The 270,889-nt window shown below is 54.2% G+C and overlaps 17 protein-coding genes across 33 annotated transcripts in view; 10 read left to right on the forward strand and 7 right to left on the reverse strand.

Moving 5' to 3' along the window:
* Nucleotides 1-3,527: 3,527 nt before the first annotated feature.
* Nucleotides 3,528-45,712, reverse strand: GATAD2A (GATA zinc finger domain containing 2A). 5 transcript variants are annotated; one of them, XM_057417429.1, is made up of 12 exons: nucleotides 45,622-45,712; nucleotides 31,612-31,683; nucleotides 22,284-22,555; nucleotides 13,292-13,421; nucleotides 12,675-12,806; nucleotides 11,309-11,398; nucleotides 9,442-9,573; nucleotides 8,188-8,355; nucleotides 7,195-7,474; nucleotides 6,472-6,761; nucleotides 5,513-5,627; nucleotides 3,528-4,563 (listed from the first exon to the last, which is right to left on the reverse strand). In XM_057417429.1, the coding sequence occupies exons 3-12, from the start codon at nucleotides 22,544-22,546 to the stop codon at nucleotides 4,433-4,435; spliced, it is 1,731 nt and encodes a 576-aa protein (XP_057273412.1). In that variant the 5' UTR covers nucleotides 22,547-22,555; nucleotides 31,612-31,683; nucleotides 45,622-45,712; the 3' UTR covers nucleotides 3,528-4,432. The 5 variants fall into 5 exon arrangements, with proteins under 5 accessions (XP_057273412.1, XP_057273409.1, XP_057273410.1 ...); XM_057417426.1 differs by having other exon boundaries at nucleotides 5,444-5,627; XM_057417427.1 differs by lacking the exon at nucleotides 45,622-45,712 and adding an exon at nucleotides 43,076-43,407 and having other exon boundaries at nucleotides 5,444-5,627.
* A 14,095-nt stretch (nucleotides 45,713-59,807) lies between these two features.
* Nucleotides 59,808-73,627, reverse strand: MAU2 (MAU2 sister chromatid cohesion factor). Its single transcript, XM_057417467.1, has 19 exons — nucleotides 73,350-73,627; nucleotides 73,237-73,254; nucleotides 72,961-73,026; nucleotides 72,239-72,334; nucleotides 70,567-70,661; nucleotides 70,248-70,275; nucleotides 69,623-69,778; nucleotides 68,946-69,092; nucleotides 68,407-68,497; nucleotides 68,017-68,120; nucleotides 67,077-67,154; nucleotides 66,502-66,567; nucleotides 66,166-66,249; nucleotides 65,355-65,404; nucleotides 65,033-65,110; nucleotides 64,502-64,613; nucleotides 63,862-63,952; nucleotides 62,238-62,365; nucleotides 59,808-61,169 (listed from the first exon to the last, which is right to left on the reverse strand). Exons 1-19 carry the CDS (start codon nucleotides 73,437-73,439, stop codon nucleotides 61,095-61,097), a joined length of 1,653 nt encoding a protein of 550 aa, XP_057273450.1. The 5' UTR covers nucleotides 73,440-73,627; the 3' UTR covers nucleotides 59,808-61,094.
* On the forward strand, nucleotides 73,438-90,919 carry SUGP1 (SURP and G-patch domain containing 1). Its single transcript, XM_057417474.1, has 13 exons — nucleotides 73,438-73,597; nucleotides 74,042-74,176; nucleotides 74,572-74,799; nucleotides 76,512-76,635; nucleotides 77,174-77,277; nucleotides 78,875-78,998; nucleotides 80,714-81,075; nucleotides 85,425-85,531; nucleotides 86,190-86,367; nucleotides 86,619-86,725; nucleotides 87,524-87,669; nucleotides 89,126-89,255; nucleotides 89,787-90,919. Exons 1-13 carry the CDS (start codon nucleotides 73,438-73,440, stop codon nucleotides 89,811-89,813), a joined length of 1,932 nt encoding a protein of 643 aa, XP_057273457.1. The 3' UTR covers nucleotides 89,814-90,919.
* A 1,922-nt stretch (nucleotides 90,920-92,841) lies between these two features.
* LOC130603608 (hyaluronan and proteoglycan link protein 4-like) lies at nucleotides 92,842-102,224 on the forward strand. Of its 4 annotated transcripts, none has more exons than XM_057417457.1 (13): nucleotides 92,842-92,977; nucleotides 95,148-95,254; nucleotides 95,371-95,468; nucleotides 95,616-95,719; nucleotides 95,864-95,946; nucleotides 96,120-96,244; nucleotides 96,368-96,469; nucleotides 96,555-96,647; nucleotides 96,725-96,844; nucleotides 99,116-99,233; nucleotides 99,535-99,897; nucleotides 100,542-100,844; nucleotides 101,448-102,224. In XM_057417457.1, exons 1-13 carry the CDS (start codon nucleotides 92,886-92,888, stop codon nucleotides 101,786-101,788), a joined length of 2,049 nt encoding a protein of 682 aa, XP_057273440.1. In that variant the 5' UTR covers nucleotides 92,842-92,885; the 3' UTR covers nucleotides 101,789-102,224. The 4 variants fall into 4 exon arrangements, with proteins under 4 accessions (XP_057273440.1, XP_057273441.1, XP_057273442.1 ...); XM_057417458.1 differs by having other exon boundaries at nucleotides 95,151-95,254; XM_057417459.1 differs by lacking the exons at nucleotides 99,116-99,233; nucleotides 99,535-99,897; nucleotides 100,542-100,844; nucleotides 101,448-102,224 and adding an exon at nucleotides 97,150-97,497.
* Nucleotides 102,225-103,730: 1,506 nt separating this feature from the next.
* Nucleotides 103,731-118,427, reverse strand: NCAN (neurocan). Its single transcript, XM_057417466.1, has 15 exons — nucleotides 118,205-118,427; nucleotides 112,826-112,905; nucleotides 111,459-111,860; nucleotides 109,844-110,018; nucleotides 109,642-109,769; nucleotides 108,812-109,105; nucleotides 107,661-108,485; nucleotides 106,458-107,579; nucleotides 105,858-105,974; nucleotides 105,600-105,713; nucleotides 105,297-105,455; nucleotides 105,126-105,208; nucleotides 104,897-105,041; nucleotides 104,180-104,362; nucleotides 103,731-104,079 (listed from the first exon to the last, which is right to left on the reverse strand). The coding sequence occupies exons 2-15, from the start codon at nucleotides 112,896-112,898 to the stop codon at nucleotides 103,931-103,933; spliced, it is 3,969 nt and encodes a 1,322-aa protein (XP_057273449.1). The 5' UTR covers nucleotides 112,899-112,905; nucleotides 118,205-118,427; the 3' UTR covers nucleotides 103,731-103,930.
* Nucleotides 118,428-125,069: 6,642 nt separating this feature from the next.
* On the forward strand, nucleotides 125,070-126,520 carry NR2C2AP (nuclear receptor 2C2 associated protein). Its single transcript, XM_057417431.1, has 5 exons — nucleotides 125,070-125,221; nucleotides 125,347-125,437; nucleotides 125,532-125,637; nucleotides 125,874-125,941; nucleotides 126,185-126,520. Exons 1-5 carry the CDS (start codon nucleotides 125,181-125,183, stop codon nucleotides 126,299-126,301), a joined length of 423 nt encoding a protein of 140 aa, XP_057273414.1. The 5' UTR covers nucleotides 125,070-125,180; the 3' UTR covers nucleotides 126,302-126,520.
* A 413-nt stretch (nucleotides 126,521-126,933) lies between these two features.
* On the reverse strand, nucleotides 126,934-131,437 carry RFXANK (regulatory factor X associated ankyrin containing protein). Of its 3 annotated transcripts, none has more exons than XM_057417463.1 (10): nucleotides 131,263-131,437; nucleotides 130,792-131,006; nucleotides 130,539-130,607; nucleotides 129,809-129,889; nucleotides 129,651-129,716; nucleotides 129,392-129,492; nucleotides 128,335-128,460; nucleotides 127,925-127,991; nucleotides 127,716-127,796; nucleotides 126,934-127,373 (listed from the first exon to the last, which is right to left on the reverse strand). In XM_057417463.1, exons 2-10 carry the CDS (start codon nucleotides 130,997-130,999, stop codon nucleotides 126,949-126,951), a joined length of 1,224 nt encoding a protein of 407 aa, XP_057273446.1. In that variant the 5' UTR covers nucleotides 131,000-131,006; nucleotides 131,263-131,437; the 3' UTR covers nucleotides 126,934-126,948. The 3 variants fall into 3 exon arrangements, with proteins under 3 accessions (XP_057273446.1, XP_057273447.1, XP_057273448.1); XM_057417464.1 differs by lacking the exon at nucleotides 126,934-127,373 and adding an exon at nucleotides 127,382-127,620 and having other exon boundaries at nucleotides 131,263-131,433; XM_057417465.1 differs by lacking the exon at nucleotides 126,934-127,373 and adding an exon at nucleotides 127,485-127,595 and having other exon boundaries at nucleotides 131,263-131,432.
* Nucleotides 131,438-131,515: 78 nt separating this feature from the next.
* Nucleotides 131,516-139,007, forward strand: BORCS8 (BLOC-1 related complex subunit 8). Its single transcript, XM_057417455.1, has 6 exons — nucleotides 131,516-131,541; nucleotides 131,611-131,653; nucleotides 132,825-132,937; nucleotides 136,743-136,807; nucleotides 137,461-137,568; nucleotides 138,469-139,007. The coding sequence occupies exons 2-6, from the start codon at nucleotides 131,617-131,619 to the stop codon at nucleotides 138,509-138,511; spliced, it is 366 nt and encodes a 121-aa protein (XP_057273438.1). The 5' UTR covers nucleotides 131,516-131,541; nucleotides 131,611-131,616; the 3' UTR covers nucleotides 138,512-139,007.
* Nucleotides 139,008-139,671: 664 nt separating this feature from the next.
* On the reverse strand, nucleotides 139,672-144,124 carry TMEM221 (transmembrane protein 221). The gene is made up of 3 exons (XM_057417456.1): nucleotides 143,785-144,124; nucleotides 141,112-141,197; nucleotides 139,672-140,878 (listed from the first exon to the last, which is right to left on the reverse strand). Exons 1-3 carry the CDS (start codon nucleotides 144,072-144,074, stop codon nucleotides 140,361-140,363), a joined length of 894 nt encoding a protein of 297 aa, XP_057273439.1. The 5' UTR covers nucleotides 144,075-144,124; the 3' UTR covers nucleotides 139,672-140,360.
* A 3,413-nt stretch (nucleotides 144,125-147,537) lies between these two features.
* MEF2B (myocyte enhancer factor 2B) lies at nucleotides 147,538-157,073 on the forward strand. Of its 4 annotated transcripts, none has more exons than XM_057417432.1 (9): nucleotides 147,538-147,658; nucleotides 153,686-153,765; nucleotides 153,961-154,164; nucleotides 154,240-154,368; nucleotides 154,444-154,606; nucleotides 155,510-155,655; nucleotides 155,825-155,936; nucleotides 156,019-156,112; nucleotides 156,558-157,073. In XM_057417432.1, the coding sequence occupies exons 2-9, from the start codon at nucleotides 153,712-153,714 to the stop codon at nucleotides 156,862-156,864; spliced, it is 1,209 nt and encodes a 402-aa protein (XP_057273415.1). In that variant the 5' UTR covers nucleotides 147,538-147,658; nucleotides 153,686-153,711; the 3' UTR covers nucleotides 156,865-157,073. The 4 variants fall into 4 exon arrangements, with proteins under 4 accessions (XP_057273415.1, XP_057273417.1, XP_057273418.1 ...); XM_057417434.1 differs by having other exon boundaries at nucleotides 156,022-156,112; XM_057417435.1 differs by having other exon boundaries at nucleotides 155,510-155,625.
* A 7,626-nt stretch (nucleotides 157,074-164,699) lies between these two features.
* On the forward strand, nucleotides 164,700-179,573 carry LOC130603617 (collagen alpha-1(I) chain). Its single transcript, XM_057417475.1, has 2 exons — nucleotides 164,700-165,416; nucleotides 179,397-179,573. The coding sequence occupies exons 1-2, from the start codon at nucleotides 164,700-164,702 to the stop codon at nucleotides 179,571-179,573; spliced, it is 894 nt and encodes a 297-aa protein (XP_057273458.1).
* An 11,913-nt stretch (nucleotides 179,574-191,486) lies between these two features.
* Nucleotides 191,487-197,318, forward strand: TMEM161A (transmembrane protein 161A). Its single transcript, XM_057417476.1, is given in 14 exon segments — nucleotides 191,487-191,609; nucleotides 193,569-193,602; nucleotides 193,605-193,750; nucleotides 193,872-193,975; nucleotides 194,056-194,136; nucleotides 194,375-194,472; nucleotides 194,572-194,728; nucleotides 195,040-195,191; nucleotides 195,272-195,332; nucleotides 195,457-195,600; nucleotides 195,806-195,919; nucleotides 196,122-196,296; nucleotides 196,368-196,464; nucleotides 196,680-197,318. Coding segments are annotated over 14 exon segments (1,734 nt in total). The 3' UTR covers nucleotides 196,928-197,318.
* Nucleotides 197,319-202,496: 5,178 nt separating this feature from the next.
* Nucleotides 202,497-210,807, reverse strand: SLC25A42 (solute carrier family 25 member 42). Its single transcript, XM_057417420.1, has 7 exons — nucleotides 210,702-210,807; nucleotides 209,491-209,602; nucleotides 207,152-207,177; nucleotides 206,195-206,361; nucleotides 205,487-205,603; nucleotides 204,840-204,991; nucleotides 202,497-204,352 (listed from the first exon to the last, which is right to left on the reverse strand). The coding sequence occupies exons 1-7, from the start codon at nucleotides 210,777-210,779 to the stop codon at nucleotides 204,027-204,029; spliced, it is 978 nt and encodes a 325-aa protein (XP_057273403.1). The 5' UTR covers nucleotides 210,780-210,807; the 3' UTR covers nucleotides 202,497-204,026.
* Nucleotides 210,808-219,930: 9,123 nt separating this feature from the next.
* On the reverse strand, nucleotides 219,931-225,477 carry ARMC6 (armadillo repeat containing 6). Its single transcript, XM_057417473.1, has 8 exons — nucleotides 225,414-225,477; nucleotides 224,387-224,539; nucleotides 223,855-223,937; nucleotides 222,793-223,363; nucleotides 222,175-222,320; nucleotides 221,685-221,816; nucleotides 221,048-221,185; nucleotides 219,931-220,507 (listed from the first exon to the last, which is right to left on the reverse strand). Exons 2-8 carry the CDS (start codon nucleotides 224,505-224,507, stop codon nucleotides 220,295-220,297), a joined length of 1,404 nt encoding a protein of 467 aa, XP_057273456.1. The 5' UTR covers nucleotides 224,508-224,539; nucleotides 225,414-225,477; the 3' UTR covers nucleotides 219,931-220,294.
* Nucleotides 225,478-225,907: 430 nt separating this feature from the next.
* SUGP2 (SURP and G-patch domain containing 2) lies at nucleotides 225,908-240,983 on the forward strand. Of its 4 annotated transcripts, none has more exons than XM_057417469.1 (10): nucleotides 225,908-226,119; nucleotides 227,236-228,891; nucleotides 229,718-229,835; nucleotides 230,509-231,017; nucleotides 231,198-231,309; nucleotides 232,086-232,606; nucleotides 233,474-233,538; nucleotides 234,225-234,361; nucleotides 237,576-237,696; nucleotides 240,716-240,983. In XM_057417469.1, the coding sequence occupies exons 1-9, from the start codon at nucleotides 226,005-226,007 to the stop codon at nucleotides 237,694-237,696; spliced, it is 3,354 nt and encodes a 1,117-aa protein (XP_057273452.1). In that variant the 5' UTR covers nucleotides 225,908-226,004; the 3' UTR covers nucleotides 240,716-240,983. The 4 variants fall into 4 exon arrangements, with proteins under 4 accessions (XP_057273452.1, XP_057273453.1, XP_057273454.1 ...); XM_057417470.1 differs by lacking the exon at nucleotides 240,716-240,983 and adding an exon at nucleotides 237,888-238,667; XM_057417471.1 differs by lacking the exon at nucleotides 237,576-237,696.
* Nucleotides 240,984-243,514: 2,531 nt separating this feature from the next.
* On the forward strand, nucleotides 243,515-252,653 carry LOC130603609 (semaphorin-4E-like). Of its 2 annotated transcripts, none has more exons than XM_057417461.1 (15): nucleotides 243,515-243,620; nucleotides 244,885-245,177; nucleotides 245,555-245,700; nucleotides 246,027-246,086; nucleotides 246,264-246,362; nucleotides 246,530-246,629; nucleotides 246,805-246,915; nucleotides 247,265-247,416; nucleotides 247,737-247,912; nucleotides 249,277-249,433; nucleotides 249,712-249,934; nucleotides 250,392-250,507; nucleotides 250,924-251,090; nucleotides 251,285-251,337; nucleotides 251,744-252,653. In XM_057417461.1, the coding sequence occupies exons 2-15, from the start codon at nucleotides 245,075-245,077 to the stop codon at nucleotides 252,361-252,363; spliced, it is 2,283 nt and encodes a 760-aa protein (XP_057273444.1). In that variant the 5' UTR covers nucleotides 243,515-243,620; nucleotides 244,885-245,074; the 3' UTR covers nucleotides 252,364-252,653. The 2 variants fall into 2 exon arrangements, with proteins under 2 accessions (XP_057273444.1, XP_057273445.1); XM_057417462.1 differs by having other exon boundaries at nucleotides 243,531-243,659.
* An 11,983-nt stretch (nucleotides 252,654-264,636) lies between these two features.
* Nucleotides 264,637-270,889, forward strand: part of HOMER3 (homer scaffold protein 3) — a 10,655-nt gene continuing 4,402 nt past the window's right edge. The window contains exons 1-4 of the mRNA XM_057417454.1: nucleotides 264,637-264,763; nucleotides 266,786-266,942; nucleotides 267,812-267,943; nucleotides 268,372-268,479. Of these exons, the coding sequence (XP_057273437.1) occupies nucleotides 264,750-264,763; nucleotides 266,786-266,942; nucleotides 267,812-267,943; nucleotides 268,372-268,479 (411 nt within the window). The 5' untranslated portion in view covers nucleotides 264,637-264,749. The remainder of the gene's footprint in view (nucleotides 264,764-266,785; nucleotides 266,943-267,811; nucleotides 267,944-268,371; nucleotides 268,480-270,889) is intronic.

A 270,889-nucleotide genomic window follows, 5' to 3' on the forward strand; every position in this document is an offset into this window, starting at 1 on the left:
GGCCTTCGGTCACTTCAGATCAAGGTCACTCATGTCTAAGCTCTAATCGGTGCCCGTAATCCCTCGGCTGCTGCGGGGAGTTAATGCCAATGCAGATGGTGCGGCTGAGGCTGCGGGGTGGGGGGAAAGGGCACCCCTGGAGGGGACACTCGGGGTCCCACTCCCCGAGGGATGGGGGAAGGAACCGGGACACGGGGTTAACGATGGCTTCCTTGAACCAGCCTCTTCCATCAGGGCATTCCCGCAGGATGAGGCTGGGCTGAGGGCAGAGGTGCACCCGCTCGTGAGTCAGGCTGGGGCATTTGAATGAACTTTGGAATGATGTGAAGTATTCCAGGAGTATTGCAGTTGCTGAAACTCGTGTCTCGTTTCTACCCGGAGAACGCCCATATCTGCATCCATACAGCAGCTCTGAGGATGTTTAATCCGCTTGTGGCTTCTCATTCCAGTCCATGAAATCCCACACGTCTTCTCCTTCCTTTGCCGTTCTTCCCAGCAACGTGGTTTTGGGCAGGGGGAAGAGCCTGGCCTCAGCTGGAGGAAAGGAGAGCACCAACACCGTCACCAAGAGGGCGATCCACCAGCATCAAGAACCAAGACACATTTCAAACCCAGCAGCCTCAAAGTAAGAGGCAGAACCTCTGCTTTGTCCATTTATTATTATGCAGCCCAAGGTCCCCGTTTTCCATCTCAACTGGGCTTGGGTACGTTGGGTTTCTCCCTGAGAAAACCAGGTCTGGGAATGCAAAGGTTCCCTAAAAGGATGATAAAAAGAGCTGTAGGAAAACAACCTGACACTAAATTATGTTGCATTTAAGGATAACCAAGAGTCTTCTTTGTTACAGCTGGAATATGATGAACAGGAATCCCTGGAAGACAAAAAGGTGCCAAATCACCCTGTGTGCAAACTGGCAATGCCCAAGTCAGCTGCTGAGCAGCAAAGGCTCAAGCAGGCCACTCGGTTCTGAGCGCAGGGCTGTCACTGTGCCACCCCTCAGCAAGCAAACTGATAGGACTAGATTAGCAAATGAAACAAAACCACACAGCTCCCAAAGTTGCAACACGGGTTTCAAATGAAAATCCGGGGTTTTATTTCACAAGTTGCTAAAATCTAAGTACAATAAGTCATTTTCATTATTACTGTATTATAAAATCTTGTCATCGCAAGGTCTCCCAAGAAAGGTTATATGGCTTGCAAAGAACCAACGCTGCTCTAACCCTCTCCCCAGGAGAGGGGGGAAGCAAGCAGCATCCGAGCAATGTCAAACCAGCTCATGCAGCAGTTTGCAGCGAAGCAGTGGAGGGCTGGGAACACGGGACACACCGGCTCTCCCAGCCGAGTGATGCCAGGGATGGGCCGGGACTGCAGAGCGGCTCCCTCAGGCTCGTGTTCGGAAGGAGCTGGAAGGTTTTTGTCTCTTCCAGGAGAGGAGGTGGCTTTGGGATGCTCTGCAGCAGAGCCACTGAGAGCCCTTACGGAGGCAGGGATCCCAAACAGAACAGCAGGAGAAATAAAGCAAAGATCCGGTCTTCAAAGCATGTCTAACACCACCCCCCCACCCCCCACCCCCCCTTCACAATTCCCAAACAATGGAACCTTTAGGGCATAATACCATAATGTGAATATTCTGATCGAGCTTTTCTACCTATTGATTGGGTTCTGCAGCTGGGTTTTGGTTTTGTCAGGTGGGGAGGAAGAGATTTGGAAAGACTCAGAGGTGTTTGAACAACATCTAAACCTAAAGTGGTACCTCGAGGAGCCCAGTCCAACACCATCAACTGAACCCACAGCTTCGACTACAAGGAAGAAACAATTCTGGCATTTAACACATTTTTACCACTTCAATCTTTTCCTGGTGCATTTATCTGGAACTTGGCAGAAACAGAGACACAATAAATAGATCCTTCCACGTTACCTGCACCATGTCAAAACAGTTGGAATCCCAACAGCCCAATATCTATGTTAGCTTCACAAAGCCTTCAAAAGAATTCTACCCCGATACATCAAATAGTATTTGCAGGGGTTATGCTACATGAAACCAAACCAGATTGCTCCTTCGAAGCACAGGGTTTTGAAGTCAGTACATGCAGCCCCAGTTTCAGTTCCAAATCTTAAAATAGGAAGTTTTCTCCATTAGATTAAGGCTTAGTTTGTATCTCCTCTCTTCAACGCATATGAGTGGATACTCCCCTCTTAAATGGATATTCAAATTAAAATGTATAAGGTGCTGGACTGAACTGGTGGGATCCAGAAAGGTTCTGACACAGCTTTTAGAACAGACAAGCTCAATATTTCTGCCCATCATTTCAGCCCCCTTATTCCCAGCTCAAGCTACTCCAACAGCAGAAAGCAAGAGCGAAGTTGTCCAAGGCTTCCCCCAGCAGCTTCTGGGTTTTAGTTTGAGAAGTTCAGCTTGTTCTTTATGAGCAAGTGCACTCTCCCAAGTGCTGAGATAACGCAGCAGCTTGTCAGAAGAGAGCACAGGAAAGAACCAGCCCCAGCCCCCTCCTCCCAGGTGAGGAACTGAAACGTTTTCCTACTATTTCAAAGGTGGAAAAAATCAAATGCACTCAAATCTCTTCACTCCACATCTCCCGATCCAAAACATCTTGTAATGAAAAGGAAAATCAAAACCTCAAACCATATCCTCTCACCCCCATTTAGCTCTTCCTATACCTGTGTCGAGCAAACAAAAAACAAAGTCAAATTGAAATTCCAGGGCTTTTTTTTTTCCTTTTTTTATACAGCAACAAATACCATTTTGCAAAACTAGGTCTTCTACTCTACTGAACAGTTTCCAAAGTATCTAAATACTGATATTCACACAACAGAAGAGGGGTGAAAATGAACGGGTTTGCTCTTTCACTATGCAACGGTTAGATCTGAAGGGGGACATCCCTAAACAGTTCTTGGTTTCAAGTGAGATCTAACAGCAACTGCTAAGAAAATAGATTCAGCATAGACTGAATAGTAACCCCTCCCCCCTTTTCTTTTTATATATAGATATATAGATATATATATATAATTTTGCAAATAATTCTTATCAGCACTACTTCTAGCACTGATATGCAACATAAGTAGTAAGGCATGTATCTCTGCCACTTGAATTCAACTGGGATTTGGGAGAAGCACAGGGAAGAAGGAGGGAAGATGATGAGAAGGAAGAAAAAGAAATCAAACAAAACTGGACCTGAAGGATTTGGGTTTAACCTGTGGAATCCCCAGAAAGGTACGAAAACCATGTAGAAACCTGTCCTTAAGGTTACCTAAAGCTCTAGCCAAAGTGAAGTACTGAAGGGATGACAGCGGAGCATGCTTGGAACACCTGGAAGGACACAGCTCGAGAGGGATCAAGGTCCAGCCCCCAACATCCTGGCACAGGCTGGGAACAGCTTCTCCATGGGAATGGGCAGAAGAAGGAGCAGCTCCCGGCCCTCAGCTCCCCCTGCTTGTCCTGGCTGATTGCAGCTTCTGGAATTCTTATTCTTTTTTTTTTTTTGATTTTTTTCTTTCCCCCTCCCCACCCCCCCCCCCTTTTTTTTTTTGAGTAAAATTGCTCAAAACAATAAACAACAACAACAAAAAATAACCTTCCAGAAAGAAAATAATCCCAAACAGTCCCGCTCTGAAGTCTCTGGGAGCATCTGAAAGGCCCAACTGCTCTTCGCTGAATTACAAAGACTGAACAAAAGGTGTTTGTCTATTGAGGAAATTAGATTTTTAGACTACCAACAGTTCAAAAAGTCTATTCCAAACAGAATCCAACAAAAGTGAGAGACTCCTGCACTGCTTCCCACCGACCTGACAAGTTTTGGTGGCAGCCAGTCCCTTAGGAAAAGAAAAAAACAACCCAAAACCATACTCGACTGGAACTGGAGTTTGCACTTATTTATCATTAGCTCATCATCAGAAGATTTGGAAACATTATAATCTGTCAACTGCCTTCCTGGCTGGAAAGGGGCAGGGAAGAAAAGCAAACATGAACTAAATGCATCTGCAAGATGGGGTTGAGATTCCTCTCTCCTTGAGCTGAGATCCTCGAACACCGTGTTCCTGGTGACTGGGTGGTTATGAATAAAGAAAACGAAGGCAGAGAGTCGAGTCCTCCTTTTGTGCTGGTGACAAAGGAATCCAAACTGAAGACAGAAAGCCAAAAAAAACTGAGAGAGAGAATTCTTCCCCTTCCCTGACAGCCTTCATCATCAGTCAATGCTCAGAATCTGAGAACCAAATGAGCTCAGGTCTTTCCCACCCACATGGTGTTGTCTTCTCATTGCAGGGACAGCAGCACTCGATGGGATGAGGAGTGGTCTTCTTGCATCCTATAAAGCCTGGGGCATATCCAGCTGGGATTAAAGCAGATTCCACTGTAATGTGGTATAAAAAGGATGGCAGAAACAGGAAAGTCTTCCTCTTGGGCATTCCTCTGCATTATTTCCACGTGGCGGACTGTGGGATGGACCGTGGGGGAATCATATCCAGGAGATATTCACGCTGGCGGTCTACTGCTGAGGAGGACTTGTGCACAGCTAAACTAGGGTTAACGAAAGGTAAAGCCCCACCTGATGAGACACAAAAGGGGAGAGAGAACAAGTGTCACAGCACGATACAAGCACAAGAAAAACAGTGGCAAAACCACACTGCTCATCCCCCTGAAATCACCATCGAAGCACAGGGCACTACTGGCTGCAAAGGTCAGACACCTTCTGAAGATAAAAGGTTCTAAAACAGGAGCAAGGTTTTATACCAGAAATGAAGATTTGAGCTCTCTGCAATTAAACTACATATTAAATGCTAAATGAAGCTATCAGGAATAAAAAAAATCCAAAGAAATCCATTCAATACTGGGCAAGGGAGTAGATCACAAGCGCCTGTTAGTGCAGTGTTTCCTTCCTGGAGATCCTATTTATCACTGAGGAAAACAAATGACTCGAGCTCTCAAGTCAAGATTCTTTTATATATATAGAAAAAGAAGATCAGATTAGCATTTATAATTTCCATTTGTTCAGAGCAACAGCTTTAGTCATTGCAAACCCTGAGGCATGCTGGCAGCGTGTGCTGCAGCCTCACCTAGAGCAAAACCATCTGGTTACTGTATGTTGCCTTCCCACCAGTCAAACCCAACTGAATTGAACTCCCAGAAATGAATGACAGACTCCTGCAGCATGACACTGGCTGCTCAGGTGGCCTCAGGGATGCACAATGATGTTACATCTATTTAGTCTCTTTATAAATGTGCATTTTTACTGGGTAGCATCACCTTATTGCCCCTCTTGATGAGCCCCAAGTGTCAACACCACGACTAAGAGCAAAGCCGCAGCACCATCAGGCTTTCATGCAGAAAGTGGCAAAGAGAAACCAGCCTTACCCAAAGAACTATGATTGTTGGACAGAGTGCAGCTAGTAAGTACAAAGAGAAGAAGCTTTAGAGAAATAATCTACCTGTATTGACGGGAGTCTTCTTCCAGGCGGCAGCGCTGCCCTTGCTGACAGGTCTCTCAGCATGCTTACCTGGCCTACTCCCAAGTGCTGCTGCAGACGATGCATTCTGCAACTTGGGTGACTGGCTAAATGCATGCAACACTCCCCGGGGAGCTCCAGGACCTCGAGACATCTGGCTAGAAGTCTGGCAAGAGAGCAGAGAGTAAGACAGGCACTGCAGGTTGCTGGCTCTCAAGTACAACCACCCGGGGGAACCTTCACAGCCCCTTTTCTCTCCTCCCTTGGCTGCTTCTGCCAAGCCTAGACTATTATTTCTGCTACCAAGCCTACTACAGCTTCGGGGCTGGAAACTTCCAAGACTTCTCTGCAGCAAGATAAGAATCAGCTTTCTACTCCAGAAAGCACCTGTAAGGATTAGGAATTAGAATCAACTGCAAAGCAGCAAAAACGGTGCCGTGTGAGCACCTCTGTACACAGGCGTCACTTCCCTGTCCTAAATAACCAGTACTCAACTCAAATCAGCACTTAAGCACTTCCTCCAACCAAAAGGTGGCTTCACGAGGTGTGAGAGACCCAGGCTGTCACAGATGGTTGATACCATCACCTTAAAACTTCACAAGCAACACTCTGTGATCCTGGCTTAAGCCTTTTCCCCCTACCTCTATCTTAGGTCAACTGACTCTTTCCATCTGGCACATCATAAGGAAAAATCTGGAACAGACTTTGCAGGATGTGAGTTAAACACCCTAGATAATTCCAACAACTCTGCAGAAAAAGACCATTCTCTTCTGTTCTTCAGGTACAGAGAATGTAACTGAACTATCAGGTCCCTGCATGAACAAATCCCACTTTCACCTGCCCGGTTCAGTCAGGCACCCGGTTAAGCTTGCGCTCAAACACACACACGGCAGAGCTTAAAGAAAGCTAGGTCATGCTTCCATTTCGTGCCTGTACACCAGTGTGCATGGAGCCACAGGACTCTTGCCCCATCATCACCAAGACCTGGCTCCTGGCAGATTGATCCTCACCTGCTTGAGTGAGTGGTGCTGCACTATAGGGTCTGACTTGGTCTGTACAGGAGCTGAGGTCTGCTGCAGTATCCTCTGCTCGATCTCCTGCTCCTGCTGCAGTGCTTTGACGAAGGCAGCTTTCAGTCGGTTCGTGTGCTCAGCTTTCAAGGCCTTTTTCTGGTTGGATGTCATGCAGGTTTCACACATAATGATGCCGTTCTTCTCCTCCCTCCAGCGGCAGGTGAAGTCAGTCTTACACTGAGCACACATGTAGGGCTCACGAGATGATACAGCCACCGAAACTTTACCTGGAGAACACAAGCAGCTTAGCTCAGCTCCATCTGGGGCTTCTATGAATCAACAATACTTGAGAAACCTCAGCAATATTCCAGCTAAAGAAAGGCAAACCATCCACCCTTCGCTCTCCTTTTGCATTTACTAAACCTTGAAACTCTTGCTTGTGTGAGTGTGTGTGTAGGAATCTAAATCCAGCAGATACTTCTTTAGACACTGATTCAAGAGTTTAGTGGTGGTGGACAAACAAGGGGCTGGTTGGAAGCAAACAGCTCTGGGGAGAACTGAACGCATTTGAGAGCAATCTTCACACTCAGTGTCTAGAGTTCCTGTAGACTATTTTAGAATTTCAAAGTATTCAAGAAGGTGGATCCCGGATTTGACTGTGCTGCTGCAATGGAAACATTCCCTCCTTGTCTCCAAGGAGCATTTGGAACACCATCTCACCTTGAGTTTCCAGCAGATTCTGCACAACTTCTTCCAAGCCCACTAAGTAAATGAATTCGTTATTGGCTGCACTGGGCAGGAAATTCATCTCGGGTGCAGGAGGTTTGGGAGGAGGGATCTCCAAGAGCGTCTTCTCCAGCTGCTTCCGCAAGGCGAGCTTGGCGGCGGCCTGCCGGCTGGCAGGGGACTCACCAGCGTTCCCCATGGAAGCGGCGCTGCTTGGAGTAACATTGGCCTGAGTGGACGTCACGGATGTACCTTTGATTGAAGCTGGTGAAGCCTGGGAGGAGGCATGGCACAGGTCAGGGACACGGCACAGGTCAGGGACACAGCATGGGGTAGGGACACGGCACGGGTCAGGGACACGCAGTTCCAACCCCTGCCACGGGCAGGGACCACTTCCACTGCAGCAGCTTGCTCCAAGCCTGTGTCCAACCTGGCCTTGAGCACTGCCAGGGATGGGGCAGCCACAGCTCCTATGGGCACCCTGTGCCAGCACCTCAGCATCCTCACAGGGAAGAGCTTCTGCCTAAGAGCTCAGCTCAGTCTCCCCTCTGGCAGCTTATTTGCAGCACCTGTATGGCAGCATCAGTGGTAGATGTTAAGTTGCTGCTTCAGTGTCTCTCAGGGTTTCAGACAGGAACTCTGTTCACCAGAACACCCATTTACCTTTCTTAAGGAAGTTAAAAAAAAGACAGTCTCATGGACAACTTCATATTGAACCAGTAAATGTGAAATGAGGCACTAAATTCAGTTCAATGAAATAGATATTTCTCCCCAGGACTGTAATGGTTTTCTTCATTCCTGTGTACAGCATGTGTACAGAGCAAGGAGAAGGACACGGGAAGGACAAGGAGCAGGAGAGCTCTAGTGGGAACCAACCACCTAAGTTCGATGACAGCAAGCCACATCAACCAGACAATGAGTAATGAAAAGCATTTAGCTCTTCCTCTGGGATGTCAGGTTGGGCACAGAAGAGCCCACGGCACTCACCTGCGGGATGTTGACCAGCAGGCTGGTGTTGGGGACATTGGCCACGCGGATCAGTCCCTGCTGGATGATTCTCTGCCCCTGAATCTGGACGCTGGGGACCGACGCGCGTGGCGCCAGCAGCAGCGGAGGTGGCCCCGTGCTGGAGTGCTGTCGGATGTTGTGGATTTGCTGGGAAGAGATAGAAAAGGGCTGATGCACTGGTGCCAGGAGTAATGGGGAGGGTTAGAGTGGGAAATCAGTGGTGGGAGTTGCATGGGATGAGATGAGACAGTGGCAAAGGAGGCAGGGAACGACAAGAGAATGTAGTGATGACATCTGTGGCAAAATGTGATGAGTTTTCCCTTTCCCTTTTTCCAATCAGTATGAAACAAGCAGAATGGAACATGAAAAGATGCTCGTCTGTGAGGCCACCAGGTTAGAGCCAAACCAGCCATCTAAGTCTCCAAGTCAAACTTCTTTCAAAGTCCATCACTGCTAAAGCTGTTTCATTTGAAAGGCATTAGGAAAGCTACTCCTCAGAACATGTTCTTCATAATCAGACCAGAAAGAAAATGAAATACACCAAATCTCTACCTTCCTTCTCACTGCTGGCTGTGCAACACACCAAAGAGACCTCGCACTGCAAAAGAAATCCTCATTTAACAAGGAAATGTTTGTTCCCTGATATCTCACAGAAGTCATCATTTCAGAAGAGCGTATCGAATCGAACACTGCTTCAGTGCCACTACTGTTTGCTGTCAGAGGTGATAAAGACCCTGCAAAGCAGCACTTTCAGCCTCGAAGTTGACTATCTCATTTCAGCAGCTCTTATTCAATCACAAGACAGACACAATGAGGGAGTTTTTGCATTTGAAAAGGTGAAATTGAGATGACAGAAACAATGGGGGGGGGGGGGGGGGGGGGGGAATGGAAGAAGGAGAGACTGGATTTCATTTTCTTTGCTGCTGCTCCCCTAAAAAGCAGGTGAAGCTGGTAGCCTGTGAATTAACCCACAGCCAAGGGAAGCAGCAGTGCAGATGAGGCAGCTTCCTCCATCACCACAGCACCTTCTCATGCTTCACTGGAAGCTTATGGGACAGCATAATACATAAGCTTGGAATGATGCAAGAACTTCCCGTGGCAACACATCTAACTCATCTTACGAAATCCCAGCAGGAACTTCACAGGTTTCCTCAGAGGAGCAGAAAGATGACTGGTTTAGTGCAGATGGATGAAGGAAAAGCCAAGTGGGTCCACCCCAAGGGAAGCACTTACCTGTGCTCCTCTGACAAGAGGTGGCATCACTATCTGTGTGTTCTGCTGAGTTCCTAACTTGGAAGAAGTCTGCTGCCCTCCACGGACCAACGGAGGAGGAATAACGGTGCCTGGCATCCGTGTAGAAGAGGTCTGCAAAACAGAGGATAGTTTACTCTTACTGTTTTGTTCTGGGGTGCTCATACTCATGCTCTCTTCTGCTGCTTGCTGTGCTGATAAGGCAGGGTCTGAAATCTTACGGACGCGGTGGCAGTCTGGCTGCACACCCAGGGCTTGCTCTCCCTCATCCTGCACAGAATCCAAAGGGTGAAGAGCAATCCTGGACAACATACTCCCCTGCCCTCCCACCGCTGGAGTTGAAGAGCTCAAGGACTGTATTGAGACACACCATAACCCGAGTGTGACAGTGGGGGGACACAGTGCAGCTCTCCTCTCTGGCTGATAGGATGGATGCAGCATCACTGTTGAGCCCATGGAGAGACTGGAGGACAAGAGATGGCCAGGCTGGCTTCAGTGCAGTCAGATTCCAAGAGGCAAAAAGAAGTGTATTTTGGAGTGGAGGGAGTAAGAGAATGGGGAATACAAAACTGCTGTCTTCAAGAAGCACGGGGTAGACAGGAGTTGGAGGTGTGGGCACGTGCATGTATGTGTGAAGGGAAAAAGAAGAGACAGGTTCCACACACCACTGACATTCCTGCTGAGCACGGAGCCCAAGGAGCCCTCACTGCTCAGGAGCAACCAACCTCTCCATCTTACTCATGTGGCTTTACACATCTCACGACATCCCTCGCTCAGGCCCCAGCCTGATCATCATCTGTGGATGAAGACATCTAAACCCACTCAAGCTCCCACTTCCACGAGTTACCATGTGCACACCAAGTACACGTTTAGGTAGGTGGGAAGTTTTATCCCCTTGTTATGCCTTTTGAGTGAAGACCAAAGGTTAACTCCTGCACACAGAAATTAGTAGAGCTGTTGCAGTCAAGCAAAAGCAGGTTAATTGCCCAAACACCCTAAGTTAGACAGAATCAGCTCAGTTCTGGATTCTGAGCTCCCAGCTCTCTGCTCTGTCCAACCGCAGGTCTGACCACTGAAGGTGTAACTTGTGCTCCAGTTCCTCTGAAAGTGCTGTCTTCAGTGAAGGCAACTTGCCTCAAGGAAGAGATTATTGCAGCTGATGGACTGCTGTAGGTTTTGTGGCTGTTTCCCAACTGGAGAACAAATGTCCCCCTTCCCTCGAGTGGCACGTTCCAGGGGATCTTCACTTTTCCCAAGTGAAAGCATTTTGAGCTGAAGCAGTTTTGAAGTTGCTTCGAATTAGCTCAAGGTAAATAGCCAGAAATGGTTTCAGTCCAAGAGCAAAACAAGAACTAGAGTCAAGAGGCAGGTTAGGCTGACACATGTCAATTGCCTTTCCCTTCTTCTTCCCCAAGGCCTTCCAACATTCCATTTCATTTCATGTGAACCAAGATCCCTCCTACCACCATGTGCCTTTCAGCCACCAAGCCAAAAGTAAAGATCTTGTCATTCACTCAGCTCTTAGTTAAGCACACTGAAGGCACAATTATATCCTGAGGGTACGGCAACAGGCTGCCACAATACTTCTATGCCCTAACTCCATGGCATCCTCTTTATGGGCGTCCGGATGTAGAGCGGATCGGGATGATCGGCCACTGAGAAATAAGCCTCTGAGAGTTACCTCCCTGTGACACCACTTTCATCTCCCACCCCAGTCATTCTTAGAAAGCTTAGAGAGGGGTTTTGGGAGTTCAAAGCTGGCTCCAAGCCATTCACGTGATGGGACTGTCCTGTGCACCTCGTCCTCTGCTCCATGCCCTATGCCTGGCAGCCTGGCCCCCCCACTGACCTGGAGGGATGGCTTGCCAGCAGCAACACTCTGCGGTCCCCGCACCAAGGGCGGAGGGGTGGCCACAGCACTCCCAGAGGAACCAGCAGGCTGGAAGAGGAAAAACCAGAAAGAAAGCAGACGAGTGTAAGGGTGTAAAGCAGGATTACAGAAGCTAAGGGAATAAAAGCGGTTTACCTCCTTGTGCCTCAGGAAGAGCATCTTCAGAGATGATGGGTTTCCCCCCTCCCCATCCCTTTCCTCCTCCAAGCATCTCAACATGCACATTTAAATGAAGAAATTATTAGGTAAGTATAGATAAGATTATACCAGGAAAATAAGAAAAAAAGGTTAGGAAAAAGACTTCAGATCTTAAGAAGTTTAGCATATGCCATTTCACCCTCGTTAGTTCAAACATCCAGAGCTCATTGCTCAGTGTTCAGCAGCAAGTTGAGTGATCCAGGTACTTGCATTAGTTTTAATCCCATGTACTCAAGAGCTCATAAGTCTGGGAGAAAGACACCAACAAACCAACCCAACCCAGCCAGGAGAGCTGCTGTTAACATCCAGCCACACTTAGCAGTGCACTTACAGCTACATATCACCCCCATCACAAAGCCCAGCAAGTCAGCATCCCTCGCTGTGAAATGAAATGGTTTAGTTGCCATTGTTACAGGTACTTGAAGTTGAGCTCGTGCCTTGATGGCAGCACGTGGGGTGCTCGCCCACCCCCTCCACACAACTGCTCTGCCAAAAACAGAGGCTTCTTTGCTGGGTTAGTGGCTGATGAGAACAGCACGCAGTTGTGTGAGAAGGAGAGGAGGAAGGGAAGGCAGCTCAGAGTGCGAGGACTGAACTGTCCCTTCCAGGGGGAGTTTTTGGATGAAGGAACTGTGTGACTAACCCCAGACTCATTTCACCTGGAAGACCTGGAATCCAGACCTGGATTTCTGCCACGCAGCACAAAATGCAGCCCTCGGCTCCCAGAGCCTGGGGTTCGCACTCTACCTGTCAGCACATTGGTTACGTGCAAGGATCTCCTCCAGGTCTTTCAACAATCTCCAAATGACATTAAGGACTGGATGGAGTGTTTAGTAAGTGGGAAAGTATCACATTCATAAACACATCTGGGTTTTAACAAAAAGATCTTCAGCTTTTGAATACAGTTTATAAGAGAAACTGTCTTGTCTTGGTCTTGGCAAGACAAAAAGGAATGGTTCACAGGAGAAGCTACCCTAAACTTCATCAAGGTTTTATGAACAGTAGGATATGCTTTATCTGAAAGGGCTCTTATGTTCCACAGGTTCTAGCAACTACCCCAGTTACTTCATTCCTTCCCTCCCCGGTTCAAAAGATGAGCTGTAAGCTTCTGTAGGATGATCAATACCTTCTGGATAGTGGTCTCCTTCTGGATTTGACTTTGCCGCAGCTTTTTCAATAGCACAAGTTTTGCTTCTTCTAACCGTAACTCTTCTTTTAGCTGTTTAATCATCCTCTCCCGCTCCTCTGGGCTGCTCTTCTGCAGGGCAAGAGAGGATGGGAAAGCAGGGAGGGGGAAGAGGGGAACACAGATACCATACAAGTTACAACAAGAATTTACAACCCTGTAATTGGCACATGGGGCTCAATATCACTGCCATGCAATGCATGGACACAAACTGAGCATGGAGCAAGAACTCAAGGGGGAAAAGAAAGCACGATTTGGAGTTATTTTCACAAAAAAAACAAGCCAAAAAGGCAAAACAAGGAAATGCAGTTCAAATAAAACCTCAGACAACAACTCTGTGTTGGGTTACGCTGAGTAAGGGACACTGCATCCACCAAAAAGCCCATTCAGAAAAAGAAGGGCATCAGCCTTTAACAGCTCCAAGATTCCCCACTTGCAAATCTATCTTCAGGAAAGGCTGGATCCACCTGACCTGCGAGCACAAGCAGCTCTGCAGGAACCAGTGGTGTGGTTGGTTTCAGCTGGCACACTAAGAGTGAGTCAAGCCAAGAACTCACCATGAGCGCCTCTGTGTTGGTCTCTTTTAATGCTATTTTGGTTAACCCATTCATCCTAGGGCTGGAAGGCTCATTGTCAGATAACACTATCACATCCGGGGAGGGGACTCGCTTCTCTCTCTTTAGTTCACTGCAAATCAAGAGCAAAATACAGAGAATGGGTTAATAAAACCAAGCAAACTACTACTTTGTGCTACATTTCCTAATGCTAATGTCTGGAAGTTGTGACTCTTTCCCACTCCAGTTACTGAATCTGAAGGAAATTCAAACCACTCACACTCCCTCACTCACCTAAGTTTAGGTACTTTATGGCATTATCTTCTTCCTACACCAAATCAATTCTTTTCCCCAATTGAGAGCACAAACCTGGAGCAGTCTCAACACCAATGGGCACATCCATGAAACACCGCTGAAAGCCACTGAACCACATCCAGGTTTATAATGATTTTAACTCTTTTTCTGCCTTTAACACTCAGTGTCTTGAGTGCTGCCTGCACCTTCCACCCGAACTCCTGACAATAAATCACCTCTTGGCTCCACTGCTTATGGTTATACCTATGAAAAGAGAATCTTAAGCTCCGTGAACCAAAAGGGACAGAGGTGACAGGATGTGACAGCAGATGCCAGCGCCTCTCCTCCACTGCACAAGCCAGTACCTGTCAGATCACCTCTGGTATCAGGATTTGGGCTTTGAAGCTGTGAAGCCAAAGGATCTCAGAGCAAGGCTTGCAGCGTGAGAGGCTGAGACGTAGAACAGGAACAGGGCAGCAAAGTCTTCTGCAGCACCCAGGTAATGGCAGCGCTTGAGAGAGGGCTGACAGTGAGGATGTGAGGAGGACACAACCCAAGTCACTGTTTTGTTCTGCTTTAAACCCAAAGCCAGAAGCAGGAGCAATCAAGCTGCAAGTGAGAACCTTGTGTGTATCACTGTATGACGGAAACTGCACGAAGGATTTGTCTCAAGGAAGATGAAGCAAGTATGTCAGTGTGGTTTGTTCTGCCCTCAAGGATATCCTCATGAGGCACATAAGCTTTGCCAGTGAAATACCAGGCAATTACTTCTTAGACTAAACAGCAGTTTCTACACTTAACTGACAGCCACATTTAGCAGGAGCCCAATGATTAACAGAAATTAATCATTAGGATCTTCTTTAGGGACAAAGAGGCTGTTCACACCAACTGATGGCACTGCAGAGCTGGGTCCCCCTGGCAGCTTCAGGAGACACGCACCCGCAGGGAAGGCAGCAGGTACCAGGTTCTGGATGCTCCAAAACCAGCTCAGAAACTCCAAACCCCGGCTTTTAAAATGCCATTTCCACGGCAGTGGAATAAAGACGAAGGCAGGAGTGTCCTCTAGAGGGCACAGCGAGGCAGGGAACCCCAGCTCCCAGCTGCTCCCAACGGGAACCGCGGCACACGTGAAGCATTCCCGGCTTTTCCCTGTACCTGAACCGGCTCGGGTCGCTCTCGCCAGGGCTGGGCCGAGCCCTCCCCGGCCCAGGGAGCTGCTCCCGGCAGCGCTGGGCACGGACGGGCTGAGCCCTTTCCCGATGGCAACCGCATGAAGGAGCGACACAACCGGGGCTCGTCGGCAGGCTCGGAGCTCACATCCCTCCTGCAGAGCAGGGGCAGCGCCCGCGGGGCACAGGCACCACCGGAGCAGCCGAGGCGCGCACCCTGAGCCGGCTCAGTCCCGACACAGGGGCTCCACCAGCCCGAGGGCAGGAAGGGAGCTGTGAAGCAGCCCCAAGGCCAGGGTGAAGGGCTCCATGGAGCCCCCTCGGCCGCGCTCCGCAGGGAGGTTGGTGGAACCCGGGAGCTCCAATGGGACCACACCGGAGGCTCCAATGGGACCACACCGGAGGCTCCGCCGCTGCCGAGCTCCGGCCTGACCCGGTTCAGACGGCGGCACTGAGCGGGGGTCACGTGACCCGCCCCCAAAAACCATGGCAACGGCCGGTTGCGGCCGGCACGGCCCCACAAGGCCTCGTCTTGGGCGGTGATGCCGGGAGCAGGCACCGGCACCGCAAACGGAGCGGGGTCCCCGTGCCCGGCACCTGTGCAAGGGGCAAAGTGAGAAATAGGGGGAAAAGAGAGAAAAGCAGCCCCGAGAGCCCCCGTCCCGCACCACGGAGCCCTCCTGGTTCAATTCCCAGCCTGGATGAGGAAGGCTGAGCTGAACGCTGCTGCGGCCGAGCCCAGGCTTCCTGGGACAGCACAAGGAAAACGGTAATCCTGGCCTGGCCCCATGGCGTGTGCTGGTGACAGCGAGGGGACCGCAGCAGCTCCTCAGCAACCGGAATAGTCCTGATCCTTGAGGAAACACATGGAAAGTTGGGCAAGGGAGCTGGAGCACAGGTGGGATGGGAACGGCTGAGGGACCTGCGGGGTTCAGATGGAGAAGGCTCAGGGGGGACCTGATGGCTCCCTACAAGTGCCTGCCAGGAGGATGGAGCCAGGAGGGGCTGGGCTCTGCTCCCAAGGAACAAGGGATGGGACAAGAGGAAACGGCCTCAGACTGCACCAGGGCAGGTTTAGATGGAGCTGAGGAACAATTCCTGCCCCAGAGGGTGCTCAGGCATTGGAACAGGCTGCCCAGGGCAGGGCTGCAGGCACCGTCCCTGCAAGTGTTCACACAGCGTGGAGACGAGGCCTCAGTGCCATGGGTCAGTGGTGGCCTCGGCAGTGCTGGGGTAAGGGTTGGACTGGATGAGCTTAAAGGGCTTTTCCAACCTGGTTGATTCTAAAGGGACAAGGAGCTGGGGTGGACACCCCGACAACTGCCCTGTTCTCCAGCATACATGGATGCTGTTCCTGACAGCTACATTAGAAGATGCTCACCTAGGAAAAGCTGCCTGAGCAAGCACTACATTGAGAGTCTGAAACTGGGGATCTCCACAAAAGCATTCCTCATGTCTATTGAGGACCATCTCCACGCTGCCTCTGAGTCTGTGGGCATGCGACCTCACAGAGAAAAACCCTTCCTGAAGTGGGGAGACAGCCTATAGTCCTTAATGCAACACACTGACCACAGCAACCAAGTCTACTCAGTGCTCCAGGATCTCCCTCCTCAGCAGCACTGCACATGGAATGAGGCGGCACAAGAGGGAACCCCAGAAGCGTCCAGATCAGAACTGTGCCTTCAGAACCGAGGCTGCTTTCCTTGCTTGTGAGCCTGTGTCAAGCAGAACAATTCAAAGCAGATGTTTCAAAAGAAGAAAGACAATGGAAATATCACCACTTGCAGAAAAATACTGCTCCTCCTGTGGGGATCTGCCCCGCTCCTCTGCCCCTTCTCCTCCAAAGCCATCGGGCAGATCCTTCAGCTAAATAAAGACATTGCTCCATCATTCTGCCTTCAGCTTCCCAAAGTCACTGTCTCATGGCTTGGACTCGGTGCTGGAAGACGAAAGCAGAGCTGCTGCCCAGCTCCCTGCACCCATGTGGGCATTCCCAGCACTAACAGCATTGGAGCGAGCCATGCCGGTGTGAGGAACCAAGCACAGAGGTAGACGCAGCTTTTCAAACACATTTCCCCTTCGTGCGAGATGGAAGCTCCCAGGAAGCACAAGAGCACAAACCGGGGACGAAGCTTTTAACACTAACAAGAGAAGGAGACACCCAGGAACTGCTGGCTCTGCCGTGGGGGCTCATGCTGCAGCTTCGGGAGCTTCAGGATGTTAACAGAAGAGCTCCTGTATCTCAACAAACAGCCTTTGCATTCCTCATACTGCTCCAGAGGCATCACACAGAGAATGAGCTTCATTCACAGAGCAGACCCTGCCCGTGCTCCAAAATGCCCTTTCGATCGCTCCTCCAAATAAAAGAGAGACAAGGGTAAAATCAATGCGCTGCTCACTTGGTTGGAGTCACAGAGCTACTGACCTGAAACGTGCCATCCCCCCGAGCAGAGCAGGAGCCCTCCCCGGCCTCATCCTGCTGATCCCGACACATCCCACCATCCGCAGGTAACCGAGGGAAGCGCCACAACTGCTTCAGGCTAAAGCTTCATCTGCATTCGCAAATATGCAACAGTTTTGCCTCAGTCCATTCAACAACTCTCATCCAAAAATAGTTGGCAAGGAAGGAAGACAAACAAGGAAAGAAAGAGCAAAGCAGTGGGGATTTTTCTTTTCTTCCCCCTGGAGATGTTTTATCTCCGTGAATCAAAGAAGCTGCAATGGATCTAGAGACTGTGGTGTGAAACTGAAGCAAACAAACTCCATCCCTTCCTCTGAACCGAAGGGAGGACACTGGCATCCCACTCTCTCTGTCTGCATTTCAAATAAACCACTAAAACTGCCCAAGAAACTCTGGCATCAATTTTGTCACAATATCTTTTAGCACAACACATGCCAGGAGGTGCAGACACAACGTAGATAAGCTGAAGAGATCTAAAGCATGGGGCTGTGCCTTATTTCCAGGCTTCCTAATGGGAAGAGAGGAGCTTACTGCTCCTCACTGGCTCTGCCATGAATATTGCTCCCAGCAAATCCCAGTAAAGCAGCACAAGCTGCATCCCACCACGCTTCAGAACATGTTAGAGCTTCCCAATCAAACCCTTTCAGTTAAGAAGTGTTCAATGCGCCTTGGCCAGATGAAACCGAACAAAACCCACCCCAAATCCTGAAATCCTTCAGAGCGCCAACATTTAGCAGCCAAACCTGAAAACCCAGAGAGCAGCCACGGGGGCAACTTCCATCCAACAACTTCTAATCAATGTCATTCTTCATTATCCCATGTAACAGGAGGAGAAAGTGATGGTTCTGAGCTTCCAAAGCAGTGCAATGTGTCACAGGCACAAATCAGACCCACCAAGACCTAAAGTTAAAGGAACTACGGAGTTCAGAGAGATGATTTGTCTGACAGCACTAACCACAGTGATGCCCAAGAGCTCCTCACCCTCCCTGACAGCTCTCATGGGAGCAGCCGCTCACACGGAGCTTCAAGAAGCAAGCTCTTCGAGCTGGGGATCTATCTGATAGTTGAGCATCCCAGAAATCAGGAGACAACAGATGGGCACAAGCAACTCTTGTGGAAAACAAACCCAGCATATCACATGCAGGCTTTTTACCTTGCCCAGGCTTCATTTCTGGTTATCAGCCAGCCCTGAACTGGTTTTGATCAAGGCACAGTTAATGCAGGTTCCATAGCTCATGTGCTGGTGTCCTGCTCTTGGCAAACAGGGAAACACAAGAAAAACTGCAAGATGCTCAACTGCTTAAAACCCAGTTGGCTCTGCGGGACATGCTCATCCCAGGATTGCTATCGAGGCAAAGCAAGAACTGAGAATAACAGATAGAAGGCAGTTCTTGTATCTGTGTTTTATTAACAGCGCCACCCTCACCGCTGCCACCCTGCCTGTGCGCTGTGACAACACCACGTCCTCACTCTCTCCTTGCACACTGAGAAGCCTCCTTCTTTAGGATCCTGAAGGGAAACACATGTTGAGGTTATCTATTCAGGGAGTTACTGTAATTCCGAGGAGTTAAGATAGCCCAGCACAACAACCAAGCACAACACAGCTGCTCACAGGGTCAAGCAGTAGCCTTGCCTGGAAACACCCCACACCTCTATGAGCAAAGTTTTCCTACAGTTGGGATAACAGTGCACTGCTCCTGAGGGATCCCAGTGCTCCAGAAGAGAGGATAATTTGTCCTTACAGACACAGCAGCTCCCATCCAGGGCCAGTTACACAGCCGTGTCCGGAAGGATTGCTCCTGGTCTCTGCCAAAGCTCACTGAGCACACCAGGATTCCTGAGCTGAGCTAGTACAGTGTATGCAACGTGTTCACACTGGCTGGGTTAGGAAATAGTGCTAGGAAAAAAGCCTTAGAAAAGGGTCAGGATCCATCCTAGAGGTGAAGGGAGCTGTGCCTGGAGTACAGGAATGCAGTGAGGTGCAGCAGGCAGCACGATCCAGGAATGGCTGCAGGAGGAAGCCCCAGCCTCAGTGGGAAGCAATGGATGCTCAAATGTGGTGGGAAACTCACGTAACAAGGGAAGGGAAAAACAGAGAGATGAAGAAGAGAGGACAGAGAAAGCAGAGCTTGAAAGCACAAGAAGACATCAGGATTTGACCAGGTCTGACAAATGCTCTTTCCCTCCAGCACCCACACTGCCTTAAATCAGAGTATTCCCAAGCAAAGGCATTTCCATGGCGGTTTCCCCACCCCACTGCAAACCAGACATGTCCTTCCCCCCATTCCATCTCTGCAGTAGGTCCAGGATAATTACACCCCAGTGGAGCAAGCTCCCATCCCAGTGCTGCACAATGCCAGGCAGAGGAGCAAGGGTTTGGTTTGGCCTTGTGTGACCTCTCATCAAAGTCTTCTACCACTACAGACTTCCTTCTGTTTCTTCTGGCATCAGAGAACGTGCTCAAACCAGACCCTGGTTTTAAATTTAACTTTAAGGTTTAGAAAAAGAAAGAAGAAAATAAAATTAAAAGAAATGTGTTTTGAAGTTTCAGGCAGATATTGCCAGAGTATCAGAATATTTCAGGATGCAAATCCGTTCAGTTGGCTTTACGTCAGCCAACTGCGCTTGCTGCTGGCCCCCTTTTCCAAGGAAAATATTATGTTTTCAGTTCTAGAAGCATTTAGGAAGTTTAAAAGTCAAACACATCACTAAGCAGGAGTTCTACCCAAGATATTCGTAGCGCTTTGGTCCTTTTAAGCAACAGCTCTTTGTTCATCAGCTCAGAAAATCGGCTCGGCTGCTTTAAAGAGCCAAGTGCTTGTGAGGCTGCGAGCCACATTCCTCTGCAGATCAAAGGTCTGGAAAGGTAAGCCCCACAAAACAATCAAAAATTCCTGATGAAATGAAGATCCATCTTCCCTACGAACACCGACTGCAAGAGCTCAGCCTCAGCTGGAGACGAGCTTCCTCTGTATCACAGCATCTCCAGGCTCACATCACATTCGCTTGGAGGCATTTGCATCCCGAGGCTGGTCAGCTGCTCAGAGCCACACATGGACCAAGGGCACTGCCACGATGCAGGAGCAGAGCTCCAGAGCCTGGGAAGCTGCTGCCTGAAGCTTGCAGAATCACTCGGGCTCATTTCTGTCACTGGAGATGACTCAGGGTTTAATTCCTCTCTATTAAGGATTTTATAGAGACGGGCCTTATGAAAGGAGCTCCAGCTTACAAACAGCACCCAAAGCTTCTCCTTGTGAAATGCCTAATTGTATTTATCACCATTCACATCAGTGGGCTTTGGCTCAGACTGCAAGGGGAGTTTTTGTCTGGGGAAGCCTTTTCCATCTCCTTGCTGAAACTGAATACAACACTATCCTGTTACCTGAAACAGGAACACTGCACGGAGAGAGGATGCTCTCCCATCTCATGGAAACAGGAGTTACTGTTCCAGCCACTCTCTGGGAAGCTGGAAGTGTGCAGCCCCTTGCTCATCATCACCCTGTTTGCACGTCTTGCAAGACACCAAGAGAGGAGAAACACTGGCACCCATTTCAAAGATTCACAAGGAGCACAGGCATGCGGGGGCAAGTACTGCAACAAAAGGGGGAGAATACGTCGTTCTAATGTATTCAGCTTTTGGTATGAGCAATCTTTTTAGATATTCTTCACCAAACCAGCCTGCATACCTGAGTTCATTCAGAGGTGGTGATGTGCCAAGAGACACCTTAGGGAGAGTCCCTCCCAGTCAGCACAACACAGCTGCTTGCCATGGAATCACCCATTACCCCGATAACTGCGTCTGTGCAAGACACAAGCTCCTCCTAAACAGCAAATTGAGCAACGTGTGGGTTTGTACCTTTGGCAGAAGGTTGAGGGACCTAAACCCTCAAGCCCTCCCCTTCCCTCGATCGCACTGATGGAAGAGGGCTTGTCTTACAGGTCCTGAAGCAGCAATCAGCCTCTTGCAAAGTATCTCTTAGAAAAGCATCAGAAGTTTGGGAAAGTTCCCAAATGAAACGCCATTAAACATCAAAGATGCCCATTTTCTTCACAGCACCCGTAAGCACCCTCCTCCCAGTAATTCCTGTGATAAGGATCTGGTGTTTGCAACTCCTCTCCAACCTGCCCTGCTCTAACACCCAACATCCCAGCGAACAGGGGTCTCTCTGAGAGCAGAGGCAGGTCTCAGCTCTTAGGAATCCCCACTCCAGCAGCAGAACCAGGAATAAATGAGGCTTTGAGAGCTCCTGCTCAATGTGTTGGATCTTACTGCACCAGAAAGACAAAAACAAGCCCTCAAAGGGCTCACAACAGGGCCACAAACTTCCTGATGGACTTTTTATGCTGGTATAGCCAGGTTCTGAGTTAGAAATATGGTAGAAGATTTGGAATCAGGCTTTAAAGTGATGTCTGTAAATCTGTGTCAGAACCACCCAGTTCACACGTGTCTCTCATACACAGGGATTAGGAACTTTGAATTGGTGCTTTCAGATGGAAAAATGCAGCCATCTAAAGGAGGCTGGACTTTCAAAGGAGAACTTGTCCTACAGAGGATTGCTGCAGTCAGGTGCCGGCTTTTCAGAACACTTCTAGTGTCAATATCCACAACTTCCTTCAAAAAGATGCTCAGATGTATCCCCACATCCTGCTCCGTCAGGAAGAATCGAGTCGCAATTACAACTCCTCTGTTTAGACAATTACAATCTATTACTTTCCCTTTATCAGAGCTCAGTTCAAACCACCCAAACCACTCTTGCTCACAGAAATCTCAATCAGTAGCTCAAAGCGCATCCTCTCAGTAACGTGTATGGTTTTCTATTCAAGACTGTGTTTCTTTACTCAGCTGCTCGTCACAGCTGTCAAAGCCTGGGGAGGAGAAACCACTGAGGAAGCTCCAGCAGTAGGGGTTGGATCTCATGTGAAGAGCCAGAGCTGCAACACACGCGTGGAATTGGAATCCTCTCCACCTTTAAGATGCAAAGAACTTCCTCTTTGTGCCAGTTGAGCACGTTTCACTGTGCTGGTATCCCCGATGTTACAGTGTGACTGCAGCACAGAGGCTGGAACTCACCTTTTTGAGGTACTCATGTCCACAGGCTCATCTCCCGTCTGTACCTCCACCTTAATGGTTGCTTTCACCTCTCCACCTTTTAACAAGCCTTGCACTTTGCCAGCTCCAGGATCTGCTTTGATTTTCATGTCTCCTTCAGCACTGACCTCTGTCCCCAACAGTCCTTTGTCCATTTTCAGTTTCTTGCTGTCCACATCGTTGTGCGGTACCTCACGTTCTAGCGCTCGTTTCTGGCTCCGTGTCCTGCATGCTTCCTCTGTCATTGTGAGGCTCTGGGGAGAGAGCAGACACAACCCACTTCAACACACTGGGATAGAGAATAAAGTTGGACAAAACACCTCCATTTCAAACCAGGGCAAAGGACAGTGGTTACTGCAAAAGAAGCTCAGAAAGAGCAATGAAAGTGTTGCTGGTGTGCTCACGTAGCCTATCTCCAACATCCACCTCCGGCTGAAGCTAATAAGCACCCAGCATCACTGTACTTACACTTCTTATGTTAAGCAAAAGCCAAACAAGAACACACACAAGAACCTCACTGAGCATCAGCTACAATCACACACAGCCTGCATCAGAGCACAGGAAAACAGACAAACCCCCACACGAGAAGTCTGGCTCTTCACCAGAAGGCAGGAGGACTGTATGTATTTGCCTCCCATGCAAATCAAGGCAATTATGGAATGCCAGATTAGGATCACCCGGGACTGCTGCCATGCCCTTCTGAGGACCTCAGCCTGGCTCCAAGTTTCAGGAATCACACACTATGGGGAGAAGGACCACGACACCCTGCGTGAGGAGACACTTCCATCCTGCTTGAGAGCCTGCTGCCAGCACTAAGGCACTGCCATTGTGAGACTCAAGTTGAGACTTTCTCCCCTCCTGGGGAAGGAGCCAGGCTTTTCCAGGCGGAAGCACCGGGCTCAGGGGAACCAGGCTTAACTCCTCTCCTGCCGGAGGGATAGGAAGTTCTGCTCCTGGTGGGCTCTGCCAGCCCGCCCACCGGTACCTGCAGCCACCCATCCATCCACCCATCCACCCATCCATCCCAGCGGACGCAGAGCTGAGTCAGGCTTTGATCCCATGACATCACTGGGCTCCACATGACCCTTCCCAGGATGCAGCCTGCGAGACAAAGCACTTTCCAGAAACCAGTCTGAGCCGGCAGCAGGCGACCTGCAGCGGGATCACCCCGGCCGGGCACCGCATCCCTCTTCCTCCTGCTCTTCCTCCTCACCCACGGCTCCCCTCTGGCTGCCTGGGGACACGGGGGGGGCACCCCAGGGGTGACCTGGGGTGGGATGGAGGGAGAGGGACAGAAACACTCCCCCTTTAATTAATTAATTAATTTTAACTGTTCCTCCCATCTCCGGTTTCTTTCTCCTCCTTTAAACAGGGCTCCAGGACTGAGGCCGACACTCACCAGTGGAACAAAGTGTTTGCAGTGGGTTTTAGCAGTGAGAGATTAACATAATTACACAACATAATTAACCTCTGCTCACCCTTCACCCCACCCCTCCGCAATTCAGCAGCGTCACATCAGCATTATGTGACACTGTCATTTCACAGCAGCAGCCCCATGCCAGTGAGCACAAGTTTCTCTGCATGGTCTTGGATGAAATAGGGGTATTTTTTTTAGGGGGGGTCGATACAATAATGGCCAAAAAGAGCGTTTCACAGCAAGGGTAAATTCATGTTGGTATTTATGGGGGTGAGCAAACAGCACCCAGCCCAGGCAGGCAGCAGCACGGCGCAGCTCAGCGTACCCCAGCAACAGCCCTCGGAGTGCAGCTTTTAACCACAGCAGCACCTCGGGTTGAGCATCTCTGCTGACGGTGCAGCTGCACCGCGAGCACTGCTCCCCCCGAGCCTGGCCAGGAAGAGCCGATCCTCCTGCTGCTCAACACCGAAGCACGGCTGGCACAAAGCACGGCGCAGCCATCGCTGCCTTACACACCCCCATGTGCTGCTCATCACAGGCAGGAGGAGACCCCCTTCTACCCTGCTCTGGGTTTATCTGCAGGATCTTCCTATTCTCCAGCCTCGGAGGGATGCGAAGCAGCAAGTCCAGCAGCAGGTGCTGATCCGAGAGCTGCAGCGAGCAGCACATCAGGCACTCCGGCTCCAAACTTCAGCAACATTGACACGAGGCTGTATTTCTGCCCCTCTGGTTTGCCTGGTTTGGAGCAGGACAGGGAAAGGCACTCTCTGGAACTGTATCGGGGTATTTCACACATCGCACACAGAGCTGCCAGGCAGAACTCTGCGCACTCAGGGCTGAACCTCGCTTACCTGAGTTCAATCCCAAGCAGTGGAAATGAGCTAAATCTCCTACTGGCACTAAGGTTTAAAACACAATCAAAGCAGTTCAAATCCTAATGTAAAACCAGGTCACACACAGCAAGTGCTTCACGAGGTACCTGCTTTCTAGCTAAGCAAGCAGCTCACATTGGAGTGATGGAGAGAGGCAGGCACTGAGCACCCCACTTGGAGCACTTCCAGGGGCAAACCCTTCGTACACAAACTCCTTACAAAGGTCAGGCTGAACAGATTAACAACCTCGATGAAAACACAGCATGTACCTTCTGACAAAGCCCTCTCCTAGGACAAATCCTCAAGGACATCACATCACGCACCCTGTGATTCCCTTCTGAACAGCCGCTTCTAACGCCACCAGCGCCTCCGCATCAGCCACCCACAACAAAGCCCGGTTCCCTTGGCTGCCGCTGCCACAACTTTGCTGCAAATCCAAATCCAGCCCAAGTTTTGTGCTTAGAATTCACAGCATCTTGTCCCGAGGATGCAGCAGCTGGGGCCTGTGACTGCCGGGGAGAAGAGGGGTTGTTTGCAACCCAGCTGAAGCTGTTGGGAAGATCCTCCTTGTGAGGAGACTGCCCCGAGATTTCTGCAGCTCAATCTGAAGACTGCAAGTGCAGGCTCAAGGTTTATTTATAAAGCCATGGAAAGATCTGGTTGCACAGCTCCCCAACCACAGGAGCCATTAAACTGTGTTTAGTGTGGATGAGCCCTAAACCCAAGGTCCCACAGTTTAACCCTTTCAAGAAATGGTCCCAGGAAACGATTTGCTAACATGGACACAGATGCTGAGAGACCTAAAGGAAAATTCCTGTAGCGCTGAGGGGAGGGGAGAGCTAAGAAAAAGGATAAAATAATGAGAAGGATTTCTTCAAGGTGACTGTTCTGCCTCTTCTCAGGAGAAAAGATGAGATCCGGTAATGTCAGGCTTTGATGGGAACCGCCTGGGTTGACGGGCCCCATCTCCTGCAAGTCTGAGGGCACTGGAAGCAGTGCAGGTGAGGCCCTGGCAGGATCTATGTCCCACAGAAGACTACAAACCCTGGGTACCCTGGAAGAGAGGAGGAGGAGCGCCCTCAAAGAGCCCGGCACGAGCAAGGACAGTGTCCTCCTCATGGAGGGGACACGAGCAGCTCCCTGCAGGACAGAGGAGGTCAGAGGAACCCAAACCCACCTGAAACAAAACTCTGGGTGGCAAACCTGGCAAATGGCTGAATCCCCATCACCCAAGGAGGGCACCCCAGAGACTTCACCACCACCAGGAAACAGCTCCTTGCCCATACACACTGAGCAGCCCTTGAGCCTGCTGGACTTCTGGAATCACATCTGCACCACCCGGTTCCACTAGATAAGAATAAAGTCAGCTGGATGGGCCCGAACATCCAGGCTGTTCCCAGGGTAACAGAACACTCCCAAAGCTACTCCCCACATCCAAACTGCTGCTTCTCCACCGTTAAGAGCAACACAAACCCATCACCACCACTAGCTTCGGCTCAGCTCCACTACGCCTCGTGTTTGAAAGCAGGAAGAGAAAGCAAGCATTCCACAGGGAATTTTAAGTTTTATGGAAGCTTCTGCTTTTTGTGACAAGGAATGGCACAGCTCAGGGCGGAGCACCCGGGATCTAAGCAGCAAACACTGAGCTGTAAGTGCTGTCGCTGTAACAATTAACTACCACCATCCATTCCAAAGGCAGTTCAGGATTCCATACAAACCACTGTGCACTCCTCGGACTCAGGCCATTACATTGGTCACCCTGCAGCCTCGGCGAAAATTCCTCTCCATGCAGCCCCACTGCCCTCTGAGCACACTGACAACAGGAAAAACCCCAAACTTGAGCACACAACCAATTCATGCTCGCCTGGTAAACACTGTATGCTTGTGATGCCACCTGTATGCTTTCCATTGGGAAAAGGGTCAAAAGAGCTCTCCTGGCATCTTCCAAACCCTTTTGCCCTCCAACGAGCAGAGCAGCAAGACCAAGAGAACAAACCTGGTTTGGCTCAGGCAGTGTCTGCGGCAGCAGGGAGGTGCAGGGCACCCTCACAAAGGGGATGCTGCAGCATCCACTGGGAGGAAACCCCTCACGTTCCAGTTTAAGGCTTGGGAAATGAATTACTCTGTGCTCCTGTTTGCTGCAGAAGTAACATGAAGACAAACCCACACTTAAAAGCAGCAGCAACACCCTTTCCTTGCTGTTTGTGATGTTTGCTTCCACCCTTCACACCAAGTTACCCATATCACCTCCTCTCCCCTGCAGGACTGATCACTTCCTCATATAAACTCCAAGCAAACCCTTCACAGAGAAGTGGTTTTGCCTTTCCCACTGGTTTGCACAACTTGGTAGTTTGAAGTTACATGGGAATTACATCCTGATGCTGTGCTGGAGCCATCAGCAGTGCGGGGCAGCAGATACGGGTCCAGCACAGACCATGGGCAGTGGGCTCAGAGCCCACTGCAGCCACACAATCCTCACTCCTTTCGGCAGCCAAAAGCAAAGCTCAACAACCCTCGTCCCCAGCATCATCTGGAAACTCTTATAGCAAAAGGGGAGGGGGGGGGGGGGCAAGAAAGCTGGGGAATAAAAAAGCCAAGCTTCCAGAGGCAGAAACAGGGAGGTTCAGACACATCCAGTGCCCCTCAGTGAGTGCTTCCTGAAGGGAGCTGATCACAGGCTCGGTGACAGTGAGCAGTGGCACAGACCCCATGTGCACACCAGAGTGCAGGCCAGGCAAGCACCTCAGATCATGCCCATGTCCGCTAGAAATTAACTCCTCATAGCAGGATGTAAGCAGGTTCAATGAGAAGTCACTGCTTCACCTGAGCTTATTTTCCTGATACGGAATCATTAGGGTGGAAAGGACTTAAAGATCATCCATGCCATAACTGTTCCTGCCCCATATACTCATTGGTCACGAAGCCACAAGTGAAATGTCCTGGAAAAAGCCATTAAACTGTTACATATCCATGTGTGTGTGACTGCACTACAGTGGGCATGTGTACTCACATGGGCACATGCATAAACGTGCACACACAGAGAACTTCACCACCTCATCACGTAGATGTTTAACAAACTAAACCTGTAGAAAGCCAAAGAATCACATTTCATGTTTTTAAGGACTAAACTAAAACACCACCATGAGAACAGAGGTTATTTTACAGGCTGGGGGGGTGGTGGAGAAAATCATCACTCCATACCTGGATTCAACCAGAACTCCATCCTGCCCCTGTGGAAGGCAGGGAGCAGCCGGAGGCGGGTGACAGATCTGCTCTCCCCATGCCAGCAGGCTTGATGCAGCAGCACCAGCCATGAGGCCACTGGGGGTACCTGCAGCACTGTGGCCATCGGGGAGTACCTGCTGCACCATGGCCATGGGGGGCACTTGCTGCTCTGCAGCCACTGGGGTACCCTGCTGCATCGTGGTCACTGGGGGTACTGGCTGCACTGCGGCCATTTGGGGTACCTGCTGCACCGCAGCCATTTGGGGGTACCTGCTGCACCACACCCACTGGGGGCACCTGCTGCACTGTGGAAATTGGGGGTACCTGCTGCACTGTGGACATTGGGGGAACCTGCTACACTGCGGCCACTGGGGGTACCTGCTGCACTACAGCCATTGGAGGGTACCTGCTGCACTGCAGCCATTGGGGGGTACCTGCTGCACTGCAGCCTTTGGGGGGTACCTGGTACACTGTGGCCATTGGGGGTACCTGCTGCACCATGGCCATAGGGGGGTACCTGCTGCACTGCGGCCATTGAGGGGTACCTGCTGCACCGTGGCCATTGAGGGGTACCTGCTGCACCATGGCCATAGGGGGGTACCTGCTGCATGGCGGCCATTGAGGGGTACCTGCTGCACTGCGGCCATTGGGAGTACCTGCTGCACTGTGGCCATTGAGGGGTACCTGCTGCACTGCAGCCATTGGGAGTACCTGCTGCACTGTGGCCGTTGAGGGGTACCTGCTGCACCGTGGCCATTGAGGGGTACCTGCTGCACCGTGGCCATTGAGGGGTACCTGCTGCACTGCAGCCATTGAGGGGTACCTGCTGCACCGTGGCCATTGAGGGGTACCTGCTGCACTGCAGCCATTGAGGGGTACCTGCTGCACCGTGGCCATTGAGGGGTACCTGCTGCACTGCGGCCATTGAGGGGTACCTGCTGCACTGCAGCCATTGAGGGGTACCTGCTGCACCATGGCCATAAGGGGGTACCTGCTGCACCGTGGCTCACCAAGGGTTAACTCCTGCCATTTTGGTGCCATTCACGACATGTCCATTAAGGGTGTTACATAACAAAATGGCAGCTTTAACCCTTCCCTCCCCAGGCTCCCGCTGCTCTGTCTCCGCCCCAAGGGTGCTGGGGGGCCCTGCACTGCCCAGCACCCACGGGTCTATGGAGAAGGAGCCCACAGAAGTTTCCTGGGGGAAGCTGCCCGAGCGGCCCAGCAGAGCAGAGCATCGGTCCAGGGATGCCAGCCCAAGAAACAGGGTGCAGGGCAAACCTGGAGTACCTGGATGTGAGCCCTGACTCCCCCCCGGCTGCTCCTTCCACACCTCCAGCCTGGCAGAACCTGCTCCTGTTTCCACGCGAGTGTCCAGACTCGCACCGTGCCCGTGTCACAGCGCAGGAGGACCCAATCCAGCCTGGACGGAGGCTGCACGGTTTGTGAAACGCACACACAAACGCTGGCAGGGAGGCACTACCGGGGAGCTGGGAGCACCGCGGACCCAGAGCTCTGGGTTCAACCAGGACCTGGCAGCTGAGCGCCCGCTGAGCGCTATTTGTGTCAACTCACCTTAAAAACCACCACGGCTGTTACAGCCAAGTTTGGCTCCGTGAACGAGCCCGAGCCCAGCGCTATCTGAGGGCTCTGTGTAACAAAGACAGAAGCATTCACAATTCGCGACCGAAAGCTGAATGAGCCCCACAGATGAGATTAAACACGGAGCTGTGTGCACGGAAAAGAGCCGTTGTCTCTGAAAAGCAACCCAGTACTTGCTCCATTTTCATCACAACTCCACAAGTGTTCACCACAAGAAGAAAACACCACAAAGCAACCAAAAACCAGCGCCAAAGACCGCTTTTTCTCTCCTCAATCCCTTTTAGCAGTGTTTTACTGGGGGTATCCAGCCCAAAGCCAAGCCCCGACTTCTCAGCCCTGCCACAAGGACGCCGATTCCCGGAGCTGCTCCCAGCTTTCCGCATGCTCTGAGATCGTGATTCACCGCTGCAGTTTTCAGGAATGAGCTGCCTGGTTCAGGATGCACTTGGGTCACTGTCACCAGTGCCTGGGGGGGGGGGGGTGGTTCAACCACCCTCATGTGAGGCAGCCAAAGGATGCAATCAAAGGCTTTTGGTTAAAATCCACCAGCTATGACCAGAAACTTCACCGCGGTGAGAAAGACTCCGCTTTCCTCCCAGGTATGGATTCTCCAGGCATACTGACCCTCCCAGGCAGCAATCCCTTAGTCCCAAACTGCTCATCCAGTGTTCAGTTTGACTCCAAAACCTCCCACTTCAAGGCCTACAACTTGATTTCAGCTTCTATTGGATGGGAAGAGACTTCAATATTCAGGGACGTAAACTGCAATCAGATCCTCAGCCCTTCTCCCACCTCCTCCCTATTTAATGCATGCTTCTTATTAGAGGAGGGATCTAGGTTGGTTCATTGATTTTAATGCAACAGCAGCAAAATTAGCATCTTTAAATACTCAGTCACAACAACAATCAGCTTTCCCATCATCACATGCTGTGCATACTCTAATCCAGGCAATTCCTTGGGTTTTCTGCATTTGGGAAACTTAAGGGAGGCTTCCCCGGGCACCAAGCGCTGCACGGTGGATTCCCACCTTCAAGCCAACACAAATCATGTAACAGAGCCACAGAGAGGGAATTGGTGTAAGTAGATCCAAAGGACAAGGCACCAAAAGAAAGCTCTGAACAACTAAGGCCTGGTGTCATTTCCCAAAGCCACATCCTAAGTCTTCTGAAGAGAACTCAAAGATGATGGGAACTGCAAGGTCCACTGCTTTGGATGCTGCTTCCAGCCACTGCATGAGGGATCTGTTCCACCCGAGTTCTCCCTCAAGTCTTAGGGACCTGTTTTAGTCCAGAAAGTCCTGGCCAGGAACTCTGGTAATGACTGTGTCTGGGCTCTGCGTTACCCAAAAGCAGGGAGATTCCTCAGTGCCGGAGCCCAGAAATACCAGGTGTGATTTGGGTACAAAACGCAGTATTTGAATACCAAGTTGAATTGGCAAAATAAGATCCTCCATAACTGGTTTATTTAACGTGGTTTCTGGTGATAACCCACTGAACAAGAGCAACTGCCATCACCATGGTCAACGCATGTACACGTGATGCTCTCTGCTGCTCTCAGCTACTCCTGATGGCAATAGGAAAGGTGGTTTCCTGGGTTCATTTGGCCTTTTGGGCTCACAAAACATGGTCCTGCTTTACAAGATTCAGGCACACCTGCCCTAAAGAGCCAAAGCCCATCAGTGATGCTCCTGGCCTGCCTCGTTTGACAGCAGAGCAGCAGCAGCAGCAGCAGCACACACAGGACAGTGGATGAGGAGAGCTTGCCTTGAGCTGAGCACTGCTGGAGCTGCAGGGTCTCTGCAGAACCGGCATTGCCATGCCCAGGTTTTTTCTCTGGGGTTGTACAAATGACCAAAACACAGAGGGAGCCTCAAGGGAGGGGGTTCTGTGCCTTTGCTTTTGCTTCTCCTGTTCAAGACCAACAAGACTGCAGCTGCTCTGACTGCCCAGCGAGGAGGGGCTGAGACCTCTCTGCCCTTTACGTCAAAGAGCCCAAACCCACTCTGGAGCGTGCATTAAGCGCTAAGGGAAAGGCGCCTTTTGGTGCAGGCACAGGAACCAAATCCTGATCCCAGCTGAACCTGGACAAAGCAGGAGCTGATGGTGCAAAAGAGCAGGAGCCGGTTCCACCCTCTCAGCCCACCTCCCCATGTGCAATATCAGACACTTGTCCCCACCGTATTCCCAGCTCCTACCTGTCAGTGAAGTTCATGGGTTCCAGGTGGGATCCTGACCGGGCTGCTTGGAAAGTGTCTGGAGCGAGGATCCTGCGGGAGAGAAGAGGGGTCAGTGCAGCCAGGACAAGCACCACTATCACCCGGAATAGGGCCACCCTTCAGCACTGGGACCCGTGTGGAATATCACATCCTAGGATTTTAAGGAAAGGAACCGCATTGTGTCCGGATGCTTTGGGTTAAAACCAAAAAGCACACACAAGAGTAAAGTTACTGCTTTTCTTACTCGCTTTAGTGTTTGCTTCTTGTGTTAACACCACAGAGGAAACCAAGTACTTCTTGCTATCTCAGGGCTGTCCCGAACATCTGCTGGAACCAGCATTCCCATTTCCCACCAGCAGCTTCCCCTCGAGGAAGAAGAGACCTGCAAGACCATTCCCTTATCCCACATCACCACTCCCTGCACAGGCTTCCACGAGCAGAGAAAAGGGGAAGCAACTTCTTGGAGAAGTTTTTGTCTTGCAGGACAACACAGAAAACCACAGGAACGTGCTCAGGCATCACCTGCTTCTCGCTGCAGAGACGGTTCTGCTGCTCAATACTCACTTATGCTTTACAAAACTCCCTTTATGAGCCTGTCCCTGCAGCGGGGTCCATCCCAACCTTCCTTCTCCCTATGAAACACTGAGGGAGGACGCCCTTTGCCACACCAACCATTACCTACACCAGCAGCCCCGCAGCCAGCCCCGCTCCCCACAGCCTGGCTGCAGGTGGGACAAGGTGCGCACGCAGGGGCAGCCCTGGCCGCAGCAGTGGGTGCTGTGGGGCAGGGAGGGCTGGAGGTGGAGCGCAGCGGTTGATGCTCGCTGCTGCCAAGACGCCTCCCTGGAAGCCGGGCTCTTGTTTCTGCTGAGCCACCACCAACTGAGTCATTTCCCTCCTCCGAATGGTGCCGAGTTCTTTGCTCCTGCCCACAAGGCAGGACGGGAACTCTGCGGGCTCTTGGCCTCCTCTCTGCATGGGGGAGAAGGGCTGTGAAGGGTCCCCCCCACCCCTGACCCCCACCCAAGGACCAAAGTCCAGTGCTCAGCTCATCCCAAAGGACTGGGCCAGGTTTTCCCTGTTTGACTGATTTTAAGCACCCCAAAAGGTTCCAACAGGTTAAATACTACCAAAGTGCACGGACAGAAACTTAATGGATCTACAACTGTATTCTAGTCCCTGCTTAGCTATCTAGAGGGCAGGTCTTGCTAATTATAGCTCATCCTATTAGTCCAATGCTTTTCTAATTAGAAGCCCATTGAAAACCATTGCAAGAGCTACACCAGGGCCTTCAGTAGTGCTATAAAACCTGACAGATAGGGCAGTATTTCCATGCTGCTCCTCGAGCATCTGGCCTGGACACGAACAAACACTTCTTCATGGCTAAAGATGAGGAAGAGCAGCAGAGGGAGGACAGGCCGTGTACCGGGTCGTGACAACCCCGAGAGCACAGCCACGGGGCCAGGGAGCGGGGCCACTGCCGGGGAGAGGGAATTAGAGAGAGGAAGAAATAAAGGGAATCATTCTGCCTGGTGGATGCTTGCTGAGGGGACTGGTGAAGGTCACGGTGGGAGAGGAGGGTCCTCTGCTCTGCGGGAGGATGGAAGGGGACAGAGGGAAGGAACACGGTTATGGACTGAGCCCGGCAGCACCCTCCCATCCGAGTGCTCCCGTGCTTTGGGGGGCTCAGCAGGATCAGCCCGTCCGATGTGCTCTGGGTGCAGGAAGCCGAAGGCACAGAGCCGCGTTTCCAGCTCTGGCCAGGCTCCATTCCCAAGGAGCTGCAGCTCCCAACTCCCAGAGTGCTCTTGGCACGGGCCGAAAATAGTTTTCCTCTTGTGAGGACACCACAAGAGCTCTTTAACCCCTTCAGCACCACGCGGCCAGCGCCACAACCACCCGCATCCAGCACATGGAAGGTCCCACAGGAACGCAGCAGAGCGACGGCACCGGGATGCCTGAGGAATCCCGGAAAGAGAAACTCTGCCCAAGGACCTGCTCTGAGCTTTGACTGCACTTGAACCAGCAGAAGTGAGTGCACCGGCAGTGATTTAACCTGCCAGAGGGGAGACTGAGATGAGCTCTTAGGCAGAAGCTCTTCCCTGGGAGGGTGCTGAGGCGCTGGCACAGGGTGCCCAGAGAAGCTGTGGCTGCCCCATCCCTGGCAGTGCTCAAGGCCAGGTTGGACACAGGGGCTTGGAGCAAGCTGCTCCAGTGGAAGGGGTCCCTGCCCATGCAGGGGTTGGACCTGGAGGAGCTTTAAGGTCCCTCCCAACCCAACCCAGGCTGGGATTCTACATTTCAGAATCATGGCTCTTATGCCGATACTGCAGTTTTTTAAGCCATCAGAAGGCAAATGCTCAAGAAATGAGAGACACTGAAGAGCACAGTCTCTCGCTACCCCACAACAGAGCCCAGATGCAGCTGCTCAGAGCCAACTTTGTCACTCCTGGAGTTCTGCCTTTCAATGAAATGATGGTGAAAGGCACAGGTTGTGACACGGCGATCACATTTTTTAGCAACATTACTGAATCCCATCAACAGCACCCAGAGAAATCACGATCCCATAGAATTCCAGAGAAAGATTTAGCCCCAAATGAGGGTTTCAGACCATTACATTTGCAGAATAAGACAGGCTGCAGATTCTCTAAGAAGATGAAGGCTTAAAAACTATGTCCCAGGTACCAGAGCTTGGCAGTTTTGCTGCAATTCCCTCCTCAACCAACCAAGATAAGGAAACTCCTGGACTTTCTGGAAGGCGAATGAAGTGGTCAGCAGAAAAGGGGCCAGAGGTAAAGCACAGGACTCCCCTCCTGGGCCATCAATAGCACTTACATTATACCCTTCAACCAGTGCTGGTGTTCACCAGGGGCTGCAGTAACCCTTTGGTTAAGCTGGTCCACAGATGGGGAGAGCATCACTTGAGGGAACAGCGGGAAGTCAGACAGAGGAAAAGAACTTCCCAGTAGTAGCTGCTTTTCCAGCACATGCTCCTTCTGAAGAAGGCATATTTGCCTGCATTTATTCTCTACTGGATGTCAGGGGCTACCAAATCCTACAGAAGTGCCTTCAAGGGGGATTACTTCTGGATCTGGGAGAGACTGATGTACTCAGGATGCCAGCTGCAAAGTCCTCCATACGGACCCTGACACCACATCAGCAGAGCTCGAGTTCTGCCCTCTCCAATCCCACCACTCACACACACCAGTGTGCAGGAAAAGAGGGAATCCTGGGGTAAACACTCCCCACAAAATCCAGGCTGAAGCTTTGGAAACACACGGCTCTAATCTAATCTCCTGCAGTCAAAACCGACTGTTTTCAGACCAAAGTGCAAGCGTATTTTGACTTCTCTCCCTCCTTAGCCTGGAGTATCTCAGTTATTACATGACCAAGCTCCTTCCTCGCTCCCCAAACAACCCCCTTGATCTACCTGTGCTTTCCCTGACGTTACCCAGATTCCAGCCAAGTGTGGATGGAAACCTGCAGGCCGCAAAGACCAGGAGGTTCCAACAACACAGCTCGGAAAGAAACCCCAACCCCAGCTGCGCTTTTCTCTTCCAGGGAATTTTGCTGCTCAAGCCCTTGCAACCCTGGCTCCCTGTAACCAGGGCCTGGAGCAGGGCTGGGCTGGGCTGCCCTTCACAGCACCCCCAGCACACACAACACGGTTGAGAGATGCTGCGTGGCGAACGCAATACGGAGCCCAGGCCAGCACAAAGGGAGCACCTCTGCATCAGGCAGGCTCCGAGCACCCACATCACACTGTGGCTGGCTGCTCCTGCACAGAAACACCCATGAGTGCCTGGGGCTGGAGCAGACACAAGCCCATAACACAGTTTATGTCTTCAGATGGGGCAGAGGGGGACAGGTTCCTCGGCAGAGCTCTCACAAACACAATTATTCCTCAACAAGTCCCCAGGAAGCAGCTTGGAACACTCGAGTTTCATCAATGGAGGAACAAGGTCAGAACATGAGCTCCAAAAGGTGACATTCCCAGACAAAGAACCTTAGAGCAACCTGCTGGGTGGACCAGCTTCCTTTCATGGTGGGTTTGGGAGCTGCAGGCCCTTATCCAGAAGCGCTAGCGTTCGTCACGTTATCACTTGAAGGAGCAAAGAGCTATGAGAGGGAATCCGGGAAGTCTGGGAGTGAAACAGGGAGAAAAAAAGATCCAGTTTGTGTCATTAACTGTACAATGAGGAATTTAAACCGAACCCGGAGTCGAGACGGGATGAATCCCGGACTAAGAGGCTGCATCGCAGCCGGGTCCCAACAGTTCCATACACCTGGTTCACACCCATCCAAGTTCATCTTCATAAGGACTGCATAGGTAGAGCCGAGTCATTGAACCAGAACCTTTGCAAGAGCCCAAGTGCAGGAAAGCACCAAACACCCAAGTGTCAGGAGCAGCAGCAAGAGGAGGAACTGGGTCTCTCCTGTTACCAGAGGATGTTCGAGATCAAAAGGGGTTGGTCTGGGGCTCTTCATGTTCCAACAGCACACTTGGAACTACAGTTCAGTTACTGCAGTGAGTGTGAAGGGCTCCATCACTGCAACACTCCCCCCACCCAGATGAATTCAGACCAACCCCATGGGCTCTGTACCCCCAAACCACTTTGAGAGGACAAACCCTGCCCAGCTCCCTCCATCCTCAGCAAGCGGTTGCAGTGAACTGGTTTTAATCAGCTGCAATCTCATCCCTGATGGTGCCAGTCTCTGTGGCTTGTTGGATAAACATGTTTTTCAAGAACTGGAATGACTCTGCTCTGGTTTTCAGCTGCAGAGGGTGTTTCTGGCAGGGGAAGGGGGTGTCTCCCCTCTATGCAAAGAGCCAGAGTGATGATACGCAGGTGCAGAACTGCTTGGCAGAACGGGGAACAGGGGAAGAGGGATGCATGCACGGGTTTATCACCTCCTTCACCCAGTGCCCAACAAGCCTAAGGAAGAACACTGCAAAGCTCTGGGTCTCTCATTAGGAGAGATGGAGACTGAAGCAAGCGGCATGAGGACTGGAAGCACAGGAGGAGCCTTTCACCCATCCTGTGCTGGGGGAGCTTGGGTTCCCCGCTGCTCCAGTGCCACATTGCTCAGCTCAGCTGCAGCAGCACGGTAAGAACCCACAAGGGAATAACTTCAGCTTCCCCAGCTCTGTGATTTCCAGACCTGGCTGAGGGTGTGCGTGGGGAATGACACTGCTCAGAGCCCCAAATAAGGGAATGAGCCAGCAGCTTGGCACGGCCCCAGGCCCACACCTATTTACAGAGCACAGCCACCAGCAGGAGCGCAGCCCGGAGCCTCACACGCAGACAGATGTGGGTGCACGCAGCATGCCCTACCTGAGCCCGAAAGGGAGCCCTGGCACCCCAAGCACGGCTGTCCTGAAAGCAGGAACACTGCAGGGCTCATCTGCAGCCCCCCGGTCCTGCACTGGGAAGGGGAAAGGCAACACCAGGTGCCACTGTCAGCTGTGGGATCAAGGGGGGATTTGGGGGCTTGAGCAAGGTAAACCAGGGGTAACAAACATGGAAGGATCCCTCGGGCCAGAACAGGCAAAGGGATGCCGACGATGGGTGAAGTTATTTCAGTGGTTATGGTTATTTCAATGGCTTCATGTAAAGCAACATCTGACTCGCACAAAAACAAAGGCATTTTGGGTACAAAACAACCCGGGGTGTCACAACTCCACCAGCAGCGTTTGCAAAGAGATCTCCTTATCAAGTTTGTGTATCTAAATGTCCCGAGGGATCAATAACATGCGCAATATTCAGATGAGGTCTTTAATTACCTCTCTGCTCTTCATCATCATAATTCTCAGGCTCCACACAGGAATAAGTCACCCATCAGGTCTCAACCGACAGGATTCACATGCTGTTGTTCCCAAGCTGCTTGTTAAAGCATCACCTTCAGGTTTACAGTCCCTGGTCCAGCCCAAGGAATCCCTACATCCCTCTCAGGACACCTCTGCTAAAGGGAGGAGGAAAAGCACAGGAATCAGAGCTCCCTTCAGCAGGAACTCGTGGGATGGAGCCTGGAGGGGAGCAGTTTGGGGGTGTGCTCTGCTCCAGCTCCCAGCCTTGCTGCTCATCCCAGCTTCCAAGATCTAGCTAAAGCTCTCAAGTAAAAAGTTATCTTCTGAAGAACTGAGGGACTGTGGAGCTTCTCCTTCCCCAGAACGGGCTGGGTACGTGCCATGCACCAGACCACCCCAGAGACACTCTGCTTCCCACCGACCTTCCGGGTTCATTTGGCTTCTCTTTTGCCTATTCATGGGCTTGCCCACAAAGAGTCTCTGCAGAATCTATTAAGCCCTGTTGATACACAACCCAGAAGCTTCTCTGGGTGATGCTCCTGTTCCATCCTGCACTGCAGCCCACACGGTCCTTCCACATCAGTGATCTTCCACCAATTCCAGGCATTAAGTTAACACTGGCCTTAACTGCAAGGGCTACCCAGGATCTTGGAGCATAACTTGAAGGGAAATCAGAGTTACGATGCAGAGCCCACACAGACGAGAGTTGGGCTGAGCTGCTCTAAGTTATGCCAGGATTACTGTCAAGTTTTGTGGAGAAAATCATCTCCCCATTGGGATACTTCAGGAAAAGCTGCACCATGAGCCAGTCTTCCTGTTTTCAGGAATAGGTATGGAAAAGCTGTTCCAAGTGTCATCTTCCTTCCCCCCTCCCCCCGAGGGGAATGCCCCGTGCCTGCATTGGCACAGATGGTATTTGACTGCTCTACAATGCAAACCACAACATGTGAGGTTTATGCCGTGCGTGAAGCACATCCCACCGTGCCATGGACACGTGTCCAACTGCAGCACCTCATTCTGCTGGAGCCAGGATTTGCCCAGATCCTATTAAATATGAATGCCTTGGGTTTACTTCCTTTAATTCCCACAAGCATTTCAAAGCTCCTGATCCAACGGCTGTTTCAGAACACACTGGGCACAGCAAACAGGCCATGGCAGGGACGCTGCTCCTACCCCCAGCAAGAGGAACATCAGCCTTAGGTACGAAATGCCGTGTTTCCATTGTCTGACTGATTTCAGGACCTGGAAAGCCTTCAGGATTTGAAGCAAACTGCAAGAAAAGCCACTGCTGACCCCCTTCCCTTTCCCTATGGAGCAGCCACAACAGGGACCTTGCCCTGGTGCATCAGCATCCCACCCCAGCCCTGGGCTCTGCCCAGCCTGGTGCTAAGGACAGGGCCTGGAGCACAGGGGCTGTGGCTTCAGCAGCCAGCACTGCCCAGAGTCTCCATCTCCACTGAGTTTGGAAACAAGGAGGAGTAACCAGCATCACCCCACTGCAAGGCTGTGCTGAGCTTACAGAGAGCAGGCAAGAGAAAAGCTTTCTTGAACATCAGCTCCTCACAGGCAGGGCAATTGGGTGTTTGCACTCCAAAAGGGACAAGATGGGTCCTGTCAGAACCCATTTCCAGACTATCTGAAAACTCCATCAAGGCCTCATTCTTATCTCCCATTGAAAGCTCTAAAATGAGCCTTTATCCTTTCAGCTCCAGTAATCTGGCACCCTAATGCAAAGAGCCCATCATAAACTCCTTCTTCTTATGGCTATGAAACAGGGAAAGGGGAGGGGATAAACAAAGAGATGGCCTTGAGCCCAGCTCTTACCTCCACAGCCCTCACCCTGTTCATGTGGGCTCCATCAAACCTGATTGCAAAGCAATAAGCACCTTTTGGAGGGCTGCTGTTACCCACTTTTGTCAGAGCTTCACTGCTAAAGGGTGATGATGAAGTGCTCTTAGCAGAACCTCCCACACAGTTCAACACTGGCCTTGTCACTTGATGGGTGCAGAGATAAGGGACTATCACCCACTACCACTTGGGTACCTCACTTCCCAAACAGCCATTTCTATCCAGCTGAAGAGAGTGGAAACGGGAACAGTGTTCCCTTCATGTCAGGCTTATCCCTATCCCCTGCCTGGTGGAAATGCTCTCGTCCAGTCTCCACTTCCTCGTTGCCATTCCCCCAGCTCCCATTCCCTCATCCCCATGCCGGAGTGAGGGCCCTAAGAGGCACGGATTGCTCTGGCTGCCAGGAAGCAGTGAACTGCCTCCCGATCCACACAGGTCCACAGAGACTGGAGCAGAACCAAGTGCACAGGGATACGGCCAAGTCAGAAGGGGACACGGGAGACACCAAACCCATTGCTGAAGCCTCACACACTGAGCCCTTCCCTGCTGCAGCTCACTGCAGGGCACCACAAGGAGCAGGGAAACGCAGGCAAGTCCTCGGTCACCTCCTGATTGTTAAAGGAACTGGAGACCAACTGTGCCAAACATGGCAGCAGGAAAGCCTCTCCAGCAGAGCTTCAGCTGCAACAGCAAATGCCAGTGTCTCCAAAGAGCCGGGCAAGCCCTCACATGGGGTCACCCAAAGGCAGGCAGGAAAACTCCTTAACTCCTGCAAAATCCTCTTGGTGGTGGTTTTCTTTTGGGAAAGAAAAAGGGGGAGGGAGGGGAGAGAGCAGGAAAGGGAACAGAGGAGTAGGAGAAGGAGCAGAAGCTGAAGAGCTTCACCCACTCCTAAGAGGTGAAAAATAGAGCCCAAATGAGACGTAGTAAGAAAGAATTGATATAAAGAACCCTTGGATACCTAAGCAAGACTCGAAACTCCTGCAACACTTCAGGACTCCAGTCACTGATGACGCAGCCCATTCGGTGCATTGTGTTCAATGCCACCTGACCAGCAACAGAAGCCTTGTGAAGGGACAGGGACCATCAGGTCCAGGCTGACACACCAGGCTGTGTGCACAAACCATCCCCGAGGAGGCCACGGGATGCGCTCCCCACTCGTGCACCAAGGCCTGGAGTAACAACCATGAGATGAGGGAGAGCCCATTCCACATGGGATGCTCCTTCTCCTCCGGCCTTCAGTGGCTGGGGCTGCTCACTTCTGCTCGCCAGACCCGTCTGCGTTTCCCAGGACCACACACTGGCCTCGCACATCATCACACCAGCACAACCTCACAACACTCTTCCTCCCCCCCCCGCCCTTCCCAAAGCCTCCCATGTGCAACAGGAGGTGATGGGTTAAATCTTCACAGATAAAAGCTGATGATTAAAATGAAAGGATCTCAGCCACACTTTGCAGGTTTCCTTTGTAACACACACTTGGACCCAGCTGCAGCAGCCAACACAGGGAGGTTTAAGTGACTTTACCCAAGACACCAGAAAACCTCTCCTCCAGGCAGGACAGGGAAGGCAAGGTGAGGATGAGGAGTTACTGCAGCGTGCAGGACACAAGCTGGTCCTGAGCACTGCGATCTTCCCGATGCCATGAGGGACAAACATGTGGGGTGTGCCCACTGCACCCCCAGCCTGCACTGGACGCAGGGGCTCCAGACCAGCACCATCCTGCACTCAAGCTGCAAGGCTGAGCTGCAGCAAACCCCACTGGTAATAAAGCCAAGGAGAGAAAAGGGCATTGCTCTGCTGCACTTCGCAAAGCGTTTACACTTTCTGCCTTACTTCAAGCAACACAATCCAACTTTCACTCCCGAAGAGTCCAAAAGCAGGCAAAACTTCCCTGATTTCACCATACAACCCAGATTTTGCCATTTTGCCCCATCCAGCCCAAACAGGGCTCATCAGATGGTTCTTTTCCCCTCCAAATGCCCACTTTGCTCATGCAGCGAGAGGCAGGGGGCTGCTTTCCAGCCTCACTGCACTAGAGAGGAACACAGCAGGTCACAGACCCCAGCGCAGGGAGAGCTGCTCTGGAATGAAGAGGTGGGAAAGCTGCACAGGGAATTCCTCCCTGCCCATAGCTGCGGCCTCCCGAGGCGATGCCAAGCTGGTCCCCATTGCTTCACTGGTGCCCCACTGGAGAGGGCCCAGACCCAACACACCAACAAGTCAAATACCAAAGAACACCATTAAAAGGGAACAGAGCAGGCAGGGAAGTGCTGAGCAGCAAAAAGCCACCATAGGGAACTGGGTATTAGTAAACCTTCACCTTTGTTCTGTCCCTCTCCCACAATGCTGCAATTCCCTCTCCTATTCCCCACCTCGAAGCGGACACATGATTCACCTGATGTGCACAGGGCATTCAGAGCAGTGCAAAGCAGAGAAAACACCACAGAGACATGAATAACCTCCAACATTCCAGATGGTGCCCAAGGAATAAAGCAGGAACTGTGTGAGGTCCCTGCGTCCAACAGATGGCCAGTTCCCAGGTGAAGGGGTGCCATGGAAATGCACCCAAGGAGGGGGGGGAAGCAAGAAAAGCCTAAAAACCCTAAGCCAGAGGGTCCCCAGCAAGCCTCTGCACCCATCAATCATAACATAGCACATAAAGAAACAGAATGTCCGTAACTAAAATGCCAAACTCCAGTTTTTAAGGGCACAAATGCATCCTCTTGCCATGGATTCTCTCTAACACCAGGAGAGGAGGGAAGAGTGCTCATGTCTCACTCCCCCCCATCAAAACATGCTCACGACACCGCACTTGCAGCGCTGCTCTGCAGCCCATGCACAACCTGGGTGTTTCCTGGTGTGGCCCAGGGTGCAGTCCCTACAGCCATGATGAGGGCTGGACCTGCACAGGTCCGTGTTCACACACAGGAACAGAGCACACAACTTCCTACCTGCCATGACCCAGAAGGGACCCAGGCTTTGGGAAACAAGCACAGCAGGCACACAACTGCTCACTCCCCCCAGAGGAAGGCAGTAAGAAACCACAGGAGCAAAAGGAACCTAAGGCTCACGGTTCAGATGTGCACAGGATCCAAAACCTCAGTTCTGGGGCCTCAAGAGCTGAATTTTCCCATGCATGTTACACTCAATGCCTCCTCTCAGTGAGTAACATCCACATACTGCACCTGCAGGTTTGTGCTTCAAAACATGCTCAATGAAAACCTTCTAAATGCAGTGGCATTTGCCACTCAAGTTACACATGAAGCCAGTGCTTCATCCAGAGAGAAAGCCTGAGCCTTGCTGGTCGCCACAGCACCCACCAGCTCCATCCTTCCCAGGTTCTTGTACCACATCCACTGAGTTTCAATGGCTTGGTGGCACCTGGACACCATCTCAGGAGGTACCACTGAGAACGCAGTGGGGCATCCCAATGAATTCTTGACCTCAGTGTTAAAATACTCCCAGCACCTGGAAGATGCCACAAGATGACTTCCTTTGACTTCCTCGAAGCATCATTCCTCCCTTCACCCCCTGAAGTAGTCCAGCAGAAGGGACTCGATATGCTTGCACCTACAAACAGGTAGGGCTGAGGAAGAGCACACCAGAAAGAGAAGTGTCAGCCCATAAGCCCAGAGCTCTTCCTCAATTACAGCTCCTTTGATGGCAAAGGCTAAGTCCAGTTCAACCCTGAGGCCGTGCAGAGAGGTCCCTTCAAGGACCAAACCTCGTACCTCTGTCCATGAGCTGCTGCCTGGAAGAAACCATCCGAGTCCTTCTCCTCACCCTGCCCAAAGCTCACAACCGTTCCCGGGACAGCAGCACTCCCAATTGGAATCACCGATTTCCAGCAGCTCCCTGTGTGAGTGCTGGCCTGTAACTACCACAGGAAAGTCATAAGGCAGTTATACCAAGTTCCAGCATTAGCATACTGACACTGCATCATTCGCCAGCATTGTTGCATCATCACCCTGATGTAACCCCATGGCGATGTAAGGCTCACAGGGATGGTATTAGCTACTCCTCTGTGCTTCCAGCTCTGAGGAAAGAGGAATATCCAGCTTCCCCCATCCCACTCCACTGCTGGATACAACTCACCCCTCCTGTTAAGTCAAGCAAGGCAGGTTTTACTTCAAGCACAGAACCTGGTCCTTTTCATCCCTCATCAGCTCAAGCACAGCAACTTAACTGGTAGCAGCAGCTCTTTTCCCAGGTAAAACTCCTAAGAGCATCAGCCTGTTGCTCACCCACAGACAACACAAAGTGAGGAGCTTTTACAGCCTCAGCCTCACACCAAGCTGCTCCCTGTTGCCAAAACCAGATACCTGAAGGCAGAAAAAAAACCAAACTAAGGATTCCCCAGTGCTGAATCCAGCGTTGGCGACCCCAGCAGAGCCTCGCTGCCTCCAGGATATCCTGCCCCTTCCCTTGTCCAGAAGGTGACAAACCCCACGCAGCGAGCAATGGAGCATGAGGCACAGGAACATGCTGCTCCCTGCGTGTCACCATCTCAGGTGGCTGCGAGGTGGCACTTTGGGGTGATGTCCCCACCAATGACCAGTTCTCCTCCCTGCATACAGCATGGTCCCTGCTTATCAGGCTCGGGGAGGGGGGGGGGATCAGCCTCCCCGTGGCCCGAACCCCAGTGTGGTATCACCACCATATCCCAGCAGGTACCACCCTAAGAGCTGGTGGGACCATTTCTCACCAGAGCAGGCACATGGCAGGACAGTGCCCAGGAGAACATCACACACTGGCTTACACAAAAAGCTTTCCATGTGCTACACATCCCTCTATTTCTTACTGTCTTCTGCTGGCTCCTGCCTTCATCTCCCTACCACCACCTCATCCTCTCTGCCAACAGCATGTCTTTTATGCTCCTGTTTCTTCCTACCCACATCTCCTTCCACTTGAGACACTGGTCAATAGCTTGTCTGGAAGAAGCCAGTGTTTCCTCCTCTTCTCCCGCTGATGTATGGCAGCTTCCAGCCTGCTGGCATGTCTCTTATTCCCCAAGGCCCCTCCGTTTCACTTCCTGTGTAACTGTCTCTGCAAGCAGCTCTGCTACCTCTGCTTCCAGCTGCATTTGCAGGAGAGAAACATGAAAGTCAAACACCTGCAAAAGAAGCTGGAAACGAGGATTAGGGCCATGCCTGCAAATCAGTGCTCTGTGTCACTCAGCGCACCCATCAGTTTAGGAACCTCTGGGTTTACTGCACAAAGTACAGGACTACACGAGCATGGAGCAGCCAGAAGAGAGACAAGTGAGAGGAAAACCTGAAACATGGGATGCAAAAACGAGGAAGCAAACCAGCAGCAGAAGCTCCAGAGCGGTGCGCGCATCCTGAGCGCGGACGGGGCTTCCCCAGCTCTGTCTTTCCAAAGCAGTGCCCGACGCCGGTTCTCGGTCCCGGAGCTCCCCCCGCTCCGCAAGCGAGAGGCGATGCCGGCACCCGGGGTCTGCCCGGCCAGCGCCACCTCCACAGGAACCTCCCGGCCCCTCCCGCGGGCGGCAGGACCGTGCCCTGCCGGGGCAGGGCCCCTCTCAGCCCTTCACCCGCGGCCCTGCCGATAACGCCGGTACCGGCCCGAGGCCCGGGGAGGGGGCGGCTGCGAGGGGCGCACCTTGAGCCGCAGGAAGGGCGGGCGGGGACTCTTATTGTGACACGGGCCGCCGCCTGGCCGCCAGCCGGGCGAGTGCCACGGCGGGGGCTGCCCGGGGCGGCCGCTTCCCCCCCCCGCCCCTCCCCGCCCGGCTCCCGCCGCGGCCCCCGAGGGGCCGGTCCCGGTCCCGGTGCAGGCGCGCCCGGGGGTGAGCGGAGCCCACGGCACCGCCAGCCCCGCGCCCCCGCCCCGAGCGGCCGCGGAGGAGGAGGAGGAGGAGGAGGAAGAGGAAGCAGCCCGGCGGAAAGCCCGCAACAACTTTCCGAAACAAACGCCTCGCAGGCGGCCGTCCCGGCGCCGAACAAAAGCCGGCGGCGACCCCCGGGCGCGGGGAACGAGCCGCGCCACCAAACTTTACATCTCCCGGCGGGGATGCGCCCCGGGAGCCCCGCTCCCCCCCCCCCCTTCCCCTCCGCGGGCAGGGGCACGAACTCCCCTCCCCGGCGGGCGCTCATCCATCACCCGCCCGGCGGCCGCGGCGCCGGACTTTGCACTTTCGCCGGGCTGGGGAGGGCTGAGCGCGGTCCCCGCACGGCCCCGCTGCCCCGGGGCTACCCCGGCAGCGCACTCGCATCCCCAGGGCCGCCGCTCTCGGGTAACTCTGCCTCCGCCGCCTCTCCCTCCCCAAGACAATAAACCCGACGAGAACTTTTAATCTGGGCACTCACACGCCTCGGCACCTCCCCGCCGGTCCCCGCGCATCCCGGGCGCCGCCGAGCCCCGCTCCCCAGTCGCCGGTTCGCTCCTGCCCGCTCCCGGCCGACCCCTTTTCCGCGCCCCGGGGATCCCCGGTCAATCCCCGCCGCCGCGGCTCCCCCTTGCCAAATAATGCGCTTCTCACACATGGAGTCGCGGCGTCACTCGGCGGAGCATGCGCGGGGCGGTCCCGGCACAGGGCGGCCCGTCCTGCGCTGCGGGCACGGCGGTGGCGGTGGCGGTGGCAGCAGCAGCAGCAGCGGCCGCACCGCGCGGCGCAGGGACCCAGCGCCGCTTCCGGGCAATGGTGGAGCAGGTCTGTGACCCGGGGCACCATTGGCCGGAGGGGGTCGCGGCACAATGGTAGGCGGGCGGGGATTGGCTGCGGCCGGGTTGGGGGCGCCGCCGCGGGATGCGCGGGTCCCGCCGCGGCGCCCGGGGCCACGTGGAGCAGCAGCAGCAGCAGCAGCAGCGGGAGCAGCAGCGGCTCCGCCGCCGCCGCCGAGGCCCCGCAGAACGCTTTGTTCTCCGCCGGCGGCCCGGGCCGGCGCGGGAGCTCCGTGACACCGGCTGCTCCCGGGGCCGCTTCTCCTTCCTGAGCGCCTGCAAGCGCTGATAAGGAAACGGAGAGCATCGCCCCGCTCCCGCCGCGCTCGGTGGAGGATACCGGGCACAGAGAGCAGCGGGGCTGCGGGAGCGAGCCCGGGGCAGGCAAAGCATCCGGAGGCCTTGCTATGGAACGCAGACGGGCGGCGGGGCGGCACGGGTCTGAATCTGTCTTGAAGACGGTAATAGAGCCGGCGTGAGCTTTGCCGATTAAGGAGAGACGCTCTAAGCAGCCAGCGCTAGAAAGAGATTGCTCTCTCACACCTGAGAGCCTCGGGGTAGCTCCTGTTAGTGCTGCCACAGTTCCTTATGGCGCCGCGGCTTGCAGAAAGCTGCCTGGAAATACCTTTAAATCCTCACCCCCCGTTAGCGGTGGGTGCACGAAGAGCTCAATTCCGAGCCGCAGCAAGCCCGCACATCCTGGATCCCAGCTCCTGCCCGGCACCGGCAGAGCTCTGGTGGGAGCTGATGCCACTCGGGTCCAGACACCGAAACAATAATTAATCATGGAATGGTTTGGGTTGGAAGGGACCTTAAAGCTCCTCCAGCTCCAACCCCTGCCATGGGGACCCCTTCCACTAGAGCAGCTTGCTCCAAGCCCCTGTGTCCAACCTGGCCTTGAGCACTGCCAGGGATGGGGCAGCCACAGCTTCTCTGGGCACCCTGGGCCAGCACGTCACTCCCTATTTCAATATAAAAACGTATTTGCCAGGTAGAGAGTATCTGCTGGTACGAACATTGCTAAAACCTGACTGCAGCAGCCCCCCTCCTGGTGAGCACAGCACCCAGAATCTTCACAGCCAAGTGTCAGCACACCCTTAATGCGAAAATCCTCTTTTCAGGGACCCTGTTCCTGCAAAGAGAACACTTGGGTGCTGTGCAGCACCGTGCTACACCTTTATGAAAATAGGCAGCTTTACATTATTAACATTATTGCATTGTAATTAAATTAAATACTGCATTTAAATTAAAATCCAGTAGCTCACAAGGACAGAAGCCATTTAAGTTGTTCTTCTGAAGACAAAATCCGTAGATTACATGGACTAAATACTTCATCCTTCCTGTGTATTTTAATGCTACACAATCTACACTCTTCCTCAAAACACCACCCAGTGCAGCAAACACGGGGACATCCGTTTTGTTGTGACACCAGCACAATTTGGTGTTGGGATGTGAGAAAAGAGAAGGACTTTTTAAGGAGAGGGGCTTTGGACAAGGGCCTGTAGGGACAGGCCAAGGGGAATGGCTTGAACCTGCCAGAGGGGAGGCTGAGATGAGCTCTTAGGCAGAAGCTCTTCCTTGTGAGGGTGCTGAGGCGCTGGCACAGGGTGCCCAGAGAAGCTGTGGCTGGCCCATCCCTGGCAGTGCTCAAGGCCAGGTTGGACCCAGGGGCTTGGAGCAAGCTGCTCTAGGGGAAGGGGTCCCTGCCCGTGGCAGGGGCTGGAGCTGGAGGAGCTTTAAGGTCCCTTCAACCCAACCCAGGCTGGGATTCTGTGAATAAAACCCCACCAATTCCACCAAATTCCCAAGTGTCCCTAGAGAAAGCATGAGAACTGAGATGAAGCTTCCTCCTCAAGGCACATCAGAATGTAGGTCAAGGAAGAACCAGCAAAGCTCAAGGCAGACCTCATAGACTTGGTCATCTCCCTGCAACCACCGGCAGCGGTGGGACGCCCGCGAACACGCTGCTCCTGCAGCCAGAACAGGCTGAACGGGTTCTGGAGCTCAGCAGCCCGTACGTGGGGTGGTAAAGGCAGAGGAGGAGGCTCTGAGCCTGGCTGACAGGCTGGAGCAACAAGACATGAGGAGTACAGACACTGCTGCAAGCTCCAGCTTGGCCTCTCTGGTACTTTCACCTCCCTGTCCCCACTCAGAAGATAAGTGAGGGGCTGGTGTCAGACCCAGGGACAAAGCAGCCTGAAACAGGCATTTTTTGAAGTAAAAAAAGCAACTTCAGCACCTTTAGAGGATGGGGTTTATCTCTCACATTGCTGGCCAGAAGCTTGAAATGAACACACCACATCCTTCAATAGTTAAAGGAAGAAAAGGATAAAACTAAACATGCTGCAACAGTGCTCCAAATCTGAAGAACACAGTTTTAAGGGGGCTAAGAACCAACAGAATTCCACAGGCCAAGAGATGGTCCTTTACTTAGTTTCCATCAAAACTTTCCATGCCATGTGCAGGCTGCAGCTCTCACCAGCTGCTGGGGAGAGAATGGGAAGTGCTTCAGGAATAGGATGAGGTGGTACACGGCTGAGTATTGACAAGAACTGAGCTGCTTGAGGGTCAGTATAGGAACCATACAGCCAGGTCCGTGTGCCCATCTGCCTCCTGTGGGGAGCAACATTTCCACTTGGAACAGCAGGAGGTGAGCTTGGGAACAGTCAGAATTCCAGGATTTCAGCAGTGAGGCAAATGATGCAAAATAGAAATGAAAATTCATTTTTCTGGAACTGAAAGAACTTGAAAGATCAGGAAGTTCTGGAGGAGATGGGAGCGCGTGCACACGCTGCTGGGGTGCATCCAGCCAAGACAGTGCCTTTGGTGTGGTAGCACCTGCCCCTGCCTCTAATAAGCCCTTTCATGGTTGGAAGGGGCTCCATGGGAGCTTTGCTCCAGTTCACCACACGCTCCATGGACTATCGATTGTGCTCACAAGGGGGAGAGAACAAAGTCCACCAGCAGTGCCGGTACTGCAAGAGCCGCCAAATCCTCTCAGCCTCCTGGCCCACCCCAGCCTCAGGTCGCTCTGGTCCCTGCTGCAATCCTCACATCCATCTTGTGCTGGCAAAGGGTGAGTCAGAGCCACGGAACCGGTCCTTGGGGACAGCCCATGCACAGCACCTCTGGCCTGCGTGGCACCATGTGCCCAGCAGTGCCTGACCCTGCTCGAGAGGAGAATTAACTGGGATATCCTTGCAGCAGACAGTTCCCATCTCATTCAGCTTCCTGGAAGCTTTAACTGCCACAAACAGCCCCTGTGAGAAGCAGGGCCTCAAGCTGGTGGGTGAGACCAGCCCAGATCCCATGCTCCCTTCCCACTGGTTCTGCCCATCACTGAATATTCCCAAGAATCCATTTCATCCGGATCCACCAGCCTATTTTTAACTGTCTGCTTGCAGCCTGCAAGTGTGATACGCCAAAAGCAAACCAGGAGCCCTCCCAAGCCTCACTGCTGTTATCACTGTGCAAGAGATAAGGCTCAGTCCATGAGTCTCTTCTCTAGCGTGGAATCCTTTTCCAGAGCAGACTATGGGATACACTGAGGAATCTGCTTACAAGGAGTCTGGCAGCCTTTGGAAATGGGAACGGGGTGGGTTTGCCCTCCTCTCACACAAACATGTCGTGTTTCACCTCCTCTAGCTCAGCTCTTCAGGTGGGAATACTGCGAGTGTTAAGAATGAACTTCAATAATGAACACTTCCAGTTGTCTATAACGTTTTTGTCGAGCCCTGATTAAATAACGTTCACATTACTAATTCACCCCAGTCTCCGTGCCCATGTACTCTGGAGTCCTGAGCAGTGAAGGCAGGAGTGGAGCTGACACACCACTGCTAGTAGGAAATGTGACCAAAAGCTCCATTTATAGTTCCCCCTAAGTGCCAAATACAGTGCCCCTGTTTATCTGCAAAGTGTATTGGGAAAGGCAGGGGGTTGTTCCTGACGCCAGGTTGTCCCTGTGAAGAAGACATTGTTATTAATCAGATTGAGTGTCATTAATCACATTTAACCCCAGTCAGTGGTTACCGGTTGTCAAAGTGGACACAGAAAAGCTCAATTCTGGGTTGGGTTTTGGGGCTGAGCCCCTGCAATGAAGGGTTTCAACGCGGGGCGGAAACGTATCCCACAAGGTAAATGGGGTTGCAGCTGCAGCCTGAATAACTCCACCTAAACTCCACAGATGGATTTGAGCAATTCCCAGTAGTTTGTTCTCTCAATCCGGCATCAGACTAGATTCCTAATGGAGATTAATGCTCACACAATCAGGCATCTGTCTGCATGGATGCCATGACAGCCACAGCTCTCTGTGGTTTAACAGACAAGATCCCTAAAGATGGAGTAACTGAGAAGCTGATGGAACATGTTTGCATAACTCGAAGCTCTGCCCGTGCAAGACCTCCTCTTCCCAGTGATCCAGGATGAAAATCAGATCCATGGTCAGCATGAGAGGTGACACTGCAGGCTGTGACTGACCTGAGCGCATCAATAACACCCAGGACCAAAACTAAGGCAGCCTAGGAGGGAGCCAGGCCCAGAACTGAGCTCAAACACCAAACTCTTGCCGCAGAGGAGAAATGAACTTGGTGCAATCCTGGTTTCGAAGGGACTGCAGTAAAAGAGAGAGAAAGAGCAAAAGGTAGGAACTTGGAGTGAAACACCTGCAGAATCCTGTCCCTTCAGGAGAATCCAGCCTTTTCTTCGAGCAGTGCCCAGTGATTCCAGGTTGCCCCAGGGATCAGCACTGCATCAAAACCCGCACTGCCTCCAAAGACAACTGTGCCATGTTGCTACAGCATCACCTCCTTGAGGATCACTGCAGTTATTAAAAGCTGCTTCCCTGCACCTCTCAGCCAGCTTTCTGTTAAACCTTCCCAGGTGAATACAAGCGTGGCAGTGAAACGTGGCCGGGATTTGCTGTAACTCAGGCTGTTAGTTCTGAAAGGCGAATACTCCGAGTCCTCTGCCCCTGGAACTCTCAAGGACCCGAGTGGGTGCTTGTAAAGCGCCAGCGGAGCCTTTACCACGCAGTTACATTGCAGTGGGCACGCTGATGTAAAGCCCAAGGTCTGAGGAAGCAGAGCCAGGCTTTACTGAGCTAAATGAAGTCTGACACACGGAGCCCGCTGCATGGTGACAACCTGGCTTTTCCCAAGGATCATGAGAGCCTTACACCACGTTTACTATGAGCATTTATTAACACTGCTCCTTCTGGTAATAAGCTGTGTATTATCAGCACGTGACAGATGCCAGTCTCGTCCCCTAAGCCCAGCTCCCCCCGCAGCACTGTACTGGGTCAGCTCTGTAACCTGCTTTCCTGCTGGAAAGCAAGACTTACAAATTAGATTCATTTCTAAATTTAGTGTTGATGGGATCAGTCATTGCTGCTCTGAGCTTTTTCAGGCAGATTTCAAGGGGAAAGGATTCCTAAAGCAACCTCTACACCTTGGGTCGAGCTCACACAGGTGCCGAACTACCCGTCTCTGGGCACTCAGTGTGGCTGTTGCCACCTTCATGGAATTAACAGGGAGCTTTTACTGGAAGACCAAGACTGGGGGGGGATTTCTTCAGGAACAATCTTCTATTGGAACAGTGCTTCACAAAGTGCAGCTGCGCTTTCCCTGGGTCTGACAGAAAGCAGGGGCTGCTGACCAGGAACGAGCATCAGCTGAGGAAGCCCCCAGCCTTGCTCGGGGTGCAGAGGGAGGAACCGCAGCCCCGCTCTGGTGAATCCACCTCTGCTTGTTTAAGAGCTGCAAGAAAAATGGACAGCCCAGTTCTTATCTCCAGCCCTCTGGAGATTTGACATCCTTGGCATTGTATCCCAAGAGGAAGGAAGTTTCTCACTTCCCCAGCTATTTCAGTTATATAAATCAATTGTTGAGGGATAGTTTCACTGGGCTGCACATAGGAACCAAGGTGCTTGGGCTTCGATGGTCACTGGAGATCCTCAGCTAGGAATTCAACTGTAATGCTTGGGAATTTATCAGGAATTCTACTGCCAAGTCAGGATCCTTTGGACCCAAGGCCCAGATATTGTCACCAAATAACTACCATCCTCCACATTTTCTCCAGCCTCTTCGGAACTTCCCTGGCTTCCTGCTGAGCAAGCAGGTTCCTTGGCATAAAGAACTTACAAGGGATTATTGGGAAGGGGGTGGATTAGATGGAGTTCTCTGGCAAAGGGAAAGCTGCTCTAGGCTGCAAAGACCAATACAAAGATGGAACAAATCCTGACAATCCCTCTGGTAGCTCCATGAGCACGAGGCCGCTGGTTTACTACAGCAGGCAACCAAAAAAGCCACCATGGCAAGAATGGTTCCAGACTTCAGCTTGGCACTAACACCCTGATTCCCGCTCCCAGCAAGGCACAGATCTGTCCCAAGCCAGGGAAGCTGAAGGCTGAACCGATGCCATGGCCCACGCGAGGAACCCGCTGTAAAATGGAAGTACCATCACGACACAGCAGCTCACACGTGGCGGCAGCGTGTCCATGTTCCTAGGGAAGCTCGTAGGATACTCCACAGAGTATCCCTCACAACATGGGTCAATGGATTTGGTCAATGTGATTTATTTTATTGGGTAAAAGGATTTATTGTCCTATTCTGAAAGTAACTCAAGGCATCTCTGTATGTAACCAACCAAGCAGGTAGGACCGCTGGCCTCCAAGATGCTCTTGGATGCTCCTCAGCAGCCAGCCCTACCTGTACACACATGGAACAGCAGCTCGATGCCCCCAGTGCTTCCTAAACCATACCCACCTCCTTGCCCCAAAGGAAAGGGAATTAGTCAGCAAAAAGGCTATCCTTAGAGTGGGTTTTTCACCTTAGAGAAGTGCAAGTCAAGGGATGGGCACAGTCCAGAGGTTTCCAAACCAGTCCTTTGTAGCTCCCTGCTCCAGTTCATGGCCTCAGCAGTTACACAGCTCCAAGTGCTTGCTGCACAGCACTGCTCTGCTACCAGGAGACACTTGGGGCTTCTCTCTCCTGCTCCCTCAGGAATGCTGCTGAAACTGTGGCTGTGACCCACTAAATCCATCTCCACTATTCAATTCCCTACCTGCCTTTGGGACACCAACCCAGCTTCTCTGGAGACGCAGCGGACTCCCTAAATGCAATGAAGATTCCAGGGTGGGAAGTGCCTGATCTCCCTTTGGCCCAAAGAGCTGAACTCCTATGGAGATAAGAGACATTCAGTTATACCTGCCTCTTCTTTTGTGCTGCAATGAGGTTAACTTCCCGTGGCTCTGCCTCTTACAGAGGCTCCTTCAAGCTGGAAACTGGGTAAACTTTGGATGAAAGCAAATTCCCGTTCTTCAAGCAGCTTTCCAATGCAAAGCTAGTGTGTTTGTGTCCTTTTTGAAACAGTTTGGTTTAATAAGCCCCCGGCTGGTTGCTTATAGACAAGTTTCTTCCTGCAAGACCCTCTGAAACTGCTCATGGTAACAGGGAATGAGGATGTTTAACTGAAGCCAAGTGGGAGACATGAACCAGCCGGCAGCATCTTGCCTGCCTCAGGTAGGCAGCAGGATGGAGGGACACGGGCACACAGAGGCACTGTCAGCTTGATGTGTGCAGAGCCATCAGCTGCTTTACTCCCTACAAGATGCAGTCGCTGCTGGAACAAGACTGGGTTCATGTAAGATGTGCCATGAAACTCTTAGGGACGCCTGAGAAAAAGAAGTCACCTGGACCATGGAGAAGCTCAATCTTGAAAGAAAACTGCCCCTTAAAAATACACTTTTTTTCCCCCTTAAAACTTTGTGATTGGTGCACTCAGGAGCCCGACTTTAGCATTTCACACGAGGCGCATGCAGCTTAGTTCAGATCACTGTTGGTACCACTGATGTCTGAGTTGTTCAGGAGTCATATTTAAGGGTCCTTTTCAACTGAGAGCAAAAAGAGAAGCTTTTTCTTGCCTTCTACGTTGTTCTTGTTTGGAATCTGCTCCTAAACACCGCGAAGAGTCCAAATTTGTCACGTTCATTGCTTCCAGGTACTTAAACTGACACTATTCCTTTACCTACAGCCCCTGCCACAGCACCCGCAGCTTGTGAGCATCCTCCCTGAGACTCTAGCGTTTCACCACACTTGTCACAAAGACAGGAGGGAGAAAGTGGAAGACAGAGCATTAGGAATGAATGAGATGCTTCAGAAGCCCTCTCGATGGCTTCTGCGGAGCACGGCAGAGCTGGGGGAGCAGACGGTGGCAGACCACAGACAGGAGAGAACTTTATTTCCAATGGAGCTTGTCTCGCGTACAAACTGAACACCCCCGCCCCGAGCAGCATCGGAGCCGGCAGCGGTGCGGCCCCGGCACGCCAGGGGCACGCACACGGGCTGCTCCTGGCACCAGCCCCACGCCGCCACCTCCATCTTACGTCCTGCCCTGAACCCAGCCCCGCTCCCTGCACCCGCGGCCGGGTTTTCGTCCCTGCCTCCGTTCCCCGTGGCAGGACTCGCTCGGGCCGTTCCCGGAGCGCCGCTCGCCCCCAACCCCGCGGGGCGGCTCCGCTCCGGACCCCGGGTACCTCCGTGCTGCGCTCCCGGCCCCACAGCGGCGGCTCCCGTACCGGATGCCCCATCTTTAGCACCGGTCCTTCCCTGCCCTCCCCTCCCCTCCCCCACGCCCCTCCCCCCGCGGCCCCGGGACTCGCCGTGGCTCCGCTGCCACGGGCCGTGGCCACCGCCGCCCTTATCCGCCCGCGCAGGCCGCGCTGGGGCCTCCGATAGGGGCCGGGCGCGGGAAGGAAGGGGAAGGGGAGCGGGGCCGCGCCGGGAAGGGGCCCGGAGCCCTTAAAGCGGTTGAGGGTCTGCCCCGCGCTCAGCATGAGCGCCATGCACCGGGTCGAGGCGGTGCCGGGATCGGAACAAAGGAACTAATCAATGCGCTTTCCCCCCCAGGACAGGCCCTGTCCAGAGCTGCTTGTTCAAGATCCGTGTTCCAAGCCGCCAGCTCGCACCCTGCCATCGCCAACAGCCGCCTCAGCGCTCCCGGTGCAGCGTTTTCGGCCACTTGCAAAGAGCGCGTTCTTCGAAGGGAAAAAAAAACAGGATCTTGGTTAAAACGAGATTATAATGGAGGGTAAATAAAGCAACAGGAGCTGCGCTTTGTTTGTAATGCCAGCGCCAACCTGTCGTCAGTTATGTTCATTTACAGCGTGTTGAAGGATGAGATGTGGCTTCGCATCAGGTGCTTGTTTCAAACAAGTGAGATAAATGCGTGTTGGTTTCATTCACGGTAAGCAAAACTCGGTACAGTTCCACCTTCTGAGGGTAGGGAAGGCAGAAGGCACAGAGCAGAGGCCGCAAGAAGAAAGCAGCAGAAGCAGAGCTGGAATCCACGTCTCATCCCTCCCTCTTCAGCACGACTGCCTGCTCCTGGAGTGGATTCAGCCTCTGGTCAGGAAAGTGCCACAAACTCAGGTTTCCACTCTAAAGATCCACAGTTCCTGTTAACAGCTTTGTGTTCACTCTCCTTTGCAAGACTGAACCCAGGTTTTCTTGGTTTTAAGTGTTTTCCTCCACCCTCTGTAAAAGCCAGTTTTCACTACAACAAAGGGTTAACCGCTCCCAACCTGTTGTAACTGGTTAGTGACTTCTCCCAAAGCTTCTGGCTTCATTTCAGGCCATTCAAAACTTGCTGGTTCACTAATCAGGCCTCCATCCTTCTGAAAGGGTGCTTTAATCCACACAGGAGTGCGTGCACCCCCACTTGTTTTCCCTGTTGTGGCATCAGGAGAGTTTCAGAACAGGTCTAGCACAGCATGAGCTTTCTTACCTAGAAGGGAAAGTTATTCCCAGAAATCTCTTCATAGCTCTTTTCTTCTTGTCCTGTTTGGCCAGGTTTTTCCTGAGGTGACGGCAAGCTTTGCCACCTGCTGAGGCAGCACGCAGTGGTCCTGGCACACACACAGAAAGATGTGCTTTCCCCTTTATGTTTCAAACCAAGTGTTTATGTGGGGATAAGCCCAGAGCTTGACAAAAGAGAACTTCCAGCCACTCGCTGTGCTGCAGCCTGGCATCTTCACTGGGCTTTGGCAGCTTGTGACAAGCCTCTAAAAGGTGAAATACAACCATCTCCTCTGGTTGTGGCTCCAGATCTATTAGGCAAGTACCACCTGTACCTCTTTGCTAACATGTCTTAAGATGCGTCTCGTGGAGTTTTGCCATCAGGTGCATCCTCTGAGGTTCTGCTTCAGAGGAGATGCCAGAGTGAGCTCCAACAGCAGATGAACAGGGCAGGCCTGAGAGAACTGTGATGATAGCATAGTTTATGCCAAATACCATTCTCCTCCCCCCCCCGCAGGGTGAGGAGCCTGGGGCAGCGGCAGAGCTGATAGAGCTGGAAATAGCGATTTCCACCAGAAAGGAAGCTGCCATTTGGGTTCCAAATTTTCATATAGTGAGTAACTTGTCAGAACAGAACTGACTCAGCTTCTGCGGCGACACTCAAGGGAGGAATGCAGCAGCTCAGATGACGGGACCGGCTGCAGGTAAGTCTTCAAGTGTTTCGGTTTTGCCGAGTTTTACCTGCAGACAAGGGGCTTCAGTTTCCTTCTTCCTTTTAAATTGAAGCTCAAAAGGGTAAAATGGGGATAAAAGACACACAAGGCAATGTCCCATTAAAGCAGATCCCATTTGTGAAGATAATACAGTCAGTATCCTCCTTGACTGCACCATGCAGTGAAAACCACCTGTCCCAGGCCAAGGAACCAACATTCCGGGTGTCTGACAGATCCACAAAATCCTTGTTGTATCCCAGGCCCCTCCAGCGAGAATCAGCTGGAATTCTGGATCTTGTTGCAGCAGGAGCCCTCACCCTGGCCCAAGGTACAGCGGGATCCATCCCTGCTCCCTGTGTGCGACAGCTTCCAAGGCCAGGCTGGTGCTGCACTGCTTGCAGGGAGGCTGAAGGAATCAGTGTTCTACAGAGCACTGGAAGAAGTAAAATTAAGCTTTATTTCAAAACTCCTCTACTCCAGAAGCCGAGAGATCCCAAAGGCCAAAGGGAACATGCTGGGTCTCTCCCAGCCCAGGAGTTAGTGTGGGTACAGCTTCAGGAAGCAGCACTGGTGGAATGTGCACATCCTGCTCCTGCTGGAGAACTACAAACACTGACCCACACGTTGTACAAGCCTGACAACAGTGAGAGCTTCACTGCAGGGAGCAATTAAAGACGCTTGCAGGGACAGACAGTAGAGAGCACACACAAGGGCCACTACAGCTCCACTTCTCCCAAGTCGTGTGTACAGCCCAAGCCACCAGCACCGTTGCCCTCACTGCTGTATGGGATGGAAATGGGTTTACTTGGTGCCAGCTGGGGAGAGGTCAGTAATAGCCACGGAAAAATGGGACATCATTGACCTCCTGCTGGTGGGATTTCTGGAGAAGTTGGAAAAACTGCATGAAATGAAAGCAGTAAAGTAACAGGGAACAACTGTGGTCACCCCATGTGTGCACAGGCAGCACACGGAACACACTGGGCTCACCCCACGTGTGCACAGGCAGCACAGCAACCAGGCCCTAACCTTTTAGCACTGTCAGCTTTAGTTCATGGGGGTTCAGGGAGGGCCTGGAGGGGATGAAGTACATGATTGCTGTGTTCTACTGTTCAACTCCCAGCTGCCAGACTGATGGAGGTGGCCTGTGTACAGGGGCCTTTTGGGTGTTCACAGTGTAGGAAACTCAAGACAAGAGACACCCACGTCTCCAAACTGCATTCTCTATCCATAGCCCAGATTTCACACTATGTACACAACAGCGATCAATGCTTCTGTGGAAGTTCTTGCTACTCATTTAAAAATACTAGAGAACAAACTGTTCAGTTCTCTCCATTTCATCTTTAGAAGAAAAACCTCTTTGTTTTAGAAGTTCATAAAAGACTTCAGGTTTGGTTCTAGAGAGAATTCAATGACTGGATAAGAAGGATTTTGAAGCACATCATTCAAACCGAGTCACACAGACCAAGCACTCAGCAGAACAGGAGTTGTGAGCTGTGAACCTCGAGCTTTACATCTGCACTTGACAGTGAGGAAGAACTTCAGTTCCCAGGTCCTGGTTTTAATCTCTGCTCCATACAAAAGATACTGAAAAGCACAAACTATTAAATAATTTAATATACAAGTGTCGTTAAAAAGCACTGTACATTGTCACAAATGTACATGGAATTTTAGAGCTAGAAAATCAACGAGTTCTGTTCAAATTTACATGATCTTTGACATCCTGTTGCTGGGAAGAGGACTCTGCAGCAGTGTTGGACTCCCCAGGGCCGCAGGCAAATGCTGTTCTGTCCAAGAGCAAAGCCCCAGTGAAGGTCCCAGGGAAACCCCAGCCTGATCCTCCTGCCATGACAAGTTCAGCCACCACATTTAGCAAAGGTTCCTGTTCCAAACCTGAGCATGCCCACAGCAGAGGCGAGTTCCCCTCCAGCACTTCCTTCCCTCCCCAGGACACAGCAGGGATTCCAACTACAAAGAGCCAGAGAATTCCCACTGCAAACTGCTATCCCACAGCACAACCTTCAGCTCTGCAGGGCCCTGAGCAGCAGGATGGGGTGAGGAGCTGCAGGACAAGGCTGGGGGCAGGTCACTGTCACTACAAGCTCAAGCCCCAGCTCTCTCGAGATGGAAGTTTTTCCATGGTGCCTTAGAGAAGCAGAACCTTTCTGCCCAACGACTGTAGTTAGGGAGGAGCGTGTAAGCAGTGAACAGCCTCAGCCTAGCTGACAACAGCCACATGAAGAGAGCACTTGGATCACCTGAGCAGGCCTTGAGCTGAGTTTAAAGGACATCCTTTTCTGTCACTCATCATTCCCCAGCACTGCCAAGAAAACAGCATTTAGAGGCTTAAAACCAGTTCTTGCAACTTAGTGACTTAAGGAGCAAACAGCCAAAGAGTTTCCATACACACAAAGAAAGGGGAAAGACTTAAAGACATCCATAGCATCAATACCCCCAGGTAGGATTTACCTGGTCATTCCTGTCCAAACTCCAAGCCCATGGCAGCAGCTGAGCTTATGGGGCTGTTCTATCACTAACAGAGGCAGGGACAAGTGGAGTGAGCCAGGGCCACACAACATCACCATTGAGACAGGTTCCTAACCCCAGTGCTACAAAGCCAGCAGATCCCGTGGGAATGTGGCTGTCAGCTCTGTGACTCAGAGCCGTGGAGGGGACAGGAGAGCAGCTGGCACAGAACAGGAGCAAGGATGCAGAACAGAATCCATCTGAGGGTTCTCTCTGTACCTGGTACCTCCAAACCCCATGTGCTGCCACCTCAAACATTTCTTTCCTATGCTTCTAAACGCTTGGAACAACACTGAAGTTTCTTCCTGCAGACCCAGTAACAGGACTCTCTCCCTACACCAGCATCGAGATTTTCCCTGTTGGAGACTTAACAAGGCCTAAAACATGCACATCTTCTGCAAGAGTAAATGGCTGAGAACAGCAGAGGAAACTTAAAACCCCCTATTTTGGCAACTGGACAAGCACTTATCCCCTTAATATCATTCACTGGTAAAAAGTGATGGGTTTGAATGACAAAAAGCAAGTCTCTGAGACAGGAGACAAGACTCTGAACAAGAATGGCCGCTGAGCTTGGACTTCATCTTTAAGATCCATTCCAACCCAAACCCTTCTATGATTCACAGTAGTACTGCTACAGTAAAACTTGTAAAGGTTTCAGGGGGTCAAATGCTTCCTCTCAAACATTCCCCTCCTCCCTCAGAGGAAAAAGCCCTACAGAAAGGATTTTTCTGGCACATTCCTTTTCCCTTCCCCTTTCAAGCTGGGAGAGAAATACGCAGAGCTACCAAGAGAGAAAAACACCCTAGGAACCTCACGAGCTTTACATGGCACTACAACACCTGGCCCAGATCCCTGCTATGAAACTGCTGCTGCTTCATGGAATAACAACTCTCCTCCTGGTTTCTGCAGCACAAACTTGGGCCTCATCTCTCCTGTTCTGAGACAGCAGCAGGAGCCCAGGAAAACAGAGCGAGAAGTCACAGAGTCACCAAAACACTGACAGAGAACAGCAAAGCAAACACTGAAGAGTTTGGAAACAGGAAGCTTTTGCCAAGGGCAAGCCTGCAGTTTCACCACATGCCTCTGGCTTATGCTGGAGCTGGGGTTTAACCACTGCTTTAACTCTGTACAAGTCATTAAGGCACAGATGCTGCCTTCCCTTGGTGAGGCTGTGCTGAAGGTGCAAACCGCTGCTTCCCAGCTGCTTGGCCAAGACAGGGAGCAGCCAGGAGGCCAAGAACGTGCCTCCTTCCATCCACACCATGGCAAAGAGATTGGAGAGAGCTGTGGTTCTGCCTTCCCCCATGCAGGAGTCATGGCAGTGCAGGGAGATCCAAGGCAGACCATCACAGGGATGAAGTGGTGGCACACTGTCACACACTCAGGATGTAGAACCTGCTCCTCTGACACCAGCACAGGACTGGAGGCCATCCTGAGGACACCAACACCCCCCAAAGCTGCAAACACCATCAGAGTTCAGAGCTCCCCATCCCATCCTTACCTTCACTGCGAGGCTACAACCAGCACTGGCAACGACTTGCACCCCGTGAGAAGAATATTACCCTCAGAAACTAAATGTAGATCTTTAGTGCACTCTACAATCAACTCTTGATTTAACCCAATTCTTCCCAGGAGTGGAAGGGTGCAGATTCCTGCATCATACCCCAAGGAAGGTTTGTATTCAGGCTACAAGTGGTATTAAAACTGAGTCCTCTTCATTTCCTGTGACGGCTTTTAAAAGTTAAGATATCTAAGAACTTAAGGAACAAGTGTCCTTGGGACTAAATCTTATTTCTCAGTAAGAGGAAAGCAGATTAAAACCAGTAGGTATATACACACTAGCTGTATATTCACACACATTATGTAAAAGCAGCTTAAAATGCCCTTCTCACTTTGCAAGTCTATGAAATGTACTTTGTTGTCTTTATGCAATCTGGTTCCTACAAGGCCCTCACTAGAAGAGGAATTCGCTGCCTTTTCTTTGAAGAAAAGATTTTGCATCAATTTTTGCTCTTTTTTTTTTTTTTGGCATTTCTTGGCGGCTTTTCCTTTGCTTTTTAAACACATTGTCCTGGTGTCAGTTACTGTGTTTCACAGGAGACTGGCCAGGCTGGTGGTGGGTCCGTTCTGGGCCTGGAACTGTACAGGAGGTGGTCCGTCTGTCCACTGCAAGACAACAAAGAGCATGAAAATCCTACAGCCACTGCCTGGGGAGGGACCAGGCCAGGCCAGGCCAGAGCCATCCACTGCCTGCAGGTAATGAGAGACTTCAGCTGGAGAAGTTGATGATCAGGTTTGACTTTGTTTTTAGAGCTCCCATCCCAAAGTGTTTCTTTGGGAGCCACTCCACATGCCCGTCATTCCAAACCTCCCATGCTGAATCCAGGGCCAGAGGTGATGGAGTGAAAGCATTTCCTGCTCTTGCAGGTAGAGATGACTTGCACCAATAAGAAGCACCCTCATTTCTACATGTCTCAGGATCCTTTTGCAAGCAAAGCCAACATGCAGCATCTTCCTACTGGCCTTTCCCCCCGCTTTCTTCTCCCCTGAAGACACCAACTTCCTCCCATCTCTCATAACTGGACATGATTTCAGTTCAGAGCAGTAAACTGCCTTATCCCATTGCCCAATTGGAAACCATTCTGTATTTTAAAACCAGTGTTACAGATGTTTATGACAGGAAGGAATTCAATAGTTGAAATGCAAAGAATCCTTAAGGCAGTGGCTTTGCAGACATCTCATGGTGTTAACTGGAAATCCAGATTTAGAGAGAAGTCAAAAAAGCCAAATCCCCAACTTAGAATGCTGAAGTAGCAGCAGGAAGTGTACTTTCAGCAGCACACAACAAAGCATTCCCCAGCACAGGCAGAATGGATCACCTGAACACCAAACCTAAACCTGAGAACACACTAAGTGTCTTTCAGAAGCAGTAGCTGTCACCAAAACGAAGTGGCTACCTCCACAAAAGCCATTAAAACCCATACATATAAGTTTTGGTGTATCAAAGAAACACTACTAAGAAACAAAGACCTTCCCCACCAAATACCTTTATAACAATGCCCTAACTGAGCCACGCTTCATCTTTCTGTTCTCACTCCTCTTGAAGTACTAGGAAGCAGGTTGAATTTTGGCAACTCAGAAGCACGCTCCACAGGGGAAAGGGACAAGAAAAGCAAGCAAAGGGGGTTGTTCTGCCTCCAGACTGCTCCCAGCTACCAGAGGAAGCTTGCTTACCGTGATGAGGTTGTGCTCAGGAAGGCTGCATGCCTCAATGTGGTCCTGCAGGAGCTGCTGGGAGAAGTTCTGGTGCATCTGTGCTGCCTCATGGGCATCCATGGCATTCCCACAGGCCTTGTTCAGGTCTGGAAGACAGGAGCAGTGTGTGTTTACCTCGAAACACTCGCCTCCAACTGGCCTCCTCTGGTCCAAGGAGGCTCTTTGCTCTCGTTGATGATTCAATCATATCCTCAAGTCAGATCAGATGAAAACCTCCACGGGAAGCAGGGAACTCGCAGCCTGCCCTTTTTTGATGCTATTTTAGCTTCCAACTATTAAATGTATCATTTGAGGAGCTCCAAAAGGAGGCAGCAAACTCCTCACCCCAGTAAAAACCCAAGAGCAGCTCGCATTTGGCTTTTTAGCTTCCAGCCCCATCTAGCGGGGACAGGACAGACTCGCAGCTTTCCTTCTGCAGCTCCACTTCTTTTCCACGCAAATCCTTGCCTTCAGGGAACCGCAGCACCCTCCTGCTCTGCACACACCGAAAGCTGCTCTTCGTGCCTTGTTCTCTGGGAGGTTTACTCACAGCAATCAGCTCAATCAGGTTTCAGACTGGGAACCTACTAAGGATCAGGCATGTTTTAGGTATCAATGATGAGCAGCACAGCGTGGCAAGGGCTGAGCTGCTGTACTTCCTGTGGATGGAAGTGTGGTTGTGTCTTGTTACTCCTCATTAGGCACCTTTTCTTCAAGAGAAGGTAGTTCCAGAGACGAAGATCTTTGGAAATACCAAAGCAGAAACTGCCTCTTGTTGCTCCCAGGCTACTGGATACACTCAGAGGTCCACGGGGTGAGGTTTCAGCAGGTTCAAACTGGACTCTTGGCATGTTTTGTAGGAGAACTACCACTTGGACATGAGTAAGAAAAGTCCTTTCAATTGCCTGGAAGCAGTTTTGTAGCAAAGGCATGAGCAAAGCAGCAAATAAGCCTGACCCACAGTGCTCAGCACAGAGCAGGGTGAACGTGGCAGTTTAATACACATTGAAGCTGTGGGGTAGAGTTGCTGCTGTATTTTCTACTGAGAGCAAATCACTTGCAACATTAATGCTGACAGTCTGCCAAGACACTGGTCAATATTTGAACAAAGCATCCTGGGGCCAGCCTGGATCACAGGAAACAATATTTACATATGAAGTATAGAACCATGGAACTGTTTAGGCTGGAGAAGACCTTTACGCTCATTGAGTCCAACCATTGTAACAGTCCCTGTTGTTGAATCAAGCTCATAAACAGAGGCAAAGCCTAAGCAAAAGGTTTATTCCACCTGGAACTGCAATGAAAAGCAGAGCAGCACCAGTGCCAATGGAACCCCTTTTCAAGGGGCACCCACTCAGTTCTTAGCATCACAAACTGCCATCCAGTGCCAGCAGGAGAAACCCAACTGCTGCCAGCATGGGGACACCGGAGCCTTCTCACTCTAGGGGTCTTCCAGCCCCCCAGATCTGCCCCTGGTATCGACAGCATTGCCAGAGGCACAGAGCAGGGCTGCAGCAGCACTCACTAGGGTGCTGGCAGCACCACAACCCCAGCTCCAGGCTCTTTGCTGCTCTTTTGGAGTTCAAACCTTCTCCCACCTTACCTCTCAGCAGAGCCGAGGACCAGAGCTGCACAGACATGTCTGGGATCTTGCTGGCAAGCTGCATGGCTGGCACCACCATGTTGTTGCTTTCCTAGGGAAGAGCAGATAGCAAAATGAAATGGATAGGAATGATTTGTGGCCCCTCTTGCAAACTGAAATCACCTGGAGATGTTACATTTGTGACAAAACGTGTCTACTTCAACCACTGCCATGTAACTAACTAGAAGTGCTGAACGGGACAATAACCCAAACACATTGTATCTAAAGGTGTCTGGAATTCTGCTCTGGCCTAGGCATCGTGCAAGGTAACAGAAACACTTCATACATTCTGTGGGGAGAATTAAGAAGCTTGCTCGCAACAATTCCTTCCCACGCAATCTGGCTGAACCACAGTATTCATCCTTCATTCAGCTCTTTTCTTCGAGTGATTTCAGGCATTACAGAAACACATTTGTAGAAAACCTTTAACTCTGTGCAAGTGTTATTAACCACAGAGCTCCGGAATCATGTACCTCAACACGCTGCCAGCTGTTGGTGGGACACTACCAAACAAGCATCTTTAAAATAACACTCATTTCACAACAGGTCCTGTTGGCTAAGTGACAAGTGGAACGTTTACATGGCAATAGCAGAGACTTACCCTGTGATTCCCCAACACGTAGAATATGTGGCCCAGGAGCACGAGGGAACACGCCGTCAGTCGGTTCAAGTCTTCTGCATTTGACATTTTCAATGTCTCTCGCAAGAATCGCCTTAAGCCAGAGCAAAAAGGGGAGTTCAGAGCCTCTCCTTTCCCTCCAGTCTCTAAGAAGCTTTATTAAGAACCAAATGAAACCAATTGGCAAATATTAGCACTCAGGACTAACTGTGTGCTGCAGGTGACCTTAAACAAAGGGCTTCATTCCCAAACCTCACCTTTTATTTAGCAAAACTAAGTGGTAACAGAGTCCTCCTTTGGAAAGCTTTGCTCTGTGCTGCTGCAGAGGGAGCATGAGAGAGATCTAAATCCAACAGCTCCCTGAAGCTTTCCTCCCAGGTAAAACAGAAGGTGCCCAAATCCCCAGGGAGAAAGAGCTGCAGGCTTGCAAGGGAGGCCTCAGGGGGTTTAATTTGATCTTAACCAGCTGGATTCCATGTCTCCATTTTGCTCTCCCCACCCCTTCATACTCACTTTGCCTCATTGTATCTTCCTTGGAAGAAGGAGAAGAGACCTCGGATGTAGAAAGCTGCTGCTCGAAGACAGTGAGAGCTACGGATAAAGCAAGGTGTTGGAATCCAGGTGCTGCACAGGGATCAATGCAGCACACACCAGATTCCTTGGAATTGCCCAGTAATCCAACCTCCAAATAAAAGACTGCATTTAGCACATGGGCAGAGCTTCTGCCTTCAAAAGAAGTTCATGATTTTGTTTTCTTTTCAAACAGCCTATTACAAATCCATTATCAGCATCACCAACACAACAGCAGCATGGAGAGAGCTTCGGGAATTCTCACCTCACAGGAAAATTATGGTCTGGATTTATCCTTTCCAATAAGCTGTAAAGCTGCAAAGTGGAAGGAGAATAAAAGGATAATCAGCATTTCTCAGATAGCCAGGCTGAGATACCACAAATACACTCAAGGTTCGCTTGCACTGTGTTGGTCATAGCACAAACATACCAATATTAAGAGTTTTCACACCCATTCCGATCCTAAAACCAAGTTTTATACAAAACAGGCTTTCCCTGACTTTATAGAACTCTCTAGACATTGTTAACATTTCCTCAGGAAACTTGTACCTGTCAGAGCCGAGCTGTTCAAGAGCCCCATGAATGCTTCATCAGGTTTGCTCTTGAATTTAAACCAGAAATCAACTAAGAAACTCAGAGCATTGCATTCTTAGCTTTGCTCCCTAAGGGGTTCTGTGTGTTTGGTGAAGAATCAAAGCATCATTCACAGCCTCTTCATAAGAAACCTGCAAGTGTTTCTCTGAGAACTCCTGCTGAGGGATGAGGCAGCTGGAGCACGGTGTTACTGTGGCTTCAGGCCCAGCACTGAAGCACCATGCACACACACATGCACATTCCTATTCCTGGCTGTTTGTTCAGCCTTGCTTGGGTTTGTGTCATCTCATAAACCCCCTGCACAGATGGAAGCTGAAGCAAAGGGGATGAATGAGTCAAGGGCAGTCCCTGAAGCAGGAGCTGCCTGGCTGGACAAGGCACTGCTCTGCAATATGCTCAGAGGAAAAAGCTAATCCCAGCAGGGCAGCAGCAACCTCCAAGGAAGTGCTGGTGTGTAGGACAGGAGTCAGGAAGCAGCTCACCTCTTGGTGCCGGTTGCCTTCCCTGATGTACACACTGGCTAAGTTGGTCACAATAAATGCCCACAGTTCTTGATGTGTAGTGAGCTAAAACAAAAAAGATACCAACAGCACAGTTAAAGCCTTCAGCATCTCACTCAGAATTGACTCACCCATCTAAAGCACAGGTTTGGTGGCTGATATTTTGCCATCTCCTGACCTGAATTTCTATTAGCACAGAAAAAAAACCCGAACTAATGCAACTGAGACAGTCTCCAGGTTTCCCTTCCAGCCTCAACTGCTCAGTGACCCCCCTGATTGCAGCATCCCTAAGGAAATAGTTTGGGAAGAACATCTTACCCTCAGTGCTGTAGTAAACTGTGCTTCCGCGTTGTCCATGCAGTTCACAGAGATGCAGTAGAGCCCCTGCAGAAGACATGGTGTTTCTAAGATAACACAAAGAGGAAAGGCCACCACAAAGAAACAGAAACCCCAGGGATTAACAGGAATAAAGGTAACCAACGGGTCTTAGTTTTGTCTGGATCTGGGAAAAAATACACAAAGTCCTTCAAACTGGCATATTCTTGTAACCTTCCCCCCTCCATTTAGCCAAGAAACCCTCCATTTCCTGTAAAACCCAAACATAAGTCCTCCCCCTTACACAGTTCCCACAACATACTGTCTCCAATGTGCACAGGATAGCCCTCGTGTATTCACATTCTATGCTTACTATCATGCTACACATCACCTAGTTAAAGAAGGGATTTAAGCCTTTGATAGGCTTCAACAGCTCAGCAGGACTGGCCAAGGCAGCCCCACTGCTCAGCAGGAGCTCTCAGGGGCTGCATCACCACGGGCTCCTTAGCACCTGGTGAGGAGTCTTGGGTAGGGTCTTCCAAAGAGTAAAGAGTTTACCACTGATCACAGCCACTTACCAAGAGGGTGTGCAGCTGGGCAGCGTGGTTGGAGAACAGCCTGGGCGACTGCTGGCAGAGCTGGCACACTTGGGAAATCTGGTAGCAGAAAAAGAAGTATTTAAGATACTTTATCTCATTTTATGTCCCAAATCCATCTGCTTGTGTCACAGGATGTGACAAGGATCAGTTCAAGACTCAGGTCATGCTCCTGGGCCCGGGCACACGCTGCTCCACTCATGTTCCACAAGGTTCTTTGCTTTGCAGCAGCTCCACCATATGGTGGCTCCACCTGGAAAGCGAGTCACAGATCTCTGCTGCCATGCTGGGAATGGGAGTTGGAACACAACAGAAAAGCTGGAATAAGGGTCTTTCATAGGGTAGGAGCTTCATGAGCCAGAACCAATGACTATTCTTTTAGCAGATGAATTTCCCCCACTCCACAAGTGCACTCGAGAGGCAGCTGACACAGAGGTTGAGGTGATCCAGCAGCATGTCCTCAAAGCAAGGGATGTACAACCAGGATTTTAAAATCCCAGAAAAGCAGCACAGTTCTGTCCTGCATTAAAGAACACTCTTCCTTCCCCCACACTATGTGAGAGGAGGAAAGGAACAGAAAGGCAGGGAACCTTCAAAACTGGAAAGAACAGGAACACAAAGAGCTAAGGGAAAAGATACCAGAGTCAGACTGCAAGGTATGATCAGGCAGCTGGAGGCACCCACCACTGTTGACTCCATAAGCAACTCTGAATGTTCTTAAAGGGGATACTTAAGAGGAGGCTAATTCCATGGCTTCAGAGTCACAGTAGCCAGAGCCATCACGCCTGAAAGTACCTGTCAGTTTAACACTGCTGGAATCCCCATCTGAGCTCAAGTATCCTCCTCAACACTGAAATTCCCATGGTTTACAAGCTATCACAGCTTCCATCCACAACCAGGGCAATGCTGACATCCCCTTTACCTCCTGCAACGCTGTGGCTTTGTGTCCCGTGACAAGCCGACACATGATGATGTGTTCCAACAAGATCACTTGGAATGATGACAAGATAGGACTGCAGTCCAACACTGGAAAGGGAACAAAAGGAATACAATAAGTGAAATTAAGCCAATATTAACACCTTGTCCACCACCTACAGCCCAGTTTACTGAGCTGCAATAAACCCCCCCCCCCAACTTGATTTCTGTACCCAAAGTAACCACTCAGTTATAAACCAGAGTGAAGTTCTTTGATGCAGCAGACACAGACTGAGAGCACTCTCCCAGAGAGCTAAATAAGGTTGCTGTGGTCTTGCTTTAATTTAAATTAGCAACAAGAAAAGGAATCTTGCAGAATTATAACCCTTATCCTTACTTTTTAGCTTCTCTAGCTGCATGAGTGCTTTGTCTGTGTACTTCTGAGCCTTCTCCAGGTACCCTGCTTGCATGGAATGCATCACTGTCACCTGCCAGAAAACACAGGAGAGGTTACAAGGAATGATCTTTGCAAAGGTCTGGGAAGCTTCCACAACTCCTCAGCCACCAGCTTTTTAAACTCACTTAAAAGTGACACATTTCAGATTATAATCACATTCAAGAAGCAGCAGGACTAGTTACAGGAATCTGAAGTCAAGATTGTCACTGTGGTGGTAAAAATAAGCCAACACAGCTCTATCTCATCCAAATCAATAAGCTGATTCTATGATCTGGATCTGAATAAAGTTCCATTTCAATTGCCAGGCTTCTCACACAGTGTCTTCAAGCACTGAGAGCCACAGTCTCTCAGATACTGTAGCAGAACCAAACTGCCAGTGGAACATACAGCAGCGCATGGTCTGGACCTTACACTGGCTCCAAGCAATCCCAAACCAATCCCTCATTACTGATAATATAAGTAAGGAAAATGCTCCTCACCAAGTAGACCAGCACACACATGTGCTCTTTGGGCAGCCAGTGAAAGAGGTCAGCGGGGTTGCTGGGCAGGATCTCATCGTCATGCAGTGTGGAGATGGTCTGGATGCACTGCTGCAGCTGCTTCAGGCACGGCTTCACGCTCTTCACCTGCAGGAAAGCAGCCACATCACGTGTACCTGCTGCAGCCCTCAGGTTTCAGTGCTTCCTTGCTTGGGAAAACTTGCCAGGCAACAAATAACCCCCAAATTCAGGATATGAGACCATGCATAAGTCACACCAGTGCCTACTTCCAGGATTAACAACAAGCATAGAATTGGAGAATAGTTTGGGTTGGAAAGAACCTTAAGATCATCTAGTTCCTGCCATGGGGAGGGATGCCTCACCCTAGACCATGCCACCCAAATCAGCCCTTCATATTTGCTCATCAACCCACAGACACTCAAAATGTCTTTCAAATTCAGACACAAAGGCTGTTATCTCCACCAGCATCCCATGGAAGTGAAAGCAGCCATTGTGGTTCTAAGTGGATCACAATAAACTTTTCCTCCAGGGAGAAGAAAAGAATGCCATTGCTTTCTTCCTCATTCCATCCCCCCAGACCAGCTCAGTTACTCCTGGGGCAGTATTTGTTCCCTAGTTTTCACAATGGAACTGGAGGAAGCACAACTCCCAGGTACCTGCCCAGCATCCAGGTAATGTGTGACCTGTAGCACTAGGAAGAAGACCCGTAATGACTCTTTCTGTATGGGGTTTCCTTGCCAGTTTTCAACTATCTGTCCACAAAGGGTAAGGAGAGGGTGCACCTCCTGCAGCTTCCGTTCCATTAGAAGGAGCTGTAATTGAACAGGAAAAAAGAAATCATTCTTTTTGTGCTAAATGGTTTAAACACTTGAAGAACCACAGCAGAGCCCTGGGTACATCGGTCTCCTGAAGACAAAACCAGACTCAAAGCCATCTTGTTGCAACAGCACCAGCCTTTTCACATGGCCAGATCCCTTCACCCTGAATTACAAGGGCTCCAGGGACCATCTGCAGTTGTTCTTTCTCCTTGCAGAAAAGTCTTTGTCATCATGAAGGAGAAAAGCAAATAAAAGACAAAGCTATTCACAAGATCCTCCCCAGAATCCCGCAGGCTTCAGGCTTATCCCAGATGTATTTTAAAACTGGGCTTGCTCACATGGACAAAACAGAATAGCTAAAGCACATATAAGCATGCAAATACCTTAAAACAAATGGTCTCTCAGCATTCTGTAGCTCTGTGCATTAGATTAGTTAAATAAGTAAATAGTCCATCCAACTTACCATGCCCTTGCTTAGCAGGAACAGTGCTCTGAAATGAAACGGAACATCAAACTCAATAGAAACAGTTCCTCAAACCACAACTGTCCATAGAAAGCCTGAGGAAAACCCCAGAAATCTGCCATTCTCCCCCTCAGATACAACAGACAAAAGAGCATTGAGGAACCTGCCCCAGAAAGCAGGTTTAAAAGCAAGATGGAACAGTTCAATCACAGCCATTATCCCCCGTCCCCAAGTAATCACACCTGAATATCTCCAAATTAAAAAACAGAAGCAAGCAAAATCTTTCCTGTGGGAAGGGTAAAGCACCCCTGGAGCTCACCTGGTGTACTCGGAGCCCACCACCCGGGCGTACTCTGCTCCAACGCCGAGGAGGTCACACGCAGATACTAAGTCTTTTTCAAGTGTGTGAAGTTGCTGAAATGAAGAAAGGCCGTAAGGGACCAGCATGTTCCTTGGGAACCCCATGAGCAATGGCTACAAATGTAGCTCCTCCTGCCTTTTACACCTGACAGGCACTAAACTGCTACTTTGTGAATGTATGATCTGATCTTAGGGGTGTTCTCCAAAAAGAAAAGGCTGTAACATAGAATCATGGAATCAACCAGGCTGGAAAAGAACTTTTAAGGTCACCAAGTACAATCATTACCCCAGGCCAAAGAAAATGCCTCAGCCCCGTTTCATACCACACAAAGCTGTTGTAATTCATTACAACCATGTGCAGGTCAGATCCAAAGAGCTCCAACACAACTGTGGACTGTTCCACTGGAACAACGGAGGGTGTTCTCCAGCAGGAAGAAGAGCAGAGAAAGGCTGAGGGTGAGGCTGATGCCACAGCACCTCCCACCCCTCCTGTCTGCCAAGTTCTCTACTTGCTCCAAACTCGGGTAGGAGCCACGGAGCTGTACAAGAGGCACCAAGGCCTCTGCGGTCAAGCAAAGGCCTGAGAGGAAACAGCACCCAGAATATAGCAAAGAACATGAAGCCTCAGGGAAGGACCCTCTTGGAGGAAGGTACTGAGAAAACCACTTGAGCTTCCTCTGAGTACTCAGACAAAGCAAGCGTTTGTCCTTTAATCAATAGGAAAAGGACAGGATTCACTGTTTCTAAGCTACACAAAGGAGCTTGGCAATTCATTTTCAGACTTGGCCTGCTTAAGCTCCTCAGGATGGGGGAAAAGACAAGTCCAGGTGACTAAGATCAGATTGGTTCCTAACCCACCCTCCACTGCAGAGAGCTGTAAAGAGCAGTTAACTCCCGCAACTGCTGTGTTAAACACCTTGAGGCTCCTTAGGAGCAGAGAAGAGGCACAACCTGGAAAAACAGGGGTTGTTCTTCAGGAGTCATCTGCTCCTCCTGCTGCTCAGTTAACTCAGGATGTGCTTCCCACCCAAAGCACTGAAGCACTTGGGAAAAGCAGCACTTTGAAGTGCAGCTACACAGCTGAGGACTGAAAGAAGCGTTAAACCCCCCAGATCCCAACAGGCACCGGTTTGCTCCTACAACTGAAGATGGTCCAACCTGTGCAGCTGAAGCCACGCTCAGAGCACGTTACAGAACAGGAAGAGTAACATTGCTCAGAGGCCTCTGCACCAGCTGCTCTCCTCATCCCATCCCTGCCCACTAATTACCTTGAACATAATCAAACGCACACTCCAGGCTGGCAAACTCCAATTCCAGCAGGTTTTAAGAGAACATTTGTCCTTCCTGCAAGCCGTAAGGTGGATTTGATTTTGCTCCACCTCCAAACCCCTATGTTCTAGTGCCCACGGGGTGATCCTTGTTGCTTCCCCCCCCCATCTGCCTTCAGGAAGTAAGAAGCGACCTAGATCCAATCTGGAGCCCACCAATATGTCATTCTTCTGCCTCTCCATTATCAACAGGGAGGTGCTGGGGGCATCCAAGCTCTTTTTAAGGGGAATATGGCTATTTCCTAGCCCTTTTTCCGCAGTCCCAGTGCTACAGTAACAGATCCATCACTCTACATCACTTACTGCAAGCTGAAAAAGCAATCTGCAGTGCCAGTACGGGGTCTGTTGGGAGATCTGGATGGCTTTCCTCAACAGAGGTTTTGCTGTATCCACTGAATTCTGAAAGAGAAACACAAAACACCCCTCCCCAGTCAACACAAAAGCCAGGCTGCTGGGAATGTCCTCCCTAACAACAGCAACTTCCCAACTTGTATTCGGTGGTGATCCTTAAGATGTGAAAAGGAAGACCGCCCATGTATGTAAGATGCACATCTACACTGGCCCCAAAGCATGTTCACAGGATTTCTCTATTTAACAGCTCTGACCATTACTCTGTCCTGGGCTTTCTCCCTACACAGGAGAGCAAAGGCAAACGCTTGCTTTAATGGAAGCAAAGACAAGTTAAGGCTTTTCTAGAGAAGAAAGAATAAAAATAGCCTGGGAACACAACAAAAGCTTGAGGAAAACCGTTTACCTTCCCCCTGCCCCAAATGAGCCTGTCCTTGTCTAAATAAGGCCTAAAGAAGTCCTTTGGCCAAGGAAACTTCCTCTGCGGTGCACTGCAATTCCAGCAGCAACTTTCACAATCGGAAAGACCACAAGTTCAGGTTCACACTTTGGGGCTCAAGTCTATATTCCCTGTACCTGAATAAACCCTATTACTACCAGCAACACGCTAATTCCAAGCCCAAAGACAGCTTCGACAAGAGCCCTGCAGCCCCAGGACGACCGAGAGCACCACTCACCTCCTGACAGTAGAGCTCGGACAGAAGGCTGGCTGCCTCAAACTTAACATCTTCAAACTGCGGGATCTGGCAGTGGCAGAGTTAAGTGAATATGAAACACAGCCTGGAAAACACCACCAGCCCAACGTCCACAACAACCCCGTAGCTGAATGCATGCGTGAGGAAGGCAGCACCCGGCTGGGAAGGAGGTGAAACCAGCAGCAGGCTCCCCGTGCCCAGGGCCAGGCACTGGGGTCCTGAGGGCTGCTGCAGGGAGAGCGGCCAGGAAAAGGATACCTGCTGCGATATCAACCACTGCAAGAGAAGACAGCGGGTTAGTCTGCACCCCCGCGGGCCGGCCCCGCTGACAGGGCCCCTCCGCGGCCGCCCCCCCCCGGCCCCGGGCTCACCGCCTTCTCCAGGTGCCCGCGGGCCTGGTCGCCGTTGCGGGTGTGGTGGTAGAGGACAGAGCCGAGCTGGAGGTGGGTGCGGGCCTCCATGCGGGCGGGGGGCTTGCGGGGCAGCACGGCCTGCAGGCAGTGCACGCACAGCCGCACCTTGGGGGGGCTGGACGTGCGGAAGTGCTCGGCCAGGCCCAGCAGCGCTAGGTACCACGACTCGCCGCCGGCCGCGCCGCCGCCGCCCGACCCCGACCCCGGTGCGGGCCCAGCGCCGCCGCCACTACCGCCTCCTCCTCCGGCGGCCCCCCCGCCGCCACCTCCCCCGCCGCCACCTCCCCCCCCGCCGCCCGCCTCCCCGGAGCCCGCCGCGCCTCCCGCCGCCGGCTGCGGCTGCTGCTGAGGCGGCGGCTGCTGCTGAGGGGTTTTAATAGGATATTATTAAGTTTTCCTTCTACTTCCTATTTTTCTCTCTCTTATTACCACAAAGAGTTGGTGCAGTTTCCAGTTAAACGCTTCCCAGGGGCAAGTAGAAATCCTGTTTCATCCCAGTAATAACTAAGTCAGGTGGAGAGTGTGGGTGAGTGCAGTAAGCAGCAAGCTGAACAGGTCTGTGCTTCTGGGAAGTTTGGTGTCTTGTCCACGTTAGATGAGGTTGGTGGTGGCTGGTGTTTCTGTTTGAGGGGGCTGGGGAGGATGATGAGCACCATCACCTGCTTTTCTTTTTCTACTCAGAGATGACGGTGCTGAGAACGAAGCCTCTGTTTCCAACAAGTTTGTTAATGATGGCAGTTTCCTCCAGCAGTTTCTCAAGCTGCAGAAGGAAAAGTCAAGTACTGGTAGGTCGACTTCTGAGCTACAGGAGGCCTTCCTTCTCCTGGTGATCCCAGCTTTGTGTGGGCTGCCTCCATGTATGTTCACTTTAAAAACCCTGCTATGAGCTGCTACCAGTAGGAGTATGTTCTAAAGCAGCCATGACCCCTTCAAATTTGGCTTACAGAGATGTGATAGAGAGGTGTTGCCCACTCTCTGCCTGCTTGGAGAAGCAGCACTGCTAGCGTGAACCTCGCTGTGTAAAAAACCATCCCAGCTTTCATTTTATCCTGCAGCTTTTACCGGTGTCTTTTAACTTACTCTGAAAATCATGGCCTGTTGCAGCTCTGTCGCTGCCCGAGATGTTGTTTCTAACCTTAAAGGATGCACAGGAATTGTTTTCCCCTCATTCTTTTCTAAGAAACTCCCCCGAGTTCTACTGAGAACTCGGCAACTGCTTCAGCAGCAAATGCTGGGAAGAAGCCTGGGCTGTTTGGGAAGCGGGCCGGGCAGGTCCTGAGCAGCATGCTGCACCAAGCACGGAGCTCCTCCCAGCCCAGACAGAGCCCAGGCACTGCCCGCCACAGTGTCTTTCAGTCGCCAGATGAGGATGAGGAGGAAGATTATGAGCAGTGGCTGGAAATTAAAGGTAAATGACACCTTGTGCTCTGCCTTGCTTTGGGGTGCAGCTCACCCTAGCGCTAGGGGTGGAGCGTGGGGACAGCATTCCTTCAGTGGAGGGTGGTTTTTCCTTATGCTGTGGGTTGGCATTCCCAACACAGTTCCTCTGGGCTGACTTCCTCATGGAAATGGCAGCAGTTAATGCAGAGGGGCTCCTCCAAAGCTTCAGCAAAGAAGCTGAAGACCGAATGCTGGGAGGTATTCCTGATCCAGCCTGAGCTTGGAGTGGGAGAGGGATCATTTGCCATAGGCAGATTGGGTTTGTGCCTAGGAAGATGGGTTTTCTCTGAATTACCAGGGCAAGTTCTTCACCACCTCTGTGAAAATAACCTATAGAGACAAAAGATGTTTTATTCCTAATGGAACTCAATTGTTTGCTTGTCATAAGAATTCTACTTTGGTACAACTGACATTTATTATGCCTGTTGCTGACCTCTCTAGACAATACACATAATGCTTGTCTTGAAAATGGAGCTGTAGCCTTTTTAATGATAGAAAATGAAGAGTTTGGGAGTGGTTGTGTAGAGGGGGGAAGCTGTGTCTGGTAAGCAATAAGATGACATGGGAGGCACAGAACTGAAATCAGAGTTTCTGCCTCTTTCCAAACTTCCATTGAAAAATCTCTCCATTAGGTTCTGCCTGCTTGAAGCAGGATAGAGAAGCAGTGAGGAATCTTGCAGCATTTAAATAACCAACTTGATCTGGCTAACCCAGGCCAGGAAGCCCAGGGGCAGATTTGCTTAATAATCTGCATTTCATTTGTGTGTATTAATCAAGTATAAAATGAGATTGGAGTTGCTAAATAAGTCACACTGAGCTTTGTGTCATCATTTATTTCATTCTATGGTTACAAAACCATATCCAGCCTTTTCTGGTGGGATTTCTAAGAGCATCATCTTGGCAAGTGTGAACTTAAGCATGAAATGCACTGCAGGAATGTGGCTGCAGTGAACAAAGATGGATTATGGACCCTTCATTTAAAGATTGTAGGTTCAAATCTAGTCCAGTGTGGACAGTTCTTCTCCCACGTGCTCTTTGCTCAGTGCACTCCCCAGTATGTTGTTGTCTAGACAAGAGCCTGTGTTTAGTTCCCATTGGGTCTGTCCTGCATCTGCTCTGTAACCACTGTCAGTGTTGGTGCATTTTTGCCTTGGCACAGAAGCCAAAAAACGGTTTCTTGGAGACTGAGCTTTCCTCTTCTCTCCAGTGGGATTCCCTCCAAGCAAGAGCTGAGACATGGGTATATGCCAGTAGGAAGAGCCACATGCTCCAGCTCCACAATCTGCCTCCCCTAGCTGGGTACAGAGTGATGTCTTAAGAACTGGAATCTGTACTGATGAGTAATGTGGTGGTTAAAGTCAAATCCCTGTTCCTCCCCATTGTGTTTTGTATGGAGTAGAATTATCAGAAGCAAATGATGTTGCAGTTCAAATTGTACCCTCAGCTGTGGGCATCCAAATGTGAGGCTTAGGCAGACGTAACATGAACTTCCTGCTAGAGGAGGCTGACAGTAAGCTGGGGGTTGTAAGTTGTACAGCTCTGTAAGACTGGATCCCCCATTTCATCCTTTCTCTTCCCATTCCCGTTCTACTTTTGTCTGCCTCCGTGGTTCTTAGAAGTAATGTACCTGTTGCCTGTTTGGTGTGTGAGTTGAACCCCAGTACTGACAGCTGCTTAAAGTTTTACCCCCAGAGGATGCTGACACCCGGGCATTGGTGGAAAAGCTGGCTAGGTTCGTGGCTGAAGGGGGACCACGGTTAGAGAAGGTCGCTATGGAGAGCTACAAGGATAAACCAGCCTTTTTGTAAGTGTGGTCGTTGCAACTCTTATCTTCCAAATGACAGCCCTCTCTCTTTGTAGGAGAAGAAGAGCCTCGTGGATAGAGTGACTAAGTTATAAGTAATTGGTTTATTTAATCATTGCTGGGGAAACTGAGGCAGGAAGTGAGGTGCTGAGGAAGCAGATCAGTGAGAGCCAGGATGCAGCTAGAGGGGTCTGGCTGTGCCTGGTGAATGACCAGCACATGGGATATGGCCTTAATCTCAGGCCTGCTTCTGTCTCCTCTGCCACTGTGTGGCTGGGGATAGAGAATTCCCTGCTTGATCAGAAGAAACTTCTTTGTTTCCCTTCAAGTGACGCACAGAATTTGGATGCAGGTCTTTAGATTAGAGCTGCGTGTATTTACACGTGCTGAAGATCTTGGGAGCCACATTTTCAGTGTGTTCTGAGTAACTGATTTGTATTTAATTGGGTTTGGGCTGTTTATATCCCAGAGTATCAATATTTGTATAGTGGTCGCTGATGCAGGTATTTTGTTCTTTTTATCTCCATCTCCGTGCCAGGTTTTTGCATAATAAGGACAGCAGAGAATTCCTTTACTACAGAAAGAAAGTGGCAGAGATAAGAAAAGAGAAACAAAACTTGCGGCCACCCCCTCTTCCAAAAGGTAATTGAGTGGGATCTGGAGAGATTGAATTGCACATGTTCAATTTGTCCTCTTCACTCTCTGTAACTGCTTGTTGGGGCTGTGCTAAAACACTTGGAGTGAAGATTTGGCTGTCAGTTGAATTTCAAGAGATCAAACAGCACCATGAAAGTGGTGCCAAAACCGGTTGTTTCCCAAGCCCACAGCATCCTGTCCCATGCTCTGTGTAAAGGGCTCTTGGAAGAGATTTTCCTTCTACTTCTCAAAAATACTTCAAAGGAACAAAAATGATTCTCCAATGTGTGTGTTCTGGAAGGTTTCAGCCCTGAAAATGCAGTTAGGAAAAGTGGTTTATTTCAGATATCCTTATTTGATTTATTATAAATGGAAGTGGTTGGTTTGTTGTTTAGTTTGTTGACCGTAATCCCCACTTCTGCTGTTGTTTCCTTCTCTGAAGCTTTGCTTTTCTGCTTGGGACATAAATCCTTGCACATAAGGGACTGTTTTCAGGTGGGAAAACAGCAGAAGTGGCTGAGCTGCCAACACACAGGTGTGTGAGCAGTGGGATCTGGTTAGCTGTGGTGAGACACAAACTATTGAGTAGGTGAAGTGTGGTCTGTGGGCCAGGCATTTATCAATTCCAGCCCAACCTCTGTTTCAGGCCTTTCGCGTGGCCCTGGCATATCCCTCAGCCTTTCTGTGTCAGCTTCCTTTTCTGTGGAAAGGAGTCTTCAGGCAATTCAGCTGTCATGCTGAGGAGTTAACACCTCAAACCGTGGTTTAATAGACTGCAGGCTGAATGAGCTTGTTACCAATATCAACTAACTGATCCAGCAGCTTGTAAGCTATGCAGTATTATCCATGCTTTACAGGTGTGGAATATTGAAGCAAGGAAAGGTTATCACTTGGCCAAGGCTTATAATCATGTCTTCTGCTTCCTGGTCCTGTGCCAGCACTCTGGAGTACTGGCACTGTGCAGGTAGCAAATGGTATATAAGGCTGTCATGGCTAAATAACATATTTGCCTGGCTCCTTATAAACATTGAATATGCTTGAAATACTAATTCTCTGTGCCTTTGGATGAGGGCTGCAGTAGCCACCTCTTCCAGGTGAGGACTGGGACCATTCCATGGAGAATTTCCTCTGTCCTCCAAGCCTCCCCTGAAATGACTAGCAGAGGTGTGTGACAGTAGTACAAGTTTGCCACTTTCATACGTCTTTCCCATTGCTCCTGGGGATTTCAGTGGCAAAGTGTGTAACAAGAAATGATTGTGAGTGCTGAGATGTCACCCTGCACAGGGCAGAAATTTCAGCAGAGAGAAACAAGGGTCCACCTTTTGACACAGAAGCTAGTTTGTGTGTTAATCTGCTCTCATCTCGCTCCTGGCACAGGGGAAGCTGCTGTGTCAATGGGCACTCCTCTGGTTACAAAGTCATTGTACAGCCTTATGCAAAATGATGCTTTTTGTGCTCTAAACTCTTATGACTGTTGCTATGTAATATTTCTAAAACTTAAACTCGACCTTTTGCCCTTATTCTGCTCTTGGGGTTCTTAGACCAGATAGGCTTTGACTGTTGCTTGTGTGAGTTGGGCCCAGTACTGACAGCCTGCTTAAAGTTTCACCCCCAGACGACGAAGAGATAAAGAACTCTGCAGAGAAACTGGCCAGGTTCATAGCAGCCGGGGGGCCAGAGATGGAAGCTATTGCTGTGCAGAACAACAGAGAGAACCATGCTTTCAGGTAAAGGAAGAAACCTGCTGCTCACTGGAATGTTGTGGGGCTCTTTTTTAAGGGGAAGTAGTAGCCAAGCTTGTGATAACGCTGAAGTCACAAGGACAGTGCACTTCTGTAGCATTGATACTTGAACATTCTCAAGCTTCACAGTTTAAATCAAGGCACAGAAAGAGAGAGAAATCAATTTGCTTTCCCCAAAATCATGTACAGCTTCCACCCCTCCTCACCTGCTTTCTGTTGCAAGGTGCCAGTATGATTCTAACCTTTCTGCTTCTCCATGTAGCTGTGTTTTGGTGTGGGCTCCCAGGCACTGCTCAGCCACTGCTGCCCCGTTAACTTCCTGGGTTGCTCTTTGCACAGCATCCCCACTAACGTGCAGGTAGCATTCCTTGTCTGTTAGGCCCCCCTTTGGAATCTCTTATTCAGCCTTTCAGATGTGAATTGCTCTCTTCAGTGCTCACTGACAGTTGTTTAATGCCTCCCTTTGGTCTCATCCATGTTTCATTTTTCTGCTCTTACAAACAATTGTATGTGTTCCTTGGAAGTGAAGTGGTGCTCAACAAGCCTGATTCTGTTGCTCGTATCTCAGTGCTTTATTGGCTGCCTTCTGGCCCTCTGGGGTGCTCCCTTTCTGTTGTCGTTTCCATTAGGCAGATGTGCTGATAGCTGAGCTCTTCCAGGATTTACTTTAAAACCCTGCTGTGATCCCACCTGAACACAGTCAAGTTCAACACTCGCTCCTCTACCAGGATTTCATCAGGTTTGCCATAGGGAGGGCCTCATCCTGACCTCTTTGAGGTCCTGGAGCAGTCCTTAATGATGATTTTCAAATGGAGGGATGCAAGGCCATGTTTGAGTTTGCTTGTGTATTGTGTAATGATAGATGGAAAAGGCCTGTCATCTCTTAGGTTTCCTTGTGGGACGGGACACTATCCTGTGGAGAGGTTACACCAAGAGTTATACTGGTCTCCTGTAAAGGGAAGATCGTAGAGGACTTAGGAATAAGCAGGATTTCTGTGTGAAGAATTGAAACTGAAGTGAGCTCAAAAAGAGAATGTGTTTGTAACCATCATTGTATTGACTTGTGTTTCATTTCACACGTTGCTGCTAGCTTGAGAATTGTTCATGTTCTTCCTCCAGAGACCAAGGATATTTATTTCACACAAAAGGTCAGAGATGCCTGTTTCTGGAAGTGATAGCAGATAAGGCAGTGGGGTTTGCGTGTGAGGGAACAGAAGGAGCAATCATGGTCTAATCAAGCAGGCTGGTAATGTCAGTGCTTTTAGCTTGACTGGAGAGCTGGGGAGCAGTTTCTTTAGACAGTGGTTTGGCATCCCCACTGGTAAGACCTGAATATTTGGGAGCTGCAACCTGACATGTTGTGGAGCACTTGCAGTTTTCCCATTCATCTTCCAGAAGGCAGGTGAATGCCGGGGGAAGACCTTGCACTTCCACAAATGTAATGTGTGCTTATTTGACAGCAGAAATAGCTCGTGAATGGGAAATGCACTTCCTGATCCCAAAGGAAACCTTGTGAAAGCACTTGGAGCCCTGCATTGCATGCATGCACACACAGGATGGTGCTGCAGAGCAGGGAAGTGTGGGGAAGGCTGGTTGTGCAAGAGCAGCGCAGCAGAGAAGAGCCCTGACCAAACTGTGCTGTACCCAGCCCCTGCATAGCACGGTTCGAGCTAAACTTGCTGGGTTTGACTTCTTGACAGGTTTCTATATGAGCCAAACAGCAGAGCCTACAAGTACTACAAGCACAAGCTGGAGGAGTTCCGGAAGGACAAGAACATCCCTGCAAGTGCCCCTTTGCCTGAAGAGCCCAGTCAGAAAAGGAAGAGCAGCCCTGAGACATCCCCATCAGTTATGTGCTTACCAGCTTTGCCTTTGCCCCTGCCCTTGCCCTCAGCTTCACCATCATCCTCCTCTACAACTGCACCTGATGAGGCAGCTGCAGCTACTGCTCCAGGCACTATGAAGAAGAAGCGGAAAAGCAGGTGGGGGCCGGAGGAGGAGAAGGTTGAAGTACCTCTGCCACAGCTTGTCCAGCAGCTGGAGGCTCCCGCCCCTCTCACAGGTTAGTGGGGCTGTATATTGTGGTGAAGAGCTGTTCTGCCTTAGCACAGCTGGCTGTGCAAAGAGAAAATCCACTGAGTCTTATCTCCTGTTGTAATCTCCTTGGTTGCCAGCCCCTATCTTTCAGCTGGGCCTAGCAGCTAGCTCTCCCCTGGGTGGAAACCCAGATAAATCACTTTATCTTGCTGACACCAGGGATTGGATCTTATCATTCTCCAGCTATCTCTGAAACCCTGCTGTGCTATAGCTCATTACAGCCTCAGCCTCTGTGTTGTTTAGGGCTATTTCACTTCAGGAAGAGAGTCTGTCAGAAAACAACTATCAAAGGCTGAACTGTGCTTATTCCCCATGGTGGGATAAAATCCTTGTGCAGCACTTCCATCTCCCTCTAACTGATCAGAGGCTAAATGGGAATAGCCATTCCCCAAGTGCTGGAGGACACAAGTAACTTCCAATTTATACCCATTTCAGTTCATTTGATGACAGATGAGCTTCACGGTTCTTAGCCAGTGTTGAGGCTCATGCTCCTGGTACTGCCAGGTTCATCTGAAAGGTGCAGCTCTCCAAGTGCTGGAAGAGAATTCTCCCAGTTGGAGCCCTTCTCAGGAGTTCTCAGAGGCTGAACTCTGGTGCCCATCAGTGCATGTGCAGTAGTTAGAGCTGCATACATAAATGGAGTCCCTCAAGGAAAGCATCCTTTGTCTGGGATGAGTGTGAGCCCTGCAGGGTGAGCCCACAACACACTGGCAGCTTGTGCAGTTCATTGTTCCAGCAAGTGTGTGGGTCTTCTGCTTTGGCTGGGTTTTGGAGAGGTAACTGCTCAGCCCTTCATATCTTTGACCGTTAGGCTTGGGTAAGGTGTAGGGTATGTGCTGTGATGTCTGTGGCTCTGCCGAGGGCAGGAGGGAAGGAAGGGCTCCATCTCCTAATCCAGCACTTCAGATGGAGATGAAGTTCCTATGTGGTTCTTCTGATCACAGCCCTATAAAGAAGTCTTGGCTATACCTCTCGTAGGTACAGGACAAGATACCAACCTGGAGGGATTCATTTGACCTTGAATTGCTGCTTGTACCTCTAGAGTACTTGTTTTGCAGGCAATAATGAAGCTTCCACGGTGTAGCTGGGCAGGTGCTATTGAAGCAAGCCTCAGGTTCTGTCTTTATACCCCCTGCTGCAGTGGGGGGATGCAGGGGTGTCTGTGTGCTCATTTCAGCATGCTGCCTGCTGAAATCTCCCCTGGCTCTTTCAGCCTCCCCTTCATTAGACAGGACATACTTGTGTTCAGGCTCACTTTCTTCAGGGCTTTTTGTCAAGTAGAAGAAAGGGACAGCAACAGATTTGCCAGGCAGACCAAACCAACCCTTAGCATGGTGCTTGTGCTCTGCAGGGGGAAGGGTTTGGTTTTTATCAGCTCATATGAACTTTTCCCTTTTTTAGAATTAGTATCTTCAACCTGGAGTTCCAATGACCCCTCTGGTCCTGTGGAAGGTTAGAGTTGCACAGGATGCTTTGGTACCTCAGACTCTACATCTTTAATCCGTTATGCTTAGCAAGAGTTTGGGGTTGAGTGGAGAACTTTTCTGATTCTTTTCCCATCTACTTTTAGTAATAAATCAGTATCATTAGAGGAGAAAGTGTGGCCCTTCTGCACAGAAACAAGGCTTCTCTTATTGATATCAAAACCCTTAACTGCATACATCCTGCAGGGACTAACACAGCTGCAAAGCGGAACAGAGCAGAGATACTGGAATTAGGGAACTCTGGACTAATGGGAAATTACAGGCTGTCATTAGAACTCTGTGAAAGCTAATACTGGATTGCTTTGGGTCTGATTAGTTTTAATTGAGTGAGATCTTCAGGCTGTGAAGCAAGAAATGAGGCACTTCTGTATTGGGATTTCTCCTGCTGTCCTTAAAGGACGTTCACTGCTCTTGTAACAAGCTCCTTTTCCGGCATGTGGGGAAGGGATAAACCTTCAGGTAGCCTCCTGCCAATGCTGCAGATAGACTGCACCATTAACCCTGGAGGCAAAGCTGATGTCATTCCAGGGAAACAAATGTATTTTTCCCAGGCCTGCTGAACATGAGACTGGGAAGCAACTTCTTATCACACAGCGTTTGCCTGTGCTAGCCCAGTGGAAGGAACTTCTAAATCTTATCTATTTGTATGCAAATTCACTGACTGATCTTATTTACAAAGAGACTTTTCTATCTTGGGGTAGAGCTTTGCTTTTTCTGTCACCTTTGCCAGTGTTGTGCTGCTTTGGGCCCAGCCTCCAAAAATACCTCCCAGAGCTGAATTTCTGCAGTGACTTTCATCATCTCTCAGCAGAAAGCACCAGAGCAGTCAGAGAAACCAGATGTAGTTTTAGCACACGAAGGAGCAATGGCATATGCTTTCTGGGAAGGAAAAGAAGATGCTCCAGTCCCACCTTTCTCCTTTAAGGGGGTTATATATATGCTGGGTTAAGGTAGCACCTCCTGGGGCCTCTAGAGCCATGCCTGGCTCTTAGCCTGTGTGTTTATGCAGTTCAGAGCTTAGCCAGGGAGCTCCTGACCTCTGTGAAGGGCAGAGACTCTTCCTCAGTGCATTCAGAGGAAGGTTTCCCCTGCCTTGACTCAGGGGGTGAATCTTTGACTGGGGCTGATGCTGAAGTGCCCTAGTCTCACGTAACATTTGGGGCCAGATTCTTTACGTGCCATAGGCATAGCGTGTTCATAAAACTGTTTCCAAACCTCAGTGCTCTCCCAGACACAAATCGGGTTGTTTAGCAACAATAGAAAGGTTTCTTTTCCTAGTTGTTCTTATTTCTTGGGAGCTGGAAGTGCCTATCCCAGCACCAAGCCCAGCATAACCCAGCTTCTTGCTTCTCTCCCCTTGGAAAACCTCTTGCAGTGTTTTACATAACTCTTTCTGCAGAGTTGACTCCCAGCTCTGGTGTGAATGTGCAGAGGCTGTAGCTGCGGGAGGGAGGGTGGATGTGCTGGTTTCTGCTCTGCTTGGGAGCCTGGAGTTAAGGAAGCTGCTTCCCCATCCTGGAGTCCTCAGCCCAAAGCATGAAGGGAGAGTGCTCTGATCAATTGCCCAGAGTGCCAGTGAGAGGAAGGGAGCTGCTGACCCCTGGGGCCTCATTACCATATTGTGTAGACATTTGGTGTCATGAACAATGATCTTACTATTATCAGGCTTCATAATTAATAGATGATGAATAAGTAATGAAGCATCATTTAATTATAGTCTGGACTTACACTCAGATGGAGACTTTTGCAGGCATTAGTAGGAAGATATCCTTGCCTTGTACTGAAAAATGCAGCACCCTTTCTAGTGTGGGTTTGTCTTCTTTTAATCCCTTAAAAATTTTATTGTTGGGACCTTGGCTCTGAGGTGCTGTAGAGGGAAGCTGCCAGCATTGCTGGATAGAGCTGAACCAACTTTGCAAGGCAATCTTCATGATAAATCTCTTGCAGCCCCAGCAGTGTTTCTATTACTTTCCTTCATGGTGCTGCAATTCCAAATAAGTTTCCTTCTCCCCCTTGCCCCCCGCCCCCTCCCCCCTTCCCTTCCCTTGTCATTTGAACTCCAAGTGCCCTGTGATCATTTTAAACCCATAGGTGCCCTGCCCAGGTAATGTTAATGTCTAATTTCAGGGCTTATCTGATAAACCGGCAAAAACCATTCCAAAGGAGGAGCATCCAAAAGGGGATACTGCAGAAAAAGGAGGATACATCAGTGGGATTGTCAAGTAGAAATGCCAAATGCCCCCTCCTTGAAAGCAGGGGCAGCATCCCTGGCAATGCAGCTTGTGGGCCTGTAGATCAGAAGCTAAAATTCCCTTGGGGAACAGCAGCTCCCAAAAGCAGCACAATGCTCAGGTCTGTGTTCTGGTGTGCTCATTTGCTTTTCAGTTGGAATAAAGTTGCTGTTTACATAGGAATCAGCAGACACTTGGTGCACAGGTTGGGCAATACACTGACAGGCTCAGGTCTGCTGGTGACTTCATGCTGAGTAACTAATAGCACCCTTTAAAAGCCTGGGCTTCACCAGGAAGCCTTTTGAGGGGAATGGATAGTTCTTGAAGGATGGTGTAGCAGACTGCCGTGCAGTGTGACCACGAGGATGTGAGACACAGTCTGAGGAGAGGCCTGGACCAGGGTGAGGAAATGCTGAGTTGAATGATCTGTGACCATTCTTGCTCCTGTGGTTTCTACGTCCTGCCAGGTGCTTGTTCTTCAGTCAGTGCTGAAACCATGGAATGAATGCAAACCTTCCTGGAGGGCTCTTCAGCTGTGGGTTCACTGCTCTCAATGGCTGTCTCATTTCTGAAAGTCTTTTAACATGTGCTTATTACAGTTCAGGACCTCAAGGGTCTTGGTTATGAAAAAGGGAAACCAGTTGGTTTGGTGGGTGTGACGGAGCTCTCTGAAGCCCAGAAGAAACAGCTGAAGGAGCAGCAGGAGGTAATACCCTGAAATGATTTCCAAATTCATACTGTGTTGCAGCATGACTGGCTTAGATGGGAGAGTGGAAGTGGAGACAGCAAAGAAACTTCACTGGGGCCCACAAATAAATCTCTAGGATTTGTGCTGAATGCCAAAGAATCGTGATGCTGCAGTCAGCAGAAACAGGAGAGGACTTTGGGGAATATGAATGAAGCCAACCAATTGCTGTCCTACCAAACTAAACCCCCAGATCTATAAGGTCTCTTGTGTCACATCTGCAGCTGGTTATATATTGCTCCAGCAGTGGGGAGGAGGGGAGTGGAGACTTAGAGTTTTGGGGGGAATCGGAGCAGAATTGGCTTTTGCCAGAACGTGGGGGTGGTGTTTAAGCTGTGGGGCGATGAGGAGATGGGAGCAGTCCTCAGTGTTAACATCTAGGTGCCTCTGTTGGAGCAACCAGTACATAATACATAATGCTCCTGTTTGATCTGAGAAGTGAGTGGCTCAGATCAAGCAACAGCACTCGTTGCCTGTGGGGATTTGTAGTTGTCGTAACCTCTGTGTGTAGGGCAGCTGGGGTGGGTGCAGGCTCTGCTGCAGAGCTCTGTGTGCCCCTGGCACTCTGCTGCCTGCAGTGGGGGTCTTATTGAGCGCACTGTTGCTTCTCTTCCTCTAGATGCAGCAGATGTATGATATGATCATGAAGCACAAGCAAGCCATGCAGGATATGCAGATGATGTGGGAAAAGGCAATCCAGGAGCACCAGTATGACTATGACAGTGATGAAGAGGTGGACAGTGAGCTGGGAACATGGGAGCACCAGCTTCGGCGCATGGAGATGGATAAGACACGAGGTGTGTAGGCAGCTGCCATGCAAACATCTTGCTCACTCTGTGGTTGCACAGAGGCCTCCAGAGGGGGATGTCTGAGGTCACATTGTTGGCATGGGAGTTGCAGGGTCACTTTTCAGTGCTCTGCTGTGGCTTCCCTGCCTTTTGAGTGGAGATAATCACCATGGGTTGCTGTGAGGCTTTATGCTTCACAAACCCGCTGAAATTCAAAGTCAGAACACTGTCTCATTGCTGGTTTCTCTTCTCTTGGGCAGAGTGGGCTGAGCAGCTGACCCAGATGGGCAGAGGGAAACATTTCATCGGAGACTTTCTTCCACCTGACGAGCTGGAGAAGTTCATGGAGACGTTCAAGGCACTGAAGGTGAAACAGCCAAATTCAGACCAGTGGCAGCACTTCACATTGTCCTGAGAAGGGAGGGATAGGTCTCAAGTGTGCTTAGCCTTTTGTCACAGCGCTTAGCTCCCTCACAGCCTTGAGGTACTTCTGCCCTTACTCTAGGAGCTCTGTTCCTTGTGGAGGAAACAAGGGGTAAATTGCAGTAGCAAAGCAGAGAGCAGACTATTGGGACAGGATTTGAGGGTTAGCTGCAGTTGCAGACCAGCCTCTTGGACTCACCATGGTTTGGCTGATCCTGTTTCAGACAAGTGGTTGCTGATGCCAAGCAAGGAAAATGTGAATTCTTATCTAGATAAGTGCAGTAAAGTGAAAATACAAAATCTACAAAAAGCTTATGCAAAGCACTTCAGTACCTGCCAATTCTTCCTAAACTGTAGGACTTCTTGATGCTGGCACATCCGTCTTGCTGTTTCCGTGTTGCCAGCATGGGGTCTGACGTTCCCTGGAGATCCTGGCTTAAATAAGAACTGTATCTGAAGCGTGAGCCAGGGAGCAACTTTGAATTTGGGAGCTAAATATTTCTCTTCTTAATCTCACAGTAGCATTCCCTGCTTCTTGCAGATTGTTCTGGTGTTGGGCAGTGCTTTATCATTTGCCTGCTTCCTTCTCTGTGGTGGTGCAGAGCTGGAATCCCAGGGAATGGTGTTAGTTATTAATTGCTTGCCAGAGCCATCCTAACTTGGAGTAGCTGAAGCTGGTTTTCCCTTCCTCTGCCCCACAAAGAGAAAAGAATAACCTACAGTTCCTTTTGTGCCTCTGCAGGAAGGACGGGAGCCAGATTATTCCGAATACAAGGAGTTCAAACTTACTGTGGAAAACATAGGTTATCAAATGCTAATAAAGATGGGCTGGAAGGAAGGCGATGGACTCGGTTTGGATGGACAGGGGATTAAAAACCCAGTCAGCAAGTAAGCAGAGTCCTTCTACTGTTGATTTAGTCCTTTCCTCTTGGGTGGTAATTGATGCGCCTTCCCTGGCCTACTGGAAGCAGCTGCAGTGAATGTGAGTGTAATTCATCACTGGAGCAGAATATGGAATCCTTGCAGCAAAGGAGAAAAATGCTTTCTGATTTCTCTGGGGTTGTTCCCCCCCCCAGTGCTTGGGTTTGTTACTTTATCTCAGGCAGGAGCAATGATCTGAGCTAAGAGTGTTTTGATTCTAATCTCAATTTGCATGCTGAGCTCTTCTGGGAGGTGCTGTCTCCCCAGTTATAAAATGAAGGTAAGACTTGTCCACACCTCCCCTCTCCCAGGACGTGCGAGGATTAAATCATGTCTTTAAAGTCATAAATTTATCTCAGTAAATATATTCAAGAACGTGCCTTTTGCATCTGAAGCACAGTTGGTCCCTGCTGGTTAGTTCCTGGTGTACTGTGGGTGAAAGGATGCTGCTGCTGGACCTGTGCTTGAAAGATGCTTCAGTCCAGATCAGAGCTTTGTGTGAGATCATGCAACTGCCTTGACGTCACTCTTTAGTACAGAAGTTTTCTGATTTGATCACACTTTGTATATAACCAAGCATAATGAGTTCTATCCAAGAATAGATGAGCAGCTCTTTTTAGGTAGCTCATCTGTTGGTAACATATGCTGAACTTCAAAACCCAATATTGGGGGCAGGAAGTTCTCTGAATTAGGTTTTTTAGCATTAAGTCCTTTTAGAAATAGCAGTTGTTTGTTTACTGCATGATGGAAAGTCTCTCTGCAAAGCAGTTCTGCTCCTCTCTAGCAAGAAGATCTCTTTGGCAAAATGCTTATTGGGTCAGAGAAGTTCTGTGGTAAGAGATTGCTGTAATCAAACCAGCAAGGCTTCCAAACAGAGGGACAACAGAGTCTGTCCATCACAGGCTTGGAGAAGGTTTGTGCTTTGCTTGGGTTCTATCATCTCTGATGCTCCTAGAACTGGTAGGAGGGTGCTGCTGCAGAGGAAGAGGCATTGCTGCTGCTTCTGGAGGAATAAAAGGCAGGTACATTTAACAGATCTGTGTGCCTCCACTCAGTGAGGTACAAATGGAAGCATCTGATTGCCAAAGGTGAGTCTGCCGGGCAGAGCAGTGTTCAGCAGGGAGGCATCCAAACCACAGATGCTATTTCTCTTCCAGCTGTAAAAGGTTAAGCAAATATATGTTGATACTCCTGCTTCCATCTAACAACAGCAAGCATCATTGATTCAGAAGGGCAGTGTAGCAACATGGCAAATGCAATAAGCTGCTCAGTATTAGCTATCTGTCTTGATGCAGCGCGCTCTGCGTGACGATGCCCAGTGCTCCCTGATGCCTGTCCTCCAGCTCTGCCGACAAGAGGCAGCAGGCCTTCCTGAGGAAGAGGAAGGTGATCTGTCATGTCTTTGTTCCCTCCTTCCAAACAGGGGAACTGCTACTGTGGATGGAGCTGGTTTTGGCATCGATCGTCCTGCTGAGCTCACCAAGGAGGATGATGAGTACCAAGCGTTCCGTAAGCGAATGATGCTCGCCTACCGCTTCCGACCAAATCCATTGGTAAGGTGGTCCCAAAACGAGAGCAGGCACAGTGACAAACCCACTGAGGCTTCTGTGTGTGTCTCGTAAGGGTGGGGGTGTTTCTAGCACTTAGCCAAGAGAGCAAATGCTGTGAAAGTTTCTCTTTTGATTCTGCTCTCATGCTGAATCACATTATCGCTACCAAAACAGCCACGGATGCGCAGTTTTCTTTGCCATCACTTTATTTTTAAACACAAAAGCCTATGGGTTGAGTTTTATCTGGTGCATACCAAGTATAAATGCTGAGCACAGAGCATACGGGGGCTTGTCCATGGGTTCTTTTGGATAATTGTTTTCCTGGTTGCAAAAGGCTGCTCCATTTGCACTGGCCTCGTCCATTCCGCATGCCAGCACACCTTGAAAGCTCCATTTATAATTTGTGATGGGCAAAGCTCAGGTTCCACTGTCAGAAATGTCACGTTTCAGTGGCTTTTTCAGGTAATTAAGCTCAGATGCTCATTGTTCTGTGAAGACAGCAGTTTTGATTCATTTCTCTCTTCTTCCCCACAGAACAACCCGCGACGACCTTACTACTGAGAATGCTTTTGGGGGACAGCGTGTTTTCAAATCCAAGTGTAATTTTTTCTGTGAAATGTTATAAAACTGCATTATCAGTCTCTTATTTGCTAATATTGTAAAACTTTTCGAAGTCATGATACCATCTGTCACCCAGAAGAGCCCCCTTGAGTGTCACGGCAGCCGTGTCATAACAAGGCCTGGGTGGTGCTTGGGGAGGAGAACAGAGCAGGTGAGAACAGATCTTCACATGGTGCCCTGCTGACAGGGAAGGGTAGCACCAAAGATACTAGTAAGTAGTTCAGGGACTTCATTTGTGTTTAGCTCAGTGCCATGTTACAGGGAGTGCATTTCATGTGACCCTGCAGATCCTCTACTGTTCAGATGTGCAGCTTGTGCTGCTCTAGGTTGTTTGGTTGGGTTGTTAATGACAAGTACAAGGGGCTATCTCCACCCCAGGTTTTGGGGCTGTTGTTCAAGTCAGGCTATTGTTCACTGAAGAACTGGGTTCTGATGCTGTCATGAAGCCAGAAGTATAGTCTGACCTTCACCTGACATTGCAAAACCAGTGTCTAGTTGGTTTACCTCTGGCCTGTGAAAGACAAGGTGGGGATTGGTGTGAAGTGTGGCTACAAGGCTTGAGGGATGTGGGGGCAAGTTCTTCAGAGGTGATGGCTTCTTGGTCTCTTGAACACTAAGTTCACCCCAAAAGACTTGCAAACCAAGAGACTTGCTACAACTTCCTGTGGCTCAGGGTGCTGAAGAATCAAGCCTTCAGCCACAGCTTGGCAAAGGCCATTTGGATTCTGTTGTCATAAGAAACCTCTTTACAGATATAAATTTTCTTCATTCAGTCTGTAAATAAAATAAAACTCATTTGTTCCTTAGTTTTAATCACTGAATTTTTGGGAGTAGTTGCTCTTACTGTGAGTTTTCATAGGCTGAGGGACTGTCCTGCACCTTTTTCCTTCCAAGCATCTTAAACCAATGTGAGATTGATTGGTTTGGTTTCTTCTGCCTTTGTTTTCCTTCCATCCAAATACTTGGTGTGTGCGTCCCTTTTGTTAACTTTTCTTACCAACATGGAGCCAAGCATTTGGCTTTCAATAAAACCCTTTGAAACAGTCGATTCAGGAGGGTTTCATTTGGGGAGAATCCAAGTGAGTGAGGCCCTCGTGCACACCCAGAGCCAGGGGCGCTGCTACAGTGGGTGCACGGGGAGGTTGTGCTGGGGCTGAGTGCGAGCATGGGAGATTGGGAAATGGAGATAACAAAACCTGGCAGGTCTGAGGGGGGGCTCAGCTTCTGCTCAGGTGATTGAGGTCACTGTGACAAATGCTTCCCTGGGAGGTTAGGACATAGCACTGTTTGGTTTTGCCCTGTTGTGGTTTGGTTTTGGCTGCTGTTGCTGATCGGGTCTTTAAAGCCAGTCTGATACTACAGTGATTCCCTGTGTGCTTTGTTGATGTTGTGTTGGCAAAAGCTGATTTAGAATCAGGGTGGTTTGGGTTGAAGGGACCTTAAAGCTCCTCCAGCTCCAACCCCTGCCACGGGCAGGGACCCCTTCCACTGGAGCAGCTTGCTCCAAGCCCCGGTGTCCAACCTGCCCTTGAACACTGCCAGGGATGGGGCAGCCACAGCTTCTCTAGGCACCCTGTGCCAGCGCCTCAGCACCCTCACAGGGAAGAGCTTCCCAAGATCTCATCCCTTTCCAGCGGACGTGGGGCTGGGTTGCTGCGATGCTCTGAGCCGCTGTTGCAAGAGCAGCGTGTCTCATGCAATGCTTGTAGGAGATGCAGTGTTGGAGACAACCTGTAAGTTACCCCATCTTCCCTGCTTTCACCCCTTTTTCCTGTTCCACGGGGTCTTGTGCTGCTCTTTGGGCACTGTGGGGCTGGTGGGTGTTTTCTCAGCTACAAACCCTGGCTTGGCGCTGAGATCCCTTTGCTCTCAGGCACCATAGGCTGCAGGAACAGCACCCAGCGAGCTTTTCCTTGTCAGTGAGGGGCTGACGAGGCTCACAGGGAGTGTTTGAGTTCCTCCTGCACAGAGGAATGATGAACAAGCCCAGGGCAAAGTGCAGAGCAGCCAGTTCAGCCCTGGGACTCTTAAGCAAGAGGGCAAAGCAGTGACACATTTGTGAAGGTGTTGTGAAGAAGGGGAAATGTTGAGTGGCTGCTGTGGGGGACTGCAAAGTACTATGGAAGTGGTGAAGTGTGTGCCCAGGTCTCACTATGGGCTGGGGGCAGGTGGAGCAGTTTGACCAGAGCAGGAGAAGAGCAAGTCAGCAGAATGCTGGGCTCCTTCTCCCTTCAATCCTTTATTAAAAGCAAGGATGAAGTGTTGGCTTGCATTTGCTTCATTTCCCCTGTCTTCCTCTCAGAGAGCTGAAGATGTGTGTCCTCCCAGATCTTCTAAGTCCTTCACATTTTAGAATGAATTGAGAAAAAAGAAGGAAAACCACACTCCCCAGCAAAGCCTCTTCTTGGGAGGTTTTGTCATAGAGTTGTAAACTGGTTTGTGTTGGAAGAGACCTTAAAGCTCACTCAAGTCCAAGCCCCTGCCACGGGCAGGGACACCTTGGAGGTTGCTCCAAGCCCGTGTGCAGCCTGGCCTTGAACACTGCCAGGGATGGGGCAGCCACAGCTTCTCTGGGCACCCTGTGCCAGCGCCTCAGCACCCTCACAGGGAAGAGCTTCTGCCTAAGAGCTCATCTCAGTCTCCCCTCTGGCAGGTTCAAGCCATTCCCCTTGGCCTGTCCCTACATCCCTTGTCCCAAGCCCCTCTCCAGGTTTCCTGCAGCCCCTTCAGGCACTGGAGCTGCTCTCAGGTCTCCCCTTCAGGAGCCTTCTCTTCTCCAGGCTGCCCCAGCCCAGCTCTCTCAGCCTGGCCCCATGGCAGCGCTGCTTTATCTTCCCCCCCGCCCTTAGCCCCGTTTCCCCCGCATGTGCAGGGGTTCGCGTGTGTTCTCCCACTCCCCGCGGAACCCCTCAGCCTCCCTCCCGCCGGCTCTGCCGCTTTAAGGGCGCTGCCTCCGCCGGCACCGGGGCCGAAGTCCGCGGGCTGCGGGCGGCAGCGGTGGCCGGGCCGGGGATGCAGCTCCCGGCAGCGCCGGGCGCGCTCGCCCCTTCCCTGCTCGCCATCCCGGTGGCCTTCGGCATCAACGGCGCGGCCGCCCTGGCAGAGTGAGTGCGGGCTGGGGACAGCGCTCGGGGCTCTGGGTGCGGGTCCTGGCCTGGGCGCTGGGTCCAGGCTCTGCCCGAGGCTGGCCGGAGCCATCCCACCAGGACCCGCCGCTGGGTCCCATCCGGCCCCGGAGGGGGGGCAGCAGGGTGCAGGGCAGGGTGCTGGGGGGGGGGGGGTACATCCTGGTGCCCCTGGAAGGCTGCTGCAGGCTGGAGGTTGCTGACGTGGTTCCTGACTGCCTTTATGGCTCTGAAATCACATTACCAGGGGTCGCTCAGGCTCACTGCACACCCTGGAGCACAATGGGGCTCAATGGTAGCCCCAGTTCTGGGGGATCACGGTGCTGATCACCTCTGTGATTGAGGAGCATCCTTTCCAGCTACCTGGCTCCAGGTCACAGGGATAAGACCTCCAACACCGGGCGCTGGGTCCCCTCTGAACTCTGCTCTGCCCCCCAGAAGTGACCCTCCTGGTGTCTTGGCTGATGCCACCGCCCAGGCTGGCCCCATCACCGCTGCTGTCACCCTGCTGATAACAGCCCCACTCTGGGTTTGAGTGACGTGTCCTGGGTGCTCAGCACATCCCCATCCTGCATCCCCTCCCCACATCCCACACAGGATCCCAGCACATCCTCATGTGGCACAGCCGGAGCCGGGGTCTGCTCCCACCAATCCCTAACATGTTTGATTTCCCTTCTATGTCCATCCGCATTCAGAGTCTTTGCTTTTCTCTGCTTCCCTGTCTCATGTCTCAGGAACTCTGGGTTTTCTTCTTGTGTTCTTCCATCCCTTTTCCACACTTTCTATCCTCTCGTTCCTGCCAGGCCCCTTCACCCTCCTTTTCCCGTTCATTATACATTTCTTTTTATAGCTCAATTCTGCTGTAGCTTTAGCAGCAGGAAGGGCTTTTAGCCAAATCTCTCTTCATCCCAGAGCCGGGACTTTCCTGGCCACCCGATAAACTTTACTTAATGATCTCCCAATTTTCATTCCTGTATTTTTGGCCTCCTCTTTCCCCTCCATCCCATGTGGCACTGCAGTGCTGCAGCCCAGCTCTCCGGGATCCATCGCTATGAAATCCGCAGTAGAACCGGATAAAACCACATCCATGTGGGAATGCTGCTCCCCCCAAACCGAGGCCTGTGGCATTCTCCTGCATCTCAGGGGGATGACTTTCATCAGTCCCTGCTGTGGGATGGGCGATGGTGGCCTCCAAGCCCCTCAGCCTGCCAGGGGGAGCTGGGTGCCCTGAGCACCCCAAGGTGCTGGTACGTGTGGGGTAGCCCGGTGCGTGCCAACGCGTGTTGCTGTGCCTCGAGCCCCATCAAACACAGTGCCCAGAGGAGCCCAGCGTTGGGCTGCCCCACTGCAGCACCTGTATTGGAACGAATCATCCTGTGTTACTACTGATGCAGTAGTAACAATGCGCTGAGGAGGGGACGCCTCAGCTATTGCATCGGTTTGAGTGGAGTTTCAAGCCCATCTCTTGGTTGGATGCTTGAGGACAAGCTCAGCCCTCGCTCGGTGCTGCTGTGTCACCCCTCCTGGCCCTGGCACGGGGTCCTGCGCTCACCTCCTCCGGCCCAGGAAGAGCAATTCCAGCAGCACAAGGCAACCAGGAGCTGGGTGTTGTCACAGCCGCCTGTAAGCAGACCATCAGCCACTGCTTGGCCTTTTCCTTTGGTAACAGGGTTAAAGGCTTGAGTGAAAACACTGGGATGCTTTCCATGTTTCACAGCTGAGGCATTGGCTAGAGCAGAGCTGCAGCTCCTCCAGCTCCTGCAGGGGATGCAGCAAGCTCAGGGGCGACTTCCCTACAACCTCTTCACTCTTTTAGGACCCAGGTTCAGCATCTCGTTACTGATGCAGTTTATAATCAAGTTCCCCAGTCTCTTACACAGTGGCCCATTGCCGCAGCCTAGAGAGGGAGGACCACAGTGGGGGCACAGGAGCCTTGGCGAGGCAGCCCCTTCCCACCCATGCCTGGGAAGGAGCCATTGCCCTGCTGCAGGGGACGGGCAGCGCCAGGGTCTGATCCTGCCGTTCCTCCTGCTCTGGTGGACGCCTCTCAAAACTGGGGGGGCAAAGGTGTTTTCACCTGCACTGGGAAAAACAGGGCTTCACCCCCTGGCTGTGCCCTGCTGCTGGAGCCCACCCTGCTGTCCCGCAGGAGCCCGCTGGCGCTGGTGCTGACGGGGCTGCTGGTGTCTGCCGGCCTCTTCTCCATCATCTTCTTTGTAAGCGGGGGGAGCCACTTCCAGGACCCCCTGTTCTGCGGTGAGTGTTCCCCCCCCGCCCCGGGTGTGGGGACTGATCCCGTGCCTGCAGGGAGCGCAGATGTGGGATTTGGGAAGTGCCGTGGGGTCTGCTCAGAGCTGGCTCATTTCCCGCAGTGTTTGTGGTGTTCTCCTTCACCTCCGTCGTCGACCTGATCATCTCGCTGGAGGAGGATGGCTTCATCTCTGGCTTCATGGAGGTCTACGTCAGAGAGGTACCACCTCACCCGCACACAGAAGCTGCTCCTGCTCCCGAAGCTGCTCCTGCCACAGAGGGGCGATGCAAGGACAGCATCATGGGGAGGGGGCTTGAGAAGGTGCTCGGCCCCATCCCGTATGATCCGTTATCTCCCAATGGGCAGGGTGAGCCCTACCTGCGCACGGCGCACGGGATCATGATCTGTTACTGGGATGGAGTCATCCACTACGGGCTCTACCTCGCCATGATGGCGGCCATCGGCCAGAGGTGAGCAGGGAGGCAAAGTGGCTCCAGTGCCTGCATGGTGTCCTCATGGATCCAGAGCCCGGAGGGGCTCCCAGGGGTTGGAGGATCTCGGAAGGGATGTTGCGAGGGGGTGATCAGAGGTGTCTAATCCTGATGTCTCTGCAGAAGGAACTACAGGAACCTGGGTCTCTTCTGGCTGGGCTCTCTGATGATGAGCATCATCGTCTTCCTGCTTGGGAACCTCATAGGTACAGGGGTGCGGAGCGGGGCTCTGCTCCATCCAGGCTGCTTCCATGCCCTGTTTGTCCAGTGGGTTGGCTCCCAGACACTTGCCTGCAGGCAGAGGAGGAAGGTGCTGAGCTGGAGGCAAGCAGCAGGTATCGATACCGTGCTGTGCCCATCCTGTGCTCTCCTTCCCCAGGGAAATACAGCTCTGACCTTAGCCCTGTCTTCCTGCTCAACCTGCCCTACATCCTCATCCCCATCTGGGCTGGGGTGAGGCTCTTCCAGCAGCCCAAGGCCCTGCCATGCCTCAGCCCCGAGAAGGTGAGCTGGGAGCTGGGGCAGGAGCTCAGTGGGGAGCTGCACTGGGAGCCATCACCCTTATCCCTGTGCCAGAGCTGGACCACAGGGTGTGGGACCAAACCCAGGGCGTTTTCCCTCTCCCAGGTGGCAGAGGAGCAGCGCAAGCGCCTGTACCAGCGGCCCCAGGACATGGGGCTGGTCCTGGTCCTGCTCCTCATCGCTGCATTCACCTTCTTCAGGGGGATGGTGAGTGCTGGGTCCCTGCATGGGGGTCCCAAAGGGGCCGTGAGGGTCCAGGGGAGGGTGCATCTGCCACTGTCCGCCTCCTCAGGTGGTTCTGGACTGCCCCGCTGATTCGTGCTTCGAGTACATCTACCAGCACGAGCCGTACCTGCGGGACCCCGTCGCCTACCCCAAAGTGCAGGTGAGCAGGGTCCAGGCAGGGCTGGAGTCCCCCCGGTGGCACTGGGGATGGGGTGACCCTCTCCGTGTGTCCCCTAGATGCTGATCTCTATGTTCTACGTCCTCCCCTTCTTCTGCCTCTGCATCTACGGGCTGGTGCTGCCTGGCTGCTCCTGGCTGCCCGACTGGAGCCTCGTGTTTGCTGGTGCCGTGGCGCAGGTGAGGGCTGCAAGGGGGGACCATGGTGGGACCCCTGGGCTGGGTTTCAGTCCCCACCAGACCAGAGCAAGGCCAGAGCTTGGGGGAACAGCTCCACACCCGCAGCTGATGTGGAGCAGCTCCCACCATCGCTGCCGGGTAATTGCTTTGGCCTCGGTGGATCTTAATGGAGCCGGGGATTAGCTTGACAGAAATAGGCTGGAGCGAGCCGGCAGGTCTATAGATAGGATGTGCTGGGTGTGCTCCTGCTCAGCGCCCTTTGGTGCTGTCACCCACCCTGTGCCACTGCTGCCCTGTATCCCCAGGCTCAGTTCTCCCACGTGGGCTCCTCACTGCACAGCCGCACGCCCTTCCCCTACCAGACCCCTGAGGATGTCTGGTGGAGCTTCCTCCTCACCAACGTCCTCTACGCACTGGGGCCGCAGCTCCTGGCCCTGCGCTGCCTGCGCAGCCCTGCCTTCTTCCTGCCCGCCACCTCTGCCAGCCTGCACGGGGGCAAGAAGCACCAGTGACCCGTCCTGCCCGCCCCGGGGGCTGCTGCCGGCCCCCTTCTCCTGCAGTGGCACCGGAGCAGCCTGCGGTGAGACCCACCTGGCAGAGGTGTCCCCAGGGATGCTCCCAGCCCCCCTGCATCCCCTAACGCTGTGGGCTGCACCGGGAGGACCCCGAGGTGCTCTGCAGGGCCACTGCTGCAGCCGCAGCCCTGCCCTTGCCCGGGCTTGAAGGGGTCCCGCTGGTGGGGGGCTGCGGGAGCTGGGGGGGCCCCGTCGCACCCCAGCAGGACACGGGAGTGAGGACTGCCAGGAAAACACTGTTTACACAATAAAGGAGCGAAGGTTCGGCCTCTGCGCCGGTGTCCCTGCTGTGGCTGGGGCTGTCACCCCCGGGCCAGTGGCAGCAGCACCGCATTGGACCCCCCGTGTCACCCACCCGAGGGGCACGGAGGAGCTGCCGGACTTGGCCCCCCCCTGCTCTTTGGGGTGCAGGGGTTGGGGGGGGGTGTCCCTGCCGCCCTCTCTGGAGGGGCTCAGGGTGGGTTTGGGGGGTGTGAGTCTGGGGGTGCACACGGGTGGGGGTACACGAGGGGGGTACAAAGGTGGGTGCTGGCGGTGGCTCCGCGCTGCCCTTGGATGGGAAATTACGGGGTAAAACTCCTTCCACCCCACGGGCTCCCCTCGCATCCCGGGCCGGGGGCACCGGCGGTACCGGGGCACCGGTGACCTTGGCGAGCCGGCGGCCCTGCGCAGCTCCGGGAGCCGGGGCAGGGCCGGGCCGAGCTCCCGGTGCCGCCCCCTGCGCGGAGCCGCACCGGCAGCGCCGGCGGTACCGGAGCGCTCCTGCGGGCGGGCCCCTCCCGCGGGTGGACACCGGCGCCCGCAGAGACACGGTGAGTGCAGGGGGCTGCGAGGAGCCGGGGAGGACCCGCGGGTACCGGGACCCCGGGCGGGGGCAGCTGCCTGGGGCCGGGCCGGTTTCCCCCCACCCCGGGCGCTGCGATGCCCGACCCCGGGCACCGGCGTCCCGCAGCCCCGGGGCTGCCGCCGCAGTGTCCCGCACTGCAACACCGCACCGCGGCGGCAGCGCCGGGGCTGCCCCGCTCCCCCTGCTCCCAACCGCGCACCGGGACCCCCGGGGAGCCGCCTCCCTCCCCCTGCCCCACAGCCAGGCCCTGGCTCCCCTTCCCCAGCCCCACTGCGCTCCGGGGGGGATCATTCCCACGGTGAGGGGGACCCACAGCCCGGCTGGGATTTGGGGCACCCCGTGAGAACTGGGGGCTCATCCACCAAGTCTGCAGTGCGGGGGTGGGTTGTGGGGGGGTGTCTCAGCCCCCAGGAGCTGGGGGGCTCCAGCACATGTTTCCATGGCTGCCCTAGGGAAGGGGGGATGCTGCCGGGGGGCTCCATCCACCGCAGCCACTCCAGCGCCATCAGTTCAGTTTCCAGATGTGCCAGCGCCGACATAAATAACTCAGGAGATCCAGCCCCGAGCGCCTGCCATGAAATATTCATCCCGGCTGTAACCGAGCGGGTGAAGCGGAGTTCAGGCCGCCGGGCACGGGGGTCCCTGCGCACCGGGGATGCTCAGAGCAGGACCCGGCGCTGCCGGTCACCCCCCTCTGCTCGGGGTGGGTGGGGTGGGAGACGGGGCCAGGAGCTTCCCCACAAGGGGTGTGCGCTGGGGACCAGCATCGCTGCTGAAGCCGGGGCTCTGTTTGCTCACGCACTCACCCGGGGGACCGGTGGGTGCTGAGGGGCTCTGCTCTACTCCCAGATGTGTCCCCGAAGCCCCTGGGCTGCTCTCCCCGCAGCTCTGCTGCTCCTCACCTGCGTCCTCGCCTCTGATACGGTGCCCAGCGCCCGGGGACGGAAGAAGGTGGTCCATGTCATGGGTGAGTGGGGATGGGGATGTGCAGGAGCGAGCTGGGCTGCACCCCCACGATGGGATGGAGGGGACCGTCCTGCAGCCATCAAGCTGTTGGGTCTAATATGCACTAAAAGGCTTCCTTGTGTCCCTCTTGCCCTGGGCAGGAGCCACCCAACCCTCCTCGGGGTTTGCAAAGCCCCCAAAGGAGGGAAATTCCTGCTTAAATTACCCCCAGCCTTCCTTGTCCCCACTGTGGGTCCTGCCTGGGCTGGAGGCAGCATCAGGCTTGGGGACAGGGACACGCCTGAGCTCAGTGTCCCTTGCAGAGGGTGAGAGCGGGGCCGTGGTGGTGCAAACAGCGCCAGGGAAGGTGGTGACCCACCGGGGTGGCACCATCATCCTGCCCTGCCGCTACCACTACGATGTGTCTGCGCACGACCCGGCCGAGATCCGCCTCAAGTGGACCAAGGTGACGGAGCCCATGGCCTTCGTGGACGTGTTCGTGGCGCTGGGCAAGGCGCGGCGGGCGTTCGGCAGCTACCGCGGCCGCACGGCGCTGCAGGAGGACGGCTTCGGCGATGCCTCGCTCATCATCCGCAACGTCACCCTGCAAGACTACGGCCGCTACGAGTGCGAGGTCACCAACGAGCTGGAGGACGACGCCGGCATGGTCAAGCTGGACCTCGAAGGTACCGATGCTGCTACAGCAGGGATGAAGCTTGGCCAGGACGTGGTTCCCGGTGCTGGGCTCGGTCCTGCTTTACGGCCGGTTGTTTTTCCTGGCGTGTGCCGTGGTTTATTGCTTGTTATTGGCTTTTATTGTTGCTCCAGGTTTACGGGCTGGCAGCTAATAAATGCTGGAGATAGATAGTGGTGCGGCCTCGTAAAGCACCAGGACAGACCAGGTTGTGGCAGCAGCGTTGCTGGGTTGGGCTGCTGTGGCTGGGGAAGCAGGAAAACTCTTTTATGGGGGCTCAGGAGGTGCAGTAGCGCTGCTCTGGCCAGTATGGGCTTGCTCTGGGGATGCTGGGGCTTGGCTGGGCCCTGTGCAGGTACTGCTGATGTCTCCAGGTCCCCAGGCAGCAGCTCATGGAGCCCTGGGGTGCCATAGAGGTCCCTGCAGTTGCCAAGTGGAGGGTTTGGGGTTCCTGAGCAAAGCCTGGAGCACCCAAACTCCCCAAGCAGAGATGACGGCAGCTCTCCTCCCCTGGCTCCAGCCCTCAGCACCAGCCCCTGTTCCCCTCCAGCTCATGCTGATGACCCCATCCACCGGCTCAAAATGAGGTGGAGGACACCCCCCCTGTACCCCAGCCCCTCCTCTCTGTCCCTCCAGGCGTGATCTTCCCCTACCACCCACGCCTGGGCCGCTACACACTGAACTTCCATGAGGCCCAGCAGGCGTGCCTGGAGCAGGATGGGATCCTGGCCTCACACGATCAGTTGCACCAGGCCTGGCTGGAGGGCATGGACTGGTGCAACGCCGGCTGGCTGGAGGACGGCTCCGTGCAGTATCCCATCTCCCGGCCACGGGAGGAGTGCGGCCGCAAGGATACGCCGGTGGGGGTCCGAAACTACGGGTACCGGCACAAGGAGAGCGAGCACTATGATGCCTTCTGCTTCACCTCCAACCTCAATGGTAACCGAGGGGAAACTGAGGCACGGAGCACCCAGCTCCCTGATTTGGCTGGGTGGGATGGGGGGGGTTTCCCATGGTGGTTCAGCTCTGGATGAGAGAAGGGTGCAGCTGTATGTGCCTTCCTTGGAGAACCCCACATATCAAGTGGGGGTTCAGTGCTGGGATCCCCCAGCAAGGACCACGATTTGTCCCTGTTGCCTTTGTGCTCTTAGCAAAACCCATCTCTTCTGGGCAGGAGCAGGGGGCGGAGGGAACTGCAGCAGCAAACAGCAGGGGTGATGGATGAGGCCAGGGCCTGGCAAGACAGATGGGAGCCGGCCTGGCTGCGGGGCTGTGTGGATTCCTCCTTGCTGGCAGGGCCGCGGGGGCTCCGCCGCTGTTGGTTCAGTGGTGACAGCAGAATAAATCGTAGGTGTAATCACCACAAGGAGATCCCATAAATCTGCCCAGAGCCCAGCCGGCTGCTCCCCTCCAAAACACACACTGGGGAAAGGTCTACAGCCCCCATCCCTGCTCCATCCCAGCCCACTGGATGCCGGTGCCGGACCACATACAGGATGTCCCCATCCCCAGCAACCTCTGCTCTGTGCCTGTCCCCCCTAGGCAAAGTGTACTTCTTGAAGACGTACCGCAAGCTGAGCTACGCCGAGGCGGTGCAGGCCTGCAAGAACAACGGGGCGGCCGTGGCCAAGGTGGGCCAGCTCTACGCTGCCTGGAAGATCCAGCTGCTGGACCGCTGCGAGGCGGGCTGGCTGGAGGACGGCAGCATCCGCTACCCCATCGTCAACCCGCGGGCACGCTGCGGCGGCCGGGAGCCCGGCGTGCGCAACCTGGGCTTCCCCGACAAGAAGTACAAGCTTTTTGGGGTTTATTGCTTTAAAAAGGCCGGGGAGGCTGCTCCGGAGAAGGCGCTGGGTGGGGGGGGGCACCCCAACCGTGTGTGAGGGTCACCCTCTGCGGGAGCGCCCCAACCTTTTGGCCAGGACAACCCCGTCTCTATGTGTTGGGCTCCCTGGTGCTGCTGCCCCGCAGCGTGGGGAGCTGCAGGCAGCTCCTGTGTTGGACTGGGAGAGGTGTCCACGCGCTACCGGTGCAGGAGCTGCACCGCGGGCTGCGCACGAAGCCTGGTGACACTTGGGGAAACTGAGGCAGCGGGAGGGGAGCAGCTTCATTGACCCAGCCAGGAGCCTGCGCTTGGACCCAGGGCTGGCTCCCAGCTCATCGCAGCTCTTGCTTGTCAATCAGTGCATTGCATGTGCTAAAGGCCCATCCAGAGCAAAGCAGGCTAGAGCCCCACAGTGTCCTCATCCTCATGTCCACCGTCCCCAGCTCCGCGCTGTCCCTGGGGCTATGCAGCACTGAACCCCCCGGGAGATGCAACCAGCACCGTCGCACCAGTCCGTCCCCGCAGGGGATGGGGGGCACTGGGCTTGGCTTCATGCAGCGTGGGTCGCCGGGGGCACCCGCAGCCCCTGCAGCTCAGTGCACACCTCGGCCTGGGCCTCGGGCAGCTCCTCAGTGCTTGGCTCCGTGCAGCAGCAGAGGTGGGAGCGGGGAGGTGCTGGGTGGGCTCCGTGCCCTGCGCCCCGGCTCGAGGCTTCCTGCAGCCCTGGCGCTCGTGAGCTGGACGTAGATGAAATAAAAGCTTCGGCCGCTTTGGAGAGCTGAGCCGGGCTCGCGTGTGTCCTTCGCTGGTGCCACCCTCGAGCGGCATCGCGGGTGCAAGGGAACCTTGGCTATGCCCGTATAGTCCCTCCCTGCTCAGAGACCCTGGCCCTGCTGTGCCAGAGCTGGGCATGTTTGGAGCATCCCAGCTGGAGCATCCCAACAGCATCCCTTGTCTTTTATCGGGACTGGATCCAAGGGATCAGCAGAGCTACCCTGGAGCATCCCAGTGCTGGCAGCAACCAGGAGCCACCCTGGGGATGGCAGAGCATGGGTAGGGACCCCAAGGTCCTCCATGCCAGAGGGGGCTGGGGGCTTCCCCCATGCCCGGCCCCGCTGAGCACAGCCCATTCATCACCGTTACTGACTGCCAGCTCTGATAGAATACATAGCCACGGGGATGTGCCCCTCCCAGCCACCACGATCCCTGGGAGAGGACAATGGGAACCAGGGGCAGTGGTCATCACACGCTGACGGATGGCAGCCAGGGTGGGGGCAGCACCTGCGGTTAATGCAGGCAGCATTCAGCGCCCTGAAACATCCATCACCGTCTCTGTGAGGCAGCGGTGGGGCTGGAAAACGAGCCCTGGGACAGTCATGGAATGGTTTGGGTTGCAAGGGACATTAAAGCTCCTCCAGCTCCAACCCCTGCCCCGGGCAGGGACCCCATCCACTGGAGCAGCTTGCTCCAAGCCCCTGTGTCCAACCTGGCCTCGAACACTGCCAGGGATGGGGCTGCTCAACTGTTAAAAAACTTTATTAAAATGTCCAGCAGTACAGAAAGGCAGAGTCAGAAATGGGGGGGGGGGGGGGGGGGGCTGGGACAATGCCCGTCGCAAACAGCAGAGATCAGAAAGCGCCGTACGCACGCACACACACGCACACACACACCGACTCCAACGGGGACCCGACGGTCGACGGGGAGGGGGAAAACCAAACCAAGCCCGGCCTGGGCGGCAGAGCAGGACATGGCCCCGGTGGCATCATCAGTGCCGGGCAGGGTCCCCCATGGGCAGGGCTGGGGGGGGAAAATGGGGGGCTGCTAAAAAACCAGAGCCACCCTGGGCCAGCGAGACACGTGGCCAAGGTGGGAGATGGGGGGGGTAAATTAACCCCCCCTTTGGGGAGGGGACCAGAGCCCAGCCAGGGAATAGCCCCCAGGGATGGATGGGGGGTCCCTAAGCGGGGCTGGGGGCTCGACCCCAGGCCGGGGGGGGGGGGGGGGGGGGGGGTCTGAGTATGGGGCATGCAGGGAGGGATGGGGACGCACACGCAGCCGCCCCCTCTGGATCCTATTCCCTACGGGGCCGGGCATCCTAGGAGCTAAAGCCAAGGGGGTTATAAAAGAGAAGGGGTGGGAAGGGGTTGGGAAATGTCACCACGTCCCATCGGGGATCCTTGTGCTTCATTGTCCCGCGGCTCTAGAAGTAGTGGCCCTCCTCCATCCAGTCCAGCCGGAGGTGCTTGCGGTGTTTTCGCCGCTCCTTGCGGGGTTTGTGGTGGTGGTGCTGGTGGTGCTGGTGGTTGTGCCGGTGGTGGTGGTGCCGCCGCGCTCGGTGCGACCGCCTGGCTAACAGGGGCAAGAGGGGACATGGCAGGGTCAGGAACCGCGGCCCTGGCAGGGACCCACTGCCTTGACCCTCCCTGGACCCCCCTGAGTCCCCACTAACGTTTTGTGCAGAGGAGTTTGGGCCGGTCCCACTTGCCGGTGCTGTGGCACTTGATGGTGGGCACGTGGCGCTGGGTGAAGCCCTCCTCGCACTGGTAGCGCACGCTGGAGTGGATGCTGTACTTCTCCTTCTTCTTCCCCACAGTGAAGGCATTTGCCACCTCCGGTGGGGGGCCGCACAGCACTGGGGGGGACACAGACCCACATCACCCCCCTATCACCAGACAAAGGGACACCCAATGCCCCTCTCTGCAAGCCGGAGCGTGGTGGATGCTTTAGGAGTCGGTATCAGGTTGGCAGCAGGATGTTCCCCAGGATTTACTTCATTAATTAATGGCCTTACTGGGGCAAGAGCATCATTAAACTGCGGCCTGCGGAATCCCAGCGAGCAGCTGGAGGTTAATAGAATTTCCAAGATAAGGGATGAGGCTCAATAGTTTTAATGGCGGGAAATGAAACAAACTGAAGTGGAGAGGAAGGAATTGACTGTGGGGAGAAAAAGTGGAGATTAAGGGGAACTGCTCGAGGGTTTCTGGGCTAAGGGCTGGGAGAGGTTTCCCTGAGGAGAAGGATGTGCCTGGGATCTTTAGAGTCATGGGATGGGTTGGGTTGGGAGGCAACTTAGAGCTCCTCCAGCTCCAACCCCTGGACACCTTCCACTAGAGCAGGTTGCCCCATCCAACCTGGGCTCGGGATGGGGACACCGGGGCAGGGGTACCTGTGCCCTTCTTGCAGATGTAGGGCAGGTTGTAGTTGCAGGGCACATCGTTCCACTTGCCAATCTCATGGGACACCAGCACCACGCAGTCCTCACCGCCCGCAAAGAAGTTGTCGGGTTGGTTCTCCCGCCAGTTCTCGTATTGCTGGTGGGACACGAGAGAGGGTAAGAACCCCTGTCCCCCCCTCCCCGCACCCTGAGCCCCACCATGCACCTCCGAGGGGCTCACCAAGCCGGTGTTGTCGGTCCACTGGAAATCCTGCTCCACGATCCTGTCATTGAGCCCAATCCAGGTGTTCTCGTGCCCAAAGCCTGTGGAGAGAAGGACCCGTGGCTTGCACAGTGAAAGTGAAGAGCACGCAGGGGTGCTGACGCTTGCAGAGCTGTGGGTGGGGGGTACCGTTGATGAAGCTGTGCTCCTCCCGCGAGTGGATGCTGGTGAGGTGGCCGGCGCGGCGGCGGCAATCCCGCTCCGCATCCTCCCAGGAACGCCGGCGTGCGAAGTACCGGTAGCAGTGACCCTGGAACTTGTGCCAGTTGTGGTCACAGCCCTCCGTGTCTGCAGGGACAAGGGGATGGTGAAGGCGGCCACTGCCAGGGCGAGGCAGGCAGCAGCTCCCTTCACTCATCCCCAAAGGCACAGGCACTGAGCAGTGTCCCATGGCCACACGCCCCGTGGGGACACGGGGGCTGCGCTCCCCACCTTTCTCGCAGCGGCTGCCGCCGTAGCTGGGCAGGCAGAGGCAGACGAAGGAGTTGACCTCATCGATGCAGGTGCCCCCGTTCTGGCAGGGGCTGGACAAGCAGTCGTCGATGTCTGCGGGGACAAAGGGGGCTGCGGCTTAGACCCCCTCAAAGCCCCGAACCCACCGTCCCCTCCAGCACCGCTGCCAGCGGTGACCGGGGACGGGGGCTCCCCGGCCGCGAGGCCGCGGGTTCGAGGCCCGCAGTCGCCACGCACCGATCTCGCAGTTCTCCCCGGTGAAGCCGGGGGCGCAGCTGCAGCCGCAGACGGTGCCGTTGGCGCGGCAGGTCCCCCCGTGCAGGCACGGGTTGTTCTGGCACGGGTCTGATGGAGCTGCGGGGTGGGAGCGGGTGCCCTGAGCCAGGGTGAGGGGTGGGGGGGACACCGCAGCACCCACGCCATGGGAAACCAGCGCCGGGACCTGCCCCGGCATTGCCGCCTGCCACATGCGGTGCCGGTCCTGCCTGCTCAAAGGCTCTACGCTTCAGATGTGTGTGTGTTGCCTGTTTGTGTCCCACCAGCAGCTGCCTCTCCACTGGCGTTGCTATTGTTAGCAACTGCAAATATTAACTATGTAGAGAGGACGCTTCCCCCTCATGCTCACAGCTCAGCTCCAGCTGAGGAGCCCAGGACCCGCTCCTGGCCCATCACCGCTGCTGGAAGCTCCCCAGCCAGTGAATTGGTTTGGGTCAATGGAGAAACGCTCCCAAACCTCCACTTCAGAGTCAACCCCGTGGGCTGGCACCACACTGGGAGGGGAAACGACCCTGAGGTTCTCCTGCCACCTGGCCCTGTGCCCATCAGCGCTGCGCTCACCGTGCTGGCTGGCGTTGCCGGTGCCTGCCCAGGCCAGCAGCTCCCGCTCCTCCAGTGCTGGCTCCTCACCGCTCCCGCTGTCAGCGTCCAGGAGCGGGGCTCCCTCCAGCTCTGCTGCCATGGAGGGTTCAAAGAGCGGCCCCGCACCTGGGGACTCCGGTGCCTCCGGCTCCCATGGGCGGGGGGCAGTGGGTGATGGCCAGGGGCTGCCGGTGGTGGAGCCCAGGGCCACGGGAGACTCTTCCCTCTTCACCTCTCCAGAGGCATCCTCCTCGACAGGGGCTGTGGCTGCGTCCTCATGGCTGGGGACACCTGGGGGGCCAGGGCTGGTGGGGCGCTGCCGTGGGCTGGAGGGGGACAGGAGGAGATGCTCTGCTCCCCCCAACCCTGGTGCAGTGCGGCTGGTGGGACCAGGGGCAAAGCCTGTGGATCCTTCTTCAGCTGCCGGCTCCAGCACTGGCCACTCAGTGTGAGCCCATGGGGTCACCTCACTGGAGACATCCCGCACCGGGAGGGACACGGCTGCTCCACTGCTGGACGTGACTGAGCCCTTCCCAGCATCCTGGTACTGGCCCGGCAGCTCGGGCAGCCCGTAGGGAGCTGTGGGACTCAGCCCACTCTGGGGCTGGGGAGCAGCCACCTCGGTGGGGCCAGGGGTGGTGGGGTCCCCTATGGAGGGGCCACCTGGGTGCAGGAAGGTCACTGCTTTCTTCTGCCTCTCCAGCGAGCCGTCACCCGGGGCCCCGCTGCCGTTACTGCCGGCACCGCGGGGCCAAAGGACCACCTCAGGGCTCTCGGCCACCAGCGGGGCCGGGGGCAGTGGGGGCCGTGGTGGGACGGGGCCACCGTCCTCCTGGGACACGGCATCACCGGAGAAGTCCTCAGTGGCATCGGCGGGGGGCCGGGGGGAGTCCCCGCGGGCGCTGGGGACACGGGGCTGAGCCCCGGTGGCGGTGACGTCCTGGTGACCGGGGGCACCTTGAGGAGCTGCAGAGGACAGGGCCGGCGGAGGGAGCGTCCGTGCGGGTCCCCCGGGGGCCTGGGGGCTCCACCACGGTGAATCCCTGTGGGCAGGTGCCTGCGGCGAGGGCGACACCGGGGCCGCAGCCGGTGCCATGAGCTCTGCAAGAGAGGCACAGCCATGGGGTCCCCACACTGGTGCAGCCCTGGGACTCTCCCAGCTGCTTTTTGGGCGTCACTTACTAGGGCCGATCTCCTCCACCGCGTTGGAAGGTGAGTAGGTGCCTTCCCACCGGCTGCTCTCAGTGCTGGCATGGGGGATGCTCCACATCTCCACTGCGTTGGCTGCAGCCTCCTTCACCTCCAGGGCCAGGATAGGGGCCTCAGTGACCGTCCTCATCGGGTCCCCAGCCACTGTGGGGTCCCGGCTCTGCTGCTGCAGCTGGAAGTAGCGCCCATTGAGCCCAGGGTAGCTGCTCTGCCGTGGGGCATGGGAGCTGGCCAGTGGGGTGCTGGGGGTCTCTGCTGCCACGCCAGGTTCTGTCCCCATCCCTTGCGGTGCCAGCTGTGAGCCGGTGACGTGCTCCTGGGCTGGGCTTTGGGACTGTGGCAGGACTGTGGCCGGGGACTCCTCAGGGTCTTCGTGCACCGGCAGTGCTGGGCTGGTGCTGGCCGGATCCTGCTGGGAGCTCACTGGTGCCTGGTCCACCACGTTGAGAGCTTCATCCTCATGGGGCCACGCTGGTGAGGAGGCTGTGGTGGGAGGCAGGGACGTGCCATCACCCAGCCCGCGAGCCGCTGGTGCCTGCGTCGGTGCAGCAGCAGGGAGGTCACCGCGCTGTGCCACTGGGCTGCTGCTCGCCGGCTGCAACTGCTCATCCTCATCCTCGCCCAGCCCCGCGGGCCCTGGCTGCGGCAGGAGGCTGTAGCGGTTGTGTGGGCTGTCCCGGATGTCTTCCGATGTGCCAACGTCCTCGCCGTGCTCCACCAACACGTTGTCACTGCTCAGTGGGTCAGGCGCGGGCAGCACCAGCTCCTCCTGCTCCTTCTGTCCCTCGGCTGTGTGTGCTGTGGTGAAGCCGCAGCCATCAGCTGTGCCAGCGGTGCGACCGAGGAGCAGGACAGGCATCCAGGGCACAACTGGGGACCCACATCCCCCCCCCGGGTCTTGGCACCAGGCACCGCATCCCTTGTGCCGCACCAGGGTGATGCATGGAGCTGGGCTCCCTCCCAGGGCAGCTCTCCTCATTTATCTCATTAATTCCCCAATTAAATATTCATTCACAGCAATTTTCCTGGCCATGCCCACCGATTCCCAAGGGAAGAAGGGCCGGGGCTGGTGAGGAGCCTACGGAAGGAACATGGTGCTGGCATTCCAGCTGGCTCCCCCTTACCTTTATAGCAGTAGGCATCAAATCTGGAGGTGGCGGGGGGGAAGCCGGTGCGGTTGGGGAACTGGTAGAGGGTCCTGACACCGGAGGCATCGCCGCCACACTTCCTGCGCGGGAGCCGGATGGGGTAGCGCACGCTGCCGTCCGCCAGCCAGCCCGGGTCACACTGGTCCAGGCCCTCCCGCCACGCCACGTAGAGCTGCCCGGTGGTGGCCAGCGAAGCGCCCCGGCTCTGGCAGTGCCGCCGGGCCCCCTGCCAGGTGAAGCGCCCCGGTGCCGTGGCGTAGAACACGGTCCCTGCAAGAGAGCAGAGCCCGTTGGGGACACGGCAGCAGGAAGCTGTGATGGGCCTGAGTGCGCAGGGGAGTTTGGAGGTCTCCATGACTCGGGCGCTATGGCCATGCTTGGCCAGTCGGCACCAGCACCGCAGGTGGTGCAGCACTGGCACCCATCCTCACAGCCGAACTGCAGATGAGACATGCACAGAGATGCATAGCATCATAGAATGGTTTGAGTTGGAAAGGACCTTAAAACCATCTTGTTCCAACACTAGAGCAGCTTGCTCCAAGCCCCTGTGTCCAACCTGGCCTTGAACACTGCCAGGGATGGGGCAGCCACAGCTTCCCTGGGCACCCTGTGCCAGCGCCTCAGCACCCTCACAGGGAAGAGCTTCTGCCTTACCGCCAACCTGAACTTCCCCTGTTTCAGTCTGAACCCATCACCCCTTGTCCTGTCGTTACAGCCCCTGATGAAGAGCCCCTCTCCTGCCTCCCCTGCATCACCCCAGAGGGATGCCCCCAGACATCCCCAGCGCGCACCCAACCACCGCTTGCCTCGCAGCTCCTGTGCGTAGCAGTACACATCGTACTCTTCACCGGGCTCCCTGTGGCCGTAGCTGCGGACACCAGGGAGGCTGTTGCGGTCCCCGTAGCAGCCGGGCCGGGACAGCGTGATGGGATACCTGCCAGAGAGGGGCACGGTGGGTGCTCAGCCCCACGGCGGGGGTCCCAGCCCGCAGCCCGTGCCCACACCTACCGCACGCTCTGGTCAGAGAGCCAGCCTGCGTCGCAGTTGTCGTAGCCATCCTCGAAGGCGGCCTGGAGGTGCTGTGGCGAGGCGATGACGGCGGAGTTGTCCAGGCAGGCGCGGCGGGCAGCGGGGAAGGTCAGGGCGTAGCGGTCACCCGCGGGGCGGTAGTGGAAGACAACGCCTGGAAGGGCAGCGCATGGTAGAGCCAGCACAGGGTGCTTGGACCACGCGCTTGTAGGGGATGCATGGGGGGGAGAGCATGTATGGGGGGCATGGCTCACACGGCTTGCAAAGGGTGCATGGGGTGCATGGTTTGCATTGTATGAGGTGGAGAGCTTCTATGGGGTGCAGAGCTTCTATGGGATGCAGAGCTTGTATGGGGTGCAGAGCTTGTATGGGATGCAGAGCTTCTATGGGGTGCAGAGCTTGTATGGGGTGTAGAGCTTGTATGGGGTGCAGAGCTTGTATGGGGTGCAGAGCTTGCATGGGGTGTAGAGCTTGCATGGGATGCAGAGCTTGAATGAGGTGTAGAGCTTGAATGGGATGCAGAGCTTGTACGGGATGCAAAGCTTGTGTGGGATGCAGAGCTTGCATGGGATGCAGAGCTTGTACGGGATGCAGAGCTTGTACGGGATGCAGAGCTTGTATGGGGTGCGGAGCTTGTATGAGGTGCAGAGCTTGTATGGGGTGCAGAGCTTGTGTGGGGTGCAGAGCTTGTATGAGGTGCAGAGCTTAGCTTGTATGAGGTGCAGAGCTTGTATGGGATGCAGAGCCTGTATGAGGTGCAGAGCTTGTATGAGGTGCAGAGCTTGTATGAGGTGCAGAGCTTTCATGGGATGCAGAGCTTTCATGGGATGCAGAGCTTTCATGGGATGCAGAGCTTGCATGGGATGCAGAGCTTGTATGAGGTGCAGAGCTTGTATGGGATGCAGAGCTTGCATGGGATGCAGAGCTTGAATGAGGTGTAGAGCTTGAATGGGATGCAGAGCTTGTACGGGATGCAGAGCTTGTACGGGATGCAGAGCTTGTACGGGGTGTAGAGCTTTCATGGGATGCAGAGCTTGTATGGGGTGCGGAGCTTGTATGAGGTGCAGAGCTTGTATGGGGTGCAGAGCTTGTGTGGGGTGCAGAGCTTGTATGAGGTGTAGAGCTTAGCTTGTATGAGGTGCAGAGCTTGTATGAGGTGCAGAGCTTAGCTTGTATGAGGTGCAGAGCCTGTATGAGGCGCAGAGCCTGTATGAGGTGCAGAGCTTGTATGAGGTGCAGAGCTTGTATGGGATGCAGAGCTTGCATGGGATGCAGAGCTTGCATGGGATGCAGAGCTTGCATGGGATGCGGAGCTTGTATTGGGTGCAGAGCTTGTGTGGGATGCAGAGCTTGTACGAGGTGCAGAGCTTGTATGGGGTGTAGAGCTTTCATGGGATGCAGAGCTTGTATGGGTTGCAGAGCTTGCATGAGGTGCAGAGCTTGCATGGGGTCATGGCTTTTGCAGGGTGCACAAGGTCTGCATGGCGCATCGCTTGCCCATCTTGCACAGCCTATAAAGGCCGCGCAGGGTGCAGCACCCACACCGGCCCCCATGGTGCTCGCAGTGCCCCTGCAGCCCCGCTGCCCAGCTCACCCGTCACCTCCAGGGGCAGCAGGTCCTGCTCGTCCTCGATGCCAGCCACCACCTCGCAGCGGTAGAGCCCGGCGTCGCTGGCGCGGGCGGCGCGCAGCACCAGGGTTGCGTTGTGGCGGTCCCGGGGGTAGCCGGGCAGGGACACGCGGCCCTCGTAGGCTTTCACCACCTTCACCGCGTTGTCCTTGGCCACCAGGATGGGGACGTCCTCCCTCTGGCCGGTGGCCGAGCGCACCTTGCTCCATTTGACACGGGGAGGGTCGGGGGGCTCGTTGGGGCCCAGCGAGGCCGAGGGATGGAGCAAGAAGAGGCAGGGCAGGGCCACGGGCTCCCCCAGCCCCACGCGCACAGCCTCATGCTGCACCCTGTTGATGTGGATCACCTTCCCATCGTCCTGCGAGCCTGCGGGGAGAGGTGCCCAGGTACCACGGGGATGGGCGGCGGGTTCGTGTTCGGAGAACTGGGGGCACCGCAGGGTGCTGGGGGCTCTGTTCTGGGCACTTCTGAGGTCCCCAGGGAAGAGCAGGAAGCAGGACAATGCGCAGCCCCCATGTTGAGTGCCCACAGACCGACTTTGTCCCTTAAATCTGCCCCTCTGGGGCTGAACCCATAACTGAGCCCAGCCCCTCACACCCCAGCCCGGATGCTGTCAGGCTGTAGCCGCTGCTCTGCACCCATGGGTCCCATGCTGCTCCCATAGGGATACCAGCACTCCCCATCCCTGCCCGCAGAGGTGAACCCCTCACCAACAACTCAGCACCATTCAAGCCCTGTGGCCCCGGCGGCAAAGCCAGTCCCATGCTGGGATAAGATGTGGCAGCGCCACATTCTCCTCCTCTTCCCGCACTAATCCTGCTCCAGCCTGTGCAGGCTCCCAGCTCCATCACCACAAATCCCAGCACATGGAAATCCCCATGGCCCAGCTCTCCCTGCCCACGCTGGGGTGGGGGGACCAGGGCCTGCCACTAATCCCTGCCTGACACCTTCCTCCCTTGCTCCCCCTTTGCCATTGCAAAGGGAGGGTGCCAGGGTGGGGGGATCCCAAAGCCCTCAGTGCAGCAGGATGGGGGGATGTGGGCTCATGGAGATGGCAAATCCCTGGGGGTCTCAGCTCCACAGCTGGATGCCAGCAGCAGGATTAAGGATTTAAGGTCTCACGTGCCAGGATCCCCGCATGGGGGGTCCATGGTCGCCGGGTGGGGGGGTCTTCTCCCTACCTAATCGCCTTCAGTCCAGGGTAGGGAGGTGGGGGGGGGCACAGGCTGAGCCCTCCTTGGTTATCATTCACCCTTGCTCTTTATTGTGGCTGATAGTGCATTACTTGCTGCAGTTTCCCATAGTGGCTCATGAGCCCTGGTGGCACTTACCCAGGACGATGATGGCGAGGAGGGAGAGCCCGAGCAGGAGCCAGCAGCCAGCATCCCCCATCACATGGACCATCCTTGACCTGCAACAAGAGCAGAGGGCTGGGAGGCCACCGCTCACCTGCTCCCTGCCTGTTCGGTGATGCCATGGGGCCATAAATCACTGCAGGGCCAGGCTGACACCAGCCTCCAGGAGGCACGGGATGGGGAGCAGGATTAGCCCCACTTCACAAGATGCCATTAGCCCAGAGAGAGTTTGATTTCCCTGTGGGGTCGGGATGGAGGATGGCTGCCACCACCAACCACCGAGACTCCAACTGCGCTGCCGGGCTGTCCCTGTGTTCCCTGCCACCGGTGCCACCCATGGTGACATCCCCCCAGTGCACTGCTGGAGATGGGACACGTACCCCATGGTGGGGGCAGCGGGCAAGTGGGGGGGGGTCCGCACCCCCCCAGCAGCACTGGAGCTGGCTCTTGCTCTGCCCCCAGCATTAACATGCAGCGGATGGCTCCGGCTGCTGGAGCTGGCTTGCAGAGCGGGGAGCACAAAGCCGGCACCAGCACTTGCTGAACGTCTCCCACCCATTGACTGCAGCAACGATCCGTGTTCCAAAATCATCCAATCTTCGGGCTCACAGGGGGCTCAGACACATCCCCAGCCTGGCCATGGAGGTGGCATGGACACAACCACCGCCCAGCTCCCACCGCATCCATCACCGGCTCCCACCGCATCCACCACCCACCTCGGGCTTTGTCTGTGATTTAAACCAGGCTCCGTCACTCCATGCTGCCAAACCAGCCAAGCAGGGATGTACCCAGCACCCCAAAACCCCAACTGGGGCCATGCTGGAGCTCAGATCCACATGGCCATGAACTTGAACCAGAGCCAGTGTCCCCTATGCACTGGCAGATCCACCATGGGGTTTGCTGGTCCCCACTCCAGCATCTGGGTCCCCCCGATCTAACATCAGTTCCTTGTCCCCTGGCCAGGACAGGGAGCTGGGGAGCACTTGGCTTTTGGGGGGCACACCAGGAGCCCCTCATCCCTCTTCCAGCTGCCCAGAGCCGAGGCTTCAGCTCAGCCCACAAGTTCCCCCATCCCTGATGCTCCATTTTCCAGCCCTTGATGTCTCATTCTGTCCCTTCTGCTTTCATGGGACAAAAATAGATAGAAAGAGCCAAATGGCAAGAAAAAAGAGCCCCCTCCTTACCCCACCCCCAGTGTTCAGCACTGGAAAAGGGACTTCGGGGGGATGCAGAAGTGGGTTTTATCTTTTCTAAAGAAGAAAGCATTTGCAGCCCCTTCCCTCCCGCAGCAGCTCTGTGGGGCTTTCTGCCTCCAAACCCCGCTGCTGATAGAAGCTGAGGAGGTGACCTGACCCCGGCTCCAGCCATGGGGGTTGATTCCTGGGGTGTGGAGCAGAGCACAGGCTGTGGGGTCACTGCACCTTTGCCCAGCCACATCCCCTGGGAGCCAAACAACCCCAGGGCTGCTCTACAGCCCCCACAGCTCCTTCCTCGCTCAGGGATGCTCCGGGAAGAAATCCCCCAGCACCAAACTTTTTCTGTCTTTCCACTGAGAGGGGGAGCACAAATCGCTCGGTACCACGGGGAGGTTCCAGCTCCTCCCGCTGCCAAGCTCAGTTTGACTTTCTGGGCTGTCAGGAGTTGTCCCAGCGCTGGGGTCCGCAATGGGGCAGCCCCCGGCCCATGTCCTTCATCAAACCACCACCCCGGGACCTGCTGGGTGAGGGTGCGGCGGCGGGTGCGGGATGGGACATCCCAGGCCTCTGAACCACCCACCCTCCCATTCTGCCCTTTTCACTCATTTCCTCTTTTGCATCCCCCAGCTCTCCCCCCCTGCAGCTTCCAGGTGACTTTTCCTGACTGAGAGAATTTCCCACGTGGAGCAGCAGCCGGGTCTTGCTCCCCAGCACCTCTCCTCAGCATCCCTGAGACCTTCCCCTTCTCCATCCTCCTCCTCGCCCGCCTGTGGCCACCCCAGCTCCCAGCAGAGCTCCATCCCCACCACAACCGCAGGGGCCCAGCACCATGCTGGGGAGGGTCGTGGGCCAGGGGAGGACCTGGAAGACCTCAAAGAGCCACGTTAAGGTGCCAGTGTATAAATACTCCTGGAAGCTGCGGGCTGTTTACCCAGCGCCGCTGCTCTGGAGCTGAGCAAATGCCGGCAGCGGCGCTGGGTAAACAGCCCGGGCTTTATTTAAATGTTAAACAGGAAAGTTGCTCTTTGGATTTGCAGCCACTGCCGGGGCAGCTGCAGGGCCGGGCACACACTGGGCCAGGCATGGAGGGATGCAGGGATGGATGGAGGGACCGTGACCCCGCTGAGGCACCCCGGGGCCGGCAGCACCCAGGGAGCGGGTGGCTGCGTGGCTCTGGCTGCACCTTCCCTGACATCAGCACTTCCTCACGTTCTGCTTTCGCAGCAGGAAGGTGCCGCGGTGAGAAGACCCTCACCAGCAGCTCCCGCTGCCTCCTTGGGGTGCCCTCGGCGGGGTCCCGGGCTCCCCCGACCCCAGGACACACTGCACCAGCCAGCTGGCACCTCAAAGCACACAAGGACCACGTTCCTTATGGACCATGGCTCTGTTCCAAGCCAAAGAGACCAAGAAGGTCCCTGCCCTGCCACGCTCTGCTCCCCCCAGCCCCTCACTGGACCTCTGGCTGCTGCCTCTGCCAAGCCCAGCCCTGTGCTGAGCCAGCAAAAACTTTATCCCAAGGTCAGGGTGAGCATCCTGCATCCCTGCTGGAGCCGCAGCCGGAGCCAGCACACACGATGTCCCCCGTGCGAGGACCCCCACGCCATGGCAGAGGCTGATGCAGGCAGCATCCTCCCAGCCTCAGCACCTCCTGCTTTATTGAGATCATCTCCTTCCCACCTCCTCTGGACCCAGTAACCCACAAACCACCTCCAGCAGCGCCCATGAGGCAGCCCGGGGCTGGCACAGCCAAGTCCCAGTCCCATGGAACCAACAGGATGAGTCCTGGTCAGATCCCAGCTCCCCACCGCAGGCAGAGAATGCCACTGCCCGCGTGGCTCAGCACCACCAGCATCCTGGACGTGCCAATGTGGGGGCAGCATCAGCCGGATCCCTGTGGGACAGGATCCATCCCAGGATCCCCATGGAAGGGACCATCGGCTCAGCCATGCCAGGCATCACCGCGCCGTCCCCAGCGGTGACAGCGGGGCAGAAAGGGGGGCACAAGGAGCCAGCATTGGCCATGCCACCATGAACCCAAGGGGCTGAACTGCGTGCACAGGGCCTCTCCCTGCAGCCAGGGCAATGCCATGGGCTCAGAGCCATGTCCCTGGTGCCACGTGGCTGGAACCCTTTGGGGACACGGTGCTGGTCTCTGTCCCCATCCCTGTCCCTGCCCCAGCCACGGAATGGCAGACGAGAGAAAGCTAAAATAACGGCGGTGCAAAGCCGCCCCCCATCAACCCGGGCGAGCATTTTCACATCTGTCACTAGCTGTCACCTCATGAATAATTCATCTGCCTCATGAATATGCAAAGCCGGGGCTGGCGATCAGCTTCAGCTGAAACCCGGCTTAATTCCTCGCAGGCCATCGGGCGCCGGGACCACCCGGCCGGTCTGGGGGTCTCCTCTCACCCTCACCTGCCCCAAGCCATGGGCTGGGATGGGCGAGGCTGCAGCCCCCAGTGTCCCCATGGAGCAGAGGAGACATTTGGGATACTGCAGGGGGACAAGGGGTTGGGATGGGTGGAAGGGGGTGGGAGGGCACTGCTCATCTGCCAAGGCAACCTGGATGCAGCAGGACACGGGTGTCCCCCCACCCTGGGGATACTCTGGCACTATAGGGGCCCCCCATCCAGGACACCGACCCAGTGACCTCTTCTGTCCCCACGGGTCACTCACACACAGCATTCCCGTGCCCACCCCCCTAGCACGTCCCCCCTCACCATGGGCACCCCACGGGGCTGATCCAGCACCACCCCACACCCAGCCCCAGCGGCCCCAGCAGCCCCCCCGCAGCACCCACCTCCCTCCCAGCGCCACGGTGCCTCCACCACCCCAGCGGGGACGGGGTGTCCGCCGCCAAGGGCCCCCCCGGGGGCTGCGTGGCCCTGGCAGGAGCCCGGCAGCGGGGCCGGCTCCGCGTCCCCTCCTCTCTGCCCACAACAAAGGAATTCTGCAAACCTCGCTGCCGTCACATCTCACAGGCAACGTGATGCTTCCCGCTCCCCCCAGCCTGCGAGAATAAATTAGCACCTCGGAAAACTGTGATCCCGGCCAATATGGGCCCTGCGCTGGGTGCGATTTTTATTAGGCAGACAGTCTGCAGCCTTCAGGTTAGAATTTGCTCTTCTTATCCCCCCCCCCGCCCCGCCTTTCTATCTCCTCCCGTGAAGCCAAAAGCACGGCGGGAGCCCAAGCGCCGGAGCAGCAGCGTGGCAAGCCCCCAGGCCCAGCCCCGCGGCCCTGAAAGGGTTTGCCTGCGCCTGGAACCAACAGCGGGGAGGAGAGCACCGGGGCTGGTGGGCCTGGCACAGAGAGAGATGGGCCTCCAGCACCGGCCTCCTCACCGGCGCCTCACCGGGTTTACTGAGCCCCCCACATCGGTGTGCGGGATCAAGGAGCCGCAAACGCCTCACCAGCACCCACAGACGGCCATCCCGGAGCCCTCCAGCCTGCCTCACGGTGTCCCCATGCCAGGGCATGCAGGATGGGACTCATTCTGCCCGTGGTGGTGCTGAGCCCTCACTGCGCTGCCAGCCTTGTCACCTCCCCGGCAGCCAGGGGTACCCCAGGGATGTGAAACTTCCCAGCTCCTTCCCTGTCAGGGAATCACCGGCAGCGCCAGTGGGGAACCGGGACGAGGTGCACCTTCAGACCCAGTGCCAGTGTCCCCCAGTGCCGGTGTCCCCAAGCCTCTCCCTGTGCTGGAGTCCCCCAGCACCTCTCAGCTCCAGTCCCTGTGTCCGCAGCCCTGGTCCCTCCGCTGTCGCCCTGTTCTGGTGTCCCCATTGTCCCCTTGTCCTGGCATCCCTACAACCCCAGTGGCCCCAGCCCCATTGTCCACCTGCCCCGGTGCCCCCAACCCTACTCCTGATCCCCCCGCAGCCCCTACCGCAGCATCCCCTCCAGCCCCACAGTCCCCAGCATCCCCAGTCCCCACAGTGTCCCCAACCCTGTCAAAGCAACCCCTCCAACCCCAAGGCCAGCATCCCCCATCCCTGCCCGCCCCGGTACCCACAGCGTCCCCACCCCAGTCTGTGTCCCCCGCAGCTCCCTTGTCCCCACCACGTTCCCCAGCCCGGGTCCGTCCCGCTTCTGCCGTAGCGGTGCCGCCGGCCCCCGGGCACCGCAGCGGGGACGGGGACGGTGCCGCACGTACCTGGGGCCGTGCTCACGGCGCGCGGAGGTTCATCCCCGCCGGTGGAGCCGAGCACCCCGCCGGTACCGGAGGCTTAAAAGCGGGGTCGCGGAGGAAGGAGGAGGGGGGGGGGGGGCAGCGGGCCGGGACCCCCCCCGGAGGGGGCCGAGCCGGGCCGGGCCGGGCCAATCGCGGCTGGCGGCAGGCGCGGCCCCCCCGCCGGTGCCGCCGGTGCCGCCCGCCCGCACCTGCCCGCAGCGGCGGAGAACCCGCGCCCGCTCCGCGCCCCGCCGCGCTGCCCGGCGCAGGGCGAGGGGCGGCCGCGCATGCGCTGCCCCCCCCCCAAACCGGGGCCACCCCCCCCCCCAAACCCGAAGCCGCCCCCTCCCCATCGATCACATCGCCGGAGCTTGGGGGGGTCCCTGTAACGATGGGGGGTGCTTAAAGGGGGGTAACGTGTCCTTTCCAACCCCTCCGCAGCCCCCCAGGTAGGCTGGGGGCCCCCTCTGCATTCAACATCCCCTCCTGTCCCTGCACGGGGAGCCGGCTGCGTCCAAGTGGGATTCTAGGGGGTCTCCAAAAAAAGGGAGGGGTAACTTTACAGCCCTTCCAGCCTTTCTGCAGCCCCCCCTTCCCCCAAAAAGCCACTGTGGGGTCCTTCCTGTCCCAGACATTTCACCCCACACTGTCCCTGCCCTGGGATGCAGTGGGATTTTAGGGGGTTTCCAAACAGGGAAGCATCTTCCAGCCTCTCTGCACCCCAAACCCCCTCCCAAGCCATAGAGGGTACAACCAGCAGCATCTCCCATCCCCTTTGCACCCCCATGTGGCCCCGTGCTGTGGGGAGGGGGTGTCACCTTCCTGATGGTGAATGGAGAATGCCACCCTGTCTCCCACAACTTGGCAACAAGCAGTGAAAGAGTATTTCCCCCCCCCCTCTCCCCCCGCATTTTGCCCATAGGATCCACGGAAACCCGAGAGCAAAGTTCTCATTTCCGACTCCATTGTGCCAGAGTTTTTGCGGCGTTTCCTGCCTTTTGTGAGCCCCCCCTCCCCAGCACAACCCTGCACAGAGCTCTTCTGTTCCCCTTCTTTATGTGCCTGCAGCTGGCGTCCCCCATCCCCACATAGGTGCCCGAGCGTGGGGGACAGCCACAGGGGTTAATACCCCCATGGTGTTTGCCAGGATTGGGAAGAGGATCCCATGGGATTTGTGATGTTCTGGCTACTCCCTGCTCTGAGCGGATCCAGGTGGCTGGTGCTGCCACTCTACAGATCTATCCTGCTTTGGAAAGGGCACCCATGGGTGCTGGTTGGGGTTTGTTACACTGTCTGATGGGTGCTGAGAGGATGGTCCAGCGTGGATGAGCTGGTTTGTGGTGGAAGCAGGACCACTGCCCATGTGCTGGCTCTGAAATGCTCACCCTGTTCATGCAAGGATTTTGGCACCCTTTGGGGTGAAGATGCTCCCATTGCCCCCCACCGCAGCCAGGTCCTGCACCCACAGCAAAACCCGCATCCCACCCTCCTGCTGCCTCTCTGCTGCCTCTCCCAAATGCTGCCTCCACCTCTTCATCTTCCTTTCCCAAGCTTCATCCGGGTGGCACGGGCAGGGTGTGACCCGCACAATCCCACACTGGGGATTAGATGGGGTCACCCATGAGCTTGGCTCCCCCAGCACCCATGGGTCACCCTTCACCAACTAAAACTGGACATGGTGACAAAACTGCACCCAGCCTTGACCCTGACCCACAGTGGGTCCATGGAGTGAAGGGGCCATGGGGAGAGCAGAGCCAAACTCAAACCTCTCCATGGGCTCAGAGCAACAAGGGGGGAGTAGAGGGACCCTGGGCACCCAAGCATCCACCTCTGGTGGGACACAGGGCCCCGGCAGGACCAGGGTGGCCGCTCTGCTGTTTGTCTTGCTGAGGAAGGTGCTGGCAGTGAGATATGGGAGCTCTCCTCTTGAGTGCAGATAAATGTCATAACAGCCACCAGCCAGTGCAGCTTACGGATGGGGATTTAACACCACCTCTCCCCTGTGCCAGCAGCTCCATGCCTGGGGACTGCAGCCCTTGGTGCTGGTGGTGGGACCAGATCTTCCACTGGCACCAGTCTGGAGCCCCAGTGTCCCCCTTGCTGGTCCCCCCAGCTGGGAGGTGACTTCATGGGGTCCCTCTTCCCTCTGGGAGCAACCTGGAGCCCCAACATCTCACCATGGCCATCTCTTCGTCCAGGTGGGAGAGCCAGCTCCGCCTGGCACAAGGGGATGTCCCCATGTCCTCATCCTTGCCCTGCTCAGGGTGCCTTCCACACCCCAGCCCCACATCCAGCCCATCCTTGGGGCATTGCCCCAGGAGCACCAATGGCTCTGCCCAGAGCTTCTCCAACAAAGCAGCACCCACTGTCACCAGGTCCCCGCTGCACCCCATGTTCCCAGCCTCACCGGGGACAGGCCACATGGCCCCAGGCAGCAGTGGATGGGGTGACTCCATCCCTCGGTCCTGCTCCCTTGGTCCCAGCCCTGGCAGGTTTGGCACCGTGTGTGCCAGGGTGAGCAGGGCCCTGAGCATCATTTTGAGCCGGAACGCTGGGTTTCTGGTGAAATCCTGCAGCAGTGTTGCCGTGACGACCCTCCTGCAGTTTCCATCCAGAGATGTTTTCCTTTGTTGTGACAGGGACACAGGGAGGTGGCCATGGGGCGATTGGGGTGTGTGGTGGCAATGGTGGGGGGGTCCAACTGCGAGGTGCAGAGACCTGGTGGGGCTCCAGCTTCAATGTGGGGCTGGGGGTCCCCATGGGTCCAGCACAGCTCTGACTTGGCCCCAGACACGCAGGGGACAGCAGAGGGGCCAGGAGCCACATGACATGAGGTCTCAGCCAGGTCTCGCTCCTATCAAGAGCCACAAAAGAGAGGTGATGTGGCCAACCCACAGTGCAGGGACAAGCGTGGGAGCACTGCAGGGGATGGAGAGGTTGGCCCTCTGTGAGCATGTCACAAAGCACCCCTTGTCACCCCAATGACAGAGCCAGTTTGGGGGGGCGGTGGGGCTTGGACCCTCCCCAGCTCCAGCACTGCCCAGTTTGGCATCCAGGACAGCAGCACTGTGACCAGGGTGCTGAGCAGCATCACCGCTGCCATCCTGCGGGTGCTGTGCACCGAGGGACTGGGGTGCCAGGGACCCTCCGTGTGCAGCCCCAGTCCCTGCACCGCCGGGGGGACCCCGTCCCGCGCCCCACGGAGCCGCTTGTTATTCCGCTCAGGTCCACGGGCGGCTGATGGAGCCGGTTCCAGGAGAGCTGCCACATTCATCGGGAGAGAGGCTTATTAATGAGGCCTCTGCCACTGCAGCTGGGGCCAGCACTCGGGGCACTGCCACGGGGACAGGCAGCAGGCGGGTGCATGGGTGGATGCATGGATGCATGCATGGATGGACGGATGAACGCCTCCATGACAGGGCAAACTGGCATCTCGTGCCTTGGCCAAAGCCGGGGCTGAAGCAGGGCAGGTTGCCCCGATCCGAGGTCTGCTCTGGAGGGGATGGGCTGAGACCCAGCACCATGGACACCACGGACACTCTTCCATCCTCCCCTCAGCCATTCGCCCACTGTGGCTGGTTTCTGCTTTTGGCTGGTGCCAAACCTGCCCCACAGCATGACCTGGGCATGGCAGTGAGGGCATGGAAGGGTCTGGGGGTGCAGCACCCCCCTGGGGACACAGAGCCCCTGCCCTGGCCAGGCCCAACTTCCCTCCCAGCCCAACAGCAGGATGCATTGATTTTATTTTCTGTTTCCATAGCAACTGCCTCCTTCCCTTCCCCCTTCTGGCAGCCAGACCCGCTCCTTCACCCTCCTGCAGCACCCACCCCACCAGCACCCACTCCACAGTGCAGGGGGCTATCTGGGGGAGCAGCCAGCAGGGACTGGGAGCAGACATGGGACACGGTGCTGGTTCATTTAATCCAGGGCAGTACTTGCCCCCCTGGCCGACTACAGCATCTCCCATTAGTGGAGCCAAGCTGATTAATGGCACATCCTACCCCACACCACTGATGTGCCATGTCTCTGGCATTCCTTGTGCCATGGCACTGGCAGGGAGGACACTGGCACCGCAGCAACACAACCATGAGCCCGGTGTCCTCACCCCTTCGGGAGAAACACCAGTTTGTGAATTAAGATCAGGGTTATTATAAGATAATTATAATTATATCCTTTATCAATCCTCTTCCAGAGGGCGCACCCGTCGCTTCTCGGCATTGCTCCTTCCCAGCGCGGAGATGCCACCACATTGGTATTTAGCATCAGTTACCGGCTGTGCCAAATCCTGACCTTCCTGGTGCCCCAGGGACCCGCGCCCCCTCTGCTTAGGGAGGGGAATAGAGGCAGAGGAGAACAGGCAGGGCGCTGTGCCGGGCCGAGGGGCCGCGGTGCTGAATGCCGCCCGTGCCGCAGTCACCGGTAATCCCCCGTGTTTACACGGAAGCGGGAATCAATCCGAGCGAGTCATTAACGGCGAAGGGCACAAGACCCGCGGCTGCTTCGGAAGCCGCTGCCGGGCCAGGCCGGGGTCATGGCGCGGAGCTCACACGCCGGCACCCGCAACACAAAAGGCACTGGCATTCGCTTCCTGCACCGCCGGCACCGGCACCGGGCCAGCGCCCCGGTGGCTCACGGCTGCGAGCTCACGCCCGGTGGGAGCGGGGGGTCTGGATCGGTGCCGGAGCCTTGGTTTGGCACCAGCCTTTCCATTAGCTCTTGGATAGAAAGCAAAGGCCCCCCTCGGCGGGCTGGATGGCAGCCGGGAGCCAGCGCCACCGCCAAGCTGCTGCCGGCACAGCCGCAGTCAGCGCCTGCCTCGTTCCTCGAGAGCGAGAGGGTGAGGAAGATGCTGAGGCTGAAGCGCCCCAGGGGCCGGAGCGCTGCCCCCTTTCCCCTCAGGGTCACGGGGGTGATGGGGACAGGGACAGCAGGCGCGGGCAGGGGGTGAGGTGGGGAGCAGTGGCACAAGTGGCAGATGTGTCCCCAGCACACAGTTAGCCCAGGGGCAAGCATGGCTCCGGCGGGTTTTGACCCAATTCTTCAGGCAAAACTCAGCGGGGGGAGATGGGGAGGGAGGAGGAGGAAAACTGAGCCCATCACGCGTGTGCTGCTGCATGTGAGCACATGCGTGTGTGCTTTCTGACATGCGTGTGCGCGGGCAAGCACAGCAGCTCCAGATGCCGGTGAAGGATCAATTGAAGCAGCTCCTGTGTTCTGTGTGTGGCTGGGAGGTGATTTCTCCCTGCACAGCTGCTCCGGGCTTCCCACTGCGATGCCTGTGGGATTGCCGGCCCTGCTGAGAGGCTGCCATGCTGGGAAGCAGGAGGGTTGGAGCTCCCGGAGCTTTGTGCTTGTGACTTGGATGGAGGAGGATGGTGGAACATGTAGGGATTGAGTGTGCAGGGATGTAGGAGCATTCAGAGATGCTGGGGTGTGAAGGGGTGCGGGAGCATTCACAGATGCTGGGGTGTGCACGGTTGTAGGAGCGTTCAGGGATGTAGGAGTGTTCAGGAATGCTGGGGTGCACAGGAATGCTGGGGTGCACAGGGATGCTGGGGTGCACAGGGATGTAGGAGCGTTCAGGAATGCTGGGGTGCGCAGGGATGTAGGAGCATTCAGAGATGCTGGGGTGCGCAGGGATGTAGGAGCGTTCAGGAATGCTGGGGTGCACAGGGATGCTGGGGTGCACAGGGATGTAGGAGCGTTCAGGAATGCTGGGGTGCGCAGGGATGTAGGAGCGTTCAGGAATGCTGGGGTGCGCAGGGATGTAGGAGCGTTCAGGAATGCTGGGGTGCGCAGGGATGTAGGAGCGTTCAGGAATGCTGGGGTGCGCAGGGATGTAGGAGCGTTCAGGGATGCTGGGGTGCAGAGGGATGCTGGGGTGTGCAGGGATGCAGGAGCTCTCAGGGATGCTGGAGCACACAGGAATGCTCCAACTGCAGGCATACCCCAGTGTGCAGGGATGCTGGAGCATGCGAGGATGGATGCTGGGGTGCCCAGGGACGCTGGGATGCGCAGGGATTCCTGCCACAGTGCCACCTACCGCGCTGGCCCGGGACGGCACCGGGCACCCACCCGCAGCACCCAACCCCAGCCCGGCGGGGTCCCCCTGGAGCCGGGGCGGGGAAACACCCCCAGAACCCTGCAGGGGCCGGGAGCGGGGCTTGGGGGGACGAGGCCTTTGCAGAGGGGGTGAAGCACCGGGGGGGTCACCCCCGGGGGTGCTGCATGGGGGGGGCCCTACGTGCAGCCCCCCCATAGCCTTGGAACGCGGTGGGGGGGGGCTCAGGGGGTGCCGGAGAGCGCAGAGCACCGGCGGCTGCTCCCGGAGGTCCCCGGAGCTCGGGGGGGGGGGGGGGGGGGGGGGGGGGGGGGTGGAGCTCTGCGGCGGAGGTCGGGGGTGGGGGGTGGGTCCCGGGCAAGGTGCTCCGCCTCTTCCTGCGCCGGGCGGGCGGTGAGTGCGGGCGGCCGGAGGGGACGGGGGTGGGCGCGGGACGCGGCAGGAGCGGGGTCCGGCGGTGCTGCCATGGTCCCGGGGGTCCCCATGGCTCTTAAGGGTTCCGCAGTGCTGCCCGGATGCTTCTAATGCTGCTGGGCGTCGCTTGTGATGTTTCGGGAGGGGGTTCCCCAATGCTGCCTGGGATACCCAGTGCTGCTCAAGGGTCCCAGGTACTGAGGAGTCCCTGATGTTGCTCGGGGGTCCTCAGTGCTGCTTAGGGATCCCCAGTGCTGCCCGGGGTGTCCCCAGTGTTGCTTGGGGGTCCCCAGTGCTGCCCGTGGGTCTCTATTGCTTCTCAGGGGTCCCCAGTGCTGCCCAGATGCCTCTGATGCTGCTGGGTATCCCCAGTGCTGCTGGAGTGTCCCAGCGCTGCCTGGGGTTCCCCAGTGCTGCTCAGGATGTCCCCAGTGCTGCTGGGGGTCCCCATTTTCACCCCTCGCTGTCTCTCTGCAGGCAGCGATGCCCCTGGAGCCCCTCATCTGCTCTGACACTGCCACACGGTGAGTCCCGGCCCCTTGGGGGGGCAGCGGGGTGCTGCGGCCACCGCTGCCGGGAGGGGCCTCTGAGTCCCTGCAGGGGACTCGTGTCCCAGCACTGGCGCTGTCCCCATCGTGTGTCCCTGCAGGGTGAGCTCCGTGCTCAACCGGGATGTGAAGCACTTTGGGAAGAAGCACATGTTCGATGCGAGCGAGGAGACGTGTTGGAACTCGGACCAGGTTTGGGGATGAGGGTGGGATGGGAGCCGTGCACACGGTGAACCCCCCGTTGTCCCCACTGTGACAGAGCTCTTGGTGTCGTTCCTGCCCCCAGGGCACGTGCCAATGGGTCACGCTGGATTTCCCCGGCTCTGTCAAGATCTCGCAGCTTCACATCCAGTTCCAGGGGGGATTCTCCAGCCAGCTGTGCACACTGGAAGGTGAGGAGCCGGGCTGGGGGCACGGGGGTCCCTCTGCCTCAGTTTACCCACACCTACAGCCCACAAGGGTATTTGTCAGCTATTCCCAAACTGCTGGAAGGGCTGAGGCCATGGGCTGGAGCAGAGGGGGGTGAACAGCAAGGACCTGGGCTTCTCTGGGATGCTTTGGAAGCAGATGGGGACCTGGTCCTGGCCCTGCAGCAGAGCAGGCACGGGGAGGATTTTGTCCTCTGCAGGGTGCAAAGCAGGCGAAGAACTGGAGCGAATCTCCACCCTGTACCCCAAGGACAGCAACGCCATGCAGATATCCTTTGCTGGGCTGCGTCGAGCCCCTTGGCAGAGGGGTTCAGAGCCCCCCGAGGCGGTGGAGGGCAGGGGGGTACGGCAGAGCTGTGATTTAAGTGTAGACCTGTGGGGGCTGCTGCTGCAGCTGCTCAGCAGAGCTGGAGCTGCTCCAGACATCCCCAGCCATGGGGCACCCCTTGGAGCGGGTCTCCATGTGTCCTGGCACCCCCCCGCCTGTTTCAATCCTTTACGGGCCCCGCACAGATTCCAGGTGGAGGAGACGGTGCTGGATAAGCTGAAGATCACGTTTGAGAACAGCACTGACTTCTTTGGGAGGATCGTTGTGTATCACCTCGGGGTGCTGGGGGAGAGGCTCTAGGGGAGCACAGGGGCGCTTCTCCCCATTGCCGGTGTTCCCCGTGTGGAGTGGGGGACAGACATACAGCCCCCAGCTGCACCCCGAGGCACTGAGAGGAACCCCCTGTCTCATGGGATGGCAGTGACAGAGGGAGACCAGTGCAGAGATCCATGGGCTGGACTTTGAGCCCATGGTGTGACACAGCCTGTGTGACTGGATGAATAAATGATGTCCCTGCTCCTTCCTGGCTGCTCCTTGGGCAAGTGGCACCCTGGGACTGAGCCCATGGCTTTGCCATGGCCATGCTGGTGCATGGCTGGAGCAGAAGAGAGGTGTCCCCTCTGTGTGCTCTGGGCTTTGGCTGTCTCTCACCTTTCCCAACCACCCCTGAACTTCTCGGAGCAGCTCTATGCAGCCTCGCAGGCTCCAGCGCAGGATGGCACCGTGCTGGCTGCCAGCCGGGGCTGTGCTGTGCTCCTGGCTGGCAGGGTGATGGCTCCTGCTGGCTTCTGCTCCTGCCTGTGGGTGTTTCCCTGGCTGGTTACAGCACTGGCACTGTGTGGAGGGAGGGCTTGGCAATTTATGGGCATAAGAGGGAGCCTCCCTCTTCAGAGACAGCTCCAGAGAGGAATACCAGGCCTTGAAGAGGTTGGTTGGCCCAGTTCCCCTCATGGCTGCCCAGGAGCTGGTGCTGGATCAGGGCCTGGCACCTGTGACAGGACAGGGCTCCATACGGCTGCTTTCAGGTTTAATTCCAAGGACATGATACCTGTTTGCATGGTTTGAATGCAAACACGAGCACAGCAGCTGAGCCCGGACACAGCAGGAGTGTCCCTGGTGCGAGGCCTCATGGCCGTGTCACCTCCAGAAGAGGCACTGATGCACCCAGGACAGGCAGTTCCCAGCTTCCTCCATGTCCTCCTTGCTTGAAGCATCACGCCACTGCCCATTCCAGAATGGCTCGGTAAGGTCATGGTGTTCCCAGAGGAGAGCCCTGTGCCAGGTGGGAGCAGTGCTGAAGCTGCAGCAGGAGCAGCTGTTGTCATTTCAGCTCCTTGTTCTGAAATAGCTTGAGGATGTGGTTTTCCATAACCTGTTGAACTAACGGAGGGGAGAGAAGGGACACGGGGAAGCTAGGCTGTGAAAAGCCAGGACTGCTGTGTGCAGGACCCTGTTTTCCAGTGGGAGGCTGGAGAACTCCTTTATCCAAGGGTCTGTCCCTATCTCCTGTGTCCCCACCCTATCTCCAGCACAGCTCTGGTTTGGAGGGGGAGCAAAGGGAACAGGACCCATTGATTTCTTCAGCTTGGTTTCTCTGCATGGCAGAGCAGGGAGCTGTGCTGGAGAGTCAAGGAAAGCCCCAAGCGGGGCTGGAAGCTGGGAATTGCCTGGAGGCTTTTCAGGGCTCTCTGCCAGGCAGGGAGGGGACACTTGCCTTTCTTGTGTCCCAGGGCCACAGCCAGATCCATAGGGGTGTAGCCAGAATCTGCCTCTTCCGTCAGGTCAGCGCCACGAGCTGCAAGCAGTGGGGATCAGTCCCCTGCGAGTCAGCACAGGGTGAGGGGACGCCCAAAAGGTGCCCGTGCTTGGGCAGCTGCTCAGGCGTGTTGAGGTGGTCAGCAGGGAGCAGAGCTTCCCCGTTACCTAGGAGGGCCTCGACACACTTGACGTGATTGCCACGCACGGCGTAGAGCAGAGGAGTGCCGCCGTTCTGCAGGGAAAGGGAAGGGGCTGGGTCACTGCCAGCCTCACGTGGGGCCGCCCTCACCCAGCTCCTGCTGCTCCCAGGAAAGGTTTTGTTCCCTTTGCTATACAATAACTTCAATTGTGTCATTTGAAAGACAAAGTTCCGAGCACTGTGTCCCTGGGGCTGGAAACACCGGCAGTGCGAACAACTGAGGAATGCCACGTTGGATGCGCCCTGGGGAGCCTGCTCTAGTGGAAGGTGTCTCTGCCCATGGCAGGGGTTTGGAACTGTGTGATCTTAAGGCCCTTTCCAACCCAAACCTATGATTCCTACCACAGCTGCCTGAGCAGGCAAGCAGGGCACTCACCCAGTCATAGATGTTGATGTCCACGTTCCTCTCGAGCAGCAAGGTGACGATGTCGGTGTAGCCGCCCATGCTGGCCAGGGACAGGGCGCTCTCCCGCTCCTTCGCCAGCGCGTGGGGGTCAGCACCCTGGGGACGGTACCAGCGTTAGGGTGAAGGAGCCCCAGGGTGCTGTGATGGAGCCGGGTCGCGGAGGGCAGAGGCAGCAAACATGTTCCCAGTGAACCAGGTGTGTTTTAATCAGCAGCAGCATCTCAGGTGAGGACTTGAAAGCCCTTCTCCAGTGTCAGTAAATGAAGCCTTATGTGGTTCCTATTACTCAGAAACCCATCACTAGTCAAGGTGTTCCCAGCCCTATCGAGATGCCTGTACAGTATCCACTGTCTCTTTTATTACTGATTTACATAGAAAACTTCTCTGTCCTCCAAGCCCTTGCCACCACAGACCTCTCCTGGACTTCATTATGCCCTTTATCAATATACCACCTTATTTATTTTGGGTTCTGTTTGTCTCTCTAGTAATGCACTTCAGACTTGCTGCTAATACAGTAACAGGGTTCGGGCAGTGCTTACGAGCTGTGAGTGCTTGCTGACGGTTGGATATGGGACAGAGCTTTGGGGAGCAGCTTGATCCAGAGCACAGGAGGATCTGGTTCCTACTTACCCCCAGACAGTCCTTGACTGCAAGCCCAGCACTCAAGGATGTTGCAGCAATGAGTTCATTAGCTGCAATGATGCCTCGATGAGCACATTTGCAGGCAGATTACAGGGCCCCAGTGATAAGCCTGATCTCAAATTACCAATAAGCAGATATTTAATTACAAACAGTTCTTGCTAGCTGTGAGGTAAGTCTCTTCATGCTCTTGACTTAGCTCACAGCCCAATGGGGAGGAGCATCTGACAGCGCCCGAGCCGTTTGCTTTGCAAACGTGTCCTGTTTGGTGCCATGGGAAAGACTGGCTGAGACAGTGCCAGGATGGTGCTGGGCAGTTTGGCAGCCACTGGGACTGGAGGGGGGTTGGGTCTTCTGTTAACAAGGTGCTGCATAAGTGTGGTCTTACCCATTCCAGCAAGTGCCGGACCGTTTCGATCTCTCCAAAGGCTGCAGCCCAGATCAGCGGTGTGAAACCTCTCTCATCAGGCTTATTGACCAAGTTCTCGCCTGCACAAACATGGATGAGACATGAGAGATAGGAAGGGTAAAGCCCCCTCTGCTCCACGTCCTCCCAGTAAACCCAGCAAAGGCTGTCAAACTAAGCTGAGGGTTTATGAAAGTGACCTGGCATGATCGGGGGCAAGAACCCAAAGAGCCACAGGTACCTTTCCGAAGGTGCTCCTTGAGCTGGCTGAGCTCCCCCTGGGCAGCGAGCTGGTGAATGGACAGCGCTGGGGGACAGAAAGAGTTCACCCATCAGCATCAGACACCCCCCAGCTCAGCACCCACTGCCTGCGGGCGTGCAAGGCGCAGTGGCACTCACTGTCCAGCGTGGCCGGGAGGGCTGAGACCTCATTCCCTCGCTGCCTGTTCGTCAGCGTGTTCGAGTGCTTCAAGGGGAAACCTGCTCCCAGAGAGAGAAGAGAGTCAGGACACGTCTCCTCTGTGCACAGGAGGAACCACACTGACTCGAGACCAAAAGCCTCCTGCACGCTCAGGTCTCCTGTGCGTGATCTGAAGCTGTTCCCTCCTGTCCCTGGCAAAAACTGAGCTGTGCAAACCAGAAATTACTCCCCTGCAACTGAACCCAAGATGAGGTTTGAGCGGTGCCACAGGGACCCGCAGCTGAGCAGGGAAGATAAACCAGCCCCAAGAGCTGCCTAAGGAGGGGCAGGGTCCATCTGGGGCACTGTGGAAGGCAGGGATCTGGCATTAATGACATAATGGCACACGAGGGACGCACTCATGTTCATCCTCATACGTCCTACCCCTCAAGAGCTCCACTTGGAAATCTCAATGTGTTTTCAACACACGAGTCCTGGTTTCATTAGGAAAGCACATGAAGAGTTTGCCATTTCCCATTCCACTGCATGGAGCTGCAGCGACCTCTCACTGCCAGCGCCAAGACATCACCAAGGTGATTTGGATTTGGCCTTGCCATGTTATGGGAGGGACCAGCAGCAGCAAGGCTGTTTTCCAGCTCTCTTTGAGGGATGAGGGACCCAGCTGAGCCCGGTGGGGCTGTGCTGAGCACCAGGCTTTGCAGCACTCACTGTCAAGAGCCGAGAGCTCAGTGCTCTTCTGTTCGTCCACGGCGGGCTTCGTGAGCGCGTCTGCTCCACCTGCAAAACCAGGACAGCCGCTGGGGCCCTTGGTGCAGCTCTCCCGGGGAGCAGCCTGGGCCCCTCGTGTGGCACAACGAGACCCAGCCCTCACTGCAAGCACCCCAGAGGTGATCCCGGTTTACAGGGGCAGGCGCTGGGTGCGCACTGGCCCCACCACAGCCCCGTCACCCCCAGCACTCACCATCCCCATGGCCCCAGCGCGCCGTGTCCAGGTCCGGCTGCAGACACACGGCGGGGGCACCGCTGTCCCCCGTGTCCCCGCTCGCACCCAGCTCCTCTGCGCCTGCTGCTCCCTCGGCTCCATTCTCACCCTCTTTCGGGAGCTCCTGCGCAGCCCCAGCGCTCGGGGGGGTCTCCTCGGGACGAGCCGCTGCTCCTTCACCTTCCATGGGGCAGCTGCCACACAACAGCGCGTTAGGAGCGGGGGGAAAGGGGGGAAGCCCGGGGTGCGGAGCGGACGGAGGCGGGGGACAGGACTGCCGATAACCGGAGCACCCAGGGCCTGCGGACCCCCCGCCCCTCCCGCTCGCCCCCCGCCCCGGGCAAGGACCGGAGCCCGGCCGAGCCAGGGCGGGCCGGAGGGACCCGTCCTCGCTTAACCCGCGGCCATCCCCCGCCGGCCGGCCCGGCCCAGCCGAGCCCCCGGGCTCACCCCCGGCATCCTCCGCCGCGGGGCCCCGCGTCCTGCCCGGGCACTTCCCGTTCCTCCGGCGCGGCGCGGCGGGGCCCGGCCCCCCAGCATTTGCCCTTCGTGGCGGGGCTGTGAGCGGTGAAGTGTCCGGTGGGACTGTTCCAAGGTGGGGGGGGGCTCCGGGCCCCGCTGTCCCGCACAGCGCCGGGGGGCAGCGCCGGGGGAACGGTGGCGCTGGGGCGCTGTTTCCAGCCGGGGCCCTTTGCAGGGAGGAGGAGGAGGCGGCGGCGGAAGCGGACGCAGCGGCGGGAGGGGACGGGACGGGACGAGACGGGACGGGACGGGACGGGACGGGACGGGACGGGACGAGGCGGGATGGAGGAGCCGGAGATGCAGCTGAAGGTGAAGAAAGGTGCGAGCGGAGTCTCGGTGGGGGTCGGCAGCCTTAGCACCGGTCGCGACAGGGCCCTGCGGGTCGTGACAAGGCGAGGGCGCTCTGCAGCGGCTGCAGAAGTCACGAGAGGGCCTTGCGAGTGGTGCGAAGGCCCCAGGTGGCGATTCAGTGGCTGATAATTGGGTATCGCGGTCACAGCAGAGGCCAGAAAGGCCCCGCGGGCGTAGTCGCGATAGGGAGCTGTAAATCGGGACAAGGAAGGGGACGACGTGGCCCGGCAGGACCCCGCAGCTGGGGGCAGAGCCGTGGGGACCCTCGGAGCCCGGCCCTGCTCTGGCTCGTCCTCTGCCTGCTCCACCGCGAGGGTCCGTTGGGTCCCTGGTGTCGGACGGACACACGGCGGCTGTGCCTGTCCCGGGGGGCAGAATCCTTCCTGAGAAGCTCGTTGCCGTTTGTGCGCTGCAGCTCCCCCGTATGCTGGCATCACAGACCTGGGGCGCCCGAGCGGTTGTCACTGAAACCAAAGCTCCGAAGGGAGGAGGAGAGGAACCCAAAACTGATGCAGGAGCTGCACTTGTCCTGCTTCTGCCCGGGGCAAATACTCCCCGAGCATCCCTTGCTATGAGCAATGAAACAAGCTCCAAGTTTGGGCTTTTAATTATCAGGCGCTGATAATTCTCCTTGTGGACCTGCAGGGAAAGAGGGATCAGAGCTGTGACTCAGTTGGAAAGATGTTCCCATGTGGAGTGGGGCCTGCACAGAGCCCGAGCCAGGATGAGAGGAGTGTAAGGAGGGGAAGAGGCTCAGCAGCCACCTCAGAACAGCAGCAGAGATTCCTTGGTTGGCAGCCACCAGCCTCCTCCATGGGCTTTTGTAGGACATCACCCTGGGGAGCAGCAGCGGGACCCCGCTGGATGCCCTGAGAAAGACAGGTTGGGAGAAGCAGCATTCCCAGCCAGGCACAGGAGCAGAGCCTGGGCTCTCCTCAGCTCTTGCCCCCTTTCAAACTGGTCAATGACAGGCATAACCCTGAAACCAGAACAACCAGAGCTTGTAAGGGACCATGGCCACGGTGACATCCCAGGCTGGCTCTGCCAAGGGATGGGGGACATCCCAGGCTGGCTCTGACAAGGGATGGGAGACATCCCAAGCTCTCCTCTTCCCATGCCTGTTGTTGCTCTTGTTGCAGTCACAGACAAGTTCACGGAGAGCATGTACGTGTTGGCCAACGAGCCCTCGGTGGCACTGTACCGGCTGCAGGAGCACGTGCGCAGGTCTCTCCCCGAGCTCGCCCAGCACAAGGTGAGTTGGGCTCCACTTGGCCTCCAGAGCTGCCACACTCAAGCACAAAGTGCTCTCCTGACCTGTCCTGTTGTCCCTACTTCACTTCCCTAAGGGGGAGCAGGAAGGAGGGAGGAAATTGGCCTCTGGGATACGAGATGCTGCAGGACCCCAGCTCGGCGTGAACTAGAGAGAACGGTGCAAATTTACCTGTGGACCCAAGTCAAAAAGCAGCTTGAGAGTGCAGCCATGATCCTGTGCTCTCACAGCTGGATTTGTGCATGGAGACAAAGAGAAAGGAGTAGTCTGTTTTGTACAGGCAGGAGGGAGATGCTGAGTCTTATTACCCCTGCCTGCAATGGGAGGTTTTTATTTCCTACATAAAATAAGGAGGAGGGTGAGAGGAGGGAAGGGGGAGAGTGAAGAGACAACTGAGAAGAGCCCACATGAAGCAAAGCAGGATAATGAATCGCATCTCACAGCTGTGTTCCTCCTTTCCTCCAGAGCACAGACTCTTTAATGCCAGCCTTGTTGTCCTTCTCCCTCTTCTGCCAGTCATGATTCATTAGGAGTGATGTCTCATGAATAGATTACTGCTTCATGTCTATGCTAATGCACTGTCAGGCCCCATTTTTCACCTTTGCTTTACAGCCCTGCTTTCCAAATTAACCTGGATTGTGACACTTTATTATTCAATTATTTATTAATGTTTTATATAGGTGTCTGTATGCAGTGGTTGGTGTATAGAGATGTATGTGTGTGTACAGCACGTGCTGCTTGTGCCACTGGCATGCAGGAGACAGGGTTGTAATCTTATTCCTGAGCTGTCACTTGCTTTCATTTAATCAGGATAGTCCCACTTTCAGGGAATGTGTCCTGAACAAAAGGAAATGGAGCAGATTGTATGACAAGTCTTGCAGAGGAGAGAGATCAGTTCCCATCCCTGAGCGGTGCCTAGCAGGGATGAAGGTGGGGGACATCGCAGCAGCACTAATGGAAGCAGCGCTGAGTGAAGGTGCCAGACGCAGAGTGGTGTTGAGCAGTGGGGTTTATGCCAGGCTAAGGCTCTGAAAACCTTTGGTTCTCTCATTTTCCCTGCTCTTTGCAGTTGATCTGCAGCGTTCTGTGACCTCTCTGGCTCATCCAAGTTCATTTCCTAACTGCAGCCCTCCCAGAGAATCCTCTTTTGTAGCCAGATTTGTTGCTGGTTTTCACTTGTGAGAAAGGAGGTCACGCTGTCCTGTGAATGCCAGCAGCATCTGTGAGGACCCTGGACCCCCTGTGTGACTGCAGCCTCACAAGCATCAGATCCCTTTGGTCTTCAATGCCTTCATGTTCAGCCTCACATCCTCCCTCCTGCTCTGCTCTCTAGCCCAGCTGGAGCAGCGGTGGCCTTGGCACACGAGGAAGAGCTCCCTGCAGTAACAGCACATGGCAGGACAAAGCTGAACTGATCACACGGTGCCCTGGTGTCACCCCAGTGCCTGTTTGCCTCTCCAGTGTTAGAAGTGTGGCAAGAGCTGGGAGAGAATGGAAAGAAAATGGTTTGTGGCAGCTGGAATAGAGCTGCTGTGAGGGACATTTCCTCCAGCCCCATCAGCTTCCCATGTTCTCCTCCCTGCTGGTAACTGGTAGGAACTGGGAGGATTAAACATAACTCAGGCCTGTGCTGCCAAGCTGCTGGCAGTGGGCTGGTGGCCAGGTTCTCTCTGTTGTCCTTGATCCCACTCTCATTTTATCCCAGTTTCAGGCATTGCTGTTTGCAGTGAACAGGCCGAGCCTGACAAGCCCAGGCAGCCAAACCCCAGGAGGGAGGGATGTGCTCAGGGTTGTGGTCACAGCATTCCATTAGATGAGGATGGATATTTTGGGTTACTCTGCCAGAGCCCATTGGCTTTGTGGTTAGAGACTGGAACAGGAGGGTGTCAGCAGGGCTGTGCACCGTGAACACGCTGTCAGGTTTGATCTGGATCAGAGCAAAGGCATTAAAGTGCTTTAAATGCTTCAGAATAGAAAAGAAGAAAAAGAAATGTTCTGTATGGATCTGTTCTTACGTAATTTAGTCCCAAGATGTAGGTAATGTATAAAGGAAATGGGATTTATTGGTGGTTTCCAGCTTTCCTTCAGCCATGCACCAACTCCATCTCTGGCTGTGAATGGTCCTGAGATGCAGCCTTTGAAATTCCCAGGGTTAAGCCTCGGAAAAATTGGGAAGGAGGGGGCTGGGAAAAAAGTTTCTGCAGGGAGAAGATCACCCTCGTGCCTTTACAACAAGCAACTTGCTGTGATTTGAGAAAACAATAATCTTAATACCTTCCTCCCATCTCTGAGCAGATTTACCACCTTGCTGATAAGATCCTGGTGAAGGCTCTTGCTGCCTCCACACGTTGAGACTGTGCTGCCGAGTCCTGCTCCACACAGGGCAGCCTGGCTGCATGTCTCTGCTCTTTGGAGAGCTTACAGCTCCTCATTAGTTTATTCCCAAGCATTAGTAATAAATCAGTAGTGCTGTTGTGTATTAATAGCTGGCTTTAGTTCTTAAACTGCATCCAAGGGCATAGCCTGGGAATCTGAAGAAAGGACATCAAGGAAAGATTAAGAAGGGAAAGGCTCTTGTTCCTAATTAAGGCCATGAAAATCCCAGGAAGTGGTGGGAATGCTGGGAACAGCCATCACTGCCTCTGATCATGGGAAACGTCCCAGTGCTCGGCAGCGGCAGGGCACAGGCTGACACCCACACCTGAGCCACGGAGGGGCCTACGTGGTTGTTCAAGATCACCTGGGACCTCCTGGGGAGAGCAGGGGGAGGAGCTGCAGGGAAGTTTGTGCATCCTCTGCAGCTGCCTCTGCACTCAACGCGTGGTCCCAGCGACGGGGGCAGTCGTGGTGTTCTGTGGGGTGTGGGTCCTGCAGGGAACTGCCTGGAGCGTGGCATGTACAGGCTTGTTTCTTTTGTGGTCTCAGGCTCTGTGGTCAAGCGTCCTGATGGAGGACAGCCTTTGAACAGAAATGATTTTGGATGGAGTCCAAGCTCCTACCCCACCTCTTTCACTCACAGAAAGAGGCCCTTGGTTTTCTTCTGGCTTGTAACTAGACCCAGCAGAATAGATGGGAGAATTAGCTCCCATGAGAATGTATTTTTCAAGAGTGCCCAGACTACTTAAGGGCTTTTGCAATAGGTATCTATTGAGCTCTGAATTCAGCTGTGCTCTCATTGTGATTTGTGGTGTTTGGTTGGTTTTCCCTTCCCTTGGAGCTAGTGCCCAGTTCTGTCCTGTGCCAGGACTGGCCGTGTGCAGCACTGCTTCAGTTTGTGCCCAGTTGACAGGGTGCCTTCCAGCTCGTGACGGGAAGGACACGGTGCTGACTGCTGCTTGGGAGCAGGCACTGGGGGTTCAGAGCAGGTGGGAGGACAGGGATGCTGTACAAACCTTTGTGGATGGCAGGTCTGCTGAAACAAGAACTTCCCAGCAGCTTTACCTGGCTTTGCAGGGAGGACTGAGGACTGAACTCCATGGGAGCTGTGTCAGTTCCAGCTGCCTGCTGGGCTGGACACACCAGGGCATCCAAGTACTCCGAAACATCCAGCTGGTCCCTTGCACTCAGCTCCGTTGCTGGCTGCTCACAGCCCGACTGTCCATGGCTCTCAGCTGGCTCATGGGCTAAAAGAGCTAAAGCCAAGGGGAATTTTGCCAGAGTATCCAAAGAGTTGGCCTGAACTAGGAGCCCTGCCAGAAATACACACAATAAATGTCCCTTAAATGCTAGTGTGTGGCTGTGTCTGCCCAGCACACGCCTCATGGTGTCGCCTTGTCTTCTCTTTCAGTCCGACATGCAGAGCTGGGAGGAGCAGAGCCAAGGAGCCATCTACACGGTGGAGTATGCCTGCAGGTACAGGGGCCTCCTCTGAGCAGGAGGGTTGTGTTCACAGGTAGAGGTGTAGTGGTAGAAACAAAGCAGGAAGCTGCCTGTGGTTCCCTGGTGTCTCCCTGGTGTAAGCTGAGAGAGCACAGTCAGGGTGAGGGTAAAAGCAGTGCCTGTAGGGACAGGCCAAGGGGAATGGCTTGAACCTGCCAGAGGGGAGACAGAAGCCTGGAGCCAGGCTGAGAGAGCTGGGCTGGGGCAGCCTGGAGAAGAGAAGGCTCCTGAAGGGGAGACCTTAGAGCAGCTCCAGTGCCTGAAGGGGCTGCAGGAAACCTGGAGAGGGGCTTTGGACAAGGGATGTAGGGACAGGCCAAGGGGAATGGCTTGAACCTGCCAGAGGGGAGACTGAGATGAGCTCTTAGGCAGAAGCTCTTCCCTGGGAGGGTGCTTGGAGCAAGCTGCTCGAGGGGAAGGTGTCCCTGCCCATGGCAGGGGTTGGAACTGGATGAGCTTTAAGGTCCCTTCAACCCAAACCAGGCTGGGATTCTATGATTCTATGAAGTTGAGGGTTTTATTGCCAGTCCTCTCTGTCAGTGTGTGCTCCAAACCCACAACGCCTTTGGAAATACTGACTGTCCTCCGTGTCGTCCCCGTCACCCCCCCCCCCCTTTGTCTTTCAGTGCCATAAAGAACATGACTGACAGCACTGTGTACTTCAAGAGCATTGACAGCCTGCTCAAACACGCCATAGCCATGAAGGAGCAGCTGAACGCTGCCCAGGGCCGCAGGTAACGAGGGGATGTGCCACTGCCCCTGCCCAAGTGACCACCCTGGCTGGCAGAGGCCTTGGTGACACAGTGCAGTGCAGATAGACCAAGAGGTTCTCTCAGTGACAGGATTCTAGGCTGTTATTTGAAAGAGCACACTGCTTGCTTTCCAGTGATCTCCTGGCCTTGTTCACTGGGAAGCAAATGATCCAGTTTATAAAAGGGTAACTAGAAAAGAATTTATTTCCTTATTTAAAAAGGGATGTTTGGTTGTGTAAAACATATTTTTGTTGTGTCAAAAGCGTTTGGAGTGAGATGATGCTATTGAGATGGGGTAGGTGTGAGGCTGTTCTCTGTCACATGTATGGTTCTTTTGGCCCAGAGTCCCACAGAGATAAGTGGTAGCAGAATGATGAGGCATTTCTGTATGGTTGCAGTTGAACAACAGCTACTAAAATATCTTGCAGCAGGTTGCCTGAGTCCAATGTATGTGTCTCTGCCTCCCTCCCTCCACCTTTTTGGAGTCTGGTGGGGTAGGAGTGAGATAATTCCCAAGTACCCACCCCTGAACAAACCCACCACAGTGAACAGAGCCTCTGTGTCTGCAGCACGACTTTGCTCAGACACCTCTGGTCCAGGTTCTGTATTTCCCTGCTGCCTGCTTGGCAGGGTCACGCTCTGCACAGCCCAGAGCGGTGCTGAGTGGGTTTGTGGTGGTGTGGCTGCAGATTGCTCACCACCCACAGCGGCCCGTGTGTGTTGCTCTGTAGTCTACACAGCGCTCTGAAAACCCTTCTTGTCTAAGCCACTCTCCTGCTGCAAGCAGGGAGGTTTTATCTGAGAGAGCCCCTGGTTCTTTGCGTCCCTATGGCTGCTGTGTCCTCCCTGCCTGCTGGATGTGACCTCTCTTTCTTTTCACAGCGCTGTTGCCCCACAAGTCAAGAATCCTCCAGCCAGTTCCTGATTCAAGACTGGCCATCCTCTGCTGCCTTCTCCAGCCCAGCTCCATGTTCTTCAACCACAGGGAGGAGGGAGAAACCACCTACTCAAGCTGTGAAGCTGCACCAAGGCCTCTGCCCCCTTCTGTTCCCAGTAACGAGTGCACCTGAGCAGGCAAACCCTGCTGCTTTGGGGAGTGCTTTTTGGGGCAGCTCTGTCCCTTTGCTCCGCAAGAGGGAAGCGGGGTGGTTCTGTGCTTGTCCTTTCCAGTTCCCTTCAATGGCAGACTGCTATGAGGCATTTTTCTCTCTACCTCTGAGCCACAGAGATATCTCTGCAAAACTAGGTCTTGCTTTCAGTGTTTTGTGGGTGGCTGTGGAACGATGTAATGCAGGCACGCTTTGGCTTTGTTCAGGAGGCATTCTGCAAGGAGAGGGTTTCATGAGTGTGCCAGGGAGCCACTGAATCGGGTTTCAGGGAGAACAATAATAAAAGAAAACACAAGAAAGTTCTGTCTAAAACCTCCCCCTGTTGCTTGCCTCGGGCTGAGGGCTCTTGGAGCTTGCTGGCTCGGCGTGTTTCAGAGGGCACAGAGCAAAACAAAGACATGCAGAGCTGGAGCCTTTCAAAGGAAAAAGGAACTGTCCTGTTCTTCATAAATCCAACAAGAAAAGGGCTGTCTCCATCCCCTGTCCTGCAGTGGGAAGCAGAGCCGGTGCACAGCTTTGGAGGGCACTTTACAGTGGATGCAACTTCAGCGTTTGTCTCTCCTGGAATCAGTTCTGTTCTGCTGAAGAATTTCCCAAGGATGCAGGGATCAAAGCAGGGCTAAACTCAGTTCCCAAAGGAATTGTATTGTGTTCAGGGTAATGGGTGCCTGTCAGGATAATAGCAAGGGAGGGGAGAGGGAATCTCTGAATTGGTGGCCTCTTTTCCCTCCCTGAAATGCTTTACTAGCTGCTGAATGATAAGGAATTGAGGAAGAACCAGGTGTGCTGCTGCTGTGGGCCAGGGCAGGGCTGGTGTGAAGCTGTGAGGTGTTGGTCAGAGGGATAGATTGAGCTGAACCTGCTTGTGTTTCATGGCATCAGCACTGCCTTTAGTACCTGTGCTCTGCCCTGCACACAGCCTAGGAGCGGCAGCGCCAATGCAAACCCCTTGCAGAACCTCAGCTCTGAGAGCCTGCGCTGCTTTGGGGGCACCCAGGTAATTCTGAGGTGCCTCCACTGCTGAGCAAAGCGAGGGCTGCTCTAGCACAACCCTTTCCTTGTGGAGAGCTGTTGGTGGCCCTGCTCAGCAAGCTGTGCTCTGCTCAGAGAGCAGACATGCTGGTGATCAAGCAAGCAGGCTCTCTGCCACCCCAAACCCACCCTCTGCTGCTTGCAGCCTCCTCTGCTTCCATCTCACTTGCTCCTCAATCTTCCTTGTTTTCTTACCCCCTGCCTGGCTGCACCCCAGTGGGTGGTTGTATGATCTGCCTTGGTGTAGTGGTGGCTCCTGGGATGGGGGAGGAAGAAGGAAGGAGGCAGCAGAAGGCAGGGAGTGATGGACAGAGAACTCGGCTGGGATCTGCAGGAGAAGGAGAGTAGGTCTGCTTATGGACAAGGTCCACTTGCTTCTTCTCACCCACATATTTCTTTGCTGCAGTTACAGCTGAGGACTTTTGGCTTTGAGTGGAGGTGGTGTCTTCTCCATAAATCAAAGAGCATCAGGCAGTGGCTGCACAGACCCCCAAGCATGATGGTGAGAACACAGCCACCCCCTGCTCTGGTGTGGCAAGACCTACATTAAGCTCTAAATACAGATGCAAATCTTGGCCCTGGTGCCTGCAGGTCGTCTGGGAGGAGATGGGGGGGAAAAGGTCCCACTTGCACTCACACCAGAGTCGAGTCCTTGCCCGAGGCTCCAGGTTTGCGAGACATCAGGTTCCTCATCTCCTGCGTGATGCTGTTCCAGGGCTTGCCCTGTGCCTGCAGCAGACCCGACTCTGCTGACAGCGTCCTGTGTGTTCGGGGCAGGTTGTAACTCTCCTTCTCGGAGCGGAGGCCGGGGCTGCCCGAGGAGGTGAGGTTGCTGCTGGCTGGGGAGCCCAGCTGGGATTTGCGCTCCAGGAAAGGAGGGAAGGAAAATTCCCGGTGGATCTCGGGCCGAGGCCGGGGCGCAGCCACGTTCTTGTTGTTGAGATCACTGGTGGAGGAGTCGCCGTGCTGGGCAGAGTCGTTCTCATACAGGGTGTGAGAGACCTCGGAGCGGCCGCGCCGGGAAACCTGGGAAGCCCGAACCAGGGCGTGTGTCACCGTGATGAGCAGCACAATGATGCCAGAGGAGAGGATGCAGGCGCTGGCGATGCCGGCCTCCAGCTCAAACAGCAGCAGCATGTAGATGGCGAGAGCTGGAAGGAGAGCGTGGAACATCTTGAGGAACAAGAAGGACTAAAAGGAAGCATTTGACTTGTAGAATTCAAGCTGAGGAACCCTGGTGAAGGCTGCTCACCAAGAACAGCAACCTCACACTACAGGGATGAGCTGGCAAAGCCATTTGCAAAACAGAGCCGGTGCTGAAGGAGAAACTCAGCAGCTCAGAAGCATTCAGAGAGCAGGGGGTAAGGGGGGGACCGGCACTTGCCTGTCAGGTAGACGGAGACCCCGCAGCAGAAGAGGCCGATGGCAGCGTGGCGCACGGTGCGGCTGTCCAGGAGGAACCAGTCTGCCCTGCAAGAGAGGTGAGAGAACACGGTCCGTGTGCGCTCCTGGTCTCAGCACAGGAGGAGCACTGGTGCTCTGCGGGGAAGGCTGCCGAGAAACTGAAACGGGTTTTGCATAGAGAAGAGGTTCAGAGCCAGGTCACAAGGGTTGAACCTGCCAGAGGGGAGACTGAGATGAGCTCTTAGGCAGAAGCTCTTCCCTGGGAGGGTGCTGAGGCACTGGCACAGGGTGCCCAGAGAAGCTGTGGCTGCCCCATCCCTGGCAGTGTTCAAGGCCAGGTTGGACACAGGGGCTTGGAGCAAGCTGCTCTAGGGGAAGGTGTCCCTGCCTGTGGCAGGGATTGGAACTGGATGAGCTTTAAAGCCCCTTCAACCCAAACCAGGCTGGGATTCTATTTAACAGTTCCTTGAAACAGCTGACCATGTCCAGGAATCCCAGGGAGCTGTAGGAAAACGTGCCCTGGCTTGGCAGGACCAGCTGAAGGGGCAGCAGCAGCGGCACAACCTTCCTGGTGCTGCAGGACCAGCTCTTGTGTTGCCCCCCTGCAGCATCCAGCTCCTTCCACCCCACGGTGGAACTTGGGCAGCGGAGGCTGCGGTGCCCTGGCTGTGCCCCCCCCACCCCAGCATGGCCTGGCCCCTTCCCCTCCTCCTGGGCTTGTTGCAGCCCCTCGGCCACTGCCACCTGCGCAGGGACCCCCAGGCAGGGGCCATTGGCAGCCCCTGGACCCGCTCCCGCTCCCCAGGGAAGAGCAGCCGCTTGGGTTCATTAATTACCTGCGGTGGGGGGGACCGGGGGGAGGACTTTGTGTGGAGCTGGCGCGGGCCATTGAGCGCAGCGCTGAGCCGTGGAGCGGTAATTCAGTGTGACAGCCCCGACGTGGGAAAGGTCCCTGGGACGTGAGCGGGTCCCCTAATGAAAGGAGGCCACGAGGAGACGGCAGCAACCGGCATCGCGCTGCCTGGGCCACCGCATCTCTGTGTCCCGAAGTCCTGCCTTTTCCCTCCCAGACACGAGGGTAACCCTCAGTGTGCAGCTGGGGAAACTGAGGCACGGCCACATTGAAGTGATCAGCTTCAGATCCGCTACAGAGGGACACCGATCCGGGGCTCCCAGTGCCTTGTGTCGCCTGCGGCAAAGCCCAGAGCAGCTTCTGAGCGCAGAAACAGTTTAAAAGCAGGTTGGCCGGGAAGAGCTCTCCTGCTCCGTGAGACGCCAGCAGGTTCTGCAGCCCTGCAATGGTTGCTCTGTCCCTTAAATCCTTGAAGGAGTCACTGCTGTTGGAGCCTGGGCTGTCTTCTACCTGTGACTTTGCATCTGGCTGCCTGATAAGTGCTGCTGGTTCGCACTCGGGGTCATCCAAGCTGACCCTCCCAACCTCGAAATGGAGCATTTCCCAGCACAGGTCAACACAGAGCTCAGGCAGACTCACAGCGCAGGGGGAGTTCTCTGCTGTGCCCCTTTGCCAGCAGTGACCCAGCTCCCAGAGCAGAGTTGGCTGCAGGGACTTTGTGTTTTGCAGAAATATTTTGCTCCCCTTCCTTAATGAGCCAGCTTCACTTGGAAGATGCTGAGAGGAGATGCTGGAGTGCCTCCAGCCCCGGTGCTCCATGCAGGGCATTGACGGGTTTCTCTAATTAGGGACAAAAGGAACTGTTGAGACCTTATCAGTTCCTTTAAATGAGTTTTGTCTTGCTTAGGTCAGAGTGGGCCCAAAGTGGTCCTGTGGGGACCAGTTTCCACCAAGATGCTTTTAAATCTGATTATTCACAAGTTGGTTTTATCTTTTAACCCAGGAGTGGAGCCAGTGCTGGACAGAGGAGCCACCAACCCTCCCCACCAAGGAAGGGGAGAGGAATTGCTTTGGAAATGGTTTTGTAGGTGTAAATGTGCTGGTAATGATTAAGTCAACACATGTCTATGGTTAATGATCCCAGGCCTGGGGTCATTTTTGGTGCTGTGTGAGTGGCCTGGGCAGTCACCCCAGCAGAGCCCACTGCAAAGGGACAAATGTGGGGTGCTCCTGGGTACTGCAGCCAGGCCCAGCACGTTCTCCTTGCCCTGGTCCCAGGGCTGGTGTGGGTGACCCCACACGCTCCTGTAAGCTCAGAGAGGGAGCCCGATGCATGCACTGTTTTGCAGAGGGTTGTTATGTATTAGTGCAGCTGCTATAAACTTGCTCCTTGCACCCCAAATTAAGGGGTTTTGGGGTTCATCGGCCAGAGATAACGCTGCTTCCCAGGGATGATGATGGTGAATTTAGGGACAAATGCTCAGTGAGTGCCCAGCATCGGTTGATCCTTGCAGCCCCTTTTTGCAAGGAGGGCCCTGGCAAAGGTGGGGTTTGGGGTGCAGAAGGGGACGGCATGGCCGTGTGTAAGCCTGTGCCAAGGGGACAGGCACCCTGTGACAGGACCCTGCACCCCGAGCCCTCCTTGCACCCCCAATCCCTTCTGTGCCCCTCCAGCACCTTCCTTCCCCTCCAGCCCTCCACTCCCGCCCAGCCTCCCACTGCCCAAGATCCCTGTGAGGCCCCCCTGCATCCCGGGCCCCCCAACCAGCCCTCCTGCAGCCCCCGCGCCGCCGCTCTCACCGGTCGGGCCCGGGCTGCCCCCGGCACAGCTCGGTGCTGAAGTAGCCGTGGAGGAGGCAGAGGAGGAGGCAGCTCACGTTGAGCACCAGGCAGAGCGCGGCCAGCACGGCCGATACCGGCAGCAGCACGGCGGCCGCCGGCTCCGGCAGAGCGCCTCGACCGGCACCGAGACCGACCCGCCCCGACGGCAGCTGGAAGATGAGGCTGGAGGCGAGCAGGGCCATGGCAGCGGCCAACGTGCCGAAGAGCAACAGCACCGTCAGGGCCCGCTGCGGGTAAGCGGAGGGCATGGCGGGGTCTGTACCGGGAACCGGGACGAGGAGGGCAGCGGGCCCGCAGACGCGCTCCGCGCCCCAAAGTTGCGTGCGCTGTCCTCACCCCCCGTGCTCCAGTTGCAGGATCTCGGACCGGGAACCGGCACCGGGACGGCGGAGCTGCGGCCGTGCCGGGCGTGCGCCTCCCTCCCCGCGCAGGGGCGGGCCGGTCCTCCCACCCGGGCCGGCCCCTCGCCGCGGGATCCCCCCCGGACCTGGATCCCCTCCCCGGGCAGCTCCGCCCAGCGTCCGCCCCACGACGGGGCCGCGAGAGACAGCTCGGACCGGTTAAGGCTTTGGATGGATGCAGGGACCGGAACCGGACCGGGGAGCTCCTCGGAGCGCGTCTGGGCTGGGCTGGATGGACGGAGGAACGGGCGGGGGCAGCAGCAGCAGCTCCGGACGGTGCATCCCGCTGCTCCCGTCATCTCTCCCCGTTCCCAGGGCCTGCTTCCCTGGGAAAATCCTGGGATCAACCCCACCAACCTTAGCCCAGCCTCGGCGTGGAGTGAGCGGGGATGAGGATGGAAGGAAAGGCACACGGTGGTGGCCTAAACCTGCTGCAGAGATGCTTTCAGACTCCACCTCCAGCCGCAGCACCCTCGACGGGTCAGGAGCAAGCACCCAAAGCGTTCTCAGTCCAACAAGGCTGAGAAAAGACCCACGAGGTGATGCCCTGCCCCTTGTCCTTGGGGCTGGGACAAATTTCCCGTGTCATTTATAAATATCCTGGGAAGCAGAAGCGCCTTTTCCCCTGGGATCTGCCCCGCTTGGGAATCAGGGAGGATTTGAGGAGGATTAATTCAGGAAAATTCGCTCTCCACGTCACCTATTACCTTGAGACAGACCCTGTGCCTTGGGAGCAGCGGGGAAACTGAGGCAGAGTTTGGAACCCATGTCCCCAGCACAATGATTCCTCTACCATAGGAGACAAGGGGTAGGGCCTTTCCATGCACGTCCCCGGGCACCCCGCCAGTGCCGCTGCCTCCTCCAGCCCGGTGTCATCAGCGCCTGGGCCCATTCCAAGCCTGGCTGTGGGATCCGGACGGGGTGACCTTTCCGTCTGGCACAGGAGCACTCCCGGTTTCCCGTCCCATCCCGCGTGGGTGGCTCCTGCTGGCACCCTTCGCTCCAGCTGGGGCTGGACACGGGCTATTTTGAAGGGCGGTGTGTTGGCCTTGGCAGGCAGCGCTCATTTGGCTCCCAGCTGGTTTCCAGCCCTGCTTGCATTTTTGGCTGAGGGGGGCATTGGTCCCCAGACCCGTTTCGCTGACACTTGGCCCAAAATCCCCAAACCAGCTCCCAGTGATGGTGTCTCTGTCCCTTCTCCCTTGTCAGGAGAGTGATGGGGCTCAGTGGTGTCCTATGGGCTGTGTCACTTGGGGTGCAGAGCAGCTCGGGCTCCCCCAGACCCCAAGATGTGAGGACTGGAAGGGCCTCAAAAGGGAGCTCAAAGCATCTTGGAAGCTGCTGACCTGGAGCTTGCAGGGAGCAGCCAGGCAGACCCGAGGGCTCTGGGCAGCCCTTGGGCCCAAAGAGGGGGGTTCTCTGCCATGGCTGGACACGGCTCTGAGCCAGGCCAAGCCCCTGGGCAGCCCGAGGAGAAGGGGGGGGGGACAGGGCAGGGTGGTCCCACACCCAGGCAGGTGAAGGCCACCCTGTGTGTGTCCAGCCCAGGGGCATCTGGATGCGTTGTCCCCCACTGGGCTCTGCCGATGGCCTCGCACTTCTACTCTCTCTCCCTCCCACCTCCTCTTCAGGATGAACTGAGATTGCGAGCAGGGCTAATTAACAGGCTGTTAATTGCACTCTGTAAATCATGAGCTTTAAAAGCAGCTCTGAGAAAGATGCGTCCTTCCCACCAGTGCAGCCGCCACTGAAAGACTCGTCCAGAGAGTTCCCATCTTTCCAAACCCTCTTCCTAAGCCCCCGGGGCTGGGACTGGCCCCCCGCTGTAACTGGGGGTGGAAGGACATCTCCCTGCCGCGGCACTGGTGTGGGAGCTGGTTTCCAGTGAGCCCTTGGTAACCCCCTCCCCACCTGCTGCCCCGGCAGCTCCGCACACGTAATGGGGCCTTGGGAATTGCATCAGTTCCCCCATCGCTGCTGTAAACACAGATGCTCCCGCCGGGAACCGAGCACCGAGCACCTCCTGGTCAGCTCTTCACTCCCGACCATGGCCACAGGGAGCAGGACCCCCGGCACAGCCACCCACCAAGGCACCCACACAAGGACAGGAGATGAGCAGGGGTATGAATTGGGCAGTGCCTTCTCCAGGGCGGATTTTGGGGTCAGGTTTGGATTTGGACGCAGAGCTGGGGCACATCAGCATCCCTTGAGTTCAGGTTCTGCTTTCCCCAGGGGAAAACCCCTTCTGTGGGTCTGTCACTGTGTGACAGAGCAGCGTCTGCCTCCCTTCGCTCTGCAAAGTCCACCTCAGGTCATACTCACAGGCTTCAAGCCACAGGATCCACGGCCACCTGCATCCTCTGCTCCCTGCTTGGGATGCTCCAGTGCAGAGCTGCCTCCCGCCGCCTTCCCCCAGGGCTGGGAATGGGGATGGTGCCAGGGAATCCCAGCGCTGGATTGTCCCAGGTGCCATTAGGGCCTGTTCCCCCTCTCTCAGTGCCCGGACTCCGCAGTGTTGGGGTTTGCTGCTGCAGGCGCTGAACTGGGGCCGGTCCCCAGCAGCGTGAGCTCCGTGTCCCCGTGGCCCCCTCCCTCGCTGCAGGGTGGCCTCGCTGGTGGCACGGGGACGGGCTGTGGGGGGGGAGCACGGGGCAGCCCCGCCGGGCAGGTCACTGCTTTCAGAGCAGTGAGATATAAAACGGAGAGGGAGGGAGCTGGAGGTTTCCTTTTGGAGCTGGGGGGGGGGGGGTGAGGGTGTCGAGCTGATGGGTTTTTGGCTGTGGTTTTGCTGGGCCCTGGGGGGCGCTGGGGACCAGGACCCCCAACCCTGTGGTCAAAGGGGTGAGGGGGTCACCCGAAACCAAGGGAGGGGGGTCTGGCATGGGGCAAAGCCAGAGCCTGGCTCTGAACCTCCGCCCAGGAGCCCCCATCTCAGCCTGAGTCTGAACCCCCCCGCGAGGGCAGAGCACCCCCCAGGACCTCCCAGACTTCACCCTCGTCCCAGGCCCCCACATTCCCTCAAATTCATCCAATCCTGCCCCTGCCACATCCCCATCCCAGTACCCGGTTCCCACCGCCTCACCCCATTCCAGCCCCCCAAAGACCCACTTAATCCCCCAGTTTACCTTCCGCCGCGATTCCAGATAGAGGCAGGGCTATGCAAATCACTCCTGCGGCGGCCTCCAATGGGGAGTGAGCCCGGCTGCGGTATGCAAATCTTTCGGCGGGATGGGCGGGGATATGCAAATGTGTCCGGCGCGGCTCGGGCGGGCAGCGCGCGGCTCCGGGGACACGCACAGGCATCGGACCGGGACCGGGACAGGGACCGGGACCGGGACCGGGACCCGACGGCGCTGGGGCCGCACCGGGGCCAGGACGGCTCCGCGGCAGCGCCGGCGGGGAGTTACCGAGGAGGAAGAGCCGGTGTCCAGGTGCGTGTCCCGGGGTGGGGAGCGGGGTCCCGGGCGCACCGGGGCGCTGCTGTACGCCGGTGCTGCCGGTACCGGGGAGAGGGGAGGGGGCAGCAGCCACCGATCTTCCCCCAGCCGCGTCCTTGTGCCCTAACCAGGCTCCCCTCCGCTGCAGACGGCCGCACGCATCGCGCCGGCAGCCCCGTCGGGGCGCAGGGGCTGGGGGAGCAGTGCCGGCCCGGGGAGGTGCCGGTGCGGCCGGACCGGCGCCCCGCGGGCTGCTCTGAGCACGGCGGAGCCCCGTCCCCCGCCCCGCCGTCTAGGGATGGAGGGCTATAAAAAGCCTGTGGTTTGCGCCACGCTCGGGGTTATTTTTACTCGTGTCTGTGCAGGGAGGAACGCCCGGGTTTAACCCAAAAGTGCAGCTTGGACGGCAGCCGCCAGGCCCCGGCCCCGCAGCCGCCTCCCTGCCCACCCCCGGGCCCACCGAGGCTTTGGGGCGCTGGGGCTGAGCCCACTGCGTGAGGGGAAACTGAGGCACGGCACTGCGGGCTGGTGGCTCGACGTGGAGGAAGTTGTAACGCTGCAGGGCCAGGGCCTGGTGCCACCGTGGCTTTGCTGGGGTGTCACACTGCTCTGGCACGTGCTGAGCTGCATTCCGGGGCCTTCGTGCTCCCAGTGGGAATGTGACCTGTCCACAGCTCTCGCCAACACGTGGCACATCCATCATGTCCCAGCTCATCCACCTCCATGGGGAGAGCAACGTGGATGCTCTGCCAGATCCTCCTGCCTGCTGCAGCCGAGTCCCCGTCCCTAGGGATTTACTCTTCTAATGAGAGAAAGTTTCCAAGAGCTGCTGGCTCTCGAGATGGGTTCACAGGTAATGAATTACCTGGTGGATGAGTGGGAAGGCAGGGACCTATTCCAGGGGCTTGTTCCCTCTGTCCACACACATCCCTTTGGACAAGGGGTACCAGTTGGGAAGGGAATGTCAGTGACTCAGCCAGGGAGTCGGATCCTGGCCCTTTTCCATGCCTGGCTGCCAGCTGAACACATCACACATAGGTGATGTGTTGGGGAGCTCCATGGCAGCTTGGGGAGCAGGATTTGGGATGTAGATGCAGGCCTCGGGTTTGGCTTAGGATGTCAAACACCTGAGCACGGGTCACTGATGATGTCTGGGTTCCGACACCAGGGAGGAGCATCCTAGCAGCGAGGAGGCCAGAGAGTCTGGTGTGCCATGCTGCCATGGGGATGCCCAGAAGGATAGAGGGGGGAATTAGTATGTTTAAGGTCCTTGGATTTCCCTTCTCTTCACAAGAATTACAGCAGGGTTGTCAGGAGCAAACCAGGTTTGTAAGCCATGCAGCCCTAATACCAGCCATCAGCAACCTCTGGCTGCCCCCATCAAACCCTCCAGCACCAAACAGGCATCATTTCCCATATCCTTGCCCAGCTGCAGCATGGGGCAGCCCAGCCCTGCGGGAACAGTGTGTTCCTTCCTTTGGCTGCTGTGAGCAGCATTCCCAGCACCGGGCACAAAGGTGGTCTGAGCCTTGGATGGGGACTGTGTGTCCATCCCTCTTCCCAAGGGCAAGAGCTGCCTCGGGTTTCAGGGTCATTTCTCTCCTTCCTCCTTCCACACAGTCATTTTGGAACTGAAAAGCCTCCTCCCATCACCGCTCTTTGCCCAAGGGCAGCTGCCTACGGCTGCGCCAGGCGCTGGGGGCACTTTCGGTCTGTGTCATGCCGAGCGGGATGGATCCAGGGCCGGAGGGGGCCAGGTCTCTTCAAACCCAAACAAAGCCTGCATTTGGCTCTGGAAGAGCTCAGGGCACTTCCGTGGCCAGGCCATGTGCTGCGATGGGGGAGATGAGCGAGTTATAGCAGGGGGTGATGCTTGTGAGATGGGGGAAGGTGGTTACCCTTGTCCTCAGCACCCTGAGGTGCCCTTGTCCCCACCCTTGCAGCACCCCGTCCCCAAGGAGCTCTCCTTTCCCCTGCTTCCCAGCAGGCTCCTCCTGCCTTGCCCGCTCCCCAGCTCTGGTTTGTACTGGTTTGCTGTTTAAACAGCCTATAAAAAGCAGAAGGGCCTGTCTGCCCCGGCAGAAACCCTGCTCAACTTTGACTTTTCCCTGCGCCGGGCTCGGGATGCTGCTTTCACCACGAGGCCCCAGCTCTGCCGTTCCCTGGGGACCGCTGAGAGCCGGAGCCATGTCGGCAGTTTGGAGCAGGACAGCATCAGGCAGGATGGATGCGGCTCACGGTAGAGCCAGCGCCATGTGTCCATCCACAACGGATGGTCCTTAAAGCCCTGTTTCAAGCCTGTTGCCCTCCTTGTCCCAGCGATGCAGCATCTGGGCTGTTCTCCCCTGGGATTTCACTGCTCCTGGCTCAGATTTTCCCTTCCCAGCCAAGCTCACTTCTTCTCCCTGTAAAAGATGGGATGGAAACTCTTTCTCCCACTTTAATCATTGTTTTTCTCAAAAAAAACTTTCTGGAAGCTGCCAAATGCCAACAGCAAGTACTTGCTGGCCGCTCTTTCCCATACCCATTCCTACCCAGCCACCTCCAGCTTTCAGATTTGCAACAAAAATCCCCCAAATTCGGTGAAAAAGGACTTATTTTCCCCAGTATGGGCACTTTGTCCCATGGAGATGGGAAAGATGGGACTATGAAACTCTGGGAAGCCCAGAGCCCCTGGCCTGATGGTTATTGGGGAAGCACTCAGACCCTGGAGCAACAGAAACACTCCCCTAATAACCTCACCCACTTTGACTTCAGGGTAGACCTGGTGAAATTAGCATTCCTGGGATCATGTAGGGGATGGAAAGGGATGGAAAGGTGTTACAGGCAGCACCAGGACCCCCCAGTACCACTGTGAGCATCCTACATCGTGCTGGAGCTGCAGCATATGGAAAAACACATCGCTCTCAAGGGGTTCGCTTCGTCTCAGCTCATTAATGAGGAGCTGGGATTGGGAATTCCCCCACTCCAGCGGGATGCAAATGACCCCTAAAGATGTGCAGCATCCGGGGGGTTCATTATAGACCCTGCAGCCGGGGGACACCGCGCTGGGGGTGCTGGCAAAGGCACTGTGGGGACAAGGGGCTGTGCTGGCTGTGGAAGCGAGCCCGGTGCGTGCAAGCAAGCAGAGCCCAGGCTAAAGATAAGCACATGTGGGAGGAAGAGGAGGCCGGCGGGAAGCCAGGCAGCACCGGAGCCTCTGCCCAGGCAAGGGAACGCGTCTCCTCTCTGAAAGGCTTTGAGGGCTCAAGAGCTTTGCTGGTGCTGGGGTTTGTTTGCATCGCTTGGAATGGTGATGCTGAAGGACCCTTCATCCCTGCAGCCGGGCCACGTTGTGGGTCCCCATCACTGCACGGAGCTCTTTGTGTGAGGTGGGACTCGCTGGAGGTGAATGCAATGAGAGGCTGGGGGGTTCCTCCAGTGCGAGCACCCCAACCCTGCTCCCTCCCACTCAGGGGGACAGCAATGAGCCCTCCCCGGATGCCAGCTCCTTATGGGAGCCAGACTGCTCCATGAGGACGGGGCTGGAGGATGCCACTGTGCTGGACCACAGGATAGAGATGGCATCGCTGTGCCCGTCCCCACCGGCGGTGATAATCGCCTGCAGCCATAGCACTGCTGATCACCTCATCGCCTGGCACAGCAATTAAAATCCACAGTGAAATTTCCCCCTCCCTTCCCAGCCCTTGATACTCATCCATGGGGAGCCGAGTGCTGGGGCCCTGCCGCACTGCGGTGGCCAAAGCACCACAACCGACAAGGCCGTAACCCTTAGAGCATCCCAACCCTGCCTGCATCCACTCCCAGCCTGGCAGGACCCCGGCTCATGGCACGGTGCCGGTGGCAGCAGTGGCCTGGCCACGCGAGTCCCCACGGGTCCCAGGAGCAGCGGTGCTGGAAGGAGCAGTGCGGGAAGCGGCTGATGAAACCACCCCACGTGTTGCACGGGCCTCAGATGGTTTCCACGCTGTGAACGTGCTGCTGCTTCCTCCTGCCTCGCACCCCTGCTGGCTGTTCTGGGCTGGGGCGCCTGCAGCATTGCCCCGTGGGTGCTGGTACCCACCCAGAACCCTCACGGTATCACCCCAAGGGTCCTGGATTCCCCCCCCTGCCCCAAACACCCTGCCTGGGCAGATGTGGCATCTCCAGGGCTCCGAGCCATGCTGGTACCTGGGGTGGCTGCTGTCCATTGTCCCCTGCTCTGAAGCAGCTCAGATGGGTGGACATGGCCAGGCTGGGGCCATGGAGGGACTTGCAAGATCTGCGCCACTGCAGGGACCATCTACCTCTGCACTCCACATACAGCTAGAAACCAGGATTCTGGAGCAAGGCATCGGGGTGCTACAGCATCCAAGGAGCTGGGGGTGCTGGGTCCATCCAAAGAGGGGGTGTTTCTTGGCTCCATTGTAGCTGGGGGGACTCATCCTTCTCTCTAATGGAGCCTTTAAAGATGCCCCCTGCGTGAGGCTGTGCAAGGATGCAGGCGAGCATCCCCTGACCTGTCAGAGGCCAAACTCAGCTGCAAGCTGGAGCCCCCCGGGGAACAGCTCCTCTCTCTGCACCCCAAATTCCAGATCATGGCATAGGGGTCGGTAGATGAGAGCTGACCCCTCAGGGCATCCCCAGCCATATACCCGCTGCAGGTGCGGTTCTGGGATGTTCGAAGCAGCTTTGGCCCTGCCCCAGCAGCAATCGTTGGGAAAACCTCTGCCTTTCCACTAGGGAATCTTTGGCTCTTTCCGGCTGGAGCGGGGTGGTCCCGGCACCCCCTGTACCTTGGTGCCGTGCGTGGGCCCCGGGACACAGGGTGGCAGCAGGGCCGTGGGAACGGCAGCACAATTTCCTTCCATAAATTAAAATTAGTTGTGATCAGCTAAATATAGAGGCTGAGCGAGATGGTAAATGGCAGCAGGGGAAGCGGGACAAGCTGGGGCATGGCGGGAGCAAAGGGCTGGCTGGTCCCCAACCTGCATCCCCCGGCTGCATCCCTCTGATGGGGGAGCTGCTGGACAAGCTTGGGGGGTTCTAGAGGTGCCTGAGGTCCTTAGGGAGCCGCAGCACAGAGCTCCCAGCTCCACTGGCTTCCAGCTTGACTCTTGCTCCTTGGACATGGCTTGGGCATAGTGGGGACCAAGCTGGGCTAGGTCTGCACCCTAATTTGGTGGGTCCCATTGGGAGCATCTTGGTACCACCCGTAGCTCTGTACCGGAGGCTGTGGTGGCACCGGGGCATCCCTGATGGGTTTTGGGGGACAACAAAAGGAGAAAGAATTGGGGTGCTGCAGCAGCAAGGGAGATGTCTGGTGTGTGTGTGTGTGTGTGTGTCACAGCACAGTGCTGGGCTGCAATGGGTGCTGGCACCCTGCAGCCAGGGAGGGATGCAGGGTCCCCCAACCCCTTCCCACTGCCGGCTCACGTGGCCTGAAGAGGTGGGTGGTTTCGCTTTGCTGTCTCCTCGTGCAGCCACTTCCTGACCTGCGAATGGCGGAGGTCAAATTTAGTCTGAAAACCCCAAATCTGAGCCTAAAAACAGCCCTTTTGTGTTATAGACCCTCCTCACAGCCAGCCCGGCCTCCCTTATAACCACCCTTCCCATCCCTCGGCCCCGCCGTGAGCAGCATCAGTGCATGGGGTGAGCGCGGAGCAGCCCCCACGGCTTTGGATGGGGGACTGGGGATGCAAAGGCTGATCCCATGCTCCCAGCAAGGGACTTGGCATCGCAGCACCACAGCATTCCAGCCGGCCCGGGCAGGTCCCTGGGGCTGGTGTGTGGGGAGATGGAGCAGGGGCAGTGGAATCGGCTGGGCAGAGCTATGGGGCTTTTCTTCCTTTTTCCTCACAGAATTTCCCACTTTTTTTCTTAACATTTGCAGTTGTTGCTGGACAAGAAAAAAAGCCAAAATTTCCTCTGAAAACGCCTCTTTTTTTCCAGCCAAACCCATTTTGGTGGCTGGAGGGGTGAGGGCACGCGAGCGGCTGCCCCTGGCTGTTCAGGCTCAAGGGGCTTCTTGCTCTTTTCCAGCCCTCCCTGGCGTGTAGGAGGTGAAAATGGGCAGGAAAAAGATCCAGATCAGTCGGATATTGGATCAGCGGAACCGGCAGGTAGGAGCTGCATGGGGACGAGTGGGGACCAGGGGGATAGGGAGCCACGAGGCCATGGAAAGGGGCAACGCCGCTCTGCTCCCATCACTGACGGGTCCTCCAGGGGTGGAAAGGATTTGGGGAGCCAAGGGGAGGGTTTGGGGCTGCATCCAGCGGCGCTGAGGGCAGCATCCCGTCCCCTTCCCGGCTCCACAGGTGACCTTCACCAAGCGGAAGTTTGGGCTGATGAAGAAGGCGTACGAGCTGAGCGTCCTGTGCGACTGCGAGATCGCCCTCATCATCTTCAACAGCACCAACCGCCTCTTCCAGTACGCCAGCACCGACATGGACAAGGTGCTGCTCAAGTACACGGAGTACAGCGAGCCCCACGAGAGCCGCACCAACAGCGACATCCTCGAGGTAGCGGCAGGGGGCAGCCGGGAGGGCCGGGTTGGGGGGGGCACAGGGCCCTGCTCACAGCCCCGCTCCCCGCAGACACTGAAGCGCAAAGGGCTGGGGCTGGAGAGCCACGAGCTGGAGGTGGACGAGGGGCCGGATCCCGAGGAGAAGGCGCGAAGGCTGAGCGAAGGCATGGACCTGTCGGTGCCACGACCCAGGTTTTATGTGAGTCGCTGCTGTCCCCAGGGTCCCCGAGGTCCCCGTCCCCTCCCTGCCCCTGAGCTCTGCTTCGCCCTGCAGAGCCCAGCACCGCTGCCCGATGCAGCCTATGGCAGCTCCCCACCGGCCACCACCGCGGCCCTGAGCAGCACCAGCGCATCCCCGCAGGGCCAGGGCCGCCCGCCCGCCTTCAAACCAGCACCGCCGAAGCCACCAGGACGCTCCCCAGGGCCATTGCCCCCAGGTAGGCTCGGATCCATCACCAGGGATGCTGCAAGGAGAGAGACGTTACCATGGGCACCGTCCCCACCATGGGCACCCTGTCCCCACCATGGCACCACATCCTCACCATGGGCACCCTGTCCCCACCATGGCACCACATCCTCACCATGGGCACCCTGTCGTTGCCGGCCCCACAGGGATTTTCCCGTCCAGGCACCGCATGCAAAGCTCCTCTTACAGCATCTCCCGGGGACTTACCAGGAGCAGGGCTGCGGTGGGTGTGTGGGCAGGGAGCTGTGGAAACACCAGCCCCTGCCTCCCTCCAGATGCTTCCTGTGCCCTGCTGGCACCCAGCACCCTGCAGCCTGCAGCCTCCCGTGTGGTAGAGCTCACACTCAGCATGAGGGGCTCATCCAGCCCAGGGTATAGCACTGGACCAGGTGGTGACAGGGACATGGGTGTCTCCAGGGCCATGCAGCAGAAAAAGATGCTGGAGCTTGACCAGCAGAATCCCCGGGGAGGGGGGGGGGGTGGAGGTGCTGTGAGGGCATCTGGGTGATATTCTCATCATGAAGCACCCCCATCTCCGTGGGGGCAGCGTGGTGGCCCTAGGCTGACATCCGCATGCTGGAGGTACCTATTGTGGAGGCTGCTCCGTGGGGAGCTGGGTGCTCCCTGCAGCAGGGTCCAGCGGGGGATGTCTGCAGGCTGCTGTAGCCCCAGGGCTGGACCCAGCCACCGTTTCCACTCGCAGCGTGTGGCCACTGTGGTGCCGCTGCTCAGGAAGTGGGTTTACTGGAGCATGGCACTGTGCAGGCACCCAAGGCACTGAGGGCACCAGGGCCACAGGCATGGGGACCCCCCCCTGGCGCCCCTCATCCTTCAGGGTCACCCCCTGCATCCTCCTGCCCCTCTGTCCACGCAGGTATCGGCTACCCCCTCTTCCCTGCTGGCAGCCTGAACCGGGCCCTGGCCACCAAGACGCCCCCCCCGCTGTACCTGGGGGCCGAGGGCCGGTGTGGGGAAGCCCACAGCAGCTTGGTGAGCGGCCGGAGCGGTGGCACCGCCACGGTGAGTGCCATGGGGGGGACACCAGCACCGTGGTACCTGCTGCTGCGTGGGCACAACGTGGCCCTGTCACTAGGAAGGAGGTTGGGGGGGAGGATGGGGGATGCTGCATTATAGATTCCCCAAGGGGCTGGCAGCACAAAGCCTGATGCAGGCACCCGCTTTCCCACAGCGACCACTGTACCCTGCTCTGCAGACCCTGAGCCCTGTGCTCACCCCAAGCAGCTCCAGCATCCCAAGCCATGGCCTCACCAATTTCCCCTTCCTCACCCCAGCCCAAGCAGGTAAGTCCTGGCCCCTCAGCCCCAGGACACTGTGCCCCCCCCCAGTAGGACCCCCCCTGCTCACTCTTGGCCTTCTGCTCAGCAGAGTTTGGTGCTGGTGAGGCCCCACCACCCCCCGGCTTCCTGCAGCCTGGCCCCACAGCATGGCAGCAGCCACGGGACATGGCAGCACTGGGGTAAGGATGGGGACAGCCACAGGGTGGGAGACTCGGGCTGGGGATGAATCCGTTAATGGGGAGCTGCTGCACCCCTGGGTACTACCTCCCAGCCATGGGTGACGCCAGCACCCAAGGCACAGCCCCTTCTCCCACCATGCTGGGGTCTGTTCTGCTTCTCCTCTAAACTGGGGCAGACGGGGTCACCCCAGGAGCCCCCGCTCCTGCCGCTGCTCGCAGAGCCTATTTCCAAGTGGATTTTCCCAGGGGGTGGGGCCCCCATGTCCCTCCCAGTCACACACTGGGCTCCCAGCAGCGCCTGGCTGGGCAGAGCCAGGTGAGGTGGGTTTAGGGGTGCTCAGCCCCTCGAGGGAGAAGAGGGGGCTGAGCTCGGCCTCTCCCCACCCCACACACCCCGGCAGGGGCTGCAGGGGGACCCGGCCTCACTCCTGCTCCCCTTCCCCAGGGTCAGCAGCCGGATTGCCCCTGCTGAAGAGCCGGCCCCCGGCGCCTCCCCGCAGCACCAAGCCATCAGCATCAAGTCGGAGCGGGTCTCCCCGGGGCTGGGCTGCCCCTCGGGCACCCCGCAGCCGCCCGCTGCCAGCCTGGCCTCCCTGAGCGAAGCCTCCCGAGGCCCCGGAGACCACCAGCCACGGGACGACTACGCCAAGGGGTACCCGTACCCCCTGGCCCCACCGCGGCCGCTGCCCGAGGAGCAGCGGGTCCCCGTCCCCATGCGACGAGCGCAGGCCATGGACACTTGGCAGAGATAGCGAGGCCGACGGGGTGCAGGGGGGTGGGCTGAGCCTGGAGGGGAGCCCCGCACTTCATCCGCATCCTCAGACCCCCAAGAAGCCCTTTGAAGTGCTCCCTGGGGGGTCAGCGATGCCCCAGGGCTTCCCCTGGGGTTTCATCCATCACCTCGGGGCTGCAGCTCCCAGCAAATCCCTTCCCCACCCCGGTGCCCCCCACAGGCCGCTGAGCCCCCCCTTCCTGCAGCTCTGACCCCCCCCGCAGCCCCCTGCGAGGCCGGGACCCCAGGGATGAGGAGCGCTGCCCCCATGCCCTGTCCGGTGCGTCCCCGTCTGTCCGCCTGTGCCTGCGCCAGCGAGTGGGAATGCCGGAGAAGTGCCACGGGGTGGCAGCAGGACTGAGAGCACCGGCAGCGGGTCCAGCCCTGCACCCGCCAGGCCCAATCCTGCACCGGCTGATGGGGGCTGCCGGGGACCCGCAGGGGGCGGGATGGAGGCATGGAGGCAGCCGGGGTGGTGGGTGCCGAACCCAGCCCAGGGGCTCTTTTCTATTTATTATCTTCTCACCAATAAAGAACTGGGGGTGTCGGGGTGTCTGGCGTGAGCTTCTTGGGGCCAGGCAGCAGGCTAATGAGGTGGCAGGTCATTAACGGCCCCAAGGCAAGAAGTGCCCCATGCTCTGACCCACTTCAGATGAGCGGTGCTGTCTCCTGTGTCCCACCACCACCTCTCCAGGGTCACCAACTAACAAGGCAGGTGACAGCCAGCTCACCCTCAGCTCTGGCCAGGTCCCTGGGGTCCAGCCATGCTGCTCCCATCCCTCAGCAACCTGGGACACCCCAAAAAGCTGCTCTGAGGGTCTCAGTGCTGGGAGCGGGTGCGAGGAGGAGGAAAACCCCTTATGTGCCCTTAAGGTGGTCGTCAGTGAGGGGTTATGTGGGGAGGCGGGACCTGCCCCCCCTGAGCTGTGTCTCTTACAGCCCACTGGGCTGGGGCCGGGGTTTTGGGGCTTGCTGTGTGTGGGGAGGACCCCGTTGGGCCTGAGGTGCCCTGGCCATGGCCACACTGCTGAGAGGATGAGGAGGAAGGGGGCAGGGTTTGGCAGTGCCCATCGTCCCCTGGTTTTGGGGGGATGTGGGTCCACCCTAGCGCTGTGTGGGCACCCACAGGCTGGGATTGAGTGGGGATAGGGTGGTCCCTCTGCACCGGCCACTCGCCAGCGCTGAACTGGGCCCCTTCCTGGGGGGGGATTACTGGTGGCCAAGCCCTGAGATTAAAACACGGGAGGGAGATTAATCCTGGGAAGAGTTTGCCCCGTTTAATAGAGCGACATAAATACCAGCCAGGATTAGGGGCTGTGCGGAGCCCCGGCAGCCCAGGGCTGGATCCAGCCTCAGCTCAGATCCCCCCCCCCAGCTGGCAGGTCCCCTCCTGGGCCACCCTTGGGGCTGGGAAGTGGCTTCTGCATGGAAAGAGGAGGTGAGACACCCAGTGAAAGTGTGGGGGCTGGGGTAAGAGACACTGATTGAATAGCAACGACTGCATGATTTATGGTTTGCATTATTGCATGGCTCATTTGAATATATGCTAATAAGGCTTTTCTCCTCGTTTTGTTTGTAAGATTTAGATTTGCTATGGCAACCCGCTGGCATGGAAGGAGCGCCAGGAAATGTCAGGGCGAGGTGAGCCCCGGACAGGGTTGGGGCTGCCTGGGACATTCACCGCATCCCACCGCAGGGACAAGGGGACGGCTGGAGGGACCCGGAGGGCACCGGCGGGAGACGCGGGAGCCGACAGGAGACATTGACCCCCCCCAACTGCCTGCAGGTCCGGTAGCACCCCATTGTGACAGGTCCTCAACCGGGGTGGGGGGTGCCCTGCAGTGCCCCCCTCTCTCCTTTGCTCTCGCAGGGAAGTCCCTTTGCCCCCCGCGTCATCCCCTGTCTACCTGCGGAGCATCCCCCCAGCGCAGCAGAGGTGGGGTGCCCCATTGCACTGCACCCAAAGCTGGCACCCGGCTTTGTTGTGGGGTGGGGACAGTGCTCAGGGTGACACTGGGAAGACAGAGTGTCCGCTCTGTGTTGCCCACCCGTGCATCTACGGAGCCCTGATCCAAGGTGGAGGGGTCCAGGCCATCTCCCCACCTCTGTGTCACTGTGCCCACTTCCCAGCTGCCCGGGACTGCCCAGTAAAGCCCAGTTACCTGCAGGCCTAGCATGGCAGGGAGCTGTGCTGCTCCGGGAGGGTGCTGGGCTCCAGCTCTCGGGGCTGCAGAGCCGGTGGGGCTTTGTCTCCTGGTAGGTGCTGGTACCTTTCCCGGTGTCTGTGCTGTCGGGGGCTCTGCACCGCGATCTGGGGGCTGTGAACCTTGCAGTCAGGGTGCTCCCTTGCTGGGCAGCAGTCGGGTGGGTTGGTCTGGGGGGCACCGTCCCCTCCTCAGAGCCGTGGGGGAGCAGCGCCCTGTCATCAGCAGCCCGGGGAGGGTGGGAGCCGATGGTCCGTGGTGTTACAGAGAGGACATCTCGGGTGGTGATGGGGTCCCCCTGCTGTCCCCCTCCAGGCGGCCCCGGGCCTGTCTCGGGCTGCGGGAGCTGGGGTGGGTTCGTCCCCTCGGAGCCCCACGAAGCAGCCCCGGGAGTGTGGCCAGGGCCGAGGCGGCTTCGGGCTGTGGCGGCGGCCCCGGGGCTGGGAGCTCCCGCCGGGGGTCGATTTCCGCTCCCGGGATACCCGGAGCCGTTTCACACCTTGTAATGGGGCGGGAACGAGCCCCGGGCTGGGGGCGAGCTAGCACAGCTCCGGCCCCGAGGGGACGGGGATGCCCGAATCCTCCTCGCCTCTCAGCCGCAGCAAAGCGGGGCCGAGCCGGGCACCGGGGTCTGCCCCTCCCGGTGCATCCTCCCCCAGACACCCACTTTGTTGTTTTGCAAAAGCCCTGAAATATTCATAGCGCTGCGCCGATCGCCTCTTAATGAATTTTTGATCAAAACGGCATCAGGGAAACAAAATACCTCCCCCCACCCCCAAACCCCCGCCGTCGAGGAAGGGGGACCGACCTTGCCGATACCGGGGGTCTGAAGGAGCCGACTCCCACCCCAGGGCCTTTTACCGGGAGAGGCCTCGGCCGCGGGCTCGGCAGCAGGATTTGGGGTGTCCAAAGTGCAGGCCTGGCCTCCTGCTGCACCCGGGCTCGGCAGGGACGGCCCGGGCCACCGTGAAGCCCCGGTTGGACGGGACGGGAGATGGGCGGCCGAGACAGAGCGTCCCGGCTCCCCCCGGCCCCGGCGGGAGGAATATTCGTTGAGGGGAAAATGCATAAGCGGAGCTGGTTACGGTAGAGCACGGAGCCGGCGGCCTCCCCGGCAGCGCCGGGCCGGGGGTGGCCCATACCGGGGCAGGCAGGGCGTGGAGGTGGTGGGGAGCACCGGGGTGGTAGCGGGCACAGGCCCCTTCCGCGGATCGGTTTCTGCGAGGGTCCCCGTCCCCCCCCGGCCGGATTTGGGGCGCAAACCCCTCTCGAAGACGCTTTTGCAGGCAGCGATTTTTAACGCGCTCCGAAAATCTCATTGTAGCGGAGGAGGGAGAGAGACGGGGGCCCCGTTCCCGGTCACTTCGGACCTTGACGGTGTAAACGTCCGAGAGGGGGTGGGGGGTGGGATTTTGTTTTGCATTTAAAAATTAACCGATCTGTGCTTAATTTCCACGGACTGATCCCGCACCGGCTGCGGAGCGGGTGACCGCCGGCAGCCGCCTCTGCCCCAGATCCGGCGGGTGGGAAAGGCAAAAGGACCCCCTCAACCCCTTCCCCTCGGCTCCGGGTCTAGCCCCGCTCCCCCCTCAAACCCTATGGGGTAGCCCGAGCCCTGACGGCCCCCGGGTGGGGTCCGGATCCGGCCCTGCCTCCCGCTGTCCGTGCAAGGCCGCATCCGCCGGGTCACCGGGATTATTATTATTATAATATATATTATATTCCTTTTTATATAATAAAATCCCCGTTATTTTTAGGTTCTGCTGCCAGATCCGCCCCCGCCCCGCGCCCTCCCCCCCGGCCCGGTGCATTCCCCACAGCGCAGGGCTAACCTATCCTGCTCCCGACGCGAGGACGTCATTCCTTACGTAGGAAAATATGGAGAAAGCAAAGGGAAAAAAAAAAAAAAAAGGAAAAAAAACCCCACATCGCGTTTTCCCTCCTCTCTCCCATCTCCATTGCCAAAAGGGACAAAATGGATGTTTGGGCGGAATCCGCCTTTCCTCCTCCCCACCGTGCCCGGCGGCCTCGGGTCGAGGCTGCCCGGGCCCGGTCGGGGGGCTCCCGGCGTTCAAGCCCCGTGCAGACGTTATCTGTTTAACCCCACGTAAAGGCAACGTGATCGCGGGGGGCTCCGCTTCCCCCAGCCCTGGCAGTCCTCTCCGGGAGCCGCAGCTCGGCTCCGCCGCGCTCCGCATCGCCTGGATGTCCCCGGGCTCCGCGTCCTGCCCGCTGCCGGTGCCGCGTTCCCCCAGCCCCCGCCCCGGAGGCTGCCGGTGTCCCGGTGGCTCCCGGCTCCCGCTGTCGCTAAGTCATTAATGGATGCAGATGTGCGGAGGGAGGTAAATAATCCCCCCCACTCCCCTCTTTTTGTCGCTGGTTTTCCCTTCCCCTGCCCCGCATTGAACTCCCCGGGCCAGGGCAGCGGGGACGAGCGGGCAGGAGCGAGCAGCAGCAGGCGGCTGCCGGTGATGCCCGCAGGAGGGGCAGGGCTATGCGGGCACCGGCAGCAGCCCCGCTTCCCCTCCTGCTTCTCCCAACTTGGAAGAAGTCTGCGAGGGGGGACCCCGCGCCTCCCCCCGGTATGTTATTTTGGGGAGGTGTGTGCGCTTTTTACACACACACACACACACACACACACCCCGCCTCCATCCTTCCCGGATTAGGGGCTGCGGGTCCCGGCAGCCCGGTGCGAGTGTGGGATGGGGGGCGAGATGAGGGGGGGGGGGGACGGGACGAGGCGTGGAAAGCTGCCCTCCCTCCGGCTCCCGCAGCGCAGGGAACAATGGCCACGGGCTCCGTGGGGACAATGCCCGGCGGAGCCGAGCTGCTTGGGTTGCAGGACACGTCCACCACCGCCTCGGCCACCCCGGGCCCCGGCCCCCCGCTCCCCCGGGGCAGGCACCCCCCGCTTCCCCGAGGCTGTGGGAAAACGCGTGGCTAGGGATGGGTTCGGGAACGGGGATGAGAGGGCTGGGGGGGGGGGGGCACCAAATTTAGCGAAAGGTGTCCCCCACGCACCCTGGCGTCAGTCTCTGCCTCCTCCCGGCTTTGGGGCCCCCCCACCCCGTCGAGCCCGTCGGTTCCCTCTTGCCCGTCCCGTCTCTTGCCGCAAACTCCAATGGGGTACTCCCGACCGGGGATCAACAGGTCGGTACCGGCCGGTCCCCAGGTGCGCTTCTCCTTCCCCCCCCCACCCCCGGCCCCTCTTTTCCCAACCCTCCATCACCCTCTCCCCCCTTGCCCCCCCTCCACCCCCTCATTATTCCCGTTATCCCGGGGCAGCCTCCGTGCCCAAACGCCGGCATGTGCGAGGCAAACAGAGCGCGATTGTTCCGAGCCTGGGAACGCGCGGAGGGGGCGCGGGGGCCGCCGCCCGCCGCCCCCCGCCCGGCCCCCGCTCAGCCGCGATTGTGATGGAAATAGGCCTTTCCCCGCATGCTGTTGAACTTGATGTTGACTCCTTTTCTTTGGGGTTTCACATCTCCTCGGCCACTTGTTTTGTGGGAAAATTTTCTCCCGAGCTCCGGTGTGAAATTAATTAATCGGGGCCTCTAGATGGCAATGGGACACAAAAGGGGACAGCCCGGGGAAACTCCGGCAAACTCACAAAAGACACCCCCGGGGTTTAGAGCCCTGGGCCGGTGGGACCGACTGCCCTGCCCTGCCCGGTGCCCGAGGTAAGGGGCTGCCGGAGCCAAGTTTCGGGGTGTGCATCTATTAGTGTTATTATTATTATTAATGTTTTTAGGGGAGGGTTGGGGGGGGGGGGAATCCGGGGGTCTGAGGGTGCTGTTTCGGGCGGTGTGTTGTGTGGGCACCCCGTCCCATGCCCTCCCAGCCCTGCTCTGGTGCCCAGGCGCCAAGAAATAAAAAAAAAAGTAAATAACATTAAAACTGAAATTCCCCACCAAAGGGACGGGGCCGGACTCGGCATTTCGGGAGAATCTGAGGGGTTTAAATATATTTATTCTCTTGGTTTATTATTATTATTGAAAAGTAACGGGGGTTGCTGCTGCGCTGAAGCGCCTGGTTCTGCCCGGGCGGGCACGGCGGGATTTCACGCCACGTCCTTTCCCGAGCAGGGCAATCTCTGCCGTGCGCGGGGGGAAACCGTTTCCCCCCGGTTTGAACCGGGAAAGCAGCGGTTTGGTTCCCAGTCACCCTCCTCGCCCTTCGTTTCGGCGGGTGCCTCGTCTGTCCGTCTCCTCCGACGGGTTTAACAGCCACCGAGGGGTGTGTATGTAAATTTAAACCCAGTTTTTCTTTGGACGCACTTTGCAGGGCAGAATCTTTAGATCAATATTTGCAAGATTCCCCTTTGCAAAGATTCCTCTTTGGAGGGATATTTCTGCACGGGAACAGGTCAAAAATAAGGGCGTCAAATCCCCTCCCGCTCTTTGTTGCCACAACACCTTTGGGTGACAGCGGCTGCAGAGGGGAAATCGTTTAGATCTGTTATCTGTTAAATCTCTGGTTTTTGCCTACATCGATATTTCCAGCAGGGCAGGAATTCGGATGGATTTAGGCGGGGGTTTGGGGACTCCTTTTCCTCGGGGTAGCCCCCGTCCTCTCCAGTGTTGGTTGAATTGAGCTGTAAAGAGATGTGCAGGGTAACGAGTTGTTGTATTTTAAATGCAAATAATTCCCAGTGACAACGTTGGATCAAACGGGAGGGGGGGGGAGGAAGGAGAAAAAAAAAAAAAAGGAGGAAAAAAATGGGGCGGGAAAATAAAAAGGAAAAAAAAGGGAAAAAATCTCTGAGGAAAAAAAAAAAGATAAAAAATCTGCTTTCGAAGGGCTCCGGAGCAGGCGAGCGGCTCCGCTGCCCCGGAGCAGCGACGGGTGCCCTGTGCGAGGCTCCAGTGCCCACGGTGAGGGGGAGCTGGGCCGTCTCCCACTCGGTAAAGCCAGACAGACCGAGACAGACCGAGACAAGCAGACAGACACCGCGTGTGGGACTGCCCCTCCTCGGGGGTCTCCTCTATTTCCCCAGCAGCAGAGGCCGCGTCCCGGCTCGGGCCCGGCCGGGGCTTCGGGTGGGTGCTGACCCTCCATAGTGCGTCAAAGGGACCGGCTTTGGGTCTCTCTGTGCCCTGCCCGTCGGCGGGACCGGCCCAGGTTGTCCGGTCAAGGGATCCACCCCCCTGCGGCCACCTGGACTTAAAAGTTGCTCCAAGTTGGATCGATGGCGGCGGCGGCTCCTCCTTGACGAATCTTGTCTCTCTTCCCTCCCCAGGTGGGCTCGGCCGAGCGGCTCCGCGGGGACCGGCACACCGGGCGAGGCGGACGTAACGGCGGCTCCCCCCATCTTCTATTTCAAAGGCAGCCCCGGGATGCGGCCGGTTCTACCGGAGAGATGCGGAGCAGGTGCGCGACGTGCAGTTAGTGGCGTTACCGGTAACGGTGGGAAGTTACCGGGCTGGCGGGGAGCGGCACACCGCGGCATCCCTCGGGGCGATGGGAGAGAGGGGCCGGCATCGGCCGGGATACCCAGGCTGCGGTTCTCCGGTGGGAACCGGGGCTCCTGAGCCGAGCCCATCTGTGCTGCCTCCCGCCGAGGAGACCGGCGGTTCCTACGGCGAGCGCCGTGCTCGCACCGGAGCCCAACATGGCTGCTGTAGTGAAGGTATTTGATTCACACGAGGGGGTAGGCGAAGGGGAGAAGGGGGGACGAGAGGCACCGGGGCCGGAGGCAGCGCCCGCGGCCGCCGGGGCGAGAGCTACCGGTGGGCGACGACCCGGTAAGTGCCAGGGAGAAACGAGGCCGAGTGGGCCCCGTGGATCCCCCGCAGCGGGCACGCGTGGGGCGGCCGCCTTCCCCGCGCCGGTGCTGCCAGGCCTCTGCCGCGGCCCCTCTGGGGCAGCGAGCAGTGGGAAGCGGGCACCGGCAACCAGCGGGGGTGAACCGGGCCGCTGCAGCCCGCCCGGGCCCTGTGCGGCTCTCACCGGTGCCCGGGAGCGGCGGAGAGTGGGGCTGGAGCGGATGCTGCTCCTCGGCCCCGCCGGTGCCCGAAGCAGCCCTTCCCCGAGCCGTGCCCTGGCCGCAGGGCGCTGCCGGGGCGGTGGCGAAGCTCCTGTGGTCCCGTTCGTTCCCTCGGCGGAGCGTTGGGGCCGCGGTCGTTGTTGCGGTTTTACCCTTCGGGGAAGGAACGCGGCCGGGCCCGCCCGGGGAATGAGCGGTTCGGTAACGGGACCCACCGGGGCGGCGGAGCGGGGCTGGGACCGGCGGGGCCCCGGGCGGTGTGGACGGCAGCGGGGCCGAGCCTGCGGGGCCGACGCCTCCCGGGGCCGGTCAGGAGAGTCATTTGGGAACCCGGCCACGGAGGTAACGGCACCGTTTCTGGCCACGAGTGGTGCGGACCCCGGGAAGGGAGCGCGGTTGGCAGCTGCCGAGGGTGTGCGGGGAGAAGGATCCGTTAATTTGGCAACTGGCGCTGCCTCATTGGCACCATCTTCGCGCTCGGAACGGCTGACCGTGCCGCGGTGCACCGGAGCGACGGGAACGGCAGGGATGGTAACGATAATAATGACTAGCGATAATAATAAGTAATTAGTGGCAGCTTGGAAAGAGAAGGACGGAGGAGGCGCGACCCCCGGCGCGGCGCCGCTTCAGCACCACGGAGAGCGGCGGGGCCGGTGCCCGGTGCCCGGTTCCCGGTGCCCGATGCCGGTGGGAACGTGCTCGCCCCGCTCCTTGAGGCCACCGTTTGCGGTTGGGACTCCTGTCAAGGGCTTCCCCTACCCGGGGACCCTGGTAAGGGACAGAAAGCTCCTGAAGAGCCCCCGGTGCTTGCGGGTTGGCATCTCTGCAAGCGCCGCCGCGCATCGCTCCCAGCGCCTTCAAGGGCGGATATTTATGTATGTATATGATGTATATCACGTATTTTATATCTGTTTAGGTGCTTACATATAAAAGGGCTGGTGTGGGCAGCGGGGGTCGGGGTGGACCCGTGCCTCGTTCCCGGAACCGGAGCTCTGTGAGCGGGAGCCGGGCCCCACCGCCCACCCGGACCCGCTGCTCTTGGTCCTCTCTGGAAGCGGAGCCCGCCCGGAGCTGCCCACAGCCGGGGCACCGGCACGACGCTGTGCCTGGGGCCGGGGCCGCTGCTATGCTCGGGCCACCGGTTGGTTTCGTTTTCCGCCGTTTCACCAGAGCGAGGTGCGACGAAGCGGCCCCGGGAGGTCTGCGGCGCCCGGCGGGCCGGGGCAAGGCTGGGGGGCCCGAGGGTGCGGAGGAAGCTGGGGAGAGGCCAGGGTGTCCTGCGCAGGGGTGCGTGTGCGCGGGTTCTTGTGAGGGGCCGTAGGGCATCAGGACGAATGTGCCCATCGGTGTGAGCGCTCCTGCGGGTGCATCGGGGCTTGTGTTTGCACCTTCGTGTACTCCCGGGGGTGTGCACCCGCAGCCCGGCTCCCCTGGGTGGGAGAGCGCGCACGGGGTCATGGCTGTGCCCGCTGGTCCGCTCCCGGTGTGAGGCGGCTGCGGGTGCCGGGGGAAGTCCGCTGCCCTCATCCCCTTGCCGGTGCGGCCTCGCCGTTGCCGGGACAGAGGAGCGGGTCTCCTGAACCGGGCAGAGCCAGCCGGGCCCGGCCCCGGGCGGCCGCACGGGGGGGACGTGGAGCCGGACCTCGGCACAGAGTCCCGGGCTGTTCCCCGCCGCCCCTCCGAGCCGCGGCCCCTCTTTGTCCAGGGCCCGAGGGGTTCCTCTCTGGCCGTGGGGCAGAGCCGAGGCCCGGTTGGTCGGGGGACTCTGGCACCTCCCGGGATGAGGGGAGGGGGAAGGTGTCGACCCGGTTTTACGCCCAAAGAGCCGCAAAAAAAGCTTAGTAAGTGGGGCCTGTGAGTGCAGATTCGACGGGAGGGTCCGGCCGCCCACCCCCGGCTGCTTCCCCGCCTAGGACCAGTCGGGTTTAACCCCTACCTTTGCCGGGGGGGGCTGTGCCACAGCCTTGCCACAACGGGGTTACCCCCGGGGCATCGCCGCCTCCCCGATGGGGCGGGCCGGGCGCTGCAGGAGGCTGGGTCGGGAGGGGGGGCGGCTCGGGGCGAGCAGACGGGCGGCCCCCGGGGACCGCGGCGCCATGGCGAATGGCGCTGCCCCCCCGGGGGGTGACCCCTGCCCCGGCCCCACGCCCGGCCTGTCCCAGCCCCGCCGCTCGCGCTTTGTCCCCGCCGGCCGCCCCGTCCCTCCTCCCGCCCTCCCCCGCCCTCCAGCCATCCTCCGCCGACGGCTCTGCCTCAACTTTAGTGGCAGGTCCCGGAGGCGCCGGGGAGTGGGAGCGGGACCCGCACCGGCACTGGCACCGGGCGGGATCATCCAGCCTCCCTCCCGGCCCGAGCCTCCTCCCTACCCTGCCACAGCCTGGGAAGGATGCGGCGACCCGGAGCCGACGGCGACCGCTGGCAGCACCGGCCACAGAGGGGAGAGCAGGTACCCACCTTCCCGGGACCCTTTCCCCGGCACCCCTTCCCCGGTAGCCTCCCCTGTCCCCTTCCCGGGGTCCCCTGTCCTCTCCCCGTCCCCCGCTTGGGACCGGGGGCAGCCTCTCCGCCGAGTTTCCCTCAGAGCTGCAGCACGGCCGGAGCCTCCCGGCTTGGGCAGTTCCCCGGGAGCATCGCCTCCGGTGCCTGGAACCGGTGCGCGGAGCCTCCCGGCCGGGGCGAATGATCCCTGCGGACAAGGGCAGGCGAGGACGGGGCCGCACGGGTGAGGGAAGGTGTTCCCCCACAGAGGACATTCAGAGCCCGGAGCCCCAGGACGTGCAGGTCCTTCCAGGGTGTGCAGGGCCGGGCTGCAGGGTGCAGCAGGCATGGGAGGGAGAACTGGAGGGTGCAGTGGAAACCCCCGGGGGGGCCCTTTTGGCTGTGCCTGTCCCTTCCCCAGCCGCTCTCATGACTCAGCAGTTCCGTACCAGTAATTTACAGTAACTGTAAAGTGGGAGTGGGCTCTGGGCTGGGTTTGGGGGTGAATTTGGAGCTGGGAAGGAAGCAGGTCCCTGGGCCGCAGGTAATGGGGATGGGTGCTGTGGGAGCATCCTGCCCTGCGATGGTCCCGGGGCCATGGGTGGAGACTGCTCTAGGGTGCAGGTGCCCTTTGGCGTGCAGACGTCGAGTTGGGGAGCTTGGGTGGGCATCGAGGAGCGCCGGGGTCATGTGTTGCATCCCAAGGTGCCGCAGCAGATTCCTGCTCTCCCACCCAAACCACTGGGGTTTCTTCCTTATTGAGGGGACGTGGATGCGGCCACCTTGGGGGGCTCCAGCATCGGAGCCAAACCACCCCCGGGTGCGCGGCGTGGCCGAGGCCCGTTGTTTAAAGACCTGGGTTGGTTTTTCTCTTTGGTTATCTAGCTGTATGAGTGTATGTGATATCATAAAGCTAGAGAACCGAATGTAAAAACCCACTCGCTGTTCTCCGGGAGAAGAGCCCTGCCCTCCCGGCAGGATTGGGGCTCGGCAGCCGCCTTTTGGCCTTCCCAAAGCACTGGCCCTGGTGCCTTGGTGAGGGGGAGAGCCGCTGGAAGCCGAACGTGGCTGTGGAGTGGAAATTTCAGTGGGGTTTTGTCTGTAATCATTTTTATTGAGGCCAAGAGCCAGTGCCTATGCTGGGGTGATTATTTGATTCCAACCTGGGGCTCCTCAGGCTACCTACAAACCCCAGACCTTGGTTTTATGGATTTTTAGGGGTGTTTCTTCCACTGTGGTTTTAATTTCCATGCTGACGATTAAGCTCCTTGTGCTGGGTGTATTGGAGAGAAATGAAACGGGGCCAGCTCGGAAATAACCCCCAGAGAAACCCTGTTTATAACCCAGTGGAAGGAAAGTTGCTTAAATATATTACCACATGCAAATTGTAATTTAGCACAAACCCCTATCCAAGGCCGATTTATCTACTGGGGAAGAGAAATAAATCATCATCACTGGCTGGTTATTCTGCATCTGCAGAGAGAGATTGCAGCTTTGTTCTTTGGAGAGGGGGGTTTGTGAGCATTGCTTTGAGGATACTCCAGTCTCGGCCTCCCCCTGGTCCCGCTGATGCAGGATTCAGCCCCAATGGCTGAGGCTGTAAGTGGTGACCCAATGGGCTGAGTGGTCCCCAGTTATTCTTAGGAAGCTCAGGGAAGGTTCTCAGGTGCATGGATTTGGGGTGCAGCCTGGAGCAAGCAGCAAGGAGGCCCCTCCATGACTGCAGAGTCTGGCTCTGAGCTCTCAGGCATTCGGCAATGGTCAGTGGGGAGGCTTCGGGATGGACCCAAGCACCCATGTACTTAAACCATCACAGGTCCTGACCATGCCAGGGCACTCTCCGCACTCCTGCTGGAGACAGGCACTGTGCAAGCTGCAGGGCACATCCTCTCCCATATCACTTCTTGGGTCTTTGGTGCATTGATTCCCTGGCTGGTTTGGTGCCGAGAAATGAGAAGGGCAAGAGCATCAGCTCCAAATATTAAAAGCCCAAGGTGCTGATCCCTTGCTCCATCTGCACATCCTGGCTTCTGTGTGGGGTTGTGCCTCTTTTTTCACCCGATGTCGCTGGAGTCTGCAGCAGGGGAGGAATTTGGGGTGTCTCCTTCCTCTTGTCTTGACAGGTTTTGCTTTGTTCAGGCAGGAGAGAGGCAGGTTTCTTGTCCCAGATCTCTGTGATTCCTGGAAACGATCCTGCACAGACACCCTGGGCTCACTCAGTTTGTGCCTTTTTCTGGCCAGGGAGGACATGAGCCCTTATATGTATTGTGGGATAAAGCAGGAACAGCCCCAGTACACCCCAAAATATGGTGTGGGATCAAGAGGAGATGGCTCCTCATACATCCTGTGCCCTGTGGAGCTGCTCTGCCTGCAGCCTGGGGTCCAGAGATCAGGTGCTTCAGCTCTGGTGGTGCTGAGCTGGTGAGAGCCTTTGCTGCGGGGTCTGGAGGTACCAGCTTGTCTCCTTGGTGGGGACACATGTCCTGGGGGAACTTATGCCACCCTGAACTCTTCTTGTGGGGCTGGATGGACGGAGTGTTGCACCGGGGGGAAGGAAAACCTTCCCCAGCTCCTTGGTTATTTTCCCTGAGCATCTCCAAGGCACGTCAGGTTTCTGTTGGAGCAGGCTTTCCATGGCAGACCCACTTACATCGCTTCAACCACCTCAGGCTCTCCAAGATCTGGACCAGCCATGAATCCCATAGATTTACATGCAGGTTTAGGCAGGGTTTGGGCTGCTTGCACCAACCTGCCCGCGTTTCTGTAGCGTTGGAGGAAGCTGCTGGCTGGTAGGAGCAGCGTTGCAGCAGCAGCAGCGAGGCCGCGTGGGGACAGCCAGGAGGATGCGAAGCATCTCCGTGCAGCAGTGGGAGGGATGCAGTGCGCACAGCGCAGGGAGCTGATGCTGTCCATCAGTCCTGCCCTCACCCACTCATGGTCCCAAGCTGAAGCGTACCCTAAAACACATCACCACAGAGCCCAGTATCCTGGCTGGGAGCAGCAGGAGAACCAGTGCAGGCTCGGCTGCGCTCGGGAGACCTTCTCCTCCCTCCTGACTACTTGTAAACCATTTAGCAAGGAATTTCTTAAAATAGGTTCCACTTTAAGGACTTATCTGCTGAATACCATTAATTTTCTGGGGTTCGTTAAAAGCAAACTTGGTATCATAGCAACTGAATCTATTCCAGGGAAGCAGCCAATTGCGCCGCGCGGTGTGTGCAACCGAAGGCGAGAGAAAGGAACCTTTCAGGTTTATTCCTGGGCTTGTGCCTTTGCAAGTGAAGTTTTAATTTCCAATGTTTTATTCCTTGCAGAATATTTTATCATTTCTCCCAGCAAATCTGCAGGGAAAGGAAAATCACCACACTGGCAAATATTTGCCCAATTGCCTTTGTGATGTGGTGTCCGCAGGCAGAGGTGGTGGCAGAGGGACGTGGCGGGTGCTCGGGCTGGATCTGAGCTGACAATTTGGCCTTGTGTTTGAGACAGCCGGGTTCGTTCCTCTGGGATTGTCCCAGGCTGGGATAGATGCTGCCTATGTTAGCCTTGGGAGCGATGCCGAGCGTGGGCATCTCTGGATCCGGGATCGTTCAGTGGGATTGGAGGCTGCTGGTAAAGAGGATGCTAATCCCTGTCTCATTTCCACAGCCTTGCTAAAGAAATTGTCATTATTTTCCTTTTAATCCCATCTCTTTCCACTTTTCCATTAGGGCCTAAACTGCAATCTTGTTCCTGGGGGATGTTATGCTGAGGATAATCCCAGGCGCTGCTGGGGTGCTTGGTCCAGCTACTTTGGGGCTGCTGGGCTGGTGTGGGGCTGCTGCCAGTAAGGGCTGAGCCCAGCTGGCCCCGGGGGCCTCGTGCTGGTCCCTGGCGCCAGGAGAGGAGCTGGGCTGAGCATCCCAGTGCCAGCACAGCAAACCCAGTCAGAGGCAATAGGGTGCTCCCCAAAACCCTGATCCTGCTGTGGAGATGGGCACAGAGAGCTCATGGCTGGCTTTGCTGTTAGGATGCTGGGATGGTGCTGCCATTGTGTTGTCCGTGTTGACACCCATGGTCAGGATCTGATCCTGGGCTTGGCAGGGGAGCAGAAGGAGCCCTTTGTGCTGTGGCTCAGTGCAAGGGATGGAGGGAGCTGGGAGGATGCAGGGGTTTGGGGTGCCAAGAGGAGCTGGGAGGCTCCTTTCTCCCACTGTGAGCTGATGATTTTCCACCTCGATAGCAGGGAGGGGAAGAAAAAAAGTCATTTATGATAAAAAGTATCGCTTAAATAGACAGAAAGGGTGAAAAGCACAGGCAAAAACATATCCCCGAGCAGGAGAAAATGAAAAGCAGTGATGTGCTTCACTTTAGGCCATTTAAAAATAACCATTGAACAGGCAACAGTAAATAACAATTCCTGCCCATCAGGTCCGTGTCACTGCAGTGGCGAAGCTCCTGTTTATTTACCAGAGCTGGCGCAGGGTGGTCCGAACGGCTCCTCAGCTGCTCATTTCTATGGGTGTGAGGCTGGAGTCTCCAACCTGGATAAATTGGGTGCAGGAGATGGTGGTGTCCCCCAGCCCCACACCATGCGCTGGCGCTTTGCTTTCTCTCTCTTTATTTACGTAAATATATATATTTTAAATAGAGAAATTATTATTTGCAGTTTAATATCTTCATGTTTCTATGGAAACTCCATCCCTGCGCTGGGTGAGGAGTCAAAATCAGCTGGGAAATGGCAATGTTTGAAAGCGAGCGGATTGGGGTGGCTGCTCCTTTGCACCGGGCTGTGGGGACCGCAGCAGTGCAGGATGCGGGGAGCCGCCACGTGTTGGTGATGCTCAGGGCACCAAGGACATGGCTTTGGTGGCTGCGCTTTGTCGCCCCTGCCAAAGCCAAACCATTTGCCTGGGCTTCTTGGCAAGTGGCTTTTCAGGATGCTCCAACCAAGGAGCCTTTCCCCTTCCCCACGCCAGGAAAGCCCCTGGAGGATTGATGGTGCTTCAGTGGGTGAGGAGTGGCCAGGTTCCCTCGCTGCAGGCACACGTAGGCATCACCCACCCGGGGAACGTGCTACAGCCCCTAATGTAGGTCACGCACATATGTGCATCATCATGTACATATGTTGACTTCAAAGAGCTGGGGCTCATCCTCACCGATAACAAACCCGCGTGTGGCTCTTCAACAGATTTGCATTCATAACTGGCGAACACTGGGGCACGTGTGTTATGTACCGGGGGGCTAAGGGGGACCCCCCGGCCTGCTGCTGGTGCTGGCACTCATGTGGAAAGAGCACGGTGGCGGCGGAGACCTTCTCCCCCTAATAGCTGGTGACAGGGACTTGCTAGTGGCGATGTCCCTGCGCCGGGCACGGAGCAAGGACGGAAGGTGTGCGGCGGCCCCGCTTTTGTCAGAAAGGATCTATCAGAGCAGCGGGGAAAGGTCAGCGGGAAAAGCAGGAGCAGGCCCCGAGGACGCTGTCCTGTCTGTCCGCCCTGCTGCAAACACCAGCCCGTGATGACCCCCGCTCCAAGGATAGCTTAAAAGAAGAAGTGTGGGTTCGGCTGCCTTTGCCTCCCGGTTTTCCAGCCTTTGGGGGTGGTGTTTTCAGGCTCCCTCCGCTGCCACCAGAAACGTGGTTATTTATTTTTAATGAAAAGCATGATCCCGGCGCTGTTCCAGGCCTGGGCCTTGGCAAACAAGGGGAGATGGTGAGCATGGGGCTGGCGGGGGGAGGCGGAATGTGCCTGCGCCGCTGCCACCAGCTTCAAGGAGCAGCATCTCCCCCTTGGTAGGACCTCAGCTCCGCTGTCCCTGTGGTTCCCTCAGAGGCTGAGGCCAGACTTTCTCTGCCCTAATTCCCTGGGAAGCCAGGCGAGGGCTGATCCTTGTGAGGCTGTTTATTGTCTTCTGTAAATCTTGGATTTCTACAGAGCTTGGAGAGGAATTTTTTGGGCAACTGACAGGCTCAATGTCAGGGGAAAACAAGGTGCGATGTGCCCAAACCACCCCATCCCTGGGGAATCCCATCACTTTCTGTGCCAGGTCGGGATTTAACGTGGATTATTTGCTCCTGGAGCGTCAAACGCTGGTTGTGAAACCTGGGCATGGCCAAGGCCATGTTTGGGGTGCTCAGGGTGGTGCTGGGGTGTTTGGGGTCCCCACTGATCCCCATGGCTGGGTTGTGGAAGGGGATGTGGCCACTGGCCATGTGTCCCCGCTGGGTTTGCAAATCAGAGGTGGGCACTGGTACCTTTTGGCTCATTTCTTATATCAAAGTGAAAGCACCCGGATAAAAGGGAGAGACAGGAGGGCTCTGGGCTGGGGGCATTAACACCGCCTCGGCTGCCTGGGGCATGGAAAACCTCCTCTGCTTCCCACATCCCCCCCCCCTCCATCTTCCAGGGCAAACCTGAGGGATGCAAAGCCCGCAGCAGCAGCAATGCGTCACGCGAGGACGGGCACACGTGTGCTCCCACGCAGCGCCGGGCTCGCACACGCGTGTGCACGCGCAGCTGGGGCCGGCTGCTCCGGGAGACGGGGTGCGAGTGGCATTTCAATGCGCTGCGGGTGGAACAATGAGGGGGGTTTTGAAGGGGCTGCTGAAAGGGGGGTTTTTGCTGAAGGCCTGAAAGGGCGGCGGGGGGGGAGGAGGGAGCCGGGCAGCCCCTCCATTAGCTCAGTGCAGCAGCGAGAACAGCTGTGAAAAGAGCCCAGGCCTTTTTCCCACGCCCAGAGGAGCGGAGCGAGGGAAGGAGCCCTCCCAGCGAGGTCAGATCCCATCACTAATATATACACAGGCTGTGCCCTCATTCACGTCACCCCGGCGCAGGTTTGTTTAAGGCACACACACACTGACACTAATTTCTCCTCGCCCTCACTCCCCCGCCCGGCCCCATTATGGTCCCCGCTGCATTAAACCCTCCCTGTGCCCCGACGGCGGCTGCTGGCACCGGGGGTTGGTTGGGGGGGGGGGGGGTGGTGGTGTTTATCCCCCCCCATTCCCAACACCTGACCGCAAGGTCAGGACGAGCCATGGCGGCGGTGATGGGCTCGGGCCGGCAGCTGCTGCGCCGGGGCGGGCACACAGGAATGCACCGCGGTGGCTGGGTCCTGCAGATGGGACCTGGCGGGGGTTGGACCCCCGGGACTCAGCTGGTGCAGGAGGATGGGGGATGTTGAGCTGGGGGGGGGGAGTGGAATAACCCCCCCATGCCGGCGCTGTGCATCCATGGGAGCGTGGCTGATTGATGTCAGCGGAGGTCTGGGCTTGCGGCTGCTTGTCGGGAGGATGGAGCTGTGGGTCTGTGCTGGCGCCACGTTCAAGTGTGGGTTCAACACCCCCCCTCCAGCCTGCGCTTTCCAGAGTGATCCCAGTGCCCCGGTGCTGCTGCTGGGGTCATGCTGATCCCAGCACATGTCCCAGCAGCCGCTGGTGCAGGGAATGGGTGATGCCCTCCTGCCTGTCCCAGTGCTGGCCCGGCTCTCCTGTGTAACAAACCTGGGTCCAGGCAGCTCTGCCTCTGCTCTCGCTGCCACCAACCCTGTCCCCTGCACCCCCAGTGCTGGGAGGACATTGCGTGAGGCTGCTGTGGGGTGCAGGATGCTTACAAAGGGATATACAGGAGGTGATGGGGATGCTCCTCTCCTCCTTCCCATGCCAGGATGCCATGCAGCAGTTCCCTGTCCCCCCTCGACCCAACCACGCATCTGCCAGAGACGGGCAGCAAATAAATCAGGTCTTGTTTGTTCTCGTGCCTGAGCTTGGTGTGTGGGTTCAGTTTAAAGCGTTCTGCCTTAAATTGCAGCCTAATAAATCAATACCCACTTTAGCGATGCAGTGTGCGCAAGGGACTCAAGTTGCCTCCATGGATCTTGGGCTTCACGAAGGCCGAGGGAGTGAGTTCCAGCAGGATCCTGTCCTGGGATGTGTGTGCACGGCCAGGACACTTGTGGGCATGGTTGGAACATGCATGTGCGTGGCTGGGACATGTGTGTGTCACCGCTGTGCATGGCCCAGGCATGCATGTGCGTGGTTGTGCATGGCCAGGATGGGCGTACACATGGCAGAGCATGGCTGGGACGTGCATGAGCATGACCAGAACACACATGTGCATGGCAGGTGTGGCAGGGATAGATGTTAGGGCAGGCATGCGCTCTCAGCTGCCTCATGCAGGGTCTTGGGCAGCCTCAGAGCCAATTCCTGCCCCCTCAACTCCTCCGACATGGGATGTGTTTGGATTCCCCCCCCCAGAAGGTGACAATAAGGTTCCCCCATCCAGCCTCTGCCTGGCTGCCCTCTCCCTGCTAGCTCGGCCCCCGCTAACGTCTTTCCCTGAGCATCCTCCTCCCCTTCACCCCTCTGCTCACACCTTTCACTTGTCTAATCCCCTTGTATTTGTCTGGGCTGCCTTCCAGGGCCACCCACCTCTTTATAGGGCCACTGCTAAGTAAACGCTGCCTTTGCTCTGCTAAACGGGGGCTCCTCCTTGGCACAGTTGGGGTTGGTGGGACTGGACGTTTCATGTGCTGCTCGCCCTTCTCCTGCCACAGCACCCTCCATCCTCATCCTGCCCCTTCCACAGGGATTCCAGGCTCTCGGGGTGCCGCAGCCCTCGGTGCCATCGCTGCCTGCTCCTCCCAAAGCCACACTCGCTGATGCCCAAGAACCCTTGTCCTCATTCTTCCCCTTTGCTTGTGTCAAGGCCGGTTTTATCCCTCCCCCTCCTCGTCTCCCTTGCCAAGCCCTGACACTTGATGGCAGCCCATTCAAAATGCATGGGCTCCCCTTTCCAAGCGCCCCGGTCCTTTTGAACTAAAAGGATTTTCTCAGAGGCTAAGTTCAAATGTGTGCCCGTTATTTATTTATCAGCCCGCGATGTATTATTCATTTATTTAAAAATGTATGGCAGCTGGGAGCCCCGTGTTCCATCACCCCATGGGCAGCCAGGGCCAGGTGGAGACAGCCCCTTGCTCCAGCCGTAACCTGGCGCGGTGGCTGCCACCAGCCCAACGGCCTCATGCCTGATTGACCATGAACCCCAACCCCAGGGTGGGCTCAGGGCTGGAGCTGGTGCTTCAAGGAGATGCCAAGGACCTGCTGTGTCCCGGTGCTGCCCGTCGCTGGGGTTAGGTGCAGGGGGTTGGCATCGCTCCTCTCCCAGCACTGCTGGTTGGCGTTGGGGACAGGGACGTGTCCCACTCACAGCCCCTCCGCTGGCCCTGGCTCCCGGTCCCCAGTGCAAGGATGAAGTGGCCAATGTGGTGCTGCTGTGTAGAAGGGGCTGGCACAAAGATTACAAAGAAAAAGTCAGGAAAAGGAGAAGAATGGCTGTGCTTTGCTTTGCCCAGCACATGGGGAGCTGGGGACACAGCCAGCCCTGCTGGCATCAACTGTCCCTGGCTGACACAGGGCCGAAGGACCGAGCCCCCTCGCCGGAGGAGCACAAAGGGTTAAGGATGCTTCCCTTCCCCACTAAACTCCTCTTGTCCCCCCCATGAGCCCCCACCACCCTGTTTCTCTGCTGGGACACTCCCTAATTGAGACAGCTTCAGCCCCTGCCTCCCTCCTCTCCCCCTGGGGCTGAGCTGCCTCTTCCCAGGGGGAGCACATTGTCTGCTCCAGCGGGTTGATGTAATCCCTAAGCCCGAACAATACTTCCCCACCCCGCTCCCGTTGAAAGGGTATTAGTTCCCAATGAGATAATTACTCCACAGGCCACCCTAATCATCCCGTCCGCTCCCCCCACGGGCGCTGAGCTGCCTGGCTCAGCCCCACAGCACCCAAGATGCGGGTTCGGGGTCCCCTGGGGTGATGCTGATGGAGATAGTCATCTTATGTGGGCACCCAGCCTCCAAACACCTGCAGCAAAATCAACTGGGGAAGGAGATGTGCTGCTGAGATGCCACCTCCAGCCTCATGGCTGTTGTCACCTCCAAATGCCACCCATGTGTGGGGTGGGAGTGCCGGATGCTGAGCCTGGACTCGCAATGACACTGCCACCGCGCTGATGAAGCACGAGTGGGATGAACCTGCCCCAGCCTAGAGAATAAAGGGAAGAGATTCCCGGCTTGGTTTAATGGGAAAGAATCCCAGATTTCAGCCCTGCTTTGCTCAAGGTTTGCTGCCACCGGAGGGACCTTGTGCCACGTGGCACAGGCGTGTTGTTAGCATGTAGCTGTGGGCACACACAATGCTGGCTGCTTGGTTGGGCCAGTGCCAGGGCTGGTGCCAGGGCTGCTTTTCCCTTCCCAGAGCTGCTAGGATGTGGCCGTTGTCTGCAGAGCTCCAGTGTCCCTTGGTTGTCCAATGTGCTGGAATCGGGGATGCCACAGGAAAAGGCACCTGTTCAGGGCTGCCAAAATTAAAGCCTAGCTCTTATTAATCCTGGTCTTTGTGGCTCTGGCTATGCTGAAGTCAGGGATTATCCCACTCGCCTTCCCGCACGCCGGTACAGCAGGATTGAGGCAGCAGAAGAATTAATCTCCTGTAGGTTTTGCTGATCCCATCCCCAGGACTGGTGTGGGGGGGGGATGCAGAGGGGCTGTAGGGCCCAGAGCCAGGACACGGACCCTCTGCCACCCTGGATTTGTGTTGGGTTTGGGGAGGCGGTGTTCAGCAGGATGCTCACGGAGATGCTCCCCAGGATGCTTGCCAGGACCAGGGATGGGGTTGGAGCGACAGGTCCGGCAGCCCCATGGTCACCGAGCTGCACCACCCTGGCTTCCCAGCAAGGACATTTTTCCCCTTGGGAAGAGCGCCGGCAGCACAGGGGCCGTGCAAGGCCAATGCTGCGCGAGGGCCACTGCCCCGCTCCAGCCACCGCTCCTCCCCGTCCCTTTCTTGGTCGATCTCTTCTGACAGACAAACACCAGCTCTTTCTGCGCCACAAAGTCCTTGTCCAGCCAAGCACACAAAGCGGATCCATTATCCGATGGGGGACAGAAAGGAGGGGCTGGGGGGGGGGTGGCCGCCGCACAATGCACACAAGTGGTGCGTGGGGCCACCCCTATTGTGTCTGGGCAGGAAGGGCCGGGACCCCCAGCGCGGCCCCCTCAATGGCAGCATTGTGTCTGAGCCCCCCATCCCCTCGGTGTGTCCCCTTGCTGTGTGCCCCCCCCAGCTCCTGCTGCTGTCTGGGGCAGTGCTGTCAACCCACCCTGTGTCCAGTCCCCTCTCGCCATCGGACACCCTTGGGAGTGCGATGGGGCTGGAGGGGCTGAGTTTTTGGGAGCAAAGTGAATGGGAGCAAAAGCCCCCCCCCCCAGGCAGGGCTGTGGACATGGGTGCTGGGGCCAGCAAGGGCTGAAGTCCTCACTTCCCCACGCCGTGGTTTTGGGTGATAAAAAGGCTGATCTGGGGCAGATCAAAGCATCCTGCAGCAGCAGCAGGGGATGGGGATGGAGGTGATGGCCAAGGGCTCACCTGGAGGGGCTTTGCTCCATCACTCAACACGGAGGGGTTTTCCTCCCCACTGGCTCCCAGGAGGGTTCGGTTCCTCTCTCAGTGCCATCCTGTCTGCAAAAGTGGATGTGGGATGCAGTCCAGGGTGCAACCCAAGGGGTGATGGAGCTGCTCAAACCTCTCTCTAGACCCTAATGGAGAGATCAAACAGAAACCTGTCCCTAAGCAGGGACCCGTGACAGTACCCAGAGCCCAGCAGTGGCCACTGGGCTTGCGGGGTTTGTACATAGATGCGGGTGTGGAAACCTTGAGGTCCTCTGTGCCAGGAGAAACCTTGAAAGCATCACCTTGGCCACACGGGCTGGGGAGGGCGGCTCAGCGATGGGCAGGGCAGGATGGGTTTGGAGGTGAGCACTTTGTCTTTGAAGGTGACAAATGCCCGTTTGATTCTCTTGCAGAGGAGAAATCCCTGTGTTGCTTTGACCTCTGTGGTCCAGCGGCATCCCTCACTGGGAACAGGGATGGGGAGCAGCCAGGCCAGCGTGGGCCAAGCCCTGCAGCACCCTCACCCTCACCATCAAAGGGGTGCCACTGACTGGGCTCCCCTGCCTCTGGGAGCCACCAAGCCAGGCTAATGCTGCTCGCAGCACCCGTTTGCAGCGGCAAAGACGTACGTGACTGGTGGAGATGGGCTGGTTTCACACATCCCTGCCCAGCAAGCACGGCACCTGTGGAACCAGGCAAGGGAAGTGAGCTCCGTTGCCCCGAGGATGCTCGGCACCGCTTCACCTCTCCTCTATGGGGTAAGTTTGGGCTTTTCTTGCTTTCCTTTCCTGGCTTTTCCCTGCAAAACCTCCCCCCAGGTTCTCTCCATCCCAGGATTTGGGGAGGCTATGGAGCAGGGCACCCACCATGGCTCTGCATGCAGCTGGCTGCCAGGCTGTGAGGTGCCACCTCGCACTGCTATGGGGGAGAAAACCCCAGGATTTTATCCCCATAATTGACTTTTCTCCCCTATTTTCCCTTTTAAACCTTTCCTCTGTGACTCAAAACTATCCTTTTCTATTTCTGAGGGGGAAGGTTCCCCCCTCACCTCTCACTTTGCCCCCAGCCGTTCCCCCCCACCCCAATCCTCCTGCTCTGCCCATCCAAACCCCAGTTTTTCCACTGCCAGACACTGGATTTAGCTGCACAGGCACCTTCCAGCTCCTTGTAGGAGCCTGTTTTGGGGTGATGGCTTCACCCCAGCCCCGTAGCCACAGCAGCATCACATCCCTGGGTGTCAGTGAAGGGAGGAAGCCCACGTCCCCTGTGGGTCCTCCCTCCTCCAAGTTTCCCCCTGGGAATGCCTGAAACATCAGGAAAAATCCCTTCCACCTCTCCCAGGGTGAGCCTGGCCTGGGTGATGCCCAGCGGCAGCCCTCACGCTTAGGGGTAGTTTTCCATCAGGGGTTTGGTTCACCCCCAGATGCAGGAGGGGGAGATGAGGGATATAATCCCCATTCCCCACCCAAATACCTGTGCAGGAGGGGTTTGGGTATCTGCTTGTTGAGGCTGGATTTTCTTGCTGTTTTGGCTGCTGGCTGGCACCCCATAGGGAATGCGGGGTGCATTCCTGTGGGATCACCTTCCAGAGATGGGTCTGGGATGCTCCCATCTCTGGGATAGGCACTGGGCCATATCAGTGATGCTTTTTAGGGCACCACCACTGCACCTCGCTCCCCATCTGCAGCTCTCTCCAGCGAATACCTCTGGCAACACTGATCCCATCAACCATCGATCTCCCTCCACACAGAGACTGGCACCATCCCATCTGGAGACCCCAGGACGCAGAGATGGAGTAGGGACCCCTAACCAAGGGCGAGGCCCACTACTACCCCCAAATCATGTCACCCCATAGCTTTGAACTGCCTTTCCCCATCCATTCTTGCTTCATTCCTTCTTCTAAATAGCCTCTTCTTCCTCAAAGCGAAACGAATGATGGTCAATGGCGCTTGGTGGTGCTGGCACCCGGCACATCCCGATGGGTGCCCTGAGCAGATGCTCAGCGCCACAGGTGAAGCCACTGTCCTCCTCCTCCTCCTCCTCCTCCTCCTCCCTCTAAGATGGCCGGCGGCCCCAAAATGGTGCTGAGCATGAGACGCCATCTGCAAGGCCGGTCCCACGCCCGCCGTGGCCTTTTTATGCAAAGGGGAATTAATTAGATTTGAATATGGTAATGAAGCCATCGAGGTCCCTTCTTTTCTTCAGGCTTTCTTCTCACCCCAGTCTCCACCGCCCCTTAACCCTTCCCCCTCCGCTTTCTGCACCCAAAGCACCGCTCCTGCATCCTAATGAAACTCCTGGCTTGGTAATGCCATTGCCACCCGCTTTCCCACGCCGGGTTCCATCCATCCTGGGGATGCCAACGGCCCCGGCTTTGCCCCCCTGTGCCCATTGATCGCCCCAAAAGCCAGGCACTCGCAGAGGGATGAGGGCAACCACCTCAAAGGAGAAGTGGGGTTTTGGTGGGTGATGGCCACAACAAGGCATCGATCCCCAAGGAATTCCTCCAAAGCTGGCTTGGGTTGAAGCTTCCCTGATCCTTATATTCCCAATATTGTCTTTCCTTGTTGCTATGGGCTACAGGGGATTTGTGTCCCCCAGGTGCTGCCCTCGGCTGCATGGGCATGGGTGAAGCTGCTTTGGGGGTATTTTGTCAGGAGAAGGAAAAGAATCAAGAATCGAAGGAACTTCCCATGTTCCCAGGAAAGGAATTTTTTTACACTGGGAATTAAAGCTTTTGCTGTTCCCACATTTCTCACATGCACCCACCCAGTCACCCCAACCCAAAAGTGCTGGGTCTCGGTGCACTGAGCAGAGAGCAGAAAACTCCTGGAAAGGGGGATTTGCGCAGGGAAAAAAAATATATCCCTGGAATAGTTTTTATGCATCCATTTATATTTATAAGGAAACTCGGTCTCTTTTTCCCCACTTAGCTCATAAAGCGAAAGAAGGAAATTGGGAATAGCTGCAGGAGCTCATCAGAAAAGCCCCCAGGCGCTTTGTGAGCAAGTTGCTGAGAATTGGAATTGGCTTCTTTAAACCATGGAATGTTTGCAACGGGGTCAGTCCTGGTAAAAACTCTAATTGTACCAGCAAGCTGCTGCCGTCTGAAACCAGGAAAGGGCCAAGGTTCTAGATATACAGACATCTATGGGGTGTGTGCCTATATATACCCATGTATGGATCTATATACACTGGGGACCAGTTCCCAGCTCTGCCTCATCCCGGAGCAGGCTCTGGCTCCCTCCTGAGATGCTGCTGGCATCTCCTGGGCTGTATTTCCGAGCCCAGTCTGTGCTGGCAGGCGGGGACCCAGCTTCCTGGGGATGCTGGAGCACTCGTCCCCACTGCCATGGTCCTGCCGACCCCTTCTGGGATGGCAGAGGGGAGAGGAAGTAGCCTGGAGAGGGGGAAAAGGGGCAGGACAAGAGAGAGGGTGAGGAAGAGGGGGGAAATCTATAGAGCAGGGGAGGAAAGGAACGAGGGAGAGGGAGAAATATAACAGAAACCATGAAAACCGTGGAAGGGAAAGGGGCAGAGTGGAAGCGGGGACAGATAACGGAGGGGCTGATGGGCTGACAGACACATCAGGGAGTGATGATAAAGCAGGAGATGGGCAGATAAGAAAGGGGGGAGCCCTGGCAGCGGGGCAGGAGGCAAAGTGTGCTGGCTGCAGAGCCGGTACCTGTGGGAGGATGCTCAAGGCTCCGTGTGGCTCACACCAGAGGCCAGACCAAGGAGGTGGCAATGGAGGCAGTGATGTCCCTGCCGAACTGGCAAGACCCAAAGGTCTACAGCCACACGAGCATCCCCAAATGTCTCAGTCGGCAGGGGACCCGGCCTGGCGGGGCAGGCAGCAGCCCCCATAGCAGGCAGTGGGGCTGTAAATCTCCCTCTTTCGGTGCGGGTGCTGCCCAAAGCTTCCAGCAGGGTTTCTCTCCCCTTCCCGCTTTTCCTGCCTTCCTGCACCGCCACGTGGATCCCCCGCGGCAAGGGAAAACAAGCGAGGATGCTTCTTTTGTCTCTGCCGCCCTGCCGGCCCCGGCTCTCCAGCCCTAATCCACCTCCCTCCCTTCCGCAGCTTTCTTCCCATCTCCGCTGTGGGAGAAAAGGGAAAACCTTTTCCTTGTTTTAATTGGGAAATGCAGAACTCAGAGCCGGGAGGAAGGAGGGATGGAGACACCCCAAGAGTCCCAGATAAGCCCCATGGGTTTCACCTCCCCGAGCCCTTGCACGACGCCCACCCCGGCTCACTGCGACTCGTTATTCCTGATCCCCCACAAGCCATTCCTGCCCCTTCTGTGCGAAGTGAAATGATGAAACTAGAAGTGATGGGTGCGCTGGTGAGAGCTCTGCACTGGGGGAGAGAGTGGGGAAAAGGGGGGGAAGGACGGAGAGAGCTTAAAAATTACAGTGGGAATTAGCAGGAGTCTAAGCTGTTGTTTGCGCTGCCCATTAGCAGCTGCCTATTTATCTGTCACCAGATCCTCGTGGCATCTATCCATCCATCTGGATCCTTGTCAGTCTGTCTGCCTATCTAATTATCCATTAGCATGGCAAAGCCCCCCTGACAGCGGGCCCTTCCAGGCAGACGTGAGCCCCCCATCAGCTGCCCTTCACCCTCACACCGATGCTTTTATGAGCATTCCCGACACAGGAGCAAAACCCCGCTCCCACACCTCACAAAACAATGTGTTATGGATGGGCAGGGAATGCTCTGCAAGGCTGTGGGATGCGGATGCATCCAACGGCAATGCGGTAAAGCCAGGCTGGAGCAGGGAAGTGCTGGGGCTTGCATGGAAGGGGTTGTGTGTAGGGTGTTCGTTGTGTCGGGCTGCGTGTCCATGCCATGGGGTATGTGCGTGCCACACGCTTCGGCTGCTCACGGATGCTCCATCTCACCCGCGGGAAGCCATCCCGGAGGCCTCTCCGAGCGCGGGCACTGCCATGGGCAGCGCCGGTGCCGGCGGCTCTTTGTGCCCGCGCCGCTGCAATGGGGTTTCTTTGTTCGCGGTGCTGGGCAGGTTCCCCCTCCCCATGGCCACGGCCACCGAGGAGCAAATCAGCAGCGTTTGCATATTCAGAGCAGGTGGGGGCCCATATGCCCAAGATGCACCAGACAAAATTAGCCACCATAATCATAATCAAGTGTGCCGTTGTGCTGGGGGAAGGGCAGCCTGGCAGACAAGCCTGATAATTATGAAGCTCAGCATGTGCGCAGCAGTTTTCCAACAATTATGCCTAGCTCAGCATGCTGGGAATGATGCTTGTTACAACCACCCTCCATTGCCCACCGGCAGCTCGCTCCCGGGGGGCTCTGCCAGCTTCGGCCCTTCTGAAGGGAAGGGAGCATGAGGCTGGCAAGGAGCCTTGTTCAGATCCCATCCCGCTGCCCTTCCCAATGCATCCAGCCCTTCTCAAGCAGGTTTGTGGCTTGGTGGCAGCCGTTGCTTGAGCGTCTGCCTGTGTCCCAGCCAACTTCCCATACCCTCCTCTTGCAGCTAATCCCTCATTTCCCAATTAGACTAAACCTACGGCGCTCAAAGCATCTCCAGAAACCATCTCCCCCAAGCCCCATCTGCACCCTGCTTCTCTTGCCCTGTATGGGGAACACCACAACCCCTTCGCATAAAGGAGTCCTGTGCTCCAGCTTCAGCAAATATCCATTTGCAGTTCCCTCCCAGGATTTTCCCTTCCCCATCCTCCTCTGCTCACCCCGCTCTTTGCCGGGTGCATTATCTGCTCTGCAGGCTGGGGATGAGGGCAGTGGCAGGAGGTGACACTCCACATTCATCTCCAGCCACCAGAGCTCCAGGGCTGGTGTCATGCAGCATTTCCCTCCACAAGCCCTGGGGAAGTGGAATGGGAGAGGGAAGAAGCCACTTGCCCATGAAGCTGATGGGAGATGCTCTGCAGCACAGTGAGGACCAGCCCTGGTGCTGTGGCCTTGGGAAGCGGCAGCTCCAGGCTGCACAGACACAGGATGCTCCATGGCACCCTCCAACCTGCACCCAGTGGAAGAGGAGGAAAACTGATTCGTTTCCTCTTTTAAATAGGCTGGAAGCTGCTCTGGCTCCAGCCAGGTTGGGAATGGTGCTGGGAGATGCCTGTGTTGCCCCAGTCTGCCCCAGTGCGATGGGGACAAGGGAGATTGAGGCTGTAGCTGTTCCCCTGCTGGATCGGTGATAAAGGAGCACAGCACACATGGAAATCACGGCTCTGCTTTGCCCAGAATCCTTCCTACTCCTTCCTATTCAGTGTCTGGAGGTCAGGATGGGCCAACCTCCCCCAAGCCTCGTGGAAAACTCTGCTTGAAGCACAGCAGTACCCACAGCTCTGGGGTGAAGCAGCCCTAAGGGGGAATTTTCCATGCAGGGAGGTTTGTGGACATTCTTGGCAACCCCAGCTCCTTTCTGCCTGTTACCTCCCGGCTTGATTAACAGAAGGAAGCACCAAACCAGCACCAAACCACCCATCGGCACTGCAGGATTGCTCCACATTGCACCAGGATGAGCCGGACGGGCTCCAAACCAGAGGATTTATGAGAAGATGGTGGCAAAGCTGGGAAAGGAGCAGCTCAGTTCATTCATCCTGAGGCACCTCCCAAAGTCCAGAGAAACAGCCCCAAACTCCAGTTTCTGCAGGACGGGGCAGCACGTGCCTTTGGGGGTGGTGCATGGAGCAGCTCCACATCGTTCAAGGGGAATTAGGGTCCCCAAAGATCCAGTCCGGATCCCTGCGTGTCCCGCGGATGTGGGGGCTTTGCTGGATTCTTTCCAGCCTGGTCTTTCCCCCAGGAAGCAGGGAATGACGTGACCCTTGGCAATTCCCCATCACTCAACATGTGGTCAATGCCGAGAGGGTCTCACTCTTATCCATGTGGGAACTGCATCCAATTAAACTGACGAGTTCTTGTGCAGCTGGAGCATCTGGAAACCACCAAACCACCCTTTTCCTTCCCCAGATGTGAAGGTTTTCCTGGTCAATCCCTTCCTGAAAAAACGCTTTTGCTTAAATCATCTGCGCTGGAGCCTGGAATGCTGAGGGATGTTCCCAAGGACCCCAGTGGGTCAGACCCTGAATCCCTCCCAGCCCTGGGGATACTGCTGCTGCTCCCATCCACAGGATGGATCTTTGCTGGAGCTTTGGAAAGAAGCTTTCCTTGCTTTAATGGAGGAGGAACTGGACAGCGAGCAGAATCACAGTGAAATCAATCAGCGTTGTGCTTCCGTCCCAACAGAGTGGTTCGGGAGCAGAGCAGCTTTGCTTGGGAAGACTTGGGAAAAGCAAGAACCGGGAAAAGCAAGAACCCCCCAGCCCCTGCTTGCTTTGGGACGGGCTTTATTTCCGATGGGAAAGCACCCACGGCAAGCTCCAAAACCAAACCCGAGATGAAGCCGGGGCGCGTTGCTCGCATCCCCCCCTCACCCCTCGGGGCTCCGGAGCGGCACCTCCGCAGCGCATCAATCTCGGCTGCGGCAGCGGGGCCGGGCCGGGGGGAAGGTGCCCGCCCGCCCCATAAATATCCCCGGGGGCGCCGGGGCTGCGCGGGGCCGGCGGGCGCAGACAAAGCCCCATTGAGCTGCGGGCGGAGGCGCGACGGAGCAGCTGCCGCGGGGCGCGGGACGGGTCAAGGGCAGAGGCGGCCCCCGCCGGGGTTATTCCTCCCCCCGGCCCCTTTACTCGTGGCCATAAGATCAATAAAGTTAACCAGGTACGGCCCTGCCCCTGGAGGGGGGAGCAGCGGGTGCTGCTGGGGTGATGCGGGAGGGGAAACTGAGGCACGGCGCAGGACCCCGGCATCGCATCTGCGCGGAGGGGGCAGCGCTGGTGCCTTTACCCCTTGGGAACCCTTTTGTGCGTCTGTTTAATAACACGCAGAAAGCGAAGCAGACTTGACAGCCCCGGCTCTGTGCTGGAGCCACCCCAGGACCGTGCCGACGCAGCCAGGATTCCCGTGCTCGCCCCAAATCATCCAGCACCCGTGCCCCATGCCAAGGGTTTCTCCGTATGGATGCAGAGCTAGAGCTTTTGGCTGCACATGGGAGCTGCAGCAAGGGCAGCCCCCAACAGCCCCATCCACCCCCAGGACTGGGGAGTTCAATCCTGCTGCCACCTAAACTTGGGGGTTTAGAATATTTTACTCCCTATTAAGCAATCCCTTAGCAACGCTTGTTTCCATGGCAAAGAGCAGAAAACCTCCATGCTGATGCTGAGCTTTGCTTTCAACCAGAATTCAGCTCATTTGACTTGGGTGCTGCCCCATAAGCCAAGTGCCCAGCACCCGTGGGGGCTGCCCACCCTGGGGTGCACAATGGGTTCTTGTTCCAGGCTCCAGGCCAGGTTGGGGACACAAAGCAAGGGCAGCATTCTGGGGAGCAGCAGGTATGCAGCATGAAGAGCTGCTTCCTAAAGAAGGGGAACGTGGAGTGTACCACACCCCCCCAAAACCCAATCTCCGTCCCCTATAACCCCGGCTCTGGAGCTCCTGGATGTAAAGGCAGAGCCCAGCTGCAGGGCAGCCCAGGCTTACCCTATTACACCAAGGAGCCTTTCCTTGCTTCCCTGCATCTCCAAGCCCTAAGGAACGCCAGCAAAGGAGATGCAGGTTACTGGCACAGCACTGGGTGCTGGTGGGTGCTTCAGCTCCAAACTGGATAGAGGGGGGAATGCTTTAGAGCCCGAATTACTGGGGGCTGGCATCATGCAGCCTCACGTTCCCAAAGGGACACGCGAGTCCCTTAAAAATTCGGATTCCTGCAGAAAATCCAGATGGAAATGGTGTATTTTTTTTAGTTTCCCCCCAAATTCCCAGTGATGTTCTGTGCTTTGGTAGGCATTTTCAAAGAAATGGGCTTAATTCTTCTATCTCCATCCTCAGTGGGAGGGTGCCATCCACTTGGGAGCGACAGCAGGTTCCTGGGACAGACCTTCCAAAGGGAAATTCCCTGCAGGAATCACCCAGGGTCCCTGTTTTCCACCCTAAAGTCCCAGATCAGCCTTTCTGGGGATGGGAGAGCCTGGCAGACCTGGCACTGCCGGGGTTGCCCCCTTCCATCTCCCTGGGAGGAGGAAGGCAACTGCTCCAGTGGGAGCAAATCCTTGCCTTGAAGGAGCCTTAAAACCTCCCCACTTTGACAGCCCAGAATAGCCTATTTCTGCTTGTTTTCAAGTGCTCACCAGCCCTGATTTATTTATCCTGCTCACTGGAATCCATCTCACACCTTGAATCCCAAATCCTAAAGCAGAATGGAAGAAAACTTGCATCTCTTATTTAGATGCTTTTGCCCTTGTTTAATGGGGGGGGGGGGATTGTTTCTCCTCACTGAGAGGGTGTCCCCTGCCCCAGCGGTCCTAGGGAGGGCTGAAAACCATCGTGGCATTCTTGTAGCTGGGATTTCCGAGCATCCGGACCATGTGGCTGCTCCACATGGAGCATACCCCAGCCCTGGATATCCCTGTTTGGAGGAGAGGGGATGGCTGCGGGTGAGCAGAGCCCGCGGGGGTCGGTGGGATGAGTTACTGAGCGGTGTGGGAGCGCTCGCTGCAGTGCTGCCGGTGGCATTCCCATACTCCTGCCCACCCCATGCCGGTGCCCATCCCTGTGGATGGAGAAGCCCCCAGAATATCCCTCCTCATCCTGGTCTTGTTTTGTGCCCAGAGGAGCGCTGAAAACCAAACTGCAGCTCTTTAAGGTCCCTTCCAGCCCAACCCGGCCTGAGATCCTGTGGGGTTTGGTGCAGAAGGACTCGGATCAGGCATTCAGAAGCATCTCCTGCTCGGGATCAGCATCTCTGGCAGCGAGCACCTGAAATGAGGGGCCCAAAACCTTCCTGAAGCTGGAGATGATGGGATGAAGGGCAGCGAGGGCGGATGGGGCTGTGGGGAGAGGATGGTGCCCCCCATCCTCCTCCTCTCCCCAGCTCCCCCAAACCAGGCTCAGCTTTTCTCCTGTGCACACAGGCGTTTGCCTCCACCACGCTGCTGGAGAAGGGGTCAGATGAATCCCTATGGAAATGTATGGAAAGGGATTCCTCCCTTACAGCCACATCTCATGGGGGTTATTCCTCCTCAGCAGGGCTGAGCCCACACATTGCCCATGGTCACTCGTGGTCTTCCCCCATGTTGGAGAAGGGGGAAGACACCAGTGGCTCCTGCTGCGGCTTGGCAAAGGTCGGGATGAGCATCTGAACAGGATGCTTTTTGCCCCGTAAACCACAGGCCTTGGTCAGTTCATGAGGGAAAAGAGAGCAGAGCATTTTGATGAGTGAGAAATCCTGGTTTTCCTGGCCCAAAACACACCACAGTTTATGAAATGTACACTGGGTGCAGCAGTAGGATCAAGCCCTTCCCATTCCTTTGGGATGTGGCACAGATGTGGTATTGTCAGTGCAGGGAAAAGGGGTGGGAGATCCAGGGAAAGGGTTCGATGTGGTTTGTGGTGGGAAAGGCTGGGTTTACAGAGAGCCTGTCCATGCAGGGGACCCCTCCAGCAGCATCCCTGAGGAAGAGCCCAGCCAGGACCTGGCAAAACCAGGCCATAGCAGGAGCTGGACCTGAACCCAGAGCTGATGGAGCCGCTGCAGGGAATCGGTGCTGGGTGAGCAGCAGGAGCAGGCACTTTGATGGGATTTATGCCATGCAGCACTTGTCAGCACAGCTTTAGCACCCCATAAAGCAACGGCGAAGGCTGAACCTGAAAGGAGAACACAAGGATGCCCTGGCTGGGCAATTAATGAGAGAATTTGGGCTCAGGCCCTGCAAAGCTCCATAAGGGAAAGGCTCAGGCGTGTGAGTGTGGGGGGTGAAGCCATGGGGAGGTGTGGAAAATGCAGGAGGAGGCTAGGATGAGGGAAGGGGTGATGCTCTGATGCACTGTGGTAGCCCCATGCAGGCACAGCTAACAACACCTGTGTCCATCCGCAGGCACCCCACAGATGGGGCACCGGGACCCCCAAAAGCAACCACCAGCAGCAAGGACATGAGTGAAGAGCAGCGACCCATGAGGGTCAGCAGGAGACCTGGCACAAAGCGTGGCTCTTGGTGAGGATGGGTTCAGGCATCCTATGGGAATGGGGTGGGATGTGGGGACCCCACGGGACCAGGAGCTGGCACGAGGATGATGTGGCCATCTCCCAGCTGCCGGGACTGGGCTCACCCCAGTTTCTCCCATTAACAGGTGCTGTGAGTGGATGCTGTGGGGTCTGGGTGACTCGGAGAGGCTGCAGAAAGGCCAAGGCTCTGTTGGAAGCATGGGCAGGATCCATGCAGTGCCCTTCCCATGCCCAGGGTAAGGGTTGGCTCCCTCCTTTCCCATATAACCAGCCCCAAGGCTGGAGCCAGGTGTGCCCAGCGGGTCCCCTGCCCCACTGCCAAACGGGGGGCATGGACCACAGGATGACACCCCAGGAAGCCGGAAGGACACAGAGCTGCTGCCGCCAAGCCCAAGGCATGGGGAGGATGAGGTCTGCAGCCCAAGGAAAGGACGAAAAGCTCCTGTGCATTAAAGGTGTTGCAAGCCCCCGGCCTGGTCTCCCTCGTGCTGCTGGTGTTTGAGCACAGCCTCACCCTTTTCCTTTCAGGACCCCCCAAATCCCTGCGAGACCCCGGTGTCTGGGGCTGTTTCCTTCCTGCTCGTGTCTCACCAGCCCTCTCCTTCCCTGCGGCAGGAGGCGAGGGGTGCCCCGGGGGTCCCAGCCCTGGAGGGGACCATGTCCTGCCCCTGTTGGGCTGGGGGGAGGCAGGAGCTGGGGTTTGGCCAGTGTGGGAACAGGCACCTCTCACCTTACCCTCGCTCCTGCCTCTCCTCATTCCCACCCCACGCCTGAGGACTGGGTCCAGCCCCACTGTGCTGGTCCATGAGGCTCCTGGGGGGGGGGGGTTAAGGGTGGGATAGGGTGGGAAAAACACGGACCCGGGAGGCACAAAGGTGATCCTGGGGAAGCAGACACCAGTCAAACACAGTGTGGGTGCCGTGGGGCTGGGGCCATGGGTGCATGGGAGGGACCTCACCAAAGCCCTGCTCCGAACCCCCTGCACGTGCTCGCCCGCCCGCCACCGGCCCAGACACCCAAATATTGAGCCCTACATTAAATTCCCGGCGGGAAAAGGCTGGGAAGGAGCCGGAGCACGTTTTGAAGGGAGCGTGGCAGTTTGTTATGCTAACTGAGGGGGGCTCCGCTCAGGGGATGTGTCGGAGAGGTCTGAAGAGCAAGGAGTTCACAGGCCCTCTCCTTTTGTCATGCTAAAAGTGCAACACAGAAAATATATACAGGCAGCTGCTCAATGGAGCATGAAATACAAGTGATTTCTCCGGGAGCCCTGGGTAATGCGATGCAGCCCGGACAATGCCCGGCGCCTTTGTGCGGAATGGGAAACTCATAGGGGGGGAATGGGCACAGGCCGGCTCCTGGCATGCAGCTGCCTCCAGCAGCGCCCAGGAGGTGGCAAGGCCCCAAGAGCATCCTTGGCCGTGGTCCTCCGGAGGTGCCCTGGCTGCGGGAATGGCGGGATCATGGTTGTTCCAGCTTGGTGGGTGCCACGCGGATGCCAAGCCCCGGTCCTTCGAGGAAACATCCCCTCTGGTGCACGTGGGGGCTGTGCTGGGCCTGGCACCCCCTCGCCGGGTGTGGGACCGGGGTCCCTGTTCACTGCACAGCCTTCCTGCAGCACCGACAACGCCGTCGCGGCAGCTCCCTTTGCTGATGCTAATTCGGGGCATCGCGGCAGGAGCGGTGTAAAATCAGTCCTCAAAGGGGCTTTTGTGTCCCGGGGGAGGGCGGCCGGGCTGGGGGTGCTCCGAGCATCCATCTTCCACCTTTCCCTCCTTGTTTTGTGTCTGAAAGCCGACGCCATGGGGGCTGCCAGGATCCTGGGGCCCTGCATTCGTTCCAGAGAGGCAGAGGCACTGGTTCAGGCAGACCCACAGCAAGGACTGCGGGGGGGGGTCTGAGGGTCGGGGGGGGGGGGGGGGGGGGGGCAGGATACAGGCAGTGGAGGTGATGGAGAGGGCTGCTTCCCTGATCCCGGCTTGGCAAGGAGCTGAGGGCACTCGGCAGCCAGGACTGGGAAGCTCTCAGGGAACTGCAGGGGTTTTTCAGCATCACAGCCTGAGTTCAACCCCCGTTTGGCTCCTGGCTGGAGTTGGCATGAGGGGCACCATGGGGGGTGCTTGCCCAGGCTGCACTGGGGGCGCCTGGCAGCGGAAGGGACGTGGTACCCCAAGTCTGGGTACCCCAACTCAGGGGAATGCTCGGGGCACGGGCGGAAGCGACATCTAGTGGGAAGCGCATCCCGTCACCTGGGAGATGGATATCCATGGCAACCCCTCGGGGCCACCAGCACCCTGCCTGGACCGGGGCCCCCACCAGCACCTGCAGAGCCCCCCATCGGTGTGAGCTGCTCACAGGGCTGCCACAGCCCTAAGTAGCCCTGAGCTCAGCCAAAATGCCTGCACCCCCTCCCCCGAAGTGATGTGGGTGTCAGGATGAGCTGCACCCAGTGGCCTCTGCCCTGACCTGGTCCATCTCCAGCTCCTCCAGTGCTCGCAGGGAGATGCATCAACGGGGGGATACAAGTAGGAAAGAAGCTGGTTAATCTCACAAAGAAGATGTGGGCAAAAGGACATGACAAGAGAGATGGCTACAGCCTGCCCCATGGCAACATGCAAGAGGATGGGCCTGGTTCAGCCAGTCCTGGGCCCAGGGTAGAGGAGGATGGAGAGGCCACAGGGATCGAGCTGCTGACACCCAAACCCCTGTGCTCTCCTTTGCCCCTAGATGCAATGCCCGGGTGCTGCGTGCAGGGATGCGTGCCATAGAGCCCAAGCCCCATAGGGCCCTTCAGATGCAAACCAACCCCACGTGTGTGCACATCTACACGGAGGGGTTGTATTAAGGTTGTGGCAGCGGGGAGCTACAGGGGTGGCTTATGATAGGGCCAGTGCAGCCAGCTCCAAGACGTACCCGTCACTGGCCAAGCCTAACAGTGGTGGTGGCAGCGCCTCTGGGATAAGAGTTAAGATGAGGGAAGAAAACCTGCAGTGGAAAATGAAAGTGAGAACATGTGAGAGAAGCAGCCCTGTGGACGGGAGCAGAGGAGTGTGAGGAGCCTTCCCCTGAGGAGGAAGGAGCAGCAGAGCCAGCGTGTGATGATTTGATCGCAAACCCCACTCCCTGTCCCTCTGCATAGCTGGCAGTGGAGATTTTGGGAGCGAAGTTGAGCCAGGGAAGGAGGGAAGGATGAGGAGAAGGTGTCTTAAGATTTGCTTTTGTTTCTCATTATCCTCCTCTGTAAATTAAACTGATTTCCCCGAGCAGAGTCCGGTTTCCCCATGACGGTGACTGCTGAGTGCCCTTAGCTAGACCCGGGAGCCGAGCCTTGTATTTTGTCTCCCCTGCCCAACTAAGGAGGAGGCTGACGCAGCGGGTTTGGAGGCGCACAGGGCGTTTAGACCGTACTTTGTACACGATACCGTGTGTACGATGCACGGATATGATTTATGACAACACCCGGCGGGGAGGCCCCGCTGGGGCAGCGCAGCCGGGACTCGAACCCGCGGTCCCGGGGCCCTGCGGGGACCACAGCTCCCAGGAGGCAGCGCCGGCGGAACCGGGCTCCGCGGAGTGCCCGCCCTCCCTCCGGTTCTGCCTTTCCATTGGTCTATCAGCTGTCAATCAGAGGGAGAGCGGCCGCCGATTGGCCGGCGGGGGGCGGAGGCGGCGGCGGGCAGGCTTCCTGCGGCCGCCTTTGCGCTGACCCAGGCATGGTGAGAGCGGGGCCGGGGGGGGCGCGCCCGGGGCTGTCCCGAGGCAGGGACCGGCGCTGGGGGAGGCGGACCCGTGGGGGGGCCCAGCGCCGGGTCAAGCGGTGCGGGTGTGCCCGGGCAGGCGGTGATGGGGGTGCAGGTGGTGGTGACCCTGCTGGCCGCCAGCCTCATGCAGAAGATGGCCCCGCACTGGTCCTTCGCTCGCTGGCTGCTCTGCAGCGGCAGGTGCGTGGCGCGCCCGTCCCGTCCATCCCTCCCTGCTCCTCAGCCGGGGGCCCCCGCTGACTCCCGTTGCTCCCTTCCAGTCTGCACCGGTACAAGCACCCCTCGGATGAGGAGCTCTGCGCCCTGGCAGGGAAGCAGCGCCCCAAGGCCAAGCGGGACAGGTCAGTGCAGCTGCCGGCTCTGCCGGGCACAGGGGCTCACAACAACTCCCATCAGTTGTGGTGGCGATGGAAGTCACCCCCGTGCTGGGGGGGTCCCCGGGCAGCGACAGCCTCTTGTGGGGTTGGGGCTGGTGACAAGGAGCCCCGAGCTGGGGATGTGCCAGTGCACAGCAGGCTTTCGGCACGGTGGGACACAAGGGACAAGCCAGCTCCTTGGTGGCCTGGGTTTCCCTTGCAGGAGGATGAACGGCGTGATGGAGGACAAACCCCTCTCCGTGCCCCGGGACATCGACCTCCGCCTGGACACCAGCCCCATCACTGCTGTGGATGCTCTTGGTAACCCCCCCATGCCCCCACTGCTCCCCCTGCATTGCCCTGGGCACGGGACCCGCTGCGGGTCCCCGCAGCACGGTGACTGTGTCCCTCTGCTCACAGTGCTGCGTTATTTCCTGGACTACCAGTGGTTTGTGGACTTTGCTGTGTACTCCACCGCCGTGTACGCCTTCACCGAGGGCTACTACTGCCTGGTGGACCCCCAGAAGGAGATGAACATCGGGGTGCTCTGGTCCCTGCTGACGGTTGTCTTCTCCATGTATCCTTGTTGTGACTTTTGGGGTGTGTTTGTCACCACCCACCAGCTCCAGGCTGCTGGTGGCAGGAGAGGGAACTCGCCAGCCTCGGCTTTTCCCCATTGAAAGCCGGTTGAGATGGAAAACTTCAGTGTATGGATTTACAAAGCATGCAGTGAGGAGCTATAAAGGTGCCCAATGAGAACCTTCCCGCAGGGAAGGTGGCACCGGCCTAACGATGCGGATGCTCTATGATGCGCTAATGAGCAGGGGGGTCCTGCTGGTGTTGGTCCTGAAGCTCCTGGTTTCCTTGACATCCTCCCCTCACGCGCAGCAAGGTCTTCTTCATGGTGATGCGCCACTACTTCCGCTCAGAGGAGGGGGGCGAGCGCTCCGTCTGCCTCACCTTTGCCTTCTTCTTCCTCCTCCTCGCCATGGTGGCCCTGGTCATCCGTGAGGACTACCTGGAGTTCGGCCTGGAGCCCGGTGGGTGAGGGGGGCCGGGGAGAGGCGGGCAGGCAGTGCGGGGCTGGGGGCACCGCACTCATGGGGGTCACTCCCTGCAGCGCTGGCTGGAGTCAGCACCAACCTGGAGAGCATCCTGAAGCAGCGGGGCTGGGAGTGGACGTGAGTTGATGGGGAAATGGGGTTTCCCGGAGGTTATTTGGAGGTTCTGGGGTGGGAGCCCGTCCAGGGGTCACTGGGGATGGGGCCAACCCGTCCCCTCCTGCATTACCCCCTCCCTCTGCAGACTGCCTATCGCCAAGCTGGCCTTCAAGCTGGGGCTGGTGGCCCTGTGCTCCTTCCTGGGTGCCTGCCTGACCTTCCCAGGGCTGCGCCTGGCCCAGACGCACCTCGACGCTCTCCGGATGGCGGCCGACAAGCCCCTGACCCAGTGGGTGAAAGCTGGGGGGGGGGGGGAAGGAGCTGGGGGGGGGGGTGTCAGTGCTGGGAGCCCCCCAGCCCTGTGGCTGCAGAACACGGAGGTTTGGTGGTGGGAGAGGGTGGAGGAGCCACGGGTGAGGACCGGTCCCTGTCTGTGGAGGGATGGAGGGAGTGGGGGGAGTGGTGCACGGGGGTCAGGGATGGCTTCGCTGCAGGGTGCTGCTCCACGGGAGTTTCCTGGCGCCCGTCCTCGTGGTGGTGATGTGGATCAAGCCCATCTCACGGGACTTCCTGCTGCATGCGCCCATGGGCAAGCAGACAGTGCAGATGTAAGTGTGGCACCAGCAGCAGGGCCAACCGTGCCCCAGCATCCTTGTGTCGAGGGGAGACTGAGGCACGGGTGCTCAGGTCACCTCCAACACCAATAGTCCTCCATCCTCCCCATCACCACCTCTGCCATCAGACACCCTCTGGGGCGCAGGGAGGTTCTGGACCCCACATCTCCCTGACAGCCCCTTGCTCTCGGCCCAGCATGTCAGACTCTGCCTACAACACCGCGCGCCTCTGGACCATCGTTGGCCTCTGCCTGCTGCGCTTGGCCGTCACCCGGCATCACCTGCAGGCGTACCTGGGCCTGGCCGAGCGCTGGGTGGAGCAGATGAGGAAGGAAGCCGGGCGCATCCCTGTCCTGGAGATCCAGCGCAAGGTCTGGATGTGGGAGTTGGGATGGGAGCGGGGTCCTGCCACCGGCCTCCTGCTGATCCCCACTGCCCACAGATCACCAGGATTTACTGCTATGTCTCCGTGGTCAGCCTGCAGTACCTGGGACCCATCATCCTCACCTTGCACTGCACGCTGCTCCTCAAGACGCTGGGTAAGGAGATGGTGGGATGTGGGAACATGGGGGCGCTTAGGAGGGGCAGGATGAGACCTAGAAGTCATCCTCAAGCCATCGGCATCCCTGGGTTCTCAGATCATGGTTTGCAGGTGGCATGAACATAATGCATGCAGCGAGTGTGCTGGGGCTCGGCCACCAGCCCGTCTGTAGCACGAGGCTGGGGCCGCAGCGCTGTCCCCTCTGTCACCCAGGGCACCACTCGTGGGGGCTGTACCCGGAGCCCCCTCCCGTGCCCACGGCAGTGGCGGTGGCCCCGCGGCGCCCCGGTGCTGAGGACGTGCGTGCCGCGGTGGAGCAGGTCACGGCCGTCCTGGGCGGCATCTTCACCCCCCTCTTCTTCCGCGGGCTCTTCGCCTTCCTCACGTGGTGGGTGGCCGCCTGCCAGGTCGTCACCAGCCTCTTCGGCCTCTACTTCCACCAGTACCTGGCAGCCTCCTGACTGGGGGAGCCCGGGGGGCTCTGGCGGTGCCCGGCTGCTGGTCCCTTCGCTCCTGCCTCGCCTGGTTTCCCCCGGCACACGTGGACGCTCACGCTGGGGATGGTTCTGCTGCCGCCGCTTGGTGTGATGGGGTTTACGCCTCGGGGCCAGCGTGAGCATCGCCTGCTCCTGCCGCCGATCACCACCGTGCCTGCTCCGGGTCCCTCCAGCCCTTCTCCCCCTTCCTGGCCCCGGGTGGCGATGGAGGAGCCGAGCTCTGGAGTTGGGTTTGCTGCTGCCTGCTCTGACCCGATGTGGGGACAGTTCTGCTGCTGTGCTCTCCTTGAGGCAGCGGCTCCTGCCAGCCCTGGGCATTACGTGTTGGGCAGAGGGCTCCATGGGCATCGCTTGTGCCAGGGTGGACTTTGGTGTTTGCTCTGCTGCCCGTCTGCCTCCGTTGGCTGGAGGTGAGTGTATTTGTAGGGTCACTGCTCTGGCCTGCAGGGCTGGAGCTCCTTGGGTCATCCCTTTGCTTTGAAGCCCTGAGGCTTCAAAGCCTCAGGCTGGTTTAGTAATAAAGAAGTAACCCAGAGACTTCTTTGCCAGTCTAAAATCTGCTGCTTTGTTGGCACTTTGCAGCCCTGAGCCCCTCGAGCAGGGCAGGGGTCCCACGGTGCGAGGGCCTTTGGGTGGGTGAGCAGGAGCACCCCAAATGTGTTACTGCAGCGAGGGGAAGAGGTCGAGGTTTTGACCAAACCCGGCAGCCCACCTCATCGCAGCCCAGCTCCGTGCCTGTTGCGGCTTCCCCACCGCTCCGTGGGTGCAGGTCCAGCTGCATGAAAAGGGATTAACAGGTCTGGGCTGCTCAGAGAAAGGGAGAGGGGCTCTGATCCTATTTGATAGCCTTGTAATGGCCTTAATTCCCTTTTGCTAAGGGCTGGGGTGAGAAGGCAGCCCTCTGCCCGGTGTTAACAGGACTAATCCCACCACCTCCTCCGCCTGCTTCCCGAGTTCCGAGATGTAGACCCAGTAAAAGCCCTTTCTTGGCAAAAAACGATGGGGAAAATCCCTTTTTGCCACCAGCTGGAGCCCAGAGCAGCAGCAGCACCATTGAGCAGCACCACTGAGCAGCACGGGGCCAGCAGGAATGTGGCTCCAGCAGCACTGTCAGGGTGGAAAGGTGCGAGGAAGAAGCGACTGCCCCAGGGCTGGGATGAAGGGGACTGGCTCCAGCCCACGGTGTCCCATTAAAGCCGGCCCCACCGCCTTGATGGCTCATTTATCTCATCCTCCTTCAGCATGTGGCCGGGCAGAGCAGCAGGGCGGTTGCTAGGGCCTGGGGTTGTGCTGCATGCAGACACGCAGACAGTTCCTCCCCAGGGACCTGCCCAGACGTGACCCTCTCAGGCAGGGACAATGACTGATAGACTGGGCAAGAGCAGGAGACAGAGCCACAGGCACTGCAGTGGGGCCACATCAACCGCAGGGAAAGGCTCCCCCCCACCTCGGGCTATTTTTGCTCTTTGCATCTTTGCTTTATTTAGAACACGGGGCAGGTTGAGCCCTGCAAACGGCCACGCTCCGGCTCCAGCAGAGCCACAACCACGAGGCTGTGCTGCTACAGAGCCCTTGCACCAGGATTTGGATGGGCCCCAGGGTTTCTTGTGGTGCCCCACGCCCGGCCCTGCAGCACCCTGCGGCATCTCCGCCTTTGGCTCCTGCACGAGGTGAGAGCCCCAGGGCTGGGAAAGCTCCCAGAGCTCTTCCTTTGTGCCCGGGCAGGGAGGGAAGCAGCGAGACCTCCACCTCAAAGGAGATGCCCTTGGCCCCCTCACTGCCTGCATCCTGCAGAGCGCTTCCTGCGTGGGGCAGCAAGAGACATCTGGCTTTAAACTGACTTTAACCTGCCCGAGGGGAGACTGAGATGAGCTCTGAGGCAGGAGCTCTTCCCTGTGAGGGTGCTGAGGCGCTGGCACAGGGTGCCCAGAGAAGCTGTGGCTGCCCCATCCCTGGCAGTGTTCAAGGCCGGGTTGGACACAGGGGCTTGGAGCAAGCTGCTCGAGGGGAAGGGGTCCCCATGGCAGGGGTTGGAGCTGGAGGAGCTTTAAGGTCCCTTCCAACCCAACCCAGGCTGGGGTTTTGCAGTGCTCTGCCCTGGGAGGCTGCGGGGAGGTTCCTGCGGGGGGGCTGGGACCTTCCATCCCCGCAGCATCACATCCACACCGGACACGAAACGCAGCGGGAAGCCACAAGAGCCGAGCTGGGGGTTGGGCGGGGGTCCCCCACTTGGGGCCAGGCACCGGGCCATGGCTGAGCCGACAGTGCCACCTGCTGCCACTGCGCACCCGTCCCCATCCCACGCTGCAGGGACAGCGCCTGAGCCCCCTCCGGCGCTCCTGCCCCTGCCTCAAGCTGCTCCCCACTTCCCAAAGCAGCGACCAGCTCCATGCGTGGGGGGAGCTCCTCCGTTGGCCCCAGCCACCCCTCGCTTTAGTCCCTCAAATCCACCCTGATGTGCCAGCCCCATCTCTCGCACCAGCAACGCGCAATAGGAGAGAGATATCCCCCAGGAGCCCGCCAAGTCAATGATATATTTTTTATTAAATATACATCCTCTGTTGGCACAAATCTTCAAATATATAAACATCATATAACAAAGTGTCTTCACTGCAATAAAATAGAACTCCAGATCCAAGAAAAAGCAGTCAAAATCGACCCACACGCTCACACACACGCAGGGATGGCAAGGACAAAAGGCAAACGAAGAGTGTTTGTGCTGATATATGCATAGACCACACAGTGAGCAGTGCTGGGAAACCTGCCTCACATGGGGAGAACGGGAGGAATCAGCCCCTACAAGAAGAAACCCAGCTGTTCTGTAGGAAGCTGGGTTTACCAAGCCAGGTAAGGAGGGTCCATAACATACGTCCTGGCTCCCTGCAGGGCTCAAGGACCCAGCCAGGCACTGAGGAACTGATGTGGGAAGTGTCCCACTGCATTCCCCCCTCCTCCTGCCCGCCCAAGGCTGGCACCAGACTCACTTGGGGTTGCCACAGTGCTCAAGCTTTGTTTCATGCCTCATCTGCTCCTGTGTTAAAGACACTAAAGGGTGAAGACTGCAGTCCTTCTAGGCAGGAGGTGGCAGGAAGTTCACAAAGTACCATTGTCTTAACACAGAAGCTCTGAAGCTGCTTTTGGAGAGCTCCCCCAGCGTACCAAAGCTCCGCCACACAACCCAGCTCATGGCTCCCAGTGACTTTATGCCCCAGGAGGCTGCAATTCCTCTCTCCATCCTGCCAACCAGCAGCCAGCTCATGGGCAGCTCTGGCTTCCTGGGACGCTGGCAGGGGTCTGCACAAGGCAAGCAGGCTCGCAAGAAGCCAGCTCAGATCCCACCTCTCACTCATCCAAGTTCCCCAAGGGACCCCTGGAGCCCCCCAGAAGGATGAGCTCTCCCCAAGCCTCGTACACAGCAAGCAGCCACTTCCACAGAGCACGAGGGCATCACTGGAGGTACCGAGAGAGGGAATGCGAAGGGGCAGCAGCATTTCACAGCTCGTGGAGGGAAAGCGAAGGCGCTGGGACTGGACAAGGCGCTCGAGATCCTTTCAAACAAAACCTTCTGCCCCATCACTTTGTGCCTTTGACTTCTTGTCTCCACAGGCAAGCACCCCTTGCCTGTGAGGGGGAAGCTGAGCTGGGCTGTTTGGGCATCTTTACCAAAGCTGCAATTTGTCATTTTGGGTGCATTTCATTGGACCTGATTTTCTCCCAAGTGCTCGTGCGGGACTAAAGGTGCAGAAGCAGGGAGGGAGGGAGAGCAGAGGGGGAACAATAAATGCACAAGTTAATGTTTGGCAGTAACACATTAAGGAACAAAGAGAAACATGACTTGGAAATAAAAGCAAGGTACTTGAGAAGAATAAAATGAAACATTAGAGAATTTGTGGTAATAAAGTTCTAAAGAGAACAACTAGAGAATATTCCTGTTAGACCTCTCTCAGAGCTAAAGGCAACGGATCTTTCTGGCCAGCACCCACCCTCCCCTCCCACCTCCTTTCCAAATCAGCATGCCCAAAACTCCTCGGGCCCTCACTGAGGCCCCGGAGAGATCTGGAACATGTCTCAATTCATGCAGGGATTAGGAGAGGGGAAGGGAACACTGTTTCTCCTTTCCTACATTCAAATCAGAGAGGGAACATAAAAGTAAAACCAAACCCAACGCTATTTGAAAGAACTCAATGCAATAACACACAGTTACTCTGAACACTCCTCCCCCAAGAAACAAAAGCACCAAACCCAGCACAGACCGAATTCAGAGATGTGCCTCTGAACCACCCCTCAGCCTGCAGAACTTGGGCAAACGTGTTTGGCTACGACTCCACTGAATTAAAACCAGGGGTTCATTCAGGAACAACTGAGCCCAACGCTTCAAGCCTGGCTGTGCTTCAGGTCTTGTTTCTCAGCTGAGAGTCCCCATGCTCTCGATGAGCTGCCTGCACCATGGTGGGCGATGCTGGGCTCAGCAGAAGCTGCCTCCTCCACAGGCCCCTGTTCCTGTACTCCTGACACAGCAGAAGATACCTCGTGCAGATCTGCCCTCCCGTTCAGTCCCAAACAAGAGGCAAGTCATCCAGTGTAAATCCTTGCTCTGCCAGGACCCAGGAGGAATTAAGCCACCTCTGTTGCCACAGAGGTTCAGCGATGCTCATCATCTCCTACAACAAGCACTGCTGCACTTGCCTCTGAGATGACCTACCATACTGTGGAGCAAAGGAGCTCACTCCAGCTCGGATGCCACAGTTCACCTTCCTCTTGTCTTCATACAGTACCCATCAGCTGGGCAGGAAGGACTGTGCTTTGAACCAGCAGCCTCCAAGCTGAGAGAGAGCTTGGCACAGATTGTGCACACAGTCAGCCACATACACACGCAGAGTCAACCGCTGGCACACCCGGGTGCTGGTCTGTACCTCCCTTCTGTGGTAGGATACAACTGCCTCAGGATTTCCTCACTGGGCCAGACAAGATAAACACAAGAGCAGAAGTAATTGGCTTCTCCATTGGAGAAAAGAAATCAGAGCTCTTGCATAGGACTAAACAAAACTTCACCCAAAGAGAACAGCTGATCATCTTCCCCTAGCAACGGGAGCAAAAACTGTTCAGATTTCATGGCCATTGGCTCTAAAGACTCTGAAAACAGCAACACCTGACATTAATCACAAGGTAAATCAGTGACTGCAGTTTCACAACAGCAATCATCATTTGTGGGCTAGGAGGCAGAAATCACTGAGGTTAATACCCTGCTTATCCGTGAGCATTAAAGCATGATTGATCCCACGTGTTCTGGGAACACCACACATGCTAATACCTCAGTACACTGGTTTTCTGCCACGTCCACAAACTGGAAGCGTAGGTGCTCGATTCCTGGGGAAATATTTGGCATTAGAAGCAAGTTATGCTCCAAAGAACAAGTGCAAATGCAAAAGGAAGGAGAAAGCTACTTCTACCAATTGTGCAATTACCTCCAGTCCCATTAATAAAGACACAAGGCTCAAACTACAACAGCTAAAATACACCAGAAAAGGACAGCTTTTAAATGACACCTTAGTTTTCTTTAATACATTGTGGGCTGTGTCAGCTGGAAAGGGATTTTTAATCTTAGCTTATGTCATCTGATTCTCAGAGAGGTCTGAAGTTTGCTGTGACCTTTGTTACACTCCATATTTCACCTAGGAATGGAACATAAACCAAAACCACCCCCAAAAATCTCCATTTCCCTGAAAACTGATCTCAAATAGAAACACTGGAAGGTTCTTTACCATTCATTTTCAGATTGCAGCTGGAAATGATTGGCACTAGGTTATCATTTCTGAAGGGTCAATACTGGCTTGGGTACTCCCATGCTCTCAAGGACCCAGTTGGTCCAGAAGAACCCTAGGAATAAAAACAAGTGGGCTTAGGCATGGACTAATGAACAGAGGGGACACAACCTACACAGCAGGCACCATAAGACAACAGAGTTGTTCCAAAGCAGGACCAGCAGCTAGAGCCAACTGCCAGGCCACGTTCACCGGACGTGAAGAGCCTCTCAGGATCGCTGGATCTGCATCTCCCTGACGTTTGTTCTTGCATAAAGCAGCAGCAATAATACTGCAGGATAAAACTGCTGAAATTTCAAGTCTGTAACACTTCCTTTTCTAGTGCATCAACATTACAGTTTGCCAAATCCCTCAGAAAACGCTGCCTTTAAGACCATAACCACAACAGAAAGGCTTGGGGAGCCTGAAAGCACTACTGCAGGTCAATTCAATCCAGTCTGTGAATCCAGGCACAGCCCCTCCTCAACACTGACAAACATGAGGATTTGATTTCCAAAACTGCTCAGAATTTCCCTCTCCTGCTGGCCTCTGTCTTTGGTAATCTCAGAGGGATGCTGGAGCAAGGGATATTTTATGCAACTCAACTCAGAAATGAGAACGTTTGAAAAAGGATAGTGTTTCCAGCCAGAGCCCACACTGAACTTCTTATGTTCTGGACGTGACCTGGACCTGTTAAATCCTGCTCTGTCCTGTTTTATGGAGACTCATGTTTACAGGTCAGAGGAATCTGGAATTCCCTACAAACGAGCTGGAATATTGCACTTGGCAGACTGCCACCAGCTAGCACATGTTCAATAACTAAGAACTGCCTACTGGGAAGAGCAGTCACTTCCCAGATTCAGGGCTTCATTCCACCAGCACCGAGTCCTCTCTTTCATCATGCACCGCTTCATCTGCCCACAGAGACCCAGGTGAGGAGCCAGCAGCAGCACGGTTTTGTTTGAGAGGCTCCACTCCTGGTATCACAGAGTGAACCAGAAGGGTGAGGCAGCTACTGCAGAGGACTCGGTGCTGCAGAATTCGAGGAAGAAGTTTGCTTAGGAAAGCATTAGTTTCAGGTTGAGGTTTCCAAGTAACTCAGAGGCTCATTAAAAAGAAGAAAATCCAACAACAGAAAATAACAAACAAGTAAAGGTGAGTTCTCAGCTGCAGGAGAGCAGGTATGAGGTGAGGGAAGGCTAGCATTGCTCTTTCTACACGTGCTGTACTTTTCCCCAGCAAGGGCTGTGGGGATTAAGCTACTACCTTTCAACATTAGAGCCGTGCTGTAATTTACGGAGAAGGATCTGCATCAGGTCAAAGGTTGTGAAGCTTATTCCCACTGCAATTGGACCTTTGACCCAGTTCATGCTGAGTCCTTTGTACAAGCCACGGATTAGTCCCTCTTCTCTTATAATCTCCTGCATGGTGAGAAGGATGGAACTGTACGTGTGTCCCATGACCCCCGCCGTCTGCATCCGCCGGCGAACCACGTCCAGGGGGTAAGATGCTGACTGGCCAATCAAACCTGCACAGGCACCAAACAAGAGGCGCTCCGGGGGCGATGGCTGCAACTTCCCACTGTGATCTGGGAAAGAGAAAGGAGCAGCATTTACAGAGCTTCTTAGAAGAAAACACATGGTTAGGGTCAAGTGCGTGGAGAGCCAAAGAGAGCACTGAGTGCCAGAGCTCCTGGGACTGGCTGTTAGCTGACTTGGTATGGAACCAAGTCCTTCTGCACCCAGGACTTGCACCCTCTTGCTCCTCTGCAAGATAGATCCTGCTTCTCTGCAGCTTGCCTTCTTCACAGTCTGGAACTGGAAAGACGGAGGCACAAAGCTCCACGAGCACAGTTGTTCTGGGCGACCTGATCTAGTTGAAGATGTCCCTGCTCATTGCAGGGAGGCTGCACTAGATGCCCTCTGAAGGTCCCTTCCAACCCAAACTATTCTATGATTCTAGAACTTTGCAATAGGCTTCAAGGCAGAAAAGGCCTTGTACCACAGAATTCAAACATCTCAAATGGGCCAAAAGCCTACAGCATTTCATTTGAAAGCAGAGCAAGTTGCCTTTACCTGCATGTAGTTTCTTCAGTGTCTCATAGGTGAAGAAGCTAAGCCCAGCATATGGAATCACTCCAATGATGGTTGGTGTAAATCCCCTGTACAATGTCTTCAATCCTTCCTCTCGGGATATTCGGATAAAGACATGAACAATATTGCTGTACCTAGCACATGGACACAGGAAAAGCAAACCTGCGCTCGTTAGTGACTGCACACACCAGGAACATTTCCAACAGGACTTTCTGAAGGATCAACAATTAATTAATTCTGGGCTCTGAGCTCATCCAACAGCTCAGAAGGGATTTCAGAAGCCTGTCTGCAAAGGGAGAAGCCTGTCACCAGCTCTCCCATTGCCCTATCACAACATGCTGTCCTATCTGTTGGAGCTCTTCTGGAGGTATCCTGCCAGTTGGCCTCCTAAAGGACAACCCCCACAGGTTTTACTTGTGAGGTCTTTTAGTATCGATCTCCTTCCAGTCCCTGGACTAACCAGGGCTCCGGTCATTTAATCAGTGCTCAGACCCCAGCAGTAAGAGGTTTATTACACCAAAGGCTCTGAGCAAGAAGTGACCCAGAAAATGGGAATAAAGTCATCTGACCTTAAAAGAAAGTGCTGCGATTGTTCGTGGTGCTTGTACTTGCTTTCGTTAGGCACTTACATCTCCTTCGGCGTGACAGCCATTCGAGCACGGACCATATCCAAAGGGTAGGTTAACATGGCAGCCGTTGTGCCTGCCAGAGAGCCAGCAATGAATCGAGGGAAGGGTGTCAGCGCTCTAAAGTAAGGTGAGAGAAGAGACCAAACAGATCACCTGGAGATGGAAATACTACGTGGCTTTTGAGCAGGGCTCTACTCTACCTGCTACCGAATCCCTTCCCTGCCTGTTCACTGAAGAGAGTTGGGTGGGTTGGGGATGAAGCAGCTGTGGTTTGCCACAGACAGCAAGACAGAGGCTTACAGAATATCTTTGTTGAGGACAAAAAGCCTGACTTGAGGTGTCTCAGACATTACATGCCCAAAAGCAAGAGACTGAGACCACGCACATGGCTCAGCAGCGCAAGGCTGAATTCTTGTTGCTTCTCCTGCAAAGAAAAGCTCTTTTTGTTTTGTCTGCCCACTCTCAGCACAGGGAAGTGCTAACTCAATGTCTAGGCCACTTCTTGCTCATGCCTCTAGAAGATGGGGTCTTCTTCTCACAAAGATCTCCCCTGTGCAAGACTAGAAGCCCAGCCCTTTGCTCAGGCCCCTCACACACACCCTGTTCTGCAAAGCCACTGAGCAATGTGCTCCCTCCCTCCCTCCAGTCTATGGGCCCACAGACTGCTCCATCCTGCTCAGCCAGGATCAAAGCCACGCTGCATCTTACTTTCCCTGGAAGCCGTAGTAACTCCCCAGGAGCTGCTTGTACTCTTCGTGTGCACAGAACTGAATGGCAGCATAAGGGATCACACGGACCATGGTGGCTGAGTTCCCCCTCCAGAGACTCCAGAGGCCTTCATTGAGGTAGGTGCGATAAATCAGCCTGTAGGCTTCCTGCAGGCAATGGATCAAAGGTCAGACAAGGGAGATCATGATAAGGATGAGACCAAACAATAGTGGAAGAAAAGGTGACCGTATAGCTTAACCTCTCCAAATCCTCCTTCCCACCCCAACCACGGTAAGCTGGTATCAGCTGTTTGTGTTTGCAACTAAAACATCTTCTCTGGGGAGACTGCATCAGATACATCAAAGCAAAAAAGAACCAGTCATGAAGACAAGAGGTTTAGGTTCAAGACGTCTTCATTTTCTCTCCACAGGCAAGGCACAGAGCTGGAGTGCTTCTTGTGCAAACCTCTTCTCAACCCAAATTAATCCCCTTAGTGAAAGGCAGAACCATTTGGATTACACCTATGAGCACAGCACACACGGGACAGCTGGAACGTGCATGCCATGAAACATTCAGCAAGCCGTGATAGCGATCAGCTCCTAAATTCAAAGTCCCTCCACACTTGGCAACAACTCCAGGGGGGCTGGGGGAAAGAGAGCAGGCAGGAGAGGAAAAGGGCTGACAAACCAAAGGCACAGGTAGAACCTGGAGCATGAAGGAGGAACCAAGGCCCCTCTGTGCGAGGCACTGGACTAAACATGAACATAAGAGAGCAATGGCCTCAGGACTATTACAAATACTGTTTCCAGTTCCCCCCTCTGTGCTCTTTCACTGTGAGTGCTGCTACTAAGAGCCAAGCAAGAAAGGGAAATAAATACAAACAAAAGCTGCTGTTAGGGCTATTACTACCATTACTCAAACCCTTCAGGTCAACAGGAGACAGACACATCACCTCACCTTGGCAGAAAATCTTTTTGAAGACACTAAAAAGAAAAAATGAGCATTAGTTCTTGCAATACATTTAGATGGATCAAATAAACCATACAGGCGTTTTATCTAAGGCATATAAATAGAAGCAAAAGAATTAATGCAAGAGGAAATAGAGATTCTTTATAATAAACAATGACTTTCCACTGGTAAGCACTCCCCGGTTCTTTAGCACATCCATACATTTTTCCACCTACTGTTATGACAATGCTCAGTTTATGCCACACTTCAAGCACTAAAAATAAATGAATACATCAAGAAAATAACACATAAAAATCAGAGCAGCACTGACCATTTCTTTTAGTCGAGCATTCCCATGCCCTGGTTCCAGACCAATGCCAGAATCCAGCAAAGAACTGGTCTGTTTAGGGAGGCTCCACGCAGAAATGGTTTCACCCCAGCAAAACTCAACACTGGGGTTCTTTTCTTGCCTCCATTCAAACTGACAGCGTCTCTTTAGCCATGTAACACACCAGGCATTTGGAAGCAGCATTTCTTTGGCATCCAGCAGCTCCGTTTTGTAACGCTCCTCCCGCAGGAAGGAAGCCCAGGCTAAAACGCGAGCAGCAGCACTAATGAAACATGGTTCCAATTAAGTGTCTATTGCAGATGCTTTCAAACTCGTTTGAGATTTGTAACCTCTCAAGTGTATCAAGCATCACATGCAAATACGTTTTCACCACACTGCTCCTTTCTGCAATTCAATGTTTTTAATAACACCACCACCTCAATAACCAATCGCAACTGGCCCCACAATGGAAGAGAGCTGTCTTCCCTCTCCCACAGGGGAATTCTTCAGTCTCTAGTTCAAGGGACAACCTTCCTACACTCACATGGCCCAAGATGCTTTCCCACTTCACAGGCAGGGAAGAGGCCCCAGAATAAAATCCTTTAGGACAGCAAGAAACTAAGAAACCCATTAGATGCTAAGGAATTGGTCAGACAGGGCACATTTTAATCTTCTCCTTTGCAGCGAGGTTAACAGGCCAAACCAAACAGGTCTTTCTATAAATGCAGGCCCTGTGCAAATTAAAGGTGATTTATATGGACAGCTGTTGACTCACCCCAGTTCTGCAGCTTCCATCTCACCTCTGATCCATTTCCAACCTCAGATGACCTACAGTGTTTGTTCTGATGAGGAAGCACAGCACGTACTCACTGCTGCCCAAGCATCTGGTCACAGATGCAATCCCAGCCTGCAGCCAGCCCAGGCTTTAGCTCTCTACAGCTTCAACTCCCTGATCTCTATCCCTGCTATTCCAAACCTCAGCCCCTGCTACGTGGAGGATGAAAACCATGTCAAATGAAAGTCAATTCAAAATTAAATGTCATCCAGGGATTAGATTAAAACCTACCCAATTCATTTAATCTGGGATGTCAACCAGATTTAAAATTCTTGGCTTCACCAAGTGTCTACTGTATTAACAGTCTGCACTCTTCCCTTTGGGACAATTAGTGTGGCTGACAGATCCTGCACTGCAACAGGGAACTGAGCAGAGCCCATGACGGGGCTGAATCCCAAATCCCAAGAAACATGTGAGAATTTTCTATTCCAATTAGATGCATTTCATTTGCAGTGACACACTTTGCAGGTTCCAGAAAGGGCTTTGTAACACAAAGCCAGGTATGGCAGCCTGAATGCCTGTGCAGTGCTTCTCCTCATTAAGTTCACCTCTAACCAAAAACAACTCAGCTGCAATCCAATGCACCTCTTAGTAGAAAATCCTGCATACATTTGAGCAGGCAGAGCCTGGCATTCAGCCTTCAGCAAGAAACTCAAACAGCTCAATTACCTCCCTCCAGTGTCACCCCATCTCCTTCTACCACTCCTGGCCCCTCCACACCTTATTTCTCCAAGCTGAATAGACACACACACCCAGAGCATTACCAATCACCCCTCAAGCACTGACTTTACACTGTCTATAAACTCTGTGCTCCAAAAGTCTCCCTGATGTAGAAGAACACAAAACCAGCCAACATCCACTGGCACCATCACTAAGCAGCAGCGCGTGCATCTGTGTTACACTGAAAAATCAAAACTCCTGCTGAGTACCATGAGACTTGGATCCAGTAGGATGGGCCAGACACAGAGCTGACTGACACCTGCAATAATCCTAGCAAGAACCAAGCAGTAGCTTTTGAGACTCAATTTACTGTGGCAATGTCACTATTCTGTCTGCATCCTGCCAGGTCTCTGCAGCCTGAAGGAGGGCGAAGCACCAGGGAATAGGCTGAGCAGGTCAGAGGAGCTCTTTTGGATTCTGCCAACAATAAAGGAAGAGCATTCTGCAAAAGCCATCAGGACTCACCTTGAAACATGATTTTTGTCCTGTCCAGTGGAGCTACTGCAGTTTTAGCAACAGCACCAGCCAATGCACCAGACATCAGGGAGTTGAGCACTTTCTTTTTCTCCCGGGTTTCCTGGAACAAGGCATTGTTCAGTGGGACACAGTCAAGCCTAAGCAAAAGCTGTGAGATTTTACTTCTGCTGCAGCATTTACCCCCCTCTCAAAAGCTTGGGTCCAAAGTCTCTTCAAAATTTCAAGCACAGTAAAGTCCTGGTCAGCTCACGAAGCACAAAGGTTGGACCTGTCTGCTGAGATGGAACGTTCCAAGGGCTGTCATCTCTTGTACTATTGTCGTACAGCTGAAGCCAGGACATCCCTGTTGACGTCTCCAAAAGCTAAGCTGCTACCTCCTCATGATTTAGGCATGGAAAGAAGGAAAGCGCCTTTCCAACCCTTCCACTAACACACAAGCCCTATTTCCACACTGTTCTCAAGATCCTCAGAATAAACCAAGACAGGTTTCCTACCATGATAAATGGAACGGCAGTGGTTTGTTATTGACATTCATGCCACAGCTCATACTGATAAAGCTGCTTTCTTCTCCTAACACATGGGCAGAAAGCAAGTAAATCACTTGAAATGTAACACCATGAAGGTTAGAGACTGTAAGACAAGTTGAGACAAGACTTAAGAATGTAAACTTGTGATAGGTCGTGTATTTGGGTGGAGGAGTCCACATTTTTCTTTCTTCAGAATGCTTCACAACTAGAAAGTTAATGTTTATTACCAAAAGACGTGGTTCAGTTCAATTTTCCCTTCCAATCCCTGCCTGTCTGGTGCTAAACACAAGGGCAGCTATGCAAAGGCACGTGTGAACTTCAGCCTGAGTTTTAGTCTAAATCAGATCAAGGTTCAGTGTCACCTTCTCTCCCAGTGTTGCTAGCTAGAGTCTACCAAGAGCAGGGAAAGCCAAGCTTATGCCTCCCTTCCCAGCTCTGCCACTGAAGACATAACAAGACATAACCTTGACCCATGAACACAGCCCTGCCTGCCTGCCAGCTCTTCCCAGAGGGCTGGAATTGCTTGGCTATGCTCAGAGAGAGCAAAAGTCATACTTTTGGTGGCTTGCACATACACTGCAGCTCCTTCAGGACTCAAATCCCATTGAGGTCCTCCCTTCAGACCACAGCCCCGCAGCTCTTCTCTCACACCCAACCACCTCCTGCCCTTACCTCTGGTAAGGTTGATGGAACCGGCTCCACATCCTGCCGCTGGAAATCCACTCGACCTTCTCTCACACCATTACCCATACCAGTTGCACTTACAAGTGGGCAGAAGAGCTACAGCTCCTACACTGAAAACAAGAACAGAGTCAGTGTCAAAATAGGAAATAAAATGCTTGTACAGGAAGGAGGAGCCACCTACTTCCAGAGCCATTTTCAGTAGGAAAAGCTCCCAGATGAAAAGCATTTTCAGGATTCTAGTGCCATCTCCTTCCTTTAAGGTGCCAGTTTATGTGTGTGTGGGTACTTTGATGCTACGTAAGAACTCTTTTCAGCCACAAGGAACTCGGGTGCAAGTTACATCAAGATCTCCGTCATTTCTGGAGAGAAGACTCAGATCCTGCTCTGCCCTTCTCCACTGCTTACAGTGAGGCTTTTGGCTGCTGCTCAGGCTCACTGCTGAGCATCCAGATACTGGAGAAGTCAGGCAGAAACTTAAAACCCAGCCTTGGAAAATGGAAAGAACAGTGAGAGCAGCAGGTCCTGAGAGCCTGCCAGGAGCAATTGGAGCTTATTCTAGGGAAGAGGTCAATCCAATGCCTCACACGTGCCATAAAGGCTGTTTTGATGACGCCAGTGATTTGCCTGAGCACAGCACATCAGTGGTTCAGAAGTCCCCTTCCTCACAGCTGCACTGCACACGTGCTCGCAGCTGGTGAATCGGGGCACTTTGCACAGATGTTTCTTGCTGTGATACCTGTTCCCACTTGCCTCGTGAAAGGCAACGCCAGCCTAACCTCGGCTGCAGAGGATACATGCAGAGATAATGCTTCAGAGACAAGCTGCCACTTCAGTGTCTGACTCCCCAGTAGCCCTGCTTTCTATGGTGCAACTTTTCATCCTTAAATCACAGAAATGAAGAGCTGAAGTCCAACTAACTGGAGCTGGCACATAAAGGTGCCCTCTCCGCATCCTCAACCTACTCACAACTGGGGTGTGTAACTCCAAAGAGCAGTTTTCCAAGCAACAAGCCTGCTCACACAGCCGCGTTTCCCTTTGCCCAGTGTCCCTTCAAGGAAGGCAGTGTTAGGAAATCTAAATTCCCAAACTGGTCCCCAGTTCTGCCACAGCCTGCTCGTGTCTTCCTGTTATTTCGCCCTCCTTGGCTGCCTGGGAAACCACAGGCACCACGGCTTGCTTACCTGGGAAGCTGTCTTCAGACTGGTTTTTCCCCTTTAACAATCTCTAGCTATTATATGCTTGTCAGCACCTTTCATTCTTGCTGACCTATTTCCCCCCCCCCCCGGACATCACTGTCAGAAATCAGTGCCAGACTTCACTCCCAAACCCCTGTGGCTGCAGCAGCACAGATACTGAGGCAGAGCCGGAGCAGCCGTGTCTGTATTCGTGCATGACCAGTTTGTGATGGGGAAGCTATGCGTGACCCATGCACGCTCAATCCAAAGCAGGACAAACACACCTGGGCATCTGTAATGCCAGACCTCACTGGCTGGAGCTCTGGGAAGACTCATGTCAATGTGTTTACAACTCCTGAGGGTGGTTTTGAATAGAGGAGATAGCAAGATGTTGCTCAGACAGTAATAACTCAAGGTTTTAATCATGGAATGGATCAGGCTGAAGGGACCTTAAAGCTCCTCCAGTCCCAACCCCTGCCATGGAGACCACTTCCCCTAGAGCGGCTTGCTCCAAGCCCCTGTGTCCATCACTGCCAGGGATGGGGCAGCCACAGCTTCTCTGGGCACCCTGTGCCAGCGCCTCAGCACGCTCACAGAGAAGAGCTTCTGCCTAAGAGCTCATCTCAGTCTCCCCTCTGGCAGGTTAAAGCCATTTCCCCTTTGTCCTGTCCCTACATGACATGTAGGGCTAATGAAATGAAACCCAGAACTAATGATGGGCAACATCTGATAGACCAAAGCATGACCTAAACAGCATCAATGTTTGCATTTGAAAAGTCTGGCAGCTTGGTCACATCAGACCACGTGTACAACAAATCCCATACGGATCAAGAGCAAAGATGATTCATAGCACCAGGAGCAGAGCACTTCATTAAATGATCCTGAAGAACACGAGAGTATTTCTAATTACTATCTGCATTTACTTCCTTACCTTGTTATCTCATGTATCTGGAAAATGTATTGTAAAACAAAGCCTTTCAGCAAAAGCATGAAAGAAATCACAGGTAGAGTTATTATTCCTCGCTGTCTCCAATCAGGAAATGTAGGTCACAATATCAGATTTCTCTCGACCAAAAATAAACCCACAGAAATAGAAGTCACGCTGAAGAGCTCAGGAATGCCATATGTAACGTTGGTTCGAATCCCGATTTGGAAAGATGATTGAGAAAGAGATGACTAAAAGGACATTTTTTAACCTGAAGTCAAGTTCTTAAGCCTGGGCTTATTTTAGAGCATGCACATGCATAATGATGATGTCCATTCACTCCACAATATCCCCTTTGATACTCTGCAGACATGTTCTTTATTTTTAGTGCTCAGGGCCCTGGTCTTACAACCACCTGTCTATATGCTCAGTTTTACACGGTCAAACTGCCCACATGCTCTACATAAATACAGGCTCCACACTTGCTGAGGCTGACATGGAAAACCAGCGGTTCTTATTTCCATTCACATTTGCTCCCTGCAAAGCAATGCGGCTGGACTCTGATGTCAGGGAGTTACGAACTGAATTCTGGCTGCTGGGACCAAACCTGCCCTTTGGAAGCACAAAGAAAGCTTAGCTCTGAAGTTCCAATGTCAATTTGGCCATTAGAAGCCAAACATTATTTTGCATATATAGAACCTGACTCGTTCATTAAGGAATCCACTGAAACCCAACGCGACACAGCGGGACAGCCTTTAAATCCCTGTGTTTTGTGGAGCTCTGTACACAGTCATTACTGATGTTGACAAAGCCACAGGCAGCAAGAACAAAAATAGCTGTGGATTAGACTGATTTCTTTGTAACACACTTCTGTGTTATTCATATTGTAGTTAACGTGAGTCCTTGTCACACATCTGGATCCAGGCTCCTCAGCACCACGTGCTGGAGAGCAAAGCATTCCCCTAAGAGAATATATAATCAGAAAGCACAACTGCTGGCAAAGGCGAGTTCAAGAGTTAAAGAGGTTTAATGAGTAACATACGCTGTGCTTTTACAACAGAAAAATCCTCAGAGCTTATTGAAAATACAAAGCACTCACTCCAGCATCCAGTTTCCAAGCCCATCAGAAAACACTGCCTTTAATGCAGCCACGCCAATTCAGTCATGGATTAAAGACTATTTACCAAGCTGTGAACCAGGGAAGCTCAGGCCCTTTGTTTCTGGCAGTTTTATCTTAGACAAACTGATGACTGTAGCTGCAATGGTCTGTTTTGTGATGGCCCTTTGAGCCCTGGGACTCTTTCTAGGTATCCTGCCTGGGTTCTAGCAATTGCAGAAACATCTGTGCACCAAAACAAGCTGCATTCCTCTCATGCCAGGAGATGCACAGAATACGCTCTGCACATTAAAAACTAGAGCCTTGTTAGTCTCTCCCTTCCATTCTCCCAGCTATCTCGAGCAGCACTTAATGAATACCTGAGCAAGTTCAATCAAGCTGTCAAATTGCCTCTCTGACAAGTCAGACATTCTGCTTTTCTTGGTGGGGATTTTGATTAAAAGGACAGGCGAGACAGAATCACGTTATTCAGATGATAAAAGCAACCTACTAGGAAGAAAGTCTCACAGGCAGGTGCCACTTCATTGCCCAAAGCAAGGTGGGGGTTTGGAGCAAAACCAGCTCTAGCTGTCCAAGCCACTCGTGAATCCAATCATGGTGCTGTTATTTCAGCTATCTCATCTGAATGTACTGTAAATGGCAAAGTCTTAAGAGAATCAGTTGCTTCACAGAAGAGGTGAGGAGTTTCAGAGCCCGGCACCATGACTAAGAGAGAAGCACAAGTTCTGCAGCCAGGCTGCGTACAGTTAGAAGCACACTGCTGAAGGAAAGGCTTGAGGATTATTACTCATCTCCAGCTTTCAAAATTAAACAGTATTTAAAAGTTGGACTTTGCATCACTGGGGCACAGCCTGCCTGAAAGCCTCCTTTGTGTTCTACCAGCTATGCACATGCTCCCCCATGGCAGATGAACACCACTGACTTCCAAGAGCAGCAGGAAGATGTGGGGTTTGCTCAACACTCACAGCTGATGGAAGCAGAAATCACACTGCCCATCTCTCCAGGCTTCACCAACACCCTAACCACTCCCATTCTACTAGAGCCTGGCCAGACCCCAAACTACCCAGGAGTAGAAAAATACCTTTACTACAAAAGCAGGCCCAGTCATTAGAGTTTTCATGTTCCTACACAGTAAGAAAACAAATGTCTCCACCAAAAGGGTTGTCCAGCACTGGAACAGGCTGCCCAGGGAAGTGGCGGAGTCCCCATCCCTGGAGGGATTTAAACCACATGTGGATGGGGCACTCGGGGCCATGGTTTAGTGATGGACTTGGCAGCGCCGGGTTAACAGTCGGACTCGATGAGCTCAAGTGTATTTTCTAACACAGGCCCACAGGCCTTCCTTTCACAGGGGTTTGGGGGAAGTCACGGTTCTCTGGGGCACAATTTCAACTTCATTCCGGTCAAGCCGCTTGTTTCACTCCATTCAGCTCCGCCAGCTCCCCTCATTACAGCTACCCAGGCCCGAATTCTTGCCTTTCTCTGATGTTGCTAACATCACTAATGAAAGCGTATCATTCAATTAGGAAAAGAGAAAACCCAGAGAGTTCCTGCAGCAGTTTTCACCCATTTTCCCAGGCAGGCTGAGGTGAAACAGTACCCAGGGAAGTTGCTCCAGTAAGTTTCCTTCAATTGTTATTGTTAAACTGAGCAATTGAGCCTGACAGAGAAAGAGATGTGGTAAAAGCTGGGATTACTGCAGCCTTAAATTCACCCTTGGAGCAAAAGCATCACAGAAAAATCACAGGAAAAAGGGCTGAAACACTTATAACAGTGCCTTGAACTGTAACTAGATGGCTTCTTGAGGTCCATCTTTGCATGATGGTTTGATTAAACCATTCAAAATCAAAACCAGATATGCTCTGCAGACTCTACTCTCTTCAATCGCATTCATCTTCCAATTGCATACAAATCTGATCCCAAATCATTAGCTGTGAATAGCCCAATGCAATTCTTACTTTAAAGGTCTTTAAAGAATCATTGACAGAAAGACTCACTATACGACAATATCTGGAAGAGTTTAACTTTTTTACATGCTTTCTTAGCTCCAAAGTACAAGATAAATGCTCCTCCTGCCTCTCTCTGCCAGATGTAACTCAAGTCTGCCAATAAAACCGAGGATAAAGACACAAATTCTTTGCTTGGATTTAGATTATCTGACTGGAGGCCACTCCTGAGCACTGAGAAATGGTTAAATCTCGAGCTCTGCAAGCAAAGCCAGCTGCATTATTCAGGAGTCCAGGGGAGTTTTGCACTAAGCCTGGAAGGAAGGCGAGAGCCACGCAACAGAGAAAGTCTTGGCACGCAAAAACAGAGCTTCATTCTTCAGTTGCTGAAAGCAGCCTGTTGCTGGGAACACCTCAGCTGTGTTTTCCACAGCCAAAACCCAAAGACCGGTTCTTATCTGCGAGCCAGCTAACAGCTTTATCTGAGGGAGAAGGGAGTGCTTAAAGAGGGGGCCGGATCACAGGGGCTCTCTGCTGAACCCACCCCACTTGTCAGACAGCAATCACCTTCCTTTAGGAACAGACCCAAATAAGCTACGGCACCCACAGAACCCCCAGCATCCTCCCAGCCTGGATTCTCCTCTCAACAATTACTTTTCAGTGGTAATGTCATAAAGAAACAGCAGCAGAACGCTAGCTAGGACCTCTCGGTCAGCAGGCCTCCTGCAGGCACATGCAGACCTGAGCTGCCATCAATGGAGCCCAGAGGCAGTCACCTGAGTGTCACCACAGGCACACATGAGGTCCCAGAGTGACAGGTCCCAGCACTGCTGAAGCTTCGGAAGTCAAACTGAGATGCTCTGGAATACAGGCAAGCCCCAGTCAACACAGGAGCAATCCTTGCCAGGAACTATTTCAACACAATAACAATCTCTGTGCTAAAACCTCAGCCGTTTAAACTGCCTATAAAGAGGAAAATAAAGAACTCAAATCTTCCATCATTAAGCAGAACAACCCACCAGTGTGCCAGGAGGGTGTCATTTCCTATGGACAATGCTTTCCTCATTGACTATACTACTCTCACTAGACCATGCGTTACACACCCCTCTGCCTGTTGTACCCACTCTAAGTTGTACAAAACTTGAAGCCAAGTTAAGCAGGAACTCTGCTTAGCCAAACCATTGCAGATTTTAATTAACTTGGTTACTTTATGGTAACTTGGGCCTGGCAGCACAAGACAGTCACACTATCATTCACTGCACCATGGCAAAGAGTAGCAGATTTAAAGCACAACTAGAGAGGAAAGAGCTCCTCAAACACTCATTTATTTTGTGGCCTAGAGTAAGCTGTTTGTGTTTTGGTTCACCTTTCCATACCACACAAAATGTGAGGTCCCTTTGTATGCCAGCTACCAGGAATACTCACATACCACCTGGAAGACAGAGCAGCACTACAGCGTGATGGATTAGTACCACTTAGCATTAGAAGGTACGAACCCGAATATCTCTTTTCCTACAATTAGCAGCAACCTAAGTAGAAGAAAACTATTCCTGGTTCCTGAGCTTCTTTTCTAACAGCAAACCCATCTCACCCGTCCCCAGCCCATCTGCTTCAGCAGGTAACCACAGACTCGAGGCTCTGCTGGTGCTCACCTTATGTTTTATGTAACCTCCTGAAGCCAAGCTGAACACGCCAGATATGCCGGAAACATGCACTCACAGCAGGGACTGCCCAAATCGCTGCATTAGCTACAGCTGCAGGACAAGCAAAAAGAGATTATTGCAGCTTCTGACTCATACTGCCCTGCTATCAAGAGCTACAATTCCTCTGCCTGAAGCAATCACCGGGGCCAGAGAGTTCCTGCTGAAATCCAACACCAAGGACAGCCCCAATCACCCCTGTCCCAGCAGCTCTCCTCCAGACCAACGTGCAGTGGTGCTAAACAATGACTTCTGGCTTGCTGGGGGAAAGGATACGACGTGTTGAGTCTCCACAGCTCTAGAAGGCTGCTCAGGGTTACCTGGAATCCAGCCCTGGTGTTTCAGACTCCCAATCACAGGATTATTTTTAAACACATTCACCCACAGGTGGTTGATGTGATTATACCAACCCTCTGGTAGCCTTATTACACAGCCTCACTTCAGTCAGCGCTTTCCCAACACCCACAGACATCTCTGCTGTTCCTAAACACACACACCCTTCTCCCAAACCAGTCATTTTAAACCCAGAATGTTTTCCAAACACTCTAAATTCATCAAACCACAGAACACCACCGGAGGAGCACCCAAACCCCAGGAAAAGCTTTGCAGTTCATGAGACCGTAAAGCATTAAGAACCCACCACAAAAACAGCCGGGAGACAGCAGGCTCCAAACCCTCTCCACGCAGTCTGCTGAGTTAACAGCCAACAGGAAAGCAGCGTCAAGGAGCTCACACACAACTTCAACTCCTTCAAACGGGAGCGGAGGTTTAAGGTCAACAAAGCAACTGCAGCGAGCGCTACACCTGCGGTACAGCGAGTTACACCCTCAGCATGCAGCAGAGAAGGTGGAACAGAATTTATTAACCCTGCACATTCCCTTCCAGCGTTTTCCACGTGCCTTTTCACGCTGCAATCTAAGCCCAGTCCTGGCCATCTCTTGCACTCCCACGCCGGGAGGCAGAGCAGGAAAGTCACGGCCGCTCTACAACTTTGTGCTTACGCTGAAGTCGGATAGAGGCAGACGACACCCAGGGATCTGCATTTCATGGCTCCCACACCCTCTACTATCAACCGCTCGGCAGAGAAACACAACCCTGCCGCCTCTCGGGTCCACATCAGCTTCCAAACCCCTCCAAACCCCGCAACTAAGAGCGCTTCTGAGACCAGCTCTCATCGAAACACTCGGAAGGGAAGAGGAGCTTGATGCGCCCGACAAGCACCGGCGCCGCACCTGAGAAGCGGGGCTGGCAGCAGGGAGGAGGCCAAGAGCAGGCAAGAGGAGCCGCCGGCCGGGCTGGCGCGGTGGCCAATGGCGCAGGCAGGGTGGTCGGCGGGGGGGCCGGCCCCGACGGCAGGCAATGGGGCGGGAGGCTGCAGGCAGCCGGGCAGCGCGACCCGGGCCGCCGGAGCGGTGCCACAGCGGGGCGCGGAGCGCAGCCAAGGCCGGCGCCGCTATCCCACAACGCGGGCCGGCTCCCGGCGCGGCTCCCCCCAACACCCGGGCGGACGGGGCAGGCGGCGAAGCCCGCCCGGAGCAACCCGAGCCCCGCCGGCCCTGCCCGGAGCGCTGGGGCAGCGCGGAAGGAGAAGGGGGGCGAAGGCGCGATGACCCCGCGGGAGGCCGCGGCAATGTCACCCGGCCCCGTACACCGCGACACGGCCCGGGGCTGCCCGGCCCGCAGGCGCCAGGGCCCAGCGATGGTCGCCCAGGGCCGTGTCAGCGCCAGGAGCGGCGGGGCCCGGGGCCGCACTCACCGGATCGGCGCCGCGCCGCCTCAGCCACCGTCTGCCCGCCGCCGCCAGGCCGCCCCCTCCTCCAGCGCCAAAGCAGGACTGGTAACACCACAGCCAGAAATAGGGGCATACATGCCTTTAGCTGAGCTTTCAGAGCCTCTCTGGATGTTTCAGCCCCTTTTCTGCCCCCAAGCCTGCAGCAGAAGTAGGCTCTTCACTACTGTTTCAACACTCCTGGATTCAGGGAAGTGCTGCCCCGCTAAGAGGGAGCCAAAGCCCAGGTTCCCCAGCACTGTTTTGAAACCAGTGCACCCCCCAATGTGCTCATCTCACTGACAGAAACCACAAACTTTCCTTCTGGTTGCCAATAGTACCTTCACAAAGTAGGTTGCTTTGGGCCACACTATCCAAAATCCTTTGCTTTCATTTGAAATGTTATGTTGGCTGAAAAACCCAAACCAAAGCAGCAATGCAATATGGTCAACAATAAAATAATAGTACAACAGTAACAGTACAGAACACATTCACAAATGATGGCAGTCCTCCTCACTCATGTCGTTATCCCAGATCAAGCTGCCAGCCTCAACCGGCAGAGAGCAGAGGAAAAACCAGCACCGGCTACCACAGTACACACCAAACTCCTATTGGTCAAGAGCTGTTTTTGCTCTCTCTGTACAGATCAGAGCATGTGGGAATGGCCCTGTTCTGGCCACAAAGAACACAGATAAGGGGAAGCAGGTCATCTTCAGGCATGAGGTGATTCAGGGAATGGTTACCACACAGTTGCTTTGCAGCCTGTGAATGCATGAAGCCATTTCAGCTGTAGCTCCCAATAAAAAGATCACTGCAGCCTCACAAGCCAGGCATTTGCTTCAGATATTCCAGTTGTGTAACTGCAAATTAATCCATGCCATTTTGTTCCCCCCCCATAGGCTTCATGTACGTAGATGTCTTGAAGCATCTCTCCTCAGCGGAGCAAGGATTCACTGAGCCAGGCCTCCCTTCTGACCGGTCCACAACTCACGGAGCTCCACTTTGCAGCCCAGATCCCTTAGTGCTGCTTTGGCCACATCATCGCAGTCCCTGTGTGTTGCACGAGCTTCTGTTATGAGGTTCTCAGCTCCCATCTCTAAGATGGGCTGAGAAAAGTCCCGGCTCCGGGAGACCAGGTTGCGGATCAGCATGCAAGCCTGTTTCTGAGGAGAGGGAGAACACTGATATCAGCAACAGTTTTTGTAAGGAAATACCATCCTTCCCTTTTGTAAGGAAATATATATATACCTGGGTGTAGGCACACGTAAAGACAGAGTCTAACTTCATAGAATAGAATCATGGAATGCTTTGAGTTGGAAAAGACCTTAAAACTCATGCAGTTCCAACCCCCTGCCACAGGCAGGGACACCTTCCATTAGGCCAGGTTGCTCAAAGCGCTGTCCAAACTGGCCTTTAAAGAACCTATCCTCATCCTCCTCCTTTCAGGAAGAAGAGTGATGCTTGCAAGAGAAGGGTGGCATTCCACAGTTGCTTGAACCTGAATTCAGGTGGATTTGAAACCCAAACTCTATTTTGCCCTGATTACATCAGAGTAAATGTGGGGAGCCCAACATTTAGATGCTGCTTCTCGTCACACTCAGAATCTTTTGGTATTTGTTGAGTAAAGCACAAAACCCCAAGGAAGCTGTGAACAGAGCCAACACCAGTCCTGAACCAATACCCAAGTGCTCTGAGGCACATACCTGTACAGCCACCTCTCGGGGATGTGCTTTCATGGCCTGAAGGGCCGCCAGCGCCCCACCACCTTCCATGATGATGGAACAGTTCTCAGGCTTGCGCAGAGCCAACATGCACAAAGCTGCACAACCCTGCTCACAGATCTGCAACACAGAGGGAAGAGACACTGCCTGGAAATGGTGCTTTAAGGAAAAGAAAGCGTTTGGAGCTTGTTTCCTTGTCTGGCAATTCTTTTAAAATGTATTTTTCCACTGAAACATGCTGCTCCTCTGGCACATAAACCAAGTTTGACATTTGGTATAAAACACTGTATCCAGTACCCATCTGATTCAAGAGCAAGGAAAAAACCCTCATGTAGTGAAGTGGACATACCTTGTCATTTACCCAAATACCTGCCAAAGCATGCCCTTACCCACTCAACAACAACTGGATGTTAAAGTTTTCACACATTGCTTAGTTACAGTCATTTAACAACTGCACATAGAAAGTGGGTGCCCTCAGTACAAGCTGTTTCTCACAAGTCAGAGCAACGCTGTGGCTTGCTCCCTTCCACAGGACAAGTTACCCTCTTCCATTACACAGCCCAAACTCCACCTCCATTCCCAACCCTGGTGGGACTTCATCAACCACATCCCTGTGTACCTGAGGGTTGGTGAGGTGATGGCTTATGGCGAGGACAATGAGGTCTGTCGCCCCAGCGCTCACGATGGCATCTTTCACATCGTCGTTCCCTGCAACCGCTCGGATGGCGCTGAGCACCTGCTTCACCACGTCCTGTTTCCAGCCACACAAACGGGTTAGAAAGCTGCAGAGAGAGTTCTGGAGCCTTCTGACAGCCAACCAGAGCATCCCCAGCAACTGGATTCACAGAGTTATAATTCTCAGCTACAAAGAGCAACACTACTCTCAGTCACACTTTCTTGCTAGTCAGAGTAATAATAGAACTGGATGATCTTTAAAGTCCCTTCCAACCCAAACCATTCCACGATCCTGTAAGGCTGTAGACTGGGATCAATGGCTGGGTTTCAACCCTAACCACACCTAAATAATGCATAGTCTAGCCAGGACTCTAAACTGAAAAGCATGCCCTGCTGCATTACCTCCACTCCCAAGTACACTTTGTATCACTCACTGGATGGTCGATGCAGTCAGCCAGGAGGGACACCATAAAATTTAAGCCTCCAAGATCTACAATTTCTTGACAGAATTCATTCCTGACAGAGAGGCGAGAGAGGGTGGCACACAGCTCACTGAGAACACTGGAGTTATCTGTGAAGGCTGTAGGGAAGACACCATGAACGGAGGAACTGTGAGTGAGAAGGGGTGCTGCAGGATCAAGGTGTTTCACTTTGCTTATTACAGTTAAAAAAGAAGCACGAAAAAGTGTATTTCACCTTCTATATTGAACCAGCACAGATGACATCCTGATCACTCTGCATCTAGACTATGAGAGTGTCTTTCCTTGGCCAGAATGCAGCACCTTAGCAGGGATAATGTACCTGTAAACCCACACTGGGCTGTAAAAAACCTCGTAGATAGACTGACAAATAGCACCATTAACTGCCACCTTAGTGCCTCTGGAACACTCATTTTTCTCTCTCAGGGCACATTTCATCAAAAGAATGAAATGTCATTCAAGTGGCAAATATCTGAATCATCTCTTGGGAGCTCCAAGTTATGCCAAAGCACTGCTCTGAGAGAAGAAAATCCAGATGATTCAAAATGAGGATCAACATGGAGTGAATTTTACCTTTTGCAGCTTCAATGAGGACTCTTAACCCATCGTTTTCCAACACTATCATTTTAGCATGATCATGAGCATGGCCAAAGGGCACACGGATGTCATCATCAAACGTCATGATCCTGAGGGCCGAGGCAGCCGTGCGGACAACATCAGCGCTGTGTCTGTGCTGGACTATGGCTCCGGTCAGGAGAGGCAGAATCCCACCTTTCACAAAGTCCTGTCGGTTCTGCTCGTGCTTCAGACAGGCGTGGCGAACGCATCGGATCCCAGCCAGCGCCACGTCCGCATCCTCCCTGTATTCCTGCAGAGTCTGGAGCAGCAGATCCTGGCCAGCAGTGTCAAGCAGGTCTGGCTGCCCATCCAAGAGGGCAGACAAAGTATAAAAGGCTTTCAGCATTAGATTTCTGTCTCCCGAAGCCACCTGGCAGGCAGAGAACACCACAGGATAGGCACCATTCTGCCCAGCCAGGCAGCGGAATGCCAGCTGCTCTTTGCACTGAGCAGTGAAGACCACGAGCTGCTCGGCCACCTCAGCAAGGTCAGAGTCAGCAACAGCCTTCCCGAGGGCATCTAAAGTCTAAAGAAGAGAACAGGAGTTAATTTTGGACCTGGAATGGGAAGGAATGAGAGCAGTTCTTTAGAGTCAGTCACACTGGTTCATTTATAATCATTGTCTACCTTTAGACTTAAAATTACTTTGACGTGTTTAAGAAATGGCTGTCTGAAAGAGCAGCATGTTGTCCTCACGCAGAGAGCCCTTGGAGGAAGAGCAGCATCTCTGTACTTCTGCCATCACAGTGGACAGTCTGACCAGTGAACTACCAATGGTGCACCACTGTTTTTATATTCTTGCTGGTAAGGGTCCCTTCCAACCCAAACCATTCCATGATTCTATGAACTTTTGTATTAATTGTAGCCTGCACAACAGATGGGATGAACTGCTTATTGAAGAGCTCACAGAGAAGTAAGGCAGAGGCAGAAGCACAAGGTAAGTCTCATTATTCTTAATCTATTACTTAAACTCATGTAACCCTGATCCTTAGAACCAACATGAATATGGGTTCTTACCAGCAAAATCTCATGCTTTTGTTTCTGCCCATTTTCAGAGGCTGGCAGCCGCACAGCTTTCACAATATTGCTTAGGTCAACACCTGAAAGGAAAAACAACACCCAGATTCATCTTAGTGACAGCAGCTTGGGTAAAATTTGTCAAGGCAGCCACAGTGAACATGGATGAACTGATTGTAAAGTGTGGATCAATGTATGGAGATGCTGCAATGATGCCAAAGTTCTGTCTAACTATAATGGTCAAATAACATCCTGGCACAAAGCATCAACTCTAATGGCTAAATGTTAACTGGGAAAGAAAAAAACCAACCATCGACCAAACCACAGTTTCACTCAGAGCAGTTTTTCAGTCATAGCTGACTCCATGAAACTAGGTTAGTATTAACTGTACCAGTGTTCCACTTCACAAAGGCTCTTTTCAATCCCGGAGGACAGATCAATGGATCTTTGCATGCAGGTTCTTAAAGTTTAAGATATGGAAAACCTCAGTCTGTAATAATCCAAACTGCAAAAGCAGATGAATTTACAATACTTTGGGACTCAAACTGCTGCACAGCTTCTCTCACAGCCTCTTCTGGGTCCATCTCAAACTCTGCGATGTTTTCTTGCACTGCATCATCAAACGTTTCCTGTGTGATCTGTTTTGACCCCATTTTACTCGAACAGGATGAACCACCTCCTTGTCCTGTCAGTGAGATAGCCCACAACTAGTTTTGGTACAAAACCTTCTAATGTTAATCAGAAACAAAAGAAGTGACTTGCTCTTTTTCAAGACAAAAGCACAGAACTCAAATCCAAAAATCTAAGGGCAAAGGGATAGCTGTTTTTCTTTTTAATGGGCAGAAACATACAGCAAAGAGACAAGGAGGAATTTCAGAGGCCCTGGATTTGGATGGGGAAGCTGCCGCTGCCCTACTGCGGGTGGGAGTTACCGTGACACGGCTCCCTGCACCCCTCCTGCTGCAAGGCACGCACTGCCCCGAGACACTTCACCCTCTAGGGCTCCCACAGCCCGGAGCCTCTCGGGCCTTCTCTCCCCGCTCCCACAGCAGGGCCCGGTTCATCCCCATCCCCTCCGAAGGCCCGGCCTGGCCGGGTGGATCCCGTCCCTGTGTTTCAGCGAGGCCTGCCCTGGAGCAGGCACAAGAAGAGGGCGCAGGTACCGGAGAACCGCCAGAGGCCTCGGTTCTCCTCACGACCCACCTCGGTTCCCCGCCGCCCGCAGCCGCCGCTCCCTCACGGGCTCCTCCCGCCGCGCTGACAGGACCAGCCCCACCCGGCCACCGTAGGCAGGCGGCAGCCGAGCCCAACACGCATGCGCCAATGCAAAACCTCCCACCCCGGGACAAAACCGCCGCGCGAAAAAGATCCCGCGCTGCGCCACTGCGCATGCGCCCTCTGCATCTCGCCGCACACATAAGCGGGCACCATTACGCATGCGCAGTATGCGGGAGCCCACTGAGGCGGCTGGGCAGCGCGGCCCTGCCAGAGCAGCGGGAGGCTGCGGGCTCTCTCTGCCCGCTCCTCCCCGCGGAGCCCGGCCCGCGCCGCGCCCTCACCGTTAGTACCGAGCCGCCCTGAAGCAGCGCTGCCGCGGAACCGCCCGCCTTGACGGGATGAGGCGGCCGCCAACAGCGCAGGCGCGGCGGAGGGAAGGGGCGGGCTGGGGGGGGGTGTCCCGCGGGGGCTGCTGGGAGATTCCCGTGAGGCGGCGGCGGGCCCGGCCGCCTCGGTGAGGGCAGGGCCGGCTCCCGGAGGGGCGGGACGCGGGGCGGGGCAGGACGGAGCGGGGCGGGGCGGGACGGCGCCCCTGGTCCTGCCGGTGCCCCTTCTCCTGCCCGTGTCCCCGCCTGTGGCAGCGTGGGGTGGGTGTGCAGGAGGCTGCTAGGGTCGCCCTGTGAGGGGCGGGAAGGCGCCAAACACAGCGGCTCCTCCTCACGCTGCGGTTTACCTCAGGCTGCACTGCCCCGACCGGGGACCGGGAGGTGCCTGCCCCCTCCGCAGCGCTGACGGGAATCCACCAGGGTTGAGCCCAGTGAGGGGGGGGGGGGGGTGGTGTTCCGGGGTAACGGGGAGGCAGAGGCAGGACCTTCCCCATCGGCCGTGCCCCGGCCAGGGGCGGCATTGTGCTGTTTTGCTACAGGATAAAAATGGCCTCTCGACGGATCACACGGGAGACGTTTGATGCTGTAGTGCAGGACAAAGTTAAAAGGTATCGCATGGACCGGGGTGATGCCATAGAAGATACAATCCATCGTTTTAAAGGTAATGAAATGCGGGCGTGACGGGCCCTGGATCACACTGGGTTACATTTCTTGCCTTCCATTTATGTGTATTTGCCTAAAATGTGGACTTGTGCTGGTGGTTTTCCACATCCATTTTCATTTAAGAGGCTAATAGCTTGCTATGACTGACACTATTTCGATGTGGAATGCAAATTCCAGGCAGTAAAACCGAATTTCAAACAAAGGAATTCTGTTCAGGCTCTGTCAGAGAGTCGGTCCAATTTCAGGAGGTCTCCAGAGACATCTGCAGGGTGGAATTCTGTTGATGTCTGACAAGTTAAATAAATGTAGGAGTTTATTGGAAGCCTTTGGATCATTTATTTAATGTTAGTTTTGGAGCAGAAGCTAAAAGCAGGACATTAATCTCCTGAACACACACAAAACATCATCTGCAGATTCTTTCATTTTCTAAACTCGAAACCTAAAATGTCTAAAAAAAATTAACCTTTTACAATTATAGGAAATTAAGAGTTTTGATCTCTTAAAGTTGTATAAGCTCCAAAGCAATAATTTATTTTAAATATTTTGTCCAGGTATGATTTCTGAATTTAACTTCTGGGAATAGGGAAGCTTGGATACTTTACAGGAAATCCTGGTGTATCTGACTTTAATGGTGTGTTGGATAAATGTCTATGGATCTGTAGTAGATCTGATCTGGTGAAGGTCCAGAATCGAGTGTGGAAACAGAAAGTACAAGCTTTGATCGTCTTACATCTGTAAAATCAGAGTGGAAGCCTTTTGAGCACAACATGAGCATCTTCCAAGGCTGAGGAAGTTATAAGTGGAAAATGGGGTATAAACCATGTAACTAAACTACATAACCAAACTGTAACACAGAGCTGGTGTTTGAGTGGACATAGAAGTTTTAATAACTGTTTTGACTGTGTGTTTAGGTTTTGTTTAATTTGTGGCTTTTTGCTTATTTCAGTTATTCCATGTACATAAAGAAGCAAATGGTAATATCCTGGTGTTAGATATATTACTGTTCTTCAGGAGCTTTGATCCGTTGACTCTTCTAAGTGTCTAAATGTGTTTATCAGGGTTTTTCTGGCACTACCTGCAAGGCATTGGTGTCTCTGTGCTTTTGTTGTTACAGCTCGTTCAAGGCCAGTCCCAAGACCAAGGTATGACAACAGCTTTCATGATGATGGAAGATATGCTCATGATAATGCTCAGCACCATCCACACGATGATTGGAGTGAAGACCCCAGGGATGACTACCCAGGACCTTCCTATAGGACTGCCAATCCTCTTGTAAGGAAAGACAACTACTACCATGAACAGTTTGGCCGCCCAGCATGCCGTGACCGGGAATTTGGCCACCCGGTATCCCGTGACCGGGAATTTGGCCACCCAGCTTCACACAGTCGGGAATACCAGCGTCCAGCTGCACGCAAACGGGAGTTTGGGCACCAAGCATCTCGTGACCAGGAGTACAGGCGCCCGGCTTCCCATGACCAGGAATATGGGCACCCAGCTTCCCATGACCGGGAGTATGTGGGCCTGGCTTCTCATGACCAGGACTACTGCCCTCCTGACTCTTGGGAATCCACTGGACCACATGAAACTGATTTTAGTTCTTCGGATATTTTAGGTGATTTTAGATCACCAGGACTCATGGAAGATGAATATGGCAGTATGGAAAATCAGGACTATGATGTAGACTTTGGAATTCAATCTGATGGCGAGTTCCGACCCCCGATTCGCAGGGGCAACAGTGGCAGGGGAAGAGGTCTGCGAGGAAAGCGTATTGCAAGGGGTGGCGTTAAAACTAAAGTATTCAAAGGAGAGATCAAAGCTCCCCACAAGAAGTGGAACACTAAAAAGCTGCAGCCAGGCCTCGACCAGACACTAGCTGAGCAGCCTGAGCCAGAAGATGCTGAGCAACCCAGCCAGAGGCTAGTGCCCATCCAGCATCCCAGTCAAAAGTTGCTTCCACAACCTATAACAACCCAGAGACCTATTCTCAGGCTCCCAAAGCCTGCACACGTTTTCAGAAATCTCAATTTTGACCTTGTGGACAAATCAGACATTTTTTCAACATTTGGAATAGAAATTATCAAGTGGGCTGGGTTTCATGCGATAAAAACTGATGCAGAGTTTTCCCGGCTCTTCGGAGCTCTCTTTGAGCTGGAGACAGAAACCTGTGCAAAAATGCTTGCCTCCTTTAAGTGCTCCTTGAAGCCAGAACACAGAGATTATTGTTTCTTTACTATCAAGAGTTTACAACATGCTGCTCTCAAAACTCCCAAAGTGGACAATGAGTTTTTAAACATGCTGTTGGACAAAGGTGCTGTGAAAACAAAGAATTGCTTCTTTGAGATAATCAAGCCTTTTGATAAATACATAATGAGGCTCCAGGACCGCCTCCTGAAAGGTGTCACTCCGCTGCTGATGGCCTGTAATGCCTATGAGCTGAGCATCAAGACGAGTGGGTTTGGGAATCCCAGAGAAATGGCAAGTGCTTTTGAGACCACTGTTTCTCTCTGTCGTAAGTCTTTAGCACTTCTGGGGCAGACCTTCGCCTTAGCATCTGTTTTCAGGCAAGAGAAAATACTTGAGGCTGTAGGGCTCCAGGAAATGGCTCCAGCACCAACTTTGTTCCCAAACTTTGATGATTCAACATTGTTTGGAAGGGAGTACATTGAAAACTTGAAGGCTTGGTTGGAAAAGAGTGGATATCCCATTCAGATGAAAAAAACTGAGCAGGAGTCCACAGAACCGCTTATAAACCCCTCTCCTGATCCAAAAGGTAATGCGGTAAACTGTTGTAAGATACTTGGAAGGATATAATGTCTTTATTTGTCACTAGCATTTTATTGTCATTTTAATGATTTCATTAGGTCAGGATTTCCCAGTTCTGGGAATTCCATGTGAGTCTTTGGCACGTGCTTATATTGAAATGTAGGATTTCCACCTCGTGCCCTGGACCTCTTCCACTGCCCCCCAGTGCCAGCCCTGGAGGGAGGCCATGCCTGCAGCTGCAACTGCCTGCATTAGAGGGAGTATTTGCACCTAAGCAAAGCTGCAGGTGTTACCATCAGTGCTTTTGGCAGATGCAGATGTCTTGGAAGTTGTTTTTATACTACCATCTATAGGAATAGATCTCCTCTACTCTATTAGACCAACTAGTTCATCTTCTAAAGCATTCTTACTCACTACTACACTCATCTGTTTTTTCCTAATTGAACGTCATCTGCTTTCTCAGGGAGATCTTGCAGCACTGACAGTGAATGATTTGGAGCTCCTCCCTTCCCAATTGTGTTCACATATACTTATTTTGCACAAATTCCCTTTGGTACAATCGGTAATTGCCTTTCAAAAGATGGCTTCACTTGCCCAGGATGGCCAAGGGGTGAGTTTCTTAAACCACAGCCACTGCTCAGAATAAACTGTTCTAGAGTCTGAGTTGAGAAAAGAGAAAGTTTGAGGTTTCCTTCACTTATATTAAGTGCAGCCTTTCTATTTATTAATGTTGAAAAATTGCAAATGTCCGTGTATCAAAGAATAAAAAAGATGCCACATTGATGCTCTGTGGATGAGCAGAATAAAGTGACTACTTTTCCCTTTCCCCACAGTCCCACAGCGAGCCGATCGGAAGGTTGTACAGACAATTGAAGAGCTGGTGACCAGCATCGTGTCAGGAACCTTGTCTGCCAAAGAGAGGACTGCTCAGAAGAGCTGCCCTGAGTATTGGTAGGTGTGTTTGAACAGTGTGTTGTAATGCTGCTTGCTGGCAAAGATCTATGGAATAGATTTAATTAAATCTAATATTCATTGGATGGGTGTAAGATCAAAGCCTATTGTATATTTAATCAGACTCTCTGAGCCCATTGCATCTCCTGATACCCCTGGAAAATGTCCTGTTGCTTCTGTTTTGTCTTGTAGCTCATGACGCTTTTGATCTGTCAGTAATGGCTGCACCTCAATCCAAATGCAGGGCGTTAGAAGCAATTTGCATGCACAAAATGAGAATAGGAAGCAAATGTAGCTGGTATAAACACACAGTGAGGTGACAGACTTACTGATCTTATGTTCTAAATAATACTGGAAAAGGAAAGCTGAGACACTTCCAAGTGTGATGATCTTTTAATCTGACAGTATCTCTTAATGTGTGAATTACAGCATAGCTGCTTAATTACTAGCCAAATGATTTATGTCAAACCCCTCCATCATTTACTTCCTTGGCATGCTTTACTCACTGCTATACAAGTGGAGTTGGGTGTTATTCTGAGGCTAATGTTAGTCTAGCAGCTTGCGTACACCCCTGGAAAAAAGGGTCAGTTGCTGCAGACGTTTTGCTCTGAGAATCTGAGCTCAGTTGTGCTTTCAGCTCAGGCTTTCATTTTGTTGATGTGATGTTATTTAGGTTCTTGTCTGATGAAGATAGTCTGGAATACAAGTATTACAGACTCAAGTTAGCAGAGATGCAAAGGCGGATGTCACCTGGCATGGAAGCGGGTGTGGAGGGCAGAACACTGGAAGGCTCTCCAGCAGAAGCCGTGCGGGCCATGCTCTATGCCAGGAAGGTGGCCAGTATTAAGAGAAGGCTGTTTAAAAGGAAAAGGCTTGGGATCAGCACACAGCGTGTGGCTCGAGGAAGGAGGGGGAAGAGAGCATCCACAGGGACGCAGACTGTGCTTTCAGCTGGGACGGTGCTGAAGCACCAGGACAAGCATCTTCAAGGTTCAGTCCAGACAAAGCCTTCTGCCTCAGAGCCCAGCCTGGGTGAGAAGAGCTCTTCCCTGGATGCCACCTCACCCTCACAGTGTGCCGCTGGTTCGGAGGTGTCTCTGCCAGAAGAAGAAAGGGCAGATTCTGAGGGTTTCTCAGCACCACCTGACCTCCTCCCACCATTGCCCTCTCAGTTTCCTGATGGTATGTGAAGCTGCAAGATTAGATTTTCAACTGTAAGTTATATGAGAAAAAAATTTGCATTGAATGTCACAGAAATACCAAAATCACTTATTTTGCTAAAGTAGTTCTCAACTGTACTGAGCTTCCAGTAGTGCAGGTTTTGGATGAAACTGTACATAATCAGCTTTCTGTTTCTTGCAGTGGATGCTAAAACAATGGAAACTGCTGAGAAACTTGCCAAGTTTGTTGCTCAGGTAGGACCAGAGATTGAGCAGTTCAGCATCGACAACAGCACGGACAACCCAGACCTTTGGTGAGTGAGGCACACGTTCAGCTGTAGGAATGGACTCCTAAGGAAAATCAGAATGCATTGAGGCAGTTACTAAGGAGATATTTCCTTTTCTGGTGTGCTGAATGTATGCTTTTATTCAATATGTTTGGGAACAGGGGAATTCTGAGCAGTACTCCCTGTTGTTCTACTCAGCACCTCCAGTAATGGTAAATACCTGAAACCTTGCTCCTCCCAAATGTGTACATGCACTGATAGATGTATTTTATTTTTGATATCCTAAGTAATCAGCTTGCATCTTGAAACAGTTTCTGCCAAAGTAGTTTCAGTCTTGTTCATTTCTGAAGCAAGGCTCTGATGACAGTAGCCCAAGTGCTCTGCTGTAAATCAGCATAGGTTTTCTCTTGTAGTCATACTGTACTAGTAAAAAGGAAGCCCTGTTGTCTCTTCTGTCTCTCAGAATCAGTACCCCTATTGCCACATAGGCCACATGACTGACATTCAGAAGACCCAAATTCTCTTGTGGGGTCTGCTGTTCGCCTTCTCGGTCATCCCAAGCTGGCATCTTGTCATAGTGTCTCCAACTATATAATGCAGCTAATTGTACTGAATTCTTTACAGCACAGGTTGAGATCTGCTGCTGCAAACTCAGTCTGTGAGAACTGAGGAGAACCATTGCTGTTGTTGGGGAATCCTACAGTTCTACAAAATATGACTAGGAGCTTTATTTCTGTTGTCTCACTTCATGGTAGGTAAAGACAATTGCTTTCTGATATTATTTCACTTTAATTTTTGCTCAGGTTTCTACAGGATCGAAACAGTTCTGCCTTCAAATTTTACCGAATGAAAGTCTATGAGTTGTGCCCATCCATTAACTTCAGTGCTGTGTCAGAAGCAGCTGATGGTGGGGAGAGTGCTAAACCTGAAGAGACAAATCTGGATATTTTGGAAGAGGAAGAGGATGAAGAAGAAGAGGAGGAAGAAGATAATGAGGAGGAAGCTGAGTTTGAGGATGATATCTCCCAGTCTTTGGAAGGAATGGATATGGAGCAAGCAGAGGAGGGAGAAGAGGATGACGTGTCAGCAGGTAGAAGTGTGGAAAACCTAGCTGAAGAGATGATTTCCAAACCAGGAGAGGAAATGTCCACAGGTGAAGTGCAGCTAGCCACATCATCTGATGGTGCTGTACCCAATCTGTCGACACAGGCGTCCACTCCTGCTCCTGGAACCCCATTTCCTCGCAAACGAATCAGCAGCAAGTCTCTGAAAGTGGGTATGATTCCGGCATCCAAAAGGATTTGCCTCATAGAAGAACCAAAAGGTGGGTGTTACTTAAAGGATATCTTGTAGGTATCAGTAAAGAATTCCTAGTTTTTATGTACTTTGTTGCTGGCTGCTGCTGGCTAAAAGAATTAATGCAGCTGACAAAGGAGAATGTAAATAAACTGTGTAAGTTTTTGTATTGTAGTGCAATAGCGAAGTTCACATCATCATTCCTCAAATATTCCCTAAGTAGATGTGAATGTTATCCACTCTGCTGCTTAAAAACCTCCCAGTAGTAGTTTTATGGGGTTTGTTTGGTCGGTGTACATAAGCTTTAACAGACTTAAGGAGAGTACTGAACAGACTTTGAGTGTTTGACTAAACGTGTTCCAACTGTGGATTGGCCTGTCAAATGATGTCCATATGGCCACAGCAAGGGTGGGTCATGATAGTCCAAGACTTGAAAGATAAGTAGCTTAAAACTGATTCTGTGTGCTCTGCAGCTGCTTTAACAAATGGCTTTTCTTTGCATAATGGTTTTTATTGGTGAAGGTTATCATTTGCGAGATGAAAATTGTATACAATGACCTCATTTAAGTCCAGGCTGAATTTTCTATGAGTATTACAGAAGCTGAGGGAAATGAAAGATCTGAAGTCCTTTACAGTGTATCATCCATCAGTGTATTGCTGGCAGAATATGTCCAAAACTAAATACATGCGTGTACTAATTACTTTATTTGCGGTGGAGGTGGCGGAAAAAGTTCTTACCATTTCTCTTTGTCTCAGTTTTATTTCTGGCCTTTCTTGTTGGTTCTAATTTTAGGCCAAGGCACTGAGTTGAGTCCTGCTTGAGATGTACTTGGAGAGTTCTGCATGAAAGTAGTTTTTCTTTACAGCTGAATTTTGTCTTTGATTTGACTTGCAGTGCACGAACCTGTCAGAATTGCTTATGATAGGCCCCGTGGTTGCCCAGTTACAAAGAAGAAGAAGGTAAAGAACTCTTCTCATTTGTTATTGCACTCTGAGAGCCCACTGGCTTTACAAGAGACCCCCTATGAAAATGTGTCATTGCCATAAAATCAACTTAAAACTTGAAGAGCCTGACCCTGGAAGCCAGGACTAAACCTCAGGGCAGCCATGGCTCCTGTTGTCTTGTAACTACCTGTGTCAAAAGGCAACATTTAATGATTACAGCACTGTTGAAAAGATGTGTATTATCCTTGTCTTCTATTAAAATACAAAAGCTGAAAAGGAAGAAAGGAATCAGTGCATTGCTGTCTGGAAAACAGGCTGTAACTTCCCACAGCTGGGGAGATGTTCTGTATTTGTAATGGAGGTTCAATCATTAGATCATTCAATAGTTGATATTAAATAACAGAACTACCTTTCAAAACACGATTCTTTGCTATTTTAATAATGTAATTAAACAGTTTGAGAACCTGAAAAATACATATATATATATATTTAACTGGCAAGTCAGGTGTCTTCTCTTTGGTAGACTTCCTCAGTGTGGCCAGTGAAATGCTGCTTAGAAGATATTCCTGTATATCCAGAAATTCGGACATACTTAGTTTGGGGAGCAGGTGGGGATTTGAGGGATTTTTAATCCATGGTCTCCCTGTATAACAAAAAGAACCTACCCTTTGTTTTTTCTGGGGTTATTCTTCTCTCCACAGAAACCAAAAGATTTGGAATTTTCACACAAGAAGCTAACAAACAGGAATGTGGGTTTCCAGATGCTTCAGAAGATGGGCTGGCAGGAAGGACATGGCCTTGGTTCACGAGGAAAAGGAATCAGAGAGCCTGTAAAAGTGTATGTAATGGGGACACAGTGCAGAGATCTGCCACCTCTGGAAAAGGCTGGGATTCTCCTGGTTACCAGGTCTCTCTAAGCACCTAGGTGGGCCAGTTGTGGTGTGTTTCCTTCCTCATGTTGGCCTCTGGCCTCAGCAGAGCTGAACGTGGAGACTTCACGTGTCTCTGGCCAGGGAGGCAAAGCCTGGTCTGAATGGAGGGTGGCTGTTTCATGCCATCCGATTTGACATCCCTGAAGGCTGCAGCATGAATGCTGCAGTGTGTGGACACTCCCTAAAGATACAGAGGTGCCCTGTTCTTCAGGAGGTGGGTTTTGTTGTTTGCTGGATTTAGGGTTGGGGTTTTTTATACATAGTATTATCCTAGGGATCTCCTTGCTGCCACACCAGCTACGAAACATATAAATAGGCTTTAGGAATGTCATACACTGTACTCCTAGGTGTAGGCAACACATTTATTTTCACTCTAATTACGTGATTCATTCCAGTGCACACTGAGAGAGGTAAGTGCATCTGCCAGAAGGTAAGTGTGCTTTTTCCTTTAAAACATTCTTTTGGTTTTGAATCTTCATTTTGTCTTTTAAAGTTGCTGTATCCAGTGTCCACTGCTGCCAGCATGGGGAACGAGTAATACCTTCTTCAGCTCCCTGACTGAATAAGGAGATGGAAACTATTTGTTTCTCTCTGAACCCATACAACAAGCTTTCTTATCCACACATGCAGTCTGTGGTTTAACAGTTTTCCTTCTCCAGGGGTTTCTGTGTTCTCTTTGTGCCTTGGACCCTCCTGGTCATTTTAGCTGGTGGGATACTTCTGGTGGTTTCTTTCTTTTTTCCTTAGAGCTCCCTGTGGTCCAGTGGCCATCACTAGATTTGCTGTATTTCCTTTTCCAGCAGCAGAAGGACAATGTGACAGTACTTGACTTCCCCTGCAGCTCTCACGGTCACCACTTTGGCTCTTAACCTCAAAACTCCTTGGGACCAAATCTGAGTAACTTTTGTTTCTGTAGCTCCCGCACAAGTTTGGCTGCACAGTTAGTCATGAGTGATTCAGATGTGTCTGGTCTCCCAGCTCCCCACATTCTCAATGTTTCTACCCATCTTTAACTGCAGTTTTAATACATGAAAATACTGTTTTTCCAGCTTGAGTCCATGGCTGTGTCACTCTTGTAAAGCCACCTGCAAAGAGCAGTGCAGAACTGCTTCCTGTACCTCTATGTTGACTTTTTCTGTAACATAGCGAGAACTCCATGGTTTTGATTATCTCCCTGGTGTGCACCTCTTTCTACTGTCCCATCCAGTTTGTCTTTGGACAATACACTGAGACGATCTCGGTGAGGATGAGACCAGTGCAGTTTAAATCTTTGCTTTCTCCTGTTAGTTGCTTTGATACAGTGCAGTTGGTTAGTTTGTCTTTCATTTAGTTAACCTGCAGCCTCTCTCCTCCTTTTTGAAAATCACCAGCTCTTCTACTGATGAATTGCTTGAAACGGCACATGCTGCCTGATCTCATCCTCTAAGCAGGAGGGGATGGATTAATAATTGGAGAGACTCCAGTTGCAGTATAGATCATGCCCTGATCACTGTATAACACTGGTATCTAAACCCAATGTATTCAGGCACATTATTTGTTACACAAAGAAACTTGAGGCCCTGTTTTGTTAGGAAAGCTTAAAGCTTGTCTTTGGCTGTGGCAGCAAGTTGTATTTGCAGGTTTGAGAAGATTTTGGTGTATGTTACTGTAGGAGATCCATGAAATGTATGGTGACTCCTCATGGAAATGATACCTCTAGAGATTTAAAATGGAATTTCAGGTTAGTCTTGAGAGCTCTTCCCTGTCTTGAGCTGTGGGTCTGACCAGGTTTAAGAGAAGTTTAAAAAACCCCAAACAACCAGCCCCCACTCAAAGGGAGAGCATTGCTATGGGACAGATCCTGCTCTGAGTGATTATCTCATGTCTTTAATGAGGTCTTTTTATTCCGGAAGTAATCTAAAAGGGAGCTGTGGTGTAAATAGAAACCAAGCCAACCAAAATTGTCTGTTCTTTCTGGTTAGAAGCATGAAGCAGCCATTGTGTAATAGGAGAGTCTGCTTCAAACAGGTTGTAGTGCAAAAGAGCAAAAATAGCCATGTTTTGGGAGGTCTTTTAGGTGATTTCACTTTTAACCACAATAGAAAACATAACTGAACTTGATATAGCTGCCAAGTCACACTGTCCCATTTGGGACAAGAAAAACAGCACCCAGCTTTCTGCTGTGGGCTGTAAAGTTGAATTTGCTTTTTAGAATCCAAATATTCTCTCAGAATTGCACAACCTACTTGGCTGACATGGATCCATTATGACAGAAATTGGATAAGAATAAGTTTTCTTTACTTCTAGTCCTCAAATTTTACCCTGAGAGCACAGCAGACCTGATTTGAGCACATGGGGCAATCTAAAAAGGTTTTCGTACTTTAATATTATCTAAAGATTTTGCTACACTAGCACAGAGGATCATTCCTGTGGCAGAGGTTTCATTCGTCTTGGCTTTGTAATGACTCTGTTCTATGCACACAGCCTGGAGAAAGAGATGGGGTTTCATTATTTGTACCTCTGTATTCTTGTGGGTCGCCTACTTCCAGGGTAGAAAGTAGGTTTGATGCTGCTGAGGCCTGTCTGCTCCTGTTGGCATGTTTGGGTGAAGAGAGGAGTTAATGACTCATTTCCTTTGTGGAAGGGCAGGGCTTGTCTGTGGTGCGTGTCTTGCTTTGGGGGCTACACATTTTAAGCAGCATTATGATCCTTTGGTAAAATTGTCATCTTTTATGCAGTTACGTGGTGTTTCCTCCAAGTCTCTGACTTCTGTCATTTTTGAAATGTAAGAAACAAGGCCGTTTTTGACATCTCAACAGAGGATCTTGTATACCATGAATAAAGTGGTTAAAGTTCATGCAAGAATTTGATCTGTTGGATGACTATATCTTCACTGCTCCCTTAATAGCCTAGGAGCATTTTCTTCTGGTGGGTATTTGCATGTGCAGTGGGAGGTGGGATTGTTTCATGGTTGATCTCATGTGCCAGGTACGAAGCCTCCACTCCCCCTCTCCCCCCAGTGAAGCAGAATTGCTTTCCACTTGAATTGTGTCTGTGTTGGAAGCTGTTGTTTAGATCTCTTCTGCACATTGTCAAATGTAACAGAAACAGAGTGTTCTAACTATTCATTTTACTCCCTAGGGGTGCTACCTCTGCAGGGGAGGGCTTGGGTGTTGCAGGGGAAGAAAATAAAGAAGATGCATTTGATGTTTTCCGTCAAAGAATGATACAAATGTACAGGCAGAAAAGAGCCAGTAAATAGGTATGTGCAATGGACACGTCTGCTTTCTGAATTCCTGCAAACATTAACGTACCAGGGCTTTTTAAGTCTTCTTTTACCAAGAAAATATTACTATTTCCATGAGTATATCTGGCTTCTTACCATTTCATGAGAATCCAGAGCCACGTTGAACTGCTTTGAACTGCTGAATTACCCCCAATCTTACTTTCTAGGTTTGACATAAAGACTCGCTCGCTAGAAAGTGCACGGATATGCAAAGGCTGCTTGTGAAAGCTCCTCGGCAGAGCATGCCAGTATGAAGAACACTTTGTTCTATAGTAGTGGACTTGAATACTAATGTATTAAAACATTTTCCAAGATTCAAGTTAGTCTTGTGTTTAACTGTGCAAGCTAACAACTTGGATGTCATCTTCTGAGGAAGAAACAACTGATTTTGTTCTCGGAAGTGCCTGCTCACCTCTTTCTTTGGCCAAGTATTCCTGTTTTGTGATGAGATGGCTTACCAAAAAAACCCAGAATAAGCAGCATGAAAAATATGACTTAGCCTGCTTTGACTCTGATCCTTTCTGAAACCAAGAGTCTTCTCAAGTTCAAATCTTTCAAGGCAGGTCAGATTTTATTACACTACATTTTGTTGATGGTCTGATCTTCTCTTCTACTTCTGGAGTCTGCATAAGGCAGTTCCCTTTCCTCCACATGCCATTTTTAAGAAGAGTCTCTAACTGTGTGCTTATTTCACATAGGAATCTAGACTTTAAAAGTAGGATGAATAACAGAGTTCATCTGAGTCTGAGAACACTAAACTGTTCCTTGAAAGCCTCTGCTGCTGAGGTCTCTCACTGTAAGCAACAAGTAATATATATTTGAAGTGTATTTTTTGGGTTTACACGAATTTGCAGCTCTTCTCCAGCAAATTCTTGACTAAATTCTTTCCTTCTCAGAGCATTTTAAGCCATGAGCAGGTGCAGTTCATGTGGCTGCAGAAGGTCATGTGGCTGCAGAAGGTCCTGAAGAAAACACTTGGAAGTCAGCTATTCAGAAGTCATCTGGAAGTGGATGATCAGTTTTATAAGACCATCAATTTAGAGAGCCATTTTTTTCTTTTAAACATTTGCTCTGCAGAAGTTCTGTTATTGAAAAATCCCATGACATAAGCCAAAAAAAGCTTGTACTTTTAAGGGACTATTCCACAACTTCCTGAAAGTGAAGACTGGATTAACCTACTGTGCTTCAGCAGAAAACATTACCTGACTGCTTGGTGAAGCAGCTCTGAAGATGAGAAAGATTTCAGTGTTACCACAAAAAAAGATTCGAGGTCTGATCATTCATCTTTATCTGACTTGCACATCAATAAGGGATCTGTGACTGGACTACTGAGAGAATTTAATGGTGCACTTGTAGTGTATTCATTCCCCATCATTAGGCAAAACTCTTCACTTGAATGTTATAGTACCAAAACCTACTTTGCTGAAGTTTTCTTGAAGAGAGTTGATCTTGAGCTGATGCATGTCTTGCTTACTAGCAGTGGGTGTTTGTCTTGCTGATGTTCCCATCCCACACCATGCTTCTTGCAGAGCACAGAGCTTGTGGTCCACCACTAATAGCACCCCCTGGTCCCGTGGCAGCACCTCGCATTCCTCACTGACATATATGCAAGAAACTGTGTTCTTCAGTTACCAGCTTGCCTGTGCCTGCTGTTTAAGGAACAAAATCATACTCTTTCCCCATTAAAACCCCTGTTGGTTGAAAGGGAATGTCTTCATTTTCATTCAATAGCAACAAGCTTTTCCTTATAACAACCAGTTTTAGTTTATGAATGCAAGTTTGGGTTTTTTTTTTCTTTGTGGGTCTTTGAAACCATAAGAAACAATTGTGTTGCAGTGTAATTTTCTGATCGCTCTGGTTTTGTTGCCTTGAAGCACATCATCACTGAATAAAACCACACTGGCTGATACAGAACAATACATTGGTGGTTCTGTTTTTCCACGAATATCACACGTGTCTTCACCCTTTATATTACAAGAAGTTGAAGCATGAAGGACATAAGAAATGAGTTTATCTAATTGTCAGATTTGGTTAAGGACTTTTGATAGCCCACCCATTTCTCATAGGCTTTACTTGGAGATGTTTAAAATCCTCAATCATTTTGGAGCACAGGCTACTAAAAGGTCTCAGTTACAGTCCTTGGCAATGTATGCTTACCTGTTGAGTTCCTATTTGGGTGTTCTTTGCTGCCCCTCTTTCTTTCCTGTGCCTAATACATGGTAAAACTTGAGCCTTTCAAAAAGGGAGATCTGTCAGTCGCAGTCTGGTTTAGAATGGCACTTGAACCAGTGGCGTTGGCCTGTGATTTATTTCTCAGACCCACTCAAAAGGCTTCAGCTTTTCTTTCTGTGCCAGTGATGAGGCTGCCAGTGTTGCCATTCCCAATTTTATTTCCCTGCCAACTTCCAGTTCAGCTCTTCTCTCGCATTTCCATTTTGGAAGGATTCTTGGTGCTCGTTCTGCTGTTTGCAGCAAGGCACGAGGTGGAGGTTCGCAGCAGGTTTCAACCTCTCGGGGCCAGGTCAGCATTCTGCACTGCTCTGGTGTTAACCCACGTTTGGTGGGCAGAGGTTGGGGTGCGTTTGTGAAACACCTCACCCAAGCTGGGAAATGGTACTGTCCTTTCTGAGGGCAGTTCAGTTTACTATAATGCTGTCTTGAGAATGAACGTGAACACTGGGAAAATCTGAATCTGCTGCCCTGGATGACTGTTGTATGGGCTGTCTTTCTTGTGCCAAACTTGAATTTTGGACAAGATACCAGCAGAGAGTACTGGTGCTGAGATTCCAGTGTTGCTCTCAAGTGGGTTACCCTTTGCCACTTTTATCTTGTTTTCCCAAGACCTTACGCTCCTTTTGCCAAAGGAATTCCCTTTTATTTTGACCTGCTTTTGCAGGCTGATTAGCAAATTTGAAATACTTGTACATGTGAAACATTTGTTATGCAGATGCGTTGCCTTGTTTCAAGTTTACTAGCTTCTTTTCTGTTATTTTAGTTCCAGGCTCTCTTCCATGAAGACTGCAAGCTTCAGTGAACATTTTAACTAACTTCAGTGGTGTGTCTACTGTCTTTTGGTTGTTTTTTTTGCCATTAATCTTGTAGAGCAATTTGCTAGTTTCTGTTCCGTGCAAGTTGGCAGTAGTGCTAAGCTAGTAGCAATGAGATATTTATGTTACTGGATAACTGACATTTCTTCCTAGTGTAAGTAAACATGTTAGCATTGTTAATCTTTTAATATCTGCAATAAATGTAGAACTAAACGATTTCTGGTTTAAATGTTTTGCTTGTGAATTTGGCCATTTGTAAGAGATATGCATCACTTTGGCACTAACAAGTGGAATTGAGATTATGCAGTGTTATGTTAGTGTAAAGCAGGATTTTATAGTGCATGAGGGAAGGAAAGTCCCTCTGTTTCTGTGCTGCTAAATGTCTCTGTGGAGAATACCTACTAAATCATTTCTCAGTTGGTTTTTCATGTGGCTTCTAGGGCATTAAATCTATCCTCGACAGTGTTACTCCCCACATGAGCACCCAAATGGTCATGCCCCAGTCAGAATGTGAGAGTTTTACCCTTTATTCCCATGTCCCAGGAAGCAGTTGTCTCTGGTTTTCTTGGTGGACTGACTTTCAAAGAGCAGAGCTTTCTCTTTACATATGTGTGGTTTACTGTTGCCTTTAAATTCAAATTCCTTTTTTAGACAGGATATGAGGGGGAAAATTGCACCGAGCTGAAATGTAACACTTGTGCAGCCAGCTGCCTTCTGTCCAGAGGTAAAGCGAGAGTGGGCGCTTGGGAAAGACACCAGCCAGGTCTCCCGTCCCTTGCTTTTATACTGACAGCTAGGAATGGCTTTACAGAGACAAGTTCCACCCCTGGCTACTCCTTTTCCCTCTTTTTCCTTCAAAAAGTGGTTATACGTGAGGACCTGGTTCTAGAGGAAAGGACGTTTGCTCTCGCTGGAGAGAAATGAGATTCCCATTCTTGGGAGGTGCCCTAACAGTAGAACTACAGTCAGTAATATGCTGTTTGGAGTAATTGTGTTGGATTAATTGAGATGTTTTCTCTTTTTTTTTTTTTTTTTTTTTTGCCTTCTAAGCTTTTTTTTTTTTTTTTTTCTGTAATGCCAGGGACATTTTCCTATTTATTTTGGGGATTATTTTGAAGAAGACAACTCCAGCATCCTTAGTGTGAACACTTAATCTGTGCTGAGATGACTGTTCTCTAATCAATGTACAGTATATTTTCTATTGATATCCCATTCTGCTTTAAAGTTAATCCTGATGTATCGTGCCCAAAGCGAGTCTGGACTTAAAAATTCAAATGTTATTTGAGATGGTTTCTATCCTACAAGCAGGTATATTTTCTAATCAAAAGGGAAGCCCTGAAAGTCCTGTATCATCTTTAATCCTGCATATCTCATGACTGAGTGGCCAATCACAACCAGACTGTAGATTTGAGCAATAATAAACACCTTAAATGAGAATATGCTCAAAGAACAAGAGGGTACTTCTAAAAAGAAACAGTTTTCTGTGAACCTTGTCAAGTAGGAAACTTGCTGAATTGCAGCAAGGCTGGAATCTGTTTGCATTATCTGTGGGCAATAAAGTTACTGCTGTTTAAGAACGTGCTGGCATGCCGTGTGTTCTCTTCAGCTCTTCTGTGCCGGATTGCCGGTGGTCGAAGGTTGTGCTCATTTCCATGACAATTCTTTCCTAGCCAAGACTTTGAAGGGGGAGGTTTTGTGTTTTGTTATCCCACCACGAGGTAATAAAGCAACAGAAAGTAATAAACCCAGATGTGAGTTCTAAAACAGCTGCCTCTTTGGCAGAGGTTCATTAGGGACTCCTTGGTTTATGGATAACACGGATAACAAAAGCTTTATCTTGGAACAGTTGACAAGCCCTATTTTCAGAAACCGGAACTACTGTTGGATGGGAAATGGCAATTTAGAGAAACCATCTAAAAGGAGAGCTCATGAGGAGGTCACCACACAAAAATGAAGAGAGAATCTCTAAGTTCTGGCTTTATTTGATGCCGTAGCCGTTCCTGCGGGTCATTTACCGGGGCCAGAGGGAGTTGTGGTTGCACATGCTGAGCACAGGACCACCCACACTGTTCTACTGTGTCATCCTGGTCATTAAACACCAGTCTTTAATAGGCTGTAGATCAGTTCCCATCCATAGACTTCTGTCATTCATGAACATAACTCCTTGAGATATCGGGTTCTGGAGGGGTGATTGGACATGGAGAAATCCAGTGTTTCTGGAAGCAGCAGCTTCCACAGGCTCTGCCTGCTGGAGGGGTCCAGTGTGCAGGCAGCCAGCAGGTGAGACGGGCTTTGCCATGTGGCGAGGACAGTGTTCCCGCTCCGCTTCCCTGCAGATCCCAGCACAGCTCTGTCCATGGAGGCCGGTGCCACATCCCTCATCCACGGCTTCCTTGCGGATCCCGGCACAGCTCTGCCCATGGAGGCCGGTGCCACATCCCACATCCACGGCTTCCCTGCGGATCCCGGCACAGCTCTGCCCATGGAGGCCGGTGCCACATCCCACATCCCACATCCAGCTCTGCCCATGGAGGCCGGTCCCACATCCCACATCCAGCTCTGCCCATGGAGGCCGGTCCCACATCCCACATCCCACATCCAGCTCTGCCCATGGAGGCCGGTCCCACATCCAGCACTGCCCATGGAGGCCGGTCCCACATCCCACATCCCACATCCCACATCCCACATCCCACATCCACTGCTCCATCCCCAGCCCTGTCCATGGGGCAGGGCTGGGTCACGTGACCAACGGTCACTCCTGAGGCGGCAGGAGCTGAGGGAGGCGCCGCCATCTTGGGGCTGTGTGTGCTGAGGGGAGCGGGGCTCGTGCCCGGCCGCGGCGCTGGCTGCAGGGTGTGTGGGGTTCCCTGAGCACCAAGGAGGCTCCATGGGGTGGTGTGGGGTTGGGCTGTTGTGGGGGGTGCCATGGGTGCTCTGTACCTCTTGTCCTTCAGGTCTGTGTCAGCTCTGCCCATGGTGCAGTCCAGAAACGGCCCTTGGGGTGGGGGGGGTCGGAGTTAGGATTGGAACAAATGCGAGGGGACAGCGCGGCTGTTCTCACTGCCAGGAGCAGGGAGGTGTAAAAGGAGGGTGGCAGGCACCAGTCATGGAGGAGATGGGTGCTGCTGGCCCGCGGGCCGTGGCTGAGCAGGCTCACACCAGGGCCTCACGAGTGCCCTGCGGTCTCCAGCCTGTTCGCCTCATTCGCCACTGTTCTAACCCAAACTTGGCTTCTGAGGCAAACCCCTTCCTCAGCGGCGGGTTCTGCCCTCCAGGTGGAAGTGCAGGAAGAGCAGCGTTCCCCTTCCTTACGGAAGCAGATGTGGGACGTGGGTTTGTGCGTTCTGTAGTTGCAGATGCACCAGTGCTGCTGGTGGGTGTGTGCATTTGACTGGGTTGCCCAAATCCCAGGCATCAGGCGTCCCAGGTTCTAATGAATAATAGAGGAATTCTGTCTTAATAACACAAGGTTCATTTGCTACATAGAGATGTGATTTTCATCTAACGTACCTATAAACCCTCCTGGATTACTGGAAATAAAGCCGTTTTAGCGATGGTTTTTCTTCCGTATTTCAAATAGCCGATTGCTGCAAAACAATCCCACTTGTTCCTGCTGTTTGTGAAACAACACGGAGTTACCCCGCAGGAAATCGGAGCCATTGAGCTTGTAAATGAGAATGACAGACTTGGCACAAAGCTGCGTTTGCTGGGAATAGCTTGGGATTGCCATCAGAGCGGTGCCTGCTTCTGGTTAGTGTAACTACAGGTCACAGAATCAGAATGGTCTGGGTTGGAAAGAACCTTAAGATCATCCAGTTCCAACCCCCCTGCCATGGGCAGGGACACCTCACACTAAACCATGGCACCCAAGGCTCTGTCCAACCTGGCCTTGAACACCACCAGGGATGGAGCATTCACAACCTCCCTGGGCAACCCATTCCAGTGCCTCACCACCCTCACAGTAAAGAACTTCCTCCTTATATCCAACCTAACCTCCCCTGTTTCAGTTTGAACCCATATACACAGCTTTGTAATAGCTACTAAATCCTGTAAAAGGGCTCCAACGAAAAGGAATTCACCACGTATCACAGTGACCTTCCGCTGCTTTTCATTTTAGGACGTCTGGAAGGCGTTACCAGCAAACGTAAGAGGTTTTGACAAGTTTCAGGAAGGATTTGAAGACTGCAGCCACTTCGGAGCGCCTCCACAGGCCGTTTCCGAGAAGCATGAAGGCATTGCTGCCTGCAGTTATTTAATGACAAGGAATAACAACGGGGAAGAGCTTCCTTCTAGCTGAATCTCTGAAAATGGGTGGCACTGCTCTTGTCCTTTGTCTTGTTTTGCAATTAATTCAAGAGACAAAAGCTTCTGTTGGGAATTGCATTCCCAGAAAAACAGTAAAATACCAAAGTAAGTGAAACGCAGGCATTTCACAAGCAGAAAGAAACGTAGCACAGTGTTGGGAGTTCATTATTTGTTAGGCATAAAAAGGAATGCTATGGGCTGTTGCAGATGCACTCATCCGAATGACAGGGATGCCTGAACAGTAGTTGTAGCTGGAGGTCTGGCTTACAGGTAATTATAACAGTGTTGTTTATGTGCCTGTAAGAAATTAGGAAGAGAATATCTCTGCATTTATTCAAACACTTTCCTAGCATTCAGGAAATGTCCTGGAAACGCGGACAAGCTTTTCCCTTTGTTCTGTTACAATTTGCTTTCAATCTGGATTTTTTATTACGTTGTCATTCTAGTGCTAAATAAAATAACTTCTCTTCTGTGTTTTGCAGCAGGAAATCCCACCACCTTTAGGGAAGAAGGCTTAGCCAATGTCTCCACTCTGCTTGTGGACAAAGAAACCAATACCCTGTTTGTGGGAGGCAGAGATGCAGTGTTCGCTCTGGACTTGAATAATATTTCTAGAGAAATAGCAAGGGTAAATGAAAGATCTTTTTTTTCCATACCTTCATTGAAAAGAAATACTTTGCTTGTGGATTTCTTCAGGTGAACATCATGCTCTGAGTTTAAGTGACTACAAGTATTACTATTTCAAGGCTTGATACTTTATCACAGGATCTTCATTATAATCAGGTATCTGTTATCATCAGGTTTTTATTATGCTTTTGGAGAGGTGTAGAAAAATGCTTCTTTACCCCACAAGGTCAAAGGTAGGATTATTTAAGGATATTTGACACATAATGTTGTGGGGGAAAAAAATAGGTAATTGCAACATAGCACCTCACAAGTGTTTCTGGCTTTTAGGAATACTGGTTTGCTACACAGGAAAGGCAGCTGGAATGTATTCATAGAGGAAAGGACAAGGTAGGAACTTCTGTTGTTAGTAACTGAAATAAAAATGGTGACAGGATCAAGCCTCTTTGTACCAAATTCAGAGTCCTGTCAGCGTGTTGGGTTATTTTGCTTGCTGCTAAGACACGGGGAGATTGTCAGGTGCAATCCACTCCACTGTACAGCTTTTCTGTTGATTTTCTGTTTTAGGTAAGATGCCAGAACTACATCCTCTTCCTCCATAAGATAAATGCCTCTTACTTGTATGTCTGTGGAACCAACGCCTATCACCCAGCTTGTGATTACATGGTAATTAGGTTTGAATAAAGGGTTTCCTGCAGATATTTGAGCAGTGTGGCAGATCTTTAAACCCTTTGCTCAAAATATTCCTGTTGAAAACTTTCCTAATTCTTTTATAGCAGTACGAAAGACCAGAAGGTGACTTCTCATCCTGTTTAAATGATCCTTTGACATAGGTTATCCATGGGACAAACATCAGCTTGCAAGGAAGAGCTGAGGAGAGCAGAGGAAAGTGTCCCTTTGAACCAACTCAGAAGTATGCATCTGTTTTTGTAGGTGTGTTTGGACTGACAGGAAACCTGAAATGAGTTTCCTCCTCTAAACTAAGCTATTGGATACCATTACCCTAATTCTAGTTTTGCTTCCCAAATCTAATTTGTTCCTTACCGGATGGCTTTGCATTTGAGAAAGAAGTACTTTATACTTGTTTGTTTCTTCCAAATCTTTCCAGATGGGGAATTTTACTCAGCTACTTCAAATAACTTTTTGGGCACAGAACCTATAATACTTCGCAGCATGAGAAATCGTGTAAGGACAGAGTTTAAAACGTCATGGCTAAATGGTAAGAGGTTTTTTTATATCTTTCAGTCTCTTGAACTTCAGTTTGGTGTATGAATTCTCTCTGGAGTGCAGCAGGATGTGATGGATTGGTTTTGTAATGTGAGCTTTTGAATTAAGGACAGAATGTAAAAGACGTTTGTGAGCATGGACTGCACGGATGAAATGAGCCACAGCCCTTGCCATTTATGAACGCATAGTTCCTTCTCATAACATTGGATAGAGTCATAAATACTTTTCAGCCTTTTCACTAGTCCACAAAAATAGTTCAATTTGGATAAATTTTAAAAGAATATTTGGAATTTGTGTTTTTCTTGGAATAAACTTCAGTGTTTTGTGTGTTTGTGTTTCAGAACCAAGCTTTGTCAGCATGGAAATAGTAGAGGAAAGTGAATCTAATCCAAATGGAGATGATGATAAAATTTATGTCTTCTTCACCGAAACAGCTGTTGAATTTGAATTCTATGACAAGCTGCTGGTGTCCAGAATTGCCCGTGTCTGCAGAGTTAGTGTCTGAAGTATAAAGGTTTTGATTAGTGTATTGCAGATGAAGTTTCGTACTCGAGTGATTGACACTGGCATCCACACTGCCTGACCAAAGAGAACTCTCTTGTGTGCAGTTATTTCTCAACTAGCTTCCACTTTCTTGTTAAAACACAACCAGCTATTCAGGTTGCATTTCACATTTCAACCTTTTTGCCTTTGCCTTTGAACTGAGACTTCTATTGAAAGGCCAACTATATTTTTCGACACATCAACGCTGTTATGAATATGACACCTTTTTCCTGATGCATCCTACAGTGCTTATGTTATTCCTTCATTTAGGGGGATCTCGGTGGAAAACGTGTCTTGCAGAGAAGATGGACATCGTTTCTAAAGTCCCGCCTTGCCTGTTCCATTCCAGAATTGAACTTCCATTTCAATATTGTCCAGGACATCTTTTTACTTAGGAGAAGGAGGTGGCAGGACAGCATATTTTATGGCATTTTTTCCCAGCAATGGTGAGATAGAGGGCTGTGTTCATGCTGGAGTTTGGAATGAATGGAGGGAAGGGTTCTCACTGCAGTGGGACTAGCCTGGGTACAGCCATTTGGCTTTAACTCAGAGCCAGAAGCTACCAGCTACTTGCATTGCATGTTTTAATGGACTACATTTGGTTTTCTTACAGCTTGATCCAAGTGAGCAAACATTATCACCTGAAACAAAACAGGTTTGATTCCTGGGCCAAAGCCTTCAGTTAGAGACTAACCAAAAACTTCTCCTAAGCCAAGTTTTGAGAGTTATGTTTTCTCTAGTTGGATGGTGGGGCAATTAAAACTCATTACATAGAAAATTACATAATGACATGCACAAAGCCTTGCATTCTTCTGGTCCTTATGGCACTAAAGGAAATAGCTGACATTTCAAGGTGCAGAATTATTCTCCTGCTCCAAAAGTAGTATGTGTCATGGTCTGCTTGTCCAATGTCATGTTCTGTGGAAATGAAAACAGAACTCCAAACAAAAAACCATCCAAGTTTTAGGGTTCAGTGGGTTTTTCTTAATGCTCTGACTCATGAAGAAAAACAAGACAAAGTGAATCAAAACTCTGAATATCCAAAAGTACCAAAGGAGCCATGTTTTGTAAAAGCATCAGATTTAGAAGAATGCAGCAGAGTCACCACCGTGCAGCTTAACCTGCTGCCACCTATTTACTCATCACTTTATCCCCACTAGAGCTTTGGTGGGTGTCCATGACAGCAGGTTTTATTCCTGCTTCTGGCAGGTTGGGTTCCGTGTGGCCTAAGAGAGGAATTTGTAGAACATTTATTCCTTTGGCTGTATCATACCCTGGGAGACCTGAAATCATGTCAGTGTCTGATCCAGACGCTCCTAAAAGGCTCCCTCCATTTTCAGGCATTATCTTGAGACACGTTGTAATTGGAGGCAAAGAGGGAATTGTGGTTTTCAGGAAGATGAGTTAAAGGGATTAGAAGAAGAATTAATGGTTTGTGCCAGAAGTGAGGAGCCAAAGGGAGGAGAATCCTTTCAGAACATTGATTACCATATACTTGGGCTCATGGGCCTGTCCACAAGAGAGGTTGTCAGAGGTTCTCATTCTCTGTGTTCCAGTTTATTTGAGGGTGGTTACTTGATTTTTAACAAATATTTAATACCATCTTTACTGGTGGTTTTGGTTTATTCTCAGTGAATCATGAAAACTGCAACAGAGAAGGATTTTTACTGTTAGGTGTCTTTTGACTAATCCTGAGAAAGATCAGTGTGCACTGCGGGGGGGGGGGGGGGGGGGGGGGTACACTATTTCTTTCTTTATAACAAAAATAAAACCTGCTTTTCTTTTGTGTGTTGTTCTGTTTTCTTCCAAGGGGAAGATTAGACATATCAGCTGTTTGTGCCTACAGTATGAAAACTATTCAGGAAGTCTTCTCCAAAGGAAGCTACAAGGGACCAGTAACTGTGGAACATTCCCCTGTTAAGTGGATGGTTTACAGGGGAGAAGTGCCAGTTCCACGTCCTGGTGCTGTAAATATGAATTTACCTGTTCTAATTAAAAACCAGCCTCTGGAATGTCTTTTTTTACCACTAAAAATGCAGTGTGTGCAATCACACCAAAGCTCCTAGAAAAGCCTCCTTGCCACAAGCTGCGGGGTTATTGGCTAGTTCATACAGCAAAAGAATGTGGTTTACCTTTTGATGATAAGTAGAAATAACTGAATGTTTAGAGGGAAATGCACCTTTTCTCTATACCTCAATGAAATGAAAACCCAAGCATTCCCATGCGTGTTGTGTTTTGTTCCTAGTGCATAGATAACTCTGCCCGGAGGATGGGGTATAACACTTCTACTGACTTGCCTGACAAAGTCCTGCAGTTTGTTAGAGATCACCCTCTAATGGATGATTCTGTAAATCCAATTGGTGACAGCCCCGTGCTGCTGAGGAGAGGCTCAAACTACACCAGGATCGTGGTGGACAGAGTCACTGGCCTCGATCAACAAACGTACGATGTTATGTTTCTGGGAACAGGTAAGAGCTGCTATTGCAGGAAAAGAGACTCCCCATTGTTCTGTATTTTGTGCCAGATTTTTATTTTTGAGACTTCAAAAAAGGGCAATTCCTCATCAGCTCTGTTTGAAGTTTTGCATTCAGAAGCTGTCTTGCTAGTTTAATATTTTCATCCCACTTAGATTAACTGTGTTTTTCTTGTTGGACATTAAAAGGTTTTCTTTAGAAACTTTCCATATCAAAGGAGGCTTCACATCATATTTGCAAATTCAGGGATTGTTTGAGGTCTGGAAAAAAAAAAATAAATCATTGCTCCTCTCATTGAAAGCAAAAATGAGAATTGCTTTGAAGACTTTCAGAAATTCCCTGTGCCCAGGAATGGCTGCTAATCCTCCCATTTCAACCTGAACGACCAGGCTAAAATGTTATGCTATGTTTAAACAAGCTTCTCTTTAGAAATACATTTCATTTGCTGTAGATGATGGATATTTGCATAAGGCTCTCAATTGTGATGGGGAAATGCTCATTGTGGAAGAGCTGCAGCTGTTCCTGGCTCCGGAGCCTGTACAATCTCTCCAGTTGTCTTCTGAAAAGGTAGAGCTTCCATCCCTGCATGTGGAAGGGGCTGCTGTAGTGCCTTGTCTTCTGTGGTGTTCTCCTGGCTTTTAAATAACCTGTAAATGTCTCTGTCTGTCTAGATAGATAATTCTGCTTCTATTATGTATTTGTCAATAACAGAAGCAGGAAACATTTTTCTGGAGAAGAATGTGTGGGTGTCAGAGTATAACTGAAACAAGCCTTTCTGTTCTTGAAGAAGTTAGGGAAGGAACTCTTGTCATTTTACTGTGGAAACAGGGACTGGTTTCCATGCTGTGGAAAGCTGAGGGGGTTTCTCATATCCCCATCACTTCTGACAAGATCTTTAGTTTACTGATACTTTTAATAAGCACAATTAGGAAATAAGAGCTTGAAATCTCCCTATTGCAAAACAACTCCCTCCCCGTTTCCAGGGAATGCTCTACGGAGGGTCCCAGTCTCAAGTGGTGCAGCTTCCAGTGTGCCAGTGCCACCGCTACAGGTACTGCATGGATTGCATCCTGGCAAGGGATCCCTACTGCGCCTGGGCTCCAGCTGCTCACGGATGTGTCTCAGTGGCAGAACACACTGCTCGTTCAATGTAAGTAAAGAGCTGGTTTCCAGCTGCGCACCTGATGGGAGATTGCTTTATCGGTGCACTCTTAACATCTATAGCACAAGACTCAGGTGTTTCCTAGAACTGGAGTGGTACATCTGAAACACTTCTGGGCTGTGCTTGCATCTCTTTGGGTTTTGGTGGGTTTTGTTGTTTCCTTCTTTCGTTTTTTTTTCCAGGCATTTAATTCAAAGTGTGAAAGCCGGGGATGCCTCCAGCTGCCTTAGTGGAGGTATGTGAATGTCTGGGTTAAGAAACAACAGTTGACCTTGATGTGATCAAAATGCTTATTCAGTTTATGCTTTCTAGAATTCCTCACTAGAGCAGCTTGCTCCAAGCCCCTGTGTCCGACCTGGCCTTGAACACTGCCAGGGATGGGGCAGCCACAGCTTCCCTGGGCACCCTCACAGGGAAAAACCACCAAAAAGCTCATCTCAATCTCCCCTCTAATAATAAGGCCAGAAAGATGTCACTGTCAGACCTGTGAGCGATGGGAGCTCTTTGTCTTTACCCCTTAGCTGTTCGTTGCCCATTGGCAAGACCGGTGAATTAGATTTTACCTTTATTGAAATATTTGGTTATGTAAATGAAATGAAACCCCAGTGTTCTGACTTAAAAAAATGTCTTCATCATTTCAGAAAACAGTGTGAGGAAAATTCCCGTTACTCTTGGAAACAACGTTCATCTTCAGTGTGCTCCCCTGTCCAATCTGGCAAGCATAGTGTGGAAGTTTAACGGGAGCAGGATTCAGGCCAAGGCCTCAAGATATCTCCTCTATGATGGAGGAATGGCAATACTTAACGTGACAGCAGACGTGGCCGGGTTCTATGACTGCCTCTCGGTAGAGAAATCCAAAGGGAAAGAGTTCCTTGTCACGGTGGCCCGCTATGCCCTTTATGCCCAAGAAAAGCCAGAGGAAGCAAATATTATTGCCACAGCTAATAAGCATAAGGAAACAGAAGCTGTAGGGTTTCAGTCTTCAGTACCAGCTCCTTCACTGAAGGAGGCAGCAAAGCAGGAGTCTGCAGAGAGCCAGAGAGAGAAGCTCATTTTAAAACTCCTGGGGGCTGGGTCTGCTCTTCTTGGCTGTATCTTGTTGGTTTTGAGCTTCCACAAGAGTCATTTATCTCTGCCTTGGAAGAGCAGGGAAACCAGCCCAAACCGCACTGGTAGAGCTGGCTCAGGAAGCCCAGCACTGGCTGCAGAGGGGCTGGGCTGTGAAAGGAAATGTTCAGCCACACAAACGGACAGGTCATGAAGCCCTGCTCAGGAGCTTGCTGTGAGGAGCACAGCACCAGCACACAGCTTCACCCAGAGCTCTGGGAGCTTGTGGCCCACAGAGCTCTTTGGTGAAGGGGACGCGATGTGTCCTGTTAAGGAATGTGGAATATCAATTTAGGTAGGAGGCAGAAACTCTGAGTTGAAGACAAGCTGTGTTGTGTATTACACAGATGTGTTACCAGTTACTGCTTTTAAAAGCAAGTTTCCTTGTTTGGGTGCCTTTTTTACATGATAGAACCATAAGAATAAATTTCTTTCAAAACCTGATCCTGATCCACTTTTCTGTAACGGGGGGGCAGGGTTGCCCAGTTCCAGAGGCTGATGCTTCAGGAGCTATTCATAGTTGGCATTTAATGTTTCACCTTCAGACTTTCTGTTTAATCTACAAATAGCAACTAATTAAGTTTCCCAGTGCCCCAAGAGGTTGCTACTCTCCTCATTTCACATGTGAGGTTAAATTACTTGTCACTGACCACAGTGAGTATTGGTGTCAGATCTGGTGCTTTGTTAGAACTTCCCGAGTCATCTTCATGTATATTTTCTTTCTCTATTTTCCTCTGCTTTCCCTTTATTTAGGCTTTCAAAACACATTCCACACTTCCTTTTTCTGTGTTTTTAGTGACCTTTATGATACATCTTCCTCTGTCCCAAAATGTCATGAATCAACTTGCATACAGCATCCTTGTTCAGAACTGAGTTCTGAGGTGTGTGGATTGTAGCTCCTTTTGTACGAGCCTACTGAAAGCCAAGCCCCTGAGACCCTTTTTTATTCATGCTCTAATAAATGGTCTCTTATATTTGGCAAATAACATGGGTTCTGGACAAAAGGCAGCGCTGCCTCTCACTGTCAGATGTGAATCAAGTGTGAGGTGGATGCTCCTCTAGACACAGACAACTCATTTCTGTCCAGTTTTCATGTAGCTATGAGAGGAGAAACCTCCCTGGAAATGATTCTCCTGTGTGGAAGTTTGTACCAGGTGCAGAAAGACACCTACTGTCAAGTTAAACAGGAATGCTTGGAAATGAGGACGATGTATATGGATACCTGTTTAGGGAGAGAGACCAGACAAGCGCTGTGTAGTGTTCTTTCTCCCTTAAAACGTAAATAGTTCAAGCTTCTCTCCATTGGAGCAAAGCCCCAGTCTCTTCTTTTAGGCTGCCTTCTTTCTCCCAGGATCAAATTATTCTTCTGTTACACTTCATAACAACAGGTTCTTGTTGTATTATCTTGTGTATTATCTGGCAATACCACAGAAGGAAGGTGAGGCCAGTTGTTGAACTTGCAGGAAGCAAATTCCTGGATCATTGTGGCTGTTGACACCGCTACTTACAGCAGTGCTTGTGCTTCCCATGGGAGGATGTAATGGGAACACCACCAGCCTTTCTAGCAAGGTGAAGCCATGGGCACGATGTATGGACAAGAGAACTATCTACAGTGGACAGCTGAAAATCAGAAGACTGGAGAGTTGCTGGCATCCTGCTATGCCAAGACCTGCCTGGAGGTGATTGTACCAGAGCGACGCAGAAACCAGATCTGAGGTGCATATCTTGTCTCACAGCTTGAAAGGGAGTATACTTCCTTGCAGGGTTCCTTTACCTATATTCCAACTCCCTACATGCAAAGGGCTATGTGGAAATTAAGGATGCAGACTGGGTAGTGCTATGGAACTAATAACGTAGGAAATCAAAATTGCCATTCTCATCTTTGGGGACACTTCCTCTCTTCCCAGAGAGGAAGAAAGTGCAGATGGAATATAAAACCCCATTTCAGAAAATCCTCACAAGGCGACCAGCATTTGGGTTTAGCTCAATTCCTGCTGATCTAATTACCCTAATTTAGATGTGTAAAATAATTAGCTTCCAAGAGAAGTTTGCAGGTAAGTTCCAGTTAACAGGTCGATACAAAAGACACTGTGCACTACTTTCAGGAGTTAGTTTTGGTGCAATTTTAGTCCTTTTGTCCTTGTTTGCAGCATGGCATGGGGAGAGAGAGTGGATGTGGGGCAAGAAGCCTGGTGTGGCAGAGCTGGGGTGGCCTTTGAGCTGCAGGGGCTCCTGGGGGGCAGAGGCTCCTTGCCAGCTCCGTGCCGGCTATCACAGATGAGGGCTGCGGGAGCTGCTCTGGCCGCAGCAGCAGCACACTGGGAGGGGCTGATTGCCCATTACCCACCCTGCTTCCCATCGCCTGTTCAGCTTCCTTATTCCCAGGGTATTATCCCATTTCATAAAATTTATTCATGGTTTATGTTAATTTTCCACTTGTTTAAATGACTTTGTAAGAGCCTGAACCACAGTGAGCATCCCATTGCTGATAGCAGATGTCTAGACTCAGAAGAGAGAACAGCATTTGTGTTTCCATGACCAGCCAGTGCCCAGTGCAGTGCTGGGATCCAGCCCGCGGGGTTGGGAACCTGGGGATCCAGGGGGTTGGGGGTCTGGGGCTCAAGGATTCAGGGATCTGGGAATCCGGGGGCTTGGGGATCTGGGGGTCCAGGGGGTAAGGGGTCTGAGGGGCTTGAGGATCTGGAGGCCTGGGGGGTGCAGGCGCTCGAGGATCCAGGGGTCCGCGGCCCGGAGGACCTGTGGCCCCGAGGCTCGGGGCTCCGGGGCCGACTCTCCCCGGTTGTGCCCGGCAGGTGGTGCCGCCGAGCCGGCCCCGGCCTCGGGAATAAAGTCGGGAGAAAGAGCGGAGAAATGTGACCGAGCCGGGGCAGCTGGCGGCGGGAGGAAGCGGATAGAGAGGAGAGGAGAGGAGAGGAGAGGAGAGGAGAGGAGAGGAGAGGAGAGGAGAGGAGAGGAGAGGAGAGGAGAGGAGAGGAGAGGAGAGGAGAGGAGAGGAGAGGAGAGCAGAGGAGAGGGAGGAGGAGAGGAGAGGAGAGGAGAGGAGAGGAGAGGAGAGGAGAGGAGAGGAGAGGAGAGGAGAGGAGAGAGGGAGAGAGAGAGGAGAGGAGAGGAGAGGAGAGGAGAGGAGAGGGGGATAAAGGAACAAAGCCAGCGCCGTCCAGGAGGCGGCCGCGCCGCTCGGGAGGCCCCCGGGGGCCGCCGCTTTGTCTGCAGGGGCTGCCGAAACCGCCGCTTACCCCCGGTGCCCCCCCCCAGCCCCGTGCCGGGGGTAGGAGGGTCCCGGGAGGCCGGGGCTGCTGCAGCGGCCGGTACCGCCCGGCACCGCCCGGCTCTGCCCGGAGCTGGGGGCGCGGCCGGGGGGATCCGCGCGGCTCCGGCCCTCGCTGCCCCGCGCGCTCCGGGATCGCCGCGGGTTGGAGCCGGGAGCAAAACTCTGAAGATTTCCAAGTGAAATTCCGGAGGAAATTTAAAGAGCATCCGGATCCGGAGAAAGAGAGAAGGAGGAAGGGAGAAATAAATCAGAACGTGGAGAGGAGCCCCGGCGGCTGGAGAAAGGACGGGAGAGGAAGAAGCTGACACCCGGCAGAGATGGGGTGAGACCGGCACTTTCTTGTTCTTTCATCGCTTTTATTACTCGTTGCTGCTGTGCTGTTTTTAAGGTAATGGCGAAAAGAACTGAAAGGTTTAAATTGCACACACACACACACACACACACCACTTGCAGGCTTTAAAGTTTAGACTTGCCTTTTGTTTTATGGGTTAGAAAGAAGGTAATTGCAAATCTCTGCAAGCTCTTTAAGTAAACTCGCACGTAAGGGAGTTCCCTGGTGATCTGTATGTTGTACGAAATCCAGAGTGAGAGGCTGCAGTCGGGTTGTGTTCCCAAACTTTTCCAGAAGTTAGAAATCGGGGATTTAGTTTGGCTGTTGTGACTTTGGCAGTCAGTAAAATGGATCCTGTTTGCATTTCTAAATGGATAAATAGCTCTTGAAAATCCCTGATGATGTAGTTCATGAGCCCTCTCAGATTTTCCAGGGGTGCAGTAATGCTGCGTGGCTGTGCTGTGGATTTTGGCATGGCAACAGCAGCTTAGCCTGGCATTTAATTTATGTCCTAGTTGTGAGTCTCAGCCGTGTAACTTTAAGGACTTGACGTGTTGTGAGTTTCTCCAGCAGTCAAGTCGTGGTGGCTGTTTGAAGGCACAGTGGAGCTGGAGGAAGCCTGTCTGACTCCCTCTGAGCGTGTGGGTTTGACAATGCAAGAGAAATAAAGAACGTTCTTAGGGGCTTCTTTGCCTTCTGCTAATTTTCCTCCTGAACTGCCTACATGAAATGATAGCACAGTCACACACAGATTCAAGAGGCAGGAGAGGTGAAGAATCAAAAGTGACAGAACTGTAATGCTGGCAGAGGTCCTTTGAAGCTGGCAGAGTCTGTGCTGAGCCAGGTTATATCAGAAAGTGCCCCTATTCCCTGTAACTTTTCCTCTGATCCATGAAGTTACTGTAAAACTTGGAACGGTTTAACAAGCACATTCCTTGGACTAGCTCTTATCAGAGGCAGTGGGTGAATACTTCCTGGACCTACTGCAGGGACACCAACAGCTCCCATGGAAGTGCTGGGATGGTGCCACCCTCTCAGCCCGCTTCCACTTCACTGGGTAATTGTAGTGGTGTAATAGCAAAACTGGTGTTAAGCCAGAGATGACGTTTTCACCCAAAATTCCTTATTTCCACTTAACTCCTGAGATGAAAGTGTCTTTTTGCTTGCCCATTGCTCACATGGGGATATTGAGTAGCTTTCAGCAGCATTTAGGTTACTCTGGGTACAAAAGAGATTAAAAGCACATCACCTCTTACAGCACATCCTGGCAGTTGATTTTAGTTAACTTGGTTTTAAAGCGGAGATTCTGGTTTCATTCCTCTGTTAGATTTCTTTGTAACATCATGTTCTAGTTCTCTTGGATAAATTCTCTGTGGACTCCTGTGTATCTGCTGTACTACCGTGGGATTAGCTCTTCCTCTCAGTTGTAAATAACGTGCGATCCTGAGGGAGGTGAATTTAACTCCTAGCTGAGGCTTCAGCTGCCGCTTCCATATCCCTGACTGCTGATGTCAAATAGGAATACAGGCGGAGGCAACTTAATGCCTTCTGATTTGGGCAGCGCAGTTTGCCCGCCTGTCACATACAGCAGGCAGATGCAGGCACACACTCTGACCCCTGCTGAGCAGGCAATTTGAACTGGCCTTGTCAAAGAGGCTGCTGCTGCTGCTTCTGGAGCTCTGGCAAGGGCAGGCTGGAAATAGCAGCAGATCTTGGGGCCTTTCTAGTGAATCAGAGCAGGCGGCTGTGCCTGGAAGTACTACGAGTGCTGCAGCCTCGGTTGAAGAGGCAGCATGTGTTGGAGGCATGGAGCATTTTGAAACGTGCTTCTCTCTCCACTCCTCTGCTTCTAATTATCACTGGACATATTTTCTGGAGTGTGTAAAGAATGACTTAGCCCCAGACAGGCTCTGCTGGTGCTGAACTGCTGTGCAGGCTTCCAGCAAGGGGCTGTGTCTCAAAGGAGCGGGCTGCTGGAGCTTAGTGGCAGGAGTAACGGTTGTCCCAGAGAAGTGAGTGCCCAGGTTGTGCTGTAGCCACCCAGCAGCGCAGCGTTCAGATGCTCTCTACATGGAGACTGGTTTCCAGAAGCAAAACATCTCTCTCGGCTGTGTTGTGTCTTTAAACACCCCCCATCCCCTGTCTCTGTGCCTGACCTTGCATGCTTGTGGCTGTTCCCCACGCTGCTCCCACAGGAGCATGTTCAGCCAGGGTTCCCCTGCTGCCCTTTATCTGCAGGCAGGCTGTGTGTGAGGCAGCTGCTTTTCATTCCTGTGCTAAGCCCTGCTGGGAGCTGGGGGTGGCAGAAGGGAAAGCAGCCCCGTGCCAGCCCCCAGTGCTGCACCTTCCCTTTGTGGCTGGGGGTTGGTCTGGCCTCCTTCAATCCCATCTGGACACTAGCACCAACTATGCATTTTCCCCAAGGTCGCATTATGCAGCACATAATGAAAGCGAAGCTGCAGCTAAGAGGGTTTGAAAACCTGCCTGGTGGTTAGAACAAAGGGCTGGGAATCACTCCTCCCAACCTTGGTTCCCAAAGCAGTTTTGCAGTTCAGTGTCCTGAGGCTAGTGCCCAAATCCTGGGTAAGCAGTATCAAAGCACACTGCCTGCACCCGCTGACAGTCAAGTAGTAGAGTGCATTGGCTGTGGAGGGAGCTACACCCAGTCCCTGGCTCACAGGAAGGGTGAGACTTTGGGGAGAAATGCAAAGGGGAAGAGATGAGGCTTGACTCTCATTAACCCACGCTTCTTCCCCAAGCATCAAGGCACAGTACGAAATGCTCTGGAACATGCCTACTCTGTAGATGTGGTGCTTAGGGCCATGGCTTAGTGGTGGGCTTGGGAGCGTTAGGTTTGTAGCTGGACTTATCTTCAGGGTCTTGATTCCGTGATGCTGTGACATACAGTCAGCAGCTATTCAAGCTGCTGAGGGAAGATAAAAGGAAACAAAGACAGCCAGCAGTGGAGGAGGAGAGCTCGGTTCTTAGACCCCCTCCGTGCTCCACTTCTGCCTTTCGCAATTCGGGGCTCTGTCTGTCTGCAACACACACACACACACACACACACACACACACACACACACACACACACACACACACACACACACACACACACACACACACACACACACACACACATACACACACATACACACACACATACACACACATACACACACATACACACACATACACACACATACACACACATACACACACATACACACACATACACACACATACACACACATACACACACATACACACACATACACACACATACACACACATACACACACATACACACACATACACACACATACACACACCCCCCCATACACACCGACACAGACACACATACACACACACACCCCATTCCTGGCCCCCCCTTCTGTCACAGCCCTGGCTCTGTGGGGCTCACAGTGCTCTGCCTGCTGCTGGGGCAGAGGAGCACCGTGACACACCAGCAGAGCCTCCCTGCTGACTCAGCATGGCCACGGGCCGCCTGCCAGGGCCCAGCACAGCTCCTGTGCTCACATGCTCTGTGAGCACCCACCCTGGGAACCAGCCCTTGCACAGGGAAAGCACTTTGGGGCAGATTGCAGGGAGAATTGAGAAGTTCCCAGCACAGCAGCTGGGAGATCCTGACCTCCTGCTGGGGCTGGCAATGGCCTTTAGCAGCAGACACTCTTTGGGGGGCTCGCTCATTGTGGCTGCACATTGAGCCCAGCCACAGTGCAAAAATACATTCCTAGGTGTGTGCAGGTCCTGCTGTCAGCGGGAGCATCACATCCCAAAGCCCTTCCCTGCCCGGGGGGCTCAGAACTGTTCTGCCCGTGAACCACAGAACCAAATGATTCCTGTGCTTTGATTCTGGTCTGATTTCTTGCAGGACCTTGTGGGCTTGGTTTGTAGATGAAGGGGGAGCACACACTGCCTGTGTGCAGAGCACAGTGTTTGGAGTGATTGTCCTCTCTGCATCCAAGTGCACAGAGGCTCCTTGCTCTGACAAGTAAATGAATATCTCTGCAATGAGAAGCTGCAGTGAGTGAGGAGGTGTAGGCTGGGGAGCAGCACATGGACTTCCCAGGGATGCCATTGCCTGAACCCCATTCAGGAGCACAGAGGCACATGCAGACCGAGCTCAGCCTCCCCAGCACATTCCAGCTGCTGCCTGCAGTGACTCAAAGACTTTATTCTAAACCTCAGACCTATTCACTCTTTGTGTTCCTGGGGTGCCTTGAACTCAGCCACCAAATCTCTCTCTTACACTTGTGTCTAGGCTTGAATCCTGCTCTTTTGTCACACACTGTGCTTAGGAACTTAAAACAGGACAGCAACATTAATACCAGTTCGGGGAATGGTCACTCTAAAAGCTTCCCTCTCCACAGCAAATGGGTTTCCTCTCCCTGGTCCTGCAGCAGAGGGTGGGGGCAAGAGAGCAGGATGTGGTAAGGAATTGGGGTAACAAAAGGGGCATCTCGCAGGCAGGATCGTGAGAACAAAAGAAATAGGAGGATATCAGTGAGAAAAATCTGCATTTCACAGAAGACCTGAGAACAAGGACAAAGCAAGTGTGCAGCCAGAAAGAGCCCCCTCCCCACACCTGGTGTAGAAGCCATCACTGGGGGCAAACACTAAACCCCTGGTTTCTTCCTCTCGCTGTTGCGGAGCTCTGGCAGCAGGGCTGGGCTTTAGCAGTTGCCCTTAGGTTTAGGAGCCTGCTGGAGAGAGAGTGAACCTGGAACTGTCAAACAGGGTTTTCCCCAAGAGATGCTATTTGCATTGGAGATACCCTGGGAAAGGAAGAGCAGTAGAACAGTTTCTCTGGGGTGTAAAGACCCCAACGGGCAGCTGCCTTGGGGTGGGTCAAGGAGGGATCCTGCAGTGAAACAGACTGGAGCTGCCATGGTGCTAGTTTAGACAGAGAGAGAAATGCTTTGCTGACAGCTCTTTCAGACTCTCTGTCCCTTCCTCTATCCTGTGCTATTCCTTACAGCAGGATGCATTTCTCTGGAGGACGGTGGCAGGAGGCTGGAGCGTGCAGTGGGAACACCATTCCCGGCTCTGCCTTTGCTTCAGCCGAAAACCCCTTTACCCTGTCCTGCTGTTAGACCTGTTTTGCAGGCTTGAGAGTATGTTTCTGGTGAGGATTAGAGGGGGACTCTCTGAAATCCTCCTGTTAAAGACATCCCCAGCAGAGGGACTGAAGGGGGTTTGCTCAGTGTGTTGATGTATGTGTGTGCAGGACGGGCTCTGCAGCACCGCAGGTGAGCTGGGCTGTGTATGTACCTGTGTGCATGTACCTGTGCATGTACCTGTGCATGTACCTGTGTATGTACTGATCCAGACAATCCAGGTGTGTCATGGGACGATGCTGGTGCTGTCTCCTAAACTGCAGATGTGCAGAGCCTCTCTGGGTGGTGGCTCCTCTCCCTTCCTGCTGCATTCTCCCCGTTGCATGAGCAGCAAGGGGTTCATTTGGAAGATCCCACTTAGGAAGAGGCCCATGGCCTGTAAAGAGGAGGGCAGAGCGCACATCCCAACAGGGCACTCAAGGACAGTCCATGCCTCCAGCGACATATGTGTTCAGATTACACAGCACAGAGGGGGCAGTGCTGGATTTGGTCTTCTCCAGACCTTGGCACTTTTATGCCTGCTGTTCTCCTGCCAGGTAAAATGTGGTGCTGGTGCAGGGCTGAATTGATGCCATCTGTAGCTCCTTGGCACGGGGCAGTGCTTGCAGGGTGTGCTTCTCCTCCAGGGTCTTGGCAGGGTCTCTGTGTGTCCTAACCTGACGGGGTTCCTCCTCCAGCCTTGGTGAACTCAGTCCCTTTGGACTGCTCAGTTCCTTGCTACTCTGCTGAGACCATCCATTAAGAGGACAAGCAATGATTTGCTTTCCTGGCAAGGGGGAAATAAGCAGCTATTTATTAAGAAATCCATTTGGATGCTGTAGAGAGGGAAATAATACAAGAACCAAGATGGGACTGGGACCAGCATGCAGTTTTACACGCTGTCTTAATGACCACTGGGCAGAGACTTCAGAGAGAGCAAATGGGAAATGACTGATCCATACCCTGTGTTCATGTGTCCTCCCCAAGCACACTGTGACCTTCTCCCAGCTTCTCTGTCAGGAAAAGCCACAAGAGGAGACATGTGGGCCTTTACTGAGGCAGCATCCTGCAGCCAGGTGCCTTGCTGCCTTGAAGAACACATCAGACTGGTTAGATCATCTCTGCTTTTCAGTTTTAGCTGCTTGGTTCTGCTGGTAGCTGGCATAGGGACATTCACTGGGGACAGGTCATTTTTAAACCATCAGTGAGCCATGGGATATTGAACGTTGCCTTTCCCTCTTGGGCTGGAGCAGATGCTGGCAGCGATGGGACCTGGATCCTTTCCAGTTGCCAGCAGGCACTTGCTGAACACGTCTGTCTCTCAGCCAGATCTTTGTCCTTTCAGTTATTTGCTTTGGTTTTTCTCAGTTCTCTGCCAAGGGCAGCCCTGGGGGATGTGAGTGGCTTCATTTACACGTGCCCTTTTCACTACGATGTCGGTATGGTCATGGGGACTCCCGGCTGGGAGCAGGGCATGAAGTGGTGGCATTTAGGGATGTGTGGTGTATCCAGCGTATACACTCACAACACAGGGGGAAAGGGAGCACAACAGTCTGAGCCCTGGGCCCTTTCAGGGCTATTTTTATATGCTTTGTAGTGGTTGTGGGAACAAGAGGTCAGCAGCTTGGCCTGAAACAAGCTCAGCCGTGGCTCTGCCCATGCATCTTCGCCCTGGCTGGCAGTACCTGAGCTTTCCCTGCATGTCCAGCAGTGCCCTGCGGTCCTGCCTGCATTCCCCCTTGCTGAGCGGCTCCTGGGCTGTGTCAGCCCCTGCTGCTGGAGGAGGCGTTTTCCATTTAATAACCATGAGTGACTTCTCGGAGATGGGCCTCTGGATCTGCACACCTTGCATTGCTGCCTGCTCTTTCTCTCTGGTTTTTGTTGCGCTCCAACACAACACAGGAGAGCTTTTGTCTTACAGCTTTGCTTTAACCTTGTCAGACCAGTGAGCACTGAAAGGCAGGTTTCCAGGCTGGCCAGTGTCCTCCACAATGGCATTCTTGTGCTTGCCGGATACAGTTTGTACCATTTGATGGATTTAAAACAAAGAAAGACTTCCCCCCCCTGCACAAGCACTGCAAAAGGAACATCAACACCTCTGTGGTGTTCCCAAGCACAGCACAAAGCTCTCCTGGGCATTACCTGCAGAGCTTCAGCCACTGCTTCCTAGAAGGGAAGGCTGGCGCGGAGCTCCGGTAGCTGTGAGGAGGCTACGTAAAGCAGTCACCATTAGGAGGGACAGGCAGGCTGGCAGCAGCAATTCCAGCTGCAGTGAGGAGAAGGGAAACGGGAGCAATCGTTGCAGGAGGTTCCACGTGTTCCGCTTCCCTCGGAGGGAGGCGGCTGCGGGATTCCCTCCCTGGCACAGGCAGGTGAAGCTGCTGCTAAGCCCTGGCTCTGGGAGCGCCGGGTTGCTCTCTGTTGGAGCACAGCACATCTGGTGCAGCTGGCAGCAGGCCCGTGGGAGAGCCTGCGAGGCTTGGGTGCTTGTAACGGGAAGGGATGGACCTGGCAGAGCCAGCGGGAAGTGGTTCTGCTCCTGGGAGCACCATAAGGGACAAACAGAGGTGTGAGGAGTGTCGAGGCGCAGTGGTGATGTGAAGGCAGGAGAAGCAGAGCACCCTTCCCATCAGCGCCATCAGAGGGGCATCCCGCGGTGTTCCTGAGACCAGGAAAAGAACGTGCATGCCCAGGGGCTGCAGGAGAGCAGCCAAGTCGGCTTCATGGGAGTAGAAGCAGCATAAGCTAACCCTGTGAAGGCTTTTCTCCTCTCTGACAGGGCTTCCAGTGGCAGTTTGCTTTCCACTCCTGGTGCTCAGAAGGAAAGTAACGCTGGCTTTTGTGGGGGGTGGCCTCCTGAGCCTCTCCTGGCTTGGGGTCATCAGTGGGGTTTCCATGTATTGAGGTACTCAGCTGACCTGCTTGGAGGCAGACCTGCCGAAGAGGCTGGACATCTGGGCTCTATCCCTTCGACAGGCACCTTTCATCGTGCACATTCACTTTCTTACCCCGTTTGAGACTCCCGGTCTCAGCTGACTTGGGAGAGAGCAGGGTGGGGACCATGAGGCAGAGCCTCATTTACAAAGCAAATGGTGGCACAGCTCTCGCGTGTCATGGGCAGACAGCACAGGGCAGCCACAGGGGCTCACCCGTGCTGCGGGCTGGGACCATGCCCGGCTCTGTGGAGCACAGGGCAGGGAGCAGAGCTGGTGGGGATCCCCCGTGTGGCTGCAGACCCCATCCCTGCGGGCAGAGGAGGCTGATGCCGGGAGTGTCAGCGCTCGGGGTGCATGGCGGGGGCATCACTTGGGCTGCAGAGAGCTGCAGTCAACAGGAGGGTTTCCACTGGCGCTGGGTGCAGGCTGAGCACAGGAATAGCTCCGTGCGGGCGAGGGCTGATCTCTGAGGAGCGGTTTCCATCATGCAGCCGCATCACGTGCGCATGACTGGAAACACGAGAGCCTTCCAGGCTCCTCTGTGGCCCTCTCCCAACAGCCAGCGCCTGCTGCCAAGGGGATTTACTCCGGTTGCACGGCTCAGCCGCTGATCCCCCAGGACAGGGAAGAAAACTTGTTCAGCGGTGAAAAATCAGTGCAAAGTACAAGCTTGGGCCAAAGGGAGCCCCTGAACGGTGCCTGCTTGAACGCCCTGTGCTCTGTGTGGCGAACAACAGCTGAAAGGAATCCCTGGGCAGGCAAAACCAGGAGGGAGCCTCACTCCAGCTAGGAGACCTGAGGAGGGAGCTGCCGGAGGAGACACATCCTGACTCCATTGGCCTCTAGTCTTACCCTTCCTAACAAATGTCACCAACTAGGTAATGTCCTTCCTCTGTTCTCTCCAACACTAGCTGGGATTTGGGGGTTACGGTGCAGAAGCATTAGTTTTTCCCTGCTCTGTAGCTGCTGTGTCTCAAAGGGTAAGTTGTGATCCATGTGAAATGTCGTGTCTGTCACTGGAGCCTGGAAAACAGGAATCTCATTCCAAAACCAGACAGGGGCTGAGTAAAACCAAGCAGGGAAGGTGCAAAGAGAGGCTGGTTTAGACCCTCCTGCAGTCACAGGAGATCTGAGTCAGGGCTGTAACCTGGGAACCAAGGCGTGAAACTGGGAGCTAGCAGGGAGGATTTGATTTCCTTCCTCAGCTTTGGGATGTGTGCAGAGAGCACCAGGTACATTTGTCTGTGGATTGACAGGAAAGGCTGCTCGTGGCAGCTGTGAGGACGTGGAACGGGCAGGAAACACAAGTGTGTGGATGTGGGGAGCTTGCACAGAGCAGGGTTGTGCCTGTGCCCTGTGTGCAGCTGCCATGGGGGGGTGTTCCCAGTCACATCACATTTCACTGGGTTTGGGAAGTGGCCAGTGCCTTGGCTTTAACCAAAGCCAAGCACAGACCCCAGTGCACCTGATGGTGTCATGGGGACATTCCTGCCTGCTCCTGAAACGCTCGAGTTACATCCTGATGCCTCAGGTTCAACTCCGTAGTTCAGCTCGGATCTTACTGCTTACGGAGCCCAGGCAGTGCTTGGTTCAGAGCTTTCCTGCAGCAGCTGCACATCGTGTGGTGAAGAGTTTCCTTTCATTCATTGTGAAGTGACTTGCTTTGAGCCCTGCAGTGTGACCTCTCGCTGCAGGATGCGCTTCCCAAGCATGAGTCAAGGGAGGAAGAGCTGCGCTGAGGGGAAACACTGCTTGTGCTCACATCCTAGACCCATCCCTCCATCCCTCCATCCCTCCATCCCTCCATCCCTCCATCCCTCCATCCCTCCATCCCTCCATCCCTCCATCCCTCCATCCCTCCATCCCTCCATCCCTCCATCCCGCCATCCCTCCATCCCTCCATCCCTCCATCCCTCCATCCCTCCATCCCTCCATCCCATTTCCCTCGAGCGCCAGCTTGGATATACAAAGTACAAATACTACAGCAGCCAGAGAATCCTGTACCTGGTGCAGTTGCCATGAACTGCCTGCTAAGGTGCTGAGGGATGGTGCAAGAAAGCTTCAGGGTGGGCTAAAAAGACTGTAACCTCTAAGCCTGACTCTGCCACACTGGCTGTGTTGTGAAGGGCTGTCAGGTATACTGCAAACATGAGGTTGTGATGTCCTAGTTGTGCTTCTGCTGCCAAGTTTCTTGCCTGTCCTTGGGTGAACATGCATATATGATCTAACCTGAGGGCATAACCTGTTATCGCTGAAATAACCAGCCTTTTGGCCTTTGGAAATGGCTGAAGACTGCAGAGGAGGACAGAGAATCTGTAGAGGAAGGTAAAAACCTGTACCTATAGTTAAACACCCTTGGTAGCTTTGTTATTGTGCCAAGGGTATCTTCATAGCCCAAGGTCAGTTGTGTGCAGCGAAAGCTGCTGTCATTGTGCTGTCTGAGTGGTGGTCAAATGGGGGCATAAACAGCCATTGGCTTTTACTTTGCAGGGGCATCATCCAGCAGTCCCCCAGCTTCTAAACTGGGCTTTGGAAGGGTGCCCAGGATGTGGAGAGCTCCTGGGCAGGGCACAGAGAAGCCCAGAGATCTTGGAAAAGCAACTCACAGGAGTGCTGGAGGACTTGGGGCATGACTCCCCTGGCAGGGAGAGGCACCAGGTGGTACCAGCCCAGACTGGGGGGAGCTGCTGCTACCTGCGCAGAGGCTCAGTGAAGGGCTGCTGGGGGAGAGATGCTGTATCCTTGGGGGCTGCCCTGCCTGGCACCCACCGCCTCAGAGAAGGTGGGGAGCAGAAGTGCTGCTGGTGGTGCCTCATTCAGCTCCAGTGCCAGGAAGTGGATGCTCTTTCCCTGTTGCTCAGCTCCCTGTGCCCTAACAGCCCTGTTCGTTTCTCTTGCAGGGAGCAGCCAATCTTCAGCACCAGGGCCCACGTCTTCCAGATTGATCCTGCTACCAAACGGAACTGGATCCCCGCCAGCAAACACGCTCTCACTGTCTCCTACTTCTACGATGCCACCCGCAACGTGTACCGGATCATCAGCGTGGGGGGCACCAAGGTGGGGGCAGCACCACGCAGCAGCACAGCAGGCTCTTCTCCAGCCTGGTCTGGTGGTGGTGTGCTGTCACGTTGGTCAGTTCTCAGCGTAGGCCCTTGAGGATCTCCGTTGCAGGGAATGGAAGGTGAAACACTGCTGCCATGCTCAAGTGTATTTAGTGTTAGACACTGGAATCTCTGCTGATGGGTCTGGTGTTGCCTCTCCCCGTTCCAGTCTCTTCTCACCCCTGGCACGTGCAAAGCACAAGCTTTTTGTGAGACCCTTTATCATGTGCTAAAGCCAACCCCTTTAAAAACAATGAAGTGGCAGACTGAGGTTGAGGGCACCCCAGGAGGCGTCTGTGCAGTCGCTTCCACAGAACACGAGTGACTCTCCATAAACTGGTCTTGACAGGCATTCTCCTGACTTCCTCCTGCAGACTTGCCTGCAATGGCAGAGTCTCACCAATCTGCCCAGACAATTACTTTGGTGCTGCCCTAAGCAGCAGTGTTCCCTAACAGCCAGGCCTGACTGCTGTGGAAGCCTTTTGTTGTACTTGCCGTGCAAATGGAGAACAGCAGCGAGTTGTTGAGTCCCCAGGGACACCCTGTCTCTCGTCTTCTTTTCCAGCAATGGAGGAAGGTGATGCCACTGAGACTTGTTTTTCCTTCCTCTAGATGAGATGGCTGAGGTTTGTCCGTGTCACGTAGCCAGACTAGAAAGACTTTTGGTCACCAAAAGCCCGAACTGTTGTTTTATAGATTAAAAACCAGAGCTTTCTCCCTGTAGTTCCTAGAGCACACAGGGACGACAGTGATGAGTCCCACCCCACCACCTCAGCCCAGCAGGCTGGAGTTTTCTCTGACTCCCATTGTTGCTTCTCTCTCCAGGCAATCATCAACAGCACCATCACCCCCAACATGACCTTCACGAAGACATCCCAGAAGTTTGGGCAGTGGGCAGACAGCAGAGCCAACACCGTGTACGGGTTGGGCTTTGCTTCCGAGCAGCATCTCTCCCAGGTAATGCTGCAGGTGCTGCAGGAAGCTGATGCCACCAGGGGAATGTCCCTGAAACCCTGAAGGGGAGATAAGCCTCTGGAGAGCAGGCTTTAGGAACCTGATGTAATGCTGTTCCTAGCATCTTTGCGCCTCCCATCAGCTTTTAGCACAGTGGGAAGAGCTTTAAAGTAAAATTTGCAGAGTGCTTTTAAACATCACAAAATCAAATTAGGATTTGAGGCTCAATTTCTGTCACTGCTGTTTAGCTAAGCCCACTGAGTGCCAGAACCGTGGCCAGGAAGGGGCTATTCACTGAGTTGTACTGTTAGTTGAAAAGAGGTGTAAAAGCATGTTGGATGGAGCTGCAAAGGGAGGAGGACCCAGGCCTCAGTTCTGCTGAGTTCCACATGTTGGTGGAGCACTGGAGTGACTCTTCTGCTCCCCTCTAGTTTGCAGAGAAGTTCCAGGAAGTGAAGGAAGCAGCTCGTTTGGCGAGGGAGAAATCCCAGGATAAAACAGAGCTGACCAACCCTGCCCTGAACATCACATCTCACCAGGTAATGCTGAGTGGTGGCAGCCAGGGGAAACGGCCACTGTGCTCCTTCTGCCTTCCACCCCTTTCTGAGAGCTTCCTTGCCATACACTGAGGGTGGAGCTTCACACTGTGATGGCTCCTGTGGCCCTGAGGTCACTGCTGGAGCTCAGGAAGCACATTAACAAATGAGTGCTTAAACGGAGCTCCTGGGAAGGTTCACCCCCCTCCCTCTTTGGTAGTTCAACTGTGGAAACCATTTGATGTCTACTGAGGCCATGCTGGGGTGGGGGGTTCCTGCTGTGCTGCTGGGAGTTCTTTCTTCGGTGGGTCTTGGTGTGGTTCTTTCTCTTTTATTCTTTAATTTGGAGCTGCTGGCTCTCCCGGGCCTCAGGGTGACAGCAACAGGCAAGCGGCATGCAGGAGTGCCCGTTGCCTGCTTGAAGATCACAGCAAGGAAGACACGTGCCACTTCCATCCATTCTTCTGGGGCTGCAGGGGGTTCTCCTCCGAGTGTCTCTGACAGGAGATGGGGCTGCCCGTGGGGGTCCATGAAAGACAAAGTGATTTCTTATTGCGGGTGACTGAGGGATGCTGGCCAGGCTTCTCTGTCTGTTTCCACTGTGGAGAAGCTGTGCTGTGAGAGCAGGAGTCACGCTCCTCTTGGGAGCTCTCCCCTGAGGTAGCACTGCTGTCTGACAGCCACTCATTCCAGGTTCTTTTCCCCAGGAGACCAAGCCAGAAAGCTCAAGCCCATCACAGATGGTTTTCACATGCGTTGCTCTTGCACTTGTTACCTTTCTGCCTGTGTAGCTAAACCAGCAGCAGCAGTGGGATGGAGTGAGAGGATAGGCTGTGGGGAGCTCTGTACTGCCTTTTCCCGTGTTAAAGCAACTCCCAAATAGTTCCCTCCAGAGGTGATTCTGCATTTCCCAGCACTCCTGGCAGTAGGAGAGGAGCTGTAGGTTGGAGGACATTGTGTTCTCTGGGTTGAATACAGATGGAGCAGCAGCAGAGGAGGAGGAGGGAGTGTGAACAGTACCTTGGCCTGCAGGGAAGGGAGGGGGAAGTGGAGGTGGTGGCTCTGCAGAGACTGGAAATGTCATGTGGGGGGCAAAAATGGGGAAAGTATTCCCAGTGTTTGGCTCCTGTAACTCAAAGCCCCATCCTAATGGGTGGCAAATGGCAAAGGGAGTAGAGTAGAGCAGCAGAAGGGATGAGGAGGTCAGAGGGTGAAGGTGACCTTCACCTCACTCTTCCCGTTCAGCCCATCTCGTGTCTCAGTGGCACATGCAGTGTCCCCTGCCATGGGAGCAGGCAGGTCTTGTCCTGCAGTTCCTGCTTTCTCCAGCCTGTATGTAAATCGGCCCCTCACCCCTTCTCCAGCTGTCTCGCTGATTCCCAGTCTGTGCATTAGTAGAGCTTCAAATCTGAGTTTCATCCTTGAATAATTGATTGTGTTTCTGTTTGCAAGCGAGCAGGGAGCAGCTCTGTCTCCTGAAATTAAATCAGGGCTTCCTGCTTTTCTGCATCTGCACTAGTTTACTCAGGCTTTAGATTTTCAGCGCTGGGCAAATCCCAGGATAGAAGCTCTCTTCTGTCCTCTCGTAGCTTCTAGGCCAATCTCCATCCCATTTAGCATCCGCAGCGCAGAGTATGTCACTGTGGGTAATGTAAGCAACAAAAGAGTGTGCAGCATCTTCAGCTGGACTCACAGGGGTTCAACACACAAGAAAAAGAAACTTCTGCCCCTTCCCTGCCTCAGTTTCCCCACCTTGTGTAAAGGTGTGGCAGGGCTGTGTTTTGCAGGTCTCACATCTCGGTCACTCTCTGGAAGGCTTCATGAAGCTGGTGTTTAATACATCATGGCCATGCCTGGCTCTATTTATAGGTGTCAGCCGACTCCAAAGCAGGTGCCTGTCCCTCCTGCAGGCATTTGGGGGCTACCTATGAACTCCAGCAGTAGCCTGGGCTCTCAGCTCCCTGCTTAGGAGCCCAGAGACTTGTTGCTCAGAGTCTTTTTATAGCTCAGTTTGCCCTGTCAGTGCCAAGCTGCTTCCCTGCTGCGAGAGGAGATCATGTAGGAAAGGTCTTCTGGAGGGGCTGGAGGCTATGAAGTCTGCTTTGGCTTCTGCATGTTCATCTCTGCTCTGCTGTCGGTTGGTTGTCTCTGCTGGCTCTGATGTATGCAGGAATCTGGAGCCGTAGACAAGGAGATACTTTGGTGCAGGGGCTGTGAGTTTCTTCTCCCACACCTTTGGAAAACGGGTGCCACAGTCACCTGAGCAATAGCAGAGTTTCCTTCCCTTGAGCCTGGAACACACATTCCCAATGGCACCTGGGGTCTTAACTCAAGGTCCAGAAGCTGGGCTCGACTGAACCCGGGTCTGGCAGCTCTGTGTTTAGTTTCAGTCTTTCCACTGCTCTGAGCACCA

This window comes from Pezoporus wallicus, unplaced genomic scaffold (genome assembly GCF_028554395.1).
Source record: "Pezoporus wallicus isolate ANWC-B61680 ecotype Strahan unplaced genomic scaffold, APGP_CSIRO_Pwel_v1 contig_13865, whole genome shotgun sequence".
In the NCBI taxonomy this organism is placed as follows: domain Eukaryota; kingdom Metazoa; phylum Chordata; class Aves; order Psittaciformes; family Psittacidae; genus Pezoporus; species Pezoporus wallicus.

What these genes read in the sequence shown, in the direction of transcription:
- GATAD2A (XM_057417426.1), bottom strand. Translation starts at nt 22,546, where the DNA reads ATGACAGAGGAAGCATGCAGGACACGGAGCCAGAAACGAGCGCTAGAA. An exon ending in CTCTTGTCAGAGGAGCACAG is followed by an intron (nt 8,356 to 9,441) that starts GTAAGTGCTTCC and finishes ATCTCTTCCCAG; the next exon opens with CAAATCCACAACATCCGACA. An exon ending in GAATCTGCTGGAAACTCAAG is followed by an intron (nt 6,762 to 7,194) that starts GTGAGATGGTGT and finishes TGTGTTCTCCAG; the next exon opens with GTAAAGTTTCGGTGGCTGTA.
- SUGP1 (XM_057417474.1), top strand. Translation starts at nt 73,438, where the DNA reads ATGCGGGCGGGGGGCTTGCGGGGCAGCACGGCCTGCAGGCAGTGCACG. An exon ending in GCCACCCCCTCTTCCAAAAG is followed by an intron (nt 77,278 to 78,874) that starts GTAATTGAGTGG and finishes GCCTGCTTAAAG; the next exon opens with TTTCACCCCCAGACGACGAA. An exon ending in AGCTGAAGGAGCAGCAGGAG is followed by an intron (nt 85,532 to 86,189) that starts GTAATACCCTGA and finishes CTCTTCCTCTAG; the next exon opens with ATGCAGCAGATGTATGATAT.
- MAU2 (XM_057417467.1), bottom strand. Translation starts at nt 73,439, where the DNA reads ATGGAGGCCCGCACCCACCTCCAGCTCGGCTCTGTCCTCTACCACCAC. An exon ending in AGTTTACTACAGCACTGAGG is followed by an intron (nt 66,250 to 66,501) that starts GTAAGATGTTCT and finishes TTTTTGTTTTAG; the next exon opens with CTCACTACACATCAAGAACT. An exon ending in GTCCTCGGCTCTGCTGAGAG is followed by an intron (nt 62,366 to 63,861) that starts GTAAGGTGGGAG and finishes CCTGTCTTCCAG; the next exon opens with ACCTGAACAAGGCCTGTGGG.
- LOC130603608 (XM_057417457.1), top strand. Translation starts at nt 92,886, where the DNA reads ATGCAGCTCCCGGCAGCGCCGGGCGCGCTCGCCCCTTCCCTGCTCGCC. An exon ending in TGGAGGTCTACGTCAGAGAG is followed by an intron (nt 95,469 to 95,615) that starts GTACCACCTCAC and finishes CCCAATGGGCAG; the next exon opens with GGTGAGCCCTACCTGCGCAC. An exon ending in ATGGCGGCCATCGGCCAGAG is followed by an intron (nt 95,720 to 95,863) that starts GTGAGCAGGGAG and finishes ATGTCTCTGCAG; the next exon opens with AAGGAACTACAGGAACCTGG.
- NCAN (XM_057417466.1), bottom strand. Translation starts at nt 112,898, where the DNA reads ATGGTCCATGTGATGGGGGATGCTGGCTGCTGGCTCCTGCTCGGGCTC. An exon ending in GCTGCCCCTGGAGGTGACGG is followed by an intron (nt 110,019 to 111,458) that starts GTGAGCTGGGCA and finishes CTGCCCTTCCAG; the next exon opens with GCGTTGTCTTCCACTACCGC. An exon ending in CAAACTCCTCTGCACAAAAC is followed by an intron (nt 104,080 to 104,179) that starts GTTAGTGGGGAC and finishes TGCCCCTGTTAG; the next exon opens with CCAGGCGGTCGCACCGAGCG.
- NR2C2AP (XM_057417431.1), top strand. Translation starts at nt 125,181, where the DNA reads ATGCCCCTGGAGCCCCTCATCTGCTCTGACACTGCCACACG. An exon ending in TGCTCTGACACTGCCACACG is followed by an intron (nt 125,222 to 125,346) that starts GTGAGTCCCGGC and finishes GTGTCCCTGCAG; the next exon opens with GGTGAGCTCCGTGCTCAACC. An exon ending in CCAGCTGTGCACACTGGAAG is followed by an intron (nt 125,638 to 125,873) that starts GTGAGGAGCCGG and finishes TGTCCTCTGCAG; the next exon opens with GGTGCAAAGCAGGCGAAGAA.
- RFXANK (XM_057417463.1), bottom strand. Translation starts at nt 130,999, where the DNA reads ATGGAAGGTGAAGGAGCAGCGGCTCGTCCCGAGGAGACCCCCCCGAGC. An exon ending in GCGCTGGGGCCATGGGGATG is followed by an intron (nt 130,608 to 130,791) that starts GTGAGTGCTGGG and finishes CTGGTTTTGCAG; the next exon opens with GTGGAGCAGACGCGCTCACG. An exon ending in ACATCAACATCTATGACTGG is followed by an intron (nt 127,992 to 128,334) that starts GTGAGTGCCCTG and finishes CTTTCCCTGCAG; the next exon opens with AACGGCGGCACTCCTCTGCT.
- BORCS8 (XM_057417455.1), top strand. Translation starts at nt 131,617, where the DNA reads ATGGAGGAGCCGGAGATGCAGCTGAAGGTGAAGAAAG. An exon ending in CCGAGCTCGCCCAGCACAAG is followed by an intron (nt 132,938 to 136,742) that starts GTGAGTTGGGCT and finishes CTTCTCTTTCAG; the next exon opens with TCCGACATGCAGAGCTGGGA. An exon ending in AACGCTGCCCAGGGCCGCAG is followed by an intron (nt 137,569 to 138,468) that starts GTAACGAGGGGA and finishes TTCTTTTCACAG; the next exon opens with CGCTGTTGCCCCACAAGTCA.
- TMEM221 (XM_057417456.1), bottom strand. Translation starts at nt 144,074, where the DNA reads ATGCCCTCCGCTTACCCGCAGCGGGCCCTGACGGTGCTGTTGCTCTTC. An exon ending in GGGCAGCCCGGGCCCGACCG is followed by an intron (nt 141,198 to 143,784) that starts GTGAGAGCGGCG and finishes CCTCTCTTGCAG; the next exon opens with GGCAGACTGGTTCCTCCTGG. An exon ending in GGTCTCCGTCTACCTGACAG is followed by an intron (nt 140,879 to 141,111) that starts GCAAGTGCCGGT and finishes CTCTCCTTCCAG; the next exon opens with CTCTCGCCATCTACATGCTG.
- MEF2B (XM_057417432.1), top strand. Translation starts at nt 153,712, where the DNA reads ATGGGCAGGAAAAAGATCCAGATCAGTCGGATATTGGATCAGCGGAAC. An exon ending in CCAACAGCGACATCCTCGAG is followed by an intron (nt 154,165 to 154,239) that starts GTAGCGGCAGGG and finishes CGCTCCCCGCAG; the next exon opens with ACACTGAAGCGCAAAGGGCT. An exon ending in CCTCACCCCAGCCCAAGCAG is followed by an intron (nt 155,937 to 156,018) that starts GTAAGTCCTGGC and finishes CCTTCTGCTCAG; the next exon opens with CAGAGTTTGGTGCTGGTGAG.
- LOC130603617 (XM_057417475.1), top strand. Translation starts at nt 164,700, where the DNA reads ATGGCTGCTGTAGTGAAGGTATTTGATTCACACGAGGGGGTAGGCGAA. An exon ending in TTGGGAACCCGGCCACGGAG is followed by an intron (nt 165,417 to 179,396) that starts GTAACGGCACCG and finishes ATTCTCTTGCAG; the next exon opens with AGGAGAAATCCCTGTGTTGC.
- SLC25A42 (XM_057417420.1), bottom strand. Translation starts at nt 210,779, where the DNA reads ATGGGTAATGGTGTGAGAGAAGGTCGAGTGGATTTCCAGCGGCAGGAT. An exon ending in TACTACGGCTTCCAGGGAAA is followed by an intron (nt 205,604 to 206,194) that starts GTAAGATGCAGC and finishes ACCTTACTTTAG; the next exon opens with AGCGCTGACACCCTTCCCTC. An exon ending in GCTGTCACGCCGAAGGAGAT is followed by an intron (nt 204,992 to 205,486) that starts GTAAGTGCCTAA and finishes TCCATGTGCTAG; the next exon opens with GTACAGCAATATTGTTCATG.
- ARMC6 (XM_057417473.1), bottom strand. Translation starts at nt 224,507, where the DNA reads ATGGGGTCAAAACAGATCACACAGGAAACGTTTGATGATGCAGTGCAA. An exon ending in CTGACTGCATCGACCATCCA is followed by an intron (nt 221,817 to 222,174) that starts GTGAGTGATACA and finishes GGCTGGAAACAG; the next exon opens with GACGTGGTGAAGCAGGTGCT. An exon ending in ATCACCTCACCAACCCTCAG is followed by an intron (nt 221,186 to 221,684) that starts GTACACAGGGAT and finishes TCTGTGTTGCAG; the next exon opens with ATCTGTGAGCAGGGTTGTGC.
- SUGP2 (XM_057417469.1), top strand. Translation starts at nt 226,005, where the DNA reads ATGGCCTCTCGACGGATCACACGGGAGACGTTTGATGCTGTAGTGCAG. An exon ending in CCCCTCTCCTGATCCAAAAG is followed by an intron (nt 228,892 to 229,717) that starts GTAATGCGGTAA and finishes CTTTCCCCACAG; the next exon opens with TCCCACAGCGAGCCGATCGG. An exon ending in GCCCTCTCAGTTTCCTGATG is followed by an intron (nt 231,018 to 231,197) that starts GTATGTGAAGCT and finishes TGTTTCTTGCAG; the next exon opens with TGGATGCTAAAACAATGGAA.
- LOC130603609 (XM_057417461.1), top strand. Translation starts at nt 245,075, where the DNA reads ATGGGTGGCACTGCTCTTGTCCTTTGTCTTGTTTTGCAATTAATTCAA. An exon ending in TTTCTAGAGAAATAGCAAGG is followed by an intron (nt 245,701 to 246,026) that starts GTAAATGAAAGA and finishes TCTGGCTTTTAG; the next exon opens with GAATACTGGTTTGCTACACA. An exon ending in CAGTTCCACGTCCTGGTGCT is followed by an intron (nt 249,434 to 249,711) that starts GTAAATATGAAT and finishes TTTTGTTCCTAG; the next exon opens with TGCATAGATAACTCTGCCCG.